Source organism: Cheilinus undulatus, linkage group 6 (genome assembly GCF_018320785.1).
Source record: "Cheilinus undulatus linkage group 6, ASM1832078v1, whole genome shotgun sequence".
NCBI classification, from domain to species: Eukaryota; Metazoa; Chordata; class Actinopteri; order Labriformes; family Labridae; genus Cheilinus; species Cheilinus undulatus.
In genome coordinates this window covers 38,891,211-39,179,568 of record NC_054870.1, presented here as the reverse complement: position 1 = coordinate 39,179,568, position 288,358 = coordinate 38,891,211, and the positions used below count along the sequence as shown (strand labels likewise).

Genomic DNA, 288,358 nt, shown 5'->3' with positions numbered 1-288,358 from the left:
GTCTAACATTGGTTTGCTGTACCTGCATCTTCTCTCTAATATTTGAGTATTTCCTCAAGATTCTTGCACTAGCTGGATTCTTTGTTTTACCGGAGGATTTCTGAGACTCACCGACCTGTGCACCGGATTCAGCAGAGGACTGTGACTTCATCAAAGTTGGAGCTGTACTGACAAGTTCTTTTTTCTCTTTCCCTTTGACAGCACCTGCCTCCTGCTCCAATGCTTTAGCAATCAGCTTCTGACTCTTGGGGTTGCTCTTAACAGGAGAGGCAACTGCAAACTTTTTAAGATGTTTCTTTAAGCGCTCTGCCTGCAGGCTTGGAAATACCCCCTGAGGGGTTCCCGAAACACCAGAAGCGCTGTGGAAGCACAACTGAGTTTCTGAAGGAAGACGTGTATTCACCTTCTTGACGATAACAAGGGACTTTGTTTCTGTTGATTCGAGGAACCAGCGACAAATACTGGTGAGATTAAAACCTTTCATAAAGAGCATTTGAACTGGTGAGTACTTCTGGTGCTCCAAAGACTTTGTTTTTTTAATCCTGCGTTTACTCCTCCATATTGCTGCCTGTCTGTCTGCTTTGTTTTTGTGTTTTGTCACTGGTTGACCCTCTTTGTCCATTTGCACCCATCCTCTTTGCATCTTATCATACTTAAGGTTCAGATTTGTAATAAGGTGTTGGTTTTCTTCCCCATTCAGGGTCTCCATAAATTTGTTTGTTTGTTTTCTGGGCTCAAGTCTTGTTGTAGTGACAGGGGTGGCTGAGCTTTGCGATAATCGTGGCTGAACAGATTCTGGGGGTGATTTCACCAGAGCTTTAGTTATTTTTTCTGGTATTATTCTGACAGGAGAAGCTATGTCACTTTGTTTTCCAGCTACAGTAACTGTACAGGTAGGAGGTGAAGTCAATCTTTGTGATCTCAGAGCTGATTTCTTGTTGTCCACTGGTGTCTGAGTAACAGACGAGGGGGACTTTCCAATCTTATTTCTTTCACTTCTTAGTGGCATTCTTGAGGGTTTGTCTGAAGAACTACTGTCATCACCACTTGCAAAACTGTCTTCTAAAGTTGGTATAATTGGATCCAATTTCAAAGCCTCTACTTCTGTTCGATAAACACGCTTAGTCCTTACTGGAACAGACTTTGATGGCATTTCAGTCTTTGTGGAACTCTGACCTTCTAATGGACTAGATTCCTCACTGCTTGATTGTTGTTTCTCATCCTTGTTGTCTACTTGAGCTTTTACTGACCTTGGTTTCTGTTGGGGCGTTTCAGCTTTTGAAGGACTTTGATTTTCCAATGGACTTGACTCCTCAATGCTTGGTTTCTTTACCCCATTGTTACTGTTATCTACTGCAGCCTCCCCTGATCTTTGTTTCTGAGATGAAGTTTCGCTCTTTGCAGGACTTTGACTTTCTGGTAGGCCAGGCTCCTCATCCTTGTTGTCTATTACAATCTTTGCTGACCTTAATTTCTTAGATGGAGGTTCAGTGTTTGAAGGACTTGGACTTTCTAATGGACTGGATTCTTCAGTGACTGTTTGCTGTCTCTCATCCTTGTCGTCTACAACAGCCTTTCCTGACCTTAGTTTCTTAGATGGTGATTCACTCTGTGCAGTACTTTCTAATGGACTGTCTTCCTCACCACTTGGTTGGTGTTTCTCAGCCTTGTTTTCTACAACAGCCTTCGCTGACCTTAGTTTCTGAGAGGGCTTTTCACTCTTTGCAGGACTTGGACTTTCTAACGGACTGGATTCTTCAATGCCTGGTTGCCGATTCTCATCCTTGTTGTCCACTACAGCCTTTGCTGACCTTAGTTTCTTTGATGGCGTTTCACTTTTTGCAGGACTTTCTAATGGACTGGATTCCTCACAACTGGATTGCTGTTTCTCATCCTTGTTGTCTACTACAGCCTTTGTTGACCTTAGTTTCGGAGATGGCCTTTCATTTTTGGCAGAACTTGGACTCTCTAACTGACAGGATTTGTCACTGATTGGTTGCTGCTCCTTGTTGTCCACTACAGCCTTTGTTGACCTTAGTCTCTGAGATGGCTGATCAATCTTTGCAGGACTTTCTAACGGCCTGGATTCTTCGATGACTGTTTGCTGTTTCTCATGCTTGCTGTCTATTACAACCTTCAATGATCTTAGTCTTAGAGATGGCTTCTCAATCTTTGCAGGAAGATCAAATGGAGTGGATTCTTCAATGGCTGGTTGCTGTTCTGCATTCGTGTTGTCTACAACAGCCTTTGTTGACCTAAGTCTCTTCAATTGTGTTTCACTCCTTGCAGGATTTTCTAATGTACTGGACTCTTCAAGGACTGATTGCTGTGTCTCATCCGTGTTGTCTACAACAGCCTTTCCTGACCTCAGTTTCTTTGATGGCGTTTCACTCTTTGCAGGACTTTCTAATGGACTGGATTCCTCAACACCTGATTGTTGTTTCTCATCCTTGTCGTCTACCGCAGCCTTTGCTGACCTTAGTTTCTGAGATGGCACTTCACTTTTTTCAGGACTGTCTAATGGACTGGATTCTTCAATGACTGTTTGCTGTCTTTCATCCTTGGTGTCTACACAAGCCTTTGTTGACCTTAATTTCTTAGATGGTGTTTTACTCTTTGCAGGACTTTCTAGTGGGCTGGATACTTCAATGACTGTCTGCTGTTTCTCATCCTTGTTGTCTACTACAACCTTTGCCGACCTTAGTTTCTTAGATGGAGATTCAATGTTTGCAGGGCCTTGACTTTCTAATAGACCGGATTCTTCAATTACTGGTTGCCTTTTCTCACCCTTGTCTACAACAGCCTTTGCTGACCTTAGATTTTTAGATGGTGTTTCACTCTGTGCAGGACTTTCTAACGGACTGGAACCATCACTGCTTGGTTGCCGTTTCTCATCCTTGTTGTCTACAACAGCCTTTGCTGACCTTAGATTCTTAGATGGTGTTTCACTCTGTGCAGGACTTTCTAACGGACTGGAATCATCATCTTGTAGTTGCCGTTTCTCATCCTTGCTGTCTACAACAGCCTTTCCTGACCTTAGTTTCTTAGATGGTGTTTCACTCTTTGCAGGACTTTCTAACTGCCTGGATTCCTCAACACTTGGCTGCTGTTTCTCATTTTTACTGTCATTTACTACAGCCTTTCCTGACCTAAGTTTCTGAGATGGCATTTCAGTTTTTGCAGGACTTTCTAATGAAGTGGATTCCTCACTGCTTTGTTGCTGTTTCTCATTTTTACTGTTATTTCCTACAGTCTTTCCTGATTTTTGTTTCTCTGATAGCACTTCAGTCACCGTAGGACTTTGACTTTCTAATGGACTGGATTCCACACTGCTTGGTTGCTGTTTCTCATCTTTACTGTTGTTTACAATAGCCTTTGCTGACCTTGGTTTCTTTTTAGATTGCAAACTGTCTTCTTCATTATTTTGTATATCCTCTGGAACAGTCTGTACTTGGTCACTTTCAGGGTTCGATTCTACAGCTGTCTCTTGGACTGTGTTTTCTTGGGACTGTTCAGTGGCTGCTGAGAGGGATGAGCTGACTTGTGGAGTAACAGGAAGTGGAGAAGGAAGTGGAGATAGGGGCATGTTCTCTGTAGACGAAGGAGCATGGGTAGCAGCAGGTTTTGGTGATAAAATTGAAGGGTCAGCATTTGATGTGGGTGGTGATGCTTGAGATTCAGTTGGCATCTGGATTGCTGATCTAAGCTGCCACTTGGACTTGGTGCTCTGAGACTGAACATCAAGCTGGTCAGAAAGAACAGGCAAAGTATCCTTGTCACTCTGAATTTTCTTTTGACTTTTGGTTTGTTTTGTCTTTGAGAAAAATTCAGCTGTTGTAGATGTTGGTTCTTTCACTTGCTCAGTCACAGGAGAAGTCTCCATACATTGAACAGGTGTTTCAGGTAGATTTTTCACCAAACATTTGTCTTCAGCAGTTGGGTTAACAGAATTCTTGTTGCTGTTTGAATTTTTAGGTTTCACTGGTGTTCGATTGGGTGATATGCTGTTACCTGATCTACGCCTCAAACTTCTGTCACTGGATGATACAGGTCTTCCATTGACATAACCCACTACAACTGTTTCATTTTGCTGCAGTCGTTTTGGCAGAGAAACAACAGATCCTTTTTTCTTGCGCCAAGGGGGTAATTCCTTCAAGAGTGCATCAAGTGTCTTAGTGGACACATCAAAGCTGCTATCATCATTGTCATTACCATCTTCTGTCTCTAAAGGAACAATGCCGTCAACTGCTTCAGAAGCTTTTATTTCAGGCTCTTTTGTTATCTGCTCCTCTGCTAAATCTGTGGTTATGGGCATTTCTGTAACTTCAGTATTGTCATTGTGTGTCTGGGTTTCTGGCTGCATTTCCTGAGGTTGCTCATCTTGTACCATCTCAATTTTACTTTCCTCTGTCTCTCTGTCTTCCACTATTTGATCCACTGGTTTTGGGGTGCTAGTCAGCTCAAGAATAGGCTCATTAGTAAGCGGTTCATCTGATGAAAGCTGGGTCTCAGCTTCTTTAGCAGTAGTACTCTCTACGGACTCTACAACTGTCTCTGTTATCATTTGCTCTGTATTTTCATGAACCTCCTCTCTTGGCTCAGGCTCTTTGTCTTTTTCTGCTTCAGATGGAGTCTGACAAGCACTTTCTTCACATGCTGTCGTCATGCCTGAATCTGCAGACATACGCTGTTGTACATCTGTGTTCCAGTTGATTTCTATACTCTCAGTAGGTAAGCTTTTCGGTGATGAAGGAACAGACTGGCCCTTGTTCTGACTCTGGTCTGTCTGACTTGTTTCAACTACAATATCTACTTCACTGGCTGCTACCTCTACAGTGTCTCCTGTTCCTGGTATTACACTTTCATCTGATTGTTCAGTGGACATTTGTTGAATCATAGTCTCCGTACATGTTCCAGCAAAAGGCATATTCACCGGTGGTACGCCTTCAGGCTTTGAAAGGACTTGTTTTGGGGTGACCAGTGTGATGAGTTCTGGCATAGGGTTGGGACAGTTACCTCTCCCAGCTAATGTACGGACTGTCTTTAACTCCCAGATTTCATCTGAATACATATGTCCTCTGGTGCTTTTTCTTGCATTGCGACGAGGGACCATGCCACTATGCCTCTTTTTAAAACACTCTGTAATAGGTTTGTCAATAAAAACAATGTCACAATGGCCAAGATCAGGGTCAACCATTCCCTTATAAGCGGATTCCCTGACCTGATGATCAGAGGATGGCTTGATGGTCTTCCTGGCAGTCCGAGGAGAGTCTGGAGGAATGGTCACATGCACTGAAAACAGTTTTGTAGGTGAATCTTTGGCATGCCTAAGAGTCTCTCTCTGCCTAGCCTGATGTGTGCTACTAGACTGATTGTGTCTTTTAATGGAAGAGCTGAGTCTAGCACTGTGAGTCTCCGTTCTGCTAGATGAATTCAAGTTACCCTCTCTGTCAGTGTCAGAGTGAGATGAAAGAGAGCTGTTCAGCACACATGACAACCTCTTACCAGCAGCAACGTTGCTTGTCATGATTTTCAGTCTAAGAGGTGCATGATCACCATGATGCTTGTTTTCCGAGCCAGCTGGATCAGCTTTGGCGGTGACCAAAGCCTGGTTAGTCTTCAACCCTGAGCTGCAAAAATCCAAAGCAGGACCAGCAGCCGATGTTTTCGGCGATCCCATTTTCTCAGGAGCATTTTTCGTTGCACAGGTGCTTTGGATAGAATAGGACATATCGTGGACTTCAGATTTAGGGGTGGATTCACTGGGAAACCTTAAATCTATGAGCGACTTCTCCGGAGTGACGGCACTGGATTTTGGAGTGGAACAAGTTGTTCCCTGGATCCCAGAGGTAGAGATAGAGTCATGCTGCGAATTGGTAGATGCAAGTGCTTTGACCTCCGTCTGTAAAAACCCAATGGCATCTACTATCTGTCTCTGATGGTGGCGACAGAGTTTGGCCATAAAGTGTTCCAGTGTGGAGGTGGACTGCAGGTCTTTTGCCTTTGAAACAAGCAACTCTGGAGACTCACTGAGGAGGAAAAAAATAAAAAAAGATGTAATTGCAATCAAGAAGATTTAACAATGCTTCATGCAATTCACAAGTATCTCATTTTTACATTGTTGCAGATAGATGCTGCTTCCCCTACAAGTCTCTTGGGAAAATTGCCAAAAGCTGCTGGGGTTGTATGAAATAATTCACAAAAACACCCCGACATTCAACATTGCATATTTATTAGAAGAATAGGTGATTTTAAAAGTGGTCATCCAGTGAACTTGACCAATTACATTGTTACAGCTAATAAATTCTGCTTTACACAGATGTGATTTTTGTTACAGTATACATCGAGAAACATGCACAACACAATTAGTAATGGTGGACCACTTTGATTAAAACATATCACATTTTTATCACTTGAAGAGCAAACACATTAAGGGGAAATATTGAAAACATCATTTTTGTTAAGTTTTAATGCATTTTGTAACAAGAGCATAAGGTGACATTTAGATACAAGTGCTCAAAATTTAATGATAAATCCATCAAAATAAAAATCAAACATGAAAGAACATACACTGAATTAGTTATTCCAACTCCTTTGAGGTTTTGTTTGTGCTGATATAAATGTTACTCACTAAAAAGGGGGCTGGCATGTTTCTTTTTTCACTCAAGTTTGTAAGTGAGGTAGGTATATTACAAAATTCTCCAATACCTTTGAAGAACGTATACCATCACATTATGCAAGAAATATATTCTCTTATAACTCTGAAAGGCTTTTATTTTGTAAAATCAAAGTCCCATCCAGGCTACACTGAAGTTTAGACAAGAGCAAAGAACAGGGACATGATACCATATCTAGATTCCTGAGGTTATAGGTCACAAGGCTTTGTTGTGTAACAAAAAATATTAAAACCTCTTCATATAGTCTGTAAAGATATGCAGGCAACTGAAAGATTACCAGAAGTCAAATATCAGATCCTCTGTTTATTATTATCTGAAAGTATGTCTGTGTTCTCTCATTTTCAACCCCTTTAAAACACAATAATCCTCTGAATGTACACACTATACCAGTGGTTCTCAACTTGTCTAGCCTCAGGCCCACCAACATCTTGGATGACAAACCGTGACCCAAATTTCCAAAGATTTTCAACAATGCACATTTAGTTAATAAAAATGTTGCACTTAAGATCTTGGATGGCACATAATTTATGACAGGAAAAAGAGACAGGGAAAACAGACATGTTTTACACCCCTCTTTTCCCATGATAGTGTGGAAATTTTGGCCAATTTTCCAGAGATTTTGAGATATTATTTCATTGACATGGTAATAACAGTTCTTGTATGGCAAGAAAAGGAGATAAATGAGTTGCAGTATTGGTAAAATATTTAAATGTACCAATTATTACAACAAAACAGTTGAATAAATGGTATGGTTGCATTTTCTTCATAGACTTTTGCCACCATTTTTTCAAGACACACACTAACCCACTGAAAACCACTCCACAACCCATTTTTGGGTCCCTACCCACCAGTTGAGAACCACTGCACTAGACGATTCATCCAAACTGTGAGACCACACACCTGCCATTTGTAGTAACGGCTTCACTGAGGAGATTACACAGACACAAGATCGTACAGAAACTTCTGTGATAAAATGTGTCCACAGCTGGCTGTACTGACGTGCTTCTGTTTAGTTAACGTACTGGCTGAGAAGATTAGATTGGTGTTTTTGTTGGTGATCCGATTGGTGACACTACCTGGTCTGCTCACTGTCACCAACTACTGAAGGTGTTCTGTCAGAGGCAGCCAACCTGGAATCATTAATATCAAACATGTTTGATAGGGATGCACGATATTGGATTTTTGACAATATCTGATATGCCGATATTTACAGATTAATTCCAGGAATTACTGGTACCGATAACTAAATGTTTCTCAAACCTTGAACTTCAGTCCTTTAAACACACTTCAAGGTTTGAGGATGAACAAAGAAACAAGCTTTAGTACCTAAGACACACTTTTAACTTTAAAGAATAAGAATAGATAAAGAAAAAAAGACCTCAACTGACATAGTACTGGTCCAGCCTTATCTTTCACTAATTTATTAGTATCATGGCCAAAATTTGCAGTTGATTCATGCTGATATTCACAGTCAAAATATCGGATGTAAATATTGGCAGATATTTATCTGACAATATGATATCATAACAATAATATTGTGCATTGCTGTAGCACCACATTATGTAATAATGCTGCATTATGTCATAACCCTAACCAAAGGACTTAGTGTGGGCTCCAAGGTATGCCCTACCCAACTACCTTGTCCTAACTCTAACCGCTTAGTGACTTATGCCTAAACCTAACCCCCCCTTCAGGGCTCTAGACTATACACCTAACCTTAACCCTCGGACTAAAGGTGGGCTCCAGGGTATACTCTACTACCTTGCCCTAACCCTAACCGCTTAGTGGCTTACAAAATGCAGCGTTATTACATAATGTGGCACTACAATCCCTAATGTTTGATATTCACGATTCCAGATGAGGGAGGCTCCAACTTGATCAGGGGCAGTAAAACAGCGGCATAACAACATCGACCAAAAGATTACATGGATGGACTACTACTCAGTTGCTATAAAATACCAACTAGGCCTGAGGCAAATCAGGCCTAAAATCATCTAGAATGTAGCCAGTTCAAGACAATCAAAAACAATATTAAATCTTGCTGCAGTTGTACCCTTGCAAAAAACAATGCTTAGAATAATTTTAATTAGACATAGCAAAGCTAAAATCTAACTTTTCCCCTTTCTCTTTGGGTAATGAAAAGTGCAGGGAAGTCTAGTGTTTCCAATAATACAGCAATCTGGGGAGGTAAAATATTATGGACCAAACCAATTACAGAGTTGCAGATGATTTACCCGCTTGAAGTCATCAATGGGCATATTGGCCTGTTTCAGTGAACCAACAAAAGAAATTAGAGAAAGAATGGCATAGCATGTGGAAAAGTTGCTGATTTCAGTTTGAAATGCCACATTACCACCAATTTTAGCACAGTCTGTGATAAAGTTGGTACTTTTAATGAGAAATGCTGCATTGTATGTAAAATAAAGCAGCTTTTTGGTCACCTGAGGAACTGAACCAGAACGAAATTAAACTAAAGCCACATTGGTCAACATCTCCTGCAGTGAGGTTGTATTGACATTCATTCTGTATTAAAAGTATAAAAATAACACTGAATAGTTAGGGGTTTTCAGTTTCCGAACAGCATACCAGAATATCTTTAATGTAATTTTTAGAGGTTAAAAAATAAATTTTAGAAGCTAAAAAAATAACATTTCCTACAACTGGAGCCTGACCATTTTATCTGCTAAGTTAATTGACTATACATCCCTGGATGCAACGTCTAAGGAGTAAGCTTGGTACCTGAATAGCAAGTGGTAAATGTTTTATCCCTGAGGGTTAGGCTCTTTCTCTTTTGATGTAGCATTGCAATAAGGAACTGACACAAAGTACATGCCTTTTTCTTCCAAATCAATACAATAACCAATCTAACAAGCAGAAGCAAACCATATTACAACTCATTTCCACAATAGTTAACAAGCACACTTACATGGATGTGTTAACCTATCCACAACGCTCATAAATGGTGTATCACGTCTATAAATAATCTGGCAATCACAAACTATTGCATGGGGATTTATCATACATCTTAAAATGAATCTTAAATACGATTCTGAACTGGTTTAGTGATAATCCAGTTTCAGTTAATCTACCTGATACATTATAGACTTGACAGTAAAAACACCGACACTTCACTATTTTCAATACAACATCCTTAAAGATAACCTTCACCTTATACATCTAACTTTCCACTACCAAATATGATCAAGACAAATCATGCAATATTTCCCCAGTATCATTCCTGTATCACCAAATACGGTTAATCAAATACAAAATCTGTACATAGTTCTTTATGGACAAGGAAACTCTTTAGTCATTGGAAAATCTAGTCTTTTGGCCTTATATATTAATAGTATTTATCAAGCAAAAGGCGCAAAACTTTTAGCAGAATAAAGTTTGATCATCCATGATGTTATCCCTTCCTATATATCATGTAAGCATTTGAATATACATTTTAATCATTATATATATTTGTTTATAAACAGCTGTGATTAACTTCTCGTTTTATTAAAGCCATTTACATTCATGGTTACTTAAGTGGTCATAAAATCATGTTCATAAATATTAATAAATACTGCATTAATAAAATAACTCCAAAATACACCGATTTGAGGTTTTGTAAGAGGGGAAGTTGACCCTTCCAACTTTAGAAACAAAAAAGTTCCTCCAAAGTTGGAGATTTTACAAATTGCTTTAGTTACAACTGTTCCTGCCACCATTTGAACCCGTAAAAGAAAAGAAAACAAGAGAAAGAAGTCATTAAAGAAATCACAGTGCAATGACCTACACTGGACACGATGAAATATTTACATATGGTTGAACAGTTGATAGAATTTCAGCTCTTCTAACCTTAATTTTGACTTCTCTTTCTGCAAGCTTTTTGCCCTAAATCAATGGACTTTACCATAAACTGCATGCTGTGTGCATTAGGAATTGCTACATAAAACCTCTTAGATAACAGTGAACTGTGATATGGGTTTTCCAGATGAGGTAGTTGACTATAAGATTTGCTACAACAGACGATGAGGATGGCAAAATCATGATTTTCCCATCAATAATCCTGATCAAGCATTATTCAAATACATCGAAAAGCATGAAACCCTTTGAATAAAAAGCTAAAATATGACTTTTGTGAAATGCTAGATGATTGTCAATGCTTATGCTTGTATTTAAAAAAAATCATGTGTTTATGAGAGTATGGTTAAAAATGTCTGCATTCAGAGCAAGAAGTTGAGTCATACAAACTTAAAATGTTGCTCATTTTACAGTGCTGTGAAAAAGTCCCTGAACTACAGTATGCTTGTTTTCCTGTATAAACTATCACGTAAAGATGTTCACAATCTTGACAAATTGTACAGAATTTCTAAGTTAAATGCTTTAAGTCATGGAATCCTTTTTCTAATCACCACATCCAAGTTTGTGTAAATATAAAAGGCTGAAAGATTTGCAACGAATAAAAACCAACATTTGCTAGAGATGTGGATCGACCTGATAAAAGAATAATGGGCTGTGATCCCATATTCTCAAACATCCTGAGGTTTAAGTGCACAATGAGGCATACTGATACAGAAAAATTATGAATGAGTTCCCCCCCTGCTGAGGCAACCAAACAAAAAATTCAATGAAAATATCAAGTAAATGCAACAGTGAATAGGCCACTATTATAGCTTATAATTTACCCTTTTTCAGACAGAAAAAGAATTATAATCTTACCCTCTACAGGCGTCCTTTTGAAAAGAAAGTATCTACCTGAGCTTTGTTATAACTGGAAAAATCACAAAGGTAGTGTAGGAAAGAGGAAGGGCAAGAAAAAACTGCATAACTACCAACCTAGAAAGCAGTTTTGGATGCAGCAGTGAACTGCAAAACATGATCAATTGACTTAACAATAGAAATCACAGCAAGTCAGGTCATATTCATTACAAAAGGTTTGCCTGAGATAGTTGTTTTTCATATTCATGCCATTTTTCCTCATCATATAAACAACAATGAAGAAGTATAGTTCATGGTTTTCATTGAATTTTTGTTTGTTACTGGAGAAAAGGGTGGTTGTGGAATAAGACATGATATCAGCAGAAGCTACAGGGTAAACTAGCTTTGCTAGCTAGCAATTGTTAGAAAGCTAGCAGAATCAGCTAGTTTGTGAAGACCATCTGTTAGTATTGCTTGATAAATTCTGTTATAAAATAACCTAAAGAGCAAAGAATTTCTAAAAACTATAGTACATATAGTTTTTATCTAAAATCTTAATTTTATCTAAAATAAGAAATACCTGAATGTAGATTTGAGTTTGGATTAATCTGACAGCAAGAGCTTGTGCTTGTGCACAATCTGTGACAGTGAAGAATTAGGCCACTAAATCCTCCTCATATAACCAGGCAAGTGTGGTTGATTTACCTGAAGACACAATTCTGAGTAATGCGCAATGAGCAAACAAAATGCTTATGAAAGTATTATAAGTTTTGTGTATTTACAGAAAAATAATGCTTTTTCATTACTTTGATATCAAAAGAAAACAATCTTTCTCATGTTTCAGAGAAAGACATCCCAGAGATTACACCTGAAATCTGAAAGATGAGCCCTAAATCACAAACTGAAATGCTCTGAAGGCTTGCACTGGCACGAGATGCTACTGGAAACCAGTTAAGGTAGGTTGTGAATACATCTGAGAGTAGGTGACACAAACTTGTCAGTAAGACATCCTGAAATGTAACCTCAGCAGGGTTTTGGGGTGTAACCCTTCCCCAAGAGAGGTGAAATATTAAGATAATTTAGTTATGAAGCAAATCTGCATCTGAGGTATATTTACAATAAACATATACATTAATGCTGTATCTGATAGACATTTTTTGTTGGCTGACAAGTACTGCATCCTAACCTGTTTTTATCCTGAGTGTAGTGAAGGCATGAAAAAAAATACCATTCATATTGCAGAGTAAATCATACAGACAAAATCTAGATGGCAAAAAACTGTCATGCTTGTGAAGATAAGCTTCGTTTGAGATGAAAAGGAAAATGAAATCCTGCTCATCATCATGCTATTCAACCAAACAACAATAACAAATAAATACTCTGAGTATTTGTGTTTGGAACAATAAATACATAAAATATAACATAGTTTGGACTTTTCTCTCTAGTGGCTATTTAGCCATAGAAGTGCATTTGCAAAACAGTGACAGTCTTAGACACAGAAATAATGTACTTTACCTATAGCTGTAGGCCTACATACATCAGAGAAATATAACAGTACTCGGTACAGTACTGAGAGAAAACACTGAGGGGCGCCACTTCCTCAGACACATTTCAGTTTGGCTCTGTGCGAGAAGAAAACATTTATAGAGCCAGGAATGCTTACTTTTAAATACATCATTTTAAATAAACTGAAGTACTGTAGTACATAGAAATTCTTTACATATAGTAGGTAAGCCTTTCAGGCACCATATGTAGGGCCAGCAGACACTTGGAGTGTTTACAAAAGGAGGCCATACACAAAATATTAGTATTATATATGATTAAAAGTTAAGGGGTAAGAATTAAATAAGTTACAAGTTAATATTATCATTTCCAATTCCAGTGTTTTACACTACTCTATTAAGGTTTAATAGAAAAAAATAATCAGTTACCGCCACTGTCTGGCAAATGCAACATCTGTGTGGTTAGAGAACATAACTTCTTGTAATTTAATGTAACTCATTTGAAGAGAGGCTTCCATCATGGGAATCATTCCCATTCTCTTCAGGTGTGCTTTCTCTCTTCACAGAAACAATGAGCGGGGAATTGTGGAGTTCATTCCCCTCAAGGGATCGCTGAACATCCTGTTCCTCTATGCGGCTGATCAGCTTCAGCTTCTTTTTGGGGGGATTTTTCAAGGTGCCCAGTCGCTCCTTGACTTTGTATTCCAGTGTGCTGTGTGGAATACCGTAGACCGACTGGGCTTTAGACACACTCATTTTCCCACCCATCACAACCACGATAGCCTCTTCAAGCAACTCAGTGTTATACTGACGGTACCTCCCGCGTTTCTTCCTTGGCTGCTTGAGACCCAGATCTGATTCTGAATCCAGAGGATAGTTTTTCCCCAAGGCTTGGCGGTCAGTATCGTAAGGCCAGTATTCCTTCTCTGAACCTGAGCTACTTAGTCCGCCACTGTTCTTTTTCTGGATCTGCTGGGGAAGAAAGGAGCGAATAGTCTTCCCCAGACCGTTCTCACAAGCTGAACCTGAGTATCCATTGGACAGGAAATCCCAAGATGGATCTGTTCCTGTGGACAAAACCCGCACTTGAGGAATCTTGAGGTCATAAGGTGACGGCTGAGAAGGAGAGAGGCTGAGCTCCCTGCTGGCCTCCTGGAAGTTTCCTTTCTCATAGGCAAGTGACTTTGTCAGAAGTCCGGCGGCTTCCAACAACCTGGGTATATCTTTAAGGTGCTCTCTAGCCTCACTGTTGGTTTTGAGTTTGAGGAGGGCCCCAAAACTAGTTTTGGAATCCCATGAAGCAGATCCATTTGTGAAAAGGTCAGTGGGTCTGGAGCTGAGAGGGGACTCAGGGTCGCTCTCCAGATCGGCCTCCTGTTTGATGTGCAGCGAGTATGCAAGAGATGAGGAAGGTTTATAACGGTTGGAGTGGCCGATATTCTCCCTCCTCCTCCCATCCTGTAGGCTCTTCATAAACAGCCCGACCTGTCCGTCCGCTCTCAAGGATCGCCTGATTGGATGGAAGGAAATTGGGTGTAAGCAGAGCTTGCACAGTGCCTTTTTTTTACTAAAGGAGGATGGGTTGGGGAGGGGAGGATGTTGGCCACTCCTTTATTATATGACCTTGCCTTGGTAACATCACTATCTTATCAAATTATTAAATGTGCTGGGGTGTGGGTGGCTTTTAACAACAAAAAAGGCTTGAGTTCGAAAAACTTTTTATTTCTTTGGTGTTATAACTTTACAAGTTTTGCATGAACATAAGAAATAGCAAACAAAAAGAAGAGAAAGGGCAAAGAAACAATGAAGATAAAGGGAAAGGAAAGGGTATTAAGTGGAGTACATAAAGGTCTTCCTGTGATTTAAAAAGCTTAGCCAGGAGAGGGGATTATATGTCATTGCAGGAAGGCAGCTTTGCATGAAGCTGTTAAGCAGGGCACAGTAACTATGCCATACAAAATGACTAATGTAAATAAAGCTCTTGACATTTTGTGTGTGACGTTACCACTGAACAAGCACAGCAATAAAAGAGTAAGCCAGCAGAGGGTGGTTGTATGTATCACACTGAAAACCTAATCAATTATTTAAAGTGAAATCACACAAAAGGATTGATATTGCACAATTCATCTAGAACATCTTTTTCAAACAAACTGGGAATCTCTATGTAATTACTTGAAAAGGTGAATTATTCAACAAAAATGACCCATCTACTCAATTTAGGAACTAAATGGCTTATTTCCAGTCAGTACTCTAAATGTATTTCATAGCTTTTTATTCAAATGCTTGACTTTTTATCAATGTAAATTAGGGCTCGCCCTCAATGATTTTCAAGTGTAAATAAAGATTGTTTCTTATGATAATCTGAGTAGTGCCACTCTCACAGCAGAAGAAAATGCCAAGTCACTGCTACTTTAAAAACCCTAATGCAAATTTAATAAAAGCCACATTTGAGACCAGATTAGTGTTTTTTTTTTGAATAGCATTGAGACTCTACAAGAATAAAGGTTGCAAAGTAAAATCCAGAACCAAAACAAAACACAAAAATAACCCTGATGTCAGTAAGGATTAAGTTAAATCTTATTAGGAATGAAATATGGTAAACTTGTATACAGAAATAAAATAAAAACTTTAACAAAGAAATTGTTGTTAAAGAAAAACTTAAATCTATTTGTGAAAGAAAACTATGCATTTAGCTCTTCCTCTGTTGCAGATGTTGCACTGTTCCTGCCTATTAAAATTCTTTTACCATGTGTCTTTAAGCTGAAAATATTTCTGTTTACACATCCCCATTTATTAGTGTTTGTTTGAATCAACTTTTAAGTGTAAATTTCAGGCCTTAGTCAAAGCATGAGCATTGATGTTATTAGATGGAAGTTTTACTTTTTGTTATCATCTCAATGGTTTTGGTCATCTTAACCTTCATTTTCACACAGAAACATTACTGCAGCTGATGGACTGAGGTCCAAAAATGCAAAGAAAGAAACTCATCTTACCCTTTGATCACGGATGTGGCTGGAGAGAGGCAGGGACTTCTGACAGGCAGGGCGCCACTATAGCGGTTCTTCTTGATTGAAAGGTCAAGGACTCCATCTGTTCAAAGGAAAAAATGACAGGAAAACACAGAAAAAATGTTGAGACAAGGCTGGACTTTCACTGGTGCATTAGTTCAGTCCTGAATAAGCCGGTCTGCTTCAAAGTGTTAAGGTTCACCCTACCTTGGTCGCTAGGCACAGCCTGGGGCTTCTTGATAGTAAGGTCAAGAGGAGCATCCTGGTCAGCCATGAGGAGCTTGCTGAGGACGGGGTTCTGGTTGTGTGCAGGTCCAGCCAAGGTGGGAGCAGGGCTGGTAGACGGAGGAGCCCCTGAGATCAGGGGTGGGGTTGGCAGGCTTTGGTCAGAGAGAGGCTGAGAATCTGAACAACTGTCCTGAGAGGGGCTGGTTTTTGAGGTATATTCGGCAGCAAACTGTTTGATCATTCTCTGAAGGATCTCTCGTGCCACTACTGGAATATGTGGGTCTGAGAAATTTGGCACATCTGGAGGAAACAAGACAGAGGTATGACCATTATCTGTAAATTCACCTTATCATAAACACTCACAAACCATCAAACAAATAAGACAAGAACAAAGCCTTTATTGCCAAGTTCTTCTCTTAGATAAAGTCCATGAAACTCAAACTGTAAGATTTTTTTGTTAATTCCCAGGAGCTTGATATTTTGGATAAAGATTTTAGAAAAAAACAGTGCAAATGCATGTTCTAAGGTTTATATGTCTGAGTAATTTTAATGCTAAAATAATAATACCAGGCAAACACAATCTACATAACTTTAAGACTTACCTTTTCTGCTGAGGACTGCATGGAGAAACTCTTCAGCTTGTTTCTCTAGTCTGCTGATCGTGGTCTGATCTCGAACCTGAAGAGGTTTGGGTGTATCTTCAGGACCTTCGTGGCCTAGGCCAATTAAGTGTTCCTGGTGAAAGAAAAATATATTTTAGTTTAATAATTCTGACACATTTGTCATCCCAAAAACAGCAGCTATGCCATCTTCAACTGAAGGAAAGTGTTTGTACACACCATAAGTTCAAAAAAATGTAAGAGAGTAAGAAGTCTTACCTTTACTTTATCTCTTCGTAAACAGCAGAATAGACAATTTTCATCAAATGACCAGTCAGACACTGTTGTAGGCTCTAAGTCTGTGGACACAAAACAGCAATAGAAAATGATACATTCTTCATGCTTTGTTTAAAAAGGTTTTGTTTTGTGTGTTTTTTTAATCAAAGGATGCCTATAAGATAAAGATAAAGAAACACAAATAAAATAGGCAGATGATGCAGCGCTGATGGTTGTGATTTGTGGATTTTCCAATAATATTTGATAATCAAGTTTATTACAAAGCTTACTTTTGAAAATAAATACAGTAGCCAAATTAAATGGGCCATTGGCTTTATCAGCAGTGACCCATTTTGTCAAAAATAGACTTTACTTAAATTAACTTAACTCAATTTGTCTGATATTTTTATTAGTGTTGATTTGGCAGTTCAGTTTATGACTAAAGTATATTTGTTCTTTATTTTCATTATCAAAGATAAAAAGGCTGTTTGCAAATTTCAAAGTCCCATGTTCATGTTTGTGAAGAATCTTTTAGAACACAATGGCAAAAATGCAGGGTTAGGAAAGCAACTAATTACATTTATTCAAATTACCATAACTGAGTAGCTCTTTGTGTTCATGTACTCTTTTGAATAATTTTTAAATCAGTATTTTTTTTTTACTTAAGTATGTTTTTGAGGAAGTATGTATGTCAATGACATGAAGCTGACTTCAGATGACAGTCAGAAGCACTCAGCAAGAATGATTCAACATTTCATCCCAAAACAGACGTTATATTTCCCTTTAGGTTAAGTCACACTTTATGATTAGTGTTGGAGATTTATATTATCTGATTATTGCACATAAGGAAAGATCATATATCACTTTACAAGCCCCTTGGGTAGCTAAAAGTAGTTAGGGTTAGTAAATTTTAACTAAAGTTACTATGCTTTTACCTGAGTATGACAGTCTTGTACTTTTCCCCCTCTGAAGAAATGTCAATTGTAATTGAATCCGTGAACACTTATCATATTTGTTTCAGTAGGATGGATTCAGTTTATCTTCATTTTCAGCAGCTTTCTTCTCCAATTGTTGTCAAAGAAAGTCTCTTTAGACTTTGATAGTCCTCTCACTGTAAATGTGATGAAAACCCAAATAATGCCTGCTATTGTGTCACTGACATCATGCATTATAAAAATGTCTGTAGGACACTGTAGACTTCATACTGGCCCCACGCCATCCTAAACAGCAACTTTGTAGGAAACACAAGGCATCTTCTCTTCTGCAGCCAGAAGGGCTGTCTTGTGCAGTGAATGTAGTTGGGTACCAGAGGGTACAATGCAGCAGCATTGTCATATTAAGCAGAATACACATTATGTTTAGAAAATTCCCAAGATGCACGTGATCATGGCCACTAGTATGGTACTAAAAAATGGATGAGGATCTTACCTTTAAATAATTTGAGGTCTTGTACCACGTCAGAACCAAACAGCCCTTCAAGAATGCTCTCAAAACCTGAGGAAAGACATAAAATTCATTAAATATTGAGTTGTCAGGGTGCTACCACAGTAGGGCACTGGACACAGACACCGTCAACCTAATATTATTGCTTATATACCCCAAAATAAGGCTGGATAAGGAAATAAACATCAGCAAATACAAACACTAAATGAATCAATGTTTAAGACAACGGTATCTGCCCATGGGTCAAAGTTAATTTGATGTGCTCAAGAAAATACAGTTACAGCGAGCTTTACTGTACATCCCTGACATTTCATGTGATGATGTCTATTTCATCCATCCAGGCATGTATTTGCTTATCTATTTCATCTTTGACAGCCCCTGCAAGCAACCGTACGTTCTGATACAAAAAAAAAAAAACATTATCAGCTTTCATCCTAGGTTTTTACTTCAACACTTGGTACTTGCACTCACTCCTCCTGTTGCCAAGCAACTAAAGCACCTACAGAGTTGGGAGTGACTGCATGTTGTTACATTAAAAAGAAACAAGACTGCAAGGTGATGGTGCAAAGGTATCCAATAAAATGCAAAAAATGAGAAATTTAGGCAAAAGCCAAATTATCACAGTTCACATGACATTATAATACACTTAAACTAGTGACAAAGTACCGTCTGTAGCAAAACATCTTAAATAACATAGAGGCTGGGGAAAGATCTATGCATTACTGATGAGATGGCAGTCTCAAACCATCCCAGCTGTTTTAAACATATAGTGCACAGGACTTTGCTAAACAGTGCATTAACACAAAACGCAGTATGTGCTTTAAGCTGCAGGGTTTTTACATCGAATCCAAAACCATAACATGCATTAAATGAAGAAATCAAGCGCTAAAGAGGCCAAAGGTAACATCTGTCTACTCAACTGGATCTTAATGTGAAGAGTGCATAACTCCAAATGAACTAGGCTATAAAAGCATGGAAAGAATCCACACAGTTGAAGGCATTTTAACATATAAAAACCGTATCAAATAATTGTTAAAAATCTATGTAAAAGACAGAAAATTACAAATATTTTACCAAGCCAAAACAAAATATATAACAAATTAAATTAGCCAATAGGTGATAAAAGTCACATCATAGCAAAGGCCTACTTACAGAAATCTTCATAAGTGAGAGAAATATCAGCCCTTACCATCCACTCTCTTCCTAAACTCACAGGGAATTCAATAAAAGCTGTCATCTGTTAAAATGCCCTCGCTCTGCTTCCCTACAAATTCCCACCCACTTTTCAACAGCCAAACATGAAGAAGGAAGAGGGGGGTGGGTGTGTGGGGGGGCATGTGGTGAAACACAGGCTTGCCTATAGCTGCAGCGTGAGTCTGTTTCTGGGTTAGTGCACAGGACTTCAGCTGGAGCTATCCAATCCTATTTCTGAAATATTTCAGAGGCAGGGAGGGGAAAAGTAGGTCATCCACTTTCGTTTGACAGAGCAGCGGCATGACATCAAACTACTCTTCAGGAATTACCGTTAGGGCATTTTAAAATGTGTCATACTGTAAACCATGACTTTGAGGCAAATTTAACACATTCCTACTGACAGAGCAAAGTGTATGGTGCAGAGAGCCTCTTTGAAACATCACCATTTTAGGAGCAGCAACCTAAACTTAAAAGCACAGTCTTCCTATATGTGCAGTGAATAAAATATTGATAGCGTGTATAGCTGTCATGCAAGCTCTACAAAATAAATGAGACTATAAAAACAGTGAAGAATGGCTGCAATTAAAATGGTTGAATACAGAACATTAAAAAGCTACATGTCACTTGAATTGAGTCTTTTACACTTAACTACAGCTAACAAATTCATGTAGTTGAAGCATCATTTAAAGATTTTGAAAGGGTGCGTTTTCTGTTTAAGGGAACATCCACCAATTAATTAAGCTGTAAGAGAGAATTAGGCCACATTTGTGCTGCTGCTACTACTACACACATTTCTGGTTTGATGTATAGTGATCAGCCTCCAGATACAATAAGAAGCAGGGATGACAGAGGTACAAAGTGATAATTAGAGGAGAAAGTGCCAGGTATTATGTGCCATCAGGCAACACCTAATCATATTAAAACTTAGCAGGGACTAATGAAAAGACAGGACAAAGAGATCAGGTTAATGAGGCTGACAATCATCTAGTACAAAATAGGGGGAAAATGCCTGGAGGCCTTGGTAGATGGAAGATCTGTCATTGAATTGTTAGTGCAGACCATTTTTGAGTACATGTGTTTTATTTTAGAATGCAGAAGGTAATCACTAAAGCCAATCATCTAGCTCTATAGGAAGAGGTTGATGATTCAGGATCATTTTGCTATTTCCAACCCTTATTTGGCTTGCTTTTTACTCCGAATACATACTGTTGCTTGCCTTCAGGCAATGTATAGCTGAGTAAAAGCATGCATTATTCCTCACAGAGGCATGCTGGGACAAAAAAAACAAAGTAGCATGGCAAGAATCTAAACAATAAATGAAATCAACTTGATTATAAAGACAGGAGAAGCAACTCCTCCACTACCAATAATTCATCATGACATTGTTTCTCTTTTTAAGCTTGGTCAAGTGATTTTAGGGTTGCCTGAATATGGCAACAATCAGAATCATATTATGATTTTATCAACATCTGGTCAAAAATGACCCAACAAATGTATGTTCTTCAAGATGCTGATGTGCTTCTATTATGTAATTTTCTCATCTCATGGTGTTTTATGTGGGTGGGAGCTTTGATTAAAATGCCAACACCTTGGCAATTAGCCAAGATAAAAAGCCATTAGGTGCTAATTGCTGCACATGTGTACTACTTTTTAGAATAGGTTTTTGTTGAAGAATTCAGTTCAGCTGCCTTATTTTCAGAGTTACATGAAGGCAGGTCATTTTTATCCTTCAGGATTAGAGGATAATACAGAATATTAAGACAACACAGTGGTTTAACATGATTTACACAGTGATTTAACAACATGTGCATGCATTTATGGAACTTAAACATCCATCACACCTCAATGTCGTGAAGCAAGCAATAAATGAAAATGGGTGATAATATAAAAATGTATTTAAAAAATGATGTGTAAAAAGTTATTTTAAAAAGGGGATGGAGATGCAAGTGGCTCAGCCGTTATATCCACTCCCTACTGAGGCTGTAGTTCTTGGGCATGAGTTAAAATCCAGCATGCAGCTCCCTCCCTACATGTCATTCCCCGAGCGCCTCTCCCTATTTTCTGACTTTGTGTCCTGTCTCTCCAGTGAAGGCATAACAGCCCAGAAATAAAAATAAAGATAAATAAATAAAACTTAGCTTCTTGTGTTTTTGAGACAGTGGTGATATACTCTACTGGCTAAAACATAGCAACAACACTCTGAAACATGATGCTGCAAAAAATACCACCCATGACAAAGCCTATGGACAAAACAAGAACAACACAGCATTTAGTACAGGAACTACTCTCTATTATCTTGTTTTCATGATCATGAGAAGTAGTAGTTTTGAAAATAATGTTTTCAATGATGCATCATGATGCGAACGTGGCGATTCTGCATCGGCGGTTTAAGCACCATCGACACATTAAATGGGATAATTCCAAACACGGCTACAAAACAAAACATACATCTGTAGATTGGAAATACCAAATGGTGACTATGAAAAAAAATAAACTATGAGCCCAATATAATCAATTTACCACAATCTTACGAAATCAAACGCAGCCCAACGACCTGCCAACAATGTTCCCCTAAAGTTAGGTTAGTTTGAGCTGTTAAAAAAATCCTTTTAATGCCACAGGAGGCTACGGTTACATTTTCAGCTCAGATATAAAATCCTAACAGGATGATCATATATGCCAATAAAAAAGAAATGTGCGAGTGTGGGGGAAAGACAGAGAGAGAGAGAAAGGCGATAGAGCAGTTTCATTTTCATATAGAACATTGTTTAATAAAACGTTTCAGAAAACAATTTAAATAATGGAAAATGGAAAATCTAACTAAACTTTAAATCACATTTTCAATTATTAAGCCGATTTCAATGTCTTTTCAAACACTGCTATTTTTCATGCAATCCTTTAACATGAAATAAGAGAAGAGTATCAAATCCAAGTTCATTTATCAGAATGACTGCCTTCATTGAGTAGCCATGTACAGTAATATAGCAAATGGAGGATGCACTGGATGAATCGTGATGCATCCTGATATTGAACTAGGGCTGGACAATTATGGCAAAAATAATAATCACGATTATTTTGATTGATATTGATATCACGATTAATAAACACGATTATTCAATGATTTCAAAATTTGAGTATTTATTGAACCACAACTTAAAAGAACAATCAAAAATAAATTATTAACAAGTAAAATAATAACAATATATTAAATGATAGCAATAAAAACAATAAATACAAATAAATATCCAATCTACATGCACTCCTGTAAAACTTGCAAAATTTGCAACATGCAAAAAACACTGATAACACAGCCAAAAACACAACAAATCAAAATTGAAATCACAAACAAAATTCAATTAATTGTCCAGCCCTATATTGAATAGAATCAAATCTTTGGCCTGATAATCATAACTGAATTTAGAGACCAATCAAGATGGACAGCTCTAATTGGAAGCCAAAGTTGTAAACCAAATTGAAACTCAGTTAATCCCAGAGGACTAAAGTTGCTTACTAAAAACTCCAAACTTGAATGATGCCATAGCCCGGGAATTCTTTCCACCAGCTGATTTAATCCCTGACCAGTTTTAATGACTATATGGGACATTTGACAGGGAAAGATGCTGATTTTTCTCAAATCTTTCGGGTGCTCTATTATCTTTAAGATAGAGTTTTGCCATCACTTTGTCGATCATCATTGTCTTGACATGCCTTTGCATAGGTCTTCCTTTCATCACGACATATGAAATGATTCTGTGCTGCAGTTGTTGGGGCAGACACTTTTAGTTTGTCATTTCCGCATCCCTTGTCCAAAGGAGTATTGTTACATACACAGGATGTGTGCAACAATATTGTGTAAAACAAGTAAAGCCAAAAACCTCTGCAAGCCTTCCTTCAATGTAAAGGATATTTGAAAATCTTGAATTCAGTCGAAGTGTCACATCTATTCTAAGGCACGTTCCAGAGACATTTCAGGAGGGACTACCAACAACAGTTTGAATACATCAGATCCCAAAGCTTATTCAGAAAACAGGCACAAAAAATAACAAAGGCAAGCTGACAAATAAACACTGTCAAAAACAACTGTCCAGTTGCTCTTCAGCCTTTATGGGTTATGAAATAACATGGGCTGCACACATACCATTGTGGGATTTGTGAAAAAAGACAAAATTTATGTCATTCTTCTTCTTAGAAACAATTAACTTGCCTTTAGCTTTCATGCGACCTACATCTTCGCCCAATCAGAGACAGGAATAGAGGGGACATTTTGAGTTTGTGACACCCTTGACCTTTCCTCCAGCACTTAGAAAGAGAAATCCTACAGATCTAGGATGAGCTTAACCTCCCTAAATCCCAACCTTAACCTATGCAGTGTGTCACTCTGAATTGAACATAATGTGTGATAAAACCCTCTTTACTACTTATTGCTTGGGGGTGGTGTAGTGTAGGCAAAAGGTCAGTCTTATTTTAGCAGACTATGCACACATGTTTGATGTGCAATCACATGGTACAGCGCATGCCCACGATTAAGGGGCTAAAACGGAATTGAGAAGCATTTTACTCAAAAATATATGAAGAAAATCTCATTTTCACCCACATAAACCTGTAACAGATTTGTCCAATGTATATGTTGGAGGTTGTGTTATTTAACTTGTAACAGCACCTTTAACTAGTAAGTAGGAGGATTCTGCACACATAGAGTAGGCTGTTCACACGTCTATGTGGTTCCACAAGTATGCTTGATGCTTAGGCAATCTGTGATTGTAAAATACTCTTGCATTTCCCGAAGACGTTTTATTTTGTGCTCTAGCATAAAAGAAAGAGTAGTGAGCATGACCATTATGGGTGAGGAGTTTATGCAAAGTGATACAAAAATATTCAAATTCATGAAAGCTACAGCATGTTCCATCAGTGAGTTTGAAGCTCAACCTTGAATTACTTTTATTTGGTTAATCCAGGCTGCAGAAATCTAACTGACATAGTCCACAAGTAAGATATCAAAAAGCAGAAATTTTGATTGAAATACCTGACTTTAATGCCATTCTAGAGACTGCAGTACAATCTCTTTTGGATGACCCACCCTTCCCACTGCCGCTGTAGTTGCTGAGGATGTACAGTGCTGCATTAACCCCCACTCAGCCCATCCCCCACTGTAGCTACTGTACACATGCTATCTCAGAAGGAGTGACCACAAGCTCGCAGAACAGGAGCTTCCCTAAGCTCATTTTAGTGTTCAGCCAAAATGAACTTCCCTTAATCCGTCACCTTTCGCTACAGCCTTTGGAAATACAGGACTGATTGATCCAGAATATACAGTACTCTCTTTTAAAGCTGCATCAAACTATACTGAATGTGATGTTCATGAGAGTGTAATTTTGTATGAAAAGGGTCACTGATATCCCTGAGCAATATTCTGTGAGCATGTAAGATGGAGCCAAGGGCTGAGTATGAGCGCAGAGATGACAAAGTTGCACAAATTAGTCGAGCTACAGTACATGACTATTTTCAGCCCATCACACAGAGACCAAGCCTAAAGCCCAACCATCTAAAAAGCATTCACTATTGCTTGCTATGCTATCTACAAAAAAAGGACCACACAGAATGTCAGAAATAAAAACAAGAGAGAATAGCTGAAATGTCATGACACATTTTGTTAATTACAGGCAAAATACAGTAGTTATATCACGCTATACAGTGAGCAATGAGGTGCCAGCTATGAGCAACATCTATAGCGGGGAAAAACACACTCCATGAATACTTAACGTGATCTGATGCAAACTGACAGTCAAATGATGTAACACAGCACGCAGCATAACTTTGAATAACAAATATGAGACCACCATGATTTAAGCAAATATGAAAAAAGAGGGAGCACGCACATGCATGAATGCTAAAGCACACATGGACATACACAGTCTTAGACAGTGCATTTAGTATGAGACCATTGAGGCTGTTAGGCATGTTTTGCAAATGTTAACTAACCACAACCAGTTTTCTTTGGAAATTAGAAAAAATGTAGGACAAGTGTCCATAAGAGGGTGCATACTGGAGCAGAAAATGGGCCAGCTAAAGTTTAAATTATAAACAAGACAATCTGCCCGATATCAATACTTGCTTGTTATTTGTTTGAGGAACTCTCTAATCCTACTCACCCACATGTCAGAAGAAGTATGAATTACTAACATTCCTGGCATTTTCAAATGTCCTCTGTTATTGCTGTCCAAATTTTCCCTAAAACACACAAAACCACACATTTTCTGCCACACAGTTTGCATGTGTAGGCTGTTGGTCCATGAACACATGTATGGGCAAACATACAGACAATTGTTGCTGCTGTTCTTGGGGACAATTGCTCTTGTCTTTGCCCTGCAGTTTTACTGCTCACATTAGATACACAAAGACAAAATGTCCATTTCAGCGTCAGCAGGGTGGTGGTGGTGGCGTGCAGCCCTTCTCCACCAAAAAGCCAAACAAAAGTACGTCCTTGTTATCATGGACAGAATATGCCATTCTGCAGCAGGCAGGCTGATGTTGTTGTCATGTCACTTTGCAGATTTACAATTAGAACCCAAACACAAGGGACATTTGTCAATCATAAAGGGAGGGCTGAGTAACTGAGCTGTCCTGGGCTTGTGGCGACAAGTCAGAAAGCTTTTATTCTTCTCCTCATTTTGTTTTCAATAACAAGCACACAGCCCACCTAGTATTGTAGCCTCTAAACAGAGTAAGTTTGATGATGATATGTAATTGTGAACTGCACTGACAAGACATTTGTGTTGGGTGTGGACTCCAGGAAGAGTAGCAATGGCCCTAGCCAAAGCTAATAGAGATCCAAATAAATGAAATGAAATGATCCTTCAACAGCAGTCCACACAAAGTAATCGAGGTAAAATAGCTGATGACAAGTGCCAACCACTAACAATGTGCACCTAAAGGCTCTGCATTTTCAACAAAGAACAAGATGTTCACTCTAAAATGCCTTGAGCTTCATAATTCAGGAACTTTACCCCTATTAAACTGGCTAATGGCTTACAGATACAAGAAGTAATCTGACACTTGTTGCAGGTGTTTGCTAAGCATTTTGCTTATCTAAAATTAATCAATCCCAACTGTGCAGTCTAAAGACTCTCCAATGTCTTGCAAACAAGGTGGTTCTTATCTGGAATTTTTTCTCAGCACCTTTTAAAAACAGCTCAAACTAAGAAACAACGGTTGGAAATCTTACAAAAACCTGCTGATTAAAACACAAGAGTGCTACAGGTAACAAAAAAAAAGTTCAGACAACAGGCATTTAATGCATCTTTCGATTCTTTATAACAACGTTGATGCCTTATACGCTTAGCAAATGAATGGGACTACTATTACTGTTCCCCAGCTCTCAGGGTGATTTCTGCTGAGACAGAGTCAATTCTCTGATGTCATTCTGAAAAAAGCCATTTAGGAAAATGTCTTTGTTGTGAAATAAATCCAAGTATTTATCTGTATTTACATCACTGAACGTAGGCATCAAGGAATGGTTCGTGATCTATTCTCATTTTATTCCCCAATTTGAGGGAATATCTTCTGACCCTTGCCTTTCCTGCCAAAGTACAGCAATTCAAATAATGAGATGAATGCAAATACCTGCTAGAAAGTATTAGAGCTAACATTACCTTGCAACCATGACAGCTTTGTTCTTGACATTTATAATTTTAAAGGCATGCACTCACCAGGCAATCAGTGCCATGCTAAAGGACATTTGACCCCTACAGTCTAGTTTTTTCAACAAGTCAAATGTTACATACCATGCCAAGATCAAACATGGTAACCTTCCTTAGTCTTGGCACAGATGACAGTGGTGGGCTTCAGCGTGGTACATGACCACATATGAGAGTATGCAATGTGGGCCTGACATACGAAAGTATGTGCAGCCTTGCATTATCAGATCCTGGAGTGTTAGAGGGGCAAATCTGACCAGAACAACTCAAAATAAGCTACAAAGTCAGTTAAGCTGCAATCATGTACTCTATGTTGTTCTCCACTGTTCTGTTAACTATAAACTAGGGGTGTAAATGTTCACAGAGGTCACAGTTCAGTACAGATTCTGTCTAGCAGTAAAAAAAAGAAAGTAAAGTCCCAACTTTAATTGTAGTTTTCACTCATTTAAGAGTTTTAAGCTGGCAGTAGTGTATCTTACAGTTTGATCCTTCTCGTGTTATTAAGAAATTCCTGTGATAGTTGGCAAAGCATGTGGTGAAAAAAGATGTAAAATAAAAAGCAACACAGAAATGAAGAGTCTAATATCTCCTGAGAATGATCAAATTGATTTATGACGTATGTACTGTGCCGTGATGCAGTCACATAGTTGTTAGTACACAGAATATTAGAGGCAATATGCGGAACTGTAGAGGTGGAGAACACTGGTTCAAGTGTGAATTACTTGTGCAAAATCTTGACTCACGTTTGTCACAGAATAGCTCACGTAAACACAGGATGGAACATTGTGACGGAGCCTAAGCAGAGGACCTAAACACACACCTTTTTTTATACTTCTGTACATCCACGTATGGCCTTTAAAAAAGTATTTGTGTAGCTAATGTCCTCAACCCTCTCTGCTTTCACATCCAAAGGCTTTTTAAAACTAGCGCAGAAAAATTGGTCAGAAAAAGAAGCTGCCGCTTCTCTGCTATTGAACCTGTTTTCAGCTTTATACGCTTTGTTATCCTCTTCTTCGTTGGTTGTTTAAAAGCGATTAGCAAACAGTTACTGCCACCCAGACTGGCGGGCAACACTATCATCTGTGATAGCCATTTTTCTCCGTTCAGAATGTAGAGTGAAAGAATTAAAACATACTTGTCCTGTGACTGTGCGTCAAACAGTGACAGTTGAGGAAAAATACAAATACGGTTGCACCCCCCACTACAAACGATCAAAAATAAAGCAAAGCAAGTGCAGAACAGCAGGGGCTGCAGAGGGGACAACGGTGCTTCTGCATCGTACGAAGTAATAGGGCTTACTGTTACTTCACCCATGATCAAAAGAGGCATTTAGATAGGAGTTAAACAAATTGCCTATCAATAAAAACATATGATAATGTTATATTCTAATATCTCCTTTCAGTTCTTAAAATATCTTAATTCAGGGTGCTTAAGAATCAATAGTATAGCTTTCTTAAATGTTCATTTCAGAGTCCTCCTACTGCCACCACAAGCTACTTTTCAGGCTAAACATTTACCACCACAATATTTCTTCAGGGAGAGGTAAGCCTAATAACATTACTACTAGGTTCAGTGTTACTGCTTCCTCCAACTTCACATAACTACTCCACTTATTGATTGAACAATGTGTGTGTCTACAGTTCATTGGTTCTTCATACATTACACATCTCAATGAGACCTATACATAGCAGGCACTTTATGTGAGGCTAATTCCAGATGACATTTTGAGATCAGCAGTGTCAGAATTAGTGTTCCTGTTCCAGATAATCTCTCTGCCATGCTGTTTAAATGCTTTATCAAATTACATTTCATATCAGTATCAAATATCACAAAAAACAGTGTGCATGTATGCTTAAAATGCTTAAAAGTGTTAAATCAATACATTTGCACCCTGACCAAAAACACAGAATTTATCTATCATGGTTCCAGCAGGAAATTATGTTTGATCCTTCAAAAAGCAGCTCTTTATAACATATATTAATCACTTCATTAAGAATTTAGTATTTCCTTATGTATCAAGAAAGAAATTAATTTGTTTTCTATCTATGACTTTTCATCCATTATGATTAAATGTGACATTTTAGTTCACTTGAAAAAAACAAGGTAATCTAATTGTAAACACAGCAGCAACTGAGCAACTCTCTACCACTTGTTTACATTACTAATCTGTTTGTGATAGTACAGAGCGTACACAATATCTGTCGTAACATTAACTCTTTAACAGGAGATTGGCAAGGGTTTAAAATGGCATCTCCATCTCATCCAAGCTCCTTAGACAGTGTGAAATTACTCATATTAAGGAGCCATTTATCAATATGTGTGGGACAAAATGATGAAAAGGTAAGAATTGAAACGTATCAAAGATATAAGTTATATTTGTCTATCCCCGATGGAGGAACATGGGTCTAGAATCAAGATGCTCAGAGAGGAGCTATATCAATAGACCTAAAGCAGCCACATTTAACTGATTCAATGACAAAAATGAGTATGAAACAAAAATTCTGATTTGTACACAGCTGACACTTTAAATACTTATGCAGACAAAGCTTAGCAAACATGGGACTTAAAGGTAATGGAATGATTTGTTTGGATATCTTTGGAGATTTACTTGCATAGCAATAGTCACAAACCACACTCTTCTGTCCAAGATGTGCACTAATGTTTTTTAGTACCTCAAAGTCTGATTAAATGTGCAACTGGGCAATACAATTTTCGTTTTTTCTACATTTCAGTAAAAAAAACTAGAAAAGCACTTGGAGAGCGCAGACCTCCGCCATTAGCCCTATCTCCCAATAGTGAAGAATCCTTTAAAAAATTCCTGGATCCATCCCCATGTGCCCCCCACCACGGCATTCACCGATTATTCCCTCCCCGGTGGGGTGGAAACACGGTGAGGCAAAGCATTGGCTTTGCTATGGGTGGACTGTCATGGTGGAAGCATTGCCTGCTGGTGCCAACAGAGGCACTGACAGTCTCACCCATGGTCTCACTGGAAGTCATGGCAGAGGGTGAATATTCCTCTATTCCTCCCAGCATTGTGAGTATTCTCGCTACAATTCGCTGTCTTTCTCTCTGTTACGCTCCGCCTCGTCTCCTCGACCAGGCATGCATATTTCAAACTCTATAAACTCCAAAACTTTGAACAGAAACACACCCAAAATACTGCTGGGATTGAAGTTACTCATGTCCGCCATCTCCTGGTGTAAAGTGGTAACAGCGCAGACCTCCATTAGCCCTATCTCCCAATAGCACAGAATCCTTAAAAAAATGCCTGAATCCAGACGGTGATCAGTCCCAAAATCTAATCAGCTCTTCCCTCTGCCATTTGTGACATTTCCTGAAAATTTCATCAAAATCCATCCACAACTTTTTGAGTTATGTTGCTAACAAATGAACAAATGAACAAACTAACAAACTAACAAACGAACAAACCCACCTGATCACATAACCTCCTTGGCAGAGGTAAAAAAGGACTCAAAAAAAGTCTGTTAAATACTCCAATTCTGGGTAAGGCAGTTTATAGACACAACGTTGCGGCTGTATACTGCCTTACCCAGAATTAAAGTATTTAAAGGACTTTTTCGAGTACTGACCCATCAGTTATCTTGTAGTAGTTTTTTGGTGGTGCACCATAAGAAGCGGAATCGCTCGACTGTGCTCCTTTGTTGCCTCATTTTGAAAAGAAAAAGTAACCTAACAGTCACAGAGGAGGAGAAGTATTGGGATCACATCAGAGATCACGTCATCTAGGAATAATCAATACCTGTCCTGTGCCAGACTTCATGGCAACCTTTCCAGTAAGGATTACTTGATAATTAAAAAGCTGGTCAAACAGGAAAAGGTGAAAGGATAATTGGGTATTTGAATACATCAAAAAGACACCTTAATAGCACCTCCTTTGACATGGTAACCGTAGAAACCTCATTGACTGTTTCATGATAAGTCAACATGTCCGCCATATTGCCCGAGGCGAGATCGCCTCTCAAGCAAAACTTGCATTTGCATAAAACAGATTGTGAGATATCGTTTTTGTACTCAACTGCTACATTCATGTAAGTAGTAATAATGATAATCAGTGGGACCAAAAAATTAACAAGGCCTGTAAAATAAAAACATTGCAACTGGCAGAAAGCAGTGAATGTATCTTGACAGATCAAAAATGTCTGTTGTTGTAATATATGTCTCCTAAATTAAGCTAAGTTAAGGTGTAAAACATCGATAAAAAAGATCTATCTGGCCAGTGTATCCCATAATATAGCTATAATTTTAAATCATAGAGAATGTCACTTTATGGCTAGAATATGGGAAAGTAAATCCTGCTTCTGTGTTTAACTTGTAAAATCTTGTTATTTTTTGTCTAAATGGTATTCACCTTCTGTACTTAACATGAATGTGGATCACAGAGTATAAAACCATTAATTAAAATCAACTGAATGTGATTATATGGGCATTTATTTTGAAAAACTCACATATTCCTCATCTACATGTATATATTTCTATGAGTATTTAATCCAAAGTTCCTACATATTTTATCCACAAACAAAAATGTCAACTTTGCAAGGGCTTTAAAATATAAATCAGGGGATATTTGAGATAGTGGGATCTTGTTTTTGGAAGCAACAAATGTTTGTGAAAATCCATACGGAAGATTTTGTAATAGTTCATGGAAGAAATCAGGTCTAACTATATAGGATAGTTCACGCACAGAGCTGGCATGAATGTGCATCACAATTATTCTGTCTTTTTACAGTGCAAATTCATAACGAATGTTTTCTCATTGTAGGTACCATACCTTTAGTTAAACTTTAGGGGAAAAAAACATCATATATAAAATAAGATGCGCAATAACATCAGCAATTATCTGTAGAAGTGTGTATAGGTCAAGATTTTATAGTAAAAACATTAAGTCTTACTAATAGCGGTGCTCATACCAGTCAACCATATAGCCACAAAAACCGTAATAGCCTAAAACATTACTGTTTTAAGCTTTATTTGCATGATTTCCCTTGTATGCTAGCTGCCATCAGTAATATTGCTTTCATTGTCACGTCGCTAAATTTTAAGTTAGCTTATCGAAACCCTCCAGCCCACCACAATAACGAGCTTAACACCTTTATTTAGCATAATTATTTCGTATGTAGTTAAGGGGTATTTAGAAACTAACTTGCTACGTCAAAGAGAAGTTTATTCGTTTATCGTCGTCGAAAACCGACACTCCCCCAGCAGCAGAAGGGGCTCAACCACTTCCTCAATGCAGTAATGCGCGCCCCCAGTACTTATGAAAGGCAAGTAAGCTAAATGTTAACTGAAAACATACAACACAGGCATTAGTCGCCCTCCCCCAACCAAAATACAGTATCATCACACGGGAACGCGCATTTTAGCAAACACAACGTTTTAGCCGACGCAACGCAAAGGGAGACACTCCCTTTAAAACAAGCACGGTGCCCTTTAAACAACTAACGATAACGTCGCGCTACTACATTAGGAAAGTCCTCACTTTGGATTTACGTGCAATAAAATCGCATAAAAACGAAATAAGTCATGCAGAACGGTCATAAACTGCAACATTTAACAAACTCAGGCAGGCTGCCGTGAGCAGGAAAGAGTTGAGGACAAAAAAGTCGCTCGAAGATGCCCCGAGTGAGTCCGGTGATAGCTGGTTATTTACACCGATAACGGTCGCGCAGAGGCGAAATTCAACCTGTTAAACTCAAGAGTAAGAAGCTCGCTTTGTCCTTACCCACACAGTGAATGAGTTTATGCCTCCACGAGTCAAGTTCCTGCCGAAAGCCGCGCCTGTCGATTGTGCATTGCTGCCTTTTACACTGACTCGCCATTTTCTATCGTTCTTGTCTGGCGGGCACCAGCACAGCTCAGCACGGGAAGAGGAAGCGCTCTGCTATGTGAGCGCGCGCGCCCCCGTGTCGAGGAGGAAGTCACTGGTGAAGGAAAAAGCTCTCGAAATTCACCATCCGTGGTCACGAAGAGAATCAGAACCAAATAGTAGGATTTAATCAGCATAATAGATATGAAACGAGTTAATGTAATATGCAATCTATCGCATTTAGCCCTGCAATGTAAACAAAAAGCCGGATACTTTAAGGTATTTAATTCCCTACAAAATGAGTATCAGTTATGAAAAAAGAAGTAAAGCAGGCTAATGCTGAATATCTCTACATCCGTGGTTCTCAACTGGTGGGTCGGAATCTGAAAGTGGGTCATGGATTTTATTTAAGTAGGTCACAAATGTGCATCTGGGGGAAAAATGGCGAAAGTAAGTGACGTATGGAAGCCCTAAAAGAGCATACATCCATGTATTTTTAATTGTTTTATTTTCAATAATGATTGGATTATGTCTCTATTTGTTAGGATCTAAAGTTATAATCTCATTATCCATTCCTAGATGTTGTGTTAATTTGTCAAAATCTCTACATCCAAAATTTACATGTCAACACAGGAAACACTATAAAATGAAATACACTGTGCAGCAGATCCTGCAATGTGGTTCCACATATGGACTTGTTGGCCAGCCAGTTTGATTTAGTCTGTTATTAACACGCCCATACCATTACAATTTTGTAGAGTCATTATCAAGGCATTGATTCTGCACATTTTGGTAATTGTTTTATTAGGGGTGCACAGATGTATCAGTTCAACATTGGTATCAGTATCAGCCCTTTTGACAGATGCCATTGGCAAATAATGCAGATATGAACTAATGGTCAGTAGTAGATGCTTACAATGCAGGCATTTAGGACACCAAACAGATGATTCAGAGAAAAGATTTATCACTGGGTAAAAGATGTTACCTGTTGGACTAACTCTGATCTATTTTCATGGTCAAGCATGAGAGAAACGTTTGTACTGTGAGTAGTACTGCCGATATTTAACAAAATATGATACAAGTTTTAAGATTTTGAGACAATTCAGAATGCTGACCTTGATGTCCCCTTCACTTTTTCTCTTGAACAAGCTTAGTGTTCACATTTGATTCTGTACTTTAACATTAAAATCTACTGTATAGACTACCTTGAAATAGGTACTTAAAATCTTGTTAATTGAAGTTGCAGCAGCTGTCTGTGACTTACTAGAAATAGGCTTAACTCTTGATCTGTTTGTGATTTTAATTGGATTTTCAGGAGCAATCAGTTATAGCTTCTCACGATTATATTTTTAACTGCAGTTATCTCTTCATGCCCTAAATAAATGCAATATGACAAGAATGTCCATAAGATATTTTGACTTATCAAAAGCCATATATATTAAGTGTTTGTTCGTTTTAAGATAACTAAGTACAAAAAGTAAGGAAATTTGTGTTTTGTAGTTTATTTTGTTGTGACAGTGCTCTTGGCAATAAATCTTATAATGTTGGAAAGCTTGTTAATTTCCCTTTAAAGTCTGCAGCATTTGAAAGGAATATGCATTATGTGGGATATGCTGCAGAGTTGAGTGTGTGGGTTGTGCCCATGATAGACTGTTAAATGAATAAATTGTGGGATTGCCAATATGTCTTGTTTTTTTCAGACTTCAATCATCAAATCCACCAAAAAACACCAAACAAAAGTCAATAACAGAATAAGCTGTTTGGCATTGGCAGAGACGATTTGGCCAATTTTTCACGGACGCAACCCACGTACTCAGCTCTGCTTCTCATCCGACAAATGCATGTTCCTTACAAATATGGCTCTATTTAAAAGGATAATAAACAAACTTTCCAAAGGTATAAGATTTGATGCCAAGAAACATTGTTACAACAAAGAAATAATCTGCCAAACACAAATTTCCTTTCTTTATGGGCTAATTTTATATTATGGGCTCTTTATGCCTTTATTTAGAGAAGAGGGTAGGGAATAGAGACAGAAACAGGGATGAGAGAGTGGGGGTGAGACATGCAGGAAAGGAGCTGCAGGTGGACTTGAACCAGGGCGTCCTGCCTGCATGGGGTGTGACCTAACCACTAGGCCATCTGCGACCCATATTATAGGAGTTTTGTTATTTTGTGTTTTTAATGTCATTTATGGAGGGCAAAATGTTGTACTATCAGCCAGTAGTAGTAAACCAAAGTCCTATCTATATTTGTAATATGAGAAGTGATCTACAATTTATAATCTCTAATAATGTATACTATAGTACAGTAAATAGCCCATAAATAGGACAGAGAGTGGCCATAAAGCTAAGTAAGCATCAGAATCGTGTTTAAAACGCTTCAGAGAGCTACATTAAAATGTCTTTCATAAATATGTCGGCCTCAGCCTACAAGCTAAAACACACCAGACCAATCAGATAAAGTTTTCAATGAGAGCCAACAACAGTCAGGCAATGAAACAGCGCGGCGGTCAGGCTGCATTGATGCTATTGTAATGCACCCTTCAGGTGCTGTCGGAAACAAGGCAGTTCTGAGCTTAGGCTCCGAAGAAAGTGAACAGAAACAACATAAAAGATGGCCAATATGAGCCAAATAATAACTCAAAAAAGAGGGAACTGACGGCTATTTCTGCCGCTGAATTGCAATTTAAGGGGTCATAATAAATCAAGTCAAACATTGAGGCTTTTGTGTTTGACCTACATTGGGAAGTATTCACGAAGCTGTTGTGGCGAACTCATTATACTCATCCCAAAGTAAAACAGCGTTTTCTTAAACGCTGTTGTCACCGTTATCTTCTCATTTGCGACCAATCTAGCCAACATAAAACTTGCATTAATGCCTTATGAGACACTGAAATTCGCATTTTGGAGCTTACGGAGAGAACCTGAAAGCGACATACGTTTCTCAGCCGGTGTTTTTATATTTTTACGCCCCTCCGGTCTTGTATTGTGGTTTCCATGCTTCGAAGACGCCTAACGTAGCGTACAGGTAAATATAAGAAAAGATAGCTCCTAAAGGTAATGTCGCTTGCTATGAATAGCCTCACCGTGTTTCATGATGTTGCTGATTTTAATAGGCTTGTTATTAAAACGACAGGCTTCTCTGCAACCTGTCTGTAAGGCTGCGGTGGGCAAACATATTGACAGCCCTAAGTTAGATAATTTACATTGACGGTTGTCTGTGTAAGATAATGAATTATTCACTCGGTGGCCGTCAGAAGGGTTAAATGACACCCATCGAGCATTTGGCTTTAAAGCAAGAGAGCTACTGTACAGTATTTAAATAGTCACAATGCCCTAAGCTTTTGTTTGTATTTGCAGTAATGCTACAGTCACGTTTTTAGTCTTTTCCTTAGCAAGAGGTTTTAACTCGTTGATATGTGCGTTTAACTGGGTTTAAACCAACACCACACACGTATCCTACTGTACACCTTGAATTTAACAGATTTAATGAGTGCTCAGTCCTTAGTTCATATACAAGGACATGTGCTTAAACCACTGCCTTTCCTCACAAAGGTTAAGACAATCATTTTCATCCAATTTAAGAACAAAAAACAGAAAATAATTCTATTTACAAAGGTAATACTGAAAATAACAGTCTTGCCAGTTTGTCAGGGTGTTGGATATTGTGACAAAAGTAAAACCCTATAGGGATGTAAGTAAACACTTCAATCTCATTATAATGTGTATCATTTTACTGGGTTTGTACCAAGATTTAATCATTTATTTTAAATATTCATACAGTTATTATATTAAATTTATTATCTGTAAAAAATAAATATCTTGTCAGTTATCCTTCAACCTTGCCTCTACATTCAAACCTAAAAATAAGACCCAATTCTAAACTATAAAATCCATAAGTATATACCCTTCTCTAAATAATGATAATATGTTTATTTTAAGGGTCGACTTACCGATACAACAAAAATTAGTCTGACATGTGAGACACTGTTTCAAATATCCATGGCTATGGATAATTTCCTAACTATCTTGGTGACACCCCTTAGCCAGACAGCTGTTTGTCCTGTCATTCAGGTTGTTTCCACTGAGTGGTTCGGTTCAGTTTGATATGGCACGGTATCACTTAAATTGAATTTCCGTTATCAAAAGTTGAAAAGGGGTCCCAAATATCTGACCAGTATTGTCCCACCCTTTTGGAACCCCTTTCCATAGGGGTGCCAAGCTTACCTACTTACCCGTCCCAAAAGGGTGGAACTGCACACACAATAGAGGGACACTTAAGGTCTTGATTTTCCTTTAAGGTAGGGGAAGGAGCATAAAGTTGAGTTCAGATTATATTTACCACTTACTGAATGCTTGTGGTGACTACGGAAACAGCTCAGCTTAGTTTTGTGGCTTTATCAATGTATATGATATTACAACTCAAACATTTCTATGGACATATTCTATCTTGCGCTGCCTGTGACGTGACATACTATACAGTTCACCCACCAAGTGAGGGTTCAGGTGTCTGTGGAAATGCAATCTATTTTTAACGTACAGAACCATACCAACCCACACTCAATCAATTGGACAACCTGATAGACTATACATGATTCTCCACCATTGTTGAAGTCAGTTACTTGCATTTCTACTACCAACCTTACCCTTACTTGGTAGGCAGGGGTTCTTAGTGGCACCGTCCAGTTCAATCTGACCCTCCTTTTCAACACTGATACCTATGAAGGTCTGTACCACAAGGATCATTAATGGAGCAGAAAGGTGCCAAAAAAGTATGACAGTACCGATCTTTTTTTTTTTTTTTTTTTTTTTTTTTGTTATCTTTACTAACTTTTGACAGTGGAGACACAAATGATTGCTACATTACTGAACCAGACTATTTGGTGGAAACAGCTAAAGGCAGTCTTTGCCTCCTGGCATTGAACAAATAAAGCCATAAGGAGACAGCATTATTATAGTCCTTGTTTCTGTGAAATGGGTTCAAATTGCCACATTAGTATTGCATTTAAGTACATCCCTATTTAATACTGATAACATAAAGTTGGTAGATTTGTGCTGAGCTTAATGTGTGTTTTTTCTTTTTTAATTTATCTGGTAAAAGATGATACTAAATTCAAATTTTAAATCTTTTTTAATCCCACAATAAGACTGGGATTTCTGTTGTCCTTACCATTGTTGCATTAAGCTATCCTTTAGTAGGTGAGATTTAGAAGTCTTTGCTTAAAAACAGAATGTCCCTGAGAGATACTAGGCACCTTTTTGTTCCAAACACTTTACATAAAACTAGGAAAAATTTCCTTTTCAATTGCTTTCTTTACAGTAAGGTACAAGGCTATGGCTTGAAAATGACTGGCATCTCCAAGCCAAGAAAACCTCACAGATGCTAATTTCACACTGTTCAAATCACATGCCAGCCATGTTTTTGTCAAAGTTATTGACTTTTTTCTGATGTAGTTGCCAATGAGAGTGTTTGCGTTTTGAAACAGGGGTGACATGACTCTGACCAGAGGATCTTTCACCTACGCCAGTGGGGAAGAATACCACGGCGAGTGGAAAGAAGGTAAGACCGTCCTGTTTCTCCATCTTTGTGCAAGCTTTAACATCACTACAGCGAATGGGCACACTTTGAATGACACAGTGTGTCAAGGGTGTGCAATTAGATAAAGGAAGTGAAATATGAAACACTGACAGAGCGAGAAAATGCTTTTAGTATTTATTATGTAAAGATTGCATTTGATATATAAACTTTTCCACTAAAGACCGACAAAAGAAAAGGAACAAAATAGCTATGTTCCATCCAAATATCAAAAATACTGATATTTCCTGGTTAGTGTAATTTTGTAGGGACGTGACACCATGCAATACAAAAAAAATCCATACATCCATGCATCCGTCCGTTATCCATGCCACTTATCCCATTTTGAGGTTGTGAATGTCGGGCACCAATCTGTCATTGAGCAAGGCTGGGTACACCCTGGACTAGTCCCTTGTCAGTCACATGGCTGATATATAGAGACACAAACATCAGTTTTTTTCACAGTGCATTTCCGAGACGGTGGCTATAATAAATCGATAGTAAATCTATTTGCATTAGTTGATAACACTCTGCTCTAGTATGTGCTTTTTTTTAATCTTATCTTGGGTCCTGGATATCAAAATGTTTTACAGTGGTCATCACCAGGAAATCCCAAGCCAGACATAAAAACATTATTGTTTAAATAAGAACACATGCGGTTTGCACATCTGCATGCATCAGCCTTTTAGTTTCATGTAAATTCCTCTGTGGATGTTGAAATGTCTTGTCAAAACTTTTACCTGTTGCAAAGATTATGAGGATGCTTGCACTGCTTGAACTCTCCCCCACACACATACAACATGCAGGCTCAAGCTATTTAATCAAATCCCAATTAGCTAGCATTGGCAACCCATGACAGACAGAGCCAGATTTACAGGCTCAGGATTTGTCAAATCTTCAGGATTAGACTTTGGACCTATTTGGGAAATCGTAGAGAGTGCTCAGTCAGCTGCTCATGAGAGACCAAATTAGTCATAAAATGTGGAAATAGACCATCCAGAGGAATTTATTTTGTCATTTATGATTATTTTTAGCTCCTTTTAGGTTGGTGGGAAAATGGTTTCTGCCACACATTTTCAGCTGTTTAATCCGTTGCCCTTCAGAGGTAACTTTGCCTACATTTCCTGTGCAGCAATTGCAGGTGTGAACCCTCTGAAATGATTATAAGCATCAGCAGTGAATCATAGGCTGCTAGGAAGGGAATCAGAGATTGTTACTTGACTGTCTGGATCCCAAAGTAGAAATCCCCGCTAAAAATCTGTTGGATTAGAGTGCTGTAATTCCCACCGTGCAGGAGGCAGATGGGACTCCTAATTCAGAGGTAAACCTTTAGCTGACAGCGAGGGGGGGAGGATACTGAGCATGTACTGACTCGTGACATATATTTAAGCTCCAAAGTGCCATGTGAATATAAAACACAGAGCCGCATTGCAAGGTCAAATGCCATACTCTTACAGTATGTTCCACATTATTGTAAAAGAAAAATCCATAAGGAGCAGAGCAGTCAGATGAGGCATGATGATTCTCATGTACATTAATGTGTTTCAGCAGATGGTTTCAAAATCTCGTGTCAAGGTCGTTTGACTTTATAGGATTTCTTGTGCTTCCATCATCTGTTTGAACTTGAGCCTTCACTCACTCTGATGATGTGCGACTTTCCAGGTCGGAGGCATGGAGTCGGTCAGCTCAAGTTTCAGGATGGAACCTGCTACACCGGCCAGTTTGAGAACGGGCTCTTCCATGGCTCTGGTGTGCTGCTGTTTACAGATGGATCCAGGTGTGAGCACATTCAGAATCTCTATCCTGATAGTTTTGCACCAGATTTAAAGCTCAGAAAATAAGTTGTGAATCAGACAGACAATAATACTGATGTCATTCAGATCATCATTTAGAAGATCCACCATTTTTATTATGTAACTTTTTAACCCAGTTAAACACTGACACAGGGTAGATGACAAATGAGACCATTTACTGCAAGGGTGGGCATCTGGCCACCAAGGAGGCAACATGCAGCCCCCATCCTCATTCAGTGCAGCACTAAAGTCAATTTCCAAACTTTGATGAAACATAACCATAAAGAAAAGTGACACTAAAAAAGTGCAACAGGAAAATTTAGCTTGACAACTGACGATTCTCAACTGGTGGGTCAGAACTCAAAAATAGGTTGCAGATCTGTTTTCAGGGAGTCTCAAATGTGTGCCTAGAAAAAAATATGGCAACAAGTCTTCTATGATAAAGAGTCTGTTTTAGTTGGCTTCTCAAGATCTTAGCTTATTTATCTTATTGTCTTGGGACAGTGGTGCGTAACTGGTGGCTGGGGGGCCACATGCAGCCCTCTCATTCACTCACTGTGGCCCTAAAGTTAATTTAATAAGTTGATCAAATATTAAGAAATTGTAGAACTGAGGAAAACATGATAAATCCTGCCATCAAAACAAAAAAACAGGAACATTTCTAGAATTATCTTTGATTACCAGTGAATGTCAAAATGTAAAAAATCTTTTGTGTGCAGTGTCAAGTGTATAAAAATTTAGACATGCAAGTAAAACATGCAAAGATACCCATTAACATGTTTGTTCACTGCACTAAAAAACACTATATATTGGCATAAATTGCATTTGTAACAATTTGACCCTCTGGCAGTGAAAATAACACAAAGTGGCCCTCTCAGTAACCAAATTTGCCCCCTGCTTTAGGATAAGACCGCTGTTTTTTCTATAACTTATTAATTTCTCAACATTTACACATAATCCATGAGTATAATAAGAAGACTTCTGTTATGATGTGTTTTTAAACATGCTTGTTCTTACCTGTCTCTGTTAAGTCAATTGTTTTATTCTTATTTATTCAAACTGCAAATTCTTTATAAAAACATTTGAGTGGTTGAAATTTTTTCAGGAATTTGAGTTGCTATTTCTCATTAAGGAGATGCTTGTGGGTCCTGAGGCAAGGAAACATAAAGCTCTGACAACACTTGTAGTTTAGAGAACAGCTTTATTAGACTGGTGCATTGCATTTTGTCTTGCAGGGTCAAGACAAAATGCATTAGTCTAATAAAACTGTTCTCTAAACCAGCTTCTGGCATCATCAGGGGTGCGTTTGGAATAACTCAAATTCAACCAAGAATTACAATGAATATGCAGGTTATTTGGCCTCACCAAGCCAACACATCATTTGAGAGCCTTCCCACCCAGCTCATCATCTGTTTGATCCCTGCCCTGAGGCTAGAGATTCAGGTCTATTAGGGCTCATTCCTCCAGAATGAGAGATAGTTTTTTTCCCATGCAGCTCTGATCCTGAATAGCACTTCCCAGGCCACCATCTCCACCCATCACACATAAACCTGGACAGTTTATGGGCATAACTGGTCACGCTATTTTGCCTACTTTGCACTTTTTTTGGACCATTTTATACATTTAGTTATGTCTCTTGTATGCTTTTTATGTTAAAATGAGCTGAAAAAAAAACACTACCTACTCATGTACAGGATATGGAGTGTCGCCTGTGAACTAGTTCTGACAGACAACTCAATAATACTAATTTCACACTTGAGATGCTTTTTAATGAAATCATGACACACATTCTACTAATTCAGCAGTCTATTTTAGCTGCAAGATTTACAGACTGTTCCTCTGCTCTGCAATTGCTACGCTCTTGCCTTCAACCCACCTCCACCCCAGCATCCACCTGTAGACTCTGACAGGAGGGGTCAAGATGTTATCTAGTTACTCCTCAAATTCTGCATGTAATATAAATCTGTGAGGAGTGAGTAAGTCGGAGCATTACACTAAAGAGCTGCTGCCATTGAAAAATTACAGTATTTTGCATTGCTTTGTGGGTACTCTTAAGGTTGGTTTAGGCTTCTGCATCAATTCTATGCCACAGCAATGCTGTAGTGGCCCACACTGTAGTGAGCACTACCTACTTATGATTATTGTGTCTGCCTGGCTCTGCAGTACTTCACCTAAAGGGTAGTCGGCAGTGCAATTTCTTAGTTAGCTACATCATAATTTTCCAGTACAGTCACAAAACTCTTTCTTTGTTTGTGTACAGGAATACAGGAAACAGGCCCATTTTGTTGGAATCAGAACTGATAAATATTGAGCAGCAGTTGATGATACTGCAATTATTGCAGAGGAGACATCAGAGGAGATGGAGAATACAGATGCTGAATCAGCTGAGGTGGAACAAAAGATTTTCTTGTTTGTACAGCCACTGAGAGAGATGTGGATATGAAATGCACCTCTGATATTTTTGGGTGACAGGAAGTGGATCATTCATCCATTCATCTCACTCTTGGTACACACAATATGCCAGTAGACATTACTCTAAGAGTAGCAGTCACGTGATTCTACACGGCGGACCCATCACAGGGCTCATGGTCTGCGTAGTAGCATTTTCTTCAGTAGTGCACATCCTTCTGCATAGGTTTCAGATCTATGCAAATCTATAGAGAAGCTTTGACACAACTTTAAATCCAGTACTATTTTCTCCCGTTGTGTGATTGTGCAGCACTTAGGTTAAAGAGAATTGTTCCTAATAGAAATACATGACATAAGAGATACGAACACACGTGGCCTGAAGGAATTCTGATAAATTCAGTGAAATCTGGGACACTTTTCTACAATTTCCTGAAAGTAATCTATTATAAAAGAGAAAAATGGCAAATTAAGCAACATCTGTGAATAAAAGTGGCATTTTTATGATATATTTTTCACAAATAGTTTTTTAATATTATTTTTGGTTTGTATGGCTTTTTTTTGGATTGAACAGGGGACAGAGTAGGAAACTGGGGAGGTCATAAAAGAGAAATGACATCTGGGAAAGTAGCCAAGGGTTGGAACAAAACCCAAGCACCTGCTGTAAAAATGGGTATAATGTTAAAATCAAATGTTATTTTCTCTCCTCACACATCAGATATGAAGGAGAATTTGCACATGGAAAATTTCAAGGTCTGGGAGTCTTTGGACGGTACGATGGCATGAGGTTTGAAGGAGAATTCAAAGATGGGCGTGTTGAGGGATATGGTTAGTTTTGTTTTTTCCTTTTTTTCCACTATTGGCTCAGTTTTTCCATCAGGATGTCGATGTCTCTATGTCATTGGTGATAGTGTTCTGTGTCTGTGCCTGCAGGGTTATTGACTTTTCCAGATGGAGCTCATGGTGTCCCACGAAATGAGGGCTTGTTTCAAAACCACAAGCTGCAGAAGAGAGAGAAGTGTCCTGGCGTGGTGCAGCGTGCACAGGCTTCAGCCTCCAGTGCTCGCAGTCTGGCACTTTGACTGTCATGGACCCTGGAGGAGACACGATCACGATTCCAGCACCTTCCAGGAGCACCTCAGGGATGTACACTCCCATCCAGCTATTTTCTCTGTGTCTTTCTCTATTTTTTCAAACCTCTATTTCAAGTTTTTCTGCATCTTCCTAGCTTAGCCTTCACAGTGGCTTGGAACGCACATGCGACATTGACCAAACAAAGGCTCTCTTAAAGACTGACTTGAAATGCACAACACCATGAAGCACACCTTTAACTTAAACCAGTCACTTAGATACCAGATGCTGCTGTTATTTTCTCCTCTACTCATAAACACTGTCTTAATGTTTTTCCCTTAAATAGCTAGCTTTCAGACATCAAACAGCTGAAAATGGGAGACCTATCCTTATCAAAACAGAGAACTTGAAGAGGTCTCTCCTGCAAAGGGAAGAAATGTCACTTAAGTGTGATTATCAAAGATTAAGCCACTAATGAGACAAATTCTATGGGAGCCCTAAGTGGACATGCGTACATACATTTTATTTGGTCCATTTTTCCATTGTAAAGAGACATTTCTTGTCGATTCTTATCTTTGGGTTATTAGAAAAATAATATTCCTTTACTGACACCCTGAGAAAACATCTGGGAAACACTCATTACAGAAGAAAAATGGAGTCATAAAATGCATGGATACATGTTGTCTTTAGGCTTCTGTAAACACTTCCCCTAAATTGTGCTGCAATCCATACCAACAATGTATCTTAAAGGTACCCTGCTGAGCTTTTGACTGCTGTTAGTGCTAATAAGCAATGTTATAACAAGCGGGCCCCTTGATGTTTTATCACGCACAGGCATAAGGCTGCATGCAAAGAAGACTGTTGGAGACATAATATTTTCTTGTACATGGTTTTGTACAACTTTGCCAAAAGATAATTGATGCAATTTTTAAAGAAACGTAGCAACGTGCCCCAAAAGCCAGTATCAAAAGTTGCGTTTCCACCTAATAGGCTCGTTTGATTTTGTTCTACTTTGCACAGTTTTAAGAGTTCAGTAATAAGAGTTGGTTCTTTGTTTATTACTGTTTTGGGTTTATGACGCCTTTAACAGCAACCAAAATGTAAAGAAAACAGCTCTCAAATGGGAGCTGGCTGCTGATGTTCACATAAAGAACCCAGGTCTTAGAACAAGCTTGTTTGCAAACATCACTATAGCTCTTGACTTGGCATCTTGAATGACAAAATATGATGCATTTTATGTTTATAATTACCACTGTCGCATTGTTTAAGCAGCCAACCAACTGTAGTGAGTCTAGCTCTTCTCTTTAGGGTCAGAAAGGCTGTTGGGACCCCAACAGAAGGATGCCAACAGAGGATGCTTACTTTGGTACCTTGTTTTGTTGTTTCTTCTGTTCCCATCCGCGTCCTGCTTTTCTCCCACCCTCCTTTCCAACTCCAGTGAGCTTCAGTCTGGTTTTGAGTCCGATTCCTGCCCCTTAAAGAGAAGGTTCTTTAACTACTGTTGCAGGCCTAAATACTGCTAGTGCTGAGCTCATGGTGATCAGTCCCAGTCTTTATAATAATAGGCAACATCAGAGGCTACGGTTTAGACCTGCCCTCTTTCTAAAGTGTCTTGAGATAACTTTAGCTATGAATTGTTGCTATACAAACAAAGGTTGATTGATTAATAACTATTTTGTATTTTCACTGGGTTATAGGTTTTGACATTCTTGGTTTGCATTTGTTTTTGAAAGTTGCTCATGTAATGATTTGTGGTCATGTGACTGTTGATGTGATTACCTTCACCTGTACATAATGAGGCTCACGGTTGTCTCTTTAGTTTGATTAGGAATAGCAGTGCTTGAAACATGACTGTTTTGATGCATTAAATAATTTGGATTTCTGGAGTGTACTAGACATCTTTCCTGATGTGCTTTAGTACCTTTCCAATTTTGACAATGAAAACACAAATACTTGGACACTGACCAGAACTGAACTGAACGAGACCATTGGGTGGAAACAAACCTTAGGAAGACTGCATTCATCAAAAACTCAAATCTAAGCAAGTATACTGTCAAATTTCTAATAAAAGTTCTAATTACATCTATTTAAAGCAACATTCACTTGGTTAGCTCAGATAAAACTTTATTTCAAGATACAAGGCACAAAAAATAAGATTTGCAATGTTTGTTAAAGGTACAAGTAACAGAGGGAAGCAAATGTTGCCTGTTGACTGTCTTGGCCCTACTATGAATTGAATAATCTGGGCTTGTTGGATAAATATGGCTTGAAAAGACAAATAACTTTCATAGATTTGAGTTTTTGTAGTTAAAATAAAAGAAATCCCTAAAAAAAGAAAATGCAAATTACCTAAAAATGCAGATTTTAGGATGAATTTGTAATAATTCATCTGTGAATTTAACACAAAGTACTGTTGAAAAAAACAATGAGTACATATAAGCTTATGTTTCTTTAAAAAAGCACTCATCAGGGCACCTTTAAAATCCAGTCTCATTTAACATTATCACTGCATATTAGTTCTTTCTAGAGATGCATTTTGTCACTTGTCCTTCTCTGTGTAATGGATCAGTATTCACATTTGCCTTAAAGATGTTTTGGTACTAGAGTGTAGTTCAAGGGTGTCATTCTGAAAACAAGATCACGTGCTTGCCCTCTCTTTCCCCTCTCTTCTGCATCGTTTCCCCCTACGGTGTCTGTCATCCTTATGAATTTGAGGTCTGTTTGAAGAGTGCCTTCACTCTAAGACACACGTTGCTAAGCTGGTGATGACTTCCAGCTCTCGTCACTCACATTCAGTCCAGCAGCTCCAATAGACTCCAATAAAGCTCACTCTCCTTGAGGAAATCATCAGAGAGGAGGTTTAATTCAGCAGGATAATTCTCATGTTTAACCTGAAAGTAGATGATGTATAATCCTAATTAAACACATTAAATTAGGGATGTAGATCTTAAATGAGGCAGCTGATTGAAAGATTTTATAAAGCAGATATAGGATTTTTATGTGTGTTTTCTGTGAGGTGAAACATATTTATTGTGTTTGTTCTGGCCTTTCAAACAAACCCGTAGTTAAATAAACAGTATGTAGAATTTTTGCACCAAAAATCCACATCAATCAGAAAATGATGACGCATATGTTATATATTATTCTAGATGAGCACTTACAGTTACATTAAGTCTGAACAGTTTTCAAAATCAGAGGAATCCTTCATGTTTATTAATGGTCCTTTTCTTTTTGTAGATGTCATGGCAGACACAATATGTTAACTATTTCTGTGGAAATACTGGGTGTTACTTGAAGACTGCTGCATAAAGCCCAGTTAAGACCGAGGATTCACGATGCAATGAGACCGCGTAAGAACGACTGTGGGGATAGTTACAGCTGTCTGAACTGAGCTGTTGCCACTCACATCAGGTTATCTGACAGTGTTGCTTGTGATTCAGTTTGCCAGATTGCAAGCAGCTGGTTTTTGGACATTGCAAACAGATAAATGGGAAATGGAAATCTTGTTTTGATAGACTATATATGCCAACGAGTTTTTCATTAAAACAATGATGGGTATTTTGGACAGAATTTCATCAATCTTTTCAAAATCCACAGAAATGTTTTACCTGTTAAACACTCCTATTCTCTCCATCAGCTGGACATGTAAGCAGGATGCACAATGCTATTCTAAGTAATACATAAGAAATTCAAGGCTGTTGTAGCTATAGTTGTCTATGTATAAATGTTGTTTTCAGCAGATAGCTTTGTTATAACAAGGCTGAGCTAGCAAAGCATTTTTGTGCTTGTATGTGCTGTAAAAGGTTACTGATACATGCTTGCAGCATGCTATGATTGTGATGACAATAGAGAATTATCACCTTCATGCAGAAATCACGCAACCTAATGTCACATGTTATCATGATGGTAAAGATAAAAAGGAAGGGGAAAAGCTGTTGAATACATAGGGCTGTCTTTGTAGAGACAAATGTATTGTGCAGTAACTTAAGAAAAACAATAGATCGTCTCTTCCAGTCACTGAGGTGTGAACTCACAGGCTTTCAGAATATTGCGTTAAAGTTGCGAGTTTCAACTCGTCTCATTGTGAATCTTCGATCCGAGCTGGGCTTAAGGATGCAAACTGCTACTGCTGCAGTTCTGTCGCTTTATCTCATTCGTGTTTTGTACTGTTTACTTGTTATGGACCAAGATTATTGTCTGCCATTGGCTGTTACATGTTCTGTCCCCCAAGCGCCCCTCTAGACACTTCCTGGTTGAGTACAGAGATGTGTTGCTCAGGTCCGACCACATCTGTTGCTTGCTTCTTGTTTCAAACTGAGGATTTTGCTCAATAAAAACTTCACTCCATGTGGTGTACAGATCACCTAGTGTTAAATGGGAAGGCCATCATTATGGCAAAGCCCTCCATGAAACAAGACTGTATCTTATCCATGTTTTTTTGCTGCTTACTTGTGATGGACCATGATTGTTCTCTGTCATAGGTTGGCAGTCTTTTCCCTTTACTTGCAAAGCATTCTGTTTACCTGGAAGGCATCTTTGAACTGCTTTTCTCCATCGTGATACAAAATTAATCCGTGAAGCAATGACAGGGGTTTACTTTTTAGTAAATATACATTTATGGAGTCAGGTCGGGTATCGGAGCATATGCCGGTCGGCACAACTGCTCTGGCCCCCTGATGGCCATCCTCCAGGCCTGCTCCAGACCCATACCCAATCTCTCCAGGTATCCTCTCAGCTGCCTCCTCAACACAAGGCAAAGGATGCTGACCCCCTTTCAGCTGCGTTAGCAACTGCCGTTATTTATGAAGTGGAGTTTTCATTGAATAAAGTCCTCGATTTAAACCAAAAGACAAACGATGGAGGTGGATGAACCCAGGAAGTGCATCCTTATTTGTCATCTTCTGCTATTATTTTAAATTAGAGCCCCTTAGCGGTGGAATTTTACATACTGTTTGTTTAAGTGTTTGATTGGTCAGAAAATTGTGTTACTGACTTATTTAAGACATTGTGGTTGAGTGTTTTCTGAGAATTATATATGCTACAGCTATAGCTGGTCACAGTTATTTGTGATCACAGATTATTTCATTGTACTTGAATAGTTTATAGGCCTTAAAGAGCATTTGTGGATGTGGCTTGTCTAGGGTTGCCTATATGAAACTTCAACCAAAGACAATCAGATGATATTAAAGTTAAAGGAGTATGGAAAGATAGCAGGAGTTACATGTGTTATTTCTTACAGCTGAACATTAAAGGCAAATCAAAAAGGACAAATCAACATGGGAATTTAGGGCACAATAATAACACAAGGACAGAAGATTGAACCAGGGATTGATATGAGATTCTTCTGTAAATATTCCCTTATTCTCCAGCCTAGATTGTTGCAGTAGCTGATGTTATTTTTTCTGGAGGGGTAAAAAAATCAATACTTAATATTGTGTCTGTACTGTTGCTTGCGCTGGAAACCCCTTTTGGTAAGGCAGTTTGCTGCAATGTGCATTCAGAAGAGTGACATTAGACCACTGCATGCATCAGTACCACTATCAACTAACACTTAATGATACTTTAATGTTTGCTGTATGTGCAAAGTGTGTAATATCCTGTGTTTTGCATCATGTTATGGTATTTTTTCTCTCTTTGCAATGTTGGAAACAACATCTGATAGCGCCTTCTTTGCCTACACACACCATGCCTGAGTGGAATTAAATTCACCAGAATCCCACATGCATTTCCAACTGGAAACAAATGGTGCTTGAAAAGCGTGCCTGTCCAGACTCTCACCTGCCTGGAGAATACCATTGCCATGGTTACCTTTTTTCTGTAACAAGAAAAATGCTTTGAGTGCTCTTATAGAAAACTACCGCACAGTATCCTCTTATTCTCCTGGAGAAGGTACAAGTATGTATCACAAAGATGGTAAATGGTCGATGTGTTTAATAAAGATGTGTTAAAAAATGAAGCATCGATAAGAAATCCATGATTGTGCTGTTATTTCTGATGCTCTAACACGCAGGATGAAACGTGCTGCTATAGGAGGAAGTTTTCAAGGATAAAAAAAATGTGCCTCTGGATTTTTGGCTGCTGCACAGCGGGAAGCAGAAGCCTCCAGTTTTTTACCATCCCCCATCTCACTCTACACCACTCCAGCCCTCTGCAACAGCACAGCATACTGCATGTAGTTCACATGGAATTAGAAATGACAGAAGTAAAGCAGTGAAACATGTATGAGTCATAGAGATTTCAGATTCTTTTTTTCTTTCTGATGCATGAGCCATTTTAGCAAGAATATCTCTGAGAGAAGGAGAAATAAATAACACTTTCACACAGTGTATTTAACCTTATATAGTACATGCTGTGTGCTTTCTCTAGCGTCCCTGACAGTTACATCGCAGAACAGGAAATACTGTGTGCCACTGATAATGTATCTGATGAACTGTCTAGACAGAACTCAAGGGTTTGTAACTGCTTTTCAGAAATGCATTTTACATTCACATTTAAAAAATTATGCATTAACGCAATATGTGTTAACAAATGACTGGTGATGTTTTCACAGGCACAAAACTCTTTAAAATTTCAAAATACATTGACAAAGCGAAAAAAAGAAACACAATGGAAAAGATGATTAAAAACAGCAAATAAGATCCAAAAAGACAAATAAAGACAGAAAGACAGTTGGTTGCATACTGGCCTATAAAGAACATCAGTGTAAGGTGCATTAAGAATTGTAAATAGTGCAGACAGATATATGCAGTATCATAAGCATTTCCTAATGTGGGGATTAGAAAGCTAAAATGGTATATACAGTTGAAACCAGAAGTTTACATACACTATATAAAAAGGCACATAAACTTTTTTTTCTCACCGTCTAACATTAAATCAGATTAAACTTTTACTGTTTTTGGTCAATTAGGATTACCAAAATTATTTCTATTTGCTAAATGCCAGAATAATGAGAGAGATAATTTTTTAGACATTTTTTTATTATTTTCTTGAGAGTCAGAAGTTTACATACACTAAGATTACTATGCCTTTAAACAATTTGGGAAAGCCCAGATGATGATGTCATGTCTTTGGAAGCCTCTGATAGGTTCATTGACAACATTTGAGTTAATCGGAGGCACACCTGTGGATGTATTTTAAGGCACACCTGAAACACACTGCTTCTTTGTGTAGCATCATGGGAAAATCAAAAGAAATTAGCCAAGATATCAGGAAGAGAATTGTGGACTTGCACAAGTCTGGTTCATCCTTGGGTGCAATTTCCAGATGCCTGAAGGTGCCACGTTCATCTGTTCAAACCTTTATACCCAAGTATAAACACCATGGGAATGTCCAGCCATCATATTGCTCAGGAAGGAGACGGGTTCTGTGTCCCAGAGATGAACATGCTTTGGTCCTTCAAGTGCATCTCAACCCAAGAACAAAAGCAAAAGACCTTGTGAAGATGCTGGCTGAAGCTGGTAAGAGTGTGTCATTATCAACAGTCAAACGAGTCCTGTACCGACATGGGCTGAAAGGCCACTCTCCCAGGAAGAAGCCATTACTCCAAAAGAAACATAAAAAAGCCAGATTACAGTTTGCAAATGCACACAGGGACAAAGACCTTCATTTTTGGAGACATGTTCTGTGGTCTGACGAAACTAAAATCGAACTTTTTGGCCATAATGACCATCGTTACATTTGGAGAAAAAAGGGGGAAGCTTGCAAGCCTGAGAATACCATCCCAACTGTGAAACATGGGGGTGGCAGCATCATGTTGTGGGGTTGTTTTGCTGCAGAAGGGACTGGTGCACTTCACAAAATAGATGGCATCATGAGGAAAGAACATTATGTGGAAATACTGAAGCAACATCTCAAGACATCAGCCAGGAAGTTAAAGCTTGGGTGCAAATGGGTTTTCCAAATGGACAATGACCTTAAGCATACTGCCAAACTGGTTACAAAGTGGCTTAAGGATAACAAAGTCAATGTTTTGGAGTGACCATCACAAAGCCCTGATCTCAATCCCATTGAAAATTTATGGGCAGAGCTGAAAAGACATGTGTGAGCAAGGCGGCCTACAAACTTGGCTCAGTTACACCAGTTCTGCCAGGAGGAATGGGCCAAAATTCCTGCAAACTATTGTGAGAAGCTTGTGGAAGCATATCCAAAACGTTTGACCCAAGTCATACAGTTTAAAGGCAACGCTACCAAATACTAATGAAATGTATGTAAACTTCTGACTCTCAAGAAAATAATAAAAAAAATGTCTAAAAAATAATCTCTCTCATTATTCTGGCATTTAGCAAATAGAAATAATTTTGGTAATCCTAATTGACCAAAAACAGGAAAAGTTTAATCTGATTTAATGTTAGACGGTGAGAAAAAAAAGCTTATGTGTCTTTTTATATAGTGTATGTAAACTTCTGGTTTCAACTGTATGTAGATATAATGTCTCATGCTTTGGGAATAGGCCAATAAATGCATACTTTAATGTGAAAGCATTAATACAATTAAATTTTACCATAGTAAAAATATTGCTCATTATTATAGGGAAATTTTAGTTAAAAAAAAAAAAATTAAATGCATTGATATTCATAGAACAATGCAACATTTTTGCTTGGCTGGCTGGTGAAAGGAGGTCCAGTGTAATTTTTGTTCTTGAGGCCCAAAATCCCTAGCTGTGCCCCTGGTTTCACCAGCATTTTTGACCCCTTCCAATCAAACTTCATCAAAAATTGTGTCCCAGTCATCCTCCCACTCATTACCACAATCATTAACTCTCCCTTAGCTCTGATTCAGTTCCCCAGTCCCTCAAACTTGAAGCTGTTACCCACATTCTCAAAAAAACCCTGTGTCTTGTCTCTTAAGATCCCCTACCGTTCCTGCTGTCCAAGGAGGAAACTTCATGCTATGAGGGACATGTCAATAAGAAACTCAGGGAGATTTCAGGGGCAGCCTGTCCTAAAATTTGGAGGTAATTTTCAAAGGTCCATGCGTGAGAACATCTCACATAAAATGACTAAGAGCACAAAAACAACTGCAGTGTAAATAAGCCAGCGAGCTGTTGGTCTCCCTGGAGTGAATGTCCACCATCCCTCGAGAACATTTGAGCCACTGATGATAGAAGGAAAATATGTCCACTGAGCTCCCCGTGAATCCCTGACTTTAGCAGGGGGCATACCAGCCATCTCTGCTCTCATCAGCTGACGTCTCAAACACACTGCTACTGTGTGCTCTGGCCTTTTCTGTCGCCTCGATGTGTATTCAACACAGCTTCTGTACAGCTCTAGCTATTAATGTTATTCAACTTCCAAAGGCATCACAAATCAGATAAGAAACATCTGTGAGAGTGCTTCAAGAAACATGAAGCTCTGTGAGAGCAAAACCAAAAGTCAAGTGCAGAGACAGGGCTTAAAATTTCAGTTTTGTTACATATCTACTTGTTTTTCCCTGCATTTTAAGATAAGCAGATCATTTTGATTCTGTTAAATCCAAGATGTAACTTTCTAGTGTCAGAGTTCAAACTAATCAGAGGGGTTAGCAGCCATGCCCTGGAACGACAGATTGCTTTTGAGCACATACAGTCCTCTGTATAGACCCATATGTGATGTACACAAACCTTCACTGGAATTACAGAATGGATTTTGAACCTGAGACAGTCATAGAAATTGACCTATTAAAGAATAGAAATAGATGTACACGTTTGTACCATTCACTCTGCTCTCGATGGGTTTTCAGGAAGTTCCACCTCCCTCTGCTTGTCCAGTCTCTGCAGCGTCTCCATGATGTCAAACTGCCACTGCTTCACCTGCTGCACGGCTGTCAATCCTTCCTGTAACACAATTCAAACTGTGAGTATGTGAGCTTATGCATAGTCATGAGATATTGGCCTTTAAGATTATAATGTTTCTTTTAGAGATAAAGTACATATTTCAGGCAAATACATTTGTTTTCTTGTTAAAATGTATATGAGGTAGTATTAATAATATTTCTTTTTCTGAAGGGTTCAGTTATATACATTGACAATCCTATTCTCCTGTAGTATGTTGACTTTAGAATTATGCTACCAGTATACAACTCATTTGCTAGTTATTAGAAAGACTGGAAACTGGGGAACAGATGACCAGACATTACGGTACAGTACAGTACAGTACGATTCAACTTGACACAATATACTACAGTTTGATTTGATACTACACAATATGATGCAATACTTTAGATATGATAATCTATGATATGATAAAGATACAATACGTAGAAGCTATAAGATATGATAAGACATGACATGACATGATACAGTACAATAAGGTATAATACTATATAATACGGTATGATACCATATGATGCAGTTTAACAAAATGTGATACGAGGCAATATAACACAATGCCATTAGGTACAATAGCATTGAATACAACATGATACGATATGAAACAATACAAGCATTGCATACACCATGATACAATACTACACAATACAATATGATATTATAGGACACAATCTGGTAAACAATAAGATATGATACAGGTAGGATATGATAAGATAAGATACGACTGGATCTAATGGGGTACTACACGATACAATAAGATCCAAAATGAATGAGTGCTATGAGATATCATACAACATGACATGACATTATACAATACATTAAGGTTTATTATTATACAGTAAAGTAGGATGCAAAGTGATGTGATATAATTCAATATGATGCAATTTTAAATTATACAACATAATGTGATACAGTGCCAAAAGATACAAAAGCACTGAATACAACATGATACGATACAAGCATTGGATACGTCATGATACAATGACACAATACAATAGGATTTGATATCAATATGACAACAAAAAGATATGATACAATAAAATACAATGCAATACTATTTTGTGCTATACAATATGATGGGATTGGTGCTGTGATGATACTCGATACAATAAGATCCAAAATGAAACAATGCAATGAGATATCCAACAACATGACATGACATGATGCAATACAATAAGGTATATTATTATACAATACGGAAAGATGCGATGTGATATAACATGAAACAATATGATGTAATTCAAAATAATAATATAAAACAATCCAAAACTATGCTTATGTTATGATACAACACAATATGATGCAATGCCATAAAGTAAAACAATAGCACTGGATAGAACACAACACAGTATGGTATAGTACGTTACAATGCGATGTGTCACGATACAATATGGTATTTTACAATACTATAAGTTACAATACTTTGAGATATAATGCGTCGTTACAATAAGCTAGAATTCAGTACTGTCATTACGATACAATACGATTGGATTGAATGGGGTACTACACAGTTCAGTAAGATCTAAAATAAAACAATGAGATACTGCACATCACATGACATGATACAGTACAATAAGGTATGATACTTTACAATATGGCATGATGCAATGTGATATGATATGAAAGAACATGATGCATTTCAAAATGATATGACTTGATATGATACAATGCAATACGATACCACGCCATAAGATAAGATAGCATTGGCTATGATATGAAATGACAGTACAATACGATACATTAGTATATAATAAGACAATTCAATACCTTATGATGCATTACTTTATACTATTGGATACAATTTAACTTTAAGATACAATGAAATAGGATTTGATATGATTCAATAGGACATGATATGAAACAACACTTCAGATACAATATGATACGATATGATAAGACTCTTTTCAATTGAAGTTGATACGATACATTCCACATGATTCAATATGATTCAGCCCAATAAGATACAATAGGCATGTCAACAAATGACACAATATGATATGATCTGATTCAAGACAATATTAAAGTAGGCCTGATGGGCACACAAAATTTAATGAATTTTTGGGCATGTTAAAGCTGCCAAATTTCACATTCCATCAAAAAATAAATAAATTAACAGTTCCTTGCATTCCAATAGGGTCCTTGCATAGTTTTGGTGCTCAGGCTCTTATTAGGAAAAAATTAGCAATATACCATGGAAACAAAATTATAAGCCTGGGCACCCAAACCTGTAAACTTTAATGTTGTGAGCAATACCTGTGAACAATATTCGTATAGAAAAGGACATGATAATACACTACAAATTACCCTTACAATTACCTGAAAATATCACTTATTAACATGCGATATCCTCTATGTTTCATCCCTTTTTAAAAAGTTTAAAGAATTTTCCACTCTACTGAAGGTTATGTTCTGCCTTAACCAGAAAACTGCTATGCACAGTGAGTAAGAATCACTGTGGTATGTAAACCCTTTTATTCTTAGATTTATCAATAGAATAAAACAAGGTGTAATACATTCAGTGGAAGGACTTACATGATTTTTTATGTTAGTATCAGCTCCTGCAACTATGAGCAGCTTCACTATCTTATATCTGTTGAGACGCACGGCATCGTGCAGGGCTGTGTCTCCTTCCTGAGAGCAGAGAGAGTAGAGTATTTATGACAGAAAGAAATCAGAGAGGGGATGAAATAAAGGTATTGTATACATTTCTGACATGCTGCCTACTCTGTCCCTGGAGTTGATTTTTGCTCCACAGGACAGCAGATACTCAACAATGGCGGTGTGGCCTGTTCTTGTAGCCACATGCAGAGGAGTGCTGTACAGCTGTAATGAGGATATGAAAATACACTGTGACTATGGAAGCAAATACAGCTGACTGTATGAAATTTAGGCGCAAATATAATGCAGCACCTTATCTCTAACGTTCAGGTCAGCCCCGTGGCTTTTTAGGGCTTTGACGACTCCTAGGCTGCCCCCCCTGCAGGCCCAGTGTAAGGCCCTGGAGCCCAGCTGAAACACAGCAGCCAGCCCCGTCCTATTAATAGTGCTGACCTCAGGCCACTAGAGGCTTGGGCTTTAATGTGTAAAGATAATCTCACCAAATCTCATCAACATCTTTACAAACAAGTAATGTGCCCACAAGTCATACCTGATCTTTAAAGTTGATATCAGCTCCTTTCTCTAAAAGCCTTTCCACGACTGCGGTGTGTCCCTGAACGGAGGCGCGGTGCAGTGCCGTCCTCTTCAGCTGGAAAATGTAAAGATAATATCATTTTTGTTGTTTATCGATGTGTTTACTGTAAAATGAGGCAGAAAATACCTCATCATGGGCGTCAGGATTCCCTCCATCAGTCAGATACTTCTCTATTAAACTCAGCTTGCCTTGACTTGCTGCATCCATGAGCTCTGTAGTATCCTCAGGCCCTACCTGCCCACAACAAAAGACAAAAACACACAAAAACAAAAGCACAAACACAGAGAGAGAAAAACAGGAGAGAGAGAATAAGATGTGAGTAGATTTTCATATCTCTATACTGTCAGATGAAGATACATTTTTCAAACAATTAGAGCTCACTGCAGGGATTTTCGCCGTCATCCCCGGTGAGAGTGTTTCCTTGATCATCTTCTTCCTTTTGCTCAGCCCTGTGTGATTCACTCCTCCATTCAGATCCAAAATCTCACAGCATAGATCTGAGGAGATCATCTCCTCAGCCTATGAAATAAAAGAAGCTGTCATGATTTAGTGAACAGTTCGGGTGAGGGAGGGAACATTGGTTTGTGAAGCAGATCTGCCAAGTAGGCTAGGGACTGTTGAGAGCTGGGAACGGTAGTGTTAATGATGAAATAAATTCACAGCATAGTGCAAGCTGGGCTTGGCAATAACAAAAGTAACCTTCCAAATATGCTCTCATATGCTGTCTGTACTTTTTCTGTTAATATCAGAGATATAGGGCTGGGGATATGATTTATTATGAGTACATTGAACTGTTTCCTTGTTTTATTGATAAAAGATCTATAATCTATATTGTGTTTTAAAGTCCTGGTAAAGTGATAAAAAAAATCTTTATTTTAGGTTTGTTGTATGACAGGCCACTGTGTTATGAACCACCCAGCCAAATTTCAGTCATGAAAAACATCTCTAAGTTTAGTAGATTAAGCTTCAAAATCATTAAAAATGAGGAGGTAAAATCTGCTCCAGGGTGGTGTGGGTGTGTCTGTTAAATGACCGGAAGCCACGCCCACTCACGAGAAATACGATCCTCTCCGATTTTAAAAATTGCTTCAGATCAGAGCGCAACTGCCTAGCTCTGTGTCAGAGCAGAGAGACAGAGCTAGGGGATTAAATTTACTGTTTTCTGGCACAAATCTCTCTGTTATGATACTTTTAATGGCCCACAGGCCACTGTTTGTTATTGATTTGGCAACTTTACCTCACAATGAACAAAAACACAGCATGCAGCTGGCTGTTAACATTAAATGAAAGCAGTGACATCAGCTATATCAATGTAGCGTTAGGGGGTGGGGCTATTCCCCATCAACACCAGTGATGTCATGGGCTCCTGTATTTGTCCTGCTCAAATAAAACCAAGCCAGGAAAGAGGTGAAAGCCAAAATTCTGTCACACATAGATCTCAGTGTTTTCATGTGTTTACAGCCAACTCATCTAACATTTTTAGTGTGTTAAGCCAAAAGTTTGGATTTCACTTTACAGGTTCTTTAAGTTTAACAGCAAGCTTGGTCAGCTTTGGTTGTTTTTAGAGGAGATATAAAAAAAAAACATTTTTTGGAAGAGTAAGCCATCTCTCAGTTCATTACTATTTAAGGTTTTACATCTTGTCTTGAACATAGGCGGTTTAACCTTTAGGCAAAGGTAAAACCTCGGTCTTCAAATGGGCCTCAAGATAAACGTTGATGATTACCTTTAATTTATTCAACCTTTGTTTAAATCTCAAGGAATCATTGAGCGCATGTTCTCTTTTTCAATGATGATGAAAGAACATTAAAAGATAGGGTAGGGTAATACAAAGTTCAAGATAAAAGGTTTTTTCAACACAGTTAAAAACAGTCACACACAAAAGCAGAACAATATAGAATCATGGTTTTAAATTGACCCATGTGAACAAGTGTTTGCACTTTAAATGTTTGTTGTAAAGTGTTCCGTGAAAACGATAAGCTGACCCTCCACGGAAAACCTCCGATGGAAAATATTCAAGAGTACCTTGCTACTGACAAGATAGCCGACATACATCCAATCCATAACAGAAGTCTCAACCGGAAGTCCGTATGTCTAAGGTTAGGCTTAGGCATTAAAACCTGAGTGGTTAGGTTCAGGGTAAGGCAGTGGGGAAGGTGATATATTTGAGATCCAGCACCAAGGTTTAGGCGCAAAAAAGACTGACAAACACTGGCAGCTGAGTCCAACATGAAGAAGAAACTTCCGCTTGGGACTTCCGGCATGGATTGGATGTATAGTGACACCCATGTCGGCCATCTTGACTGCAGTTGGGTCCCTCTCACAATGTTTGGGAAAGGGCAGAGCCTTTGAAAAAAAAATTGGAGGGTGACTGGATGAACGTTCTGTCTGCCACATCTTTACGGGCCAATCAGAGCAACAAAACACATGATGTCGTAGCCGATACCGAGGAATAAACTCCAAACAGAACTGTATAATGCAAGCCATAGCAACTATAGACATATCAGTACACAACTTTTGTCGTTTTTTTAAAAGAAAACTACTCAATGCTGTTCTTTGTTACCTTCGCCAAGGAGGTTAGGTAATCAGGTGGGTTTGTTTGTTTGTTTGTTAGTTTGTTAGCAACATAATTCAAAAGTCATAGATGGATTTTCAGGAAATGTCAGAAATGGCATAAGGAAGAACTGATTAGATTTTAGGATCCAGACTGTGATCTGGATCCAGGAATGTTTTTAAAGGATTCTTCACTATTGGGAGATAGAGCTTATGGCGGAGGTCTGCGCTCTCTGAGTGCTTTTCTAGTTCTTCCTTTAACGCAGAAATTTTGTCAAGTTCTGATCAAACTGGCGCTTTAGCAGCACCCGCACTAATCTCTTCCGCCACTCTTAGCACTGGCCTCTTGTCGCTGCTTGCTTACATCACAACTCCGATGCACCCAAAAGTACCGTCCCTCGACGGTGATTGGTCCTATCACTTTCAAACCAGGCCCAAACTGTTCAAATGGGAGCTCTGCAAGATGGATTTGCCAATGAGAAACACAGACACTGGCGCATCCATCTGCTTTGCAAGGTTATGTAAATGCAGCAGAAAATCTTAACGCAGCATTTTTCAGCATTCTTTTGTTTGTCTGTGGAACTTTAAGCAACAGCCAGTCACTAGATCATGTTGAGTATTGATTAGAATCAGAATCAGCTTTGTTGATCAAGTATGTTTACGCAACAAGGGCTTTCACTCCAGTTAGCTTTGCTCTCAGTGTACAGGAATTAAACATTAGATACAGAAAAATAAATAAAACTGGAAAAAGTTTAAAAAAGGAAAAAAAAGCTCTTTTCAGGTATTTTTTCCAGTATATACAAGTCTGTGTGCATTGATAGAATGGTTGCAGGGTGTGCGAGGGTTGCAAGAATGCTGACTAGAGATGATCAGAGTAAAAGACATGCAAGGCTGTTGGCAGATTTACATGAGGTAGATAAGACAGGTCTATGGTCACCCAAGCAAAACACAGGTTTTATTTTTTTAGACTAAGTAAAGTATTTAGAAAAAGGAAACAGGATGTACTGAAACACTTGTAAGTTCAATGTAAATGAGTGCAGGCCAACACATGGGGAATACAAAACTCTATCTGCAGGCAACTTCAAAACTCCCGACAGAAAGACTCTTGATTTGCATGTTTCTGACAGTGAATTTGCAAGTGCATGTTAAAGTAGTCCGACAGATGTCTGCTCTTCATGTTTGAAGCATAACTTCAAAACTTAGATGTGAAAATTGATTTAAACACATATTTAGTTTAAACTCTTATTTACATCAATTTAGAGCTTTTTCAAAGTTAATTTAATAACAATTGCATTTAATATCTTATTATTATTAATGGTGGTGGGAGTTCAATAGTGACCATTCAGGGAAAACTTAAGTCTTAGATAATCTGATATTAACGAAAAGTTATTGCAAATATTAGTAATTTAATAATAGTACTCCAAATTTACAATTTGCTTTACAAGGGCAGCAAAATAAAACAGGCAGGTCATCAAACCATGAGTAAAGGCAAAGATTAGGAGATAATAGCAAGTTAAAAGACAGTAAATTAATATTAAAGAAGTGTAACATGGTTAAAACTTTATTCTAAAGTCACTTTAGAAACATTTCTCTCCCCTACCTGAGCTGTGTTTTTAGCTCCCATTGTTTCTTTCATCATATTGGCCGCCCACTGTTCAGCCTTCTCCATCTCTGTCTGCATTAAGAAGACCAAAAACATCACTCAGTGGAGTAAATTTAATCAGCTAATGCCTTAAAATGTTCAAATCAGAGTGAAATTAAAAAGAAGTGGTGTTACTTTAAGCAGCAGAGCTGCCGGCCCTTTCGCTTCCTGGCTCGAATGCCGGGTTCATGGTGGGACATTGTGTTGCTCCAACAAACAGGTGTGTGTGCACTTTAGTGTGATGATGCATCCATGTTTGTGTGTATTTAGCAGTAATACACCCTGCCTCTCTCTCTCTCTGCTGTCACACACACACAGAAACACACACTCACATTCATATACACGTACATTGAAGCCTTTATGCCTTTTCCATGTCGTGCTCCGCTCGTAAGCTGAGGGTGAATTCATTCCATCAGCTCCTGGTTTTATTCGCTCCTGTTGCTGCCTCTGTGTAAACTTATGCTTTACTAGAAGACAACACTGATTTAGAGGATTATAGTGTTTATGATGCATCTGTTTGGAAGCACACTAACAATCACTGGGCATTCAGCCCTGGCTTTGATTATTTTAGACATTTTATAGACATATCAGACTACATGCATACGTATATATTTGGAAGGCAACACTGAAGCAATGTTTAGAGAGCTACCAGACTCCTCTCAGTGGAAAAAGTGAAACTATATCAAAGCCACAGGCTGGTAACGGCAACTCTGTAACACCTCTGTTACAACCGTAACTTAAATATAACAGTTTGAGAAGACACGATGAATGATGTTTTAGAAAAATAGTCTTCTGGGAACATCTTTAATAGCAACAAGTGAAAATTAATGACAAACTAATATGTAATATTAAAAACAAGCATTAAAAATGTGCTTATTTGATTTTACGCAGCAAAGATTCCAAATGGGTGATACATTTGACTCTTAAACAAAACCAGGATAAGATTATTCCTAAGAAAACTTCACTTTTATGTGTACAGAGAAGAAAAAAAAAGGTCCAGAGGGGGCACCAAAATCAACACCAGGAGCTTTAAGAAAAAATATGTTCCATCTTGCAGCCTAGTTTTCTTTAAAATCCCCTTAAGTACCAGACACCTCCCTCGCCCCACCACCCCGAAAATGTGCGCTGAAACAGCTGTTCTCAGATTTTCCCCTCATGATGTCATGTGGGGAGTTAGCCCCGCCTTCCCCACTTGGAAGAAAGTTCCTCCCTCCTCTCCTGATCCTCCTCTCAGCCACATCCATTTCCTGAGAGGGGCGTGGTTAGGGGCGGAGTCAGACAGCTTGGTAATATTTAAAGCCACAGTCACAGAAACAGCTCGTTCTGAGAGGGGCTAAAACAAACGGGCTTTTAGACAAGCAAAATTCACAGGCATGTTTTTGGGACCTCTGAGACCAATATAAAATTGTCTTGAAAGGGTAAAATATGTCCCCTTTAATAAACTTCAACTGTTTTTAACAAATAAGGCAAAGATCATCCAAGTAGACGACTACTCCTGCTATTATTTAATCACTAGTAAAATACATAGGATAGCTACATTACAAGCTAAAATGTAGTTGAACTAGTACATTTTAATAGTTCCCAACACAAAAATATGCCTTATAAAATATTTAAGTGTTTCTTTTGCACTTACCTCCCTCTGTTATTCTGCACAGGAGCCCTTCCTTGCTGGCATTTGCATGCAGTGTTTTATAGGACGGCCTCTCGGTCACACATACACATTTATTTACAGACACACCTGCCAGAGTGTGACCAAGGGATGTGTTAATGGTTAACTAGAGCTGTTAGAGGAAGAAGCAGAGTTCAGCCATTTTAAGCACACAGCACACAAATGACTTCATGTTTTTCAGCTAAAGCATGAAGCTCAGGCTAACAAAGAGCTAACTCCCAACTTCTGCTTCTGTCAGGCTGAAAGTGAGTATCATTGCTCATATAGGGCAAATTTTATTCTGCTTGTGATGGTTTTTGAATATTTTTGCTGACAGTGTGACAGGTGGTGTGTTTAGCTTTGTTGCTGCTTTCATTCTGTTATGTAAAAGTTTAAAGAGATCTTTTAGTTCTAGAAGCGGCAGATTGTCGTCTGTGTGCTGAGTCATAAATATGTGTTTCAGGTAGAAGTGCTGGCACCATGGTGACCATGAATCACTTGAGTGTTGAGGACTCAGGCGATGGCTCTCCTCTGCTGTCTGAGGCTGTGGAGGCGTCAACACCTACACCTGTCTATCACAGACTGCGAGGGGTTACAAAGGCCAAGTCCAAGGAGTTCTTCCTCAGCAGGTACATCTCCACAGACACTGTATTTAGATATTTAGGTCTGTTATTCAATTCTGTAAAGCTTTTTTTCTGTTTTCTTTACCGTTCAGGCGTGACAACCTTATTATCAGTCTGGTGCTGCTGATCGGAGGCTACTCTGCCATTCTGATTCCTGCGTACCTTCCATTAAATAAAGCTGCAAATATTAGTGATAACTACCAACAACCCAAAGATCTGGTATGTTAACACAAAAGCAATCATTATTTAACTCGTACCCAGCATCTTCATTGTTTGCTCCTCTCTTCAGGTCTTACTGAACCGCTCAGCACTTTTGCTCTCAGACCCCTGTCAGCCTCTCTGGTGTCTGAAACACCTGAAGCCCCTCTCCTGCTCTGAGGACCTCCTGCACATCCCTGTGTTCGTGCAGCAGGAAAAAATGGTATCCAGGGATCTGTCGCCTCCTCTGGGGCTGAAGGGCTGTGAAAAACATCTGGCCCTGGCTCTCACCTCTCTGTCCCAGCTCGGCCTGCCTCCTTCCCTGAGGAGAGAGAGCAGCTGCATGCGATGTGTGGTGGTTGGAAGTGGAGGGGTTCTTCATGGGAGCCATCTTGGAGCCCATATAGATCAGTACGACATTATTATCAGGTATGCGCACCAATAACAGATAATGAAAGGTATCTGGCAAGTGTTTTTGATTATATTTAAAAGCCTGAGCCATGCTTTATATATGCACTAGTGTGCAGAACTTTCAGGGATGCTTTAACCAGAAATTGAGGCTAAAGTAAGGCGCTGATGTGGCGAGTAAGCCCACCTGAGGGCACCATTTGACGGGCAGGAGGATTATCACAACCCTTGCCATGCTTTGGATGTCCTTACCGGGGGCATGGGAAAATAATCTGTTGAAAAAAAAAAAACAAAAAAAAACAAAGGTAACACCTTTAGGGCGGAGTAAGGGGTGGAGGTGACGAGTAAGCATATCCTGGGGTAGTAGCCAAGTGTACCCATCGCTAGCACTCTCCAGGCTTATTACCAGGGATGAAAAGTCCTCGACAAGAGACGCCACCAAGCTTTACCTTGGCTGCTGAGTGACATATATGTGTCGACATGTGTCGAGCTTGACGGCCCTCCTATTAACCCTCTCCAGCCTGGGGTGGTGGCGCACAGGCCCATGGTGGATCCTGAGTGTCCTAAATGCCCGAAACTTATGCACATGACTTCATATTCAGCTGTAACTGAGAAGTAGATTCTAAAAAGTTTGCTCCTTCAAGGTACCAGAGTCTGGAGGAAGAGTGGAGAGGCACACAATCCATGTTGCTTGTAGTCCAGTGTGTAGTTTCCACAGTCAGTGATGATTTGGGCTGCCATGGCATCTGCTGGTGTTGGTCCACTGTGTTTTCTGAAGTCCACAGTCAACGCAGCCATCTACCAGGACATTTTAGAGCACTTCATGCTTCCTTCTGCTGACTAGCTTTATGGAGATGCTGATTTCATTTTCCAGCAGGACTTGGCACCTGCCCACACTGCCAAAGGTACCAAAAGCTGGTTCAATGACCATGGTGTTACTGTGCTTGATTGGCCAGCAAACTGGCCTGATCTGATCCCCATAGAGAATCTATGGGGTATTGTCAAGAGGAAGATGAGAGACACCAGACCCAACAATGCAGATGACCTGAAGGCCGCTATCAAAGCAACCTAGGCTTCCATTACACCTGAGCAGTGCCACAGGCTGATCGCCTCTATGCCACACCGCAATGATGCAGCAATTCATGCAAAAGAAGGCCCAACCGAGTACTGAGTGCATAAAAATGAACATACTTTTCAGAAGCCTGACATTTCTGTTTAAAACATCCATTTTTTAAAATTGATCTTATGTAATATTCAAATTTTTTGAGACACTGACTTTTGGGTTTTCTTATCTGTAAGTCATAATCATCAACATTTGAAGAAATAAAGGCTTGAAGTATTTCACTCTATGTGTAAAAAGTCTATATACAGTAATATATGGGTTTCACTTTCAGAAAAGAGTATCAAAATATATCGAACTTTTTCATGATATTCTAATTTCTTGAGATGCACCTGTAGTAGGTGTTGGCAGACAATACCAGATTCAGTGACCCTACTGCAGCTTATTCTCCACTTATTCAACCTTCCTCTATCTCTCCTTAACTGCTCTTTTTAATTTTTAGGACCTGATCTACACAATTTTACTTAAAAAAAAGAGACACATCATCTATACTTTCCAAACCCTCGCTGTTAGGTGTTGGTGTGTGGCTTCCCTTATGAGCAGAGGTTATTCTCTGTTTAAATATTGTGGATGACTCATGTTTTGTTGTCAAGACACTTTCAATAACAATTTGAAATGAAATCATACATAGAGGTTCATCTCTGTCTCAAGGCTGAATAATGCTCCAGTGTCCGGCTATGAAAGAGATGCTGGTTCTCGCACCACTATCCGCCTGCTGTACCCAGAGGCAGCCCCTCACTCTGCAGACGAGTACAAAAACACCACCATAGTAGCCCTGATGGTCTTTAAGAGCCTAGACCTGGACTGGCTCACCTCTGTCATCACCAAACAGCCTTTGGTAAGCCTGCATGCATTCCAGCAGCCATTACACACAGAAATGGCTGGTTACATAAATGGTGACATCACTGCAAGTCATGCAGCAAACGCTGCAAATCACATCATCACACTCACTGCTTCACATGCTCTCTACATCCTTCTCAAACAGAGCTTCTGGTCCAAACTCTGGTTCTGGAGGGAGGTGGTGGAGGATATTCCTCTGAAAGCAGAGCACTTCAGGATCGTCAACCCGGAGATTATGCACAAGACGGCACAAGTCCTGGGTAAATATGCTCAGAAAAAAGGAAAGGTGAGTTTCAGTATAACATAAATCTAAAGAGCACACTTGCACACTTTTTTAAACTCAGATTCATGCCAAAAAAGTAAACAGGAAACACTAGAAAACTGGTCAGACTGAGCAGCCTAATCCAACCTGAATGATAATTAAACATTAGTAGTTCTTTTCTATAAGCTAAGAGAGGAAGTTGAGCAAATACAATCATTAGTTCAAAAGGTGAACACACAATAGATTTATCCATGAAACACAAAAACACAACAAGAAAAATAAAAGCATGTTTGACCTGCTCCTGATACTCCATCAGATTTTCTGGCATATCTGTCTTGAAAAGCTCCAATCTGAACTGTTTGGGCCCGGTTAGAAAGTCACATGACCGGTCAGCATCAAGAGGATTTACTTTTGGGCGCGGCTGAGTCGTGACGTATGCAAGCAGCAACAAGAGGCCGGCGCAATTATGGCGGAAGACATCAGAGTGGATGCTGCTAAAGCGCCAGTTTTATCAGAACTTCACGACATTTCTTCATTAAAAGAAGAGTTATGCATCTCTCTATGGAGTTTACTCATCGGTAGCGGTGAACCTCGGTTTGGGACTGTGACGTCACATGTTTTGTTGCTCTGATTGGCCCGTAAAGATGTGACAGAAAGAATGTTCATCCAATCACCCTCCAAGTTTGCCTTTTCCCAAACATTTTCCATGGAAGGTTTACCAGAAGGATGTGTGAAACAAATCCATCCAGAAAATGTCTGGAGTGTTATGAAGCCTAAAATACCCAAACCAGACCCCAAACTGTTGAACAATAATCATAAATCAAACAGTAAAATGATTCAACTTTAAAATGACGTGAACTATTCTCCTCAGGTCTCAAATGCTTACAGAATGTTGTTAAAGGAAGAGGTGATGCCACAGAGCAGTAAATGAGACCCTGTCCCAACTTTTTTGGGGACATGTTGCTGGCACAATTGGGTATATAGTTATTGTGTCTTTGTGCTACTTTCATTTAAATCTGGAGCTCTATTGATTTGCAGATAATCAAATTCTGTTTTTCTTTTTTCCATCAGAGTTTTTCTTTTTTGAATAACGCCATTTCTCGCCTCTAGATGGTGCCCACATTAGGTGCCAGCGCAGTAGTGATGGCTCTGCAGCTGTGCGACCAGGTGAGCCTGGCAGGGTTCGGCTATGACATGAAGCACCCTGGGGCCCCCCTTCACTACTACGAGGCTATACGCATGGACTTCATGAAGGCTCAAGTGAGCTTAGATTGATTACAAAATAGCCATGTTTGACAGTGGGGGACTTATTCATGACTAGTTTAATCATCACCCTCCAGGTGGTGCATGACGTCAGCGCTGAGAAACTCTTCTTGAGGGACCTGGTGGCTGCAGGAGCGGTGACGGACCTGACGGGTGCTCTGTGAGTCAGCAGCACAAAGACTGATAATAAACTACCCTTCATATACACTCCTCCCTCTCACTGAGAGCCTGACACAATCCTCCATTACTGGAGATAACCGAGCCCTGCTGGAGGAATACTACACAGCATGAAGTGACCTTTAAAATGCTCACAGTCTCCAGGGGTGTCTCTAAAGGTTACACAGGCTTATGATTGTAGAAACTGCAGCATATTGCAATTAAATCTAATAAACATATTTCATCGCCAGCTGTGAGAAGTATGGTAAATGTCTTATGAATGAATAACTGCAAGAACAAACACGTTCTAGGATTGGCTGTTTGTAAAATGTTGTGATGTTGAGGTGCTGGTGGCCTAGTGGTTAGGTCATACTCCATATACTGAGGCTATAGTTCTCAAAGAGGGCGGCCAAGGTTCAAGTCTGACCTGTGGCTGCTGTCCTTTATGTCTTTCCATACTCATTCTGCCAAATTTCCCACTTTCACCACTGTCCTGTCTAATAAAGGCTAAAAAAAATGTTTTTTTGTTGAGTTTGGGTCAATATTGCTGCAATTTTGGGATGTGAAGGGCAAGAAATGTTCCATTGTCAAAGTGTAGGTGAATGTTGGATGACTTTATCAGGATCACTGTCAGCTATCAGTCAGTGTTCTGTTGTTGCATTTCCATTATAAAAAGTTAAAAAGGGTCCCAAGTAACCAACCCACACCGTCCTACCAGAGCTTACCAACCTCCAACCCTAAAGAGTGGAGCAACACACTACAGACCCACACAGTTTATCGATTAGTCGAAAGATTTGTCACTTTGATGAGGCGCGGACCTTCCTGGAGATCACTGGTGAAAAAGATAGTGGTTGGGTATCTCAGTGGTTTAAATTGCCGACGTTGGTGAGGGAGCTCAGGGGTTTGAACCACAACCAGGGCATGATCAGTATCCAGTGTGGGCCCTTTGGCAAGATGCCTGACGCCTTGAACACCTATTTCTCACACGATCAGCGCAAAAGCATCTGCTAAATGATATAAATGAGTAACATTGTAAAGAGGAGCAGAAGGAAGTGGATGGTGAAGAAGGGAATGAGAAAGTATTCCTGCTTGTGTCAAAGAAATAAGTGACTGAATTGGGAAATACTTTGTCTGCTATCAAAACGTGTGCACCACAAACAGTTCAACAAGTAATTCAGGCCTTAATTTTTTAACTGGATTACTGTAGTTTGGTCTAACATTTTGTTAAGAATTATAAAGAAATTGCAGCTTATCCAGAATAAGGCTGCACGTGTGGCTCACTCTGACATTGAGATCAAATGTCAGCAAAATGCCTGAAAATCTCTTGTGGTTTGAAGTTAAAAATAGATATAAATCATTATTTTACAAGGCATTCTATCAGAGGTTGTTTTATTTACCACACCAGCTCAGTGCTTGGTAATATACAGAGCCAAATGATATTAAACAACATAATATGTACTCTTTGTAGTTTTAGAAAATCACAACTCTCACTAGTATGTTGGCTTCATTTTCTTTCCTTTTTTTTGCTAACATATATTCTTTAAAGAGTCATTCTGTTTTTTACTTTGAGTCAGTTGTAATTATGTCTGTTGTGTTCTGTCTGTATTATGTGATGTACTGTCTCATGTTTATGTATTGTGAGCCATGATTGTATTTATTGTGTTGTCACAATGTAAACTGTGGACCCCAGGAAGAATAGCTTAAAGCTAACTGGGGATCCAAATAAACAAACAAACCAACACAGAAGATGGTAGCAGAGTGGTTTGTGTGGACATCCAGGTAGAGCTGGATCTCGTTAGAAGCTCTGGAGTGAACATTGAAAAATCAAGAACGACAAGAGTTGAAGTTCTTCCTTGTAGAAACCATTTACAGAAACAGACTGGCCAGTATGGGGAGATACACCAACAGGTAGCAATCTGCTTCTTTTGGTATCATTAGTTTTAGCTTTTTGCTCTGCTAAGGTCACTGACTCACGCCCATGATCTATACACAACATTAGAAGAATGCTATTGGGTCAGTGTGCCTCACAGCCAACTGATTTTTCATTTTAAATCAGAAATCCAAAATCAAGAAACAAGCTGTTTCCCAATTACCAGTTGAAAAAAGGCCGCTCGTATCTAATTGGGAATCAAAAAACATAAACAAACCACTTCTTGTTTAAAGTTTCCTGTTTCTCTTTTTTTGGTTTTCCAAAAAGAATTTTAAAAATTAATCTTATTGATTTTTGTTTTGACCAAAAAAGGAAGATCAAAGAGCGAAACACTGATGAGCTAACATTCCTTTTTTATCAGAAAACCTGCTGCGGGTCACAAATACAGGAAAAACAAGAGTGCTACATCTCCAGAGTTCTTTTTCTTTGATCTTCCTTTTTTGATCAGATAATAACAACAACAAAAAATAGTAACAATGCTTCAGTTATTTATTTATTTATTTTTTTGGAAAGTGAAGAAAGAGAAACAAAAAACAGGAAATGGAAAACTTTTTTTTGTTTTTTATTTTCTGTTTTTTAATTTATTTAATATGAACTGCCTGAAAGAGCCAAAGGCATTTTATTTTCATGTTGTGTTTTCCTGTTTTTGAAACAGTAATCAGGAAACCGCATGTTTCTTGATTTTTGTCATTTCAAATTAAAAATCTGTTGGCTGTAAAATGCACTGACCTTCATGTTTGCAAGCAAGTTAGCTCGCACGTCATAAACCTCCAGAGACTGTAAGAGTGTGTTACAGCATTAATCTGCTTTTTGCTCCTCTCTGACTTTCCTTTTTTGTTCTGTAAAAGAGCTGCTCAGGCTTGTCTCTTCATTGCTTATTGCATTCAAGTGAACAACTTTCTTTTGTAAAAAAAATCATGTAGCTTAGAGCCAAGACAGTCAGCTTCTCAATAGTGCGCAGCAGTTGGCGGACGTTATTGCCCACCAGGGGATGATTCCATGGGTTTGTGATGTTCCATGAAAGTTATGAACTGGTTATACCTGCACGTCCCGTGCACAGAAGCTGTAGTCCTCTAAGCAGGCAGTCCAGATTCAGGTCCAGTCTGCAGCTCCTTTCCTGCACATCATTCCCACTTCCTATCTGCCCCATTTACAACTCTACCCCCTGTCCTATCTCTGAACTAGAAGCCCTAAAATAAATCTTTAATGCAAAAATATTCAAATGTTGAATTGTTGGAGTTATGATTAAAATAACTCAATAAACAAATGAACTTAAGACTCTCAATGTTTATTGTCTCCAAAATAATCTAGAGACATTCAGGAATCATCATTTCATGTTGCATTTGTACAGTTTATGGCATTATCAGTAGTAAAGGCACAAATGATGAAAATCTGCAATTATAAAAATCTTGAGCTACAAATTTAAAAATTGAAAACTAACAAAAACAAACATAGAAAAAGCTAATAAATAGAAAATTGGTCACAAATGTGTATTGAAACATATATTAAATTCTACAAAAATTTAGGCACAAATTTGTTAATATTCTTCAGAGCAAAGACATTTTAAGTGCAAACTGGTGTTCAATAGTCAAAAGTTTAAGTACTTTTAATATATACTTTAAAGTGAACTTATTTTTTAGAGGATACAAAAGCTTCAAAACAAGTAAATTTAGAAAAAACAGACAGTGGACACCACATAAATCATTAAAAAATGAGACTAGGTTTTTTTTTTGTTCCTTCATCTTGGCATCATCACAAAATGTGCACATTAGCCTCTGTTCACCTGTATGTGTATGTCTACAGCAGTGGGTTGCGTGAGGGCTCCCACAGTTTGCTGGCCAGCTGCCTGCAGTGCTGCAGGATGATCTCAGTGGGGATGACCCCCAGGTGAACCGTCAGCAGCTCGTAGCACTTCACCACCTCCCCCTGGTGGTGCTTACTGTAGTATCGCAGCAGCTTCCTGCAAGACAAACGTCTTTCTATAATAAGCAGCACTCTCTCAGAGATTTATCACATCGGCTTTAACATGCTTGATGGTTTACCTGTAGTAGTCCCAGGCAAGCATCCCAATGGGTGCAGAGTCATCAGGTAGGTGTGGTATGTCTCCTGCCTCTAGCTTGTAGCCCTTGTAGATCAGATGTGCATATGATGCTGTTTATTACCTTTGACAGTTCTACAGGATACAAATATCTTTATAGGGTATTACTAAACAACGATTTAGTTACTCACAGTGTCGTTTTCAAACCAGAGGAAGTAGCAGAAGTAGAAGTCTCCGTCTCTCAGCGTGACGGTGGAGTAACCTTTCTGGAGATAGCGCCGTGTTGTGCTGACCAGACTCCACACCTGCAAGTAGATCAGTAAAAATTAAATCAACTGAAGACAAAGATGCAGACTTTATTCAATTAACACAAGATACTTGTGCTCTAATGAAAAGGACTGGCACTCAGTGAGGATTCATCCTCCACATACACATCCTGATAAGTTGCATACTCCACCACATGGGCCTTTAGTGGCCCCTTCAGCCAAAACAGCATTCCCATCTTCAGCAGACTCAGACTCTGCATAAACAAGCTCCAGCAGTATCTGCCCTACCACACGGCCTCTACAGACATCCCCAACCAACCACTATATGGATGGTGTTAGACCTCATAGCAACAGGGTTATCAAGAGAGTACCTCTGTTTTTTCAGATAAGGCCCATGAAACTTTTGGAGGGCTGGACAGTTAACCCCCCGATACCCAGCATGTCTTTGTGAAAGATAAAACAAACACACAAATACTCCTTGTGCCCAAATTAAACAGGAAAAAATCCCAAAAAGAACCGAGAGCAATGCTTGTAGAAAGGTTACTACAAAAAAACACAGCAGGACGACAGAACCAAGAAAACTGATTAGGCTAGAGCTCGCCCCCACCGCCAATTTCAAAGTTTTTGATGGCTTATTATCCACTCCAAAAACACAAAGCAACAGACTGTTAACTCAAGGAGAAAACGTATGTATATTTGTCTAATAAAAATTATGTTAAATCAGATCAACTGTTTTTAGAGCGTTAAAACCAAAATCTAATGCCATAAAGACTCCTGTTGTATCTTACTTGCTGCATAACAGTAACTTTATTTGTAAAGCACTTTAAAAAAACAAGGGTTTACAAAGTGCTTTGATGTGTAGAAGCAAAAAGAAGATTAAGGCAACAAAAACCAACAAAAGGCAAAGACGAACAATTCAAGGACCTGAACAAAAAGTGACCAAGACAAAAACCCAAAACTTTCATAAGACTTCAACACCCAGACATCATGAGACTGCATCCAAACTAAGACATCACAGGACATTATTGGAGCAGACTACATAAGATACTGTGCAGCTAAGACTTCACAGACATCATCAGAATGACACATTGACATCATAGGTAACATAAAAACAATAGTAACCTAGGCAACACAGGAACCCAGCTACACAAGTTGAGAGCAAGAGGACTCAAGAAGATGTAAGAAATTAAAAGAGAAACAAACAAAAATAAAACAAAAAAGAGAGAAAATTATAAAGCCAATAAAATGTCAATAAAACAGTAAATATAAAAGGGAAAAAATCAGGATAAAATAAGATCTGTTAATATTAAAACAGTTAAAAATAATAAACATAATAGCAAAGGTGGAGATAAGAAAAGCAGTAATGAGATACAAGCATTAGGAGAGGATGACAATAAAAATTCAAAATAGCCAAAACAAGGAACAAAAGCGAGTAAAATAGTTAGAGAAATTGAAAATGCATAATAATTCAGGAAGACAGAAGATAAATACCAAATAAGAAGACGACATTAACCCTCGGATCTTACTATGTCCGTTTTGAGGACATTCATCATTTTTATCATCATTTTCTTGAGTTGATAGTCACATTTTTATAGATTGAGACATCAAATTTGGCCAAAGTTATTATTTTTCTTCATATAAAAAACCCCCCAAACAACAACAAAAAATACCATGTTGCCCATAGAACCCGATTGACGCGAAAAAGCTCCATCCATCCTTGTTTGTCTGAAATCGGACAAATAGACTTCTATTAAAAACACGTTTTTGACTGTGTGTCTGTGGCACCAAACAACAGTCACTCGATCACCAGGGATCTAAATTTCACCATTCCACAGTGATCAGTGATTCATGCCACTAGATATGGATGTCTGAGAGTGGGCTACATGTGTAAGGAAAGGTTTGTGTGCTCCTACGTGTGTGCTTGGGTGTGAATCTGCGTCTATATCCAAAGTGCTACTTCTGAGTTCTGCAGTCTGGGACTAAGATGAGGGGACATTTGGATAATTTCAACTTTGTCCTCACTTTATAGCAAGTGGATGAACATGCATGAGGATGCACGGGTCCTTTCGATCAATAGGTAAGAATATATCATATCTCAAAGATGCAGTAAATTTATATCCGTGCGTAATTGGCAAATTTGTGGTCACATTTTGGTTAGAGGTGGAAATGCGCGTGTTCGTGATTCATATCCTGCATACATCTTCTGATTTTTTATGCCTGTACATAAAATAAACCTAACATGAACAAATGCATTCATTTGCATATGATTTGGTAAAGGATGAGGCTCGAGAAAAGGAGGGTAAAACGGGTGTGTTTATCGCTCTGATAGACTCATCAGTTTAGCATGGACGCTATCTCACTGAATCCAAGTCATAGGCATAGTGTACAATAACTGGCATAAAAAGGGTGTAGCATTCTTTTTTTTTTTTGAGGTCAGGGTTGAAGTTGTTGAAGAGATCTGAAGCAGTGAAAGTAAAAAAAACATTGAAAAGTTAGCATTTTATTAACACCTTTCTGCATGTCCGTTTTCTGGACAAACAAGGACAGATGAAGCTAAAATATGGAATGTGGCACTACAAAAAAATTTCAATGCATCAAAATCAATTTTACTACTCATCATTGACATGGCCCAGACCAAAAATACCAGTGACATGGTGTACAAAAAACTGGCATAAAAAGAGTGTAACATTGAATTTTATTTATGTATTTAGTGGTCAGGGTTGAAGTTGTTGAAGAGATTTGAAGCAGTGAAAGTAAAAAAAAATAAATAAATGTTGAAAAATGGTTATTTTATTAACACCTTTCTGCATGTCCGTTTTCTGGACAAACAAGGACAGATGGAGCTAAAAATTACAAGGCAGCAAGGGTTAAATAAAGGCAAGTCTACAAAAACGAGTTATAAGATGTGACTGACTCTGCACGCGTTATCTCCTCAGGTAGGTTGTTCCAAAGTTGAAGCGCCCGGAATGCTCAATCACCTTTGGTTTTAGTACTAATATCTGATCACCAGTTATGTAGTAATCTCTAGGTCATTTTTACATTTTGATGCCGTTGATTAGTGTCTGTTTTGTATTGTTTGAAGCAGAAACAGTAATTCTGAGCTTCGTTTAACACTGGGTTTTATTCATATTATTGTTGACAGAATGCATACACCTAGGAGATTATCTTTATAACTGTCCATAAGTTTATTTTGGTCTAGTTCTAATAGCATAAAACTAATTTAATGTTTTAAAATCACTTTAATCATGTGCTATTTTGTCCTTTTAGGGGCACTGTAGTAAAGCTGTCTTATTTAGTGTTTACTCTAAGTTTAATTTCTGGGGTTGTCAAAATTAGATTTACACAAACTGACTTAAAATAATAATAAATCACTTATCAAACAGTTTATAACAGAGAGTTTTGGTAAGAAAAATATGTGTGGGCCTCTTCTGTTTGTTTGTTTGTTTTATTAACAAAACAGTTCAAATCAGTGTTGATAATGTGTCACTTTTTCCTGTGGGTCTTGGGGGGTTTCGGCTCTTCATAGATACAAGGAAGCATGGATCATTTGATGTTAGTGAGTCATTTTGTACATGCACTCCTACATACTTCTTACTGTATAATAGTGTTAAACACCATCTTTCCCCAATAAGCACTCTGAAACTGAGTCTTACCTCTAAGACATAGTTTCAGACCACAGTAAAGCACTTGAAAAAAAATAAAAGTCACGATCAGAACATGTTCATTTACATTCTTTGATTACCAAACAATACAATGGTAAAAAAATAGCATCACATTGTCTGAATGGACTTAAAAAGTGTTTTGACATTAAATATGTGATCAAAAATGCAATAAATAACAAAGACTTTGATTAATTGACAGCTCTTTTTTTTGTTATTTCAAACATTATATCAGATATTTTCAGGAATTTTAAAGATGAATGTAACAATAAGCCGGAGTTGCACCAATCATATCCTTCTTAATTTTATTTCAGAGTTAAATTTCACTGATTATTTGGCCTGAGACATCAGAAAACAAAAATGAGATCTTCAACTTAATCAATCAATTAGGTGTTAACTTGCTCACTTGTCAGTTCTAAGTCATGCACGGCGCCTCACCTTGCTTTTGATGAACTGAGCCACCGGCCCCTTCCCAAGCTCAGATGTGCTGCGTTCTGTGACGTTCAGTGATGGTGCAATCATCTGACCGGTGGATCGGTCCACGCAAATGAAATGAATGAGACCCGGGAAATCCTCCAGGTATGTGAGATTAACTGAGTCAAGATCAATACACTCAGGATAACACTGTGTTAAATATAGCTGCATATTCATGTTGGTAAGTTACCTACAACAACCATGCACTTCCCAGAAATATCTAGTCTGTGCAGAGCAGTGCTCAAAGATCAGGCACAGCATGAATCCACAAGGAGTAGGATTATTTCTCTGACAGGATATGACACCATGGTGATATTCCTCCTGCTTTTCACCAACAAGAAATCCTTCCAGTCCATCAGTTTCTCCCTGGGCAGGAGAGAGAGGGGTGACAGGGAGAGAAAGACAACGCAGAAATGAACAATAAAGAACGATGATGTGGACAGTCCAAGGATATATGCGTATTATAAGCAAAATTACTCACTGCACCATAGTCTGGGCTCGTTCCTGCAGGCCTGGGGAGAGACGCCGAGGAATGTCAGAGGGTCCGGGGTCGATAAGAAAACACTGTCGGTAAATCCCACACAGCTGTGTCTTCATATCCTTACACCACGGGATGAGCCTGAAACAAAAACATCAGCTCAATCACTTCAAGGAGTTTTCAAAATGCTTTGGTTTTACAAACTTTGTCCAGCAGAGGGCAACAGCAGACTTACGCTCTGGTGAACCCTGGTCCAACTCTGGCAAAGGCTCGGTTTTTGAACTCTGTCCACATGTTTTGCAACTGTGCAGACTGGGTGGAAAACCAAATAACAAAAGTAGATTATATTTTTCCAGAAGCAAAATCTGATCATATTTACACCTGAATAACCACAATTGTTCTTATAAGTTCAAATAAACAGGCAATCATGGCCAACCACTACTATCAAATACTCCTCTTTTTTGGACCTTTAGTAGATTTATTTATATTTAATGTTGGTCACAAAATAATCTTGCATCAGTACATAATCACATACATAAAAACCTGTATTCAAAGTTTGTGTAGCAATTCACTTTCAAGGTACCAAAAAAGAAGATGCCAATAAATATTGTTTTCAATAAACATCAGATCCCATACCTGTATCTCACTGGGCCCCAGTGCTTTAATGAATTTGTCCAGTTTGCTGCGGATGTCGAATATAGTCGGCTGTCCTCTGGTGGCAGAAGATCCTTCGTGGCCTTCACTCAAACGCTTCTCCAGCTTGGCAAAGGCCTCCAAAAATTTATACACTGACATTGCCACTGCACTGGTGGGAATCTAAAAGAGAAAATAAAGAGGCTTCAGAGGCACAAGAAGGAAGTAAAAATGCTATAGTGTTTTTGATCAGAGGTAGGCAGTAAACTGATTTCAGTGGTGCCACTGGTAAAATTTCTGCCACCGTCATCACTAGGGATATGTATCGAAATCAGGTACAAACATAGAACCAGTACAAACACATCCAATACCAACTGTACTGAGTTTATAAGACAGATTTTGGTGCTTCATTTTGGTACCTTGCCAACCCGGCGCAATCCCTATCACTCCAAATAAAAGGCATGAAATGTTATGTGAAGAGGTTACACCTGTTTCCTTTACTTGCATGTCCTGTTTGCATCTTATTTCTGAATCGTTTACAGCGGCTGATTTTTAAAATACTTTTCTTCTCTTGAAAGTATTGATTCATGCACTGTTTAGACACCAGCACCTTTTGAAAAGTCCTGATTCTGCACTGGTATTGGGAAACATCCAAACATACCCAACACTAGTCATCACCAGTATAAATGCATGTGTTGTGTTATAGTGCTAAAACTGATGCCACCATTGGCATAGCAAAGTGTTGTTTGTTAGGCAGTAGCTCAGTCTGAATCGAGTCATTAGCATGTTTTGGTCTAGTATTATGAGTAACTAGGTAACTGATCAAACGTCCCCCATTTGTGCAGCTGTAATTAAGCGCAGTAAACCTCCAAGTTTGATGGCTGTTATAACAGCAACATACAGTGAGCATGTTTGTTTTGCAGCATCTTTGTTGCCCATCTGGTGCTTTAACACAAGCTGTGTGCTGCACAGCTTAAACAACTGTTTCAAGGTGTGTTTAAACTCATGACTGTCTTCTTTTAAGTCCATGATGAGTCAAAGATTCAGATTGCGGCATTACACGAGGTCAGAGAAGCAACTGCAGCTGTGTAAACTTGCTGGTGCGGAAGCCAAAGCTAAGCTAAATCAATGAAAAAAAAACAAAACAAAAAACGCTACTTCAGTCAAGATCTTCACAATAAAAGCCTGTTGTTGTTATTTTTCCTAAATGCTTTTATCTTGAACGTCCACATCAGATGCAGTTTAGTCAGTAGCAGCTTGGCACACCTCATCAGGGTAAAGACAACACTTAAAACTGATTGCAGTGAGAAAGAAATGAACCCAGAGAGGCTCATTAAATCATTTTTATGTGATCTTAGGCTTAGATGTGTTGAGTCAGATGGAGTAAAATAGTGTAGCATCATCTGCAAACATAATACTCCTTAGCAGTTTGGAAAAATTGACAATATAATTAACATTCAAAATGCACACCATTCTGTTGGAAAAAATGTGTCACCAATGTGCCCTCTACTGGCAACTAACCTCATATCTCTGAGTGAGAGAGGAGGCATGAAGGGAGCCGTGTGAATATGAAAGCAAAATGAGGAGCAAGCGTGCATTAAAGCGTTGGTATCTACACACCTTTGTTAGCAGCACCAGAGTGATCCCCGGCCACAGAGGCAAGCAGTACATGGAGTGAGGCATCATGGGATACAGGCCCTCCTTGAGAGAGACCTCTAAGAAGACTCTACGAGGGGTTGAAGGGTCAGGGGGAGGGACCTCCAGAGTCTGCAGACTGTCCTCTGCCATCTGAGGAAGTTATATGTTTAGACATCATTACAACCAAGTCAATATATTCACTCTGAATTAATCTATACAAATCTGGTTTAAATGTGGGAAAAGATAAAACATATATGTTCACCTGGACGTCTGGGTCCACAAACTCAAATACAGGAGTGCTTCCCCTCACTGGCTTCTCTGATAACAGAGAAATACAAAGCAAAGTTACCAAAGAGTGAATGATTTTAATAGTAAAATGCAGAATATGTGATGTGGGGTAATAATGTTAAACATTCCAGGTTTAATATGATGTGAAACAACTTAAAATGAAGAGTGTATATAAGCTATAACTCAGTTTATATATGCATTTGGAGATCTTAATGTTTTATATAGGAGATGTCCTGCCACTTACTCAGTGAGTAAGATGTACATAGGCTGAGTGGGAAAGTTTTGTTTGTATAAATATTGTATTATTTACTGCAATGTGTTTACTGCAGAGGCTCATGTCACTGCTAAAGTGCTGTCAACTGCACAGTCCCACCATTCAATCTCCACTTTAGCATTGACAAACATAAACTGTGGTATATAACTAACCTGAACTGCTGCTGGAGTCTGTTGGGGAGGGCTCTGGGGTGTAAAAACTCTCAGGACCAGAACCGGACGTGCTCTCAACATCCTGAAAATACAATAAAGAATCAGTAAGAAATGAGAGACATGGCTTGGTTTTGCTACATGAGGGTCTTTTCAGTGATCTCCTACCTCTGGGCCGGGGTCGTCCAGATCTGTGTTGCTGGGGTACATGTTTTGTGCCATGATGATGAGAGCCAGGAGGTCTGAGGTGGTGAGCGTGCTTGCATTGCGACTATAAGGCGAGGAAAGTTTATCTATATTGTATATTTTAGCAGCAACATGTCACAAAGTGCTTTGCAAATACACCACATGGTGATAAAGAAGAGAACAAATGGATTTAAAAACTAATGAAACAAGCCATTAGAAGCTAAGAGAACAGCAAAGATGGAGGCTAAAGCAGTTCAGTGTTAAAAAATGACAAGAAGTTATTAAAACAAGATCAGGAGAATAACTGATAAAAGGCAGCAGCAAACAAGAAAGCCTTGGGGCAATGATGACATAGTGGTTAGGTTGTACCCCATGTATGTATTCCCTGATCTGATGTGGAGCAAATGAAAAGTAGCGAAGAAACCACATGCTTCAATACAAAAGCCTCTAATATAACAAATTACGCATGAGCAAATGTATAAGTAGAGGGATAAATTTGAAGGTAAATTTGTACCTGGAGTAGAAGGCGAGCAGCTTAGTGTGAACGAGGATGAAGGAGTGCAGCACCTCCTCTCCTGCTCGCTCCACGCTGCTGTTGAGCTGCTGAACTATCCGACGCTCCAGGAACTCGATGCACTGCTCACACAGCGTGGGGTGGATCAGCCTCTCTACTGCCTGAGAGATGGAGGGGAAAAGATGAGAGTGTGTGAGCAATCATGAACTAACCATGCCTTCTAGGATTTTTCCTCAATATGTATATATAGGCTTAAATGAATGTTGGTGTTTTGATAATTAAAGGCAGTTTTTACTGGTATAATTTAATAGTATAACCTCCAACTGGACTTATTCATAAGGAAATAGCCTTAAAGTTAACTGTTCAATGTATAGGTGCAGCTGAACATATACATTTTAACACAAACATCTAAAAAACATGAATTTGAAATGAATGTAAAAACAGAACAGATTTCAACTATAAGAAATGCTCTGTTTTCAGGCTTTTTCTGCCATCTAGTGGCTCAAATTTTTACACCTCAAATCTAACGTAGCAACCATCAACATACGCCAGTGCTTCATCAACAAACAAAATTTTAACTGGCTGCATATAAATATCAGAAATGTGTATTAATAGATATATACTACTGAACAACACAACAGTTACAATACAGTAACTATGACAGTATTAGTTGGTTATCATTTCATAGAAATGGCACATAAAGAAAAACGTTCTGTGTACTTTTTCCTCACTAACAGCTCCATAAGACTTTGCTTCCTGTATTCTGGGCTCTGTTAAGGATGAATAACTTGGATCTCAAAAAATGACAAAAAAGTCTGCAGTCCACTGTACCCATTACAAGTGTAATTCATCTCCTTTGTCTTGGTTTTAGCAATGACACATATCTGTCATGCTTTTGTCATGTTTTTTTTAATTATTATTTTAAATCGATTAAAGTACTGATTAATAAGAGCATTAATATAAGTATTTTTAATCTATATTTTTTTTCAATTTTGTTGATGATGTTAGTTCAGAGAGAATAAAGGTTGTGACTAAAAGTAAAGACTAAAATATAAGGACTTTTTATTGACTAAAACGACTAAAATGATTTTAAGTTGTCATTGACTAAGATTAGACAAACTATCAAGGTTAAAAAATGACTAAAATGACTGAAACTAAAAAACATCTAAATCATTGGTTCCCAACCTGCCGGGACCCCCAAGGGGGGCACCAAAGATCTTCGGGGGGGGCGTGAAGCTTTGTCTGTTCTGAGGCTGCCAAAATTAGATTGGTTAAAAACCATGATAAAGCAATTATTAAGTTGTTTATGTAAAGATCTTTTGATTAAAACAAGCATCCATAGGACTCTATTTAGGGTTTTATCAGTGAAACAATTAAAATCTGTGTTGATTATTTTGATGGCATGGGTCACTTTTTCTCCTCCCTTGGGTCCTGGGGAGACTCCACCTTTCTTACATACATGTTGGGGGGGGTGCCAAAGAGAAATGGTTGGGAAACAGATTTAAATCATAAGACTAAGACTAAATTTAGATAGCTATAAAAATGAAAACTGCTTTGCTTCCACCTACATTTTTAAACTGAGGACTCTATTCAGTAAAAACAACCCTCCATAAGGTTAACTTGCCAAACAGTAAACCACCAGTTTTGTTCCTTGGATGAATTCTGCATAATGAGGGAGAAAAGCCGTTAAAAGTGGCCTTCTTGGTTCACACTGTGAGCTACCGGCAGAGTGTTCTGGGATTACTCACAGAGTATGTCATCTTTTTTGACTATTCAGATTGAGAACTCCCCTTGAGCTGGGATTTACATATTTAACAATTAAACTTAATTCCTGCACTAGTAATGTGAAGTCTATTTAGCTTTGGTGTGGTTTTCATCTAATTCATCTTTAAGCTTGTACCACACTCACACAGATGATTTTGTGTTTTTTTTGCATTCCTGAGAGCGAAACAAAAATAACCAAAAAGCCTCTCCCCGGCCTGCTTTATAAAGTAGCATTTTGTTGCACCTCCACTAAGAAGCTCTGGTCGTTCTCTCTGAGCTGACTGTACGTGTCCAGCAGACTCTGCAGGTACTTCCACAGCCTCGCTCTCTGCTCCGTGTCCTGAGGACGCAGCCTGGTGGGACAGATATCACAACTTGTATATCAACCAGATAATCTTGTTTAATGCAGACAGGAAGAATAAAATGTCATACTCTTTTTTGAGGAGGTTACTGCTGAGGGTGACCATGCCAAACAGGACCTCAATCATCTTCTTCATCACATAAATCTTCCTCCGGAGATCATCCTCTCCCTCCTCGCCGTCTCCGTTCACAGCAATGTAGAGACACTCGTCAAACTGGGAGGGAAACAAGGTGACCTAATTAGCTCATAATCTCCAAATCATATGACTACAATGGAAAATAAAGTCAAATGGTGTATAAAGCTGTCTCTTGGGATAAATATTTAGGTGACTCAGATTCAAGAGGCTGTTGACATTGAATGGATCTGGAAAATGTCAAGTATTTGGAAAATCGAGGATTGTGTCATGTGCTGCAGGGGGACAAAGCACAGTTTGATTCCTTAACGAGACTCACATGACGAACATGATGGTGCACTGTAAGAGAGGCTGCAAGTAGGTCACAGCACTCATGGCGAGGCAAAGTTCAAGTTAACTGGAATCTGCTATTAACTTCAAAAGAGACCTTTAGAGTCTGGAAATGCATTTTTACACCACTGAGAGAGCTTATCAGGGGATTTTTACAGGGGCTTAGACTGCTTTGATTTTGAAAGATGAGGGCTGACCTGATGTAGGACATAGATGTGGTTGTTTTCTGTGGTGAAGGAGGTGTAGCTGTCACCCAGCCGGTCCACCATGGTGCTGCAGGAGATGATGATGGGAGCAAACAGGGTGCTGATGCTGTCCTCGAAGGCTGGAAGCTGAAAATCAACAGAAATGTTAGAAATTAAAGTTTTTTCAAAAGGCAGGAAGAGATGTTTTTAAATATAAAAAAGTGTAATATATTCTTCTGTACCCCTTGGCCTTCTTCCTGGGATGCTCCATACTGCTCCTGGATATTCTGCTGAAATTCAGAGTCGGTCCAGTGGAAAAGAACCTCTGCATGCTCACTGGCTATCAACAAGCACTTCATTTGGACTGCACGCACAGAAATGCTCCTGACCTACTTCACTGTAGTTACAACGACCACTCCACGTGCATCATGCTGCCGACAAAAAGACCCTCAGGTTAAAAGTATGAAAGGAAAGACATACAACAGAACCTAACAAGAAAATCTAATACTCTTTAATTTCTTATGTAGATCTTTGATATTTGATTAAAATGACAGCGCTGTCATAAAATATGGATTTTAGGCTAAAATTTCAAAGTAAAACTCAATTACAGACGAAAGAAGGGCATTCACTAATTATACATGGAACAAAAGGGGTGATACACAGCTTAACTAAATACAACACAGAAAAATTCACAATATATGGCACAAGATAACCATTATATCATAACATAGCCATTCTGTTAAAACTGATATGTTGCAAGACAATGACATAATGAGACAGTATGTATTAACTGAGTAATAAGGAAGGAATCTGCACTTGTCCCCTGAAAAGGCCAAGTGTATCTAAAATACTCCAATAGGGTTCAGTTGCACTTCTTATCACACCTAAACCTATTTGACAATATTTCACCTTTCTATTGTCAAAACATATTTAATATATTGACAATAAATGTCAAACGTTATGCCCCAACCTTCTGTAACGATCTGATTTAAATAAAATAAGAGGTGATTTGAACGTTATTTAATAATAGTGAAGGCATGCTGTTTTGAAGAGGATTTTTCATATGAATAGTTCTCTTAAAAAATTTAAAAAAAAAAAACTAATGACTGTTGAAATAATCCCTAACGCATTTCAATGCAAAGGTTGTCTAAATGTTTGATACTTTTTTGATACCATATGTTTTCAACTGATGAATTCTCCATTACCCTAATTTCTCAAAAGGGGTGACTTCACGATCAGGGGTGCCCTCAAAATGCTTTATATAAGGGCTGTCAAAAGATTACAATTTTCAGAATGTGATTAAAGTCAGGATTTCTTTAGTTAATCAAGATTAATCACACCCTTTTACAGCATTTTAAAAATTCGACTATTCCACTATTAGTGTAATTGATTCTCTGTTTGGACACAAGCCTGCTTTAATAGGTAGATCAAAAATGGTGACATAAACTTAATCATTTGAAAAGGAACTTGTTACGGATCTTTAAGGAACAGGGAACAGTAAAAAGTAAATGTTTAATAATTGAAGGTGCAGCTGACTTTTGACTTGTCCACAGAGCTGTCTGTGAGTTTATTAAAGTAAAATGAGAAATTAAAGAGCAGTGGTGGACTTATTTTACATCATCCTGGCTGCAGAGAGAGGCTGATGTTGACCAAAGTGTGCTGAAAAGGAAAATAAATCAAGCAATTATTTGCACTTTTAAAAATTTGTGCAATTATTGTGGATCATAGTTACTCGAAATAAATGTGATTAATCTCTCTTTATATATAACCAGGATTTTTTTAATATATATTTTTTAAAGTGTTATTCAATCTTTGTTAAACCAGGTGGAGACCTGCTAAGATTGAGATCTCTTTCACAATGATGACTTGGCCGAAAGGTCAGCAGCACACATTATCATGAATATGCAGTTCATTAGTTATACCTGCAGAAATAACTAAAACTGCCTAATATGCTCCTGAAATCAGGTCATTGTAGGGGTCATGCAGTTTACTTTTAAACTTCAGCAGATTTTCATGGAGATTTATCTTGTCTATTACTACATCTTGGCATCCATGGCGGTCAGTGGGATATAAAATGTTTTTAATTACTATTTTAAAGGGATCTTTCAAAGTTTTTAAGTGTGCCCTGACATAAAAAAAGGTTGAAAAACACTGTTCTGATGACTAGGAATGCACAGGTGCATTGGTTTGACATTGGTACCTGCCCTTTTAACAAACATCAGCCACCAGACCACCATCTATCATCTGATGTCTGTAGCATGTTTATCTGTTGTTAAAAATTTAATTCAGACATTTAGCACATCAACAGCTGATTCAAAGACGAGATTTATTATTGGGTGGAAGATGTGACCTGCTGGACAAACTCTGATCTGACTCTGATGAGAAAAAATGTTGACAAAGTGGGAGTATAACACCAAAATAATAATGGCAGAAAAAAGGCACTGGCACCAGCCATCGGCTAAATTGTTATTTTAAATATAGGTTTTGGCATCAGCCCTGATTTTTACATTTGTTGTACCCCTACTAATGATCAACAGTATTGAAAAGCACTACTTTAAAAAACCTTTAGATATTTACCCCAAATCTTCTTTATAGGAAAAAATAAATTAAAAGCTCTATCTTAATTATGAAACTGGTCTGGAATGTTTTTGTGCAGTTTATCATTAAAACAGTGTGCAAGAGTTAACCTGTGATTTTTTTGTTGATCAAAAACAAAACTATCTCACAATTGTAGGGATGCATACCAATATTATGGGTATAGTATTGATATCAGCTGATATTAAAATTTCTGCTGATATTTGCAACTGATATGTCGGCTATAAAAATCTGCCAACATCAGTCGTAATTTGTGGCCATACACACAAGTAAGTTAGTTAGTTAGAGTTTTTCTTTATTCACCATAATTTCTTAAACTTGGTCACTATGGTATTTCAAACATTTATCACAGGGATTTTTCCTTGAAGAATTATAAAATCTGGTATCATGACAACTCTAGATCAGGCCTGGGTATGAATGCTTTACTCCCCAAGAGACTCAAAGCAAGAGAAACCTTTTTCCCACACTCCATATCACCTTTTTGACCCAGAACAGCCCTCTAAGGGCTGATATTTTATCAGTGACAACCTTTGGGTGAGAGCACAGACAAAAATAAAGAAAGGCTGCAGGGACTATGGGATTTCAGGACACAATCAGTCAAAGCAGATATAAGAGAGCCCACGCGCATAGGCTAAAGAAAAGATTTAAAACTTAGGAGTGACTGTTTGATACTGGTGTGTGGAGATTTAGGGGTATCAGCCCTAACTTGCTGATAAATGTATGACCACTTTAGGAGCTTACAGCGCTTGAAAAAGGGCTTACTCTGCAAAAAGAAAGAAAGTCCTAAAAGGCAGGGAGCCTTTTTTAATCACCAATCCTTTGCTTAGTCCTGACATGTTTGAGGCTTTAGATTAAGATCTTCATTGAATGACTATCACTGACATTATAGAAAAATCCAGAGATGTTAGGGAAAGCAAAATATGATCTTGTCAACCTTGTCTTGGATTGAAGTAAACAGGAGATACTTGTGCCCTACTTAAAGGATTGACCTTAACCCAGTTATGCCCTTAATACTGGCCCCTGAGAGCTAACCATGCAGACTGTTGGACATCACTTTGCCAATGGCAAGATAAAAAACATCATTTAGCATCAAATGTCCATAAATTAATAATAATAATAATAATAATAATAAATCAATCCAACAATATTTATATAACATATAGGCTAAATGAGCACATAGTAAGTTAGAGGTCATTTAAGTTACATGACATTTGATTGGCTATATTGATTACTTTAAACAGATGAAAATAGGGTGGAGATTCTGTAGTATTTTCAAAATAAAACATCCGTTTTTTTTTTATACGAGTTCGTTGCTCATTCTTGTAAAGGATGTCTCAATTGATCATGCCCAACAAATTTATAAAGTAAAATCAAAGTTGACAGATGAGTCCTAATATTTACGTATTTACTGTGGGTAGCATAACGATGTGTTTTGATGGTGTTTAAACAGGGTAAACTCTTCCCATGTAATATAATAGTCCTTCAAAATGTAATTGCAAAGTCTGGCTGCCATGAATACAGCACAGGCATCATACTATCCCCACTTTAATTCATTTTATCATGTTTATGTGCCGTAAAGCTCAGCAGATCAATATTTTTCACCTAACGTTATTCCGGTCCGTGAATGCACGCCGCGTTTTCTCTGAAGCCTCAACTTTGTTCACACACAACTTTCAACTTCCTTAATGCACAAAAAAAAACCAAAATGACAATTTATGTTGTAAAACTCACCCTATGTGTTCTTCTTAGGGTGAAAACGAAGTTGCATCTCTGTCCAGCTTTTCTGTAGTATAAATCGTCACCTTCTTCTCTGTTTTGTGTAGGTTTACAGTCTGCTACTTTCTGTTTCCTTCCGCACTGTCTGCAGCCGCATCACAACCCCGCGGAGTGACACTGTGACCTCAGCCGGAAGCTCGCGCTGATCAAGTAGATAGATCCACAGAGCTGCTGTCGAGGATGTCTACAAACTGCTCCAGGGTAAATGCTAGTAGTAAAGTCTGGTTCTTGTAAATGTGGGCTTTTTGACGCCCCTGCATGAGTCCGGTGGTGATCAGTGGAGCAGGAGGAAGTCATGTGCTCGTGCCTGAAGTAGGGCGCGTGACCGCGACGTTGCGGTGCAGACAAAGTTTGGCATTTAAGGAATGCAGATTAGTTTGCCCTGTACTGCAAATCACTGTAAAAAAAAGGTAATACAGGGATTAAATCTGGGGAAAAGGAGTTCAGAAAAATCGTCAAATACAAAAAATAACAGAAAACCTTTACATTTAATTTCTTAATTAATGCATAAAATACAGAATAGAAAATAATTATATTAACAATAATAATATACTTTGTCTTAATATATTTATTATAGTGCACATTAGAGAAAATGGATAGTAAATGTGCCAGATTCAGACCAATTTCCATTCATAGTCCCATAGTTGATGGTTTACATATAGAATTGTACATCAAGCATGTACATAATGAGAATAAACAATATACATAAAATCCGACAACATGGAGGGACCAAACAACCTAATCAGTACAATATTATATTAAGACCCCATAAAACAGTACATATTATTATGTATAATAACAATAATTAAACTTTTTATTTTATATAATAAATTATCTTATGTATATTTCAAAGTGCTTTATGAGAGCAAGGACAAGTAATTGACAAAATAAGGAATGATAATATTCCTTTCTGAAAACCACAAAATTAAGGGTGCAGAGTGGTTCCATGTAACCTTGCAAACAGATGGATTCGCCCGTTTCCGTCTGGCGTGCCAGGTTAGGTGCCATGGCTAGCGCTGCAAGAAGGTTACTGGTTTAAATATCAGTCAGAGAGGACCTTAATGTGAGGGTTCTCTCCAGGTTCTCCGACTGCCACCCACAGTCTGAGGACATGCTCACTAGACTGACTTGTGACTATAAATTGCCCAGAGGTGTAGATGTTTTCATGTCTGCTTGTCTGCAGCTCTGTGATTGATAAGTCTGGGATGTTCCTCGGCCCTTGCCCCATGACAGCTGGGATCGGCTCCAGCCGCCCACCCCCACAACCTAGAGACAGGCACTATAGACCACTGATGGATGGATTAAAACAACAAAATTATAGAAGGATACAGTTTTAAAGTGTTTTTAAGGATAAGAACAATATTGTAGAGAATTTCTCCTGAGGATAAATAAAATATCTCTGATTTTGAATACAAATAATAATAGTGGTTGTCGTTGTGGGTGTCCCAAGGGCCTGAAAACCACTGGCAGCCTGTTGGTGTATTACCAGATGTGAATATGCCCAGACAAAAGCAATGTCGTCGAGTTTGACCTAGGCTGCCGAGCGACACGTGTGTTGCCATGTGTTGAGCTTGACTCTGTCACTTGACTACCTTATTTTAATCCATACAGCTTTTTTCTGTGATTCATGTCGTAATTTTCAGTCTACCTGAGGTTCCTTATTTGCTTTCAAAATAAAAGCAGGCCGGTATCCAAACAAGAAGTCAATTACTTTTAGTTTAGGACTGACAAAAAACAACCCCTAAATGAAACCAAAACGGTTTAAAATACAAAATAGTTAGTTGTTCAAAACTCCTATGAGGAACTTTTGGTTTATGTTCATTTTAGACCTCCTGTAGCAAAAGCAGCCCCTTTTATCTCATTGTGAATCTTGTGCCGTCTATATGTGAGTATAATTTCTGACAGAAAAAGCCTCTGTCATGGCACTGCTGTGTTTCTGTTATACACAGCTGTAGTTTTAAATAAGCTGTAGGTATCATTGCCGATTCACATACTCTATGAACTGTTGGATTTGGCTCTCAAATCTCACTGCACATCTCTCATCATGACTCCCATGGGAGTTATGCATTATATGTGTGTTTTTGCTCAGTTTATTATGATGTATAGCCTGTGTGGACTTCTGCTGCAAACCAAATTGCCGCTCAGGGACAATAAAGATTTTGCAGTTGAATCCAACCTGAAAAAATCTCATCCTGATTTTTTATTTAGTAAAAACATCCCTTGCTGTTTATTTTTGCCTCAGAAAATAGAAAAAAAAATTTGGCAGGTTTGTCTTAGTTTACTATGATGCTCATGGACTTTCCTTTTTCTTTCTTCCTTAAACGTCAGCGTCAGTAATCATTTCAGTCTCTTTCATAGCTGCTCATAGATCTGTAAGCAGTATTTTCATTTCATCATTACAAGGGGCTTCAAACGTGCAAACATACTTTCTTGTTTTTTTACCACAAATGTCCAAAATATTGTTAAATAATCAGGGATTAAATAAAAAGACAACAAAAAATCTGACTTTTGCAGAAGTAAAGCTTTCCTACAGTATCCTTATTCTTTAAGATTCCCCTATTATTGAAGATTAGGCTATAAAAAAACAAATGGAGTAATATATTTAAAGAAAATTATTTAACTGTCCACTTATGTGGACAGCATGTACCAAAGGAGTAAAATAGGATATAAAGTCAGTCCCTGCTTAATACAAGGACTATTATGTTTTGTAAAGTTACGTCATGCTATCTCTTCAACTCAAATAGTAAAACAAAACAAAATAAGACTCAATTTTTAGGGACAAAACAGCTTTTTGTGCCTATGTTTCTATCATGTCACGCAGCTGCTTGCTGCTGATGCTGTCCTGCACTCGTAGTTTAAGTGGGGTAAACGCTGAAAATGGAAAAAGTACACGACTGTTGTGCTCAAGTATAAGTACAGTTACTCTGGTTTAAATTTACTTTAGTAAAAGTAAAATTACTGTTCTATAAATTAACTCAAGTAAAAAATATTTTATTTAAAGTTTGCTTCAAGTACTGAGTAGCTACTGAGGAGTTACTTCTTGGCAAATAGATGGAGAATATATCTCCAATTAGGTTGTTCAGGTAAACTCAAATAGAGTTAAATTCAACACTTTAAAAGTGTCTATTTTAGTCCTCACTACATATAGTTAAACTACAAACGAAAGTATTAATATTTAATGACATGACAACAGCTGCAGTAATTCTTGAAAATCTGGTAAAGTGGGTCTCCTCTGACAAGAACAATGCAGCGAGTCAACGTCATGGCAAGGCAATTCATGCTGATGACGAATACACACATGCATCCTTTAGGAACATCTAAAGTCACAGGCAGGAATTCTAACTCAGTGTGTAACTGCACTCATGGTGCAAATGTGACTCACTTTAAAAACAACAATCCACCAGAAATGTGACAAAAGGAATCCCAGCATGCATCACTGTACAACCAGCAGCATCCAAAGACATATAAAACACATCTAAACACTCAGCCTAAGGATATGATGGGAAACTCCACCCACAAATCCCCCCCAGATTTGAAATCCCAGCTTAGTTCAATGGACTTTTTACAGAGTTGAACTAACACATGTCATAATAACTCCAACACTTAAGACCATTTCACTCAGAATGAAGTTAAAATCACTGTGGGAGTATTTATTCTACATCACTGTGGCTGTAGGGAGATGCTGCAGTAGCTTAACCAAAATGTGCTGAAAGAGAAAACAAAGCATGTGATTACTGCAATATTACACTCTTACAGTGAACCTTTGTTTATCATGTTAAATCACTGTCGGCTATCTTGGCTAGATGATGTTACTAGACAGTGGATATTAAGAATATAAAGGATAGTACCTGCTGCTACAATACTGCCATCACTCTTCTGACGCTGCCCTCAAGTGGTTTACAAAAAACCAACCATGATAAGCCAACCCACAATAGGGTCACATTGACATGTGGTCACCATGCATGAAAGAATATGCCTGGGTACGATGGTTAAGTGTTTTTCACAGAACTCACTGGGGGAAAAAAACAAACATTATCTGATGGACAGAATCCCATTATATAATCAATGTAAGAACGCCATAAGACATTAACTCTAAATGTACTTTTCTGTTCCAACAAAAGCGATTTTGTCATCCATCGCACACATCGTAGGAAAAACACACGACATCCATGCTGCACAATAAAGACCAAACATTGGGCTGTGTCTCAGAGAATGTTTTGATGGCTACAACAAATCTGTCTTGTATCATAATGTTCAGCACACATTGTATGCTTGGCTTCTGAGCGCATAGAAAGAACCCCATGGTAGCATAAATATTTATGTTTTATTAACCTTGCTTTGGTCAAAATGGTCCAAAAAGCCAAAGAGTCCTGCGATGTGGGCCAGAGTCTAATCTAGTCCATCAGTTTTCTGGGGATCCAGCATTCATGGAAGTCTTATTTAAGCTGACTCCTGTATATACAGAGTAAACATGGAGAAATCCTCAGTGTATGCTAACAGGGCGAGGGGGCCTTGTATGTCTCAAAATGGATCACTCAGTATAAACAGAGTAAGGCAGGCCGGGGTAACAGTTACCTCCACTAAGGAGGCACTGTCACGCAGAAGTGGCCTGACACGCTGCAGTCCTTCTCAATCACAACACAATTAGATTTTGTCAGAGGAAGTGACGTGCAACGAGTTGTTATCACAGGGGACAGGTTTATATGAACCAGAGTCTGGTCAAACAAAACCACTTCTATGGACAGCTCGATAAGATCCTCATCTGACTGTGTGGGCGTTCACTAAGGCCTCGCTGTTTCATTTAAATTCAGTCAGAAAATCCATCACTGACATATGCACAGAGGCAGCCCACAACATTTTATTAAAATAAGTTACAGGTTCAAGTAGACCGATGCAGATACAACCTATACTATCAAAAAGTACTGATAGGAACTGTCCTGGTCTTCCATATAACCCTTGTGTACTGACACCAATGAATCACAATTAGAATTGTCAACATCTTGTAGATCCCTGTGGGGGAAGCTGTGTGTTTAGGTTGCTTTTAAAAAGAATTTAACATAAAGGCAGAAAGAATGATTAAAAAATAAAGTAACATACATAGATTATTATGAGGTAAGTCTAGATTTTGAAAAATTAGTATCTGAAGAGGGAAATTATATCAAAACAAAAAAAGAAATGATCTAGTTTGTGTTTATCTGATGCATCAATCTGATCTAAAACAAGATTCAGTCTACAAAGTGCAGCCTAAGTTGAATTCTAACAGTTTTCCAGGTTACATTTCAAAAGCATCTCATTTAAATTAACATTTAGAGTCTCAATAGCAGACCAACTGTAATAAAAAAACTTATTTTGCTCAAGAGACCTCCTATCTAATGGACCAGGTGTTAACAAGTCTGCTTTGATTCTCACATGTCAACAGCATTGTTCTGTTTAAAAAGAACCACATGGAAAATGAGACTTTTGAAGTTTATTCCTGTGACCAAACATTTCAACTGCTGACATAAAAACAATAGTGCATTTTCCAGGAATGGGACTGAAAATAAGAAAATAATTAAAGCTATGTGCAGACAATGTTCGCTCTCACAGGGCTGTCTGCATTAACAATTGACTTTTTAATACAGTGCAGAAATAAGTGCACACTTCTTTATTTCTTTAGTTCTTAACAACCCATATTCGACCTTTCCCCACGTACATATCGTTTTAAAAAAAGAAAAACAAATAGTTTCAACCCAAGCAAAAACACTGTATAGTTGGTTAAAGCAGTTTAAGTGTGTTAGGATGAGAACATTTTTACAGCTTGCACTTACTTATGAAAGCCCAAAACAGACAAGCATCCATTCATATACTCCACTTTCACATGATAGAGTTCATTTCTGTTGTTTGGTCTGATCTTAACTCATCTTGCTAGTAATCTCATGATAGCTTTGGCATAATTTAACTTATCTTGAGATAACAACACTTGTTTTCTTGTAATAACAGGATAATTTTCTGGTGATTTAGAACTTTGTTTTCTTTAAAGAGGGGCCCTGATCCCCCTGTGGTTTGCCAGGGGGTCGTGGGGGGTACTCAGAAACTGTAACAAAGAAAATTGAACAAAAATGAAAACAATGTTTTTGATATTTAAATGACTATTTGGATGTAATTAACCACTGCAATGACATATATTCTTATGCAAATCATCATGAAAACACCACTCTAGCCAGTCAGAATTAAACAGTTTCTATGGGTGACACTGATATAACAGGAAGTTGATGTACCTAATTAAAAATAACTGTATCTCCTCTTAAAATGGAAATATGTTAATTATGCTAATATATGTTTGGCTTTTAATGATAGATTTAGGTTATAATAAAGTAATAATCATTATTTTCAATATTAATATAAATAAAGTTATTAATCAAGATTAATAAATAACAGGGTACCAACCTGGAGATGAGACAACAACCAAAAGGGAGCAAAAATCAGTTTTATTATTGTTATTATAATATTAAACACATATTAGTTTTTAAATTAAGTGAACATGTGAGATCATATGCTGACCTTCTCAACTCAGCAAAATATCACATGTGTGCACAAAAATCACAGACTAAACTTTAAATCAATAATAGAATTTATTTAACAAAGCCACATCAATGAAAATTAAAAAAGCTATTGAAACTAAACTACAGTAAACAAACTATTACAAGCAAAGTAAAGCGTGGTGAGCTTATGAGAGAGAGATAGAGAAGAGACAAAGGACAAGATGGCTGATATTCTAAAAACGGCTGACAAGAACAAAGGAGATAACATGGCCAGAACACGTAGATTCCCGTGTGACTTTAAAAATGGGACTGAAAACCAAGAGGAGCTCTGGCTAAGGAGTCTACAAACTCAATATGATAACTTTACCCAACAGAAACCTAGTGGACAAACTTTTATTATACAATCACACCAACGTTTGTGTAGGTGACGGCACTGTACTGGACATAAATGGGCACAGCAAAGTAAATCAACAACATCTAAGCAGAGACAAGAAAATATACATGCACAAGAAAAGGTTACTACAGTAGTTTTGCACAGACAAAAACCTCTTACTTGTGATCACAGTGTGATTAGAGCCTGATGCCCATTTAGATCCAGGAGTGAGCAGCGGTCAGTCCATTAATGCTCCTTCCATGATTCCAGCAAGTTAAAAGTCTTGTGGTGTCAAGATTCAGATTTAGGAGGTGAGCAGGGCTCCTATTATGAGGTGGGAGCAGAGCTGTGCATCCTTCTTTGCATACAGGTGGGCATTCTGTAGCACTCTGGATGGTGTTGCAGGAAAAAACTCAGCTGGTTGCTTAGTGCACTAACTTAAAGGCACAAGACACACTATGGAAGGCAGCTGGTCTGCTGCTGCAGAGTGTAGGCGATGGTATGACCACTGAGTAAAGGTCATGGGACTTTTTTTTATCACACTGGATCCACTGCAGAGCCTCTTTAGGTCATCTCCTATCAGAGAGGAGAGTGTTTTCTCTGTAGGTACTGCAAAGGATCCTGGGATGATGAGTCTCTCAGTTTATGGCCCACTGTCTGAAAGTTTCCCTCCAAAGTATCAACAGACCTCTGCAATGTTTGCTAAGCATGAGTCTTTGTTGTCCACATGGCTGATAACCAACAAATATAAAGAAGCTGTGAGTTTAATTTTAGAATTTTGCAATCAAATGCACAAATAATTTAAGAAATAGCATAATAGCGCATAGCAAAACCCTGATCTAGACAGCATACCAACAGACTGGTCAGTGATAAGCCAGACTACAACCAGCTAAGCTACTTATACCCACACTAATGGGGTTAATTAAACCTATTTCTGTGTTAGTTTTTGTGATTTTGCAAGTAAGAGGAAACTTTATATTGGGAAAACAGAAATATGCATGGCCGTTTAAACCTTCCATACATAATAATAATAATACATAATAATACGATTTAAAAAAATACCGTCTGGGTGGATAGTAGGGATCCCATGTGGCTGTCTGATTCTAAGCTAGCAACAAGTCAGCATGACTGTTGGTCTGTAAATAAGATTTAACCACAATAAATCTATATTCATTAATACAAAAAATTTCAAAATTAATCCATTGTTATTTGACAATGTTTAAAATGTATAGTTTAAGTTATTTTTATTCTTAGTTTGCTTGTTGGCTGGCTGAAGAGCTACTCTGTCAATATAGTATGGGGGCTGGGAATCAGTTTAGTTCAGCTGGATGAGCATTTCGGTCTTCAAATTTCTTGGTAATCTAGTGCATGCATGGCAATTTCTTGCACACACCAAATTGCATAAATTTTTTTAATGCATACTACTGATTTCAAAACACCTAGCAGAGGCACATGTGAACAGTCACAGTATTGTTCTCATCTGTCCTTATCGGCACTCAAGAAATTTTTCTTATTTTGGTTCAAATTAATCATTGTAAAATCGTCTACAACACATCATGGAAGAAAACAGAAATAAACTGATGGCACCTCATTATATCTAAGTAGTACTTTATCTCCCCTCTCCATTATCCCATCAAGTAGACCCCAGGTCTTACCAGGGTTTAGTTTGTCTGGACCAAAAAAAGGACTGAGGTCTGGAGTTAAGTCCATCCTGCTTTCATGTTTCCCATCAGTTGCAGCCTCATGCAGGGACAAGACAGCACTTTTCCTACTACAAAGACTCTCTGCAGCTGCCTCCACATCTGGGAGCACAGAGGTGAACAATATGTGCTCTAGAGTGAGTGAAAAAATACAGGGACTACTTTTAGGTAAGGATGCTGTTTGAACATGGCAGCTTTTATCGATAGTCTCCTTCTGTACAAGGGTGTCTCTGCTGGTTTATGTGCACGTATAAACCACTCCTTTTGGGTCTGTTTTTCTTCTTGCTATTACTAGCTTCTGGAGATCCCTGTCTTTGCCTGAAAACTGCTGTGCAGCCTGGTTACTTTGGCACAGATTTATTTCACATGCAGGGACTTTAGCTGCTTAGAAAAAAGCAAAACTTGCTCTCAAATCCTCTGTAGGAAAAAAATTGAATTTACTAAACAGAATTTAATAAAGTCAGAGCTGCTGACAGACTCAAATCTGAAGAGGAATGCAGTATTTGCTTTGGCGGCTTGAGGGTTGGACATTTTGTTTGAGGAAAGAACACAAGTACAACTTTATAGGTTGTAAGTGTTTATTATTATTGTAAACTTTTTCTTAACAAAAATAATATATATATATACGCACACTTTACATATTAAAATAATGCTCTCCAATAAAAATATGAACATCTCTACATTAACTATAAACATATTCTGGGGACAAATATACTTTATATTCAATACAATCGGCACTGAACCTGTTCCTGCTTATTTTCAAATGTGTAAAAGTTGCTGGAGAATTGAGAACTTAATGAGCAGCATGACCAAATATTTCCAGACAACAATTAACTTGTGGTTTAGAAAATAAAACCTGATCTTAAAATGGGATGGCTAAAATATAATGCAATAAAACTGAAATGAAGCAGATGTGAAACATGACTCACTGATCTTTTTAGTTAGAAAACGACCACCTGTGAATGGACATTGGTATCTTAACAATGTACTTCAGTCATTCAGTAATTTGATGAAGATGTCTGTAAAACTACCATTTGCAGTCCTAACAAGATCATAAAAAGAAATAACAAACCCAAATCCCCAAAAAGTTGGGTTGCTGTGTTAAATGTGGATAAAAACGATTATAGTAATAAGCATATCCTTTTTGATCTATTTTTTTACGAATGTGGCTCAAAGACAAGATATTTCATGGTCAAACTGCTCAACTTTGTTTTATAATATAAACAAACTCTGAATTTGATGCTTGCTACATGTTCCACTAAAGTTGGCAGCCTAGCCCAGATTATTTTATTAAAAGCCCTTTATCTTCTGGGTTGGTTAAAAGTATAATACATTTCTGAGGAAGCGGCCCCCCTGGACTGTCCTTTGTCCTTAGCCCTTGATATTTAACACATCTGGCTCCACCACTGCTTTGTACAGAATTCCATAGCATAGAGGTTAAAAGGATTGACAAATCAGTTTATATCAACATTTTACAAAGTGTCCCAACTTATTTGGAATTTGTACAATAAAAAGCAAAACATTTTTCATATAAATAAGGTTTACACTGTATGTAGGTAAACATATTGAGCTTAAATCACTTCTTAAAGTCCCTCTCCTTATGTACATTATAATCAAATATATAGCTGTGAATCTGTACAAAATAATGTCAAATATATCATGAATATTTAATACAAAACTCTAGCAGCATAAGAGGATTATAACAGGGAGATCACACTGAAAATAGAAAGTTGAACATAAACCTGAAAAACAGCTTTCTCTTGAGAGTTTCTGAATGCAAAGCAGTCCCACATTTGTGTGAATGAAAGCCATGTGAGTTCAAATGCTAATGATGAGTTCGTTCACATTGTTCTTCACCCTTGCTTTGCTGCTAAACAACACCAGCAACATGCCCAGACCATCAGATTGTGTGATTTAACTGATAAAATTCTGCAGCAGAGGATAAATGAGAGACAAAACACACACAAAAAAACAGTCTAAAAAAGATAGATTTGAGCTTTCAGCCAGGGAAATATAGCCTTTCAGAGGCTTAACAGGCTGGAAACACATCAGTAGCTTAATCAGGAATACAGACACTCACACACACAAGCACACACAACTCTTGACAAGTCCAGGAATGACCTTGAACACACTGCAGCGCTTTCTCTTTGTGGAAAGGATCAAGTCAAACTGAAGTTGACTTGTGTTTGCTTCAGAGTCGCTGCCTGTTCAGAGGTTTTCTCTCTGACTTTTCTTAGTTGCCCAGGGAAAGACTTAGGGGGGAACAAAGAGTGCAAAAAAGAAAAATTCACACCAAAAGAAAACTTTGAACAGAGGCAGAAATCTTTTGCTCTTGAACTGTATGAGGAATTGCTGGTGAAAAAGTGTTCAGTGCAGCCCTTTTAATGTCACTTGGGCAAGTATGTCTAATGAAGAAGGAAAATAAAGAAAGAATCTAGAGGGCAGCTGTGATATTTTGAAGTGGTTTAAATATTAGTATTAAAATAATTTTGGAGGATTTACCTTTGTGCCAACTCAATAAAAGATGACAAGAGCAAAGCACAACACTATTACCTACAGTATGTGATGGTTGGCATTGTCCTGGAAAGACAAAAAAGTAGAACTTAACAGCTTTCAAGCTTTTGGGTCATGCTTGCAGATGATTGGCAGTTTATGTTGCTTGCGCCCGACATGAAGGGTCAGTGCTATCTCCGGCAGGCGTATGCGTTAATGTTTTTGACCACATAGAACCCGATGGTCATAGGTGGCATGGCTATTGTCCGTCCAGCTCTCAATGTTTTCGGCTTCAACTCAGGAAATGTCTCATTATCCATCATGACCAGCTTCTCCCCGTTCAGCTGGACGAATCTGCACAAAGGATAACAGTAAAGAACAAAACAAAAAAAGACTGCATTCGCTCAATAATACCCATTACTTATCCAGCTGCAGCTGTTTTTGTTGGGGATGGAAGATAATATTGGCATATCAGTATCAGCAGATATTAGTTTTAAAAGTTAATTATTAGTATTGGATGATGGCTGATATATCTTTCTATATTGGCTGTAAATATTGCATCCATGGTTTCTGTTATGGTTGTCTACATCTACCAGCCCACACATAACCCTAGCATTTGTGAAATAGAATGTGAAATAAAGAAGAAGCACAGCTGTATATTATAGGGAACCTTTCATATAAGACATAAGACATAAGACATATTGGCATTATTAAATAAGCATTAGTGGGTTTTACATGTATAGTACAAAGAAACAGTTATGATTATTACATTTTGAGAGCATTTAAAAATAGATTGTTCAGGCTGTAGTTCAATGCACTCTGGGCAGTGAAGTCAAATAGTGCTTCTTCTCACATCATACCAACTGTACTCACCTCCATCTTCACCGCTGCAGCGTAAAGCCAGCTCTGTTCTCCATGACTGCTCTCATCCTTTCAATTCAAAGTTTCAAATTCTTCGCTCTGGCTGTCGCTTTGTTGCTTCTACAGGGAGAACTAAATGCTACAGGAAAACTTTTGTACCTGCAGCTAAGGCACTTCCCAACAAAACTAGCACAAGATGATGCACTTTAACTTTAAGGGAAAATGCATTCTTTTACAGAGTCTTCAAAAACACTTTAACCCTTTAAGTACTATTTTAGAATGGATGTCTTCAGAAGCATGACTTTATCATGACTTGGTTTTGATTGCACTGTTCATTTTTAACATTTTAATGATAGTTTTTAACGTATTTTGTCTGATTGTTCCCTGAATTATAAATCAGTGTTGTTGTCATTTGTTCTTCTTGTCTTTGAAATGCCATAATGCCTGTCTGTACAAAAAAAAAACCTTTTAGGTGCTAATAAAGAACCTTGAACTCCTCCTTATTGTCATTAGAACTGCACTCAAGTTAAAGTGAAAAGGCTTAATGATGACACTCCATAGGAAGAAGAATAATGAACCTATTTGACATCACTTTCCAGAGTGCATAGTGCAAAAAATGCAGCCTAAATGTGAATCTATTTTTTTTTTTACAATTTCTCAATATGTAGAGATCAAGGGTCTTTCTTTATACAACAAACATGTAAAACACACAAATTTTAACCTCATAAAGCAAACATCCTCATACTTGTAAGACACCCTCAGTCTTCAAGCATTATAATTCAATCAGTTGTCCACTGGGGGGTGCTGCTGTTACAAAATTACATTTCACAGATGCACATCTGTGCAATAAGTTGAGAGTTAAACCTTTTTTTCTACCTTAGATTTTGACTGCACGAGTATGGTGCATTTTGAAACTGGAAGAAAACATTACAATAACAACACTCAGGGTAAGTTTAAGAGCTTAAATTTGTAAAAACAGAAGATTTTTAGAATAAGGATTGATTGTAAACAAAAACAACAACAACAAAAGTTGAAAATAAAACTTCTATGGAGTTTAATTCTTCAAATCATTAAAAAATATTTTGCCTGAGGTGCAAGCTTCTAATATGTTGGATATTCATCAACACAGTTTAATAGTATAAAAGTGCAAAATGTATGGCTTTAAACGAGCTAAAATAATATTTTGTTCTCAGAGTGTTTGCATTCTTGACTTGATTTACTAAATCAAACTAAAGCTCCACATGGTCTTTGGCCAAACTCCCTGTTAGATCTTCCAGCCCCCTGTTAGGCACCTAGACCAGAACCCATCAGTCCTCATCAGTGTGAAAAACTACCTGAAATTTACTGCAGCATTCCAGTAAAATTTAAACACTTCCTTATTACTTCAACTCGGTTCTTCTAATTGAACGTAAATTATACCCTTTATGCATTTTAGAATTTAAATCTTGTTCACAAGCGACCCATTTGTTTCCTATCTTAACAAAATATAATTATTTAAAGATAGTTTATTAATTATTTTACAAAGTTTTGAAAATTTATTTTTATGATTTATTTAATACTTTAAATATTTTATTAATGTCTTATTTTTTCTCAGTGCCATGTCTTTTATTGCTCTTAATGTTATATATACTTTAATTCGTGGAGCTCTTTAAATAAAATTCAGTATTTCCTCTGCCTCTCCAAATAAAAGACACAAAATACTTAACTATCTAACATATGCATTTACTCATTTTATTTCAACAGAGTATGACTGTCTTTTATGTGTTTCACTGTCCTGCTCTGCATGTCTGTTTCAACTGCGGTAGCTTTACTGTATTTGATAAAAATCACTCTGACTGACACTTTGGCCACTTCCCCTAACAGACAAACGTAGGGGAAACTGTGATTGACCTGGTTATGTGAGTACTGCAAATCATGCAGCCTTGTTTGTCCCAAAGGACAAAATCTTTACACTATTTTTTATCCAGAGGCAAAAATGAATTTACTGTCACCCAAATTCCCTTCATTTTTGCCCTTCTTTTAATCTTTGCATGGCATTGAAAATATTGAGCTATGGTTATCCATAGCAAAATTTAAAAGCATATTAACATAATATAATATAATATAATATAATATAATATAATATAATATAAAATAATATAATATAATATAATATAAATGGTCTTATTTAAATAGCATAATTTTAACATTATGGCACTGCTAGCAGAATATTCAGCTTGCATACATTTTGAATTTGACGATACATTTTCTTTTAATCAAACTACAATGATCCTTTAGTATAAAACTGTTGTTGTGAATAATGTTACAAAATAAATTTTGCTGTTTTTGTGTAGAGTTGCACCTTGAACATGTGTTTCAGCTTGAGACTTCTGCTGGTATCAGTAAAATTCCTATTATACAGCTCAGCTGTAAAGTTCACGGTATAATAGGAATTTTACGTGAACCTCAAATTCAATAAAATATTAAAAAAAGGTCATGCTTGGGATGCAGGTGGCAGAATGGATAAGGCGCGCATCCCATGTATGCGGGAGGCCCGGGCTCGAATCCAGCCCAAGGCCCCCCACCGCATGTCTCTCCCCGCTCTCTTCCCTGTTTCCAACTCTATCCACTATCCTCTCCTCTATCAAATAAAGGCACAAAATGCCCAAAAATAAACCTTTAAAAAAAAAAAAAAAAGGTCATGCTTCATGAGCAAAAGTTATGAAATTGAGTTGTTCAAAGCTTTCTCTAAACTCACAGGGACCTGAGTACTTGGCGTGCTCTAAAAAGCCACTCTACAAAGACAAATTTATGGACATCTGGTGTTGCTAAATTCTTCATAAAAGTCCCCCCCCATGCTGCCTGTGGTAAAGAAAAGCCTAAAAAAAAGCCCCTCGTTAGACTGCGTTCCTATTAATTGCCTTGCAATCCTGTTCTAACACCTAAAACATCCTCCATCATTATGCTGTAATTGAAGGATCATGCCTGAGCCTCAATTAAGGCTGTATGTGAGTATCGTATAACACGAAGACACACATTCACTCACACAGTCCCAGGTCATTAGGCTGTTATTCCAGGATTTGGGGCTTAAGTCAGAGTCAGAATAACAGGACAGGGGCTTACAGCAGAGAGGGAGAGATGGAGAGCATAAAGAATCAATTTGAAGGTTGTTTTTGGGGCTTTATGAATTAAATTTCCTCATCACATTAGTAAGTGTTATTCTTCAAACAAAGTTCAACAGAATTGAAATGGCATAAAAACAAAAAAAAAACTTTAAAATCCACTGACAAAAACATCTTTTGTGGGCTATAAAGCAGACTCGATCAAACAGCTGTAAAAACATTTGTGGTATGAGACAGGATTTAGTCAACATGTCCTTTTGAAACTAAGTGGAAAATTTGAGTCTCAGTAATACAACAACAAAAGAATACACAATCAACAATAACCCTTCTTTATAGAGGCATAGCACATTCACAAATATTTTTTTCTGTTTTTCTGAGTCAGTGACATCTTTTTCTCCAGGAAGTGTTGTCACTAATTCAGAAAAACAGAGCAAAATGTTATTTTCTCGTGTGAAAATACACTCCGATTCCACTTTAATTACATAGTGCTTGATTCTCGTGAGCTTGAAATCATTATTTAATCTTTTAAAGTTTTGTTGTTTTAAGCTGTCTTCGATTAAAATTAAAACTAAAGGTATATAAGAATATATTCTTTGTTTTTCAGGCTTTTTTGTGCTTTTAAATATTTTTGTTTTGTGTTTTTACATGTGTTACTTTCAGCCTGAATTATACAAGTCAGCCTGCCTTTATCTATTTCCCTCTAGCGTTCATATTTAATACTCTATCATTGAAGGAACAACACTAACTTAATGCCCAATAAGTTGTTAATGTATTTGTCAGTATGCTTATTTCCCATCATAATGTCTTTCAGACCGTTGCAATAATAATGAGTTTTTGTAAACTGCTTCAGCCATCATTAGAGGAAAAATATGAAGCGTTTCATTTTTGTTTTTAATGCGGTAACAAAAGGCACGCATGTTAGCCTATATATAATAAATTATTATTGTTGTTTGGATTAAAAACAATTTATGAAGCAGCTGTGCATGTTTATGTGTATATGCGTGCATGTCTTTAAAAGACAGACTTGTACTAACTTGGCTCTGAGTCCATCCGTGCCGAGGGGTTGCAGCAGGTACTGATGGACAGTATTGTTCCGTAACGTCCCTGCCAACTTGATTTTCTTCCTCGACCGATGCAAATTGATGATGTAGATTGTTATGGACCCTCGAACATAGTTATGACTGTCATGGTTGGAAAGAAAAGATCATTTGACAAATTTTCACCTTGAAAAAGGACAACTGAGACAAGAAAAAAATGCTTCCTTTGGACATCTGTTAAACGGGATTTATTATGCAATGCTGCGCCATCCTTAATAAAATTCTCCATAATTAAAGATGACTACAAAGGGAAGGAAGTCTTTGATACAAAATGTCATCACTTTTAGTTGCAGGATCAAACCCTGACTTCTTGATCTAATCTGGATCAAAAGGTTTCCACAAAAATAATAAAGTGAGATAAAGGAATGGAATGCCATTTCACAGCAAGTTATCCTTTATCACAGCCTAAGACTGATCATCTATATATAGTAAGAACCATAATAAACCACATTTCATTTTCAAAGCCTTTTTCAGCCCTATCTGCTGCCAAATCTGCTTCCCTTGTAAAGTTTCCCAAATTTAAACCTGTCGCTGAATAGTTCAGCGTCTGAAGAAGGGTGTGAATGTGACGAGTCAGACTTCTTGAGTTACTCAGACAACAATGTTTGAGTCTCTCCCCTGAGAGCAAAGCACCTGGGACACAACCTGATAGGGATATCGTCTAGAGGTAAATAACTAGAGGAGAGAGATAAGACAAACATGATAAAATGTAATAAAAGGCTGAGATATGAAGACAAAGACAACACAGCTGTAGTGAATACCACATGTGGGCCTTGGTGTTCAGGGTCAGGCCTGTTTTTAAGCTACATTTCTGGCAGACAGCTCCTCCTGTGACCACCAAATCTTATATCTGAAAAACACTGATGGTTTTTGGTTTCGATGGCTATCTCTGTTCTGAAGGACACTTTGGCTAAAATTAATTTCATTAGCCCTGCATTAATGTCAATATCTCTGTTTATCGACCAGAAAATATGGTGGTTCTGTAGATGGGAATGCTATGTGTCTGGCTTTGCGTTAAAGTTATGGAGCCATAGTCCAGGTTTCTCAGAAAAGAGCCTCTAAGTTGTACATCAGATGGTGAGATGGAGGCAGAGATAATGACCCCTCAGGCCTTTCAAACGATGAGGTTCTTAAAGAGCCAAACCAGGACCATAAACATGTGTTGATGCTGTTTGATGTCCTTGCATTGCTGCAAAGTGAAAAAATGCTGTGTAAACCACTAAAAGGGGTAAAAGGGCAGCAAAAGTCAAGTATCTAAACTGCTAAGACTTCTTAAACCGCCGACTGCCTCAGTACATTTATATTCTGTGCCGTCTTACAGAAAACAGTCTAACCACTAAGACTACAGTGGTCCGTCCACTTAAGCACTGAACTGTTCACAACCACAAATTGGCAGAAATAATGGAGAGATGGATTAGATTCAAGAATGTCTGCTTTAGTGCTTCTCCGTCTGATCAGGGTCCAGGGCTGATTGGTATGCTGACTTAAGACGTGCAGCACCTCATTCTCTTCACTATTTTCATGTGGTAGCCATGATGGGGGGAAGATGGGCATCATATTTCAAGTAAGAAACACTTAACAGTTTGACAACAACAAGGAAATTTTAGACATGCCTGCCTCTGACAAGTTTCTGAGTTGAGAGCTAGAGTTGTAGCTCGTTTATGCAGTTTAACTGGACTACTGTCTTTGCACAGTGGAAGAACTGATTTATTGACAAAAGCATGGCCAACTTTGCTAGATTGCAGAATGTCCCCTTTTAGCTGAATAGTATGGATCCTCTTCCTTTTGCCATTGGTAACAAGTGAGCAAGAAGCAATTTTTTTGTCAATGGTGAAGTCATGGTCAAACAGCACAGATCTGTACATTTTGTGCATACGCAGCTTGGCTTTGACACAAATGCACTGAATGCTGCATGGCAAGTCTGGTGCAGAACCTATGGATCATTTGCAGAATTCTCAATCTAGTTTGGGTCTGATTTAAGTGTAAAACGTGCAAGAGTAAATCATTCTTCAACAGCATTACACAGCTGTGCTGTCTAAGCCTAAGAAATTGGATTTGGTACGATTACAGTCACACTGACATCTTTACAATGCTTTTTAAAAACTCCGTTTTAGTTACACTCACACAATAATTTGACTTCTAGCTGCATGTGAACACAGTGAGTACAAAAATGGAGTTGTTAGCATTAAAAAATGTCCTTTTTAGTAAATATATTTGTTGGCAAGGCAGTGGCTGTAACAGATGTGTTTCAACTTGTGGTCTTCTTCAGCTTTATCAATAAAGTTTATCTATCTTTGTGAACTAAGAGCACAAGAACCCTTAAATACAGGAAGCATGCTAAGCAGTGTTTAGCCTGTTAAGGCTTCCTGGAAAAGACAAAATGGCTCAGTAATATACCTTGTACAAAGATTTAAGCATACATAAATGTACACATACAACATAATACATATGCATGCATATACACCACATATATTAATACATTGACCCTAGGCATAAATCTCCAAAATATGCACCAATAAAATGCTTAGAAGCTATTATGGTAATACTTTTCTTTTGACAAAGGTGAAAAATGCTATGCAAATGCTTGGTATCATTTTTTTAACACAACCTCAATTTTATGACCTTTTTTTTTTTTAACTTTAACTTACCAAATCAGACAGGACCTCCAAAATGACCTATTTATATCAAACAAAAACTGAAAGAGAGCTTAAAACACACTTTCCACAAAAAGTGATTACAGTGCTTGTTTGCATGCTATCATGTGAAAAAATAAAACAGTGCATGATGATGTCACGTCAGTGTGACTGTGGACCCCTAAGGTTTAAGTGCACTAAAGCAGTGAATCTCAACCTGGGGGTTGGGAGCCCATGGGGGTTGGGAGACACTGAGAGGTGGTTGCCATATGCCTTCCAAAAAATAATGAATATTTTCAAATGATTTCAAATTGTATATTTTACCAGTTTTTATAAAAAATATTTGCACTTATAGAATATATATCCTTAAATATAAGTCTGCACATGACTATTCTTACAGGTGCATGGCTGTATGCTGCAACCTCCTTCAAGCACAGTGGGGGTCCCTGTTCTCTTGCACCTTTATTTTGGGGGTCACAGGCTGAAAAGTTTGAGAACGCCTGCACTAAAGTGTGAAATAAATATCAAAAATTAAGACAATTGTTGGTAACTCAAGTGCCAAGTCCAAGATAAATATATACTTAGAAAAAAACAAGCAGCTCCAAATGAGAGCTCAAAATCTCAAAATTTAAGAGAAAATGCAGAAGTTAAAATGTATTTTTTAATACAAACAGGTCCATCTAGTTTCCAAAAATTTTTCTGTACACACAGGAAAAAAACAAATAGTGGAAGCAATAATACAAAAGGGGTATGGTTTCTCAAATACAAAAAGTCAAGTCTGGCCTTCTCATTAAAAAGAGGGTTGTGTATGTGATAGTCTGTTCCTAAAAACCCATGAGTACATAATACACACAATAAATGTCTTCCAAGGAATAAATCCATCCATTAAATCCATTGAAGACCATCTTTTAAGTCTAAGTCTAAGTTTAAGCAAAACTTACAATACTTAGGAGTAAAAGAAGAATAAGGTATACTTAGGAGTACTTTTAACAGACTAAGGATTACCTGACAAACACACACAAAATACATAAAAATAATGATAATAATAATAATAATAATAATAATAATAATAATAATAATAATAAGTACAAATTTTACACAGACTTGGTACTTGAATGTGGCCAACACTTGTCTTAATTTTTGACATGTATTTTTGGGTGCATTTTCTGGAGAGTTGTACCTAGGGTAGTATGACCTGTATGTATGTAAGTGGTGCAGATGAATGCATATGTATTTTAATGCATGTGTTCGTTATATGCATTTTAACATGTACGTCTAGATATTTGTACAAAGTATATCATTAAGTGGTTTTGTCTTGTCTGGGAAGATTGTACATGCACTGCTCCTGTATTTAAGGTGTTCTTCCACTCTCTGTTCACAACACTAAAGAAGACTGCAAGTGAAAATGCACCTGTGGTCACTGCCTTGCTTTAGTTTTCATTGCTGCTGCTTTACTGAGTAGTCTGATGTCCCTCAAGGTGTTTAACCCTCATAAACCTTTCACTTGCTGATCCGTCAAGAAGTACTTACATTAAACATTTTGTGATTTTATCTGTGTTGTAAATAGTTCATAGTCCTATGCTAAAACAGTATACTCTTCAACAGAAATGCATTGGCCAACTTGTAAATATGGGGAGTCTGCATCTCTTTATATTCCAGAATTAACATGCATGCCAGCGAGGTTGTGTGTATTCCTTTGTTAAAAGCTATTTCAAGTATTTGTATACATGTCATCAGGCTTTATGCTGCTGTGTGAGTCAGTTATGCAATTCAGAGTCATTTATCTACCATCTATTTGTGCAGAACTCCCCTATTTTTCTGAGCGATGCTCCGGCTGTAAAAGAGTCCTGTCTAGAGTAAAGCAGTAAGTCTAGTCTAGTGCTGACAGCCACCGGCCTGGGTTAAATGATAACCTTGAACAGACCACGGTGGCACAGACTGCCTTATTGTCCCTCCACCTCCCCCCTTAAACAACCCCCTCCAGCCAATCTGAGATGGGATGAAGGCCTTGCATATCTTTCAGCGGCTCTTTGACGACAGCAAGACAGAATCCACAAACCTGATAAGTGATACCTGTTCAGTTTTATAGGCTCTGAGCTGTGAATGAGCGGGTGTCTGCCGTCTGCTTATTTATGGGAAGCTGAATGGGTCGGCAAGGGATTTTGTTCTTCCCCACCAGAGATTAAGCCTCAGGTGTTTTCAGGAGGAAACAGAGAGCAGGAATAGTGAAAACCACGGGGGTCTGTTTTCCATCTAAATCTTCAGTGACATTTACAAAGCACTGCATATTGTTAAGAGTAAAGAAATCTGTGTGCTTAATGATCAGTCCACCTCAGATTACAACTAAACCACGGCATGTATTGATATGTTTGTGTGTTCAAAAGCAGGCTATAAACACAAATGGTGATTTGGCCGCTCTACGTACTTGTGGTGGCTGGTACAGTGGGCGTAGATCCGTAGCTTGTCTCGTATGACACGTCCTGGTTGTGGTTTTCTCTGCAGTCCAGCCACCCGCACAGCTAACACCCGTGGACCCACCAGGCGCTTGAAGAGCAAAGAGAACCAGTAATCCTGTAAAGGCAACACCAATGAATGAGGACACACACAGACGTTCACTTAACCTTTATGACCGTAATTTTATCATCATGATGCTCAAGGCAGGTGTCACCTGGTTGTTGTTAAAGATACAGTTCAAATGCCGGCAGGTGTGGAGAGGACGTTTTAAAGATCTGATCTCACTGACAGCAGGGAGAAAGTTAAAAAAACACCACTAACTTTGCTGCAGGTACACACACTGAGACACGGAAATTGAGGATTTTATTGTAGAGACTTTTTTTTTTTTTAAGAATTTATTTTGGGGCATTTTTTGTGCCTTTATGAAATAAAGGAGGACAGTGGATAGGAAACGGGGTCAAGAGTGGGGGAGAGACATGTGGTAAAGGGCCTCAGGCCGGATTTGAACCTGGGCCGCCCGCATACATGGGGAGCGCCTTGAACCACTAGGCCACCTGCTCCCCTGTAGAGACTTTTTTTATTACAGTTGGACAGTGTTTGATTGTGGGTCCCCTTTAATAGAGCCAAAATGTCCTTTTCTATTTATTCATCCAAGAGAATGTCCTGGTGAATGTACAAAAAGATATAGTTTCAAACACAGAGGATTTAAAATCAAACAAGGGAAGTACAAAGTCTATTACAGGGTGAAAAATACAAATATTCCCATAAATTTCAGTTCCAAATATGTCAGCACTTTGACACCAAACTCTGAGTTGGAGCTAATGGTCCTATATAACATGTCACAGGCTATCTGACAGCTACACTGACCTGTTTGGAATTGACAGGTCTTAAATATGACATTTTTACAAAACATTTTACTCCATCATGAATTGCTGTTTTGTGTTATCATTGTTGAGTGGTCCACCATACTGAGCCTCACTTTATAGACTACATAGACTCAACACCTCTCTGAGAGACCCAGAACAACATGTGTTCCTCAGGAAGTTCCCATGCAATCCTGCATATGGCAACATTTAAGGGCTTCTTTTTTCCATGCAGGCTGTAACTTAATTTGCTGCCAAGGCATTGAAGAAGGAGAGCACAGTATGGAACTGTATAGTGTTGGCCACAGGCAGAGGGATGGGTGGATGCACAGATCTGTGATCTCTGATAATTACAAACTGAATAAAAAAAGAACAGCTTGAGAGTGAGGCGTGAAAGATGGCAGGAGGGATGCTATACCCTTGATTTGTATTTAAATTTCAAAGCTCAAGTAAAGCAAACACCAACATGGATTGATATGCTTAACTATAGCTGAGTTTAAATCCCCTACCAGAACAGGAATTGGTGGGGCACTGAGGTCCTAAATCCTTAAAGGTCCGTCTGCCTGCCTCCCCAGCGAACATGGGCAAGAACTCGCGACAACAAGATTTTCATCAGAAAAGCTAGCAAATTTAATTATGATGCAATTTCAAAAACATGCACAAAAATATGGCAGTGTCTCCTTGCAGCTCAGGTCCAAAACAAATAACCTGATAAAAATGAATGGAAGTGATTGGTAGGAAAGAACAGCTGTCTCTGAAGACAATTTATGATAAAACTGTGGTCCAACAGGTTCAAAAAGATCCTGAATGACCTCTCACACATTTTATTTCAAGAACTTGAACCGCTCCCCTCAGGTCGGCGCTACAGAGCCTGTAATAAAATGTTTTGTTCTTCATGAAATGAATATCTTTACTAATCATATTGATAAAGTGAAGATGGTACAACTCTCACATTTAAGTTTGTATTACCAAGAAAATGTGCCCTGTTAAAAATGACATATATTATAAAAACTAATGTGTTCATTTAAACAGTGAAAAGCACAGTTTTTTTTTCCCCCAAATAAACATAGTCTGAGTCTGTCGGGTTTAAGATCCTTCCACAGGATATTTTGAGCATTGGTTGCTGTCTTTCTTACACTGTAATATATTTTTATGCTTTAATATGTCATAATGTTGCATTTTTTGTAAAGATGAATTTATTTCATTCAATAATTAATATCTGGCATTTTTGGCATGAATGTAAAAGTGCATAAAATAAAGTACAGTCATCCACACAATGGTGAAATGATGACTATAAAAAGTGTCATGATCCTGAATGCACAAAAGGCATTCACTTTGTAATCCTGTCTTTAAAAAACATGTTTTTGTGAGTTGTTCACCATAAAAATATTACTTTTTAACACCATCACCAAACCTGGAAAACAGATTTTGAAGGCAAAAGCTGTGCACATGACCACTGAATCCTGACTGTATGGTCATGAACACGGACCTCTTGGTCTCTCTCTGCTTCAGTCACTGTTTGTGGCTATAACAAGTTTCTATGCTGTTTATTATCAACATTTTTTCTTCTATACTACTTCAGGATGTTGAAGCCTTTTTAAAAATAGGCTGTGACCTAAACCTGAGGGCGCTGAATATTAAAGAACTAAATAATTTTACATCTGACTGTGCATGCACATGAGAGAGGGAGAAGCGTTAGAGAGATATGCAGACAGACAGAAAGCACGTAAACTAAAACAGGACTTTAATCATGAAGCCTTTTGTTGCTCTGTGTTACTCTGGGGTCATTCTGGGAAGTTTATGAAATCCTCTGCAGTCTGCAAACTCAACCTGACAGCTCTCTCCTATGAGTGAGTCCTGCAGACTGAGTGTGCACACAGTGATCTGTGTAGTGACAGCCTGTGCCAGCAGCCTGCGGAAAACTTATTTTTTTACTTGTTAACACTTTGCTGTCACCACATTGGTGTAATGCTATAAACACATTTTTAGAAGAGCTAGGAGCTATACGAAGTCTATCAGATGCAATGCAGAGTTTGTTGTTCACAGTGGATCGTTCTGTAAAGGTAGGATGAAGAGACAGCAAGTTTAATGTGTCCTTTTAAATTTAAATGTATGAAACATGCAGTACCTTTCACCTTCACTGATAACCCAAGCATTACACAGTGCAACTGATAAACTAAGGTTTTTGACTACAGCAGATGGCTGAGTGTCCAAGGAGCACTGTTTCTAGGTTTTATGAGCATGTGATGCATTCTAAAACTTTCTATTCTATTTTCTGTTCACCTTAAGTGTTCAAAAAAGAAATGAAAAGAGGCCATATATTTAAAAGAGACTTTTCAGTTCAAATCAGGCACTTTGTTACAGGTAATTTCTGTTCAAAGCCTTAAAGGGCATGCATTTTTATTTGAGTGCAACAGATTTTTTGTGGAAAAAAGGGAGCTAAGCTACTAGTTTATCTAGAAAAAAATAAGGTTTATTACACTGTTGCTACACGCTTCGGAAATGTAGCGAGCTAAGCTACAACAACAGCACAAAAGTAGCTACGCTACTTTGAAGCTTTTTTTCATTGTTGTTATTATTATAACTATTATTTTCTGTCAACCCAATTCTGTATGTTTGGTTTTGCTGCTCTGTAGAAGAAGAAGGAGGGTTTTTTTTTCTGTGAATGAGGCATTAAATACTTCAACAGCTACTTTTGTTTTAAATATTACCTTTTTTAACTTTTCGCTATTTTTAGTCTTTCATGCTTACCTGCCTTCCTCAAATCAGCACCTTTACCTGCCTGATGACACCATTATAACGTTCTCCACTGACTGGTCTGAAATGGTCAAGTAAAAAAGGAAACAAAGCTTTATAAAAGGCCTGGGGCAAGTAAATTATTACATTCAAAAGCTCTACTGTAAATTTTGATTCACAAATTCTTCACTTTAATATTGTACTTTTTTTTCTACTGGTTTACATTATGCTCCACTACAGTTGATTAGCTAAGTTAACTTTTTATATTCACTTTAGAAAAACATAAGTATCTCATAACTTTTAAAGCTGTGTTGGGTTATTTACCTACTATCCAGCAATTCTAAAGAATTTAAGTTAACTCTGACTTTACCTACTAACACACTTAAGAGCTCACTATGTGTAGCCATTGCATCAGTTATTTTAAAAAGTATTTTACCCTACTATGAGCCTTTTAATAGGAAAGCTTACAAAAAGCACAATGTATTTTCTTATATTACGTTACTACCAATAAACTTCTAAATGCAGGACTACTTTAAACATTGAATCTCTACATTGTAGTAGTATTCTTACATCAATTATCTGGACCCTTTTCCTACGACTTGTTTCACATTATATCAAACTATTTTACCAATAATAATCTGCCTTCAGCATTATCAGCCTCACAGCTTGAGTTTAGAGCCATTTCAAGGCAACATTTCCCTCTGCATCATTATCTTAATCAGATGTAATTTAGCCTGTGCTGTTGCTGCATTTTTCCTGTGTTATAGTGTTGATAGCTACCTGCTCTTTCTCTAAATGGTCTGAAGAATCATGCAGCTCTGATCTCACTTTATCAATATTGTATATGATGCTACAGTATAAAGAGTCATAACTATAGCCAGTGAGGTAGCGGATGAAACCACCTAATTATTTATGGATAAATATTACACTTTGCATGTGCAAAACTACCCATTAGTCATTACATTTCATTGATATGTGTTCTCAAGCCACCTTAGCCACACATCTACATCTACAGTACCTGTCATTCACGTCTGCGTCAGAGGGCTCCAGGTAGTAGACCAATCCTATGTAGTGACTTTTGGGCTCTGGCCCTGCATGGATGAATGGACATGACGTGTCTGGTACTCAGTAACATGTGAAAAGGGGTTTTAAGTTTGGTCGTTAAAATAAAAGTGATGAATGTACTTGTGATTTTTAACTTTAGGGGAAGTTTGTCATGTGTTATATCCTTGCATGTTGATGGCTAGACAGTGATGTCTAACCCTCAACTAGGGGTGTAGATCACCAGTTTCATCACAATACGATATGATATCGATTCTCAGAACGATTTGATATTTGCTGATATCACAAAGTCTGCCATGATACGATTTCGATTTGATTCGATTTAGGGGCCTGTGATCAATATCAGACGATATTATGAACCCATTTACCACAGTCTGTTATGTTCTTAGCTCTGTTTGAGTTGTTGTTTAGCTTTTGAGGGAAAACGTTAGTCAGAGTTGAGCTTGCCGTGGTATCTTCGGGCATGCTACTGTTAGCATGGGGATCAATACTGTGTTTCTTCCTCAGGTGAGCAGCCAAATTTATCGTGTTTCCTGCATACTTTATCTTGCCACGGCATTGTTTGCATATCGCATGTGCTCTGTCTTCTGATCCATCTTTTCTCCGGAATCCGAAATACTTCCATACCGCTGATTCATTCCTGAGAAGGGAGTGAATGTTTTCGTTATCTCTCTCTCGGCTGCTAGCCATTACCCGCTATCCGTGCTAGCGGTATTGTGACTTGTGGCTGGGAGGAAACTGTCATAACCAAGCGCGCGGGGGACTACCGCAGTACTTGATAAAAGAAATCGGCTGAGCTACTGACAAGCTATTTGATTCAGAAAGTAAAAACGCCACCAAAAAGCTCCAGAAAATGTAGTTAAGCTACTAAGAATGACGCTACTGCCCAACACTGCCGAAACCTGTGGCAGACATTTATTGTGATCAGTGGTGCCTTTAGTGTTTGCACATTGTCACTTAACTTCAATGAAATTAACAGCAAAAGAAGAGCTGAGCCCAAAGACTACATGCCGAGACAACTATATGATTATGCCTTCTGAGTTAACAGATCCTCACTCCCCAGTAGTGTTAGAGCTAATACATAAGAAAGTAATGAACTAGTATAGTCTGGTAACTTTTTTGTTCTTGCTGGTACCCTAACAGAGGTGGATTTAAAAGAGGGTAAACTCTGTCAAGACAGAAAAGCAAGTATGCTTTAGATACCTGTACACATGCTGCACTACACTACTGGTTGTGATAACTGGGTATGCAGTATTTCTGTTGTATTTGTTTAAAAGGTTTGGCTTTTTGATTTACTTCTGTTATGCAAGGTCAATAACACTGCACTGTTGCATCATTTTGTTCTGTTTTTGCAGCACGTCTGCTGCACAAGTATTTGTTTTAGGCTTTCCGCTGCATGGTTTTCATAGTCAGCAGATTTCAATAGTCTTGCTTTTGGATAACTGCAAGTGGTTATAAATTCTTATGATTTCTGACTTTGCAGTCTCTTTCTCCTAATGAAAATCCTTTGGGGCATTGTAGTACCTTTATTTTTTTGGCCACCATATCAATCTTTTCACATCTGGATGGGCTGACAGACAGACATCAATTTCAGCCTTCACTTAAAAATCCATGCAACATACACTAAGAGGCACAGAGACAGACAGGAAGGCACAAGAGAAGCAGTACAAAGCCAAGAGCTCCAGAAAAGTAAACCATACTCAAGAGACCCCTCAAACCTCAGCTGCACAGTTCAGGGAATAATAGGAGGATAACAAGGGGAACAATGATTAACCCCTGGTGATTAACTAAACAGAGCAAATAAGAGTCAGACTGCCTTGTTGAGACCCAGTTAATACAAAACAATCCTTAAATCAAAGTTTGAGCTTTAACTATTACAAGGCATTGATTTTGGTGTTAAAATCCAAATACACCAATGAAAAGTTAACATACAATTCTCTAATTGGGCTTCTCATTAATCAATCAAACATACCAATTGTTAAAATTTAGAAGAAAACAATTCTTGGAGCAGGGAAAGATGAAAGTAATTCCACATTGCGAGGCAACATATGTGAGTCAGAAGTTTGGATATATAAAGAAGCTTTGCAGCTGAGTAATTACTTTTTAGTGATAAACTGTGGGCTGGAAAACTGTGTTTTATCACCTGAAATATTCCCTTTTCTCATACTATTACAAGCTACGGCTTTCCCCTATTGCCAAAAAGTAAAAGTTCTTATTAAGAACTAAATCCCAGAGCACAAGGAGTTAACAACAGACCTCCAGAACAGGCACTTGTGGACTACAAAAAAAAAAAAAAAAAAAAAAACAGGAGACGAGAGGAAAACTAGGAGCTTAAGACAAGTAAAAAGTCTTTTCATCATTTAGTGGTCCATAGGCTTTGGATTTTACCAATGACCGAGACATCCTATAGAGGAGGGATCCAAGTAATAAATTTCCCATGCAGATGACATGTTGGCTTTGTAGTGAATTCTCTCAGCAGGTAGGCTGGTGCAGCCTCAGACATCCGGCCATGCTTAAAGCTTTGAGATCCCAGCGGGGTACCATCATTCCCAGGAAAATGGAGAACAAGAGGGAAGAAAAATGAAGTCACTGCGATTGTTTCATATTGTATGGTTGGAGTTTAGCAGGGAGGAAGGGGCACACCCAGTGCAGAGAACTAAAGAGGGATTTAGTCAAAAAATTCAGTCAGATTTGCCCAAAAACATTCACATATAAAAGTGTTCTCCTTGACTGCCAGATAATTTTCCACTCATTTTTTTCAACCTAGAGCTCTCTGTCCAAGCATGAATGAAATGATCTTAAATTAAAGACAAATGTTTTATTACTGCTTAGCTTCTTTTATCTTTATCTGTTAATGTAAAAACAATGACTTACAGTGTACGGCATCAATTTAGAACTCTTACCAACGCTCTGCCTCAGCTGAATGAAAACCACTTTTTTATTATGTTAATAAATCGTTTTTATGAACTTGGCCAGTGGTTGCAGTTATCCCTCCTTCACATTTTAGATATATTGTTTTCAGCTGAATTACATCAGTTAAACATGAAACTTTAAGACATTTTTCTGAAAGAAATGTGCTATCAAATAACATCAATACTTAAAAGAGGACACAAAAACACCAATTTCTGCCTCCTGCACATCTGCTTTGTGAAAATTCTTATCCCTTCATCAAGCCTTCTTGCAGTACTGAATAAAACACAGTGTTTTTTTTTAAACAGTTGACTTAGTATTTCTAATATGCTTGTTTTATTTCTGTTGTATGTTTCAGACCAAACCACAGAAAACCTGGGTCAGTTCCATTTCAAACATTGTCACAGGCTATTTTACAAACATGCCAGTGTATCATCATCTCAAGTTGCAGATCTCTCAGCGGCCAACCGTCCGCACAGAGGAGCACACATTTGTGATGGGGGATGAAGGGAGAAATGACACTGTCCTGAGTTACTGACAAAAGGCTAAGGTTTCATGGCAGTTCGCCCCTGCTTCAAACCAATCATCACTGCTAAATGCCTTTCATCTCTCCTAATAGCTCCCACGGGAAAGAGCGAAAGGTGCCATCATAGTACTGGGTCTATGGTCAAGACAGTAATAGGACAAGGTCTGATAAATGCCAGAACTTCAATACAATACTAGAAACAACATTGATTTGGGTTGCACAATAAATGAAAAATATGGCTACCACAGTGGGAGCTTTTGCATGTACACTTAGCAAAAGTCTTACTCTATGGTAGTTAATTAGAAAAAAGTATTTTATACAAGAATGCACTAGTTTCTCGCTCAGCATGTGTACATTTAATAGGGGTGTGAATCTTTCCTTCTCAAAACATTTGATCTGATTTGATTCAGCTCAATTCAATCTGGCACAACCTGATTATGGATTCCAAATAACTTTTTGCTTGAACAAAAAAAGAGAAAAAAAGGGGAAAACAACATAATTCTATTATAGTCTAAGTGTCTTTGAGTGTATTCATGAGAGAGACTAAATCCCAGGCCTCCCGTGCAAACATTAAGACATTATGTTTAGGAAATCAAGTTTGGCTTTATTAATCCTGATAACAGTAAAAACTAAATATTACATTTTACCAAGAGGCACAAATGACAGCTAATTGAACTATTAGAGAAGATAAAGTCAGTGTCAGAGCTCTGTGTCTGCTAGTACAGGAGAACAATGGGTTAAAATAATATAAATAATATTGAAAACAGTCAAACTAAAACAGCTCTCTATACATCATATTTTCTTCTTTCATAATTCCTCTTAATGTGACTATTTATTCTCTCAGACAATGTTAACCCCTCTCTCTTTGTCTGACTGCTCTTGTTTGTTTTCATTTATGAAGTAACCTCCAGTTTGGTGACATGCTCGCTCTTTAATTTATCAGTGGGCTTAGACGCATTGATTTTGTTTCCAAATCTATCCCTCTCAACAAACATGTTGCGGTTTTAAACCCAGTGGGCTGTGGATATCGTGATAACCCAAAACTTCCCTGAGTTTTAACTAAGAAAAGTGTTTTTGTTTGGGTCTTTTTCTACATTTAGCGTTAGCATCTTGGGTAACCTTAGCTGTGCCATCTCAACAGATGAGATTTCCATGTTGCTGTTTTACTGAATCATTTTTCTCCAAAGAGAACAGATGGGCAGACATTGCGAAAGTTATCCTTTCTTTGTGTTAAGGTCACAGGACTTGATTTATAAGGGAACCAATCTCTAAGATTAGAACTAGTGCACTGACCAATCTATACTACCATTCTACTGAACCAGAGCTCCATGGACTGAAGCACTCAGACCTTTTACATTAGGATAAGTTAACCAATCCAAATCAGTTTACCTTTATACCACCTACATTTTACACTCTCTTATACTATTTTCATGCAGTCAGATGAAACTCAAGCTAGCTATCAGCTAACCACTGGGTGACTGTTGTAAATTTAGGTGTAAAAAATGCTCAGCTCATTTTGGATTCATGAGAAACACGTTTCATATAGCTCCAGCTAGAGCTAACATGGATTATTTTAAACTAATTTACTCATAAAATTTGATAACATCACGATTTTGAAAAATAATGCATAATACATTTTTCTTCATAATGTGTAGTTCTAAGAAGAAAATAGACTTTAAATCGAAATGTTTTTTGACTATAAGATTCAAATGTTAATTGCAAAAACTCAAGCCCACCAAAACTCCATTAATTGATTGGAATTGTGATTTATTATGCAAGTTTTTGTAGGTTCCTCATCTTATGTCTTTTCAACAAACGCAAGCAATAAATTATTTAAACTGTTGTTTGTTTTCAATTTTAGCAACCTTAAACAGGAAATCTTGGGTCAGATTTTTGTTGTTAAGATGAAATTGGGTGAATTATTGCTCAGACAATGTGAAACAAAACAACAGCCATTCTTGCTGTGGAAACTTACAGGTAAAGGGTTAAAGTGTTGGTCCACAAGATGTGTGTATCCATAGTCAAAGAATGAATGGCGTAAGACAACATCAATCCCCTGCAGAGCAGCCATACCCAGCGTGTTTACCCACCTGAGATATAAGAGAACATGCACAGAAAAAAACAGAAATGCAGAAATGACTACTATCACAAGGACAGCTGATAACATATTTGTTTTTTATAATTAATTCATGTTTTTTTCTTAACAAATATGAAAGACATCTTGCCCATCTTATTCAGTTAAGGTACCATTGCCTACAGGAGACTTCCCTAGAAAGAGAACAGGACTTACAGAAAGCCAGCAGCATATGTGTCTGAGAGATTACTGATGCCTCCTGCCCACGCTGGCCCCAGTCCACCCAGCCACACCTTCTTACCAGGTGTATGTGTGTTCACAACCTGCAGTCAGCAACAGAAATGAATGCTTACCAAAAAAATCCAAACCAAATTCAACCTTGCAAAAGCTCCTTGCATTTCCTTAATCAGAACAGTTCCTTAAGAAAACTATGAAAACCTGCTTTTCAAAGAATAAATGAAAGAAAACAGTCACTTTGAGTCAAGTATTGTTTTGTTTAACTTAAAGCTTCTCTGATAAAGGCTGAGAGATACTGGTAAGCTGTTAAGCTGGCAACAAAAATATGGGTAAATAGACATAGCAACAGAGTCAAACAATAGCAAAACATGCAATTCAAAACCCAGAGACTGTAGAAAATATTGGACAAAGCCTGAGTGACATCAGCCATTTGGTTGCTGAAGGGGGCTCTTGAGGTCCTTCTGCAGCAGCTGCCACATTAAAAATGCTGTCTCAGACTACCTTTAGATGAACCTAGTAAGAGAAAATGAGGTGGAGCTGAGATGGGTCTTGAGCCTCCTGGCAAACAGCTACAACATGCCGGCATGCAGTCATATCAGCCAAGCTCCTATTATACGTAACTCTTCATATTTCAACCACAGAGGTTGCTGCCTGACAGAAACACAAAAACCTACTCTCACAGACTTTAAGGTGAGTAGTTATTCAAGAGAAAATCCCACTGCCATTATAAAACTTCTAAGATTTTTTCCTGGGTATGATGCTTCTTTTTATTAAGGCACATTGGCACTGTTTATCTCTTTAATGATAACTGCCATAGCCCTTTATGGGTACAAAGAATGCCATGTTTTGAAGCTTAAGGTGCCATGTATTTTGGAAGTTTGGGGGATTTATCTATGGTAGATACAGTGATTTGTAATTATGTTTTTTTGGACATGCCACTAAAACTAGCTCTTTTTTCTAAAGCTTAGAAAACTCATGAAGGAGGATTTTTTTCTTTATTTTCGATTTTGGGCATTTTCGCTTTTATTTGATAGGACAGGGTGGAAGACAGGAAATATGGGAGCAGAGGGTGGCAAGTTCCAACCAGCATCTGGATCAAGAGTCGGACCCCCAACCAGTGCAACCTGGACTACAGGGTCTGAACATCAGCACCAGCTCTGCCATCTGAGCTAAACAGGTGGCAACTGTGGCTCGGTTGGTTTAGTCAGTTCTTGCAATAGCAAGGATGTGGGTTCAATACCCAGCTCCTGCAGTCACTTGTTGATGAGTCCTTAGGCAAGAAACTTAACCCTAGTTTGCTCCCACATCTTCATCAGTGGCGTGTAAATGAAGTGACGTTTCTTATATTCTTACCAGAGCTGTCTGAGTCAAGTTGATGGAAAATAATTATACTGAAGAGGAAAGACCAGATGTATGGCCCTTGAAACATATGCCACATACCAGCTACGTTGTGTATCTGAGGTACTTATCAAGAACTATAACTAGTCTAAGAACCCAGTATGTATGTGTGTAAACTTTAAGGGAAATTTGGGTACCTTGGTGACTTTAGTGATCTGTTCTGTTAGTGTATCCAACAGGCGAGTTTTTAGGAAGTCCTCCACCTTGTTCACTCTGCCGTCCATAAAGTAACTATAATGAAAGGAAAAAGCTGTGAGAGAAACACACTGTACCCTCTTAACAACATAAACATCATGCATGATTTCTAATACAACATAACTGGTAAAAAAATAAACTGGGATGCTACATTTGAATTTCACTCATCCATCCATCAACCCATTATGTATGAGTAAGGACTTTTGAATATTCAATCATTCACTTATTTATAAAAAAAAAAAAAAAAAAAAAAAAAAAAACTCACACAACCTCCACTATTTCATCTGCTTCTGGTTGTAGTGCTGGACTATTACAAGATGAAGGCTATGGCACATCTGAATGCTGTGTTAACTGCCAATATCTAACAAAAGGAGCAAAAAGCTGTAATGTTTGGTGACCCAACTGAGGTTTTATGAAATTAACTTTGCTTCTCTTAATGTTATCTATTCTACTTTTTTACTGTACATTGTGGTGTATATTAGGGATACACAATATTGGATTTTTTTCTGATATTAAAAACATAGCTCAGACCCAAAACTTCAGTCCTTAAAACACACTTTAAAATTCAAGGAATGAGAATGAACAAAGAAAAAGTCTTCAGCTGTAGTAGATCTGTTGGTCCAGCCTAAAACTCCAAACACATTCATAGTGTACAGCCAATATGATAGTGATAATCAACTTTTTAAGCTATACTGATATCATGCTGATATTGTACATTTTTAATCTACAGGGCATTCAGAAAGTATTCAAACCCTATCACCTTTTCAATTTTGTTATGTTGCAGCCTGATGTGACAGTCAAAAAAAAACTCCAAAACATTTTTATTCTCATTAAGCTATACTCATTACCCCATCATGACCAAGTAAAAAACAGAATATTAGAATTTTTAGCAAATTTATCATAAATAAGGAATCTAAAATATCACATTAACATAAGTATTCAGACTCTGTGTCTCCCTTTTCTCTGGATCTCTGCTGAGATGTTTCTATGCCTTGACTGGAGTCCACCTGTGGTAAATTAAACTGACTGGACATGATTTGGAAAGCACACATCTCTCTATAGAAGGCCTCACAGCTGACAAAGCATGTAAGAGCAAAAACCAAGGCATGAAGTTAAAGGAACTGCCTGCAGAGCCCAGAGACAGGATTGATGCAAGGTACAGATCTGGGGAAAGCTACAAAAAAATTCTGCTGTACTAAAGATTCCTAAGAGCACAGTGGTCTCCATAAATGGAAGACGTACTGCACAACCAGGACTCTTCCAAGAGCTGTTTTGCATTGGGTAGATGCTTCCATCTAACCACTTTGCCACAAGCCCAGATCAATGGAGGGCTGCAGCAATTTTTTTCCTTTTGGAACTTTGTCCTATCTCCACACAGGATCTCTGGAGCTCTGTCAGAGTGACAAGGAGATTACTATCTCTCCTGCTAAAGGCCTTCTCCCCAGATGACTCATTTTGGCCAGACCACCAGCTATTTGAAGAGTCCTGGTTGTGCCAAATTTCTTCTATTTGAGAATTATAGTTTCCAGTGTGTTCTTATAAACTTTCAGCGTAGCTAGATTGTTTTTGTAGCCTTCCACATGCCTTCTATAGAGAGGTGTGTGCCTGTCCAATTATTTTAATTTACTCCAATCAAGGTGTGAAAACATCTCAGTATAGAGATAAGGATAAATCTGTTTTTGCAAAGGGTTGAAAACATAAATGTGACTTTTCAGTTTTTACTTTCCTTACTAAAATTGCAAAAAAAAAAAAATCTGTTTTCACATTGTCATGATCGGGCACTGAGTGTAGATTAATGGGCTTAAAAATGTTTTTTGTCTGTAGCATCAGGCTGAAACACAACAAAATTGAAGAAGTGAAGGGGGTTTGAATACTTTCAGAATGCCTTCTAAATGATTAATAAAACAGTCTATTTAACTTTATATTGTCAAGGAAAACAGATCTTTTCTTGTGTGAAAATTAGTTTTATTTGAACAATTATAAGTGACTTCTAGAGAGTAATTTTTGTAGAAACCCACATTCTATCCACCCAACCATCTATCCATCCATCCATCCACTTTAAATACCATTAATCCAAAAATCTAAAATAAAATCAAATTCAAACCTTAAATCTCTCAAAACTGTAGATGATAAATATTGTTTTTATGTGTCTGACATTTGTAAAGCCCTTAGCAAGTGAAATCTAGGTCAAGTCATACCAAAACGGCTTTTGAATCCAATGACAAACCAAAATGACCAGCTATTAATTTGCCCAATTATTAAGCCACTGTAATAACAGACTACACAGCAGTGTTGAAGCTAATATGCCTGGTTTCTCCATCAACATTTCTCTGGCTCGTTATGGGCAGCAGGGTAAAAAATCCAAACACCCAAGAATCTAATGGTTGGTCTCAAAAGTGTAGTATGCAATAAAGTGTTTTACATAACAGCTATGATAAACAGGGACAGACATTTAGTAACACTTTAAATAGCTAAAAATCCAATTCTATGTTAAATGTGGTTGCATAAGAGAAGAATTGGAAGAACTGGAACATTAGTGAGGCTGAGAAAAGTAAACAGCCATCTGCATGTGTGTCTGCAGAGATGATTAAGAGACATGATGTTAAAAGGGGATGATGAAACTAGAAGATTTTTGGAAGTAAGAGTAAGATCATCCCTTGGGGTAGACAGAAAGCCTCTCCAAGAACCCAAGCAAGAGTCCAAGAGAAGAAAACAAGTGAGCAACAACCACACATGCTAGTTCATGTTTTGAGTCCCATAAAACAGTTACATCTTATTTTCACTGCAGAGGACTAACACAAAACATGAGTCTGAAAATCTGACTGCTGTGACCTCAAATCAAATTAACTTCCCATCCCTCAGTACATTATGCAGATCACTTTCTAAGAGAAAGTTAAGAGGTTGTTTAAGCGTAGCAGTAATATAGCAGGCTCATGGTGCAACATTATTGCTCTCCACACTGTTACAGTTAGAGCCCAACCAAAAGCCTGCTGGTTGATATTATCAGGCTTGTATAGGCCCATCACACATATCTGTGTTGTCTACAGCATATTAAGATGGACGGAAAACAGCTGTCTGGGAGCAAAGCCAAGATATTGAAAGCTCCACCTGCTGACTGGCTGCGGTACAAGTCATAAACTCTAGCTTCTCCATGTTACCAGAAAGGACCTAGGTCAAACTATAAAGCAAAAAAATCATTTTAAATAAAACTTGTCAAATGCTGTGATGGTAGTTAAGAGAGACATAAAGCAAATGGTGGCACTAACAAAAAAAGCTAATAGACAAAAGCTAGACTACATGATGCAGCAAATACTTTAAGTCAAAACGAACAAACATTGATGAAAAGTCTATCAACTGCCAGCAAGACTCAAAGCAAAGCTACTGAATTACTTCAGGTTTCTTCAAACACTGAAAGGCGGGAGTTAGACATGAGTCACGCACGCAAGCTGTGAAAAAACAAGGTAAAATACTGCAGCAACACAACCAACCTCCATCTTCACATGTAAAGAAACCAGCAGTTATCATTAACAGCTAGGCTCGCTACACCAGGTCAGTGTGTCACCTCCACAAGAACTGATAATGCTTTAAAGTCCCTCGACTTCCAAACACGATCAAAAGATCACCAGCAGTAGTTTTATGCTTCATTTGTAAAGACCTGAGCTGTATGGCCTATAGCTTTAGGAAACTGCTTATTAAGTGTGAGGCCTGGGGTTTGATCCCCACTCATCAGTTTATCAAAGAAACATAAGTGCCTAACTGGAATGCAGATTTAAAGCAAAAAGAAATTCTTGCAGATACAAGTGTCTTTGAGAAAAGTGAAACCAGAATGTTGCTGTATCAAGAACAAAAGCAAAAAAGAAAACTGCGATGGGCATTTCAAGTACCAAAAATAAGATTAAAAAAACTATTTTGTATGCATTTATTAATAGCTCAGGTTTTTATGAACAGATTATTTTAATTTACTTTTTGTATCTCTGGGGACCTAAATTACACCAAGCCCTGGAGTGGTCCTTGCAGTATTTTCAGTATGGTGTTATAAAGATATATATTAACTATCAATGCAAAGCTTACAACATTATACAGAAAGACAAATGTTCATCCTGGATGAAACATTCCCTTTATGGCTGTGATATCAATCTATGAAATTTTCTCCTCCACAGTAATAACCTCTATTGGTCCCTGAAATGCCATATGTCATGAGCTCTAGTTAATATTAGTTTCAAAAGATTGAAGTTTTATAAGACAGCCAATCTTCAGGGTCGTTTGTATCTAAACCTATCAAGCAAGAAGAAACCTGTCGCTCAAAGAACTACTTAAAAACTTTAGTAAAATACAGGGATGTCCCGATCCCGATCACATGTATCGGATTGGAGCTGATACTAAGCAGTTTTAATTGATCGACGATCAGCAATTTGATCCGATCAGCCCAGCCGATCATTTACGTCAGCTGCCGTAAATGGAGGACAACTTACGACAGGCCATAAACGCGCCGATAACACCACAATGCTGCAGTAGCAACATTAACTTTCGTGTGTTAAAATGTCAGCGGTGTGGAAATACTTCAAACGTGAGAGCATAAACAGTCAAACAGCCACTTGCAGCATCTGTAAAACAGCTGTTTCACAAGGTGGTTGCAGAGCTTCGTTTAACTCTACAAATTTGATCCGTCGTCTCCGAAGTAAACATGTAGCAGAATACGGAGACTTCACTACAGCAACAGGCAGCTTTACCGAAGCAACAACCTCTGGACTTTAAGAGGAAAGACAAATACCCTTGAGAGAGCGATAAGGCAAAAAGATAACAGAAAGAAACTTCACTGCTGTTAGCTTCACTACAGACATTTGGAGCTCAGATGTTTGCCCCATGTCACTGCTGAGTCTCACTGCATACTGGATTGAGTCCTCTACATTTAAAGTTAAAGCGCACAGTGTTAGATGCACACCAGTTTCATTTTAAAGTAACAGAGGGTAAAGAAATTAAAGCGGGGTGGGAAGTGATGTAGCAGCTCTAGTTGCACTTCAGAAATTGCACTGAAATAACAAGAGTGATTGTATTTGATATTTGGGTTTAATTCCAGTGTTAATGTTTTGGTTCATGTCTCAGATTAAGCTGCAACATTTTAATATGGATTTTTTTTTAATCTGTACAATTCATATGTTTTTGATCCTATTCAAGTTAAACTGTTTACACCACTTTAATGTGGAGTTGGGATGTTTTGAATGAATTTTTTTTTTTAAAGATTAATTTTTTGGCATTTTTGTGCCTTTATTAGATAGAGGAGGACAGTGTATAGAGTTGGAAACAGGGTCAAGAGTGGGGGAGAGACATGCGGTAAAGGGCCTCAGGCAGGATTTGAACCCAGGCCGCCCACGTACATGGGGAGCGCCTTTAACCACTAGGCCACCTGCTCCCCTGAATTCATTTTTTAATTCAGTTTTTGATGTGACTAATAGAGTCAATTTAACTTCTAAGTGGAATTATAGTATTTAAAATTCGTTTACTGAATTCATATGTTATTGTGACTATTGACCCTGTTACACCACCTCTAAATGAATCTGAGGTTATTTGAGTTCACTTTTTTGACTGCTCAGGTCATTCAGCTGACCACTTTAGGTGGATTTTGATTGTCTGATTGAATACTAAACACTGCTCTAAGTGAATATGTAAATGTATTTTTTGACAGATAATTAAAGCTATTACACCATTCTGAGCAGAAATGTGAATTTATGTTTTTTACAAAAATACTGGCTTTACTGCGTTAAATGCAAGTTTGAGATATGTAGTAGTAACAATCAAAACTCTAATCTAGGCAATTATGAGTATCGGATCGGGACTCAGTATCGGTAGATATTCAATATCAAAAAATCGGATCGGGACTGGAGGCCAAAAATGTTGATCGGGACAACCCTAGTAAAATAAACATAAAAGAACAGATGTCCACCTATCAGTATGAAGCCTTCCATGTTGATATTGAAAAATTCACCTGGATTGGCCAAGTATGATCATTATCTCAACATGGAAACATTTGGTTGTAAAAAGAAAGACTAGGGTTGTCCCGATCAGCATTTTGGCCTCCGATCCCGATCCCATTTTTTAATATTGAATATCTGCCGGTACCGAGTCCCGATCCGATACTCAAAATTACCAAGATTAGAGTTTCAATTGTTACTATTAGATTTCTCAGACTTATTCCATTTAACTCAGTAAAGCCAATATTGTTGTAAAAAACATAAAATCACATTTCTGCTTAGAATGGTGTAATAGCTCTGTTTCGCTTTTATTATCTGTCAAAAAGTACATTACATTTACATTAGAGTGGGTAAAAATATCGATTAATCGATGCATCGCAATATTTCCTCCCCCAATTCAATATCGATTCAGCAAATCCTCTGAATTAATTCACCTCCTGGCCAGTGGGGGTCGCTGTGCGTGTGATTCGCGTTGTATGGACGGAAGCCTCACTCGACCAAACAACAGCCAGCCATAACATGTTATTTGAGGTTTATCACAATTTCAAAGAGGAAATAATATTATTTAAGTTTACATGCACTTTACTTTTTCAGTGTTTATACAGAACTGTCATGTTTTTTACCTTTGTACTCCTTATGCACAAATAACTTATTATTGTGCAAATTTTTATTTTCAGATGTTTTATTGCTCAAAAATGTGAGGTGACTTACCAAATGGGCATGAAAATAATTATTAAAAAATTGTCAACAGGTTATTTGTGTATTTATACTTCTTACTGAATTGACATTGAAGCATTTAAATCAGTATCGAATCAAATTGATATCGAATCGAATTGTAACCTAAAGAATCGAAATCGAATTTAATCGTGAGGTTCTTAACAATACCCAGCCCTAATTTACATATTCACTTAGTGCAGTGTTTAGTATTCAGACAATCAAAATCCACCTGAAGTGGTCAGCTGAATGACCTGAGCAGTCAAAAAAATGAACTCAAATAACCTCAGATTCACTTAGAGGTGGTGAAGTAGAGTCAATAGTCACAATAACATCGGAATTCAATACATGAATTTTTAAATACTATAATTCCACTTAGAAGTTAACTTGACTCTATTAGTCACAACAAAAACTGAAATTAAAAAAATGAATTCAGAACATCCCAGCACTACTTTAAAGTGGTGTAAACAGTTTAACTTGAATAGGATCAAAAACATATGTATCATACAGATGCAAAACAACAATCCTTATTAAAATGTAGCAGCTTGATCTGAGACACGAACCAAAACATAAACACTGGAATAAAACCAAAATATCAAATATAATCACTCTTGTTATTTCAGTGCAATTTCTAAGTGCAACTAGAGCTGTTACATCAATTCCCCCCACCTCACTTTTATTTCTCAGAGATCCAGCAGTGACATGGGGCAAACATCTGAGCTTCAAATGTCTGTAGTGAAGCTAACGGCAGTGAAGTTGCTTTTCTCTAGTATGCTATCACATACTTTGTTGTACAGCTCCGGTAAAGCAGTGTCAGTAATGTAATGTCGAGACGGCAGGGCATAGCGTGGGTATTCTGCTGCATGTTTTGATCGAAGGTGACGGATCAAATTTGTACAGTTAAAAGAAGCTCTGCAACCACCTCGTGAAACGGTCGTGTTACAGATGCTGCATCTGGCCGTTTGACTGTTTATGCTCTCACGTTTGAAGTATTTCCACACCACTGAAATTTTTTACACATGGAAGCTAATGTTGCTACTGCTGCTCTGTTGTTATTGGCGCGTTTACGGCCTGTCGTCAATTGTGCTCCTTTACGGCAACTGACGTAAATGATTGGCTGGGCTGATCGGATCAAATTGCCGATCGCCGATCAATTAAAAATGCTTAGTATCCAATACATGTGATCGGGATCGGGACATCCCTGATCAAGACTAGGTGAAATATGAATGTAATGACAAGAAATCTGAATAAAACAACACAAATTCACTTCTACAGCTACATCTCTTCAAATAATTCACAGAAGAATGATGTAAAATCATTATCCAGTACAAAATCCTTGAAAATGTGTTAAAGTTTTACAAGGAAGGGTAGATATCATAGCAAAACATATAAATTCATGTCTTATAAGAAGTTTTTAGAGATCTGCACTGCACTGAAAATCTGAGTTTTGATTTGTGCATTAGGAAAGTAAATGTTTTCAGTAAGATACCAGATCTGCCCAGTTCAATCTTGCTTCCACATGCAAAAGTTTATAGCCAGTTTTGCATTTCCTTGCAATAGCAGAAGACCCTATAAACCCCTAAAGTCAAAGTATAAATCTGACTATTGAGCTGATTTGAAGATGATGGTTAGCTGAACAATTGTGAATCATAGGTGTGACCAATCAGATTGTGCTTAATACAATAAAAATACAGAGACACATTTTTATGGGAAATCCTGCATCAAAAATGCCATATGCTTGACAGCAAACTCCTCAGAACAAAAAAAGAAATTTACTGTTAAAGTCAGTGTTGCAATCTGAGGTTAACGTGGACAAAATTTTCCTCACAGTGTTTGAGAAGTCCCTGGTTTCTGGCCTCAAACACTAAACAACAGCTTTACACTGATTATTTGGTTATCCTGTCATCGTTCCTGAGAGCTCACAGTAAGTCTTTAGTACAGATCCAAGGGGGAGGAATTCCAGTTCATATATGGAAACATTTCCAAAGACAGACAATGTTATTCAAGAGCAGGATACTCTGCACTACAAACCAGTGCTGCATAGATTAAAGCTTGTCCTGAGGCAAGATTTTACTTCTTCTCCAAACAACCATTCAAAACAATTCAAGCAGAAATACTGTGAACACATTAAATAAAATAAAAACTGTATTGAGACATTCTTTTGACCAGGTTTGATTAGATCTGTGTTTTCCAATTAAAATGTTGCTCAAGAACCACAGACTTTTCTATGGTTCATGTGCGATTTAGCATGAAATTAAGAATGCCAAAATGACAAGAGTTCAAAAACAAAACAGCCCTGTATCTGGGTCTTTTTAAGCAAAGATCTCCTAACCAAGCTTATTTTACATTACTCATACTGAATACCACATCCTCTTCAAAAAGGCCCACTAAGAAAAACGAAAAAGTACTAGACAAAAATAGATTAATGCAGAATTGGAACAGACACAAAACAATGGGAGAAAACAGAAATGTATAGCCCTTTGTCTTCAGTATAGCTCTGAGGCTGGAGGTATACTTGCATTTAACGATGCGTACACAAATGCATAAAGGCTGCCACAAGTCCCATGTACTAGTTTAGCACGTTGGCTGTGCATATCCTGATATCCTTGACATGGACACAAGACGTAATATGCACATGTGGTAGAGGTAATGCAGAGGTATAGGGGAAGTGAGAGTGGCACAGCAGCAGGATCAAAAATGAGAGAATGTTTTGAAGACAAACTAATTAACCAAGTCCACAATTACTCGCACATTTACAATGTGCTATTGTCACTGTACAGAGACAAACATACTCATAAAACCAGCTGGCAACAGATAAATTCTACTTTAGAAGTCAATGTTATGTTTAAATACTTTTTTCATAACATTAGAAAGAAAACTAAACTTAGGGTCATTCACAAGTACTTTGATTACACTAACAGATGCAGCAATGAAATCTATTAATGCATTTGGCTGAAAGTCTCCAACTAACATGGTGACTAATTAAAACAGAACACTAGGAGCATTGCAGACAAACAAGGTTTCATTATAATAAAAATTCTCTGCACGCTAATCCCAGATCAAAAGAATGTCTCTTGTATTTATCATCGATTGTATTTTTGTTGTATTTCTAAGTTGAAGAGCTCCTGTAATGCAACACAAACTTATGACCGTCTGAAAAGAATTTCCAATCAGTTTATCACTGTATCACAGTATCACACCATTGGGAATGATGATATATTGGCGTATTGACATTTTGTCCCACCCCTCCTCATGTATATTTGAAGGCAAGTATCGGTAAACATAGTCCTGTATGTAAAAAAGCAGAGGGTGTCCTGTAAAGTAAATACATCTTGTGCATTACTGATTTGATTAAAAAGATTTCTCAGTGAAAAGCAACAAAAAGCACATGGAGGAGGGCAGTGCTACTGGCACACTGAGTCAAATGCACAACAATCCCTGCAGACTGAGAGCTTAACTTTGGTATTACAGCTAGTGCATGTATTAACACCTCTCTTTGTAGCCACACAGCTGCACAGAAACAGCCCATTGTGGACATGGTAGGCCCCAAAAACAGACTGTAGTTTATATTTTGGGATAGCTTATATCCTGGAATCTGTGATAAATTATCATATCTGTTTGGCCATGTCCAATAAAAATGATTCTGAGTAATTGGTATTTTTTTTTTTTTTTGTTATTGTCATAATACCTACTTTCTCACCACAAAGTAAAGCAAAACTGGATCCACAACTGATTTCATGAGCAAATCAGAGCTTCTTCTCTCTTGATCCCATGACCCAAAAAACAAAATATATGACTTTACAACTATGGGGGTTAAATTTTGATCTCTAAGTCAGTGTTAACTTTGTCACCTAAAACTATGAATTAAAATGTTCCACTAGACAGACTTTAACACTTTTAAAGAACTGTTCAGCCCTTGTTTAGGTATAAAAGAAAGTAAAAGAATAATTGCACATCAAATCGCATTTGCAATATTGGGGCAGAAAAATCGCAATTAGATTATTTTCCAAAATTGTTCAGCCCTAATAAAATGTGAGGACTTTTGTATGGACTAAAACTAGACTAAATTGTTTGAGTGTTTTTCAACTAAAACTAAACTAAAACTATAAAGAGTAGAAATGACTAAAGTGTGACTAAAACTTAAATGCATTCAATCTAAAGACTAAGACTAAGACTAATATTAATAACAGCTGTCAAAATTAACACTGTTTTAAATGAAGGAAAGGGCATATATTACAAGCCCAAAAATGTACAGTCCTTTTAGTTCTATTTAATTTTCCTGTTGTAATTGTACATCAAGAGTCAAGAAATGACCACAAGTTATAGAAAAGAAAAAAAAAACTGGACCGAACAGAGGGATGGCATTATAAGAAGGGGATGTGTGCATTGATGCAAAGCAGGCTATCATCCAACCATCACGACAGAATCTTTTAAGTATATATATCTCCCCTCCTTAACATCCTCACTAAATTTTCAATCCCTCTGAGGTTTTAAAAGATAGAAAGGAGAGGACCACAAATCTTTACCTCCTCTTTCTGCCTTACCTCAGCTATAAATATCATGCACACCATGCTCTATGGAAGGCAGCACCACTGTTACCTGACAAAGAATTAGAATAATGTGGGTACAGGGTTTCACTAAGACCTGTTTAACAAGACCATGCAGCTTAAAACAGGTCAACTAATGAAGAAAATGGTTTCAGAAAAACAAAAACAAATTATTATGCTTTCGATTCTCCCTGGGGCCTCACTGCAGAGTACAACAATTTCTCATTTTATTAAGAAAAGACTCGTTAAAATGAACTGTCATCACTTCACAACTAAAAAAATCATTCAGGAGTTTTTCTTGTTAAACACTTAGATGTTCACACCACTATTACCCAACTGCTGGAACAACTAGTACCTTGCTCAGGAGCATTTCAATAGGAAAACCGTACACTTGTCAGTTTTACTTTTCTTTCTAATATTTCCACAGCTAAACCTGGCAACTGAATGGTCACACACTTTAGCACAGCCAAACTTGTCATCATAGAAAAAACAGATTGATGCCATTCCTGCTTGTTAGAGAAATAACATTTGACAGAATTTCACGGTGGCTTTTTAAACTCAAACCATTTTCTCTCTTTCTTTTGTTGAGAAATGTTCTGATTTTTTTTAATGGAGAATAACCAGGGATAAAACTCTATTCAGCACCTGTTTTAAATGCACTCTTTAACTAAAACTCTGCCAAAGAAAATCCAAACAAAGCCTGGTAAAAAGATCTTAGTGCAGTTGGTTACAAAGACTTGGAAACCTACCTTCAAAACATTCAGTCTTTCCGTAAGACTTAGACAGACTTTATTGTCGTTCAGTACGCAGCAGGTGTATACGGAAAGAGATTTCATTTGCATAGACTTCAGTTTACAGTTCAAGTATAGATCTACAGCTCAAGTGTGGAAATATGTGCAAAAAAATGTATAAAAGGTACAAAGAGATATAATAAGGTCCAGGTGATTGAAAATGTGCAAGAATGGCAAGGGGGATATATATATATATATAAAATAAATATTTAAATATGTACAGCAGGAGTTCAGGTATATGGCAATTGAAAAGTAGCAATAAATAATAACTATGCAACAGAAGTGCAGGTGTAAGTCTGGAAGCAGTGAATATGTACAAACAGCAGTAAAATTTAAGTATTTAAAAGTCTGATGGCTTGGAGGACAAAGCTGTTGTAGAACCTGGTGGTCCTGCACCAAAAATTATGGAACCTCTTTCCAGAGGCCAGCAGGGTAAACAGTCCATGATGAGGGTGTGAGGAGTCACTGCAGATCTTCCTGGCCCGAAACACGCAGCGGTTCTGTGCAATGTCCTGGATGGGTGGGGAGTCCTGATGATCCTCTCCGCTGTCCTCACCACTCTCCTCACAGTCAGAGGCACTACAGCCTGCATACCACACAGAGATACAGCTGGTCAGGATGCTCTCTGTGGTGCTCCTGTAGAATATAGTAAGGATGGGTGGGGGCAGGTGGGCTCTTCCTCTTATCCTCTGCAGGAAGTACATCCGCTGCTGTGCCCTCTTCACCAGTGATGCAGTGTTCACAGACCAGGTGAGGTCATCTGTGATGTGCACCCCCAGGAACTTTGTGTTGCAGACCACCAAGGATCAGGCTGTTGTCTCTGCACCAGGTAACCAGCTGCTCCACTTCCTCTCTGTAGGCCAGGTCATTGTCGTCCCCAATGAGGCCCACCACTGTTGTGTCATCCGCAAATTTCACAATGCGGTTGATGGCATGCCTGGGGATGCAGTCATGTGTCATCAGGGTGAACAGCAGAGGGCTCAGGATGCAGCCCTGAGGGGAGCCTGTGCTGAGGGTGATGACACTGGAGGTGTTCTGACCGACCCACACTGACTGTGGTCTGTCAGTGAGGAAATCAAGCAGCCAGTTCCGCAGGGGGATGCTGAAGCCCAGGGGTCCCTGTTTGTCTATCAGGTGTTGTGGAATGATAGTACTAAACGCTGAACTGAAGTCCAGGAACAGCAGCCGCACATGAGTGTTCTTCTCCTCCAGGTGTGTGAGGCTCAAGTGTGGAGCAGAGGAGATGGTGTCCTCAGTGCAGAGGCTTGGCCAGTAGGCAAACTGGAAGGGGTCGAGCGTAGGAGGGAGTCTGGAGATGATGTGCTCCTTTACCAGCCTCTCAAAGCACTTCATCAGGATGAGAGTGAGACATATAAATATATAAACTCCAGACACCAACTAATTCAATTTAAGGTACTGCACAAGCTTCACTGTTACTGCACCAAATTACACTATTTTTACCATTCCGTCAAATCTAAAGAATGTAAACCGTGGTGGATGCACTGTTTTTGCACCATACCTGGACCTCCCCAGTGGTATAAAGAGCATGCTTGGATTCATTCAGAAGAGACTGTTTAACCTTGGACAAGAAGGGCTCATCCTGAAGCTGTGAAAAGATTTTATCAAATATTTTATATATAACACCACACACTTTTTGCAGACTTTTGGGCAGATCCACTAAGGAATAGCATGGCTATCTGAGTATGTTTTTTTTCGCTCCAACAATGGTAAAATGATTGTTTCAGATCCACAAAGCACAGGCAAAGGGGAAATCCACTCTAACTGCTAAGCAAACAACACTCTGTTCCATTTACATATATGTAAATGATGAGTAGGAGGAGTATTTAAAATTCAGCACAATATTGCTCCAATCAAATCCAAATCAGCCTGATTACAAATAGCACCCCATTAAATTTGGTACAACTGCTCTTTCTCCCTCTCTTTTCTCCTCTTTCCACCTTAGTCAAACACATGAGTGCACGATAAAATGGTGCACGTTAATATCAGACACTTTTAAATAAATCAGCTCATAAAGAAAGTTAAAGACTGACTCACCTCTTTGCACCGCACTTAGAGGAAGTTTATCTGTATGAAGTATGATTAGTTCTCCGTCACCACCCTTGTTTGGCTGTAAATTGTTTATGCTTCTGTACAATGAAGACTGTGCCACAGCACGTGCACAGTGCATGTTTGGCACTGAAATGTTTTGATTTCTAGTACAAAATTAGTCCTAGATATTTATTAATTCTGTCAACCAGAGCAGGGCCTGGCAGATGTTTCCCAGGTATCTGAATTGTTTTCTTGGATTATTCTTTTGAAAGGGAGAGAGCGAGAACATAAGGATGACAGGGGGTTATCATTACTCATGGGATTTGGCAAATTTTATTTATTTATTTATTTATAACGGGACAATGCACATTAATGAACATGAACATGTAAATGTGCCAGATTGTAGCCATGGGTTACATGGGTTCATCTATAGTCCCTGGCAGGTTGATGGTATATACAACAAAAATTACATTAAAAATCTACATAAAAATCAGACAATACTAAAACCAGACAGTTTGGACAGTACGATAAAATACAAAAACCCAAATATAACAATACTTAGCTTAGGACAGACCAGAAATAAAGTGACCATTGCACACGTCAGTCCTAAACTGATTTTATTTACCAATAAAAGGGTGTAAAGAACACTGTAGTACCTAATAACAGACTGGTATTAACAGCTGTGATGAGGCCTAATGGTCAGTAATATCCAATATCACTGTCCTTCATCTCATCCTTTCAAATAAATGTCCCTCACTGCACTTTTCATTCCAATTATAGACTACGCCTGTGGAAACGTGTGAAGTTTGATATGTGCAATCAGAGTCTGGAAGAAAAGGAAAGCAAAAGCTCACATGCATCTGCACCTCTGCTGCAGTTATTAGATCACATAAAACCCATTATTTTTAGATAAAATAATTGGTTTGAAAAAAAGTCATTGGTCAGTTATAGTTGAGCAACTGTTTTTTCATAGAACTTCCTGCTGGGTAAATTAATATTTTATCAATTAATTAATTTGAACGTTCAGGATTTTTCTTTACCGTGAGAATTAACAGCAGTCCGAATGGAAGATGACTTCTAAAAAGAATATAGTTGGCCACAAGGTGCGTGTTTTGCTGCATATCCCTGAAGAACTGTGTTCTCTACAAATATTCAGTGACCACAACTTGACAGAACTAAGTTCCTTTACTTAATTTTCCCAATGTAAACAGATTCCTAAATAGTTTTAAGTTAAGGGAACTTAACTTGTTGGAATTTACAGAGTATGCTGATCAGGGTTAAATGCAACCAGAGAGAGCACCAGGAAGTAGGCTACATCATGTTATGGTCCTATAAATTGAAACATTCAGTATAAACAAATGGGTGGGACAGTCGTAACACCAGTTTACAATAATACTATTATTTCATCAAAATGGAAAAGCAATGCACAGCCACCGTGCATATTACAGGAAGTAACCAGAATGTGAAACAGCCATTCTCAAGCACACCGTGTATTACTGGGGTGTTTTTAGAAAATGCCAGAAACTGCATGAAAAAAGAGAATAGTTGTCAGCGTGATAGCCCACCTGTTTATGATCGTTGGCGCGGAACACCTTTTTGACCAGTTCCTCCAAAGAAGCTACCCTGGTGACCACAATGGTGGTATGTTTCAAAAATTAACCTGTTATTTCTGCAGTTTTGACACCTTCATCCAACATAGCATTCCATTTTAGTTTTCTCTGCCCCTCTCTTTGGTCATTGAGTGACCTGAATCATTTTCTTTTGCTGAGTGATGCTGTGTCAACATTATATTTCGGTCTTTCCTTTGGACTTTTTGATTTTTCTACTCTTGCTACCATGAGGGGATGATGGGGGATTTTTTTGTGTAACACATTGGGTCTCAAATGTTTTGCCTTTATCAGTAATATTTCCTAATTAAAAACATCATCAACATTTTAGTACCAAGATTGCAGGAAACCCCTACACACTATCTTAATTGTACCAAAAACATTGGCAATATTTCTGTCTATTCTCTACTGAGAAGTTCTCACCTCTTAAAACCTTATTTTTCAAAACGCTAAAGTCTCAATTATATCAAATATCAGTAGCATCAAGAGTACAGAGATTTAATCAGCGTTCTTCAGTCATATCTTTAACCAAAAAAAGGAGAGAACACCATCTAAACTAATAAATACACACATACACGGGCAAGATTTTGGGGTTAATCTTGCACCTTGTCGGATCCATCCACTCTTCCAAATCCTGCCAATGTCTTTGTGCATTTAGATAGTGTGTTTACCTGCAATTTTAACAACAAACAATGTTTTTACTTAATATTGGATGTTGAAGACTTATGTATCTGTGGTATCAGAAAGCTATAAATATTGTTTGTTTTTTGCTGATAATATAAACTAACAGTCCCCAGCCTTTTCCAAATAAAGATTCCCTTTGATGTTAACTGAGCAAGCTAAATGTACATAAGAAAAATAGAAAGAGAAAAATGTACCATTATTTACTTTTAAACATATATTATTTCATCTTACCTACAAGGTACGGCTACTAAAAAATGAGACTAATGCTGAAAAACAATTTTATTGAAAATATACATTTTTCAATGTCTTTCTCTTTCAATATACTCCCCTTCTGCATCAACACACCAGTGCAATCAGGTCTCTGTTATTCTTCTCTTAACTTCTGAAACAGACTCTAAATGTGTTCCTTTGAGCACAGATTTGATCTTAGGAAAAAGGAAAAGTCGCATGTTGGTAAACCAGGTGAATAGTGAGGGTGATCAAGCACTGTGATTTTTTTGGGGGGGGGGGCAGAAACTGCTTTACTGAGAGCGCAGTGTGACCTGGCGCATTGTCTTGATCCACAACTGTGGTCCCTTTCTTCAGACTTTTCTCACAGTTTTTCTAGATCCTGTTTGTAATCATGTTGATTCACTGTTGACCCTTCTGGAACACACACCTCCAAAATTATACCCTTAATGTCAAGGAAAACAATCAACATGGCCTTGAATTTGGACTTGCTTTGTCCCCTTTCTTCAGACTTGCATGTACTTACACCTGCTAAAAAATTGGGGTTTCCTTTAATTCGCTCCAAAATGTCTCCACAAATTTGCTTGCGTTTTTCCTTTTGATCAGGAGTCAAAAATTTGGGCAACTTTAGGGCACACTTTTGTCATGTTCAAATTTCCATGAAAAATTTGCAGAACTGTCTCTTTATCAATGGAGATCATTTCTGCTATCGGTCTTATTCTGAGTTGACAATCATTTTGAACGGTTTGTTTAATTTATTGAATGTTTGTTTTTTTTAAAATGAAGATTATGAAATGAAAATAAGAAAACAGCGAAAGGTAAATGCTGGATAACACAAGGTTCAGATGACTTTTGACTTGTCCACTAAGCTGTCTGTGAGGTATTTTTTGGTTTGTTTTTAGGTAAAATGAGACATTAAGGTGCAGAGCTGTACTTATTACTTATTTTACATCACTGTGACTGCAAGGAGATGACGCAGTGGCTTTAACAAAGTGTGCTGAAAGGGACAATAAAGCATGGTATTCAAAAACATTAAGGCACTAATTATGGACCTTAATTAATTGTAATTATTGAATTAATGTTGACAGCCCGCATTACCATCTGATGGTGATACAAATATTTGCATTTCACAACTTACACAGCCTAATACAAAATGAAAGTAATGAAAACTTTGATAATTTTTCTAATAAAACAGCAATATGAGATAAATATATCCTAACATTCTGGTAATTATGCTCATGCTGAAAACTAAAGGGAGGAAGGAAAATCTGTTAAGAGATCTTATCCAAATCAAGTGTTACAGTTTTATTTGAAATGTCTCAGAGACCTACCAATAAATCAAGATCTACAGGCTGGTGACCCCTGATAAAAATGCTCCTTAAATCAAATGAAATACAATGAAAGTTCCTCCTGTTGACTTGATATTTCTGATATAATAGCTTGAGGTCGGTAAGAACCTTATTGATAGTGGTTCATACAAACAACCTTATTGCATCAGGCCTCGCATCTATTTTTTGTTGTTTTGTTTTTGTGAATCATTATCAATGAAAACTATGTCTTCTCCAATATCTTGCTTGAAATTGTATCTGAAGAACTTCATATATTGCCCAGCTGTAGTTTAAAGTATCTTAAAGGAAAACAAAAGGAATGTGTACATCCAGGCATAGAGGGAAGCAATTCTTTAAAAAAAAAAAAAAAAAGTTTATCTACTTTTTCTAGTGGAATAAAATCAGAATCAGACTCAGCTTGATTGGCAAAGTATGTACACAGAAGGAGTTCAACTTGGCCAACTTCAGTTTGAAGGGAGATGTAAAGACAAGAAAAGGGACAGACTGATCATGTTTTATATTTGTGTATCCAAAAAATGGATGAGCAGTAACTAACACAAGATGTAGCAAATGAGAAGCTACAGTGTTGTGAAGCAAACATCATAACATGAGGAAAACCACATAGCAGTGCTGTGGACACGGATGTACACAGATATTTCACTATGTAAACATCGTGTTTCATCAGCGCAAACTCCAACTCTGACCTTAATCTGCAGACAGACTCACTGATTCACTGAGTGGCTTCATTATGAAGGCTCCTTTGCAGACATGTTCGACTTAAAACAACTGGAGCCAGCTGCAGAGGAGTAAAACCCGTGTCGTAGACGTGTTAATGAGCACTTTACACTTTATAGGTTTGGCGCATTTTTTAGGGGTCAGAGTTTCTGTCACGCAGCTTGGTTAGACAGGGATCTGCACCTCTTGTATAAAACAGGCTAACTGACAGAGGGAATGAGCCAGAGCATATGGTTTGGTTTTAACAGTTTGGGTGGTGTTTTTCTAAGCCTTTCTGACAGCACTGCCTCCTTCCGCTTCTTCTAATTTCTTCTAATTAGATCTGACCTTCACCTAAATGACTGCTCAGTCAGGCACACAGGGTTCGTTTGAGCATACAGTGGGTGTGCTCTTCTCTCCATACACATTTTCACATGTGTACAGAGAGGTGCTGATAAAACACGGGAAAAAGATCAAACATTGATATGTCTGTATGCATTCCTACAGGATGTGCAATAGACAAATGTTATTAATTTAACACACACATGCTTTCATAAAGAACATACTTTAACATAAATCCTTCTCTCTAAGTAAAAAAATGTTAGCCGTCTTTAGCTTCTGCATCTACATATTGTGTAGATCAGTGGTCCCACCCTTTTTCTTTGGAGGGAGCAAAGGCCTTTAGAGAACTTAAAAACTTTCCTCTTTCACAGTGTCTAAATCAGTGGTTATCAAATGGTGTGGCGAGGCACACTGGTGTGCTTGAGGAAAGTTTAGGTGTGCCTTGGGTCTCTGTATAACAATGTAGCAGTACTATAATTGTGAGAGAAGATACTTCAACAAGAATTCAAGAGACTATTTCGCATGGAAATAGATATGGTGTGTTTGAAGACAAAAAAAAAAAAGAAAACACTGCTGGGTCTCATATACAGGTGCTCTTTGAAAACTTTGGGCTTGATTTGCTCAGTTCATCTGGTGAAGGGGTGGTTGCATGAGTGAAAAAAATATATAGTATTATAGTAAAAAAATAGTAAAATACATAGAAAAACTGCTACTGTCCTTTAAAAACAATCAGAGGAAAACTGGAGGTTTTATTAGTAATCAAAATGCCTTTAATTTACATGGCAAAACATATTTTAAAAAAAGCCAATGTAGATATGGTGTGCCTTAAGATTTTGGCTCGATCTCAGCTATGTCTTGGGCGAAAAAAAGTTTGAAAACCACTGGTCTAAGGGCACATCAAGAGTTAAACCTCTGAAGCTTGCTTAAATTAAATTTTATATCAATGAAAAATAAAATATATATATCAAGAAGTGGAATTTAAAAAAAAATAAAAAATGCTGCACCCTAAGAAATCTTTCTGAAATACATTACACAAAATATGAATTTATACAAACTCAATTTTTCTTTCAAATGGCTCTGACAGGCACAGCCACTTCTGGGTCTATTAAGCTAATACCTATTACCAAACGCTTACAATGCATGTCAATCCATTAGTTGTGTACGCTGCAGCAGACACCTTTGAAAAGTCACATGCAACAACAGCTTTCCCGAGTTCATGGGATGCATGTTATTGAAGTTTTGCCGACAATCTAGATGTTGAGATTTATAAACTCAGTTTAGGTGTTACGAGTATCAATACTGAAACACAAATGTAGTTCAGACCTAAAACTTCAGTCCTTGAACCACACTTTAGTTTAAGGATGAACAAAGGAAAGACTTCAGCTGATGTAGATCTTGTTTTGTCGAAATCACCTCAAACTTATTTGCACATACAGTCAGTTTTTACAGCAGATACAGGCTGATACTTACAGATGACATATATATTGTATATAATAACCCTTTTAAGACAACATCTGCTATTACCAAAATCATGCTGATAATATTGTGCATCCCTGCTTGTTCATAAACAGCTAATATTACAATACTTTATAACTGAAATGTGGATGAGAAGGAACTTTACAATCTGGCTCATCTACTATTACCATCTATTTAAATCATGTGTTCTCAACAACTGATGTTATTATAGACCTGCTGCAATAAAAACTCCAGTGATATTTGTATGAACTGCTTTGGCCTGCTTAGAATTAACAGAAAAGGCTGTTTACTGCCAAAAGGAGCTGTGTTTCCTCTATGAAGTCTTTTATCTAATTTGAGGTGACATTCAAGTTTGTGTTAAGCTGTTTCAAATCCATTAATAAGTTGGACATGTTGTCAGCAACATACCCAGTTCTTTGTGAATAAGGTCCACTTTGACTTCATCTCATCCATTGTTTAGTTAGACAATTTTGTGGCATTCAATGGAAAACCAAGAAAGCAGAGGACCTTCAAGCGTTTGATTCTCATTTGTTGTTTGGGCCATGACTGTCTATGCATGCAGTGTGCGATGAACTCCAAATTTCCAGCCCGTGTGGGAAATCAGATTTGAAGTGTATTTGTTCCCCGGCTATTTGGATAAGGGCATGTCTGCATTGTACCAAACGTTTTTGCCAAGAATACAAGCACCTTTACACTCCTTGTAATAAGTTTACTGTTTTAGAAGGTTAAAGATCAAATCTATAGTTTCCCTACAAACAAGACAATAAAAAAGAACAAAAAGGGTAAAATACCTACTGTTGCCACGTTACTGCATCAACAACAGAGCCGGCATTCTTCATGAACCTGTAAGTCAGAAAGAAAACAAATTTAATTTTACCTGGGAGGCAGAAAAACCTGAGCCCTATTTTCATGGTCATGGCTGCTAATATATTTGAGAACATTTTATCCCCTAAGATAAGAGAAAGTGGAAATACTGTGGGAAAAGTAGGGCAGACAAGTGGACACAGTGTAATACAACATATCCTTGTTTCACACTAGATTATTTAGAGAGTGAAGCAAAGGTGAATTCAGCAAAAATGCAAGTCCTTGACACCCATTACACTGTTTGGCTGCCTCACTGTGGTGAGAAAATAGTGTTTATTTGCATGTTTTTTTATATTTATTGCAATACATTCAGACCTTTACTATATGTTTATTGTGAAAGCTCATCTTGTGATGACAATAAATTGCCTTCTTTCTGTTAGTCCTCAAATCATTCACTGACTTGACTCTTGATCCTGATGCTATTTAGTGTATACCATGCCAAGTAGCAACCTTTGTGGTAAAATGAAGCCAATATGGATCCTTGTATGCCCACTGCAGAAGCACCAGAAGTCAAATACACACCCTATGTTTAAGTGCTAGTTTTTACAGCAGAGATAAACATGGTTACAGCATGCTTCAAAAGACAACTTTGGTCTGAGGTGTTAAAGCCTTTTTGGACGCACAGAGGGTAAATTCTTTTATGACTCATCTGTTTTGGTTTTGAGAATGAAATAAGTTATTAATGGTGGGCTGTCACCTGCCATCAATACAATCCCTGGTAAATTTTTTTTATTTTAAAACCACGACAGTGATTTTTGCAAAATCACTGTCATAGTTTTAAAAGCATGCATCATGTGAGATATACAGTATGTGACAGGCAACATAGCTCTGTCAGTATTAATTACAGGAAAACAAAGCATTGAGGTAAAACATGTGTTTTCTCCTCTCCAAGTTTACTCTGCAGAATGATTACAGCAAAATAAAGTGTACTTGCTTTGCAGCGTGTCTCTGTTGGCTGGTGTGGGGCTTTAACACAGGATGTGTGTTGTAATGGATCGACTCGGTTTGTCTTGAGCCAAGCTCTGCAGCTATTTATATTCTACTGCATGGAAAACTGTTTGAAGGTGTGTTTTAACTTATGACTCACTTGTTTTAAGCCTATGATGATTCAAAGAAGTGGGCTGTGGCATTAAACAAGGTCAGAGAAGTCAGAGGAGCAGCTGTAAACACAGTAGCTCCATACACTCGCTTGTACCTCAGCTAAAGCTAAACTAAGTCACTGATCAACATGCTACTTTTTGACAAGTTCTTGAAAATAAAAGTCCAAAGTTGTTATTTTGCTCAAGTGCTTTTAATGTGCCTGTGACATAAATTTTTGGCCATATCGCCCAGCCCTATAAGTAAAAGTAATCTTAGTTTAGCTGTTTGTCAGAAAGCTTAAGATCCCCATCAACTCCACCTCTTTCTGTTCCTAGGTTGATCTAAAATTAGATTGAGACTTCTTTTTTGTTTTTTCTTTTTACTGCTGTGGATTGGCTCCAAAAGCCCTCAGTTACCAAACAGCTGGCGTCACTCAGGCTTCATCCAATATTTTCTGTAGTCCATGTTCATCCCCCATTCTCTGTCCCCACATTTCCTGTATCTCTACAGCTTTCCTATCAAATAAGGCAATAAATCCCAAGGCCTGTTCTAATAAAATTGCCTGCAGGAGGCCAGTTTTCAAAGGGTTTATGTTATAGCTAATATTGTACACTGCAGACTAAAAAGAGAACTAAAAATAAATAAGTCTCATGAGGTTTATAACAGACAACTGCACTACAAGTATTACCAGCATTTTTCTGCAGCAAGAACTCTGCATAGTTCTTCCAATGGTCTGATTTCTTTTCCCTGATATGTTGCATCCATTAGAGTGTATGTGTGTGTTTTTCCCAGTCTACCTGACCCAAATCGCTCCATATTTGGGGGTAACAGCTTGTCAGACAAGCTCAGATGTGTGTCTCTAAACTTTCCCTGCCTCAGCTTGTTTAGTCTGTCCCACTCAGATATTTGGACTGTTGAGTAGCTTAGTGTCTAATTCATCTTACTTCCTGAGAGCGTAGGGGTAGTTAGACTGTCAAACACAAGAGCCACCCCCCTCGTAACTGTGTCAAACACACAAGTATCACTCTGCCATAAAATGTGTTACCCATGACCTGTGGATACCCCAGCTCTCTACCCTTCATGCTTTCACTCCTCCTCTTCTTCTCACAACTCATCCTCTGCATCCTCCCTTTCCTCTAAGTCTGCTGCTCATCAGTTTGCCTGAACTAAACTACACAACCCACCTCTTGCTCATGAGGTTCAACTGCCTGGACTGAGTGGTTTGACAGCAGCTTCTAATGGTTTCACTGATGTAAGCAGAAAAGTATATAGTTGAAGGGGGCTTGTATCAAATGGCTCTCTACCTCCAAAGTACCTGTCAAAATATGGGACACATCTGAGCTGGAAGCCAAACTAGAGTGCATGCAAATTCTGGGACCGCATGTGAGATGCTTTTCTATTGAACAGAGTCTTCAATTCAAGACAAGACATAATATTGAGAGGGAGGCCGCAGAAGTAGGTGAAAATGCGTGGGAACCATGTTACAGAGGTGAATTTTAAGATCAATTAAGAATTCCTCTGTTTTTAAAAACTTGAGGAAATATTTCATGATGTAAGACATTTCAGAACACAATTAAGATATTTCTATGCAAAAAAAACCCTACAAATAAAATATAAATATTAGCTACCATTAAATGAAATACCATTCCAATTCCCAAAAAATGGGGCACTGTGTAAAATGTACATAAAATCAAAATGCAATGTTTTTCAAATGTCATTAACCCATATTTGTTTCAAAATAGAACATAAACAATGTACCAAATGTTGAAACTGAGACATTTCACCTTTTCAAGAAAAATACTGGTTCATTTTGAATTTGAAGGTAGCAACACCTCAAAAAAGTATTGAATGGGAAACAAAAGGCTGGATAAGTAAGTGGTACAGATGCAAAAACAGCTGGAAGAGCATATTGCATCCAATTAAGTCTATTGGCAACAGACATGACATGACAAAGTATAAAAGGAGCATTTTACAGAAGCAGAGTCTCTCAGAAGTAAAGATGGGCAGAGGTTCACCAATCTACAAAAAAAAAAAAAATGTTAACAAACTGTGGGGCAATTTCGGAAAAATGTTTCTCAATGTAAAGTTGCAAAGACTTTGAATGTCCCACCACATACAGTACATAATACCATTAAAAGAATTCAGGGAATCTGGAGAAATCTCTGTGTGCAAGAGTCAGGGCCAAAGGTCGATATTGGATGCTCATGATCTTTGGGCTCTCAGGTGGCACTGAGTTAAAAACAAGAATGATTCTGTACTGTAAATCACTGCATGGGCTCAGGAAGAAATGGGGAATTTCTGGCCCCTTGATGGCACCATTAGTTTCCTTTCCCTCTCACTTTATTCCCTAACTGAAATGTGTCATGTTCTTATCACCTATTTCTTGCCTCTTTTGTCTTTTCCATTCCTTTTTCTTCGCATTGTTTAAAATAGGAAATGAATAAAGCCACCTTGCCTGAATTTTGCATGCTTTGAAAACAAAAATATGAAACACCCTTCTTTGTCACTGCATCACTAAGTGATTTTGTTGAAGCAAAGTTTATAGCTATTGAGATTATCATGATCAGTAATGCTCCTCAAGTTGGTTTCATAATGACCTGAGTATAAACACCAGCAGTCATGGGGGAATAAAGTTATTCTGAATACTTGAGTTTAATTTCAAAACAGTAAACAGAAGAGTCTAAAAACAATACAACTTCCCATGCTATCTTATTGCTGTAGGCAAACTTTAGCTACAGAGTATGAAGTATTAAGTAATAGAAACTCATGAAAGTTTGGGCTGCAGTTAAGAGAGCCCTGTTAGATAAGCTGTCAGAGTTAACCCGAGGCTAGTGGGGCTTTAGTTGAAACCAGCAGGTGGGACATAGTGCCGTCACATTATCAATCAGATGACACTTTATTTAACTGGAGCTGAGACCCTCAACCTGCAGAGTGGAAATCCATAAACACTGAACACCACTGTGTGTAAGTGCATGTGTGTGCAGTTGTGAGAGTGAGTATCTAACACAGTAAAGCTCAGAAAAGTTTTTAACGGCTGGGAAATTCTTTCCACTATCTTTCTCTCTTTTTCCCTGGCTGGATAGCCTAACAAGGAGAGGAGATGAATCCAGCCCTATTAGTGATATCTTGCTAACTCACCCGTCTAACAGCATGATGGCATTCTTCCTTGGTCGGCCTGCATTGGGGCCGTAGAGGTGAGCTCTATGGTAGTAGCGCACAGACTGCAGCAGGGTCCTCAGCTTGGTGTAGTCCTGAGCTAACTGGGTGCTGTTGACTGCTCGACCCACCATGCTGCGATAGGCGTTCGGCTCTGGGAAGAGGAGATGCAAAAAAGCTGGTTAACACATCCAACAGTAGGGAGGAGGCAGAGGATATTGCTGTTGTTGTCGTAGTCTGATCTTGCTCGCCAAGAGTCTGCAGCAGCCAGTAAAAAAAAAAAAGAAATAATTGGGCAATTCACAGTAACACTGACAGGTGGACTTGGTGTCAGGGGAAAAGTCCAAACACACAGGGTGGCCTTGCAGAATCAGTAAAATAAAGGCAGTGAAGGAGCCACTTTCCCAAAAAGGATGGAAACTAGAATTTTACAGGCCTACTGCTCTTTTACAACCTGTCTTAAGAGGATTCTGATTACATCTGTACCAGCTTGTGTTTAAGCTGTAAAATAAAACTTTCCTTTTATCAGTTTTTGAGTACACTGCATTCCTCAAAACTATTCAGTAAATACTCTTGAGTGCATTTCAAAGGATCGCCAATTTATTCAACCTCTACAGGTTTGCACTGTTCAGGTGATTTGCTTAAAATGACTCCATCTGCTGCAGTTTAAGTCCTCACTAACATTTCTGCATGGTCCAGTCAATGGATTTTTCATGCCACTTTCAAGCTAAAGCTACAACAAAAGTTTCTCCTTTGAGCTTTATTACAGATTAAATAAAATGAAAATACAGTAGGAAGTGATGTGCAGCCAGGAAACACAGGGCTCTGTGTGGATTGCAGGAACACAGATGGTTAGGATGACACGAAGACTAGAAGTTTCTTTCATCCCTGTCTGATCCCCAAAGGCTTACCCCTTCAGCTTCACCTCTTGCAGCACACTATCTTAATAATGCCTATGTGCAAGTTTTTGTAACCAGTGACAGACAAATGAGAAACTTACATAGATGCTCTCCCAAATAAAATTGCAATGGAGAAAGTAATTACCATTGCCTTGAGAGTAAAAAAAAAAAAAAAAAAAACTTTTAAGATGAAAGCAGCCTTCCAAATCAGATGGATTGGCCAGACTCCATGTCAGTCAATGGACTGATTCATCAAGCAAAGCATCAAGCCAATGTACTTGTCTGGGCCAGAGAGTGACTGTAGTGGCAGTTTTATCAGAAATGCCATGGATATGTGAAATTGTCTAACTGGCAAGTCAGGTTAAAAAAAAGGGTACTTTAGCAAAAGAATCTTTAAATAGTACAGAAAAAGTGTGATGCAGGTATAAGTCGATAAACTTTGGATTTGGTAAAAGAAGTGTGCATAAATAATTGGTGTAGTTTGTGTATTTTGGGTGTTTTTGTGTCAGAAGTTTTCAATACTATAAACTGTGCTACTCATCTGTCTGCCTGTATAAAGCCCTACGTAACTAAATTTTAAACTAAGGAAGCTGCATGAACACACAACCAATGATTATCCTTCTCCAGAAGGAATCAACTGGTTCTAACACAAGTTTAGAGGAAGGTTTAGTAATAAATGAAATGGTTTTTGGATTAATATTAGGTTTGCTAGAAGATAATTCATAGTTGACAGTGCTGTTTTTATTGTAAGGGTCCTTCTGAATCCCTTGTGGGTTGCCAGGGGGTGCTAGAGGGAATGTGGAAACTTAAACGGAGGAGGGGGGTAAAATGGAGCTAAATTAAAAACCAACTATTCACATAATTTGACAAAGCTAATCCCACTTCGTCATTTCCATGTCAAACTCTCAATAAAAAGAAGATGATAAAACAAGATATCATGAATGTAAAGAATAAATAAGAGAATATTTCTTCAAAAAGAACATGGTTATTGTTACCATACTGATTGTTTCCTTAATACAGAAATTATAAAATAATACCAAAAAATGTTCTTTTATCTTTCACTCCAAGTACCCTCTTAAATCTGTGTACTGATGTTTTTTTTAATTAAATGTTAAATAGTAAAGGCATTCACACATAGCAAACACAACAGCTTTTTATAGCCTAAACTGGTTTGGATTATTTGTCCCGAAGAGATGTTACAACAGGAGATAAAGCTAAACTGCAAAAATAACCATTAAAATCCTAAATGAATATCAGCAACTCTATTAGTAGCTTAGAGCATTCCCAAAACGTTAGGGCTGGGTATTGTTAAGAACCTCACGATTCAATTCGATTTCGATTCTTTAGGTTGCAATTCGATATCGATATCAATTCGATTCGATATTGATTTAAATGCTTCAATGTCGATTCAGTAAGAAGTAGAAATACACAATTAACCTGATGACAATTTTTTAATAATTATTTTCATGCCCAAGTGAACATAGTTGGTAGGTCACCTCACATTTTTGAGCAATAAAACATCTGAAAACAAAAATATGCACAATAATAACTTATTTGTGCAGATGGAGTACAAAAGTAAAAAACATGACAGTTCTGTATAAACACTGAAAAAGTAAAGTGCACGTAAACTTAAATACTATTTCTGTCCTCTTGGCAATTGTGATAAACCTCACATAACATAGTTATGGCTGGTTGTTGTTTGGTCGAGTGCGGCCTCCGTCCATACAACGCGAATCACACGCACAGCGACCCCCACTGGCCAGGAGGTGAATTGATTCAGAGGATTTGCTGAATCGATATTGAATTGGGGGAGGAAATATTGCGATGCATCGATTAATCGATATTTTTACCCACCCCTACAAAACGTACACAAATAACAAACTGTAGCCCGTTATTTAGGACAGAATTCTGTGTTATGTGGGTGTACTGACCATTGCCAAGTTCCCAAGAGATGTTATACTTCTTCCCGGCGCCGTACTTGAGGAGGCTCAGGGTGGACGAGGTGTTCCAGGAGTTGTCCGGGTTTCTGTGCAGCGCGTTGAGCCCCAGGATCAGGTGCAGACCAGCACAGTCGGCAAAGTTGTACAGTTTGTCTAAAGACCTGGCTGGGAGAAACCCACAAAGCAGTTGTAACTTTGATTCTTTTTATGCACCTGGAATCACATGAGCATATTCTACAAACTAAACTGACACCATGTGGAAGTCATCGATCTGATCCTCATTTCAATGTACCAAAGAAAGCCTTCTAATCTTTTTCTACAGCCACATCTGGAACTTTTGGCAGCTTACAGTGCTATAACCACTTTTTTGTAGCTTGTTGTGTGCTTGCAAAAATATAAATGGACAAACGGCTGTTTTTACTTTCAGTGCAAACTAAAACACCAATTTTATTGTACTGAAGGGTCACTGTGTTTTTTTAAGATAAGTACAAAAAATACTATCACAGGAACAATTTAGTCTTTAAGATCAGAACATACAATTACAACAAAGAAGATCTATTCCATTTGTGACGTGTAGGCAAAAATAGTTCCTTCATGTCCTAAATGTAGTGCTTTAACACTTTACATAAAGTAATGAAAATAAAAAAGGGTTCAAAAGTTTCATATCTGCTGTTACCAATACCATGCTGATAATTTTGTGCATCCCAAGAACTATGAGGCATATTGTACTATAAGACAGTCAAAATATTCTCAATGCAGGGTAAAAAACATGGAGTCGTCAAATGAGTATAAGGTTTCCCTGGGAAAAAAAAACTTTTGAGTTTTTCTAAACAGACAAACTTCAATATTATTGCTCCTTCCAAATTATTTACCGCAGTGGATTTTAACATACAAGTGAGTGAGAATAAATCTCCACTTAAATGTGCATAGGCATTTTGTGTGCACTGTCCTCTGGGATAACTGGGATCAGTGTTAGGGTTTATTGCCAAGAGAGTTTATGAGGATTTGATCTTGGCATTTTGTTGCATCACAGCAAGCTCTGAAATAAAATAATAACGTAAACCAAGCAATCAGAGGTTATCCCACTCTCAGGAAAGAATGAGTAAAAGAAATCGAAGCTCAGAAAACATATTTGACAAAATACATAGCATACATCTTTTCTGAAAGTATTTGTGCAGGAAAAAACCTCTGATCTTCAACTTGGATTAGTTCCAGAAATGAGTCTCTGTGAGCCAGGTATTTAACTCTGTGTTGAGAATGCGTGCCATTTTGATGTATGACGGCCGAGCCTGGTCTTCAATGAGAATCCAGACATACTGAGTTTCCCATCATGGATCCTGTGGCGATGCTCTCCTCAGAGGAGTGAGCAAAGCTCACCACTCACTCATAGTCATGTCTGCTGTCTCCATCAAAGCTCACAACTCTCACTGAGTGCTGAGCAAGAATGAGGGGCTTACAGCAGATGTTTGGATAAAGCCAGAGAGCCAAAAGTGTTTGTTTATATTCAAACGTGCGACTGCAGGCTGCTCCTGGATACCTCAGGCTCATGTTTTGAAACTGAATCTGTTTGGATTCATTCTGTTAATGTAAATATTACCCTGAACTGTGACCCTTGATACTCCAGGTTCAACAGGAAACAGACAAAGGCTGTGTGCCAGTTCTGGCTAGAATTTGCTCTCAGCTTTGCTTTAGAGTAAGTTGGGTTTAAGTGATAGTTCTGCCTGACGGTGGGCAGCGCGCATGTTAGGTTTGTCTGGTTATTTGCTGCACTGTTACAGTGTTCAATTCACCGATATTCAATAAAACATCAATGTTAAAGATGCAGGGCCCTACTACAAAGCAGATGGATTGGCCAGATTTCATGTCAGTCATCAGGCAAATCCATCTTGCTAAGCTCCAATCTACAACATTTGTACCAGGTTTAAAAACACATCTGACATATCAGTGTCATTTGAGGAGAAAAGGGAGCAATGTGGAGCACTGGTTTCATTGAAAGGACACTATAATTACAGATAAAAAGTGACCAGTGGAAGTGGGTGGGGCAAATCATGGGCTGTGGATCTGTACTCCACAGCTATCACTGTATGCTGAAAGCTCAATTACCTCACTGGAAGCTAGCAAGATTGCAAACTCCACTTGGCAAAAACAGAGCTCACTAAAAGAGCTACACAGTGGCACAGATACAGTACAATGTAGACTTAAACAAAAGAAGTCATTTTTTACTCAGGGAACCCCACCCTAAAACAGATTGTGTCTTGTATGCCATTATAACATATATTTTCATAGTAACTGTAAGAGAGGAAGTCACTTATTGAACATTGTCTGGCATGACACAAGAGGACAAGTTTGCTGTGGTCACTTTGTACCGGGTGCACAGGACCCGCTGGGCTGGTCCAGACAGCGGCGGTGGATACCAGGAAGATATCTTGAGAGATGGGGTATGGGCCTGGAGCAGGCCCAGAGGCAGCTTCAGGAAGCCAGAACAGTACAGGATCAAGGTTAATGGGGTGAAGTGTTGAACCGGCATATGTGCCCATACTTGGCCTGACCTCTGGATGGATACTAATACTCTAGGACTTAATTTTGCCCTCATTACTTGAGTAAAGTCAAGTTACATGTACACTGTGCACATGCAGTTTAAAGCTAACTGACCTAGTGATGTGTAACTGAACTCTGGATTTTTTAACTGTATATACTTGGTAAGAAACATAAAGAAGTAAGAAAATCAAAAAAGGCATACAGGGGTATAACCACTTCAGCCACATCTGTGACTAGTTTACAGGATCAAGAGCTGCTTTACCCCTGCTATGGTAACTACCAAGGGACATATGACACAAAATGCATAAAAAATTAGCTCTGTTAGCATTCCTCATTTGTGATGATACCAAAGTAGAGAGGACTAGTGTGCTAATAATATAACTGGGGACAAAAGATATAGTCACAAGCTTTATGGAGGGAAAAGGCTTCAATGAGCTGATGGCATTTATCGAGCTGGACTTAAAGCTACCTTCACAGCTAACAGCAGTTACGAGAGTGGAACAGAAGTAGGAATAAGGCAGGATATCAATAAGTTGACAGGTATGACAGACTTGTTGTCAGATTCCTCCATGAGGTCATTTTTTTACTGTTAGCTAATTAGTCTATAATATCTCTTGATTTCATTCAGAACTAGGATCCCATCCCTGGTTCATAATCAAATGTGAAACACAGTAATGAATAATGGGTTTGTAGGACAGGTTCAGTATATCGAATGAGAATTGATGCTCAATGAGAATTATGAGGATGCAATGAAAAACAAATCATTGGTATGCTCCTGCTACATTTATTTCTACACCATCCATCCATCCATCTTCTGCTTATCCGAGATCGGGTCGCGGGGGCAGCAGCCTAAGATGGGAAGCCCAGACTTCCCTCTCTCCAGCCACTTCGTCCAGCTCTTCCCAGGGGATCCCAAGGCGTTCCCAGGCCAGCCGAGCGACATAGTCTCTCCAGCGTGTCCTGGGTCTTCCCTGGGGCCTCCTCCCAGTTGGACTTGCCTGGAACACCTCACCAGGGAGGCGTCCAGGAGGCATCCGGACCAGATGCCCAAGCCACCTCATCTGGCCCCCTTTCAACGCAGAGGAGCAGCGAGTCTCTCCCGGATGGCCAAGCTTCTCACCCTATCTCTAAGGGAGAGCCCAGACACCCTGCAGAGGAAACTTATTTCAGCTGCCTGTATCCACGATCTCGTTCTTTCGGTCACTACCCACTGCTCATGACCATAGGTGAGGGTGGGAACGTAGATCAACCGGCAAATCGAGAGCTTTGCCTTTCGACTCAGCTCTTTCTTCACCATGACAGACCGATGCAGAGACAGCATCACCACTGACGCCACACCGATCCACCTGTCGATCTCCCGCTCCATTCTTCCCTCACTCGTGAACAAGACCCCGAGATACTTGAACTCCTTCACTTGGGCAGGATCTCATTCCCAACCTGGAGAGGGCACTCCACCCTTGTCCGACTGAGGACCATGGTCTCAGATTTGGAGGTGCTGATTCTAATCCCAGCCGCTTCACACTCGGTTGCAAACCGTTCCAGTGAGAGCTGGAGGTCCCAGTCTGATGAAGCCAACAGGACTACATCATCCACGAAAAGCAGAGACCTAATCCTGAGGCCACCAAACCGGGCGCCCTCAACGCCCTGGCTGCGCCTAGAAATTCTGTCCATAAAAGTTATGAAGTTGGTGTTTTTCCTGCTTTTTTCAACAGGTGCATCTCTTCAGAAGTACCATAGGGCAAATAGAACTGAATAGTTGCTTGTAGCACCTGACATCAATTTATGTACCTTCCAGCAAAAGGAAGACAAAGCCTTAAAAAAATTAAAGAAAAATCAGCAGTGTAAATTACTTTCTTACACACAGCAACCTTCAAGAGTTTATTTCTCTCTTAATCAATGTCTGTTTTTGGTTTCATTAATAACCAACAGCTACATTATTATCTGAACTACTATTATCATAACACCTTCTCTCTGTGGTTAAATCAGACTGGTATCTGTTTCCAGGAGCAGGACTGAAGGCAACAGGACAAAGAAAGTAGCGCCAGATGTGGCTGTCAGAATGAGTGATTCCAGGCCCTTCCTCACCTGAGATCTGAGCAGCAGACTACAGTCCCGCTTTGAGACACGGCTAGCAACCTTGCACACACCTCATAAAGGCATCATGGGGTGCATCAAAGTGATAAAAATATAGTTTCTCAGGTAGAAGGTCAGAGAGCAGCATGTATGATCAAACAAACATCTGTGTGCGTATGTGTAAGTTTAGTTTTTCGATTGATTCTACACAACCAGCAGCAGAGAAACTTGCATGACTTCTTGTGTCTTTGCATTACAAAGACAATACTGAATCACAAGGTTGAAAAAATGTTTAAAATTAGATTTTATACAAGGTAAAGAGTTGAATATTTTTTCATTATAACCTTTTGTAAAAAGAGGAGCAGATTTGTTGACTGACAGGAGACAAATCAGCAACATATTTAGGCTTTGTGGGTTTTTTTAAGAAAAAATAAATAAATTCTGAGGTTTCTTTTTCTCAAACTCAAGAGTAATATGTTATTTTAGCATTTTGACTTTTGGTTGAGAAAACTAGACATCTGAAGATGTGACTTTGGGCTCTAAAGAGTTGAGAATGGCATCATTTGAGTTGTTTTTTTGTTACAGATTATAATTATATATGAGGTTTTCTTTCTCCTGCAAATGATTAGTCGTTTGATGGGTGGTTTATCCTCGGTTAGACTGCTGGTGAGCAGTCACTATTTCAGTCTGTTTGCACACACAGCAGTGACTAGCCGGAGGAGGAAGTATAGCATTACTCTCCATAGCCAGGCTCACATTTAACGCCTGACAAGAGCAGGTCATCTAATGCTTTCTTCTAAAGTGAAAAGGATTCTGGGCAGATCCAGCCTCCTGGTGTCTGGAAATCTGCAGATCACTGCAGGCTAAACATGAAAGAGCTCCTATACAGATACGAGCAACCCCCATAACTACATATCTATATGTGATCTAAGACAGACAAAAGTAATGGCATTATTGAAAATACTGTCAACTCTGTCTGTGTGTTCACATGCACACAAACCAAATAGGTCTGTTCATGCTTTGATGTTTTACATCAAATGTATGTGCTGCTGATAAGCAGAAATGTAGCCACACAAAAAAACATGGAGAAAAATGGAAACACAGTATGATACTGTACTTTGGTGGTAGGGACTGCCTCATTCATTATATTCATTATTAATCATATATTCATTATATTTTTGCCCAAATATGTCACAACCGTTGGAAAAATAGCTCAATATTTTTTCCGCAACATACATGGTTGGCACAGTCATAAAATGAACAAACTTTGTAGAAACTCTGTAGAAATCACTTCTTCCCATCATCTTGAGTTCCCCACTGCTGCCTGACATCATCTGTGAAGAACCTATACTTGGGTGGGTGTAAATATGGCTCTGTGGACCACCCATCTATGTATGGGAAACACTGAACTGTCCAATTTATCAGGGCACCATGACGTTGTCTTTACTTCTATCAGAGTTATCAAACAATTAACCAACACTGCTCATCTCAGTGGAGTTTGATCATCTCTTTGGGTCGACGCCATTATTCAGTGGTATTTTCACTAGAATAGTCACTTTTTAGGTTCATTCAAATGGACCAATAATTCTCAGTTACACAAATACAATAAAGGCCTGTCTAAAGTCAGGCTCACTGAGCTGCAAACTTCTCTTTTGTCCCACAACAGAAAACAAGCAGAAGAAACCCAGAAAGTTGTTTGCCCAGCACATGTGTGTGGGTTCACCGTGTGTGTGTGCATGCATGCCTTAGTGTGCTTGTGTGCAAACGGAAAGAGTGGGGTCTGGACATTGTCAAGCTGTCTATCTGATAGAAAAGCCAGTTCTGTGAAGCAGAGAGGCCGGCAGCATCAGTCGATGCCATGCCTCATTTCTGCAGCTCTGCATATTCCCTCAAACACTGAGGTACACATGAGCTTATGTACACTGGGCCTGTCGGCTCTCACACAAACAGTGTTTGCTGGTTTATAAACCACCCACATGAGCCAGACACCCAACTGGTTTCCACTAAAGGAACATTTTTCTCTGGTGCAGCACATTTAGTGAGTTAGGATCAGCTGACAGGTACAATTTTACTGTCAGTCTCTGATGGGGCAGACAAAAGTAAAAAAAAAGTAAAAAAAAAAAATCAACATCTAACGGTAGACTGGTAGTTGGCTAGATAAGATAACCTCATATATTTGTATAGACATATAAATAGTTTGGATATTTACTTAATTTTCATTTTTGCAATGCTGTGTTATAAAATGGTTTTGGTAGCACACTGGTCTCAATACAAATACAAATATTGTATGTGTATGCTTACATACAGGATCTGAAATTAAGAAAGAGCAGATTTAAGATTTTGACCATGCTTTGGTGTAGCTGTAGCTCCTTTATCCTGCTACTTCTCTGGTTGGATAGCGAATCTTTGCAGGGTCAGGCTGACATACAAACATATACACAGGAACACAGGCTATGCTCCACTGTGAAATCAGCCACTCTGCTGTAACCAGTCTGCTGCTAGCTATGTCAACTATAATGTATTAGAAAGAAATCATCCTATGCTACATTTAAGGGTATTTTCTTTAATGAAGAATAATTAATTAAAAAAGTCATTTTACATCAAATGTTGCCCTGGCATCCTCTGTTACTTTGTATTTAACTTTATACCTTGTTTCACTCAGGGACACTTCCATTTAATTTTTTTTTTTTAAGATTTATTTTTGGGCATTTTTGTGCCTTTATTAGATAGAGGAGGACAGTGGATAGTCGGAAACAGGGTCAAGAATGAGGGAGAGACATGCGGTAAAGGGCCTCAGGCTGGATTTGAACCAAGGCCGCCCACGTACATAGGGAGCGCCTTTAACCACTAGGCCGCCTGCGCCCCACTTCCGCCAAAACTTAAGGCTTTAAAGGAGAAGGATGGGTTAGCGGAGGTGAAGCTTTGTCAGTAGCAGTGTAGGTTTGCTGAGAAGGAAGTCATACTCAAGGACTGCCTTGCTGAGAGAAATAGCTTTGATTGGTTGAGAGAAGAGGTGTTGAAAATAATCTTTTCTACAATGTATCATGATGAGGATGTAGCAGCTCATAATTAATACCCTGGCTGTGTATTTTTTCCCCCCTCCAGATGGACCTACCATGATTGCTCCAATAATGACCAATTTTCTTTCCAAACAGGGCTTCTTTCAATAGATGTCAAAAGAAGTCTATTTCAAACGTCCCAATTTTTCCTGTTTTTGTGGTTGCAAACCATTCAACTCCTGTGTATGAGTGTTCTGGCACATCAACCTGGAAATACTCTCAGTGCAGTCTGCTTAGTAAAGTAAACAGCAAAAAAAAAAAAAAAAAGTCTAAATTGTGGATTAACAGACGATAATAAGCCATTTAAAATTATTATTTATCTATTTGTTATACGGCACAGTGCACATTACATGGACATGTAAATCTGCTAGATTGTAGCCATATGCTAATTTTATCTGTAGTCCCCAGCAGGTTGATGATATACATATAAACGTGTATATAAAGCATATACATAATAAAAATATACATAAAACCAGGCATCACCCAGAGACCAAACAACATAAACAGTAAAATGTTGTACAAAGACCCACATGTATCAATAGACAATATGGCTTTGACTTTGCTAAAGACTGACCAGGAATAAAGTGACCATTGTAGTTAAAGTGCATAAAGCAGATGGTAAAGTGCTCTAGTGCTCTAGTGCCAATGTGCTGATGTACTGCACATGATCATAAATGTGCTTGGCCAATTTATCAAAAGTGCTGATATAGTTGCACATAGCTCTGTTGCAGAGAGAATTTGCATTTACAGATGAGTCTATGCTTGTATTGTTGCACAGGGCTAGCATACATAAGTGTATCAATGTATGTAATATTGCAGAAGATGCATACATAGTTCTGAGTATGTATGCATAGAGATAATGAAATGGTTAAACATGGTCATAATTCTGGTTTGTCCTGAGCCATGCTTTCAGTTGACTCTTGAAACTTGCTTTTTTTTTTTTTTTTTTTTAAATGTGGCCCTTAAAGGATAGGGAAGAGTCCAGAGTAACCCCTAGGTATTTAAACTTATGTACAAGCTGTAACGCTTTCCCTCCATGGAATACATTTAAACAAGACATCACTTTCGCAAGCTTAGAGAACATCAGCAAACAGTTTTCTTGGTATTTAAAAGAAGGCATAATTTATTGATCTGGTATATTTTTACTTCTGATGACACAGGAGGCTATCTGTCATATTTTCAGCTCAGATATTTTTGCTCAAATATAACAGAGTTCATTTCTCGCATTAGATGAGATGTGTGAGAGTTTGGGAAGGAAAAAGAGAAGGAGGTAATAAGGCTGTAAGAGAGAAGAGAGAGAATTTTTTTGTTCAGAATATTATTTCACATGATTCAGTTAAATGACACAAGTGAAAATTGATTTGTTTGGAAATCAATATTAAAAGTTAATGTTTATCAGAACACTTACCTCTTTTTATCAAAAGAAGCCAGGAGCAGTAATACAGAAAATGGATGATGTATTTGATGAATTGTGATGCATGCATTGTGAAATTGAATTAAATTGAACTGAATCATTGGCATGATAATGGTAATCAAATCAAATCAAATCAAATCATGAAACCAGTCAAGATGCACAGCTCTAGTTGAGAGTAGTGGAGATGATATATCAATCAGCTGGCTGTCAGCTCATTGTAGCTATGTGAAGGGCATCTGAGGAGTTTTCTTCATGTTCTCAATAAAATTACCTGAAAAATCTGACTCTGGTGCTGAATTTTTTCATCTACCCATGACATTGGCTGGGGATTTATTCTGGATTCTAACAGATTATTTTAGATAGTGTGCTGGAAGTATCAGGGATAAATACCAGGAAAGTTTGTTTGACTGTTGAAACAAAGGGTTTGCCAAATAAAAAACTGGAATTGGAAAATAAAAATGTTCTAAACACTTTCAACACTTGACAACATAAACGTAATGATTTTTAGGTAAACAGATTATTTCGTTTACTCATGTATTCTCTAAACAATGAAAATGTAAATCCTTCAGTATTTGATTTTCAGTTATTAAGAGAAGATAGCGCAAGGAAGAGAGGGAAAAGACAGATTTCCTTAAATCTACTTTTGACCAGGTTTATCTGAAATCATTTGTTACAGGAATCTAATGCTGTCAGTATGCCTAAAATCGGCCTGACACACATGCGTGAACAAACACATACACTCACAAACACAAAGAGGCTTGAGCTGACTTCTGGTTTGCTTTAAAACCTAAAACAGGGCCAAACGGGAGGACACTTTTTAGAGAAGTTAATTCTGAGCTGTTCCTTCCTGTTTATGAATGCAATATGTTTTTTCCATATCTAAAGATGTATATTATGTACTGTTGCTTACAAAGTTCTAAATCATGCAAAGACAATATCCACACAGCAGCTGTGGCAAAAATAGACTACAAAATATGCCTCAGGTAGAGTTCTTAATTGCTAATTCTGTTGCCTGTCAATAAAATATACTGTCACTTTGTGTCTTTTGCAAAACTAAAGTCAAAATGTCATCTTCTCTTGGGCTCTTTCATTATCTTCAAATCAGGAACTTTGTTAGGCTCTATCCCTCTGTCTGTGATTCACTGCCCAAACAACATACTTAGTATGACATTATGATGAAACATTTAATATTACATCTGGTCCGTCTTTTCCTTTGACTCATGAAAGGAGTCAAAGAAAGGATTCAGTGGGATTAAATCTTATCCTATAAATGCTTTACTTCAACTCCAGTTCAAAGTCATTCACTGGCTGCATTACTCAAAGACTGAAGTAAACAGGTGCTTTCTTTTCGTTTGTACTAACTCTAAGTGTAGGTTAGGACCTCAGCATTTTTTTCTGGTTAAGTCCTAAACTTAAAGTCCTCTGGAATAGTATTTTTTTTCAGCTGTAAACTGTTACATATAATAATAGAGACTTAACCTCTCACAGCCTTACTGCGATACTAGACTGCTCTCAGCCATTCTCTGATGCTTCCCAACAATCCCTGAGGTTTGGTTTAGTAGAAAAGATGGTATTCTGAAAGAGTGGAAATCAACTTCCCCTCCTTGTTTTAAAATGTGGTTAAATGATATGACTTCTTGCCTATATCTTGAAGAAAAACAGTATTCTTTGTCTAAAACTCATCCAAAGTTTTATAAGACTTGGCGTGATTTCATTGATTATATAAGGAAGGAGAAATGTCAAACTTGTAACTGACTGTTGGAAATTCTTGCATTGCACCTTATCTTACCCCATCACTATGAGCTGCATTGCTTGATCCTTGCTCATCTTTGCACTTAAATCTTTTCCTGTACCCCACTCATTTGAGTACAGCCTGGGATTGACTGACTCTCCCCATGACCTTCATGCTCATCATGAACTATTTGTTGGACTCACTGACATAGACACATTCCCTGTTTTCCTTTTGTAGGTGACTGTTTTTTTCCCTATCTTTTGTTGTTTCCAATTCATATTGTTTTTCTTGTGACTTTTCTGTCTTTGTGTCAGTGTATTTATAACAAAAATGGAAATAATCACATCTATTTCCAAAAAGTTATTTAAAAAAGAAACATACAATGAATTATTTCTTATATTTTTGCCCACAATCTGTAACATCACTCATTACACTGGCATTAAACATGCAGAGAAACACAGACTGTCATGCACTGAATTGTCACTGAGAAGTCAGGGGGGAAAACGTGGTGGAAACAGCTCCTCTCAGTGTGTATCCATCAAACTGGTCCGTGCGAGTGACAATTGTTGATGACAGTATTCAAGGTTTTACCACACTGACTGAAAAGTAAGTGTACTTAACACACACCTCAAGCACACAAGCAGTCACGTACAAACAGCTTGCTTGACTAAGTATGAAAGATTGGCAAGTAAACTGCTTAAATGTCCAGGAAAACCCAAGGGTGGGCACATTTATCATCAGCCCCTTGATAAAGTAAATCTCTTCTCTCCCCCAACTCCATTTACTCGTCTAGCGACTCACTGCCTTCTGTTTCTCATTGGGCTAATTTCTTCTATAACCAGAACCTCTGTGACTGCACAAAAAGGCACTGAAGCAAGGACATCTCCAGACGGGGGTTTTCCAATTTTTAAAGAGACAGTCAAAAGTTTGCCATTTATCATTCATCTGTATCGATCAAAACAAGACCAGTATACTGTTACAATCACTTAATTGAAGGCTATCAAAGGCAGTGGTTTGCTACGTTCGCATGGTGCATCTGCGTCTTATCCTGATGTTCACTTGACACTGCATGTTAAGGTTACACAGAGGGAGAAATGTGTTTCTAATAAAGTGCAAGAAAGTGCTGCTGCACCAGCATGTTGTACAAAACCAAACGCCTCCATGTTTACACACACACATCTCTATATGGACTCCTCTTTCATGCAGCGAGGCTCCGTTCCAGCAAAACCAGTCAGGTCAAACCACTTTTGTATTTTAGAAGAATGTAAGATATGTGGTGGGCACCTGTTTTCAATTCGGTTACTAGAGGGGGACCCGAGTGTGTGTGCATGAGGAAACGCGAGTGTGAAGGATAGAGTAGCTCAATCTGTGAATCTGCTGTGACTAGATTTGTGTGTGGCCATTTTCATGTACAGAGTGTGTAAGTAGCTGGTGAGTAAGATGAGTGGTATGCTAACATGCACTTTCCTACATGTAAAGTACACCCACTCTCTGAAGCTCACTCTGTGTCCCTTTAACCTAGGCAACAGGCTTAAGTGCAAGACAAGTCATACGTGAAGAAGTGGACAAAGTAGTGCCGACTGCCTTTCATTGACTTAGTGCCATATGATTCAAACAGGGTGTTAGGGAAACGCATAAGGGATGTGAGCGTTTCCACATCTGTTTAGCAATCAGGCTGGCGTCTGTCACTCTCTAATGGGAAAAGTACACTATTTAGATACCAATGACTTCACTGGGTTTGGATTGTAAAGCAACGAGGTGCATGAAAGTTTTCCAGGTGGAAAACATCACTGTGTCTCATTTGTATCAAGCAACCTACAAAATGAGAAAAAATAAACAAAAAGGATTTTAGCTTCAAATATCACAAGCCAAAAAATGTTGATGGATCATCCTGGTACTATAAACCGACAGTCTGCTTAGTTTGGTGTGTGAGATGTAAACTACAAACTTGGGGACAGTAAATATGTTGATAATTCTGAACTCAAAACTAACATAATTAACATCAATAATCAACAGTTTCTCCAACATTTTCCTCTGTGCACAGATGTAGCTCTCCCAGTGTATTGGTTTAATTAGTGACCAAGTTAACTGGTGACCCTCAGCTGACTGCATTTGTAGATGTCATAACACAAGCTGATGAAAAGAGGAGTCTTAGTGAATGTGCCTTTAAGATGTTTTTTTATAATGTCAATATATACTCATCAGATATGAATTTAATGAAAAACTTCAATACAAACTAAACGTATGAGATTTTACACTATTTCTTAATTTTGTTAACAGAATATATGAATGGAAATTTATGATATGTTCATGTGAAAGATGTAAAATGTGAAGATTTCAGGTGAAAATTTTAAAAATAACTTAATATCACTGCTTACATATAGTTTATGTCTTGTCTGGCTGAAACTCAAACATGCATTTAAACAGCACTTGAAATGCATATTAACAGCATGTCACATTATCACAGTGTCTCACTGTTATAATTCCAATAATAATAATAGTAACAACACAGAAGCAGATAAACCTGAACTCTCTTCATATTTTGAAAACTATTCAAAGTACACCAGACTAAAATTTTTGTCAACAAGGTATCAAACAGGTCATGGAGGATCAGGACCGTTTCTTGACTAGCTGCCAATCAAACAATTTGGTGTCAGGGGCAATTGCATGGGCAATCTATTGTTCAACTGCACAACTGAATGGGAATTGCTGCAGTACATCCACACATCCTGTTGATCTTGTAATACACTTTTCACCGTAGTGAGAACTCTCACACTGTTTCAATCTCCCAGGATCTCGTTGCACAAAGTCTCGTCACACCCTAGTCTCTACCAGTCATTTGCATACTGCATCCACAGTGTGTAAATTTTGGATCGCACAACAATTCATATCAACACTGAATCAAATTCATAAAATACAATTTAACATATGTAAATCACTCATAAAAACAACACCCTCTTAAAGGGATACTTCAACATTTTGGCAAATTTGGCCATTGCCATAATTCCTATAGTCTTAGTAATAGGTTCATTTCCTTTAGCTGTCGGTGCAAGCTGTTTTTAGATCTAAAAGCAGCTTGCACCGGTAACTAAAGGAAATGAACCTATTACTAAGACTATAGGAATTATGGAAATGGCCAAATTTGCCAAAATGTTGAAGTATCCCTTTAACAGGGTGATTAAAAATGATGAATCCATTTATCAATTCAGTGATCTATTATATATTGTCATTGATGCAATGAGGATAATATTGAGTTGCCAACAAATGCTTATATTCTTACATTCCCACTGCAACAGTTGAGGGTTAGTCCCAGCTGGGTTATATTCACATTTTATGTTGTTCGAACTCACAGGTCCATTGATTTAATCAAATTTTACCCTAAAGTGGGTTTTTGTTTAAGTTGTGGCTATTTCTGTGTCATGTCAGCAGTTGCTGTCTGCCATTGTTTGACCATCAACATATAGCTGAATGATTATAATCTGATGAGTTCTGTGCAAAGAATCCCATCATTCCTTCATAGGCTGAAAAGCGCTCCTTCTCAGGAACATTTTTTTCATTTTCATAATGAAAGCCCAGGACAGCCCCTTATCCTGCAAAGGGTTGCAGGGGGCCTGGAGCCAGTCCCAGCTCTCTCTTGGCAAGAGGCAGGGTAAACCCTAAGATGATTTCCAGAGAAGTTCAAGTTTAAGTGTATTTGTCATTCCAACCATTTATGTAACATACAGAAAGAAATGGCATAATTCAGGAACAGGGTGCTCAGAAGACAACATTTAAGTAAATTCATAGCATGTCCACATAAAACGGGAATAAAAACATTATCAAACAAGACAGTAGGAACAAAAAAGACAGTACCAGCTGAAAGAGAACAGTGCCATGTCAAAGAAAGGAAATCAGTGCAAGAATTCAAATGAGTCATAAAAAATAGAAGATGTACAATAACATAAAGGTAACATGTTTAGCGGATTTCATTAGCAGGGTGCTAGCTGTTAAACAGACTTACGGCCTGTGAAAAGAGGCCATAACACATTCTGGCCATCCATGCTTTAAATGGAGCAATATCAGATAGCAGGAGATCAAACAGTCCATGAGCGAGGTGAAGAGTATCTCATACAGTGTTAAGTGTCTCCTTCTCTAACTGTCCTCGAAAAGCTCCTGAATGGAGGGGAGAGAGACCCCGTCGACCTTTACAGACATCTGCACAGCATGCTGTAAGGTCTTCCTCTCAGAGGCAATGCAGCTGTTATACAAGGACTGCAGCTCATCAGAACACTCAATTGTGCCTTGATAAAAGGTGGTAAAGTTTGGGAGGGGGCACACCGTCTTCAGCTTTCAAAGAAGTGCATCCTCTGCCACACTTACTGTGCCATTTCAGAGTGTTCAGAGTCCAGGAAAAATCCACAGCAATGTGAAATTTTGTGCTGGCCCTCTCTACGGTATAGCTGCTCATGTACAGTGGGGAGTGGATACCAGTTGATCTAAAATCTGTAATATATCCAGAATTATCTCTTGTGTCGACACAGAGGACATTTATGGTCCCTGCACCACCTACCAGCTGCTCCACCTCCATCCTATTCACTGTCTCATAATTCCAAGTAGTGTACTATCATCTACATACTTGCTGAACTGTTTAGTGCTGGATTTGGCTGTACAGTCTTACGTGAGCAGAGTGAAGAGCAGTGAACTGAGCTGCAACCCTGAGGGGCCCCTGTGCTCAAATGCAAAGGTGGGTGTTCAGGCCAAGTAGAGAGAGCTTTTCAGTCCGTTGTTGAGGGATGATTGTGTAAAAGGAAAATTGAGATGATTAAAACAGTATCCTTGCATTGCTGTTTCATTTACAGGTGGGACAGACTTGCTCTTAGTGCAGGGGAGACAGCCTCAAATGTGGACCAATCACAAGGCGGAAATACAGAGACAGATGTTAACTCTCACATTTGCACCTATGGGTAATATCGAATCACCAATTTATCTACAGTGCATGTCTTTGAACTGGGAATGGGCAGTATCCACTTTTAACAACATTAAACTTTCACCAAAAGGTTCTCACCATATATAGTGCCACCTTCCCGTGAATAAAACACAAATTATACAGGAAGTAGCTCAGAGCAGGCCTCTACACGAGATATGTTCAGTCCTTAAAATACCACTTAACAGTGTCCAAAAAACAATGGGACATGAAGATTTTATTACAAGAATGTTGGAAGTGGTGTTTATTTGTTCACAAACTTTACTGCAGCTGCAGAATTTGTCACTGCTTTGTCTGCAAGGGTGATAAAATGTCTGCATCTTTTGAAAAGACAGCTGGATATGTATGTGCACAACGTTGGTAATCTCTTTTCTGCTGTGAGCTAAACTTTCATTTAATTTCTTATCACTGATTTATCCTCAGAAAGAAGAATTAAAGCATTATTTACTGGGGATTGCCCATTTTTTGCATTGGTGCCGCTGAAGTCATTTATCATAAAAAGGTGCATATTACACAACATTTCTTTTTCATAACAGTAATTTAAAGGAAACTGTGGCTTTTTATAATACCCCAGGATATGGTATTACCGCCCAATCTTACTTTGAACTGTAAGAGTTTGCACTTAACCTAGAGTGGACCCACTCCATTTAAGAGAAGAACATGAAAACTCCTAACAGATACCCTCTGTTTGACGGTGTTGTGTTTTAGCATGCTAAAGAAAAGCATTAATTTAGCGCTCATATTTTTGGTGAACAATAAACCAATCAGTTCATTTTTAACAAAATGAACAAAATTTGAGCATACTTCACTCTGAAAGTAACTAACAGCTGATCATGATCCAAGAAGTACAGAAGGTTTTCTTACACTGTGTTCTGAAGTCAGATCTCCCAACGCCAGTGCGTGTATCCTGTCAGTCAATTCATCCCAGGCTGACATGCAAGTTACAGCACACTTCTGGTGTGTTTTTGAAGAAAAAGCCAGATCTGTTTGTTTCTGTAGTAAGACTACATGCATTTTTGTGCAATGCTTTAATAGTGAATTTGCTTCCAGGACAATTCTGTCTTTGCTTCAATGACTTGAAAAGTTGCCTCCGTTTTTCTTGGCGTCCCTGTTAAACTTTCTGTACAACTAAAACAGTCTTCAATCACGTAGGCAGTTTACACTTTGTTAATAATCTAAAAACAGTTAACAAGCATTGTTGAATTATGTGCAATTTCCATGTCATTATCTACCTCATTCTCTGACTTTTGTCTCCACATTCAGTTGTTAAAGTACTCGTATGTCAGTTAGGCACCAGTTTTTAATGTAAACAAAGATTGTTTTGTAAAAGCTGTATTCCTGAAACCTGTGTAACAATCCAATTAAATCTGCTGCACCTATATAACATATTTCTAAGACATTGGCATTTACCAAAGTGTTACACAATGACTAAAACTTCTTTAAACTGGATGACATGACCTTTAAGCTGGCTCATTTTAAGTGTAAATAACACTGGAGGGAAATGAATGACGTATAGTTTTTCATACAGAACTTTTTTTTTTTTTATCAGTTTGAAATAAAAGGCCAAAACCCAAAATACGCTGTGAAAAGGCAGCTTCCAAACTCTTGTAAAGCCAATATATTGTAGGCTGTAGACTATAACTACATGTGGCAAGCAGATGGGTTTGAAAATCATATTTTTGCAACCAGCGTGTCTTTAAACCTAATTACTGCAAAAGACAATCATGTTTTTTTTAATCGCAAAGCTTTTGAAGACATCAGCACAGCAGCAAGAGAACAATGCCTACAATGTTTTAACAGCCAGATATTAGTGACACTAATATCCTGCTAAAAGAGTGGTTGTAGTTTCCAAATCTTATCCAGTTTGCCATCTGATGCTGTAATTGAGGCGTGATTGCTCTGTAATTTTAGAGAAACAAGAGTGGTGCAGGCAGACACAGAGAAAACAAAAAAAGACACCAGCCCAGGGCTTCACTGCCCATGAACAATCAAAGAGTGTGGACTTAGAGCAATTTTGTGCAGATCTTTCTACAAAGCACCTGCTTATGATGCAAACTCTAGGTAGATGACTCATCCATCCAATTACAGCCAGATTTCTAGCAAATGCCTCTTTTAACACTTTGATAGCCATCGTGTTCAAAAATCGCACAACTGGAGAACCAAGGGCAAACAAAACATTTGTTTTAGAGGTATTTAGCACATCTGCTACATTCCCCACTCTGGACGGGTATCTTTGATCCTTGGCCTTGTGATGGATGAGGGTTATGAAGACCAGATCCCAAGCAGTCCAGTAAAGCAAACACACCATATCCCAGACTCCCTTACACTGCTAGAATAATCACCATAATCACAGCAATCATCTTCCACTCTCAAACCATATTCACACACATTAGTTATGCTTTTGTTAAACTGGGGGTTCTGTCTTCAGCTGAACCAGCAGAGCCAGATTAAACACTCACAGAAACACTGGCCTACATTTCAATGGATTTATAACTTACCATTTTTTTTTTTTAATAAAATTACTAAGAACCGGCATCAATTTGTATTAATGCCCCAACGATTTTATCATTAAAACATATTTGATTATAGTTATATTTCAGAATAAATATGTTCATATAATTATATAATTACTTGAAATCAACCAAATTAAACATATGTGGATAAATAATTGAGTTTTATTTTCTTAATGATGGGAGGATTTCAAAATTATTTTTGGAAAGTACTTTTACAAATATGTGCAACAACTGTGCACAAGTTAAAGCAAAGCAAACAATGTGATTTTTCCAAATGGCTACCTTACATAAAAACAGCCACATTTACAATCTCTAAACTCAATTTTATCTATTTTTGTTTTGCAGCTAAATAATATTATGTTTGTAAAACTATTATCTACCAATAAAGAGTAGCTATTTCTGCACAGTTTAAGACTAATGAAATGTATTCAATGTTCGCATTAGCGATAGAAAAAATGGTTATTCTACATTACCCCTGAAGTAAGTAAAATCAAATGTTGATTCAGCACAGCAATTCATGACGAAAGGAAGAAAAGTACATCATGGTTACTTTCCAAAGTGCTGTCCACATGTAGGACCATCACAACAGGGGGGCATCTGCCTCAACTGGCGCACAGGCTTCCTTCTCATAACTCTTCACCTTTAAGTCCCATTAGAGTTTTTGCAGAAACTCGTTATGACAAAGTTGGGACTTGAACTTGTCCCAGCACTCTGATGGATTTTCCAGCCAGATTTTTGTGGAGCAAGAGAATGGGACATTTTCCAGCATTCACCTTTACAGCTGTCTTCTCATCACTCTTGCACTCCTGCTGAGTTGCTCAAATCCCAGCCTGTGGAGCACCTGACGCTGCACCACAAAAATCTGGAATTATTTACACATTTGAAACACTTTCCCCCCACCATTTTGCTTTCCATCTTGTGTCAGACATGTTTCGTGGCAGCTTGCACGCAAGTCAGAATAAGGTTTGTTTTTATTGTTGTGTTTTGTTTAATTAGTCCATTCACATGTTTGATGTTTTGAAAAAATGCAACTCTGCTTTACTTCTTTCACACTTGCAGTGGTGCTTTGAACTGGTGCGAAAAACATATTGTGCACTAAAAGCTTTGAAATAAACACACAGATTTTCTTCCAGTTTTATAAATAAATACTGATTCATTAACACCCTCTGTGGGAAAGCTATAAAAACACAATGATCTGTCAAATAGTGACTATAAGCCCATACATCTGTAATTGCAAAAAATCAACAAATTGTGAAATTACAGTGTACTGGACCTTTGTTGGAAGGGTTTTTCAATTTAAACATCTCACAAAAGAGTCATGATGTGATGCAAAACACCAGTCATATTTATTATTGAAGCATACTTTTATATGCATTACAATATTTACATTATATAGATGGTGAAAGTAAATAATCATAATCCACTGATGAGACTAAAAGTGTAGTTAGCAATTTCACCACTATGCAAAATAACTGAACTGAATCATTGTAAGGAATACCAGAAAATTGTGTATGTCAGCTAGTTTATACTGTACGGCCAATGGTGTATTTTTAAGAGTTTTTAGTAAGTGCAGAGAAAGTGGTTCACATCTGGCATGTGAAAACTTTTTGGTTACATCTGGAATATTTCAAAAATGTTTCATTTTTGGAAGATGAGAACCTCAGGAGACTTTTCACAAGATGAAAAGAAAGCGTGTGCTGTCATTTATCAAAGTCTTGTTTAACTCTAAAACTCAGGGGACATATGTATTTCCTTTAAAAGAAAAGTAAATTAACACATTTCAATGAACTGATTATCATATGTTGTTGAACTGCTTTACTGCTATACTTTTTTCTTTGTGTTTACTTCTATTTCTATTTGAAGTAAACATGATTAAGAGCTTGAATATCTTTGATATATCCATTGAAAGTATCAGTCATCGTTGGTCCTAGGACTTACTTTTTAAGATTCCTACTGCTCCCCCCTGTCTTTTTAGGGTCCAAAAACCTGACAAGTTTAGGCTGGTGGTTGTCTGATGGCAATGTGGTGATACTGTTACAAATACAGCTTTCACTCCAGCTGATTTTATGTTTTGCAGATGGGCTTTCTGACGGCCAAAGTGTGTTTTGCTGCTGCCCTGTGTGCCGGTGTCCATATTTGCTGAGCCTCAGTGTTGTTAATCTGTCCAGCTCTCTCAAACAGTTGTTGTGCTCACTGCAACATACTGCAAAAAACATAAAAAAGTCTGTGCCTATTTGCCTGGTACAAAACATCTTCTAATTGAATGATACCTAAAAGTTAAACAACTGTAACACACCAAAGACTAAACACTCAACAAAAAGAAAAAATATGGTGCCACTGTTAAGAAACAGTAATTTCACATAATTGACATCAATTTTGCTATGATACCTGAAACTTATTTTTTGATACAAGTCAAAATCACCTGATATGTATTTCTGTTTTATTAAAGTGCCAACAAAAGCAGAAGCACCCACCTTAAAGCACATAGGACTTCTGTTTTTTTATCAAAAGTAACTGTAAGCAGTTCACTACAATACATCAAACTCATATATCTCTCAGTCACAGGCATTCCTTTAATCCATCACTCCATGCTCTGTGTGTTAAATGCAAAACAGATATTGGCACTCTTACTCTGTTTATGGTCATGTCGTAATTTGCAGAAGTATTGGTTGGAAACCCTTTATGAAATGGGGAAAATATTTCGTAAAGATGGATGCCATGTCTCTGACCGTGGGTCTTCCAAGTCAGAATATAAGCTCTGACGCAAATAAATGGTTGTATAACATTCTCACATTTGCTGCAAGAAAATATATATTGTAACAATGGATAGGTGATAAAAGCCCTTCCATTAAAGGATGGAGTAAAGTTGTGTTTGAACTGGTTCCCTTAGAATATCCAAGCATTTTGCATGCAAGGAAAAATCAGTTTTACAGCCTGACAGCCCTATTTGAATTATTGGACCAGAAATCCCTGCCATTATTGTAAAGGGAGTTTCTTGAGCCTGGATTGTGACCTTTTACAAGCATAAAATGGATAATTGCCTGTATCTTTGTGTATAATTGGATCCACCTGAGCCGTTGGTTTTTTTGTTCTGATTTGATTTGATTTGTTGGTTATTGTGTGTACTTGTTGATTTATGGTGTCATTGCCAACATATGTGCTATTTTGTTTACTGTAAATATTAGGAAAATGCAATAAAAATATTGAAAACTGCAGTATGCTATCTCAACTGTAAATACATTGCTCCCTTATTTGGTTTAAATAGAAACAAATGCATTTGCATCTTTATGAGAGAGAAAAGGACTCTAGGACCCTGTTGCTGCTCTCTTGCTTTAGCTCGCTGCAATGTTCAACTAAAAATATTATTTAAGTCTTTGTTCTTTATTTTTCAACATGTGTACTTTTATTATATCAGTGATGTTTTTCATTAGGTATGTTTCTGCTCAGCCCTTGGGTGAGATCTGAGTGGGTCTTTTGGAAATTAAACGGATATAGTTCTTCATGCCCCCCCCCCCCCCCCCTCTGTAGGGGTAGGGGTTTACGGTTTTAAACATCACTACTAAAGATGATTAAAAAAAAACTAACATAATGACCTTTTCATGTGGTATTATTAACTAACTATAATAGAGCTGTCAAGGTTAATCAAGCTAATTGCAAATATTCAAGGTCCACAATTAGTGCACTTTTTTTTTTTTTTTTTTTTAATCGTGATGAATTGCATGCTTTACTGTCCCTTTCAAAATACTTTTGTCAAGGCATGTCAGCTCTTCTCCCTGTAGCCACAGTGATGTAAATAAACATGTACCAACAGCTCAGTGGACAAGTCAGGATTCATCTGAACCTCTTTAATGTTCTCTTATTTTATTTTCAATCCATAACAAATTCCTTTTTTTCTGTGGTAAAGTTCATGTTAAAATCTTTGATCTACCAATGAAGTAGGTCTTAATCTAAACAGGAAGTCAATTACCCCTAGTTTAAGATGGTAAATTTTTTTTTAAAAATGACACAGTAACAGTTTAGTAGAGGAATTTGAAAATGCAATATAAATGGTGTAATTAATTCTGATTAACTTATTCTGAGATCAATAGTGATTAAAAATTTGAACCTCTTGACAGCTCTAATCTAATATAAACCTTGTTAAACATACAGTAATGACAAAATGACCAGTAGCGTCACTTTATACTTGAAATGTGTGATATGAATATCTCGGAGTTAAATGAGGCGTTTAGAAGGCAGTGAACATCCCTGATTGAAGGACATTAAGCCAGGCAATTAGCGTTGCAAACCAGCCAGGGGAAGGACTGGGCCAAGCCAAGCCAGCCACACATCTGCTCCTGGTTAGAGGTGTTGGCTCCTGCCATTCAAAGCAGAGGTTAAAAACCTCAGGAAAAAGGTTTCACTTGGCCCCTTCTTGCCTGGGCCACTGCAAACAGTACCCCGAAGACTCCCTAAGGGAATGCAGGTCTGAAGAAAATACCACCGAAAATTCAATTCCACTTTTCCTTTCCGTGCTGCACTCCTGTGACCGAGGCAAATTTCATTACACACTTATGGACTCATAAAATTCTTCTGAAAACATACTGCTGTATCTTTCAGGCCTGTAGAATCAAACTGTTTCAAGAATAAGGAGGGGTTGGAGGGCAACTACAGGAGGTGAGATTTCTCATAGATGGCACCAAGTCAAGTCCACTTCTCTCTCTTTGCCATATTTTTCCATCATATTTTCTTCTTTATTTCTCTGCAACACATCAACAGCTGTATTTAACAGACTAAATATGCTTTTAATGTGTTGCTGCTTAAGTGATGAAAGCCCATAAAAGAGGTTACATATTTTCCCTGTCATCTTGGAGCAATACATCCCCTAGCATCTAATAAAAATCTCCAAATAAAAAAACCATGGCACCAATTACTGGATGCTTAAGCCAATTAACAAAAACAGAAACAAAGGGAGACTTTGGAATTTGAGAAGGAAAACAATTTGGTCACACATCTAACATCAAGCTTCCATTAGGTCTTCCAATAATGAGCCAATAAACTTTTCAGAGGTGACTGATCTTAAAATATAGCCAAACCACTATCTGTTGTTGGTCTCAGTAAAAATAGGTTACCATCCTAACAGCCAAGCACAAACTAGTTTCCATATGTGTCCATCCAATTTTGCTGGATACTTTAAGACTCACAACAAACAAATATCTAGACTCCAACTGAGATGTTAGTTCTGATGTAAAGAATCACAGCCAGTTTTAATTTTCTCACTTCGGTTTATAGCCACTTTGAGTGTAAACAAAAAACCCACAAAGTGGACCTTTTAAAGCGTAAGCTGTTCAGTACTATTCACAAAAACCTGAGAAAAAAAAGCCTGAGAAGGGGATTTATATTTCAGCTTTTCCAGGGAAACCTGGGCAGTGTCATTTGAATACAAATCATTGTTATTCATATGATTTTTCTCTAACAGCACCTGCACTTAATAATTATTGTATCTTTCAAGTGTCTAAAACCTGTAAAATTTAAGTTTCTAAAACAAGACAAGACAGATCTACTTAGGTGTTATTCTGGAGTTGAATGCTAAAGCGTTGAGTAATTCTCCATTCTCACCATTAGTATGACTATTCACGTTGCCTGAAAGGATTTAGAAACTATGAATTGACTGAGATATCTGCCCATATATTGATATTTCCAAACACATTTTAGATTATTCCAAAATATACATACTTTTTTCATTGCAAAAAACACTGAATCCTTTTCTGTACTAGATTTAACCAGTTAGTTCTTATTGTGACAGTCTGTTTATCTATTCAGGCACAAAACAGACCAAAAAAAATTATTTAGCTGTAGATGATGAATTCTTTTACAAATACAGACATGGAGTAATGTGAAACAAAGAATGTGCCCCCTTTTTCTGGAGGTTATTCATTTAAATCAAATACATTTTCCTAATAAAACAACCGATTTGTGGTTGGTTCAATGAGACAACCCTGAAAAGTAGTTGTGAAAGATAACACAAAAACCTTGTTCTGTTTGAGTGGAAAAAAGTTCAAAGAATAAGGTTGAAAAAAGAAAGAAAGAAATTATGCCACAGTAGATCTGCTGGTTGTGCTTTTAACTGTTCAAACTTACTTTTTACACTCTGCCAATAGGAATGGCTTTAAATATTATAGGAAATGTTCATATCTGTCACTACCCACTACAGATGATTAAGTTTTCAAGCTGTTGTCTGCCAATGCCAAAATCATGAAGATAACATCATGCCACCCCCCCAAACAAAATACACAAAATTAAAAATATTTCAAGGCTGACATTTTAAAATATTCAGAGAAGACATATTTATTATCAAAACTAACGCTGATGAAGAGTTTTTGCACCTCTACACTAGCTTCAGTTTTCAACACCAGAGGCCATTGTTTAAGAAAAAAACAGGGAAAAAAAACACAGTAATAAGGAAAACATGTCCTTGATGAGATTAAAGATTAAAGAAGAAGTCTAGAGCTAAACTTGCTCCAGAGGTATCGCTGCTGGCTGTCGGTAATCTCTGACCCTCACATGAAACAAGAATATATACACCTCAGGGGGATGTTGTAAAGAAGCTACTTTCTAATTATGCTGTGTTCAGGATGTTGTCTGAAGAGGTCTGAAAACATCTGTTACTTAGTGATGGGAATCGAAAAATGGTTTCAGCTGACAACCGGTTCCATTTGGTTTGATCCATCGACATCATTTAAATTTAATCTTACTCATTCCCTTTTTGATGCCTTACTTCTCCTTGAGGAGCCATTTTCCACAATGTTTACACCAGCATTCGAGCCTGCTTTGCTCTTCAACTCGGTTTCTGTAAGCTCCCCCCTCCTGAAGGATTTAAAGGCACATATTAGGTTAATTTCTCCATCAGTACTGAATTTCAGCACGAATTTGCAGGAACTGAGCACAAAATATTCAGTTCCTACAAATTTTGCTCTCACAATGCAGAAAAATCCTGCATAATTTATAAACCTGGAATGATTTTTAGTGCCCCATTATGTCAAAGAAGCAAATGTGATGAATGATGAAGGAAAAAATGTCAGGTCACAGCAGAATGAGTGAACAAAGTCTTGATCATCAGTGCAGCAGCTCTCTCTCTCTCTCTCCCTCATTTGCATAAACACACAGATGGGTTTGGGCAGTTGTGAGTGAACACAGTAGGGGAGTAGTATTTCTCCCACAGGTTGCTATGTAGCCCATCCGGGTGTTGTTACTGACATATCCGCCTTCCATGATCAATTAACCCATTCATTATCTCCCTTTCCTTCGTGCACTTCACGTGCGTGTTGTACTGTTAAGTGAGGCTCATCCTCAAGCAGATCACAAAGAGCATGCAAGAAACACTTAACGAGTGTCTAATAAAGAAAGTGATCAAACATAGTGCTGCTGTAATAGAGTTAAGATCACAGAGACAGGTAGAGAAAGAGGAGGAGAGATACAAGCTGGGGTAGATGTGCGTGAGGATTATAGATCTGAGATGAGCAGATTAAAGTTGTAATCAAACCCCTAATTGGGCATAAATGCTCATTAATAATGTAGTAATAATCAAATGCTGCAAAAAATAATCAAATCCATAATAAATTGGGTGATAAAGCCTACATCTTAGATGTGTGTTCCACACTTCCTTATCAGTTGAATGGTCATGTTGTTTGTATGGAGTGAAGGCTGATATAAATAACAAGCGTAAACTTTCAACAGGATATTAATGTGTACAATATGACAAAATATAATTCCTAATGATACTTTTGATAATAATGCCAGTCAATGTAAACTAGACATTAGACACTGATACTCAGGGGTGGGAGAAAAAATCAATTCAGCATAGGATCACGATATTTTGTCGGGTGATATATCGTATCGTCTCATCCACCGAGTATTGATTTTTTTCAGATTAATAGCTCATATGACCTGAAGTCTATGATAATGGAAAAATAAAATCAACTGTTTGTCCAGTGAGGTCAGCAGAGGTGACGGTCATAGAGCAGAAGATAGTTAGATTCAGATTCAGATTCAGACAACTTTATTAATACCCAAAGGGCATTTCAGTTTACAGTTTACCCTGCCTTATTGAAACAATCTAAACAGTCAAAAACAAACAAATCCAAAACATTCACAGCAGCATATAAAGTACAACAAACATGCCAGCATCAGGGGAAGGACATTAGGAATGCAGGCAGAGCAAAATGAGATGGGCATGACACATGAGGTTATCAAGAAGTGTTATATAAAAATAAATTACTGCAGAAAAACAACATGAGGGCAAGACTAATGCTAAATCAGCTTAACAGTTGAAAAAATGGTATAGATTGCAATATATGGTGTTACAATACTCACTGTATTGCAAAATGTTGAAAATCACAGTGATACAGAATCATGACCCAAGTATCATGATAATATCATCATGGCGCCACTAGTGATTCCCACCCCTACTGATACTTAGCAGTGAAAACACAATATCAGAAAAGGTATCAGACTGATAAGGGATGACTGTTACAGTCTGTTCTATAATGCTAGAGTACATACAAGTTACTGTCAGAAACTTTAACTGGGTCAGTTTTAGTGACTCCTGTAAACAGAATGCTATATAATTTGACTAACTCATTGAAACTGAGATGTGAGCACTCAAAAAATGTCCTTAAAACAGTTTTATTAAAGCAAGGCACAACTTGACTCGTTTCGAATCGTGGTCTTCCACGAGTCAAGTTTCGGTAAGGTTCAGTAAGTCTTTTTTAGTCGTAAGAAGTTTACAGTTAGAGGGTGCTCCTTTTGTCGCTTCCTTGTGACTTGACTAACTCATTCCAGATGAGTTTGATTAGATTAGATAAACATTAGGGGTGGGACAAAAATCGATACACTGAAATATCGCAATATTTCCTGGCGCGAGACTGTACTGATATTTAAAAACGCAGTATCAATATTTTATTAATTAATAATAAACTTTGTTGGTGCCGTAGTTTGTGGTGTAATTTCACCCCCTGACTGCATCGCCTGCTGGCAGTTGACTCTTGTCTCTTCTCTCTTTAGAAAACGAGACCACACCAGACTTCCGTTCCAAGTGAGCTGTTTGCTCGCAACAAGCGGCAACCTCCGGTCCTGAAAAATGAAGCAATGCGGAGGTTCAAAAAATTGCTATACCCTGAGTGTCCACTTGAGGCTGGCTGCAGGAACACCAGAAGTCCCGTCTGGACACATGTTAAACAGCCAGTTTTTACACTACAAATAAACTGGTTTACAGCCTGGTTCAAAACACCAAACGTGTCTCATTAGCTAGTGTCTTATTGCGCTCCCACTGTACGGAGGGGTGAATTTTTTTGTACCACAATCGTTTGGATTATATTTAGGATTAAAGCTGACTGGCACATCTCATTTGATTGACAGATAGCTCGGCAGGCAGAGGCTCCGTTTCTGTCAACCTGAATGCTAGCTAGCAGGCTGCCAGGAAGTTGCGCTTAGTGGGCAGGCCATTAGGTTGATCCAAAGTTTGGTTGAGACCGTGATTTCAATATGGAAGCCTCCACAGATTGGCTTCAAGAGCCGTTTGAGTCCGCCTATTGTAAGCAGACGACTGACATCACATGGGGTTTGCCCAATTCTTTCTACAGTCTATGGCTTGTACCTACCCAGCAGAGCGACTTCTGCTGCATTCATAGCGGATATGTGGACTTATTTTGGCTTCCAAAACACTGAAGACAGCACAAACTTAGACAGGAGTTAGACCGTCGTTTGCAAGATATGCCATGTCAGAGTAAAATACTCAGACAACATGACGAATCTACAAGTTAGGCATCATCATGTTAGTGTTACAGCTAATGGCTAACGTCAACAAACAAGCCCGTTGAAGTTACCGCTGGTCTCTACTCGTGCAACCATAATCCCAGTCAATACTTCATTTTATTTGTAAGGACCTGTCCCGTGTAGTGTCGTTCAGAATGATGGCTTCGGTGATACAACAAAGAAACTCTGGCCTGTCACGTAATGCCCTCCGCAAAACAGTCATCAGTCCTTAAAGCTGGACGTGACGATCAGCTCGTCTCCCATAGTCTCCCTCCACAAAGACCTGGTCCTTACATGATGACATAAAAAACTGATATAACATGAAATATAAAAGATTGGAGTACAGTCACTCTATATTCATTTATTTCCCTTTTCTTAAAAAAAAAAAGTCACAACAGCATTTTAATTCAGTGCAACAAATGAGGAAAATCCTCATCTTCAGACTGAACAAAGACAGGTAAAATGCTAGATGATGCAGGACTATATATTTTTAAAAAGCTTAATTCTATATTGTTAAATTCCATATTAACTTAAAATTACATAGTAAAAAAAAAAAATATATATATATATATATATATGTATATGTATATATATATATATATATATATATATAGTGCCCACCCAAAGTAAAGTTTATGTCACAGCTGCCCTAAATTAACAGCATTAATAATTACCAAAATCATGTTTTATGTTTCTGCAATGGTTAATACACCAATATGTAGAAGCTCTTTAACCCAAATGGTATTTTTAATGCTAAAATATAATTATTATTGTTATCCATGAATTTTCAAATTTTCTGATTTACAAAAAAAATGAAAAAAATAGTAAAGCACATTATTATTTCTTGATTAATATGTCAAATTATAGTTAGTTACTTGCAGTCCTGAACAGAAAAAAATAGTTTTAGTGGTTGAATGTTATGCTTGATTAATTTCTGATTTCTCAGAGAAGCCCAGCGAGCCGGCTCAAATTTGGGTATAAAAAGCTAATAAACATATTTATGAAAATTCTGAAAAAAATCAAATAATTCATTGAAATGTTAAGTCTTGGTAGATTCTTCAATAGAAGCAAACTTTTTGTGCTTGTGTGTAATGTTGGCCCTTTCCACTGGCTACCACCAAAAGTAAAATTCAGACCTATGGGAAACACCGTATCGTCTAATTCTTCCAAAAAGAAAATTCACAGCAAAGAATGCATAAGGGAACCGATAAAAAATTGAATTGATAAACAGAATTCATAATGGCATTGATATGTCTTATTAATTCCAAACCCTACTGTTACTTGCTGAACATAAACAAAAGCAAAAATGGAAATTTGATATGCATGAACATAAAACATCCACAAAAACAAACCTTTTGTCTTTTATAGTCAGTCTAGACTCTTTTTCTTTTTTTAGGACTGACTGAAAGTTAAGTGGCAATAGTGTTCCCAATATCTCGACCACAGTCATTGAAAATGTGCAAATTTAAAAAACACTTCATATTCATATAATAGTTCACTAATCACCTTCCAGAGCTGCAAACAGTCCATTTTCCCCAATACTCTGAAAATGTTCCTCCCTTTAATAAAGTGAATTAGTCAGTTAAAATACCCATCCAGCCAGACTTTGCTGGAGGTATGGGTTGCAACCACCTTCTCGTTACTGCTTTTTACTATCTGCTAATAACATTTTATTAGGTGTTTATCCTGTGCTGAAAAGTGAGCAGCCCCAAATAAATTGTTACAAATAGACAGTCAATCGCAGCTCCAAAGATCCTTCTGATTGCTTGTGTTATTCCATGCCAATAAGACAAATTACCCGGCAGTTCCAGAATATATGATGGTGGTCTGCAAACTTTTCCCCACATTTTCTCCAACATAAATCTCTTCCAACATCATCTGTCTGTTTAAATGTTATTTTAGGTGTTATGAAATATCTCATCAGATTACACCAGCAAGAAATCCCTCCAAAGACCAGAGCTGGTGGAGGAGGACTGAACAGAACACATATTTAACCAGTCATCCCCAAAGATGACAAGTCCAGACTCTTTTTACTCATCTCATTCTAATCTTGTTTCTTGAATGTGTCTTACTGGATTGGGTTTGTGAATACAGAATTGAAACAATTTTCCTGATGTCAGCAAGGTCTAATTCTTTTCAGCTGATTATATTTCCTTACGAAAATAAGCCCTAATTTGTAGGTATCTAAAAAAAATAAATGTTTGCCAAACAATATTTTTCTGAGATTTTCTTAACGCTAAACAGTTCTCCATTTGAGGAGACTGAGTGGTAAGAACTAATGCCAGAACGATACCAGTGCTTAAACCTTTCATCAGATCCTGCTGGCATAAAGTTAGGATCAAATGCTATCCATCTTAGCTGTCTGTACTGTCTCTCAGGTGATGATGATTTACATTCTCTGAAACAGATCCTGAGAGGAACCTTTGTCAAATTATTTAAGCTGTTAATGTGTTTCTCATAGAAGGTTTCACTGCCAAGTAAGGATTGTAAAGATATATCTTACTGTGAGGTTTCTAGGTCCTTCTACTTTGCTGTATACCCTGGACAGATACCTACTGATATCAGGTTGAAAATACCATGCATCCCTATCATATATGATTTATTTCATGACAGTTTAAGAAGCTCAAGTTACATAGAATCAGATCCATGAAGTTATCAGAGAAGTTTGATACAGATCACATTCTAACAAGTAATGAAATCAAACAAAAGAAACAAATCACAGATAAGTTCAAAATACGAATTCAGCATTAAGGCTTTCAGCGTTCACATAGTCTAGCCTAGTAGAGCAACACTAATTTAAATACTCAATCCAGAGGACACTATCATAAAGGACACCTCTGTGTTCAATTGCCTTTTGATCATGACACTGGAAAAAAAGAAAAGAAACAACACTGTCAATGTGGACTTAAAAATTAGTTTTGCAGTAAAAAAAAAAATGGAATTTCAAACATGCAAATGAAAATGTGATCATGCAATCAATTGTCAAAATTAGGGCCTGACCCATTGATATGCCTGCCTATTTAATCGGCCAATTATAGCCCATCAAATAAAAGGGGGAGGGGTGTGTGTTTCTGGTTGGAGTTTGATTCACAATGACTTCAAGGTTCAGGAAGATCAAGGACAGAAAATGTGAATGCATATTTAGAGGACATCAGAGAAGAGCGCTTGAAATTGTGTTTTACCAGTGATATTTAAGACAGTGCTTATCCAAGTTCCTATTAAAATAGGCACAGATAATAATAAATTCATCATTTGTACATACACTCACTGACCACTTCATTAGACACATCTGTACAATGTAATGCACACAATAATAAAATCTCTACCATGAAATGTACTTCAATAAATGGATGTCTTTGCAAATGTGGTTGGCACTGTCAGAGAGCTGATTCATTCTTCTTTACTGAGATTAGAGTGAGTGTAGCTGTTGTTGTAAGAGGTGTTCCTAATATTTTGATCCTCTGGTGCATTTGAGTGGGCTTGGCAAAATATCACAGACTCTTCAATGTGATAGTCCTCACATGAACACCCAGCACCACCTCAATAAGAAGCACACAGAAGAATAATCGGCTTTCTGACAGTCTAGTTATTTGTATCATGTATTAATTGATAAAATAAAAGGTATGTAAAAACTTTGATCGGCCAATATATCAGTTATCAGAAATTTTTATTCCTTAATACAAGTATTGGCATCAGCCCCCAGAAATCCATATTGTTTGGGCCCTAGTCAAAATTCAACAATTAATCAAAATGTGATTGTTTTACAGCCCTCCTTTGTTAATAATGTAGAACATTTAAAAAAGTGTCAGATGAGCCTAGAAATAAATGCTAATTTCAGAGCAACAACCTCCAGAAAAAATCACTGGAAACCCACCTTCTATTAACAATGTTTTCTTTAGAAAACTTGTAGATGTTATGTGTGCTCTGAGGCTGTTTGGAAGTCTTACAAGATTGAGCTCCTGAATTCTGAGCACTTACAGGTTTGTTCAACCTTGAAGGAACAGATTTTACAACACAGGTTGTCGAGCAATAACTGCTGGAGCTGGCTCGGAGGGTAAAATACAAGTTTAATACACTCTTTCATGGCCTTGTATGTGGGAAATGTTATGCTCGTCTTTGTATTTGGTTCTTTATTTATTCTACTATGTCCTTCATTTATTTTACAATCTGTCTGCTGCCATTATTTAATACTTCACTTCTTACATTCCCCTTTCCCTTCCCTCTCTCTTATTCTGACGTTGTTCCCTCTTGTTTTCTCATTTCCAGGCCTGAGCGCTGCACTGTGGATCTCTAGCTCAGCAGGACACCTCTGAGTGATAGATGGCCTCTGACAAGTTCTAACACAATACAACCAGTCATACACTCAAGAGTGAGAAAAAAAAAAAAGGAAACAGAATTAAAGGGGGATTCACAAGTGGCCAGAAGAGAGGCATGCCAAACTATTTTGCAAGCAACATTTTCAAGGATTTACAGTAATACATGGGGTTGCTTTGGCACCATAAATTAGATTGATGCTTTCAGTGCTTGAGGACGAATACAGCTCGGCATTCCCTCAGTTAGGTAGGCAAACTAGTTGAAGATGATTTGAAACAGATGAAGGAAACAATCTATTTAACAAACACTAATAATTGAAATTATGATTGAAAACATGTGGGAAGTTGACTCAATGAGGCGCAGATGAAAGAGAAGAAAAGAGCAAGTATTTAAGGACTAGTTTTGGGGGTGAAGCATCACAAAGTTATCCATTAAGCTGGGTGTACACTGTCTAATGTCAAGTCCACTTGGTAGCATTCAGAGTGAAATGTCAGCTCACACTGTGCAACTGAATCGTTTACAACACACAACCATCTTGCATGATTTATATGCCTACTGTACAGTCTGACAGTTGTGCACATCCTGAGTGCTTGCACTGTGCAAGTGAAGTTGGAAAAGACGCAAACAAATGTCAATGGAGTATCCTTTGAAAAGTCACACATACACCGCTCTAACCATCGCTCTTCACACACACAAATAGTATCACAAGCAAACACAACTAGCAACTAAATAATAAAAAAAGTATTCTATGCCAGCTAGAACTCCACAGGTAGGTCTATTTTCTGCTCATTTATTTTCTTTTCTACATGAAAAATATCAAACATGCCAGAAATCCATGTGATCACTCAGAAGCAGTAGGTCAGGCTGTGGTCGTCACTGCATACTGTACAACAAATGATGCATGATCAGGCAGAAAGTTGGCCCTGAAGTGAGATGTCAATTTAAATTTAGTGTCTGCATTAGTGATGCGCGATAAGTATTTTTTTGAACCGATACAGATAACCAATAATTTCCTACTCCTGATGGCCGATAACCGATAAGAACCAATCATTTTTTTTCAATTGTTGATTACACAAAAGAAGTTTAATTTAAGTATTTTTGCACATCTGGGAGGGAACTAATTTATAACTAACTCTAATATCACTTGTGTTTTTCAAAAAACAAAGAACTATTCTGACTTTATAACTGTTATTACAGTTAACTCTTTTTTAGTTAAACATTTGTGTACCAAGTACAACATACACAAACCACTGACATAGATTTCCCCCTTTTCCCTTTAAATGAATGTAAGTATCTTGAAAAGTGGTCAGATCTGACATTTCAATCAACTAAACAAGAATTCAGCTGACTCATGTCAAATCACACAAAACCAAATGATAACAGGCTGTCATGCTTAATAAATGAAGATGATTGGGGGTCTTTTTTTTTTTTTTTGCTGCTTAAGTCAGAATTAAAGAGAGCTGATGTTTTCAATAAAGATTAAAAATATGCACTGAAAAAAGTCCCATCAAAAATAGGTTAAAAATGTTAAGGGCAGCGTGGTCTGTAGCTAAACTTCTGTTCCTACCATCGATCAGACTGAATAAAACCACATCAAATAGAGCAGGCAGAGATACCTCTATGAAAGTAGCGGTGGATCAGGAGAATGTCAGACTGATTTTGTTATTGTAACGTTGCACCTTTTGGCTCTGGCAAACTTTCTGCAGTTTCCAATGCCTGCTGAATCAGCACTTTGCCTGGTATTAGCCTCTGGCTCGGTCCTAATGCCTGCAGCTGAGGCTAGAGGCTACTGCTGTTTCGTTTTAACCTCATTAAGATGAAGACTTTTAAGTGACTTAAAAGATCCATCAAGGACTTCTTTCCACTCTTTGGTATCTTTGCGGGGCAAATTCTTCACACACTGAGGCGTTCCCCCCCCCATAAATACTGAATAACTCCACCGTGCTGTTTGCCTCTTAGCACTGAGGCCGCTTCCTCTTCTTGTCTAGTACTTAAAAGCGGGTCTCGTACTGCGGCGTCACCTACTGTTTCAAAATGTGTAGTCTCACGAGAAAGAAAACAAACATCTTTATTATTAATATTTCATTTTCTGGATAATAAAAATATGTAAAATATATGCAATATCGGCCGATAATTTATCAATACCAATAATTATCATGCTTCCCTAGTTTGCAACAGTGTCGATCAGTTTACACCTAGCTTAAGCGTAGTCAGATTGCCTTCTTGTTTTCATCATCATAGCTCTTCTTCTGATTTATCAATGACTTATTTTTTGATAAAAACAATTACAGTGTGCTAAATTTGAGTACCTTAGTGACCTTGTTGTTATGTTTCTTGAGCCCATAGTTAATATTTCTTGATGTTTTTGTGGTGACCTTCCTTACTCATAAACACAGCCCCTTTATGCTGTATTTATTATGAGCTATTTATAGTACTATAGGAATGCAAATTCCATGCTTCATGACATTTGTCATTTATTTGTGTTTTTATTCTGTGGTGACCTCAGTCACGTGATTGTGTCACACGATGCCTTATTTGTACTTAACCATGTGTTTTTTATCTGCTCATCATGTCCTGATGAAGACTCGTTAGAGTCTAAATGTGTTAATATCCCTGCTTCAATAAAGGATTTTTACTACATCAGAGTGCCTCGGATTCTCAGTTCTGACTGCCATCGACACTATGGGCTTTTACTGACAAGTCAACAGGCAAGTCATTGCTCCCTTTTTTCTGCATATGACACATTTTTGTCCATTTCCTGAAGAGCATCTGATCCTGACTACACAGTGTTAGATACTGTGACCCCATGTAGCACTCACCCACCCCCCTTTTTTTCTACGTTTAACAAGCAATTCAAGTAGTCTGTTACATCTTCATGAAAGTAATCTTTTACTTAAAATGTGGCACTGTTTCCCTCCTTTTACTTTTTGTCATCACATTAAAAAAAAGAGAAAAAGCCAGAAGTATCTGCACAGTGACTGGTCTTCTAGGCACACAGCTGCATGCTAGCTGAAGTGATGTGATTAAGCCAATCAATCAATCAATCAATCAATCAATCAATCTATCTGTGTCTGTATAGCGCCAATTTATGACTGAAGTTATCTTGAGACACTTTACAAAGACACTTTACTGTACCCTCTGTTATGGCCTATTATAATACACCAGTGTTAATCATTAATGTCATAATGAAGACTATACCCGAGTATAATAAAGAGCAGCATTAATAAGCAGTATTTAGCCCTGTTACAGTTGCAGCTAAAATGTACAGATTAAAGGGCAGGAATGTCAGGCCAGACTCAGCAAATGAGATGGTAGAGAGCACAGCATCACACCATGGAACTATCCCCAGCTAAATAATGTATAAGTTCAAAAGCCCACATTGTATTACATAGCCTATGTGTAATATTGTATGCCTTTGCCCTGTTCATTGTGGGATACTGAGCGGATTAAAAATTTTTTTTTTGTCTTTTAGTGAATTTATTGGGCTACAGAATTACAGACTATGGGCTGTAAACTTGGCTGTAGAATGACCGAAGTGTCTACATAATCAAAGGCAGATGTACTGCAGCCTATATGCCAACCTTAACAACTAAAATGTTGGTCATTTAAGTTTTTTTTTTTTAAATACCAAAAAACTTCTCTAATGCATTACTTTCTCAGTATGTGACACAGTAATGATACAATTTACCCTTAAAATTAATATTGCCCTAAACTGCTGAGGTTATATTTGATAATGTACTAGTAAAGCTCAGACATTCCTGCAAATTTACAGAGAAATTCAGCAAATCCTCATTAATGCACAAATATTACATTCTATATGTAGGAGCTTGACATTGCAAACAAGTATCAAAAAAAAGCTACAAGAAGAGTCCAGCAAGAAACAATCAGTTAGTGTAACTTATATTTAGACCAAAAAACAGAGGAGAGACGTGACAGTATTTTGTTCTTGTTTTAAACTGAAGGGTATACGACAAGGGAGACTTTCATTAACACACACACACACCCCACACATGCAAGCACTTGTGTGACGCTAATGAGTGTGTTAAATTCCAGCATAAGTAGTTGAAAGAGGAAACATTATTTTAACATTCTTAGACACTTTGTCAAATGAACTCCTTTAACAGTATTTACAGATTCAAAGCCCCTTCCCTAGCCTTTACTTACACTACAAAATTTACATGCGATGAAAATATTAAGATAGCCTCACACACAGACACATAAAACACACACATGCACAGGGCAATCTTATAAATAACGTACGACAGCTTGAGAGTCAAATTAAGAAATAAGATGTGTCTAGCTAGTAATGAATGAGGCATGTTTCCCCTCAGGATAACAACATCATCTGGACAAATAGAGAGCTCACACTGACACACACCCACACACACACATTCATGAGATACCAGCATTCCTATAGCAGGTCTATCCCACATGAACTGGCTCAGAGCAGTTAAGAACACAGTGCCATGAATTGAAATTTGACACAAAACGTATGTTTTCTGGAGTTCTGAGGAAAAATGTGGAGGTTGGATGTCATGCCAAACAATCATAGGAGAGGAAGGACTGCTTTCAAACATTTCCCATGCATCAGGCTATTAAAATGACATTCATTTGCAGGTTGCTGGCACTTGTCTCGGGGCATATTGCAAACACATGGAATTACATGTTAAGTCCATCCCTGATTTTAACACGCCGGTATTCCTGGGATTAAGGAAAAGCAGACACTTCTGGATCTGTGCAGACCATATGGAAAGAATAGAGAGAAAAAGCAGACAGTATGGCAGTCAAGGCTAAGTCATACTGTGTTCATATCATGCTGATGATTGTAAACTGGCAGGTAAGACTAAAGACTGAGGTATCATAAGGTCATGTCATGTTATATGTGTCATAATCAGGTTCCAGCAGAGCTCTTTTGATCTGAAAATAAATCTCTTTGTTACACTGTATAGAGTCTGCATGCATAAAACTGTAGACGAATGGTGTACCACCAGGCTTAATACCGGGCCTGACTTTTTTGTTCTCCAACATTTACCATCGTATCATTTCAGTTTTTTGTTTAATTTCATTTCATTTAGGGAGTTTTGACAGAATATTAAGCTGAAAAAATCAATACTGGCACCTCAACAAATAAAACAGATCATAAGGTCCAAGATAACTTGGCCATGCACTAGACAACAATCGTGCTGACTGTTAGGCTGAATACCCGCTTCCAATCAAAGACAGCAAAGACCAGACTATTGGATGGTTCTGAAGTTTTTCTTGCCAGATTATCCTGTGGTGTGTTAAGAAGGACCTTTTTCTCTCTCTAATCTACTCAGATGATAAATAAAGGTGCTCCGACCCATGACTGAAAATATCTAACACGTTAAATATCTATGACCAGAAATCTTGTTATGTAAGGTGAGCATAAGGCGTGACCAATTAACTACAAATTAGATCAAATCACAATATGGCCTGCTGCAATTTTTTAATCACAGACAGTGCAATATTTCCTTAACCTGAAATGTATCAAAATATTAATGAAATACATTTTTTGCAGCAGAGTTTTTTGCTCTATACAGATACATCTTAAAAATCTGAATATCATGAAAAAGTTCAATATTTTTTGTCACTCGTTTCAGAAAGTGAAACACATATATTATATACACTCAGTACACAAAGAGTGAAATATTTCAAGCCTTTATTTCCTCAAATGTTGATGATTATGGCTTACAGATAATGAAAACCCAAAATTCAGTGTCTCAGAAAATTAGATTACATAAGATCAATAAAAAAAGGATATTTTACACAGAAATGTAAGGTTTCTGAAAAGTATGATCATTTCTATGCACTCAGTACTTGGTTGGGCCTCCTTTTGCATGAATTACTGCATCAATGCGGTGTGGCATGGAGGCGATCAGCCTGTGGCACTGCTCAGGTGTAATGGAAGCCCAGGTTGCTTTGATAGCAGCTTTCAGGTCATCTACATTATTGGGTCTGGTGTCTCTCATCTTCCTCTTGACAATATCCCACAGATTCTCTACGGGGTTCAGGTCAGGCCAGTTTGCTGGCCAATCAAGCACAGTATCACCATGGTCATTGAACCAGCTTTTGGTACCTTTGGCAGTGTGGGCAGGTGCCAAGTCCTGCTGAAACATAAAATCAGCATCTCCATAAAGCTTGTCAGCAGAAGGAAGCATGAAGTGCTCCAAAATTTCCTGGTAAATGGCTGAATTGACTGTGGATTTCAGAAAACACAGTGGACCAACAACAGCAGATGCCATGGCAGCCCAAATCATCACTGACTATGGAAACTTCACACTGGACTTCAAGCAACATGGATTCTGTGCCTCTCCACTCCTCCTCCAGACTCTGGAACCTTGATTTCCAAATGACATGCAAAATCTACTTTCATCTGAAAAGAGGACTTTGGACCACTGAGCAACAGTCCAGTTCTTTTCCTCCACAGCCCAGTCAAGACACTTCTGACATTGTCTCTGGTTCGGGAATGGCTTGACAGGAGGAATGCCACATTTGTAACGATGCATCAATTAATCGATATTTTTACCCACCCCTAGTTAAAATATAAAATGAATTATTTAGTGATGCACAATAACTATTTTTCTGAACCGATACTGATAACCGATGATTTCCTACTCCTGATGGCCGATAACCGATAATAACCAATATATTTTTTTCAATTGTTGACTTAACAAAAGAAGTTTATTTGATGTGTTTATGCACATCTGGGGGTAAGAAGGGGTTACTATGTAGTGAGCAAAGATATTTATAACTAATTTTAACTAATATCACTCGTGTTTTTCAAAAAACAAAGAACTATTCTGACTTTATAACTGTTATTATAGTTCACTTTTCTTAGTTAAACATTTGTGTATCAAGTACAACATACACAAACAACTGACATAGGTTTTCCCCCATAAAACCAAATCATAACAGGCTGTTATGCTTAACAAATGGAGATATTTGGGGGTCTGTTTGTTTTTTTGCTTAAGCCAGAATTAATGCAAGCTGATGTGTTACATAAAGATTAAAAATATGAACTGACATAAGTCATATCAGAAATAGGTTAAGAATGTAAAGTTCACCATGGTCTGTGGCTAACTTCTGTTCATAACGTCGATCAGACTGAATGAAACCACGTCAAACAGAGCAGGCAGGTATACGTCCATGAAAGTTGCGATTGATCAGGAGACTGTCAGACTGACTTTTGCAACTGCGCCTTTTGGCTCTGGCAAACTTTCTGCAGTTTTCAATGCCTGCTAATGTCCACGGCTGAGGCTAGTGGCTGCTGCCACTTCATTTTAACGTCGTTAGGATGATGACTGAATACTGAATAACGCCACCGTGTTGTTAGCATTTTAGCACAGGAGCTGCTGCTTTTTCTTCTTCTTTGGTACTTTAATAGCAGGTCGTGTACTGCGGCGCCACCTGCTGTTTCAGAATGTGTAGTCTCGTGAGACAGAAAACAAACGCCAGCACTGCCGTGCTGACAAAAATATATATGTTATCACGGCTCGTCGTAATGATATCAGACCGATAAGAATGATGTAATAATTTCCTGTTATTGGCTGATAACTATCAGCCCGATAGTTATTGTGCACCCCTAGAATTATTGCTTTTGTCTGCTAAACAATTCACAAGATGAGAAACTTAAAAAATGATTGCTTATTAAATCATAATATTGGGAAAAAAATCATAATTAGATTATTTTCACAAATTGTGCAGCCCTGAGGACAGTGAGGACAGTGAGCAGAATTGTTACATAGAACTGATAGTAATAGTGGATAGTAAATGTGGAGCATAAAGTTAACCGTAGGCCTGTAGTCAACCTTAGAAAAACCCAACTGAAAATACACCCACACACCAGCAATCTACTGGTTATTTATGTTAAAGAAAAGAGAGAGAGAGAGAGAGAGAGAGAGAGAGAGAGAGAGAGAGACCTTTACTTTGTCTCAAAATCAGTTTCCATGACAGGTTCCTCATTGTACTCCTGGTAGTTTAAATTATCTTAAAAAATAAACATAACACGCTTTATAAGGCTTTATTGTTCATTATTTTTAACCTCATTATGTTGTACTAAATTAATTGCTGACTCAGAGACAATCAGCAAGCACCTGCCTTTAATCATATCATTTTAGTGATCATGGCACGATGACTATTTAGCATCATATAGCCTACAAAATGTCCTCAGATCATTTTTTGTATTAATTTATAATGATAAATATTAACAGGAGCACTTGTTCCAGTCTGTGCTGTGTAAATTATGGGCAAACAGTAGTTAAGTGTTTGCTAACTGCTATTAAACCACCAACAAAAACAAGGAAGTAGCCAACTATCAAAACACACGAAGAAGAAGTTGGCTCCTGTCTCCTGCTGTAAGAGAGGCAGACCACTGGGCCACTGCCCTTTTCTCCCTCTCCTCATTCCTGTGCTGTTTTTAAAAAATCTCTGGATGTGAAACAGGGTGTGTATGGGTCCTAAAAAAGTTTTAAAGGAGGCTCCTGCTGCTTTGTTCTCACATGCACACACATACAAACAACCAACTGCTGAGCAGGATCTTGGCTGGATGAGGGTGCATCGACCAACCAACCAACCACCAACCAGCAGGATCTTGGTTGGATGAGAGTGTATCAACCAACCAACCAACCGACTGACCAGCAGGATCTTGGTTGGATGACAGCGTATCGACCAACCAACCAACCGACCAGCAGGATCTTGGTTGGATGAGAGTGTATCGTCCAACCAACTAGAAGGTGTAAGCCCTTGACCTCAAAAATGGAAGGAGCAACTTTTTGACTTATGGTTACAAAACAAGTTTTTAACAACATGTGCTGTAACACTTATAACAAGTGGAAGGGAGGAAACTGGACCAGACAGGCAACCACAATTACTTGTTGCCATGTCAGAGTTGTGCAGTTTTAGTGTGGCAGGTTTAAGTATTTATTTTTTGATTGCCATTAGGTTCAAATTTGACAATTCAATCCTAAAAATGCAAATTAAAATCAGGCTTTGTTAACTTGGTCTCTGCACATTCACTGTGAGCAGTGTATTGGCCTCTAAAAGGAAGCAGGAGAAGGGCTCTCTGTTGGGAACACCACATACCCATGTGGAGAACAGTATTAGCAAAGAGTTAATACAGGATGCTTAGTCCACAGGGACTGCCAATGAATGCACAAAATTTAAGTTTCCTGAAGCCGCTTTAGTGTACAACTCCTCGCATTCTTTTAAGACACAAATGAAATACAGAAAAGCACATAAAAGCCAAGGGAAACCGTAAAGTTCAAGAGCGACGCTAAAAGCAAATACAGGAAAGTTTAGGTTGCAGAGATAATGTAAAATTTAAGTAGAAGAAGATGAAGTTATAGGGATCCCATTTTGTTCTGTCTAAATGTGGTTTTCTAGCTGCCAGGCAGGTTTCACTCAAAAGATCAAACTTAAACAGCCGTTTTCAGTGATCCACACAATCCTCACATGCCAAGATCTCAATTTGCTGCGCCTTACAGCCCTTTCTGGTCTGGATTTAATACAGTCGGTATCAATGTGACAATTGTTGGCATCATTTAATGTAATGCCACAAACAATTTACTAAGAGACAAACTAAGCTATGTCCAAAACGCAATTAGATACAGGAAGCCTGACTCATTTAAAGATTACTAAGTTTCAAACATTGCATTTGCAAACCTGGCATTTTAGTTCAGTTTATGCAACATCTTTTTCTCTTAAGCAATGACTAATAAAGAAATATTTCATGAATAATCCAAAAACTGAGATGAGATGAAGACACAGGAGACTGAGGTGACTTAGGTTGAGCTGTTTTGTAGTCTTGGCCAAGGAGAAACAGTCACATCAACACAGTGAAAGGTTGAAGCTAGATTTCTAACAAAGCCCAAAGTAGTTTACATTTTTTTTGCTTTTTGGTCAACCTTAACCTTGACCATAACTCAAAATACGATCCTGCAGACTCCACTGATGGGCGTAATGCGCATGTGCAGGAGCCAGACTGTCTCTAAGGTTCCCAGACACACAAGCTGTGAGGAAACAACCTTGACTATAGGAACAAACAGCATTTTATCTAACACAAGAACAGGTTACTGTGTTACATTCTGAGAAAAGTAATTTGTTATGTTACTGCATTACCTAATTCTATAACTAGCACGTTAGAGTAGTTCTGTGTTACTAAATATAAAAACTCTTTAGTGACTCGTTCCACATGTCAGTTGCAAAAACGACATACAATGCAGTGAAAAAGTAATTTGCCCCCTCTCGGATTCCTGACTTTTTTGCATATTTATCACACTTGAATTTTTCGGATCATCAAACCACTTTTTATATTTCACAAAGACAACCAAAGTAAATACAAAATGCAGAGTCTGAATAATTATTACATTTTTTTTTTTAAGATTTATTTTTGGCTTTTTTGCCTTTATTTGATAGGACAGTGGATAGAGTTGGAGACAGGGAAGAGAGCGGGGAGAGACATGCAGGAAATAGTGCCACGGGCTGGATTCGAACCCGGGCCACCCGTGTACATGGCGTGCACCTTAACCACTTGACTACCAGCACGCCTAATTATTACATTTTTTAAGGGGCGAAAAAAATCAAAACCTATCTGACCCTGTGTGAAAAAGTAATTGCCCCCTGAACCTAATAACTGGTTGTGCCACCTTTGGCAGCAATAACTGAAATCAAGCATTTGCGAAAAGTGGTGATGAGTCTTTCACATCGCTGTGGAGGAATTTTGGCCCACTATTCTTCACAGGAATGTTTTAACTCAGCCATATTGGAGGGTTTTTGAGCATGAACTGCCAGTTTAAGGTCACACCACAGCATCTCAATTGGATGTAAGTCCAAACTGTGGTTAATCAGAGTTAACTCATGATTTAGGGGGGCAATTACTTTTTCACATAGTGCAAATAGGTTTGGATTTTCCCCCCTTAAAAAATCAAATAATCATTCAGAGACTGCATTTTGTATTTACTTTGGTTGTCTTTGTGAAATATAAAAATTGGTTTGATGATCTGAAACATTTAAGTGTGATAAATAATATGTAAAAACATCAGGAATCAGAGAGGGGGCAAATACTTTTTCATGGCACTGTATAATGACTGCACGTCTGCATTTGAATTTACAGACTCTACTGTCAATGTACAGTGTAATTTACAGCCCATAATCTGTATCTCTGCAGACTGAGAACACTATTAACAGATTTGACAACCATTAAAATGCTCACTATTCATATTTACAAGCAAGAGATGCGCATGAGCCCAAGAAAATTCCTCAGAGCATTCTAAAGATATTGTGTTAACAAGAATGGCTGTGGCAAAGGAAGAACAAAAAGCTCAATGACCATGACCTTCGGCCTTTGACCTCCAAAATTTAGACTAGATATTTTTGCAAAGTCTGAAGAAAATCTCCCAAGGCATTCTAAAGATATCATGTTCACACGATTGGATGGAAAGCAAGAGATGGACATGAGACCCTTGACCTCCAAAATCAAATGTATTCATCCCTGAGACCCAGGGTGGCATTTTCCCAAAGTCTTAAGAAAATCTGTCAAAGCACTGTAGCGATATCATGTTCACAAGAATGGCCTGTATGGATGTACAGGCAAAGGATCGTTCAAATGCATGGATAGACATAAAGCCTCTAGCTTCGGCTATCATTAACACGGAGGCATTATAAAAACTTCAATACAGAAACATGCGATGCAATGAAATGCATGAAATACAATATGTAATGTTATGACACAATATGACACAATATGTTGCGATGCAATACATTTTAACGAGAAAAAAAGAAAAAGACAGGATGAAAAAAAAATTTAAGCATGTATTTTATTGTTATTGATCCCTTCCTAATAGAACAAGAATAGTTCCATTCCCCTGTGTGCAAGCCGGACATAGAAGAACATCGTTGAGTCAATCATGGTGTTTAAACACTTATCAATGTGTCTGATAATATTTTAAGCTTCGTTTCTGACGAAAAACATGAATACTCTCAACAAATGTACAATCCTGGACTTTCCATATTAGTTAGCAGTACCGCACAGCAGGCTTCAGGGGTAAGTTTCCTAAGGCTGGCCACACACTACAGGATTTTAAACCCGATTTAGGGCAAGATTTGCCTCCCCCGACGATCGTGGGGGCATATACCGACTGGGGCCTTGTCACAAATGATTTGTCTGAGTAGTCTGCACGTGTTTGGTGTAAACACGATTAATTTACTGCTCCAAATCGCGTCGTGGCCTCCCAAACCTGGAATCGTAAATATCAAACCTGTTTGATATTCTAGGTTGTAGTGACGCTGACGGAGTACCCACAACAACCAATGAGAGCAAGCACACCGGGTAGTGTCACCAGGTGAATCACACGTACTTTTACCACTCACAACCATAAACACAACCGTACCTTAATTCCAGCGAGGTTTTTGTCCCGAGTCTTTCTCTTGTTTTATGATTTTTGCTGCACCTGTAATGCATGCCAGGGCAGCCTGTCGTGGAGAGACGGCCAGACGGTATCGACAGACATCTGTGTTTTTTTGTTTTCTTTTCTGAAGTCACGTGATCACGCAAGCTCGTAGACAGGTGTGTGGTCTCCAGTGATCTGACAATCTGGCTGAGTTGTCTAGTGTGTGTGTTCAGAGGATTAAAGATGAAAAATCTTTGGAAATTGTCCTGAAGTCTGGTTTAATTGTTTCAGATTAAAAAATCATCTAGTGTGTGGCTGGCCTAAGATTGTTCAGTACATCAAAAAGTCAGTCCATCCATAATGTATAAAAACAAACACAGCCATATATATATCCTACCATTGCTTCTTCCAACATCAACAATAACTGCTCATATAATGTTTGAACAAATCAAAGCAGATTATTCATTCTCCTGCTGGCATGGCTGACCTGTAGTCTTACAGTGTGAATATTGGCAGAAAGACTCTCAGAAATTTGCATGCAGCATTGAGCTAAAGACTGATTTTGTACTGAAGCTGCTGCAACACCAAAGGCTCAATTCATTACACTTCTGTCATCTACGGTAATGTCTGTGCATTTTAACTGATATAATTTAAACAAAGGGACAAGGAAGATGTAAGACAAACAGTTCTGCAACGTCCTCGCGGAAGAGTTTTAAATGTCAGAAAAAAGAGGGTGAATATAAAGCTGGGAGGAGTCATATAGCAGAACTAATGGGAGGGATGGAGCATGTTTCCCATTTTCTGCAAGAAAATATGTTTTGATTTTAAAATGAGTAAAAACAGAAAGTTATAACTAGAGGCCCTCTGACTGTGGACAGCTGTGCCAGTTTGTTTAGATGAAAACATTTTCAGGCCAGTCACAGATGTTTAGTAAATTCCTCACTGGATGCCTGCTTCTTATGTTTGAGTTTCAAGATATTTGATCTTCTGCCATCCCCTCCCTCCTGTTTAGTGACTCATCAGCTTTTTGTCATGGGCAGGATTTTAACACAAGCCCTCTCTGATATTGTATTACAGATCAAGTTTTGGACTGATGGGGTAACTGTGCCAAAACAACTGTAAAGTGTTAAAATATGTACTCCTTTGTTACATCAGTTTTACATTAAATATATTCCTACACATACGGTATATTTCTGATGGCAAAGTGCAGAAAAACGGAAAATAGGGCTGAATGATACTGGAAAAACTGACTTTGCACATTTCTTGTGTTAAATACCTAGTGATATTAGTGTGATTAATTAGCATACATTTTTAGGTCTTAAACTCATTTTGGCTTCTTTTAACTCAGTTTTAGCTTCAAATTTAATTCCCCTCCTATTTTCATCACACATGGTCCTGCCCTCTGACAGAAGCTTTGAAACGCACACTGAGTAGCACAAAGTTGAGATAGTGTGAGTGTCACTCAAGCAAATACACAAGTTGCTTGTTGTGGTGTTATTTAACCATTATCAACCATTTCTAACACTGTTCAAAGTTACATTTAGATTACATTATCAACTACATTATCACTATCAGAGACAGACCCATGCCAGTGTGACTGTGGCTGCAGCACCGTTACCTGTTGCTATTTAAGAAACTCACCAAAATTTTTGGTGCTTAAATGTAATCAAACTGCTACTATTTTGCATCATTAATCAAGTGTTCATGATCTATGATGTTCAAAAGCTGTAAAGAGAAATACAAGCAAGCTTTACTTGAAGAACTAAATTGATGTATCTTATGAATCAAGACAACGTGAATGAGGTATGCTGATTAAGGTTGAATAATCTTAGTTATGATATTAGATATATATATGGGGGGAAAGTTTACACTTAACTGCACGCTGCTCATTTCTAACAGATTATGATGATAACTGCTGGTGACTCAAATGTTTTGTTGGGATTTCATTTGAAGACACTATGTCAAACTTCTGTCACTGTGCCGAGCCTGTAACCGTTATTATCAAACAGACCCCACCATGTGCATCACAATGCTTTGATGAAGCTATTACGTTGATTTCATGTTGTTAGAGTCAGATATGTTGCCAGGGCAGCAATGTTGTCCTGAAATTTCTGCAAAAATTTTACAGTAGTAAATGGGGAACTAGGTGATTCTCCGGTGACAGTTGGCAAAAGGTTAGGTTCTTTTTCTTTGGTTAAACACAGCAGCATAAGACTGCTTATGCATTGATGCCTTTATAATGTATGTTTAGTGTAATATGCAGTTTAAGTAGCAGCTGGTTTGGCCCATGGCCAGGTTATTCACTGGTGGCTCCATACTCTGAGGATTCCTAACCCCACTATTGATTCTTAAAATTCAGTGCCATTTAAATGAATAAGATCTACAAAGTTGAATGACCTTTGAAAGGTCACTGTGAAAAAAATATAAAAGGTTTAAAAAGTTTAATAAAAATAAAATAGCCTGATGTGTTTGGAATATTTTAAGGTTTGAACTAAGTTTTTTAACTAATTGTGTAAAGGCGTTCTAAGGGTTTGAAGGAGGGTAAAAAAGGACATGAATGTGAAATTTTAAATGAGCCAAAATTTGCAGACATCAAATACAGTTTGAATGTTAAGAGCATGAAAAGTCATGCCGTGAAAGAGATGAATGGTCTGATCTTTAATGGCTAGAATCTGGTAAATTTTGTGGAAGATGAAGCAAGTCAAATAAGTGGGTGGAAGAAAAGGTAGAGGAACATACACTGTAAATTGTGAATCAGCATTCACAGCAACAATACAATACGGCATGAACTGAAACTGGACATTACGCATTTACTATCGTTTGCTTGACTTCTGAGCCCTGCATGTGTTAAAGGGTTATGGTGTGATAAATTTTGGAGAGGAAATGTGTTAGAAAGTCAACACTTTTGGTGTCACAGCTCAATTCAGTTTAACTCTGATTTCAATCCATAGCATAGAGTTGGCACAGTGCCAACACTAGGGATGGGCAATGACTTTTGAAAAGAGAAAAAAGAGTTATTAAATTAGAAGAGAGTAAAGGATTTCATGTTACTATTATCTACCTCTTTACTTTACCAGTCCCTGGCTGTAATGCTGCACTTCTGCCAGAGGGTGGCTGTATAAAACAAAAGAAGTAGAAAGCAGTCATGTCCAGTAACATAACAATGATGTTCCAGACTGAAGAGATGCAAAGACACTGAACTTGTTTGTCTTGATAAACTGTCTAACTCACTAAAACTTTTTAAATTATTGATCAATTAAATTAGCTATTTACTTTGGTATTATAAAGTGAAGTAGATTATTTCTTCAGTTGAAATTAGTGCAAAGTAATGCTAAACCAGTTAGTCCATTTCATGTCAGCATTAGGCTAGCAAACTTAAAAAGTAAATCCTGGTGCATCTGCTTGAAATTTCCAATTTTCTGCAAACAATTTTCAGTGATTTTCCAAGAGTAAATTTCCTTGAAATGCACATCCCTAGCCCACACTGATCTGCACTCTGGCGTAGCCCATACAGCAGCTGAAAATTATAGCCATGCTCTAAATGCACATATGTTAGTGAAGCAGGTTTGTATTAGTACTGTTTCACACTTTTGAATTTTGTAGTTCTTCTCATGTTTCCTTTAAGTGAAGCCTGGCAGCTCTCAATGAGAAGCTCCTGACTGTGACTGCTGCACGTCTGTGGCAGTTCAAAGAGAAGCGCTCGAGTATTAGTGTCTGATACACTCTAGCATGTTGACTTAAACCAAGAAACTAATTAGACACTATAAACATATGTGCTACTTGATACTATGCACATGAGATCAGACTAGAAAAGACGGAAAGGGAGAGTCTGAATCATGACGTCAGGCCTCATGCCATCTGCATGATGGTGAAGCCGACTTCTGGCTCATGGAGCATTTAAGTAATGCACTTTAAAAACGCTGTAAGGAATTTCTGGTTGATGATGGAAAAAACTCAACTTAATACAGATACCTATCCATGATCTACAAAACAAATCTGAAGCAAGAAGTTTAACTTTATAGTTACTTTAATGCTTGCCATTGATGCCAGGGTGCCAGATTTTGTTGACATGAATAAGTTTACATTCTCCCTGAAAAGTACCATAAAATTTAGCAAATAAGATGCAATTTTAATACCAATTTTTAAGGATGTGGACCTTCCGTTCTCAAGACGATTCGATTCAAATCTCAATTCACAGGCACACTGACGATTCACTAGAGATTTCTTGAAATACAGAACAACTCAGTCCAATCCAAGTGGTTTAATTCGATGCAGTACAAATTGATTATAGATAGTTAATTAGAAACAAGACAGTTTCGTATTAGTTTAAGTGTCTTTGTGTGTATTATTAAGAGACACTAAATCCCAGGCCTCCTGTGCAAACATTATGACATTATGTTTCAGAAATGAAGCAAGGATGCACGCTATTATCGGTTTGATATTTGTATTGGCAAATATTAGCTTTAAAAGTGAAAAATTGGTCACAATCACACATGCAGTCTATCCTTAATGAAATTTTCTTTTCATCTCGTATTTCAAGTGGCCATACAGTTTTACCTTATTACCACCCATTTCTAATGAACTGTCACAAACACAGACTAAAGTGGTCAAAAGTGTGGCTTCATTTCTCCAAAAATGACGCATTCAGGGCAATGTCTGTCAAACAGTGATGTCTTATGCATGACATGCATCTTTTTGCCCACGAACTGTTAATTTTGCATGCATTCAATCTATTTTGATACCTCCGTATATCTAGGATCCAGAGATTAGTTTTATATTTATTTTAAGGTTTTGTCTTTTAAAGAAAATGAGCAGTAGTACTGTATTCTAATTCAAGTTCACAGAATAAAGCTCCTGAGAACAGTTTGTTTTAACTGAGACATATCCAACAAAAAATAGACTTTTTTGTATATTTTAGCGTGTTCTCCTCCCAAACACTTGATGTTTAACATTTTTAGCAAGCCAAAAAGAAAATTCACTGAAAGGAGCTGATAAGGGAATCGATAAAGAATTGAATCGATAAGAAGAACGGCATTGATATCGATAAAATCTTATCAATTCCCACCCCTAGTGTGGGCAGGTGCCAAATTCTGCTGGAAAATGAAATGAGTGTCTCAATAAAGATGGTCAGCAGAGGGAAGCGTGACATGCTCTAAAACTCTCTGGTAGACGGCTGTGCTGACCTTAGACCTGATCAAACACAGTGGACCAACACCAGCACACGACATGGCTCACCAAACTATTACTGACTGTGGAAACTTCACACTGGATGTCAAGCAACATGGATTTGTGCCTCTCTTCCTCCAGACTCTGGGACCTTGATTTCCAAATGAAATGCAGAAGTTACTTTCATCTGAAAAAAGGACTGAGCAACAGTCCAGTTTTTTTTTCTCTTTAGCCCAAGTGAGACACCTCTGATGTTGTCTCTGGTTCAAGAATTGCTTGACACAAGGACACTGGGACAGTTGTAGCCTATGTCCTTGGTACATCTGTGCGTGGTGACCCTTAAAGCACTGACTCCAGCTGCAGTCCACTCCCCAAATTTTTAAATGAGTTTCGTTTCACAATCCTCTCAAGGCTGCAGTCATCCTGGTTGCTTGTCCACCTTTTCTTTTTTTTTTTTTCAAACCACATTTCTTCCTTCTACTTAACTTTCCAATTATGTGCTTGGATGCAGCACTCTGTGAACAGCCAGCTTCTTTAGCAATGACCTTTTGTGTCTTACCCTCTTTATGCAGGGTGGCAATGATCATCTTCTGGACATCTGTCAAGTCAGCAGTCTTCCCCATGACTGTGTAGGCTACTGATCCAGGCTAAGACCATTTGAGGCTCAGGAAACCTTTTCAGGCAGTTGGAGTTAGTTAGCTGATTAGAGTGTGACACCATGGGTCTCCTATGTTGAACTTTTTTACAGTATTTTTTGGGTTTTCATTTGCTGTAAGCTGTAATAATCAAATTAAATGAAATAAACAGTTGAAATATATCAGTCCTTGTGTAATGAATCTGTACAATATATGAGTTTCCCTTTTTGAATTGAATTACTAATAAATTAACTTCATGAAGGCATTCGAATTTATTGAGATGCAGCTGTAAATTAACACTAAATGTAAAAACAAAAGCAGAAAAACTAGTCAACAACCTCTTCTGACAAATATAAAAACAGCTTAAAGATGTAAGACCCTATGGTCCCTCATTTCAGACATTTTAATACTTTAGAAAAGCCTTAATTTAAAAAAAAAACTGATTAATCAACTTTTGATACTTTTTAAGACCCTGCATATACCCTGTAAAGACACAGTGGGCCGTGGACATTGACATTAACAAATCAGGTTTCTTGACATTAACAGGTATGTTTACCTGATTTCAAAGCCTGAGAAGTGCACCAAACAAAACCTTAATGCACACACTGCCTGGTTTGATCAGTGATTGATGCGTAAGTGGGTAGACTTCATAGTCAGTGAGTAAGGATCCAGCTGTTTCTCCATATTTCAGTGATCACTTTGTGTCTTAAACTTAAACTTTCTGTAGTCTCTTGAGGGGTTGTGCTGAGTCTGTTAGAGGTCTGTAAAGTCAATTTCACACAGAGTAGTGCAGTTCCAGGATGGCTCAATGTTCCCAGGCTTTCATTAAGTATTAGCTAGCTTGATTTCAACACCTATTAAACTGTTTATTTCTAAAATGACAACTACACATGGTGCAACTTTCATCTTAAATATGTGTAATTGGATCCTCTAAAGAAACTTGATTTTTCCTGTTTAGGAAGATGCTTATACTTGTACATCACATTATTGATTTATTTGTTTTCACTTTAAATGTGTAGAGGAATCCCAAAGTGTTGGGTGAGAAATTTTGGCTTTTCTCTACCATTTATATCATGTGGTCAGTTTGTAGCAGAGTTTTTATAAAGTAGTCATTCACAGCTGGACTGAAAAGCAGACTCAAACTTTTTTTTAACTGTAATTGATTAAATCATTAATCCAGCAGTGCACAATGTTTCCTATCGCTTACAAATCAGAGAAAATGTTTAAAGAGAAAACTATGATTCTATTCTTCCAACAGAAAAAGCAAATCAAGTTTCCTATCCCTAGTCTCAAGAGCAGCTACAGACCTGATAACTAAAAACATCCTATGTTTGAATCATGCTTCTCCAGTTTCTCTGTTTTGGAAAGATTTTCTCCTTGCCTGCATTAGCAAATATTGATTAGCCGGACTAAGACGACAAGAATAACACAGTATAGGAATTCCTAAATAGAGTTGTGTTTATCCATTCAGTCTTAAACACATGGATGAGGCCTTTGAGGTCACAAGTTGAACGGACTGACTGCCTCATTTTCAGAGGTGTCAAATAAACACAAGACTTTCACATGAAGTCACAATATACACAGCTAGACTAACAGTAAACATAAGTGAGAGGACCAGGGAGAGGTGTTAAGTTGTGGACATAAGGACCTGAAAGAGGCAGAGGAAGAAAACTAAAGACGTGACCGCTGAAGGAGGGATGTACTCCAGCAGAAAGATCTGAGATCATGCTGCTCATGACCTTGTCTGAGCTCAGTATTTTCTCAACTTATTCCTGTGCTCAGAGAGAATGTGTTAGCCCTCAGTGGCCCCATTATTGATAGCTCTAACAAGCTTAGGTCAAAGGTCTAGCATTGGTTAGTGAAAAAGGCTGAGGCATGACTTTTAAAGTATCTTTTAAACACCACCTGCCTCTATAAACACAAAACTTGGCTGATTATTACTAGATAACATAAACCTTGTGCCCCTGTGCGACTTAACCAAGGATGAGAAGTTTTAAAACCGATTGTTTTCACACTAAATTCTTGGAGCTCAATGGATAATATTGAGATAATAAGCAAATAATTTAAACTTTCAGGACTTTTTAGTGTCTTGTTTTTTTGATTAATCAGTTAAACAATTAAACACCCAGCACTCAATAGCCAGCACCAGCTCTACTAGCTGGTTAAGCTAATTTTTTTTCCCCCATCAGTTCAGGTTCACAACACTGGTCAAAAGCCCTGTCTATACTTTAACACAACTGCTGCCACTAGTAGCCACTGCAGTTCCAGTTAATGGCTGCTGCCATGATGCTCTTTGACTGAATGGTGCTCCGCCAGCATCTCAGCACAGGCACAGTGTGGCTTAGCACTATTTTCACTGTTCAGTAGGAATGCATGATATTATCAGCATGATATTTGTATTGGCAGACGTGAACTCAAAAAGTTTAATATCAACATCATCAAATATGGAAATTTCTGTTGCTATTTACTACTGATATATCAAAGTACACATCAGCAGCACATATCATACATAAACCTAAAATACTGGTAAATAGACTGGTGAACCGACAGAATTAGGTAGTTACCTAAGGTGCCAAACACTCATCGTTGAGCATCTATTTTTGTTACACAGCTGGACTAGTGTTCCCAATCAGTACAGGGTTTATTACACATAATGAGGTAAATATATTCAGAATGGAGCATCAAACACTTAATTACCTGCAATTTGGTGAATATCTAGGCAAAAATTTGTGGTGGGAAAATAACTGAGTGAAAGGAAACATCAAATTAACAATATTCCCTATTTGAGGTGATAAGTTCAGCATCTACTCCAGCCTGCCGATCACTAAGGAGTTGTAAATTGTTATTTGACATTAAAACAATAATAAAAGTGCGTTCAAGGTAATGCATGTTTATGCCTATTGTGGCGTTTTTTTGGCCTATTAATAATGTAAATACAAGAAGTACAACCTAAAAGAAAAAGACAACACTTGTTGTGCTTAAATTACAAAGTTATTTAATATGAATAAAATGTGTGGGCACAAGTAAGAAAAGTATAAGAAACATGTCAGTAAAAAAAAAGATAATAAATCAGAAGCCTTCACTGCTGACACTGGCTGTGAGAGAGCAGGTGTTATGTTATAATTTGTAGCATAATGAAATGATCTTCTCCATTGTGAACCTAACCTCTTCCCAGAACATTTTAATTTTCCTACATTATCAGATACAGTGAAATAATGTTCCTCTACTTTCCATGCATTTAATGTGAATTCTGGAATATTTTTGTTGTATTTATGTTGATCGTCTGATGTCACATTAGTCCGTATTAACCATTTCTATTTTAACAATTTCAAACATGTATTGATAGAGCTAGTGTGAGCATCAGCACAAACTACTTTCCAGTCTTCATCAAAGATTTCAAATTGTAAATCCTCTCTCCAGTTATTCAATTTACAGTCTTCTTCTCAACTGAGTTTGATGTCAGTAAGTTGTGTAATTCAGATATGATACCTTTTTTCAAACAGTCCTTCATTATAGTTTTTCTATTGTTGAGAGTGCGGGTTTGGTAAGAGAGCTGTTTTGGTTGACAAAACTTCTAAGTTGCAGGTATTTAGAGACATGTTTTCTACTAATGTTGTATTTAGACATCAGTTCCTCCAAGGACATCATTGAACTTGAGTCTGTTAAATAAAGGTCTAACCATTTTCAGTCCCTTAGACTCCCATAATTTAAATGTAGCATCTGTTCTTCCTGGGTGTAACAGCTTTTTGAGCTGTTGTGATGGATATGTAATGGGTACAAGTCGACAGAACTGAACTATTCCAGCACATAGGCTGTGTCAAAGTACCAAGTAGACCAACAGAGACACTTTGCAAAGCAAGGACACTCCCTTACTACTAATGCTGTTATTATAGACACCAAACTTAGTGAGAAGAGAACACACAGGATGTGGTGCTGTTTGGTCAGCAAGCTTGTAAGTCTACTTGGCTCCGCTCTTTAATGTCAACATGAAACCGGCTGACAACATGATCCAACATGAGCTATTGTCTGTCCCAATTCACTCGGTTACGCCACTTTATCTACCCACCACCATGGCTGAAAGGTTGATAACATCAGCAGCAGTTTTGCTTCTAATGCAGAATACTACACACTGCATGTGTTTAAACCGGAAAAGATGGTAGTGCAAAAATCCATTTCATGGCAGAAATTATACACGTTTATTGCCCACCAGTAATCTCAACACAAATTATATTAGCCATTTTTTTCACAATAAGGAGACTAGTTTTTTATTTGCCTCAAAGAAACATTTTAAATCTTACATAAATTTATTTCAAGTTGACAGTTTAAATCAAAAATGTTTTAATACACTTTCAGGCCAGTATAAACCTTGGACAATCTGACTGTAAACTCAACCTCTCTCAGTCTCAGTGACTGGTCTTCTTGTATTAGCATTTCCTTGTTTTAAATCTTTGATTATCAATATGTAACGGTCTACAATGCACCCTGGGATGCGTCTCATGAATCTGATTTTATCTCTCACATTGAAACACTGCATTTGTTGAAGTGAGAGCATCATTTAATGTAACCAAACACGTCAGACATCTTCCTCTGAAGGTAATGATCTAAGCTTCTTTTGAAATGTACAGGAAAAGTCAGTTGCAACTTGTTGGTCAAACTACTTTATTAAATTAATGGCTGGGCATGTGTTAAAAGCTCTGTGATGTATTTCTGCCCATACCTGGACCTGATTATGGTTTAATAACTAGGTCCCTGCCTTACTAGCTAGTAAGAAAACATTCAAATCAATGTTTAAAAAAAAATCCTGGTTACTGCCCTTATCCTTGGTTTGACTGATAAAAAACACAGAGCACATTGCATTGCTTTGTTTTCTTATTATACACAATAAACTATTACTTTAGAAATATCCCTGACACCAACCAGCATTTTGTGTTTTGACTCAGAAAAAAAAAACAGTTTTGATTGATTGTATACAGGCTATAGCCCTTTTAAAAGTGACAGCTCAAGGTGCTGCTTTTACATCCCTTATAAGTTTCGTTGTTATTGAAAATATCACAGTGGCACAATGGTGTAACAAGGCATTATGCTTTCTAACCAGTATCAGAGCTCATAGCAGAGCCATAACAAAAGAGAAACAGCTTCACTGTAAAATGTACGTGCTAGCAGAGCAGAACTATGTGTACGGCTGGCCACACACTACAGGATTTTAAGCCCGATTTGAGACAAGATTTTTCTTCCTTGATGATCATGGGGGCGTATCTTGAATGGAGCCTTGTCGCAAATGATTATTTGTCTGAATAATCTGCATGTGTGTGGTGTCAACATGATTGATTTACCATTCCAAATCACATCGTAGCCTCCCAGGCCCTGAATCGTAAATATCAAACAACTTTGATACTTACTATTCTAGGTCGTAGTGCCTCTGATGGAGTACTCACAACAACCAGTGAGAGCAAGCAGATGGGGGAGCATCACCAGCCACGTCATACATACTTTCACCGCTCACAACCATAAACACAACTGTACCATCATTCAAATCAAGATTTCATCCTGAGTCTTTCCCTAGTTTGATGTAAAGCATGGCAGGGCAGTCTGTTGTGGAGGGACAACAAGAGGGTATCGACAGATATCCGTGTTTGTTTTTTCTGAAGTCACATGATCACCCGAGGTCTTTGGCAGCTGTGTGGTCTCCAGTGACCCGACGGTCTGGCTGAGTTGTCTAGTGTGTGTGTTCAGAGGATTAAAGATCAAAAACTGTTTGAAATTGCCCTTACGTCTGTAGTCTCCCAAGTTTTCTAAAATCATTTCAGATTTATAAATCGTCATAGTGTGTAGCCAGCCTAAGCAGGGTTTCTCCCTGTGCATTATAGGCCTGGCGGGCCGCCAGGCTTTGCTTGCCCCCCTGCCAGGCTAAGCACCACTGAAAATGTTCCCCGCCTTGCTGTCATGAAAGCCAGAGCGCAGCAGTCTTGGGTGCACTTCAGTTTATCTAACAGCGTGCCCTGCTCTGCAAGACGAGTATTGACGAGTTATGTGCAACCTCACCTTGGACTGACTGAATGCACCCAGGGGGAGTGTTGTGAGGTGTATTTTTCATTAAGTGAACCCCGAAAAAAACATTGCCTGTCTCTAACTGATGACAAATAGTCCTAGTAACGTGACATGTCAGGAAAAAGTGTCAAAAAACATTAGACTCCTTTATCCGAAATTTTTCTGAAAAATTTTTCCTTTTTCCAGACCTTAGAAACAGGCTGCAGGAGAAAAGCCTCACTGTCTGCCTGCACATCAAAATAAATGGTCCCCCTGTGGCTGAGATGGACTACCAAAAGGCTCTGGAAGAGTTCTTTAAAAAGCCAAGATGGATTTCATGCACCAATACAAAATGCAGCCTGTGCAACAAAAAGTAGCCTCTGTTCAAAGAGCTCCCTGTTATTTTTACCCCGGGACTTGGCCATGTTTGCATTTATATTTATTTTATTTTACTTTTAAGACAATATTTATTTTAATTGTGTTTGTTAAAACAGTATTTCAGTGTGCCTTTTTGTAAGACTATAGTTGGTGTGTAAGTCTTGTTAATAAATGTCTTACAATAACGCATAATAGTCATAATTTTGTATTTCTGTCAACTTTTAACAGTTTATTTTACAAAAACATGGTGGGCCACCGACGGGCTGCCAGTGGCCCGCCAGCAGACTTCCCTAGCAGCCCTACCACCAGGCTTAGCAAGATTTGTGGGGGAAACCCTGCTAAGCATTTATGAATGTGTGCATGTGAAGCTCCAGCTTGTTACACCATGCCTCTCATGCTTCTCAAACCCCATACCAACATATGAAATGACACTGCAGATTTAATGAGAAAATACAAAGGTGTAGTGACAGGAGTGCTTTGTTATGGCATTGTTGCAGAGTTGCTGTGTAAAAAGGGCTTATGTGTCACTAAATAATGTAACAGTCTTAACTGAATTAACATGTTCTAAAGTACATAACATTGTCATCTAAAAACATAGTTTTTGTTTAAAATAACTGTAAACGAATAAATGCCTGTTAAAAACAATCATCCTTTGTCTCACACGTGGCATATGCTGTGTCTCCCTGGGCTACCTTTAATCTTTCACTGCATGTCAATCCCTTGCTGTCCTGGGATTCCTGTGCCTCTGTCTCTCCAAACCTTAAGCTAACTTTTAAGGGCGAAAAATGGCCAAGAATGATCTGTGTTTCTGTGAGAACACTGCACAGTAAATCAGCTATAAATAAAACCCTTCTCCTTGGCTCCATTCCCTGCCAGCCTTCCAGATAATAACAACACCTGTTTAAAAAAAGCTAGAGCTCAGATCAGGCCCAAAAATTCCGATCTACTGCTCCTAAGCCTGTGCACATTCACTCAAAGCCTGGCCCGTTAAATGTATTTATGGGCCAGAGCATGACTTGAATCCAACCTTTTCAATAATTCAGCTGCAATACTAAAGTTTAAACTATAATTCTACTACATGTGATCTTCCAATGAGCACAACACAGAAGCAGACGTGGCCTATTTATTGTTTACGACAAAAAGAGCAGTGATGGTGAGGAATAGACCGCAAACATCATTGTGCATTGAAAGTGCAGGGCTTTTTTGAAGGGTATTAGTCTGTAAACAGAAAGCCACAGTCTGCTTTTCACTCACTTCATAGCTAAACTTTATTGCAATAGAACAGATGATCAATTTAAGCATTTGTTTCTTTTTGTTCCATCTGTGCATAATTGTGCGCCATGTTCGCTCTCCCACAGTGGTCCTCTGCACTACTTTAGTCTGTGCTTTCAGAGTGGAGCTGGCAGGCAGTTTAATAAATAAACCCAGTGTAGTTTTATTGAAAAGATTTCCTTTTCTAAAAATGCAACCAGGTCTGGGTAGCACATCTATAATTGTCATTTTTTACATGCAAAGTTGTTCTGAAGTAGAAGAAAAAAATAGACAAAAATAAAATAAAATGATGTTGCTATGTCTGACAGGGCATATTGAACTCCTGACCGGGGCCTGAAGGGAGGGGAGGGCATCCTGGCTCAACCTGGCTCCGGGCCATGTGCAGCCTGTCTTCGACTGTAAATATAACCTTTAAAAGCAGCATGACACTGCTCTCTTTCTCTCAGTCTTACCTTCCATGCCTTAATGGGGACCTCTACATCAGGCACAGTTCACATCTAAAAAGACTAAATCCTCTGTAGCTGTCCAATCAATCAGTAAAATTATGCAAAAATACCTAATATGTGGACAAATAAGAATCAATCATGTTTCATTATCAACGTTTGTTTATACGTTATGTTTAGTACGTAGATTTCATTATCTGCCTGCCTATGTAATCAGTACAAATATTTATCAAAAATGAGACAAGTAATTATAGTCTGTGCAGCAGTAGAAGAAAGTTAAAGGATTTTTACATATTTGGTCATCAGTAAATCAGTACCACGCTTGTTCACATGACTTTTACCAAGATTTGCCTGCTTTGGTCAGCCCTCATGCCGAGCAAATGAGCAACTACAAGAACAACATGTCTTAAGTGACACGAAGGAGGCAGGGTTTTAGGCGAAATATGGACGTAATTTTGAGAAGCAGGCACTGGACCACTACAAGCTACAGGCTGGTTTCTCAGTCAAGTTATTTAATGGTTAATTTTCTATTTACACATATACACAATTCAGATTATAATTATAACGTGGAGCTGTGCTATAAATCGAGGCTTTGTTTTATCAGCAAAATACTGAACACTCACTGTAAAAAATGCTTTTTGCCAGCCAGGGAGACAACAACAACACAAGCACACATATACATGCAAGCCAATTTCATAGACGCATGAAAACAAAAACAAGCCCCTTTTGATTTTCTTAACATCTATGTATTTTTTTCCTAACGTACTTGAACTGTATTAATTTGCTAATGAAGTCAAATTACGTTATAGGATAATTTTCCCTTTTGCACAGTGAGCCAAAATCAAACCTGCAGCTGATGCACAAGAACTCTGCCTTCTCATATGAGGTGCATACTCTCTGAATATTTTACTATTGTGTACTGTGATGTCTTCACAAAAAAAAAAATCTCAGAAACTTTCCTGCTACCAAATTTTTGTGGTTGAATTAAAAAGAAGCTCTACATTCCATATTTCTTTCTGCCTCCACATCATACCCACATTACACATATTTCTATTTGTGATTACAAAAAACATCACGCACAATATTAAAATAACGAAAAAAAAAAATTAAGTAATGAATCACAATTTGATCCAATATAAGGAAAATGCTGCAACAATGTATTTCTTACTTGGACGAATAAAAGACTTTGTGTCTACAGGTAAATTACAGGTAAATTACCTTCGCTGATCAAACAGAGTGCTTTGCTACATGACTCCTGAACTGAAATTGTGAACTAACCCTCCTCACACAAACAGGTCCAAATTTTTCCTCTCTGTCTGGCTTCTCTGATAAATGTTATACGGCTGTATTTTGACTGTTTCACTTGAGACTACTTGAAAATATGCAGCTGATGCAAACTGTTCTTATCCCTCTTGATCAATCACTTGCTAACACACAGAGGGTCACTCTGTCCAGGGGATCTTATGGAAACGTGGAAAACACATTGCAAACACACTCGAGCCTGGTCACAGTATATACAGTCATGAAGAATATTTGAGACACCTTCAGTTGAGTTCTCTTGTTTTTCCTAACTTGTCAATGCCCTCTCAAATGCACGACAAAATATTTCATACTTTAATGCATCCACAGGGAACATTAAAGTGGGGGTATTATGCCTTTTTTCAAGGCTTTACACAGCTCTCTGATACCCATGTAGTAGCTTCACATGGTTTACAGCTCAAAAAATTCCTCATGTTTCTCACACTGGCGTCCTGAAAAACCCTTATTTTAACCTCTGTCTGAAACGCCTTGTTTTCACTGCTGTCTCTTTAACACTCCCCCACCCCCCCATCAGACCTGCTTTCCTTAGATTGGCCGATTTTCCAGAGGCTGGCCAGCGGTAGGACTCAATGTTTTGTGCCTGCCCCCTCCAATGTGACTAATTTGCTATGCTAATATTTGTAAACTTTGAATGAACCGGTCCAACTGAGTAGAATTTTGATATACGTCTGTACGTGTTAGACCCGGAGTCTGACACTGATAGTTTGGAGAGAGAGGGAGAAGAAAACCAGCAGCAGCGAAGGATAGAGCAGGACGTATCTGTTTGGTAAGTGTTACTGTGTTACTAAATGGCTAAATGGCTAAAAGACCTTGTGGGGGCAGTCTGTTCTGCTTTGCCAGCAGCACGGACGAACCAGTCAGGAGATCTTATTGCAATGACCCCATCAGTTCGATCCCTGTTCGCTCCATCAAAATCTCGTCTCGGGAAGATCTCAGAGAGGTTCCCAATGAACAGTTTTCATCAGTTTACACTCTAATTCCAAGATTTCTGCCACATACGTTTATCTTGCAGTTTGAAAATTGGCATACGTAAAGTATGGACACCCAGCATTGTGACTTTATATTATGTTTTAAAAATTGGAAAAGTATAATACCCCCTCTTTAAAGTATGTTAACTTCTCGCCATTCAGAAATGGCATAATCTCAATGATTAGCAGTAAATTCTCAAGTCTAAATAGATTTTTCTATTAGCTATTTGGCTTTCAAACTCCATTTCTGGGTGGCTCTTTGTTTTGCAACAATAATCCAGCCAACCTACCACTCCTAAATAACTCCACCTCACCTGTACTTTCAATGTGCTAAAGAGAAAAGAGTATGTGTGTTTCCTTATGAATACAAAACAGAAAAGTGAAAACTACAGCATAGATGTATCATTCTTTGGAGAGATGAGTTTATTTTATGTGCTTTTTTTTCACTATTTACTTCATTTTCTTAAATCTTTGGGTAAGACTTGTAGAGCTTTTCTTGTTTTTCCCTCTAAACCGGAACATTACATTTCATTACTCTTCTACACTATCTAACACATTGAAAACCAGTTTATGGGTGATTCCAAACACCACAGTAACTTTGACAGACAAATTCCTCATCTACCTTCTTCTCCTGCAGCTCCTTACTTTCATCAGAGTCAATCCCAATAACTCTTAAGAAAACCGGGCCACCCAAAATCAAGACTCCAGACTTCTTCTGCGGTATGGCTGAGTTAACTGTAACCAGCGAACGCGTCAGTTCTGTTTACTAGCCTCTGCTGCTGCACTCCTTTATCCATTCCCACATTCCTTCTTTACAAATTACATTTGTCATTTTGAAAGCTGATGGTTTCCATTGGCATGCTTTGAACCTTGTGTGAGTATGTATGTGCACAAATGTTTGTGACCTACAAAAAGCCCAGACCGAGGCCAGCCGTGTAAAGAGAGAAAAAAGGCATTTTTGTGTGTGTGATCTCCTACCTGTTATTGTGATGTTGCTGTAGATGTTGGACAGTTGCTCTTTGAGCAAGACGAGCTGCGTTGTAGCAGCTTTCTCCCTCTGCAGCTCCAGCATTATGTCAGGATGGTTGGCAACTTTGCAGCCATTCTGTTTATCCAATGCAATATCACTGCGTACAATATCTGCAAGTCAGCATTGATAGAAAAAGAAAATCCTTAAGAACAAATTAAACCACAATTTAGGGTTCAACAAGTGGCTGTGCTTAATCCTCAATATCTATTTTCAATTAAAAGAATCCACTCTGCTTTGAATAGTATGTCTTAATGAAGCATAATGATGCTGCTGAGACCCTTAACAACAAAAAATAAGAAATGGTTGAAAAGTCTACCAAGCTCTATTTCCAAGCCAACATATTAGACGGAGGATATCAACGCTATTTACATTTTTGTCATTTAGTAAAGTGTGAAAAAAAATATTTGACAAAAACAGGTTCCTACATAACTTATTTAACATTTTATTAAGGCTGCTGAAACCCATTCAGTCGAGTACAGGGGCTGAACGTATTTTTATCGAATGTACCTGGATAGAATTTGTGCTACGCTGGATTGCATTTTGACGTTTCTACTGTTTTGTAATATTTTTACTTATATTTTTAATTTATTTCAGTGAGGGTGGGCTTTTGAAAGGATAAGCTCATTCCCGTAACAGTTTTTGTGTAACATTGAATATTTTCATGTTCATACGGGTGGGACGAACCCGGGGCGGAGAGCAGTTTAAGCTAGTTAACCGTTAGAAGCCGGCTATTTCCTGGATTTAACAGGAAATTGACAACGTTTAAATAAAAATGTAGCATAGAAATATTTCTCCCCATTTATGTGAAAATGGGGAGAAATATTGCTAAACAACTGAAGGGATTTTAAACTATGTCTAAAACACATTAATCGAGTATAAAAACACAGAAATGTCGTGTTTTACCGTCTTCGTAGTTCTTCAGGTAATAGTCAGGTCCCGGTCCTCTGAACTTAGCCAGGTTCTTCTGGTTGTTGAACTGCAAGAAGTCGGTCCTTTTTCCTCCAAAGCGCAGAAAGGCTGGCGACAGGCCTCGCGCCAGGGTCACGAGCCGCTTGGAGCTGGGCACACGCACAAGATAGTGACACTTACGTCAGACAAAAACGTTAGATATACGTTACTAAAATGTCCTCTGTGTTTGTAGCTTCGGTGTGGAAAAAAATATAACCCCACTCGTCCCTTTTGGTAAGTAGCAGTATATTTCAGTTTGTGTTTCGGCTCCGCTTACTTTACAAGACCTTAAATCTAAATATAGACTACCAGTATCAAATATATTGTCCAAAATGATATGGCCTACGAAATTTAGTCTTACTTATTTAGCTTTTAGCTTGACAAGCCTACAACAAAACTCCTGTCCTGTTCCCTGTCGTTGACATCAGAGGCCTGAAGCAACAGGCTGCAGCTTTAGTTTCATCTGTCAGCCTGTGAGAGCAGTAAAAAAGGACAAAATGAGTACGTTACTGAACCAATGGCAAAAATGACGCCAAATCAGAATAAGTAAAATAACGTATTCTGCTCAATATTTTTAATATGCTGTTAGCAGTAATTAAATAAAATTAAAACATGTCAGCTACCTGTTGCTTCTCTTTAGTTGCAGAAGACTCGCTTATTTTATGAAACCTTTTGCCTTGAAAGAATAACATGTGGACTAGGTTATAATTATTAATTCATGTAAATAGATATTATATCAGCTTCAGAACTGAAACACGCGTTTACAGCATTAGAAAGCGTTTTTTTACACTGGGTGTCATAAAAAGTTACCTTGTAAAAGTCAAACGACGGTTTGAATTTTTTGAAAAGCGAGCCATGGTGCATATAGGGTTTTTATTTTGAAATAATTCACTATTTGTTTTCACGGTTTACGCAGTACTTTGCTTCAGCTGCCACATTAAAATGACGAACATGCACACAGTGACGGCCGACAGGCCTGGATGAACGATGCAGTGTTTAGTCATGTTCAGGTTATTTCAGCCAAACCAACTCTAACTCATACTGTATGAATGTAAAGGTAAATTTAGCCTGAATTGAATATAATTTACTCGAATAAAGTTAGGGAAATTATATTAAGGAAGTGGTGACTATCATGTATATGATATGTCATTATTAAACTAGAAACTTATTGGGTAATAATACAACGGTCTCCCTTTGTCTCTAAGGTCGATGTGGAGAATGGAGTTAACGTTTTGTCACTTATTTGTGCTGCGTCATACCCTACATAGCCTTTTCTCCTTTTTCTCCATTTGTTGTGCTTTCATAATGTCTGCTGTGCGTCCTAATAGTCCTAAAAGTGACCTTTTGACTGTTGAGTGAATTTACCTACACTTAGGTCAGTAGTTAATATCTAAAAGTGATTGTATCACCATGCGTTTTACATTTATTTAATGGCCAGTTCATATAATGTGGGCCATATTAAACATGTGTGAAATTTTAATGTTTAAACACTTTGAAAAAATAGACTGATGAACTTCTGGAATGGATATTTTGTATTTCAGCTTGGACGGGTAAAGACAACTGTGTCTTCTGCTATGCGCCAACAACACACAGCGATGTCTGATCAGTGGAGGTTATAAAAGACTCGAGCTCGGAGCCATTGAACTAAACGACCTATGTCGACGTCACTTTATTAGATTATGTGTCCAGAGTTTGCCTCCATCGAGAAAAAATAAGTCACTAATTTTGATTTTTGGACTACCCTGTATACTCTACTGAGGAAGATGGTTCACCCCAAGACATTACAGACAACGTGGCTGCATGTGTAATGAATACAAGAAGCCCCAAACATTTTGGAAGAGGACTTAAATAGGCTACACTCATGTTGTTGGAGAGCTCTAATGTACCTTAGAAAGTCCAACCAGCCGTCTTTGATGATCGAGGGGTCCAGCTGCAGGGAGAGGAAGTTGTCGTTGAGGACTCTGATCGGACTGCGGGTGTTGACATCCAGGAGAATCAGCGTCCTCTCCATGAAGCCCTGTCGCTTCCCACTTGCCCCTGATGTTCTTTGATAAGTAGAAGAGGAAGAGTACGAGGAAGAGAACACCGATTGCACCACCATAGAGGCCAAAGATGCCAGCCAAAGACAGGACCAGGGGGAAACGCAAGGTGAAGACTTGTGCATCTTCTTGGTTTGGCGAGCAGGAGGATGAGTGCGCGTAATGAGCCTTCAAAGTTAAAAGAATTCACGACAGCTTAACGTCTTCTGCTGCGGAGCTCGGTGGTGGTTCTTCACCTCTTTCTCATCGATCTGGATCTGTCTTCCTGTCTGGTCGTCTCACCCCCTCTGCCCCCCGCCCCTCTGAGGATTTTTGGGAGCTGCTCAACAGAGCGCACGCCCCGAGCCAGCCTTCCCGGCTGTGAGAGCCAGGAGCTGGGAGGAGGAGAGGGGGCAGCACCGCCCCTCTAAGGTTCTCTGAGGTATGAGCGCAAACTGCTGTAAAAAGTTTTCTCAGCTCATTTGGAACACAGCTGCTGACTCTTAAGAGGATAGGATTGTCCTCTAAATAACACAATAAAGTGGTGCAACTTTGCAAGCTCAATACCCCCCCTTCCCCCAAGTATTGTTTGAAAGAAAGCCGAAATCCAATTTGATTTCGTAGCGGAAAATTTTCAGCTCAACTAAAAACAAATCCTCGAGATCAACAGGTAGCAGCACACTTGGATGTCACATGTGTGAGGACGCAAAAACATATTCTTTCCTAGTTTTTTTTTTTTTTTTTAAACCATTGCATCATCTTGACAGAGACAGGGAAATGTGCGTTGCACAAGTCAAAGAGGATAAAACATGTTTGGAAGAGGTTCTACATGCAATACAAACATACACACTTCTGCAATCAAGTTTTTACTGCAACACATTGTGCACAAGGCTCTGTCCGATTATGGAGTCATCTCAAATCTATAAAAACTAGGGCTCGTCCATTCATTTTGATGTCAATAACTCAAATACATGACAGGCTTTAATGCATCTTTTTAACTGCCTGCGAGTGAAATTTTCCAACAGTACATGAATGTCGTGAGGCCTTCATGAATTTCCAGCCCACACAGCTCATGAGAACAAAAAGCTTCAAACAAGAAAAGTTCCTATCTTGTCAGCAGAATAGTTCATGTGTCTGAGCCACGGCGACCCTTCGGTTTGTTCTGAGTCACAACTGATGGATTGCACATTTCTAAACACAAATGACAGTTGTATGATGGCAACATGAACACCTTGGTCTAATTTTAAAAGCATTCAAAAGCCATTTGGGATTTAAAATTCCGACACATGGAGCTCACCTATGAACTTTTTTATACGACTGTTAGCTCCAGATGTTGGAGCCCCGATGCGCAGGAAATAGGCCTGACTAAGTGAAGGTTGTTGTACTTCTCTTCAGATGGTCAGTGCAGGAAGATGTGGTCGTTTAAGGTCACCTCTGTCCCACAGATGAGCAGAAGACTTAATGAGAAGAAAGTGTACTCGTCTAATTTTCCTCCGGCCTTGAACAATTGGTCACAAACATTTCTAACCGCAGCATTAAACAAGGTGCTAATGCTTCAGGTTTTACGCACAAAAGTTTCCATTAAGCGCATTAAAGGAATCCAGAAGGCTGTGACGCATCAGTAATAAAACAGTTTAACTGTTCAATTTAACACTAGACTGCGGCTTTGGTTCACTGTTGAGAGCCAGAAACATTTTAAAGTATGGCTGTGAGTGAGAAGCTGTATTTATTTAACCATGTAAAATATTTCCCAATTCATCCGTCATTTGGAGCAGATGCATCCAAGAGTCTTTTGCTTATGTTGTCAGTTAAAACTCAGATCTGAAACGTGGTTTTATTGAAAGCACAGCTTTTGTTTCCAGTATTTAAATTCACACATTTTCACAAAACGCCTCGTTCTCAAACGAGTTCGAACATTTAAAACTTCTTTGATCAGAAAAGCTCTGGGGAAACTTCAACCTAAAGAAACGACAGTGTTATTTTGTTAGATTCAAAGGGGATTTGCTGTGTCTGCTCTTCTTTTTTGTGTGTGTGTGTGTGTGTGTTTCTATCGGCTACTGACCAAAATCTCTCAGCATGTTTTGCTCTGAATGTTGGGCCGTAGTTTTTAATCTCTTTTATGGATCGAGAGCGATGTGAGAAGAGTCAAAACAGAAGTTTTTAAATTATTTTTAAAGGCTCGGATAATAACTAAACGAAAACAGCGACATACTCAGCTGCCCTGCAGAATATTTGGATTTGTAACAGAGCGAATGAAATCTTTGGAGATAAGATCCTCGGTTTTGATTTGGAAGCACTGGACTGAGAGGTTTAGTCAAACAGCCTGTTCTGATTGAAAATCTTTGAAATGAAAAGGAAAACCGGGGAAGTTTTCAGTGGTTATTATTTGACGACATATATGTTGCAAGCTGAAAACTTTAGGGTGAACTCGTGTCACTTGTGAACAAAAGGTTAAAATGATCAGCCTTTTACGCATTCGGTTTTTAGCCCAAAATCCAGATGTGTGGCTGTTACGCAGGCCTGTAATCAGCGACTGTCATTTCTGTCAAATACATGACAGAATTCGGATGACTCAGTTGTTGGTGTGGGTTAAATCTTTTTGTGCGTTATTATCCGAGAGGACTATAATGGCTGAGATAATGTTATTTAATCACAGCAGGACATTCTACAGAAGTTATGGGAAAGCTTCCCGCCTAAGTTCAGCCAAACACCGACAAAAACAAAGTGATTTTCGTTGGTTTAATAATTAAACTCGTATCTGAAGTTTGTATTAACTTTCTGCGCTTTATTGCTAACACTGACCTCCGAGTCTCGATGTATCGACAACAAAGGCCCAGCGAATCCCCGAGGAGCTAAAGTGGACACAATATCCAGACAAAATAACAACGCTTTACGTTTTCAAAATTCTAATTGGTAACAGGTTGATTTTCGACTCGGTTATCTCGCAGCTGCAAATGATCCGACATGTTAGAGTAAAAGCGAACGGACAAGATGTAAAGGAGTTTCTTTTACGCGTTTATTTACAGTGGAGCGAAGCAGAATGAGCTGTTTATCCGCATGTCTCCTAAGAAATCGCATGTTTAAAAATGTCTCGCTTTGTTCTTCAGATGATTTTGTGCGTGGCTGCTGAGTGTTAAAGACCTGGAAGGACTCTCCTCACACCTTCAGCTTCCTGCCTCGTAAACCCAGCACGCGGGGCTCGTCAAAGCCTGCAAGGCTTTGATGAGGGCTTCACGTAATAATCATAAAATTTTTAAATGTTCGCTCATTTCCTATTATTCTGGTCTATTTCATTTTTGAATGACCATTAAATATATTTTCTTGTTATGAATTCCAATATTACATAACTGCACCTCCTTTGTGATGGTCTATTAATACGTCAATGTAAATGAATATTACATGATGACATGAAAGTTTCATGGGATAGTCATTTTAAAGCTGCAGGATCAAATTTTATTTCTTAACTTTTTTGAGGGATTAAAAGTATTTTTATTCAAGAGAGAGAATTCAATTAGGTGGAAATATATTTTCATATATTTTTAAGATGGAGAAATACATTTAGACTTTCCGGATCCCGCCAACATTACTTTATTTTGAAGCTTTTTAAACTCCGTGTTCTGAATGAGCGGTGAAGAAACAGCTGAGCCAAAGCAGGGGCTAATACTGCCATCTAGTGGACACATGTAGAGACAACACCTAAAACGGTATCAGCCTTGTTACACCTGTTACCGTGGCTGTATTGTCTCTATTCCTTCAGTATCAGTGATGAGTGACCTGAAATGTATTTGTAATGATTCCTGGTTGCTTCCTGTTCATATGTTGGAGGAATGTCCGTTTTATTTGTTGTATATCATTGTTTTTTTTTACAGGCTTTACGGTGTTGTTTGATCTCGTGCATATCGCATAAATCATTCATGATTGGGCATTTCCTGCCTTCTATTTTTAGAAAGTGACAGAAAGCAAATAAGACAGGCTGACGTCACGGGTTGTCATGTATATTTAAGGACTCTGGTGCCCCCCTCCCCTCCCTCTCTCTCTCTCTCTCTCTCTCTCTGCTCTGTCAGTAACATACCCATCCTCTTCTTCATGGATATGGCCACCCAGCTGCTCCATCCATCCCATCCGCACACCACGTGACCCACTTCTCCCATGTCCTTCACTAGTTCATTCAGCATGATGGCTGCGGATGCTGCGGATGCTCTCTGCTGCATCCTGCATCCGCGCCGGCTCTCTCTCCTCCTCCTCACCGTCACCCTCTCCTCTCTGCCGGATCCTGCAGCAGCGCTGCTCGGTGTCCGGCCGGAGGACACGCAGAGCGGGGAGCTGTCCGTGCAGGATGGGATACTTAGGGCGTCCGAGGGGACCCGCTTCATGCTGAGGGTTTACTACAGCGCATCTCCTGTCGTGGAGCATCCCAACAGCCTGAACATCAGCGGCAGACCTGACGCTGCCCCTGCCGCTCCGTGGATCGCGTTCATTGAGGAACAAGGAGATGACAGCGAAGATTCAGAGAGGCGACTTCGCTCTACAGGGAATCCATGTGAGGAGGAGAACGCCCGGAGCTCTGACATCGAGCTCCTGGGCTCCTTCAGATCCACCTCAAGTCAGAACTCAGTTTTGGTGGAGCTGCTCGCAAAGGACCTGCGCAGAGGAGAGGCGATTAAATACTACTCCATGTGCGCCTTTGATGGAGTGAAATGGGAGCATTTCAGCACCAAAGACTTCTGGTTAGCGGTGGTGGAGAGACCTCCAGAGGCGGATGTTTGGCTCCAGGCAGGGGTCTCCGTGCTCCTGTTGGCGCTGTCTGCTCTCTGCAGCGGGCTCAACATCAGCATGCTTGCTTTGGACCCAGTGGAGCTGCGGGTTCTGCAGAACAGCGGCACAGAGAAGGAGCAGAAATACGCACGGAAAATCGAATCCGTGCGTAAACATGGGAACTACATCCTCTGTACCGTGGTGCTGGGCAACGTGCTCACAAACACCTGCTTTGTGGTGTGGATGTGCCAGATTTTAGGGATGACTGCACTCTCAACTGCCATGTGCACTTTGGGGATATTCTTTATTGGAGAAATTTTACCTCACTCCGTGGCGTCCAGGCACAGTCTCGCCATCGCCTCTAAGACTCTCTGCGCCACCCGCCTCCTCATGCTGATCTTCTTCCCCATCGCCTACCCAGTCTCCAAGATCCTGGACATCATGCTGCACCAGGAGATCAGCAACTTCTACACCAGGGAGAAGTTGGTGGCCATGCTGCGCGTCACAGACCCCTACCACGACCTGGTCAAAGAGGAGCTCAACATCATCCAGGGAGCGCTCGAGCTGAGGACCAAGACCGTGGAGGACGTGCTCACCCCGCTGTCAGACTGCTACATGCTCTCCTCGGACGCAGTGCTGGACTTCTGCACCATGTCTGACGTGATGCAGAGCGGCTTCACGAGGATCCCGGTTTACGAGAACGACAGGTCCAACATCGTGGACATCCTTTTCGTGAAAGACTTAGCCTTCGTGGATCCTGACGACTGCACTCCTCTGAAAACAATCACTCAGTTTTACAAGCATCCCATGCATTGCGTCTTCAATGACACCAAGCTGGATGTGATGCTGGAGGAGTTTAAGAGAGGTAAATGATAACTTATGAGTGTGGCGTGTGTGCTGAGTGTGTGAGGCTCCATATGTGTTCTTTGGAGCTGTCTCAAAGCTCCCTCCTGCCACCTCAGAGATAAGTGTGCTTTGAAGCAAGTGCTCACTTAATAAACTAAGTTATCAGTGCAGAAACCCAATGTACACATCAGTCCATTGGCTCACAGCGGGCCTGTCAGTGAAAGCCTTTGATCCTCAGAGCAGTATGCTCCACATGTGTAATGTGATCCAGTGTCATACAGTCAGCATGGCTGAGACAGGGGTTGGAGGCTACTGAGGACCAGGATGCATGGGGTTATCTAAAGAATTTATGTTTGCTTCCATGACAGTAACACCCTGAACTTCATCTGCCCCCTTTTTGTTCATTTTTTCATTTTATGGCTCACCGTTTGGTTCTTTTTACTTGAATGTCATGTTGAGTTCTTCTATAAAGGGAGTCATGTGAGAGTAGAGGCATTTTTCTGCACTGGAATGATAGCAGAGGCAGAGAAGAGCATCTTTTTTCCCCATATGCATTTTTGCTGTAGTGCATTGATCTAACAGAGCACACATTGCTTTTAGTATCAATAATAATAATAAATCAGCCTATAGAAATAAGTTAAGTTTGATATCATTTAAAAGGAAAAACTAAACTTTGCAATATTAGCATTTCAAACACACCAGTATCTTAGAAGTACAGATCACATAATAACTCTACTAATAGTGACAATAATGAATTCTTTATATACTCTTGGGTTAAAATGCCATTTATAATCTAAAGAATTAAATGGGACTAGAGTGATTTTACCCCGACAGTAACCCCTTGAACTTTACCCGCCCCCACCCTGCACGGCTCTTCCCGCCATGTTTGTCAGTTATTAATTTTGCAAATAAGATGTCATGCTTAGCTGAATAAAAAAGAGAATTTACCGAGATTAGCTGCAGCAGAATGGCAGCAGAGGAAGGAATATCAACCGAACCTTACTCACACATCTTTTGTATATTAAATTCAATAATCGAGCACGCACACTGCTATATTATCTAATAATAGCAATAAATTGGCTTACAGTGAAGCATCCTTCAAAAGACAAAACTAGGTGTTGCCTTGTTCAAACTGTATTGATATCAATATTACAAAATAAAATCAGATTTCTTTAATGGCAGTCTGGTTAATGAGCCAGCCTTTCTGGGCAAATTATTCCTGCAGTGTAAAAAGTTTTACAGGATGACCATTTAAAAACTCATTATTATATTAAGAACTTTATGTTGTAAAAATACTTTTACCATGACAATACACCTTTAACTTCATCTGCCTCTATCAGCCCTCCAAGCTTCCCCCCGTGATATTTATCAGCTGCTATCTTTATATATAAAATGTCATGTTGAGCCGTAATAAAAAGGCAATTTAGTACAATAGAGGTGTTTACCAGCAGAGGCAGAGAATATCGACTAAATCTCACATCTTTAGTCTGACAAAGCATTCTTGCTGGAAAGGGTACTCAGTGAAGGACCACGCAGAAAAACTGAAATTATCTCTTTTAAAAAATAGTAATAATTTAGCCTTATTTAGCCCATGTTCTTTAAAAGACAATTCTAGGTGTTCTCATGTTAAGGCAATCTAAATATAGTAATTACATAATCAGATTTCTTATACTGAGGTCCAAATGTGTTTCTTTGTTTTGTTTTTTTGTAATATGCTCTGTGAATATAAAACGTTAGCATGACAGCTGCTTTAAAGTAGCAGCAGCATCATTAAAGTCTAAAAATGTTGTTGCATTAAAGCAGCACAGGACTGTTGTACTCAAGTAGAAGTACAGTTACTTTGGTTAGAATTTATTTAAGTAGACGTAAAAGTATTAGTCTGTTAATATAGTCGAGAAACACTAAAAAGCTGCTTTTGATACCCAAGTGGCTTTTACAGTGAAACAGGATCTTTCCTTAATGTGCAATAACAACAAGAGATTATGAATCTCTAACCAAAAAAGCACGGCCTGTTTTGTAAATAAGCTATGCCATCTATGTTTAGTTTTTTGGGGCTTTTTGCTTTTATTTGGACAGGACATCTGGAGAGAGACAGAAAACACAGGAAAAGAGAGTGGGGAAGACATGCAAACAGTACCGAGACCAGGAACGAGCGGTTTATATGGGCGTCTGCTCCACCAACTGAGCTTAACCGGCGCCCTATTTCATTTTTCATGTAGATAACAAAAATGAATAGGGATGCACAACATTATCGATCTGACATTGGCAAATATTAGCTTAGAAAGTGGAATAACAGCAGTAGGGGATAAGAATGTTTCTGCAGATATATCAGCTGTACACATGGGCAGTTTAAATTATGTATTGGCCTTAAATATCAGCAGAATGTACACATGCACCATCAGGGATACTGTAGAAAGAGGCCCATCGTGAGCCCTGAGCATTTGAGTGAAGCTTCAAGCCAAAATAAAGCTACCAGACTACTCCCCGACTCTTCTCCCAACTCCGCTTGACTCAGCCTCTTTCTGCACTGGAGACACTTGGTGTTTTTAAAATAATAAAATGAGAATTTATTTTATTATTATTTTTAATTCAACCTTTATTTAAGTCTCGAAAATCATTGAGGTTTCCCTCATTTACAATGAAGTTGAGATACAAACAAACACAAAAAACAGAAACAGAAGAATGATTCTCAGTTAAAACAATCACGTACTGTAGTGAGATGATTTGAGAGCATTTCTTTTGATTACCCAAGAGAAACTAAAATGCCGATCTTAAGAGATTCCTGTAAATAGTTCCACATTTTAGGAGCATAAAAGCTAAAAGCAGATTTCCCAAATTCAGAGTAAACCCTCGGGACCTGCAGCATTAAGCAGTCAGTAGAGTGAGTATTATAATGTCCAGTTGTCCAGTTCAGCATAGATGTTATATAAGAAGGTGCACGTCCAATCAGGGATTTATAAATGCAAACATACAAGTGTTTATCATGCCTTTGTGCCAGAGAGGACCAACCAACTTTGTCCTACAGAATTCAATGGTGAGTGTTATAAGGATCCCCAGTTATGAATCTAAGAGCTGAGTGAATCTAGAGGTTTGAGTGTGGAAGCTGCAGCATGTCTATAGACAATATCACCATAATCAAGCACAGACAGCAAAATCGCCTCAACTAAACTTTTCCTACAGTTAGGAGGAAAATCAGCTTTATTTCTATACAAAAGTGTGGATTGTTGTAGGCTGTAAAAAATCAATATCTCTATGTTTAGAAAAGATCATAAATTTAGTTTTGCTTTCATTAAGTACAATTTTAAGAGCCATAAAAGCATGCTGAAGACTGGTAAAAGCACATTGAAGTTTTACGACAGCCAGCTGTGTAGAAACAGCAGAGCAATGTAAAATAATGTCATCTGCATAAAGATGAAAATCACAGTCAGATTGGATATTTCCAGCCTTTACACACTGTGATCTGTTAAAAAGATAATCATAAAAACTCTTATAAGCAATTGGATCAAACCCAATGTTTTAGGTGTCTGGATTAAAAGACCATGGTCAACTGTGTCAAATGGTTTCAATAAATCAATAGCAGCACAACACCTCCTCTTATCCATATTGGAAACGATACTCTCAATAACCACAGTGGCTGCAGAGATGGTGCTGTGCTTCACTCTAAAACCACATTGATGGGGGCTTAAAATAGAATTATAGGACAGAAATGTTTTGAGTTGTTTGTTAACCAGTGACACCAGGATTTTTGACAGACAGGGTAGTTTGGATATTGGACAATAATTATTAGGATCGCTTGTTTCATATTTATATATATTATATATATGATATATTTATCAGCAAAAATCCAATATTGTGTATACCTAGAAAATAGATTAAAAGCAACAAAAACACAAATTTTATATATTGTTGCATAAATGAAATATTGCCTGTTTTAAAATGTAAAATCCCTTTTTGTTGAAACAGAATGAGCCTCCTTTGTTGCTGTTGTTGTGACGTTAGCATTGTGGATGGGTCAATGGAAGTAAATCTATGGCTTGTAATGTCAGAGTTAGCAGGTAAGCCATGACCACACCAGGAAAGAAAAGGAAAAAAAAGCAACTGAGGCTTTTTTAGGGAACATTAAAATCCAACAATGACTTGTTGATTGGGATGTAGGATACTAGATTTTTGCAGATGTTCAATATGCCAATATTTACACATTAATTTTAGCCGATACTGATATGGATATGTTAATGTAGTTCATACCTAAAACTTAAGTCCTTAAAACACATTTCCCGACTTCCTGAAGTCTAAGGAATGAGTATGAAAAAGAAAAAAGGCTTCAGCTGGTATTGGTCTGTTGGTCCTGCCTAAAACTGCACAAACGTATTCATACATACTGTTAATATTTACAGCTGATATAACAGCAGGAATCTTCAAAGATCTAAGACTTTTTCTATGTACACAAAAGGCCTATTTCTCTCAAATATTGTTCTCAAATTTGTCTAAATCTATGTTAGTGAGCATTTCTCCTTTGCCAAGATATTCCATCCACCTCACAGGTGTGGCATATCAAGATGCTGATTAGACAGCATGATTATTGCACCGGTGGGCACAATAAAAGGCCACTCTAAAATATGCAGTTTTATCACACAGCACAATGCCACAGATGTCGCAAGTTTTGAGGGAGAGTGCAATTGGCATGCTGACTACAGGAATGTCCACCCGAGCTGTTGCCCAACCACAGACCACGTGTAACCACACCAGCCCAGGACCCTCACATTCAGCATCTTCACCTCCAAGATCGTCTGAGACCAGCCACTCAGACCACTGCTGCAACAATCGGTTTGCATAACCAAAGAATTTCTGCACAAACTGTCAGAAAGCCATCTCAGGGAAGCTCATCGTCGTAACCGACTTGAGTGGGCAAATTCTCACATTCAATGGTGTGTGGCACTTTGCAGAAGTGTTCTCTTCATGGATAAATCCCAGTTTTCACTGTACGGGCCAGACGGCAGACAGCGTGTATGGCGTCGTGTGCGTGAGCGGTTTACTGATGTCAACGTTGTGAATCGAGTGGCCCATGGTGGCAGTGGGGTTATGGACAGCAAACACAGGTGCATTTTATTGATGGCATTTGATTGCACAGAGATACTGTGATGAGATCCCGAGGCCCATTGTTGTGCCATTCATCCACGACCATCACCTAATGTTGCAGCATGATAATGCACGGCCCCATGTTGTACGGATGTGTACACCATTCCTGGAAGCTAAAAAGATCCTAGTTCTTGCAGCATGCTCACCAGACATGTCACCCATCGAGCATGTTTGGGATGCTCTGGATCGGTGTATTCAACAGCGTGTTCCACTTCCTGCCAATATCCAGCAACTTCGCACGGCTATTGAAGAGAAGTGGACCAACATTCCACAGGTCACAATCAACAACCTGATCAACTCTATGCAGAGGAGATGTGTTTCACTGCTTAAGGCGAATGGTGGTCACACCAGATACTGAGTGGTTTTCTGACCCCCCTGGACCCCCCCATTACAGTAAAACTACAGTGGCCTTTTATTGTGGCCAGCCTACGGTACACCCGTGCAATAATCATACTATCTAATCAGCACAGCATCTTGATATGCCACACCTGTGAGGTGGATGGATTATCTTGGCAAAGGAGAAGTGCTCACTAACACAGATTTAGACAAATTTGAGAACAATATTTGAGAGAAATAGGCCTTTTGTGTACATAGATAAAGTTTTAGATCTTTGAGTTCAGCTCATGAAAAATGGGAAAAATGTAAAGTGTTGCGTTTACATTTTTGTTCAGTGTATCTGCTGATAATTCACTTTTAAATATATATTTGCAGAGATTATGCAAATAATATTGTTCATCTCTATTTTTAACATGCTTTCTCCAAAGGATGCAAATGCTGGCCAGTAGGCTAGCACTAATTCTACTGATTCAGGACAGGTTGGGACCCCTGAGAGGGTTATGAGACATTGGGTCACGGAATGCTTTCTTTAAGCACCTCCAGAGACAGTGGGGGTCCCCGTTCTCCGTCACTGTTATTTTGGGGTCCTGGGCTGAAAAGTTTTGGAACCCCTGATCTAACGCTTTGATATTGATAAATTCCATCTGGTGTGGGCCCATCACTGGGGTTTTAAGGGAACTTAGGCATTTCTCTGGACTTTCTACTGTATGTTCACTTTTAAATTTTTATCTGAACAATGTACATGATAAACGTCATTTTCAAAGGACAAAAACACAGCCTGCACCAAAATAGTTTGCTTCTGTTGTGGTTATCTTCATAAGCTGTTTGATTTAAAAAATTAAGTGGCAGTGTATCAAGAAAAGGGACATCAGACAAAACTTCCATCAACAGAATGTCAGCAAGTAACAATTAATCTAACTCACACATCTTTAGTCTGATGAGTATCTTTGCTACGTGCTGTGGACAAAAATGCTAGACATTCATTTTCAGTTTCATTATAAATAAAAATATTGCAAAATCCAATTCCCTCAATTTCATCCAATTATTAATTTGGCTTTTATGCACATGCTGCTAAAGTTTAAAGGTGAAGAGACAAGCCATTTTAAGATCTTCATTATGTAAAAAGTCATTTTCCAGGACAATTACAAGCGTACCTTTATTTAAGCACACCAAAAATGTCCTGTTTCCTCCTTTTGACAAGTTAATTACTAGTTTCACATAACTGAGAAAGAGAATTTTGCAAAAGCAAAAGCATTGTGGTAGCAGAAGTTAGTATCCCCTCAGTCTGACACATCTTTTGTCTTGGACTTTTGCAGATGAGATTGCAGAAAACATGCTATGCTAAAATACTGGTACTATTGTGTCCATGTATAATATTTTCCTGAGGTTTAAAACTTTGAGGAGACCACAGTTTGAAGACTGCAGGTTCTGTACTTTGTTAAGAATTAAAAAAGTCAAAATTACATTTTTCCCAAACAATAATGACTTAAAGTTTATCTACATAAACCAAATGTGCTTGTTTTACCCTCAGTGTTAAACTAGATTTTAAATTACATGCTTTATGTATAAAATGTTAAACTAAAGTGTATCAAATTCAGGAAGATCAGCTAAAGTAGAGGTAGTTTCTTTTGCTAGAATGAGAGCAGTTATCACCTTAATATAACTCTTTAGTCTAATAGGAATCTTTTCTATCAGTTGCATACACAGTATTACAGCATCAGCATGCTTTTCTACATTCATGTTCAGTTTTATCATGAAAGCAACTTTTGCAAACCCAGGTTTTCCCAACATTAGTCAGATTAAAGCAACAGGATCTTAAATATTTAAAAGTTTATGCTGCTAATATAATTTAAGATGACAGAAACACTGTAAACTTCATCACAACTACCAAACCGTTTTGTATTAAACAAAGTTAATCAGCCAATAACTCAACATCTAAAAATGTAAGTTGAATTGAATCAAAAGGGGAATTTGTCAAAAGTAGAAGCAATTTCTTTCACCTCAATGGCAGCAAATACTGCCACAATCTGGCTCACACATCTTTCCTCTGATAAGCATCTTTGCTGACAGTTGCATTCACAATATTGCAGCACAAAAACACCGATAACATCCCTTCCCTGCTGAGCTAAAGTGTGTCACCTCCCACAGGGACCCTATTCAATCTCAGCAATCCCACTGAATATGATTCTGAGTCTATGCTCTGTAGAGAGAAGCTCAAACTGCTCCCCTGAACGTGTCCCAGACTCTAATGGAGACATATAAGAAACCACTGGAGCTACTCTTATGTAAGGACTTCATTGGCATTGGCTTATGTTGTGAGGATTTAGATGTAAATCTGTTTCATTGACAAACAGAGGCTCAATAGACAGAGAAAGCTGTTGTCCAATCAGAATGTGAGAGGGCATCCAGCAGTGACTTTGGCAGGATCATAAATCAGATCTCCACATACAGGTTAAAGGGTCAAAGCTTTATTTTGTTGCAGATTATGGAGGCTGGCTTTGCTCTGACCCTGTGTCAATTCTAGTGTATGCAATGTACAGATAAGGTTATAGGTGACAATGTGAACTCAGGCTTCACCTTTAGACTGTTTGTGGCCGCCCTAACTGTGAGCCTTGCCTTGACTTTGAAGCTGCTTCCACTCTCTGGGGGTCATCACCATCCAAGCCTGCAGAGCAGCCATGAAAAATTCAGCTCCAACCTTTCCCCTCCTCTCCTGCCTCCTTCCGTCTTGCTCTCATGGATTAAAGGCTCCTGCTGTTCAGGAAGCCTGACTGGGAGCTGGGAAGGATGTCTTACTGTGCTGGGTGGAGGACTGGGATGATATCTTTGTAATGGGAGTCGATGTAAATGTCACTGGTAAAGCATTAAATGGTAGAGGGTGCATGACATGCTGTTAAGATGGCAGTTTTTAACTACAAAGCTTTTAACCTTCTGTTTTTATGGCATGGGAGAATACAGCAAGTTTGTGTTGCAAGAAAATTGGGCCAGAAGTGGTATTTAAACCCCCAGGGGCTCTGGCATTGTGTAGTTGCTAGAGCACCTTCTTGGCACAGGATGGAAATAAATTGAGGTTGCTTCAGCTCATAGATCAAAGTTCTGTAGGTATAAAGCAGAAAATCCAACATAATATGGATGTGAGTGTCCTCTCCTTCCTTATTTTCAGACTTTGGGAGGATTTAAGTAACCAGGGTGCAACATGGGTCAGTGAGTTACACAAAACCCTCTTAAAATCCTACTTAGTGGGATGATTTACTCTATTAGCAGTGAAATTAATATATTTTATTATTATGAAAACAGTTTTATGCAAAAGAAGCAACATAAGACTTTAAAAATACTCCAACAAAATTAAAATCATGCATTGCCTTAAGCATACAGAGAAACTTTTACACTTGAAGTCAGGCAACACCTGAAATGAGTGAAAGCCAGTATGCTTCATGAAGGAGTTATGGCTGAAGAGTACCTGGACCCTCTTTACGTGGAGAGAGCAGCTGGTTTGATACACGTCTCTGTAGGTACTGGGATATTATCAGGAGATCTCTCTAAGAGCTGTATGGTGTTTCTTACGTGGGTTTATGTTCCTTTGCAATGATGAACTCACTTCTGATCTCATTCATAAAATTAGATTTAACACGTGAATCTTCATCTGAAATCCCATCAAGTTTGCAGAGGTGGAAAGTAACTAATAACATTTACTCAAATTACTGTAATTGAGAAGTTTCTTTGGACAGTTGTTCTTTTTAAAGTTCATTTTGAAATCAATAATTTTACTATTCCTTAAGTACACTTTAACTAGAATAACTGTATACTTGATTACAATACTCTTGTACTTTTTCCGTCTCTGTTGACTATACAGTAGCACATACTAAGAGAATGATTCCACATCACATCCCAAATCCGCTGTTGTATTTTATTTTATTATAAAGGTGGGGCCTTACCTAAAAAAAAGACATTTGGAGATCCACATTCTCATGTTATTGTTGCCAATAAGGAAAATTAATATTTTGCTGTGCAACTCAACAGCAGCTAGGCTGGGCGATTGATCGAGATTAAGATTAAATGACAAAATGTCAATGCAATTTTCAAATTGCAGAAGGTGCAATATTTCTTTGACCTTTATATTTACATGTGTGTGTGTGTGTGTGTGTGTGTGTGTGTATATATGTGTATATATATATATATATATATATATATATATACAGTGCTTAACAAATTTATTAGACCACCCTAACCCTAACCAAAATAAGGTTTATGCCACAGCTGCCGTAAATTAACAGCATTGGTAATTACCAAAATAATCTTTTACGTTTCTGCAATGGTCACCAATATGTAGAAGCTCTTTAACCCAAATTATATTTTTAATGCTAAAATATAATTATTATTGTTATCCATGAATTTTCAAATTTACTGATTGACAAAAAAACTGAAAAAATAGTAAAGCACATTAATATTTCTTGATTAATATGTCAAATTATAGTTATTTACTTGCATTCCTGAACAGAAAAATTAGTTTTAGTGGTTGAATGTTATGCTTGATTAATTTCTGACTTCTCAGAGAAGCCCAGTGAGCCGGCTCAAATTTGGGTGAATTCAGTTTGAAATCCCTCATTCGTGTGAACAATGGTAAAACGTGGAGAGCTCACTGAAAATGACAGAGTCTGCATTAAAGCACTTCATGATGCTGGATGGTCTTTAAGACAAATATGACAGGTGGTCTAATAAATTTGTTAAGCACTTTATGTATGTGTGTGTGGGTGTGTGTGTGTGGGTGGGGGTGGGTGTGTGTGTGTGTGTGTGTGTATGTATTTTTTTTGCAGCAGAGATGTTTCTCTCTACACATACAAACTTTGAAGCATCAGTATTTTTTTAAATCTTACTTTTCTTATTTTTGTAAATGTTTTTCTTATCTAAAGTGAGAATGGTATAGAAATCTTCATTCCATTCATTACAGCAGTTCACACTGTATCTGCTATATGAGTCAAAATAATCACAGTTAGATATTATTTTTAGCCCTTGTTTTTCATGATGATTGCCTCAAGGCTTCAAGTTAAATGAATAAATCTACCACTGTGATTAGCATATATAAATAAACATTTGTAATTCACACTGATTCATGCATCATGTTATGTCACTCTAACATATAGGCAGAGCTTACAGATGGAATAGTTTGTTTAATCTAGCTAAAATTGTGGTTATGATAATGAATGAGTTATTGTTTGTGTTTGTTAATATGTGGAATTTAAAAAATAATTAAGTGCATGTCAAATTACAAATGTGATATTGGAGAAAAAATATCGCAATGAGATTATTTCCCAACTCTTTCAGCCCTAGTAGTTACTCAGCACTCATTACCTTTACTTTAACTTAACATTAAATTAAATACTTTTTACTTGATTTATAGATTACTTCTACTTAAGTAAATTTTAAACAGAGTAACTGCACTTTTACTTGAATACAACATTCATGTAATTTTTTTCACCCCTGCTAATGTGTTTCTTCTTTGTTTGCTTGCCTGTTTGATAGATTTTTTTTTTTTTGGCATGTGCTTATTCCCTTCTGCTTTAGTCCTTAAAAAATGTGTGTCTCTAGAAAACAAACAAACAAAAAAAAAACTCCAGGGAAAATGTACAAAATAGCAGTAGTCTTAGGCTGTGTTCATTTTGTTGACTGAAACAACAAATAAAAATTCTGGTTGACTTTCCTTTTCCATAAGTCTAGACAAAGACTAGTTAAGAATAGATCTTTGTAGATAAAAAAAAATCTGATGAAAAGTAAGTTCAATTTTTTTCAGGGAGACTTCAAATCTCAGGATGTTTTTACAATGTGTATAGAAGGTATGCCAGTGTTTTTATCAGTGTTTTTTAAATCTTTTAAAGTTTGATTGAGCATTAATATGAGTGTTTCACATTTATTGTAATTATACAGTTTGGCACATTAATTTAGTTTGGGTTTAATTTAGGTTTTCTTCATTGACCAAAACTGGGAAAAAATATTTTTGAGTTTTTGTCTGCTAAAACTAGTCAAAAACTTTTAAGGTTATAAAATTATTAAACGTGACTAAAAACTGCAGAACATTTAAATCTTCAGATTAAGGCTTAATCTAAAACAGCTGCCAAAACTACCAGTGGTCTCAAGAAGAGAAAAGATGCTTCGTGCCAGATTTAGCTTACAAGCTAATTTCCATGTTTTCCCAACTTTAAACTTTAAAATCTGATCAAATCAGTCATCTACACCTGTGTGCGCGAAGAGAAGGACAGAAAAGTGAAAATACGGCTATGAAAATATTATGTGCATGCTTCTCAGAGTTGTAAAACAGATGTTGAAATGTAAGATGAATGCTGAGAAGACTGATTCCTCAACATCCCCTTTTTGACTTCTCAGGAGAAAATGTGGAGTCTGTGTAAAGTTTCAGATCTGTTCAGAGATTATTTAGTGCTTTAATAGTTTTGACAGAAAAAGCCGATTGTGCGAGGGCAGAGGCACGTTCAGGGATGCTATAGTCTTGGCTTGAGGCAGACCTTGAGGCTCTGCTGATGTGCTCAGAGCAAAAAGCTCTTCAATGGTGGAGGAGTAGCATTATGGATTATTTTACACACTAAACAGACAGCTGAATACAAACTGAAATCATCAAAGATAAGCATTTTATATTTTTTAAGTATATAAAAAATGATGATACTGTTGTGATTTCCTGTTCAGGATTTTCAGGGCTTGTTTGTGGAGAGTGTTATTAGGGTCTTATTTCCCTGAGGCCAGTATGATATAGTGGAATCTAGCGTAACATTATTGGTCAAGGTTGAGCTAATTTCAACTACTTCACCAATGTTAGGAAAGCAGAAGCTTATTCTGTGAGGGACTTGCATGAATATGTAGCATGTTGGAAAACAGAGTGTAAAAATTGAATTTCCCCCCTAGGATTAGTTCAGTATGTCTTTTTGTTTGCCTTCTAGGTGGCAAAACTTATATACATACTTAATATCAGAAAATGTGCAAAAATCCAGAAATATATTTTAGGAGGTGATCATATTTTTTATGTAAATTTTTAATCCAAACATTCAATGGTATTTTTTTAAATAAGCATTTTAGGAAGTTGGTAACCAAAACTTAGCAAACAGTACAGTCTAAAGCCAAGGTTAGAGTACACACATTTCTTTGTGTATTATAATAATCACTATGTCAGATTTGAGACAATCACAGACCCAACCGACTTGATGGATTATACAGACAAGTGCAGTCAAATCATCGGGACAGATATACTTCCATCTCACAGCACCAACTTCATTACTTCTCCTTCACTTTGTCTTTTGGTTTGTTTACATTTTTGACTGCTGTGTTTGCAGAGTGCCCTGTAGTCTTCCTGGTCATCATCACTGATGTAAAAAAAAAAACCCATAAAGGCAGGAAATAAAAATCATAATTGCTGGACTCTCTGTCGTGAGGTTGAGATGTTTCAGACGTGTTCTTGATTGTTGTACATTATATATGAGAGATAAAACAACAAATTTTTGGGACTGACAGGTTAAGATTACAACATAGAATTGAGTGCTTTACTATTTTTTGTCTTTTTTATCCATTGTCTTACACAGGTGCGCACTAAGGTTATAAGACTATATTCTATCAGGCCATATCTAAGACAGTTCTCACCTCTCTCCAGAGGATCATTAGAAGTAAAACACATTCTTTATCTCTTCCATTTTTCCTGTCTCTATTCAAAAAAATAAACCTGATATCTAGGGTAAGTGTATGCATAAAGCCCACCAAAATCTAAGTTCACGTATTTTTCATTGATACTAAGATGGTTTATAAACATGATCATTTGTTAAAATGAAGGATTAATCTCTCATTTGAAATTATATTTATTTACTTATGCATATTATAAAGAACAAATTAAAGAAATTTTATGAAAAAAGTCAAAAGTCTAAGTACCATTTAAGCCCACCTGTGTTCCAAATAAGCCCACAACCACATTTATCGACAGAAATAAAAGAAAATTATTATATTTTTTAGGTAGTGAACACATATTAATTCAGTAACATGTTATACATGTTAAACACAGTTTAGCCTAATTCTCATGGCATTTTTTTCTCCTTTCCATATATTTCATTTACGAGATCCTTCCAATTTTGACTGGATTACGTCATCATCTACAGTTAAGTTATTACATGTAGAAAACAAATAACAGTGGCGTGTAAGAGGAAAGGTTGCATTAGTCAGCTGTAAACTGACCATAATAAGTTTCCCCACAAACATTTTTTTCTAATCCTGCTGCCATGGCAAGAGTCCCTTAGTAGACAGATACTTTAGTCTGGGTATGACTACCGTGAATGAAAAAAAGGCATCCAAACACAGTAATAACACAGGGCAATGTAGTGTCTGCAGATGCATAAACAATACATTGTGTCTATAATACTGCTTGAATGCAACGTTATCATCTGAGTGCACAAAGCCATGCAAACACATGATGCATGGTCTGAAACAGCACACTGAGTTCAAACATAGACCGGAGGATTCGGAGGAAACAGGCGGAGCAGAAACATTTGCAAAGGGGACATCCATGGTAGACCCAGTTTTGCCCTGGGCGTGTGTGTGTGTGTGTGTCTGCCTGCGTGTGAGTCTGCGTGTGTGCCATCCTGCAAGAGTATTATGTAACATATGAGTGATGTAATGCAGTGCTGCCTGGGTACATTAGCAGCTGAGGGCATATCCACGTCTGACTCACCTGAGCTGCTTGGACAAGCTGACCTGAGCTCTGAGTGCAACGTCAGCCTCATGTTTAAAGATGGCCGCCTGTCAGTCAATCAGTCAGGGAGTTTTTTTTTTTTTTTCTCTTGTTGCTGTGGATTAAAGTATTTGATCCATTTTATCCCCTGGCAGTGATCCCCTAAATCGGCCCATCTCATAGGAGCCACAGATTTTGTTGGAAGCACGGTTGGAGACTATTTACATGTTTGTGGTTGGACGCTGTGTTCTAGTGACATCATGAACTCGGTTAGATAACTTATTTGGTCAAAAAATTGACTTAAGCTGTGACGTAAACGGGAGTATTGTTGTGGCTGCTGGGATGACAAAGCAAAAGATATTAAATATGGGAATACATTTTTTAAATATAGAAAATCTGCATACTGATTTTTGCTTATTTACACAGTAAATGGTTATTCTTCTATCAGTGGGATCTAGCATCAGAGGCAGTGTCATGTCACATCAGCATTATCAAATCACTGCAGAAATGCTGTTGGCGATCTGTGTCATTGTATCCGGCAGGCATGTCGGGTTCAGCCAAACAAGTACTGAGTGTGACCACTGGGTCTGCTCATGCGTGTGTAAAAAGTGTGTGTTTGTGTGTCCATATTTGTGAGTGTGTGTTCTCAGAGGTTGGCAGCAGCATGGGCAGTTTCGTCAGCAGATGTAGGCATCCCCAGACTGATTGTGTAATCTCTGTGTTTACGTAAGGGGCCAAGTCTTCCAAACTGTCAAAGTGTCTCCAGACTAATCCCAAAATGCCTACTTTCTACTACACACAGAAATAGTCCTGACATTGCAATTACTTCATACTCAGGCTCTTAGACAAATCTCTCCTGTGTTTACAGTCTCTCAGCTCCAGTTGGTGTTTTAATGCTGGTTTTCATCTTCGCAGCACAGATCCAGTTGGAGGCTGTTCACTCGTGTTATTTTTATCTGCTGACGTTAACTCTCCATCCATTGCATCAGCATCATTTTAACTCAAGAATATTTTATTACTTTTGTAGACAAATTCCCAGAATGTACACTGAATAATGTTCAAAAGATGGAAGCAATATCAATAGCATAATCCCTCATGCCCTTTCAATCCCTATCTACCAGCCTGGATTTCACTTTACTTTTTTTTTGCACTTTTTTTTTAATCTTTGAATACTCTGTGCTTTTTACTTACTGTGTTAGTTATTATTTATATCTCCTAACCCATTCCATATTTTAATCTAAATTTCACCATTTCTTACTGCTACATTGAGTATAAAAGCAACTGTTACAACTAAATTGCCTCCTTAATAAAAGAAGTAAGAGTAGGTAGAAGCATTTGAGATTTGACTGAGATTCTATATAAAACTGTTTTCTCAGAATCAGCATCAGCTGTAAGCATGCTTATGCAACAAAGAAATTTGACACTGGTTAGCTTTGCTCTCAATGTACAGGAATTAAACTTTAACTACGAAAAATCAATACAACTGAAAACATTTTGAAAAGTCAAGTTTAAATGTATACCAGCTCTTGTTGTATATTTTTTTGTAATATGTGTGCGTTGATAGTACGGTTGCAAGATGTGCAAAGCATGCAAGAATGACTAGACATGATAAAAAGTATAAAATATGCAAGGATATGAGCTGATTTACATGCGGTAGATTAGACCATTTAAGATAGCTTATGTCAATTATACCACAGTGAGCTTTCTTACAGAATTTAAGTTACAGTTAATAGATGTATTAATGCAAATATGCATTTAAGGCAAGATATTTTACCACAGTACAGTTAAGCCTTGAGAAACAGTGCAGGATATTTAACTTTAAGCAGGGCTACGGTGTGTTTGATTAATATTCTATTTTCTGACACTCTGGATCTGCCATCTGGGTTCATTTTGGATTCAGGAGGGACATGGCAAACTCAGCATTGTGAAAAAAAACCCAAAAGAACAGCAGATGGACTGGAAGACTGAAATACTCTGGGAATTTAACCAAATATTTTGACAATCTGGGAATTCCTCAGCAAGGAATGTATTTACTTAAAGGTGCAGTGTGTAAAATTGGGACTATCAACATCTAACAGTCAATTCTGGAGTGTGATGATCATTTCTCTGGTGATAACTGTGGGAACCAGTGAAGTTTAAAAATCAATACATGCTTAACTGTTATTTGGTTCCTTCTATGGTGCCATAGAAACAGGCAAAATGCAAAAATCCAAGATGGCAGCATCCTTGGAGGGGACCCTCCCTATGTATGAATAAAAGGCTTATTCTGAGTTAATTTAAAACATACATTTAAAAAAATGTGTTATCAGATGTCAACACTAATTTAGATCAGTCTACTTATAAATGTTATGTTTGATTTTAACCAAGCTTGTTTTGCTAAATGCTACTAGGCTAAATATTACACACTGCACCTTTAAGTATTTGTAACAGAGTCTAATAACACAAGTCAATTATTTAAATCTAACTCCTGTGGGAATATCTCTTACAAATGCTAAAAGTTAGAGTACCTAGATCCTTAATAGTGAAACAACTATTTTTCATGCATCAAAATCACTTATTAATAGAAAAATGACAGCCTTTCCTGCTCATTTCACAGCCTGTTTTGTGGAAAAAAAGAAACTGCAGGGTGTGTGTAAATTATAAAACAGCTTTATGTGTTTACTTATTTATGTATTTGCCACTGTGAATGCTTAGTGTACTGGTAGCTGTTTTCATTGGTCATTATTTGCAGTGAGTGAGTTTGGACTGGTAGGGGCCAGACGTGCTCAAGCCAAGTATTGAACACAGGCAGACACGGTCGATCTTCATTTGTACAGAAGCAATTCATAACTAGACACTTTACAAAGAGGGCAGGTCTAGACCATACTCTTTGTTATATTATTAATGAAGATCAAACATTAGCGCAGCACTAAAAACACTAAGTATAACTACAGGGCAAAGGAAACCTCAAGCAGAGTCAACACATGTTAAAAAGTAATGTACTAAAGCTGAGCTGAGGTTGTAAAAGGATAGAGGGAGATTTAGAAAGAGGAAAGACAGGGTGCAGGAAGAGAGAAGAGGAACATACAAAAAGAAAAGACGAGGCAGATGCAAGGGGGGAAAATAGATGAGGAAGATAACAATGATTAAGATAAATTTATGATTGTTCTAACTGTAAATCTATCTTAAACTTATTTTATTGGATATGGCTCTGTCAGTAATGAAGTAGAGCTAGGCAATTATGTTCCCTGCCGTTATATTCATTGTGAATGGAAAGTTATAAATTGTTTCTCTGTTATTTTTACTATTGTTGATTATAGAAATGGTTATTTTCCTCATAAAGGGTGAAGCAAACCTACACAAAAACTCAACAATCACAAGATGCAGCTGATCACCAGAACACTGCAGTCTAGTGCACCCATTCATGCTCACAGCTTTGATTACATTAGTCCCCTTATCCGTGGGACACTGGACATGAGATCATATTTCAGATCTTGTGCAAGGAACTCTCCTGTGAGATCATAGGGAAAAAAGTTCATTTGGAGGCACAAACTTTTTAACTCCCAGCTGTCAATGTAATGTTTTTAGCACCCAGGCAGATCATACTTTGGGTTGAGTAAGGGATCTTTAAATCCTGGCTTTTCTACAACACTTACTGGGGCCATGTCTTTGGCAATGTGTTGTGTTTCTGTCCCTGTAATCTCGGCATTATCTTGTGACATATTTTACAGTATTTTGTGTGACATCTTCCTTTTGAAATTGAACCACTGCCTTATGACAGATCCAGAGCCGTTCTTTTTCATAACCAAATTATCTGTCTCCATTGCAAACTACTGTCTCCTGCCAACTTGCTCTGGCAGTTTGTCTACTTTCTCTGCATTCTCCATGCTGTCCTCCGTCTCCCTCTGACACAATTACAAGCATGTGCAGAGGAAAGTTTTCTGGATAAGGGAAATGTGCTCTCTGCTGAGAGAGGCATTTAGGAGACAGTGGGAAAAGTGAAACTCCATGGAGTTTATGCTCAATAGTCACTTTATATTCATTTCATACATCTCACATGGCAAAAGCCGTGATACATCGTGTATACTCCATTTATCACCCACCCCTATAAGGAAGATAACAATAAGTGAAGAATTCAAAGTAATACTCAAGTTTAACAGAAGGCTGAACTTTATAGTATTAGCTGGAATCCTCGTTAGTGACTATAACGATAATGAAATGAGATGGACTCCACACACATCAAATAACAATATTCACCACTCAACAGGTTACTTAAAGACAGTTTCACAACTCATTTAGACATATTATTTACATTTCTTACAACTTGAATTATAAAAGAGATGCTCCATCATCCAGTTATCTCATTTTCTAGACAGCCAGTTGGATTTGAAAGCCATTTATTGTATTATTAGACACTTTTACTGACACACTGGTGAAAAAAATTCTTATTTAGAACTATCTCCAGATTTTTACAATATTTTGCATCCATGAGTTATTCCATGTAACTTTTACCCCTGCCCCTGATTTTGAGTTCCCCCTTGCCCCTTTGAAACAGGAGTCGTGTTGACTCAGTGCATCATTCAGTCCTAGACTCATTACTGGTGATAATGAATCCACTCATCACTGCATCCTGTTTGACAAAGCAGGCTGGCCTTCATTGACAGATGGGGCAAGCATTGATTGTTTTTTTATTTATAAAGCTCTGTCTGGACTCTGCCATCATACATCACCTCCTTTACTGACCTTATCCAACAGCCATTATCACATTCACTCCAGTGACTAAATGATGCTGCAACTTAACCTTAAAAACTAAAATGGGGAAAAAACACTGGATAGCAAAGGTTAAAACTCAGATCAGTTATTACAACTGGTCAGTGTCAAAACATAATAAGAAACTTCTGTATTCATGAATGAAACTGTTATTAAATGGACTCAGCTCTCTGTTTATTCTGTCAGTGGCTTTTTCCATTTTGTGTTGGTTTTATTTGTTTTGATGTACTAATTTTACTCTTGGCATCTTTGCAAATGAGAGCATAATCTCAGTGAGATCTTAAGATTAAATAAAGGTTTAATGACTGACTGACTGAATGAATGAATGAATGAATGAATAACCTTCCTCTGTGAAGTAGGACTACCCTCCAAGTTCCTAAAACACCATCAGTAATTAATGACAACAGTAATGTAAACAGACAGGACGTTATCACCAGAGATTTCTACTGGTGAGTTTCTGCTTGAATTTCTTTGCAGGATGTCAGAATAGCCTCCTGAAGCTGCAGTTTTAATGTGAACTGCCTCCCACCCTCAAAATGTCATTTGCTTATTAATGTGGAAAGCTGTTTAGAGAAATGTTACCAAATAGGCCATGTTTTGAGCTGTTTAGGATTATGCCGAGCATTCAAAGTGTGAAAACAAAAACATTATGTATTCTTAAACTACTTTCGTGTCCCCAAATTTGGGCAAAAAAAAACAAATATTTTTTTTAAAAACTCAGAGTGAAATGGCAGCAGGTAGTTAAAAAGCCTCCATCTAAAGCCGTGGCGAGTGGTTTCACAGAACACTCATGTTACTGTTGGGTTCAGTACAGTTTTGCTGCAGTTTAGCACATTTAAACTGTGATCTTATCTGTGTGTCCTCAGCTGATGTTCGTCCAGCCTGTTTTATTGTGACAGGAAATCAACCTCTTTTAAGAGATCCAGATCATTTGGCTCAGCTCAGTAGAGCCAAACGGCTCTTCATTTAGTAGTACTAGTTTGGCTTTTTGAATACAGATTAAATGATGACGAAGGATGGAGTAAAGGAAACTTGAACTCAAACAGGAACTAGCTACAGTTGCTCACATTAAAGAACTGTTTCATTAAGCAGGCTAATTCCTTAAACAGCACATCATTACTCAATCACTCATCCCAAAAGGTTTATGCGATTCATAGTATATGAACATAGTATACCGTTCATTTAGAAGCATATTTGTGAAAAAATGAGGATTTTTTTGTATGTTAAAGGGGCTCAACTAGCCTCTTTGCTCCTCAAGGTCAGGCCTTATATAAAGATAAAACACTGCATTTATCTTGGTTGGTTTTCTGCTTTCTTAGTTAGTGCAGCAAATATTAAAAAAGATTGCAATGCCAGTTTTCCCAATGCTGTGCAGCCCTAATGTAGATCTATCATATGATCAAAGCAAAGAGAGAGAGCGCTTGATGATAAATATTAATTGTTCTGCATTGCTTTGGCAACAAAATAATTATGTGTTCATGCCAATAAAGCACAACTGAAGAGAGAATGGGGGGGGGGGGGTTAGTGCTTCTGACATTGAGGAGATACTCATAGTGTTCCCATAAAGGTCCCCAAATCTTTTTGAATTTATGCAACAACCAGTAACAGAGTAACAAAACTTTTCAAGGTCCTAATAGGACATCATGTCCTTCAACCACTGAGAGATTTTGTTTTTGTTTTGTTTACATGATGAAAAATAAAGCATTTTCCAACTTACCCTTTCTTTTCTTGTTCCCTGCAGGTAAGTCCCACCTGGCTGTGGTGCAGAGGGTGAACAGTGAGGGGGAGGGAGACCCCTTCTACGAGGTGATGGGCATTGTCACCCTGGAGGATGTCATTGAGGAGATCATCAAGTCTGAGATTGTGGATGAGACGGACCTGTACAGTATGTATGATGCAGAAACACAGTGATTATGCAGCTCTGAGTTGTAGCATTAGCTGTGAATCAATTTCATTGTGTTTCCACCTCCCACACTGAATAGATTATCTGAATGTCACAGCAGCTGACAGGTTTTTCTCTGCAGCTTTTGTCTGCAGCATAACTAGAAAATGCACTATAGACAGCTGCAGAAAGAAGCATTTTAAACTCAAAAGTGCATTGGGATTTCCTGCCTTCCACCATCTCCTGTCCGTTTTTCTCATTAAACTATTGATCCCACCTTCCCTCGCCTGTTGTCCCCAGCTCCTTGCTAATGCATAATTAAATAATGTGAATAAATGGCCCAGTCTCACAGATAATCACTATAATCCGCTCATCTTTAATTGGCTGCAAAGTTTCTCCACAGAGAGGAACTCAAATGCCAAACTCACATCACGTCATATCTCATCTTTCTACTATTTCCACAACACAATGAGAGTAAATAACTTTTCATTATACACTCCTACAACAAAAACTCCTTCTCCTAGAAGACAGGAACATCTAATTTTGTTGTGTGCTGCAGTTTTAATTACATGCAGAATGTGTGGAGCAGCCTCTGTCAGGGGTGCTGTTGTGTGGGTGTTCATAAAGTCCTGCTTTTTTCTGTGTCTACGTGTGCATAATTACGTGTGTATATATAGCACAAAGGGAGCTAATCTCTCCTGACGGGCCTCTTCAAGCAGTTGTAGCACCAGCTGTTCTGATGCTGCAGCTACAACGTATTTAATGGAATATATCAAGTACTCCGCGCATCTGCATCAATCTTAGGTGTGTTTACAGTACATGGGATAATCTTAATCTCTCCAGCTGTAAGTGAACTGAAGAGGAAACCATGTAAGGGGATCCATCCTTATTGTTTATTTGCTTCAGGATGTTAAGCTGCACCAGCTAATGAGGTCAGAAGCACCTCAAAATAGTTGGTTGTAGTGCCATTGTGAATAATTTACTTATAGTATGTGGCACATCTAATAGGACAAACCTAATCTGTGAAGTTACACATCTCAATCTTCTGCAGCCTCATCAAAGCATTTCAGCGTGAAACCTGTCGCTTATTGCAGCATGTTGGTTTCTTCAGATGAGTGCGAAACAGCAGGATGAGGGTCAGCACTTTCAAGTTTAATGCCAATATCCCCTGTCGTTAAATGGTGGAACTCCCTTTGGTTGGAGAGTATGTCTTTGCCCCTAATGAAGGAGTTCAAGTATCTTAGAGTCTATAATAGATTGTGACAGGCAGATTGGTGCAGCACCAGCAGTAAGAGCATTTAAAACAGACCACTATGGTGATAAGGAGCTACAGTGCCTATAAAAAGTATTCAGCCCCTTTGATATTTTACCATTTTTATTTATTTTAAAAAACAATCGTAGGTAATATCTTTTGGCTTTTTTGACAAAACACATTTTTTCAAAAACTCTTTAAAAAATAGGGAATGTAAAATAATTTATTGCACAAATATTCACCCCCTTCAAGTCAGTATTTAGTAGATGCACCTCTGGCTGCAACCACAGTCCTGAGTCTGTGTGTATAGGTCTGAATCAGGTTTGTACATCTAGACACTGCAGTTTTACTCCATTCTTCTTTGCTAAACCGTTCCGGTTCTGTCAGGTTGCATGGAGCTGGGCATAGACAGCCCTTTCCAAGTCAAGCCAAAAAAAATCTCTCATGGTTTAAGGCCTGGTCTTTGGCTCAAATATTCACCTTGTCTTAAAACTATTTCTGTGTAGTTTGCTGTATGCTTCGGCTCATTGTCTTTCTGGAAAATAAATCTTCTCCATAGCTGTAGTTCTCATGCAGACTGAATAAGATTGTGCTCGAAGATTTTCCTACATTTTGCCACATTCATTTTACCCTTTACAAGCCTTCCAGGACCGGCTGCCAAGAAGCATCCCCACAGCATGATGCTGCCACCACGGTGCTCCAAAGTGGGGATGGTGTGTTTGTGGCAGTGTGCAATGTTTGGTTCGCTAAACATGGTATCTCGTCTGATGGCCCAAAAGCACCATTTTGGTCTCATCAGACCAAAGATCAAACTTTCTTCCACTAGACAATGGAGTGCTATGTGCTATAGTATTGTGCTATATTATTTCCATTTCTTGATGATGGATTTAACTGAACTCCACGGGATGTTCACTGCCTTTGATTTTTTATCCATCCCCTGACTTTTACTTTTGATAACCTTTTCTCTGAGTTGTTTGGAGTATTCTTTTTTCTTCATGGTGTAATGGTAGCCAGGAATACTGATTCACCAGTGACTGAACCTTTCTTTATCACTAAATAACTGTCTGCAAAAGCACACATGAGACACACTGACTATACGCAGATGATCACCATTTCAAAAATTGTGAGACTTCTAGCACCAGTTGGCTGGACCTCTGTTGAATTAGGTCAGCTACTCAAAATGAAGTTAATATTTATATACTCACTTATTTTACCTTGCATATCTTTTTAATCACCATAACTTTATAGAAATCTGTTTTCACATAGACATTAAAGAGGTTTTTTTTTGTTATTTCCTTTCATGTCAAAAACGCCAAATTATTTTGACCAGAAATTATTTATAAAATCAATAAAAGGGTAACACATCCAAGGGGGTTGTTACTTTTTATGGGCACTGTAAGTTGGAAGCTTGCCTGAACTTTCCTGACAATAATGCCCTTGAATTGAATGGAATTGCATTCTTTAAGCTTCATGGATTTGTAATTTTTCTGTTTTGTTAGCTGATAATCGAACCAAGAGAAGAGTTTCTCACCATGAGAGGAAGCAGCAGGATTTCTCCATCTTCAAACTGGCAGAAAATGAGCTGAAGGTTAAAATCTCACCTCAGTTGTTGCTGGCAACACACCGCTTCTTGGCTACAGGTAGCGTTTTCCACATTAGTATGCATTTACTGTACGAAGAGTAAACTCAGTGGATTTCAAAGTAAGCTAGGAAACTGTCTTGTTTTTTTGGAAATATTTTGGGGTACTTTTATTTGTGTGCCTATGAATCTATCCTGCAGAGGTGGAGCCTTTCAGACCGTGTCACCTGTCAGAGAAGATCCTGCTGCGTCTCATCAAACATCCCAGCGTTGTGCAAGAACTCAAGTTCAATCCCAAGAACAAACACGCTCCTCAACACTACCTCTTCCAGAGAAACAAACCTGTCGACTACTTTATCCTCATCCTGCAGGTAAATCTGAAACTCTGCTGCTGCTGCTGTCAGAGCTGAATACTAATTATAATTTCAGCATAAATGTTTGTGCCAATGAGTTATGAAACCTAACACTTTTGTACATTTTATTGTTATAATTTCAGGGTTAATGCATATTGCTCTATTAGATGAGTCATCCATTTGGTGTGTTTTCACACCCAGAGCTTTTTAAATGCATAATAATGGTTGTGCTGTTGTTGCAGGGACGGGTGGAGGTGGAGATAGGAAAGGAAGCTCTGCGTTTTGAGAATGGAGCGTTTTCATATTATGGCATGCCTGCTCTCATCCCACCCCTGCCTATTGGTAAGTAAATGCAGATGTGAATACATATTGATGGAGTTTTTAAATGAACTCCAAATGAGGGTGACAGGACATTGTTGACAACAGTAATAGTCATAAAATGAGTGCAGTGCTGGTCTGAACCCCACCCAGTGTCTGTATGTCGTCAGCCTGCAGCGGCCGTGGGAAGTAAGTAATTAAAAGAAGTGATTTCAGAGAATTTCCCAGTGGAAGGACATGACCTGCACAGGATTATATGAAATCCAGCTAAGACTGCAGTGCAAGCACAAAGCCTTGTGGCTCCCTCTCCCTTTCTCTCCCTGATTCTTCTGGAGGTTGTGTGCATGATTTGCATGTGTGATGTTAAGGATGAGCTTAAAATGAATTGAAAGACTTCCTTAAATGTTTAAAATCCGTTCTCAGGACATTACAGAATCCAGTATTACATCTCAAAAGCACTGCATTTACTTCCCTTTTTGTACTTGCTGTCTTTTTGACACATTGCTTTACATTTGGAGCTGACAGAAACAGCAATTCTCCCTTCTTGGCACTTCGGTACAGAATAAGAGGAGAAAAATTAGTATGGTGGTTAGCACTGACTTAAGCAGGGGTAACATGAAGATTGTGTGCACACAAACAACGGATCATCTTGTCTTATAATATCTAACTTGATAATATATAATTAAAAACAAAAAGATAGTCAAGTTTTAGTAGGACAAATGAGGATTAGGAGGGTAGAGTAGTAGATAGAAATGCAATTTATTGCAGTTAGGTAAGGTTTTAGTAATGCACGTTTGTGCTCATCCAAAGATGCCTTTACAATTATCAGAATATTCTGTAACAGCACTGACAATTCACCCCTTTTTTCCCTTAAAATTATCATTTCAGTCACCATTTAGTCATCCGTATTCTGTACTGTTTTTAAAAGCATCAATTTAGTAAGTAATCAACATAAAATAACTTACTTTCAGGAATAATGGTCTAGCTGAGTGAGTATTCTGTCTTTTGCCCTGGTTTTTTCTATTAATGTGATTGTGCCCCCCCCCCCCCCCTTTTTTTTGTTAAGCATTTTGCAACTCATCTTGAACCTTCTGTTTATGGGAGTAGAGGGTCTACATTACAAAATGCACACATTCAAAAGATCTGTAATTGTATTAGATATACAGTGCATTTAGAACATATTCAGACCCCAATCATGTTTTCAATTTTTCTTATGTTGCTGCCTGATGCTACAGTAAAAATACACATTTATTCTCATGAATCTGCAATCAGTGCCCTAACATGACAAAGGGAAAACAGAATTGTAGAATTTTTGCAAATTAATTAAAAATAAAAATTGAATCATAACATTGACATAAGTTTAGAGGGTCTGAATAATTTCTGAATGCACTGTACAACTCTTGTCCCTACTTACTAATTGCTTAACTTTGTAAATATTATAAACATGAATATGCACCCACTGGGGGAGTTATGACAGCAAGGCTAAATAAAAACAGTGCACACCATCTTTTACTGCTAACAAATCATGACAAATATTGTGAGAGGCTTCCAGGTAAACATTAAGCTAACAATGAATCTACACTAGATGTCACAACTACTAAAGCAAACACAAGTAGGTGTGATGAGTCATAACTCGCCTGTAGCTTCATCTGTATAACAGTGGATAATGAAGAGAGCCACACTTCCTTCTTTTGCCACATCCTACCACTGAAGAAGAGGTTTCTCTACCTCAGTAAAGACTAAACACAGATTAAAGCTAGACAATTAGAATGAACGTAGAGTGTCAGTGTCACAGCTGCACCCTTAACTTGAGGAGATCTGCAGCACAAATCAACCCACACTAAGTCACTGAATTAAACTGCAGGACTGAAAAGAACATTTTCATAATTTCTTGATTTATAGGGAATTATTTATCTTAAATGAGTCTGATATAAAAAGAAACATCTCTACAAAGACTGTTGTTATATCTTAGAAAAGGGGTGTCCAAACTATTTCTACAGAGGGCCACATACAGAACTATATAAGGTTGGTGGGGCCACTTTCATATTCCTCGCCATGAGGATTTTAAAGTTAGTAAGAATAATCCAATGTAAGTTGATACATGTTTAGTGACTGAGTACGCCTAAATGGCTAATTAATGGCTGACAGGGCAAATAGACAGTCAAGTTCAGGAATTTGGGGAGCCAGTCAGATTTCAGGGGGCCCTGTTTGGCCCTGGCTACCACTGGCTCTGCCCATGAAATGATACTGATGCTGATATTTGCTGCGATAATCTATCAGGACATTGTTTATCAAGATACCTTCATGTCAAAATGTTTGTTTACAGAACTGGCATGGTAGCACTGCCTTGTGCTGAAACTAAAAAGTACAATAAAGTTAAGCACAAGCCTCATGTTTTGATATGGGCCATATTTCATTTTATTTCTAGAATTTGCAGCGGGCCAATCAAAAATGGGCTGCGGGCCGCATTTGGCCCCTGGGCCATAGTTTGGACACCCCTGTCTTAGAAGTATCACGTTTATTGCTTCCTTTGTAAAAGCCTGTTATTTTCCCTGTTTTTACAAACTTAAGTTTCTATTCTGTGCTTTTGATAAGTATTTAGCAAAGAGCGTGCCTGACAGTGTGTTTAGTGTGGATGTATAGGTCTATGTGCTGATGTATATTATGGCAGGTTGACCATTTCATCTACCTAAGAGGGGCTCAACACAAATCACTTGGAGTCTCTAACATAACATCTGACATTATCCAGCTTTGAATGTATATCTCCCTTAACAGTCCAGCAGGTATAAACTGGATTGCACCAAGGTACATTAGAAAGAAATTAGCCAAAAAATGTCTCTAATGTAGCAAATATCGATTTACAAAACAGAAAACACTCTGCACTTAAATCCTGCAGGCGTGTAGGAGAGTTATGTGTTCACCAAAACTGCAAGAAACTCCCACATACAGTGGGACTTCCAGAAATATACTTACTGGCAACATTTTGGTATCCGACCTTCATCAGTTATCAGTTAAACTGGGCAGGAGGTACTGTAATAAGACATGGCTACAATCAGATCTCTGTTTCCCACAGAATGACACTGGACTTTGATGGTAAAGATGGCCATCCTGCTCAACCTCGGTCTTTATGTTTATTTGTTTATGTTCCTGCTGTTTGGACAATGTTCATGCCTATTGCTGATGAGGTAGCATTTAAAAAAGCATCATGGCTAGGAGGAGGTTGGGGGTTGTGAGAAGCTGCAGAAAAATGCTAAAACAACAGCATCGTGTTTAACATTGCACTTTAAACAGTGCATTTACAGAAGGGATCTATGTGCAGGTATCTCTGTAGAGCATGTAGATGGTAATTATAAACACACTAAAATGTGAGGCAAATATTCTTGGATGGATATAAATATACCTGGATGGTTTACTGAAGTATAGTCTATGCCAGAATTTCTCAGCTTTTCTCTAAGTACCCATCCAAAATTTGAAAAACTAAACAAAAACCCTTAAGTAACCCCAGTCGAAATGTATTAATAAAAACAAACATCCTACAGCACAATGGCTGCCATATTGCACACACAAAGTGTTGTTATGAAATAGATTAATGCCTTTACAACACCTCATGACTGTTGCTTATCATTAAGGTGAGCCTGGGATAATGCATACAGCCGACCTATTCTTGCAGGGATGGATCAGAGGTCGACACAGAGCTCCTGAACCTCATCTGCCAAACCAAAAAAAGAGAAATACTGCATGGTGGGGGCCTGTTTAGCTCACTGGTTAGAGCAGGCACCCATATACAGAGATGATAGTCCTCAACACACTGGTCATGGGACCTGTCCTCTGCGCTGTTTGGTGCATGTGTCCCTGCTCTCCCTCCCTATATTTTCTGTTTCTCTTCAGCTGTCCTATCTAAACAAAGCCATAGCACCCCAAAAATTATCTTAAAAAACACTGCCTGATTCTTGTGCAGTGTATGCTGACCAAGCCACTTCATTTGCTGACCCCAACATGGCATAATTTTAGTAAAAAGGCATATGAGACTTGGGGATAGCTAAAGCTCTGCATACTGTATGCATAATAATTCTAGATAAAACTGACTGCACTTTGAAGGCACCTCTGACAATGCCAGAAGGCACCCCAGGGTGCCACAGCACCCCAGTTGAGACAGGCCAGTCTATGCTATGTGAGGAAACACTGAATCTAAATCAATTTATAAACTAATCTCAGCTTTCAATCCTGACTGGGACTTTACTCACCCGAAAGCTACCTCAAGTTCAAAAGGTAACTGTGAAGGTTTTTTTTTTTTTTTTTTTTTTACAAATGTCTTAATGGGCTTTTGTGCTTTTATTGAGATATGACTGTGGATAGAGATGGAAACTGGAGAGAGAGAGAGAATGGGTAATAATGTGGGAAAGCAGCCACAGGCTGGATTTTGAACTCAGGCCGCTCTCCTCAAGGACAACAGCCTCTGTAATTGGAGCACATGGACATTGCCACTAGGCTACCAGAGTATGATTTTAAGTTAAATGGACACGAAAGGTCCCAAAAAGTTAAATTACAAACCAAAACAGAAACTTTACAGCAGATCAAAAGTCCAAAAATAATCAGTTAGACTAAGACTTTATTGTTCCCAAAGGGAAATTCCTTTTCACAGCACTGCATCCATCTGACAAACAAATGAAGACACAGAACACAAACCACACAGTAGAAAGCAAACAATACCGGACACTAATCACACTCTAGCCTGTCCAGCCATGTCTTTTTTTTTTTCAGGGCAGCAGGGATCAAGCTCTTCCCAGAGCAAACCCTCCTGCACATAAGTGATCTTTATCTTCAACCAGAGGACAGAGGGGTGAGGAGGAAATTTAGTGGATGTGTGGTGTTCTGTTCTGGCGCCGCAATGCGTGTAATGGTCATATTGTTCACATCTGTTAAATTGGGTGTGGGGAGACCAATTATTTCTGCAGCTGTAATGGTACAGTAAGATGCGTGAGTTTAGCTTTGTTTTTGACAGACAACATAGTATAGAAATGAGTAATACCATTTTGTCAACCCCAGTCAAGGACAAGTCCTCTCAATGATGATATGATGATAAGTCAAAAATGCACAGCTGTGGCAGGTCAGGAGTGGAAGAACATTACATGGAAATAGAAAAATCTGGGGGCACAGATGGCCCGGTGGTTAGGTTGCACCCCATGTACGCGAGCGGCCCAAGTTCAATTCTTGCCTGTGGCACCTTTCCCCCACTCTCTTATCCCTGTTTCAGATTCTATCCACTGTCCTCCTCTATCAATAAAGACACCAAAGGCCCAAAAATATACCTGGGAAAAAAAGAAATAGAAAAATATGTTTTTAATAAGTGTATTTTGAATCAGGATATGATCGCCACCATCTAGGCTGATCAAAAGCATGTTGAATCAATGAAGGACGATTTATGAAAAAAAAAATGCAACTACAAGTGTTTTCTTCTTTTCTGTTCAGGTCAGAGGTATAGTTCCAGAGCTAGTGGTCTCAACCAATCAGATTCCTTACTAAGTGGAGGCAGCGTAGGTCAGCTCTCTACAGGAGGAGGGGCCTACTTACCGGACTACTCGGTCCGCCAGCTCACAGACCTGCAGATTATCAAGGTTTGTAACAGAAATGTCTGCAAATACAACAGACATCATCATTATTATGAAGTCAACTTAATGTATAACTTCCTGCACACTGGCTATAAAAAATGAAGCACAAGCAAACCAGCAATTGCACTTAAACCCCTCCATTTAATCTCCAAAATTCCCCGAAAATGCAGACTCTTCCTCTGCTGCGGCGTATGCCTTTGATATGTCCTAATCCCTGATTCTGACGGAACACAGACATCCTGCTCGCTCTCCCTCCATGCACCCTCTCTCCTTTAATCACTGGGGATAATTGTGCTCCATTTTATCCATGAATATTGTAGCATTTAATAGTTGTTTTCCTCTTATATTTCACTTGTCCACCTCTACAGTTTCTCACCGACTAAAATAAGCACATTCTGAAATAACACTGATGATAGCCTTTGTTTTTTGTGTCCCCAAAGATCACCAGAAATCATTACCAGAACGCCCTCACAGCCACCAGGATGGACAGCTCCCCTCAGACTCCAGACCCCATGGATCCCAAAGGACGGCCTCCGATCCCAGAGGCTCGCTCGCACAGCATTGCCCTCCCCCTCACGCACACACACACTCGCCTGGGACTGGCACGCCTTGCACATCTCCATCCCCACGGTGGCCTTCGCAACACGTCCCAGCTTAATGAGAGAAACAGAATCGTTCGTAAGTAAATGAAATACTATTAAACACCATGTTGACTTCAGAAACTATAGAAGCTTTAAGAGGAGATGCATCCATACAATCTGGTTTTATTTGTTTTAATGTGATAAGCAAGCAGCAGTCTCTAGTATTTACTCAGTGGAGAAGTGCAAAAGTCACACACAAATCCCTTTAAAAAAAACATTTCCCCCTTAAATAAACATGTTTACAGCCTGGTTTAAATTTGTTCTGAATAGCTCATTTCTTGATTGCTGTAGAGGGAAAAAATTTCCAGCTAAAGTAATTTTTTTTTTTAATTTTATGAAGGATAGTTATGCATAATCAGGGTGTGACTTAAGGCCCGCCTCAGTTCCACCTCTTAGGTAAAAACTAGATGGACCAAAAGTTAGGTTAAGTTAGAGTTTCCAATATGACAACCACCATTGATGGGCCTCAGAACTGCTCCAGAAACCAAAACATGATGTCACTGAGACCATGTCCATGCTTATAAACAGTTTGTGGTAAAAGAGTGAATTTCTGGCTGTTTTCTCAAGATCTTGTCTAATTGATCTAATTATTTCAGTATAACAACACTGGATTAGCCAAGATGAAAACATGAGTACTGAGAAAATGACTCCTTACCAGACAACCAGCGTTATTGTTCTAAAATAATTGCCAAGGCTAGTTGATTTTTTTTTACCACATTTCAGCATCAAGGCAATTCAAAGTGCTTCACACAAGAGATCAAAAACAAAATGACAAAGGGAGAAAAACACAACAGAAATATTTTTTAAAAGTGATTAAAACAGCCGATAAAACCCACAAAAGATAAAGAAAAGATCACAACATGATATCCAAGGTGGATTTCTCGTCTCCTCCCTGCTTCTTGACCCTGTCTCAATTCAGTGGTTCAGGACTCACTGAGATGTAATTATTCTCTTAAAAAATCTTTCACAGAGATTTGTTTTTATTCCCAGGTAATAAAAGCCTTATGGTGCATTAACACTCAGCTCCACTATTGACAACAGATAACTGTCCCAAACTCAATTTATAAAAGAATTTCTGCATTAACAGCCTTGTCAAAGAGTGGTGGATAACTGCCTTTACACCAATGTTCAGGAATGAGAGAAACACACGGGCATCAAGTTTAGTGATTGCAAGTCAGAGTGACAATGCAGAGTTTTAGTTCAAATAGAAAATTCAAGAAGTGATAAAATGTTTTAGTCAAAGGCAGCAGGGAACTGGAACTTCAACCTTGACTTAAAAGAGCTCAGATGTTCAGCAGACCTGATGTTTTCTGGGAGTTTGTTCCAGATATAAGGAGCATAGAAACTGAACGATGCTGACTCAGTGCTTTAAAAGCTATCAGGAGTATTTTAAAGTCTGTTCTTTGAGACAGGATGCTAGTGTAAAGACTTTAGCACAGCACTGATATGATCCACTGTCTTTGTCTTTGTGAGGACTTGAGCAGCAGCTATCTGAATCAGCTGCAGCTGTCTGATTAACTTTTTAGGCAGACCATTAACGATACGGTTACAGTAGTCAACTCCACTAAAGATAAATGCGAGTTTTTCAAGATCCTGCTCAGAAATTATTATTAAATCGAAGTAGACTTAAATGTATGGATGTGTATCTTATTAAGGCTTCTGTGACGATCTATGGTTAAATAACACAGTTATATAATAACACAGTTATTTATCCATGGTTTGTTGGCATAAATACTAACAGCATTAGATATTTAATTAGACAGTCCTTAGAAAATTACTGAACTATAATTCAAAATCCATAATTTGTGACGGTGATTTTCATGTCAAATATGGCAAATAGATATGAACCATTTTCACCATCTGCAACTGGTGGGTCCGGACCCAAAAATGAGTCACAAAACCATTTCCAGTGGGTTGCAGATGTTTGCCTAGGAAAAAATATGTGGCAAAAAGTCTATAATGTGCTTTTATGTCTCCATCTCTTTGTTCCATCACATCTTTAGTTCCAAGTCTGTATTTTCACATAAATAATGATAGTGTGCTTAATTGATAGCTTATTCATAAGTAGCAGGTCTAATTCTATGAGGGTGGAAATTCATTTTAAATTTCTGTACACTCAGTAGCTCATAAACAGGCTCTCTCTTTCTGTCCTCTCTTATTAAAGTAAGCATAGATCACCCTGGTGAACAAAGTCTGCTTCATTATCTTAAATATTTAAGATAAACATCTTGAGTAAGTCCTTGAAATGCACAGAATACTGTATAAAAAGGGGACGTAGTTTAAGCCAAGCGAGATTTATATATAGTTCGAACCAATACTGTAATCCTGGCAACGTGCATAATTGAATGGATCAGTAAATACCTTTTTTCCCCAATCAGTCAATCAATCAGTGCTTGTATAGTGTCAATTCATAACCAAAGTTGTCTCAAGACACTTTACAAAGAGGGCAGGTCTAAACTGTACTCTTTGTTGTGGCCTATTATATTAAAGACCAGCGTTAATCACCATGAGCACAGCACTACCAGTATTTAGCCCCGTTATGGTGGCAACAAAAACTTTCTCTTAAGGGGCAGGAATCTCAAGCAGACTAGACTCATGCTGACAACCCTCTGCCAAAGCTGTGCTGGGGTTAAAAAAGGTTAGAAGGAGGGGTCGTGGTAGGAGAAAAGCAGGAAGAGGAGAGGGACAGGAGAAACAACAAAACAACAAATACAAGATAAATGTATGGCTGTTGTGGCCATAAACCCATTTACTAATAAACATTTTCATGTGACAGCAGTGGGTCAGGTCATGTTGAATACATCCATGATGATGACAGATGTGCATGGCATATCTTGCATGTTGCACAGATCTGCAAGGTTAACTTCAGTGAGTGCATCGCCTTTAATCTCAGATGCACCCTTAATCATTTTGTTGTCCAACCAGGTCTGATCAGTTTGTTGGTTGGGTTACTTAGTTATCTACAAAGGTGAAAACGAAATCAGTTACTCATCACTGCTTTAAAAAGATTTAAAAACAATGTAATATTTCCCCTGCTCACAGTTGCAACAATCAGTTTTGCTTTTGCACTCACTCCTTTTTGTTCAATAACAACACCATATCCCTGAAATGTAAATGATGATGGTGAGCCCTCTGCAAAGGGCTTAATTTGAATTTCACTGGTGAGGATTTCTATTGAAGCAGAAGAAAAAAAGGTTCAAACCATTAGACACAATGACCGGAGTGCTTTGTGGGGTTAGGGCCAAAACCTCTATGAAAGAAGCAATGAATGATTTATTTGAATTTATTTCACCTTTATTTAGTGATTGAAACCTGCTCTGGGATATCAGCAACAGAGGTTTAACAAAAACAAAGTCATACTGTTGGTGTAAGAAGAAATAAAAATCAGATAAGATCAGATGTTTCATGCTTTGTTGGCCAACAACAACCTTAAATAAAAGTAAAGATCAGATAACCAAGAGTCAAATATCTGTTAAACAATTTTACAGGTTGTAAGGGTCTCTCAATAATTGTACTATTTTTATTGATAAAGAATGAATCCTTTGAGTCTTAAACCCTATCATGACTCATCCATAAAACTGGTGCAAACACAACATCAACCAATCTGTACTGGTTTCAAGGCTTAAAGGATTTCTCACACGCCATCTGTCTCACACTGTATGTAACACGCAACAGAGTTTGTGTGTGTTTTCGTCATTAAGAAAAATCTACAGACAGATGGCTCTGTTGGTCATCAATAAAAGAGATTTAACCAATTAAGACTCCTTTTCTGGTTAAAGCTCATCTTTAGTTTTATTTAACTGTAATCTGTCACCACTGTCATATTTAGCTTCTTACTGGCTCTTCAGTGTCGATGACTGATTAATGAGTTCTCTATCTACCTCTGTAGGCAGAGCTACAGACCAGCTGATGTCCTGTGACTGATGCAGTGGTTACAAAACAGATTTGTGTCTGCCTCTCTCTCTACAGGCAGTAAATCTGATGGGCAGAGAAGTCCCAACGACACTGTGTTCCTCCGCATGGATGAGATTCCCTACATCCACGAGGACCGGACGGATAGTTATGGAGAGAATGGTGAGTACTGCCCTAAGCACCATCAGGTCGTCTCCACAAAGTTAGCACAGTACAAAGAACTGCTCCAAGACTAGAAATTTCTAAGATTTTCCTGTTAAAGTTGAGGATAGATGCTTGTGAAGACTAAAGTGGTTCACAAAGCCTCTCAGCCCTTAAGCGAGCTCCTACAGTCTGGTAGCAGTGAGGAGGTTTTCAGAAGCTTAAGCTGAGGAGAAAGATGCATAAATGTGCATGGGAAAAAAGTATTTCAGTGCACTTCTTCAGTGCAAAATGAGGGGTGTGTGGTGGGTCTCACTGCTGATAGAACTATCAGCACTAAGAGGCTACTGTGCAAGTGGGGATGTTTCTTCAAATATTTTGCAGACTGTTCACTGTCAAATGTGCCTTACAAACTAGTCAACACAGATTTTCATTCATAAAACAGTGATCATTATTACACAATATCTGACTAGACTGAATGATTGAGCTGATATAGTCTATGTCCACCACCGAGGATGTAAACTTTATTTTCTCTTGTTTGAAGCAACAATTACAGTTTCAGAAAAAGGACAGGGCAATCCCCGCCTCCCTCTCACAAATTTAAAAGTTTCTTCCCTTGCTCAGAGTTACTCTGAGAATGCTTCTAAGTCAGTCATACACCAGGACTGCTTGACAGAAATTTTAAAGCCGAGTCTATGATAAATTCAATTGCACATCTTTGTGTTTCAGGCCATGCAGGGAACCAATGCTCCTGATTTTGTTTTTTAACTAGTTTTGTATCAAAGTTGAAAATCCAGGTATTGTGACAAGACTTTTCTAGAAAAACTTAAAGGAAAATAAATCATAGAGAACTATGCTGAAAGGGACTGCTTTATGAAATGATTGGCAAAGAAATTCCTTTTACAGCCTGTATGACTTCACATCACTGTTAGTGTTAACTACATTTTGCTTCATCCCCTTCATCTTTTATCATCTGTCTTCACCTTCAGATGTGCCTATTGAGTCTCTGCCGTCCACATCGCCCTTCATCAGCTCGCGCTCTCTGTCCAGCTCTGAGGAGAACATTGGAAAGCGGCTGCTGCGTAAACTGAGTGAGTGAACCATTTAGCCCACACACACTGTCAGACGTGCCCAAACTTTTGTGTCAGACATTCAGAGGAGCACTGCAGTGTTTCTTAGCAACAGGTGATGTGTCACATTCCTCACTGCAGCCTCCTCCTTCCTGCAGAGCTGCAGCTGTCCACTGTGCCACTGATACAAAATGACTCATTTTCTTTTATTGACTCTTTTTATTTCATTTATTTAGGAGTGGATGAAACTGCACTGTCTGGAATCTCTGGTGTTGTTTGTGGTCAGGGCTATTGTCAGGTAGTTTTAAAATGGTTTTGTTGACAGCACTGGCATAAAGAGGTAAGAAAATAACCTCTGTGGTTTTTAAGTGCACCTTTCTAGCTTCGCTTGGTTCAGGCCTTGTTTCTTTGTGACCAATTTGTAGAAGAGTAGAATGTAGCAGAACCTCACAGGGACATCAGCCTCAATAATTAGTAGCTACAGCTAAGGAAAGGTTGCAAGAAGGACATAAAACAAAGAACAAAACTTAACTTCCATTAAGGCTGTTGTGTATTGTGTTGTTTGGATTGATTCATTGTGATAAGAAAAGAAAAAAAAAATGCCACATTAAGGCCTCAGGACTGCTGCCAGGGACTTTGGGACCTGTGAAAAAAATAAAAATATCTAAGACTGAAACAAAATTAACTCAACCCCTGGTCAGTCATGGACCCTTAGACTCATCCTAACTTTTCTCCCCAGTACAGCGCCCTGCTAAGGATAAAACTCTACCCCTGAATACAACTGAAATTTGATACAAATATGGACTATTTAAATCTATTTGACAGAAAAATATACTGAAAAACCTACAATCAAAGCTAGGGTTCAAGAATTTTTTCTTTTCTTTGCTATCTGACACTTTTTTAAAGACAAAATGTGCACCTTTTTATGTGTAACTACACAACTTCAATGATCACTTTATTAAGTATACTTGTTTCACTGCTCATTGACACAAATATCTAACCAGCCAATCACATGGCAGTAACCAGTTAAAAGCATACTAGTACAGACATGGTCAAAACGATCTGCTGAAGTTCAAACTGAGCATCAGAGTGGAGAAGAGAGGTGATTTAAGTAACTTTGACTGTGCCATGGTTGTTGGTGCCAGACGGGCTTGTCTGGTGCCATCTGGGATTTTCACACACAAGCATCTCTGAGAATGGAAAGAAAAAGAGAAAATGTCCAGTTAGTTGGGCCAAAATGTCTTGTTGTTGTCAGAAGTTGGAAGAGAATGACGAGACTGATTTGAGCTGAAATAAAATCAAGAATAATAAGAGTATCCCTGAATACACAGTCTTAAAGCAGATGGGCTACAGCAGCAGAAGACCACCCTGGGTGTCACTCCTGTCAGCTAAGAACAGGAGTCCTGGTTGTGCCAAACTACTTCCATCTGAGAATTATGGAGTCCACTGTGCTCTTGGGAAGAATTTCAGCACAACACAATTTTTTGTAGCCTCCCCCAGATCTGTGGCTTGCAACAGTCCTGTCTCTGAGCTCTGCGGGCAGCTCCTTTGACCTCATGGCTTGGTTTTTACTCAGCTATGCATTGCCAGCTGTGAGGCCTTCTATAGAGAGGTGTGTGCCTTTCAAAATCATGTCCAATCAATTTAATTTACCAAAGGTGGACTCCAACCAAGGTGTCGAACTATCTCAGTTAAGACATGGATAAATTTGCAAAAAAAAGAAAAACCAAAATTCAGTTTTTGCTTTGTCATGATGGGGTACTGAGTGTAGATTCATGAAGATGATATTGATTTTTTTAACTGTAGCACAAGGCTGCAGCATAACACAATTTTAAAAAGTGAAGGGGGTCCGAATACTTTCTGAATGCACTGTACATTAACTCACCCAACCCTTACATATACAAGGCTTTATCATTAATTCTATTTCCAGTAGGTATTTTGATTTGAAAATTAACATCATGTTTAATAAATGTTCTACAGTTAAATGTGTTTTGGAAGTGGCTGAGTCTCCCTCTGCTGGTCATAAAAAATAATGCAGGTTTGAGCACTTGCACATCCCCTTTCAATAAACCAGAGGTTATTTTGTATGTGCATAAAGGTTTTACAGTAAAGGAAATAAAGAGATGAAAAGGGTGAGATAAGAGGAATGCAGCTACAGTTTCATGCAGACATTTTAACCTTCATTTAACCCCTCTGTTTATAAACTTCTTTATTTTATATTATACTTAAATATTTTTTAAACTTGAGTTTTTCTATATTTGAATTTTATTTCATGTAAATAATTTGTGTGCTTCTTGATTATAGATGTACCAAAGACATTTCACTATGCACTGCCATGTATTCAGCAATCATTTATATCAGACAATTTCCGCACATTCTTCTGTTTCCAGGTAACAAGAGAAGGAAAAAGTCTCGAGATGAAGAGAAAAGTCTGGAAGAGCGTTCAGAGGAAAGTTCAGAGCATTTACCAGCCGCCAGCTAGCACAGTGAGCCTGAGGAGGAAGGATGAAACACCTTCTCCCTCTTTTATCTTCCACTGGTTTTCCTCTCTAAACAACAACCCCATCGTAAACTCTCTCCTCGCTCTGCCACCACTCCCACAGGAGACTGAGCCATCATATCTGCTGTACACTCTGTCCCTCCTCTGCCTAACTTCACTCCCTCAAAGTGACGCTACAACAGGGACAGATCTGAAAAGACAAACTTGATTGGACAAATCTAGACAACACAGTTTTGGATTTATCCAGCCTTACACTGGACTCTGTGGACCTCACATGTTTTATATTAGCATGTGTTAGCATTTTATGGTAGCTTTAGCCATGTTGCTAACATTTAAGCATGTCATTTTAGCCATAGCGTGTTAAAGCAGCATTGCTTGTGCTTCTTGTGACTCTTAACATGAAACCCAGCAAGATCCTTAGATAATGTCTGAGCCATTTGATTTTATTTAAATCCAGCAGCCGTATTTAATACTTATTTCTTAAGATGAAGCAGTTCCTACATTCTGAAAAGGATTTTTGCACAGGGAACCGTCTTAATGGTGCCATAATGGTGCCACCTACTGCCACACAATCTGACACACTCACCATCATTTAAGACTAGGGATGCACCAACGGAAAAAAATCACAGCTGACACTGATTCAAATGTTAAAAACAACTTGGCAATGTAGCAGGTTAATATTATCAAAAGGTTAGCAGAGTTTCAGGATGTAACAATACCATGCAGTACCATCGAAATCCAGTATGAAAGTATGCTGTGACTCTAGCCAGTGATGTCTTGTAGCATCATCTGAAGTGGGCTTTTGGGAACAAGTTGCTAACTAGCTAACAGGCTGTAACGAGTCATATATGAATCAACTTGATATAAAACACAGTCAGAAGAGTAGGTTGGATGTAAAGTAGAACATTTTTAAATGCATTCTTACATTGAAGTAAATAGTTAGAAGGTAAAATTAGATAAATCAGGTTAGGAACATCTGAATGGTTGAACAAGTTAGTTCAACTTAGCTAATTTGACCATTCTTTCGTATTTTTGGTGAAATATTTTTCAAAATATGCTACATTTCTTGCAGGCCAACTTCAAGTCCTGTTTTTTTCCAGTCAGTTTCAGGACACTTCTAATCCTGCTCTAGTCCCATGGAATACGTGTCCTGTCCCAGAACACATATTCCATGGTGAAAAGTTGACAAGATGATCCCCTCCCTCATGGCTGCAGGTAATTTCTATCAAGTTTCTATCTGTAAAGATGCCTCCTAGTTTTGAGCACCAGGAGACTTCATCCAACATTTACAGAAATATGGACATCAGTTGCATACGTAAGTGGAAACTAGGGGTAAAGCTCCTGTGAGGAACATTTAATTGGTGTTGATCTGGTGCCCCCTATCAGCAACATGGTACACCTTATCTCTTCCTGTACTTGCTTAAGTAATCTCCCTCCTCTCTTTCAACAAACAATTGTTTCACTCCTCAAGGATTTTTAATGTGCAGAGCAGCGTTGATCACCTCATCTGACACCTACGCTGCAGTACCAGTCTGAGGCATTAAGAATAAGGATATAGAAATAATCAGTCTTAACGCAGATGATCTTCTCTGCTTAAGAAGCTCACAAAGAGACATCAGTTTAAATTTCAGTCTGTTTTATAAACACAAAGAAAACTCCTAACAGGAGCTTTTAAATGATGCAAAGCAATGGACATATGCTAACAACTCTAATTATTTAATGCCAAAATTTTTACCAATAGGTTGATATTTCTTAACTGCTGATATACTGGTGCATCCCTAGCTAGGACTAAAATCCACCAGACAAGAGCACAATTTTTACACTGGATTTAGAAGAACACAATCATAGAAAAAGCCATAAATTAATCCTCAGCTTGAATCACGAGTTACTGTAAACACTGACCTCTGAAATTTCAGAGCTGTGCACAATTTTACAAACACCTGTGCTAGAATGACTGACAATTCTTACCTGTTTTTATATAAAAGTGTCAGATTGACCAAAAGTAATACAAAGAAGCAATATAAGTCATCCTACATGCTGTTAATGTCTTGAAGTTATCATCACATACATGCATACAGACTGAAACCTACCTGTCTTTCCATCAAACATCTCATCCTTGTACCTGTTTTGACACAGTTTTCACTTCTTAGGAAACAATCAGCAACCCATACCAACATCTTACAATCAGTGAGCATCAAAGCCTTTTCTATATAAAGAACATCTCTCACAGGGTCAGTCACTAAAGCTGCATACACCAATTACAAATAAGCTAGGGGTTTTCGGGGTGGGGGGGGGTCTAGGGATACAAATGGATATTATGAGGAAAAGTAGTTGCTACTTGCATGTTTGTTTATGCTGCTATTGCTGTAGAATCATCCCCTGTAAAAGCCCTGATTCTCCATATGCATGCTTACGTAAAAGGATGCATGAATAGAATGATACCAGTCTGCAGAGGTGCAACGTGTAGCAACTGTAGAGATCAAAAAGAACCTTTATAAAGGCAGAAGCGCAGAGTTTTAGCATCTAAAGCTAGGAAACAGATACAATAAACACAAGAGCAAAGCTGCCATTTGCATTAAAGGCAGTTTTATGTTTTAAATTTGAATAATAAGGCACAAGAGGAATAATAGCATCACTGAATCTATAAAGAAGGTAGAGGATGCCATAGATGCTGCTGACTGACAGAGGATTTAAAGCCATTCTGCTAAAGATATGTATACAAATGCAATAAAGAAGTAATGATATGTTTAATTTAAGATGGAAGCGCAGCTCAGGTTGGATTCAGTCGATCTGCTCTGGGAAAAGCTGACAGTTATTGAAGAGATTTGAAAGAGGAAAGCAATATGTCGCACACTGACGTCAAGCCACCACCTCCCTTCAAACACGCACACACAGGTGGTGTTTGGGGACACTGATATAATTCATTCTGCCTGCTAAGGCTACAGGAGTACAAAGGATAGTGCACTGCTAAGCTTTTCACATTGACCCCTCTGTGTACACAGAACATGCTGCGGGAAGTCTTTTGATGTGACAACTGACTGTGAGCACGAGGATGTGTGTGAATCAGAAACCCTCAGTTTTGAGGGAGTTGGTAAACACTGATTTATATTTATAGGAGTTATTATACAAAGTGTTTGGAATTAAAGGAAAAGTTGCATTTTGTAGTTTAATATTCAGATTATGACAAAAGCTATCCAAAGATATGAGACAGCTTATATGTTCCACACAAGGGATGATTGAATTATGAATAAATAGATTCAACAATATTCCTTGTCTGCTGTGTTCTATTCTATTATCATTGTTTATTTCAGACCAGTGAAAAGTGTGGCTGCTGCCTTTAAATTGACTGACCTAATTCAACAGGTCTGGTCGATTGGTGCTAGTAGTCTCGCAATTAGTGAAATGTGGATCAGCTGAGTGTAGTAAATGTGTCTTCAGTGTATAAAGACACCTGTGGCAGGAAGGTCCAGTCATTGTTTGACAAGTATTCCTGGCTACCATTACACCATGAGGACAAAAGAACACTCCAAGCAACTCAGAAAAAAGGTTATAGTATACGTCAGAGGATGGATACAACAAACATTTCCAAGGCACTGAACATCCCCCGGACTTCAGTGAAATCCATCAAGGAATGGAAGGAATATGGCACATGTGCAAATCTGCCTAGATCAGGCCGTCCTCTCAAACTGATTGACCGTGCAAGAAGGAGAGTAGTGAGAGAGGCTGCCAAGACACCTACGACTACTCTGAAGGAGTTTCAAGTTTCAGCAGCAGAGATGGAAGAGACTCTGCGTACAACAACTGTTGCCCAGGTTCTTCACCAGTCAAAGCTTTATGGGAGAGTGGCAAAGAGAGAGCCACTGTTGAAGAAAACTCAGATTAAATCTCAACTAGAGTTCACCAAAAGGCATGTGAGAGATTTCATGGTCAAGTGGAAGATAGTTTTTGGATGAAATGATTAGGTTTCAGAGGTCATAGATCAAATGTTGAGGTCATTGCACATAATGTTTATCCTTTGCTTGTCAACACAATATCAGGAAAGCTCTGAGTTTTTTTTTTTTCCAAACTCTGCACAAATATCCAATCTGACTCAAGAAATTTGAAACACTTTGGAGGTATAAGTCAAAAAACGTCCCTTACCCACCAATGTACTTTCACTGTCTGGTTCCTGTATCCAGAGGCATAAAAACTACAGGGAGTAGTTTTAATGCTTAATGATTAGTATACAGAATTATAAATACGACAACAATACAATCTTAGTGCTAAAAGTTCTTTATTGGAGAAGTTATTCGAAGGTCCAGTGAGGAAATGTTGGCTGAATAGTACACCTTTTTAATTGGTCTACAATAGCAAACTGGTTGATCATTAGTGTGTTTGTGCTATAGGCATGTAGGTCTTACATAACAGTGCTCTAGTTCTGCAGACAGACTTTAGCTGTGCAAACTCAACATTCATTTCATCAGTAGGAGCTGGACAGAAGCAGAAAAATCCCAACATTCAGACAGATTTCTCTGTGGTCACGACACCAGCCTGGACAGTTTAGAGTCATTATTGCTCCATTAAAACAAATTCAAAATGAGGTAATTAGTATAAAGCCTTTATGGCTGAAGACAGCATCATTATTAAATTACAGGGTTAAAAATATCTTCCTGAGATCACTTATTTCTTGTTCTAATTGCATCAAATGCTAAACATAATACTGACACATTACTCCTGATAGAGGCATAAATATGTTTATATTTAATAAAACTGCCTCCTCTTATTAATGACTAAATAAAAATGGAAAATTAAAATGTGTTATTAACACTTGGAATGGACAAGTCATAGCAGCATAACAGTAAACGATGTCCTCAGACGGTGGAGCCACAGATGTAACCCCCTCAAAGAGTGTGATAATGACACATTCACACCACACCGCATGTATAAATTCAGTGATGTCACACTACAAGTACAGACCAACATTAAAAAACTGTCGGACAAATTACAAACATAATCACTTAAAGGAATACTGCAGATATTTGATGTCTTTCCAGGAGCTGGAAGAAAAGATAAATACCATAGAAACAGGTCCAGGAGGTGTTAAGCCTCACTTAGAACAAACACTGAAATGAGGAAGGAAAAGCTGAACACCTTCCCTGGAATCAGGTGGCTCAGAGCAGAGGAGGATGAAGTGCATAGAACTGTGGGTAGTGTAGTTTTCTACTGGACTCTAGTGACAGCCTCATGGATGGACTCAGCTATGTAGTCGATGTTCCTTGAGGTCACACCGCACATGTTGATGCGACCGCTGGCCATTAAATAGATGTGTTTCTCCTTCACCATGTACTCCACTTGTTTGGCTGCAGGGAACACAGCAGAAAAATATGTTAAAATATTTTCAGTTTAATAGGAAGTTTTTCTGTTGAAGAGATAACATGCTGGAATTACTTAGTAAATGCATGTGTTGGGTTTTTAAGCGCTGTGATGGTCATAGTCTTAGTTAAATCTACAACTTACCCATCTATACCAAAGTCAAACCACTTAAGCAGGCACCAGAATAAGTCATATGGTGAAACCCAATATATGAGAAGCGTTTTTAATATATTTTCTAATCGAAAAGTGGCCTTTGTCCAAAATACAAGCGTGAATAATACAGCTGTATGAAATGGTGAGAGTGCTTTATTATGGCATTCACTGTCATACAGCAGTAATGTTATTTTAAGGGAAATATATCCCCACATTTACCCCAGCAGCAACATGGACCAGGCTGGCATAGTCTTACATTAGGAGCAAAGGGGTGGTCTGTAAGTAAGTTAATAGTGAAGGTGGGCAGCATGACTTGCTGTCTGCGGGTCCATATTGGACAACCATCACCACATACTGAGGGGCTCATCTACTGTGAGAACTCTACATGTTGAAAAAGATGGTAGAAAAGCTGCATAGGGACTGTTTATTGTGGACTTTGCTGAACATAATGAAATAGTCACACAGGAAGGCAGTATTAAACTTTTCCCTCTGGGAGACCTCCAAAAACAGACCTCATCTTATATGCCAGTGCAACTTATAATTTCGACTTTACAGAAATTGTTTCTGCAGGGATGTGTAAGAGTGACTGATATGCAGATTGTGTGTTGATATACAGCCTTTGTACTCACAGTTAAGGCCTGTGAAGCTGAACATGCCAATCTGATCTGTGATGTGTTCCCAGGTCCCAGGTGTCCCCAAAGCTTGGAGCTTTGCTTTCAGCTGAGCCCTCATCAACAAGACCCTGTCAGCCATGGTCTTCACATTGTCCTTCCTTGAGTCAGATCAAAGAGAGAATCTCTTTACATCCAAAAACAGAATCATTTGTAGCATTTTATTTGAGTAGGGACATTTGGTACTGACCATTCAGCGAAGAGCTCAGGTGAATTCAGAGTGATGGCAACGATGCGAGCTCCCTGGGTTGGCGGGTTTGACCAGGTGGTCCTGACAATCTTCTCCATCTGGGACAGAACACGCTTCAGGTTGTCAGCATCACGAGCCACGATGGTCAAGTTGCCCACACGCTCATCTGACCAGACAAAAATACACCAGTTAAAAAATAAAAAAATAACCTGATGGAGGCAACAAGAACATATCATTAACCTGTCTAAACCATAGACTGTATATTAAGATAGACAGGGCAGCAGCATGAGAAAGAAGCCAAAATATTTAGAGCCCCCATGCTGTCTTGCTGACTGCAATACAGGTCATAGATTCTGCCTCCTCTGTGTTAACAGATGGCACAACATATCCATATCTGTAAACAGGGTACTTTGGCTTCACTTTTGTACAACAGAAGTAGACACGGGCATGTTGTCCCTATAAATATACAGTCATTGGTGTAAAACTGCCTTACCACAAGCGCAAAAGTTCAGCATCAGCACAATTTTTGCCATGTTGAGGAGAATCTGTAAATGTCTATTGATGTCAGACTTACTCAGCCTGATAAGTTTTTTTTTTTTTTTTTTAAATTTATTTCATATCCAACCTTGCCTAAAAAGCAACAGTTTTCCTCGGGTTTTCTTCGCACAATAGTCAAATTTAAAGACATATCCTTTATATCTCTGTTCAACAGAGGTCAGTCCATGCCCTTTGTTGCTGTCGTTGTGATTAAGGACAACACAAAAACAATGTCACTCTTTATCGTGGTCATGTGACAACTGCAAACATGCCCTGGGGTTACTCACTGTAGAGGCCAAAGTTCTTGGAGAACGACTGTGCACAGAACATTTCAAAGCCCATGGAGACGAAGTAACGAACCGCCCAAGCATCTTTATCCAGACTGCCTGAGGCGAATCCCTGATAAGCCGAGTCAAAGAACACAAACAGCTTCCTCCTCTGGGAAAGAAACAGGAGAAAAGATCAAACAATCACCACAATTCTGTTTATGCTGGCATGTCTGTTATCAGTGAAACGATGTTTCTGAATCATGCACATGTGTGTCATACCATCATAACTTCAGCGATCATTTTCCATTGCTCCTGTGTGGGGTCTGTGCCAGTTGGGTTATGGGCACAGGCATGCAGGACAAAAATGGAGTGTTCTGGACAACTCTGCAGGAAAGAGAAAGAAGAAGAAGCAGAAGGACTGTTAACTGAGAATGACACAAGTGTAGGTGGTGGTATGTGTGTATGGTTTGAAAACCCACCAAGAAGAAGAAAAAAGAGGCAACTATGCTAGCCATTCATGTTGACATTTGTTTATGCTCCATGTGGACAATGGAATACATCCTGCAGGCAACAATGGATGCTTTCTTTTTATGCCAACAAGACTCCTATTTCCACATCTATTGTGCAGCTTGGAAGAAAATCGGTCAGCACTGCATGGATATATTTTTTAAGGAGACATTTAGATTGGCTTTGTAGCTCTACTTGCTGATGAGCATCCTATGCTCAGGCATAACTGCATTCACATCTTCCACATACTTTTGAATCATGCCCAAGACCACCTCTTTAAATGGACTTAGGGACAGTGATCAAGCATGGGAAACTTGTATTCACACAGATCCAATGAACCTGACATTGAGGTCAAGTGTGCTTGGACCCGGCCCACCTAAAAAAAAAAGTCGTACAAGAGTTCATATCAAATGCTGCTTACCTCCAAATCACCAAGGAAGCCAGCCAAATCGAGCCCTCTCTTCTCTGCATCCCAGTACTTGTATGGACGGACGTCCTCAAAGCCAGCATTGGCAAATACAGCATTGTGATTCTCTGAAACAAACAAAGAAACTCTGATAACACTCACCCTATCATATTGGTTGAACTGACTCCAGATAAAAGAGCATGTATTGTTTTATTGAAAGCTTCTCACATAAGAACTGATAACAAACCAAGACCAATGATAAGGCGTGAGAGTCATTAATAAAATGCACTGGCAGACTCAGTCTAAAGTCTACAGTGAGGCTATAGGAGTCTATGTTATAGACTCAAAGATCATAGTCCTTTTATGAGCTGGTAGGTAGGAAGCATACTGCCACACATAGCTGATTAATGCATATGTATATACATACCCCAGGTAGGTGCAGAAACATAGACAGGTGTTTTGGTGTTGTTATTGCCATTGTAAAAACGCCTCAGAAACTCTGCACCCATCTTCAAAGCACCAGTACCACCCAGACACTGAACCGCTCCCACCTGTAAGTGAAAGAAAGATGTTAATTTTGACACCAATACAGCAGAAAATAACAAAATATGATGTTTACCATGACTGACCCTGTTTTGCTGGATGGCTGGACTGTCTTCTCCCAGTGCGATCTTTGAGGCTGATGATCTGAACTCAGGCAGACCCAGGATAGGCAGGTACTCATGATTAAGCCTGTCATCATGCACAATGATCTTTTCCACCTTTTTCACAACCGGTAAAACCCATGGTTTGCCTTCATCTGTTCGGTAAGCTGAAAGGGACAAACCAAGGAATATTATGCAAAGAAAATAACAGATTTGTTATACTTGACATGATCACATATGAGCTTTTAGATGTTGTCTTTCTTTTTTAACATATGAAACGAGTTATCGGCGATATAACAGAAAAATAATCCTATATGAGGCATCAGTTTGCCTAGTAGTTAGTCTGCACACTCACATGTAGGGGCTGGTGTCCTTGAAGCAGGTAGCCCTGTTTCAACCAACCTTTGGCTCCTTTACACAAGTCATTACCACTGTTCTCTCCCCAGTTTCCACCTCTATCCACTTTCCCTTGCAAATAAAAGCTCAAACCTTTAACCTTCAAAAGGAGTTTTACATAACAGCACATATGGTTGCCATAATGATGATGCCTGTAAAAATCAAACTGTTTTAATACACTGTCAAAGAATAGGTTTCTTCGGGGCGCAGGTGGCCTAGCGTTTTAAGGCGCACCCCATGTACGCAGACGGCCCAGGTTCGAATCTGGCCTGAGGCCCTTTACCGCACGTCTCTCCCCTGCTTCTGTTTTGAATAGAGATGCAAGGAGTGTGAAAAGAAGGGCAGTTACCAGACAGATGTTTAAAATAGTAATCAGCCAATTGCCAGTACTAATACCAATGTTTTTTACATCACTTCTTTGGATTTAATACCAGCATTTTCTCTCGTGATTAAGCATGAAAACAGAGCAGAGTTTGCCCAACAGTTGACTTCTTGTTGCTAGTATTAGTGATTCAGTTGTTAAGTATGCCAGTTTCTAGTATCAAATTGATGGGACGCAGCAGATAAAAATGGCAAAGGGCTGATATTTGTCGAAAGAGCCAATATATCGATGTAAAATCAACGCATTAGTGCATCCCCACTTATAAACTAGCCTGGAGAACGCAAACAGACATGTACCAGTGACCATGGGACGATCGAGTCAGGGTTATCATTAAAGACTTTCTCTTTTATCTATTGAGTGTTTCAGCTTCACGAACTTTGTGTCATCACCTGATAAGAGCTAAAGTATACAAAAGCCTCTTTTAAGAGCAGAGAATATTCACCTATCTTTGTGACCTATTTAAAAGACTACAGCTTAAATGTAATCATTTTTAAGTCCAATAAAGGCAAGACACAGAAAATAGCTGTTTTAGGGCTGATAAAACCAAGGTTGTTGGTTGTCTTTGTCATATGTCATAAAGGCAGTGCAATTTTTGTCTTAGTCAGTTTTTATGATTTTACAACAGCCTTTTCAATGATACCTTCCTTTTTTTTACTAGGGACTGATTTTGATTTATTAAATCCAGACATTCTTTTATCTATTTTCTTTAAATTTGATCTGTTGTTTTCAACGGTGTACTTACTGAGCATATATTTGTTCCAGTATTTGGTACTTTGAGCTGCATGTTTGTAAGAAAAAAAAGGTGCTATCTTGATAAGGTGAGTTGAGGTGTATCATTGATTACACTTTCTTTTTCAGATACATTTTTGGGCATGATCAATGCCTTTACTGTAAACATAGCAGTAGATACTATTGGAAACTAGAGTGGGAGAGGAGATCCAGGCTGGATTTGATCCCAGCCATCTGCAACAAGGACAACAGCCTCTGTACATGGGACATCAGCTATAACCCCTGGGCTACTGGCACCCCAGGTACTGATTATTCTGTCTACTGGTTTAAAGATAAAGGTAAAAAGTAAAGCACTGAAATATGCAGATCAAAAGCCTTTAATAGCCCAGAGCGATATCTTTTCATATCCACAAGAATCCTGATATAATCATGTAAGACAAAGACACATTTTCTGCAGATTAAATATAAAATAACCACCAGTTTCACCACTATTTGGATATCTTAAGCATTCCTTGGCCTACATTTCCCAGCTCCCCCTTGTGACTGACCATCTGCAGCACTGTGTCTTGCAGAAAAGCAGGGGATTACAAGCCCTCAGTCTGCTGTACTAATCATGAGACTCCTGAAGCCTCGTCCTGTTACTACACAGAGCTAAGCTATGTTTCCAACACTTCCTTTGCAATGTCAGCAGCAAGGATTACTACTTTTAATGAGATTAACACTCCAAACAGTCGTACAGAGGACTGAAATGTGCCATTTTGCTCTCTTTGGGAGAGAAGCAGGAGTGAGCTGTGCATATTTAAAACCCTGCAAGGAGCTGGTTCTTGTTGCATGCAGGAGCAGTAATCCTATCTAGCGAGAGGTTATTGTGCACAGTTGCAACAAGAGAGGGAAAGCAGAGAGGACAGGGGCAGAGATGATTCAACTAAATGTGCAGGGCTATTATATAATATGATACGCTATCAACAAAGCTGCAATCAGTGGTCGGTGGGGCACGATTGAACTGCAAAGAACATGGGCAGCTGAATCAATCCGGCTTTATTTACCCTGAACTAGAAAAAGATCAAATCAATTACAATTAGTCATCCAGACCTTTTCTATGTCAGTAAGACAGTAACAGTAAATGATGCAGTAATAATAATCTAGAACACAAGAAATGTTAGCTAAATATGCTCATAATACCTAGATAACAAATGTTATAGGTGTAAAATGTGATCTTGCAAACTAGGCCAAAAGACTAGCATTAAAAGTAATGCTAAAATTTTATTGAAACTTTAAATTAAACTCACATATTTTGTTTCTTTGTAAATACTTTGAGGTCAATATATTAAGCAGCTGCTACACTACTTGAGCAAGTTGCACAGTGACAAATATGGACAAATTCCTACCAGGTTACAAGTTCTTTAGGGTCTACATTTTGATCTAACTCCAACTAAACCTAGTTGCTTCTATTTAGCCTCTAGCCTCTAGCAAGGCTAAGGTTAGCTGGGCTCATAGCTGCCTGGTTGCTCCAGGATACGTTTCTATGACTATTACAATGGCAGACTACAGCAGTGTAATGCAGAGTTAATGCTGACAGCTTACCTCCCACTCCAAGGTTTACTTTATCAGGAAACTGGTCGTTGTTGAAGTCCTGCGTTAGCTTGAAGACAGCAACAGGAGCTGCTTGTGGGACCTCACAAAACACCGACATAGTTGCTAACGTTACCGGAGAGACCGCACCGGGCAACAGGGACGGATAACGGGATGAAAGAGGAGTTTTTTCACCTTCAACTTGGATTTGGAGAGCGTAAAGTGGGAGTGAGCGGATTATCCAATAGAAATGAGGTTATATGTGCCAAACCAATCCCAGCACTGATCCCGGTGAGGCCAAAGTTCAAGATAACGCCGCACACTCAGTGCTGACCAATGAACGCCTCTGTACCATGAGAGACGAATGTCACAACAACTATGTGTGGGTGGTTCAGGATTTACATGCAAGTGCTCGGATGTGCCACTAGATGGTGCCAGAACACTGTTGATTAAACAGTACTGAGAGTTTGTACCTGAATAGTCATGGCAAGAACTGACTGAAATTACTGATGGTATGAGTTTGTTTCTACATTTAAAGATGAATAAAGACAGATTTAAATCTGTATCAGTTAATACATAGATATATTTCTATAAATATAGCTTATTTTATGTAGATTTATAGATTACTGGATGTAGACAAACTGGGCGTCATGCAGCACAAAACCACCATATAAACCAGTGGTTCTCATCTGGTCTAGCCTTTGGACTCGCCAGACTCATTAATGACAAATTGTGACCCAAATTTTCTAAAAATGTCAACAATTGTCTAGCTATCTAATTTATGGTGACCACTTTTCAACTCTAAAAGGGGGGCTTTCACAAAACCACATATATGAGCCCATGATATATATATATTTTTTTGGCAGCACATTTTTTGACACCACACAAAGTGCCACAGCAGATGAAATAGCATCTTCAAAAATCAAACAAAACTTTAAAGAGTGTGATTAATTAACACCAGTAAAACTTACTAAAGAGCTGTATTAGCAATAGAAGTCACAGTAGTAATTGTAGTAGTAGATGCAGTCGTAGCGGTTATCATTGTAGAAGTTGTCAAAGTAGTAGGTGTATTAGCAGCTGCAGTAGTCACAGTAGTAGTGGCAGCAGCAGCAGTAATAGCAGAAGCCAGAGTAGAAGCAGTAGTAGTAGTAGGCATAGTTGCCACAGTAGCAGTCACTGCCATTGTCATAGTGGAAGTAGTCGTGGCCGAGTAGATGCAGTAGTTCTACAAATAGTTGTAGTAGTAGCAATCGGTGTTTTACAAAAACAAAGTGGGCCTAAAATACAGTTACCAATACAACTGAAGCATAAAAACACAAAAATTAGTGGTCTTTGCTTTAAAAAACAGTTTTTAACAAGTACAATATTTCCTGACTGTAAATTACTTGAAGGTCTTCGCAAAGGTGTCCTCTTGAGCTGCCCATTTAGGTTCGATGTTGCTGGTGTTTGCTTCACTGAAGTGGGTTAAAACTGTACTATTTCCGCCTGCACCCGTTGTTTGTGTTGGCTAGTTATTAATATAATGTCATATGTGGTTGTATGTCTTTAAATGTGTACAAAATCTAGTGTATTCATTGCCTTAACAAAGAGTTTCCTCTCCTGGAGTTCTAAACCGTTTCCCATTGTGGCATGACAGCTAGTCTACCTGACATAATGCACCAGGTCCGGTTGGAAGACCTGCTGCAGGACTGACTGACACATGTACCAAAAAAGAAAGACATATATGCAGACAAATAAAAAAAAAAATGTGTTGCAGTTATGGTGCTTGTTGTAAAGTTTTGGTATTTCCCTATTTCTATTGGCTAAAATCGGGACAAAGGTGGTTCCAAAAACATCATGTGTGATCAAAACCAAACTACTAAAAAAAAAACACAAGTTCACAAAAAGCTACTCAATTCCAGTAATTTGACTAAATGTAATTAGTTACTTTCCACCCCTGCACATCAGCTGTGTATCCCTGCAGTGATCTTCTGCACAACTAACCTCAGTATGAAGGCAAATTTGTCATACAAAAATACTGTAGATTTGCAAACATACTTTAAAATATATTTCTGAAATATTTTTGTATTTTATATTTAGTTTGTTATACTTAATCTTGCATATTTCAAGTGAACATATTCATCTTTTCAATTTGTACTTTTAAGTTAAACACAACTAATGTAATGCTATCATAAAGCTGCAATGCGTTGAGTTGTCTTCCTTTTTAGTGTTGTACTTAATTTTTTGCACACTTATTTTTGCAATTTTAACATTTGCCTTATGCCAATAAAGCCCCTTTGAAATAGAGTGTTGACAGATTGATAGATCAGTGGATTCATAGAAAAGATGTAGATAGATTAGGGAAGCACAATATTATCAGCCTATCTGTAACGGCAGATGTTAGATATGAACATTTCTGCTGATATTTACAACCGGTGTTTTGGCTATAAAAATCTGCCTAAATAAGTTGAATGAACAAATAAGTTGGTGGAGTTGTTGATGTAGGTCTGTTAGGCTACACTAACAGACCTACATCAGCTAAAGTATTATTTTTAATTTGCCACCATTCACAACACTTTAAAATGTATTTTATAGACTGCAATTTGTGTATTTGTTTATCCTCAAGCTTTAAATTGTGTGTTTAACTACATTCAACTACATTCAAATAAAGGAATCGGCTAAAATAAATGTCTAAATTTCTGCAAAAATCCAGTATCCTTCATCCTTTAGACAGATGGATCTAGATAAATGACTCATGGGAGTAACCACCTCACATAGCTCAAAACTCAAGCATACAAACACTCAATACATCCCATCATAAATGTCAAACTTAAATTCTAACAGACAGTAACTACACTTTGGCTCTGTGCTGTTTGAATGAGTGCATGTGAAACACTGTGAATGAGTTTGTACAAGAATCTCCATCTGTTCTGTCCTGAAGGCCTCTGCTGAGCAGTGGTGTAAACATACCGGCTCCTCTGTGCTCTCCCCGCAGCTGTCTGCACGAGCTGAAGTGGTTGATAAATGAGGTCTTCTGCAGACTGCTCTCTCCTAGAAGGAGCACAAATTGGCGGAAAGGTTTTTTGGAAGCAAGACACAATGCATTTAAGTGACTGTAACAAAATTTCAAATAAGAGGGTTTAGAGTTTGGAGACACTGGAGCACATCAGCCAGTATCACCCTAGAAGAAGGATTTTTAGTGAAGCCAAATAACATTTAACTAATGTCTTTAAAAAGATCTGTATAGTCCTTATATAGTCCCCCATAACATGTTCTATGAAGGTGTGGAGGTTTTGTGACCTTTGGTCTGCTGAAAGTTTTCTGTTGTGAGCTTAACTTCAGCAAAAGAAGAAGGGTACAAATAAGGAGGATCATATGCAGTTAACCAACTTTCTATTGATGGAGTGAGCGAGCATGAAATTTTAACCATCATTTTTTCATGTCTTTTTTTCTCTCAGCAAAGGGTCAGCTGTTGTGAAAATTATCATGACTGAGCATACTACTTCACTGAATGCATGCTATCCATCTGTGGAGATTATTTATACCCATAAGGATGATATTAAAACAATACCATGGATGGTGTGGTATCATTGCCCTGATATTGTCATAAAACTCTAAACTATTTAGGTGTATAATAACATCATTTTTAAGGAAAACTTTTAGATTGTGAAAAATCCATATTCTGTTTTTATAAAATGTACCTTATAAAAACTAGTAAATTTATTTCTGATACTTGGTATCACAGAAGACTAAGTTACTGTTTTTGTCCCAGATGTTACTCACTTTCCCCACTCCCGGTCCCACCCCCGCTCATCTCCTTGCTTCACTTTTGACAGTAGATGTTTTCATTCTTTCCGACCAGGTGAGGGTGTCTCCGATGTTAGCTATCACTGTCAGCTCTGCAATTATGGGATTTGAGCTCCCTGAATGAGGCTCGGGGGCCCAGTGCAGGGTTTGGTGTGAGCATACAGGGGAGGCCCCCGGGACAACGGTGTATGCTGTGATGTGAAGTGTGAGTCAGAGTCTGGAGTGACAGGAGCCGCCTCTGGCAAGACAGTGCCCATAGGGAGTGTGTCACATTCAGATCAATGAGTTTGTCAGCCAAACATTCACAGGAACTTCTCTTTGCGTTTCCTTGACATTGATATGTGGAACATTTATTTTGGCATCCAGCAGTCGTGCAAAAACGCATCAAGGTTTCTTCTTTTGTTTTCATTTTGTAGCAAGTCAGCATTGTTGCTGCAGGATGCAGACACCAAAACATACAAGGGCACACATTCAGACACAAGACAGTCACATTCCAGCTGTGGTATCACTGAAACACAAACAGGAGCGTGTGCACATACACTGCTGCACATTCCAAGGGTGCGTTGCTCGCATGTTGCCGTGGCCCCTGTGTCTCTGGGTCAGAGCGCCGTGGTGAGTGACCACCTTTTTAGCTTCCCGCCTTGTTTGTTTTCCAAAGACAGTGTCATCAATTCTCTAACAAGCGACTAGACACAGCAACAACAGAGAGCGCGGGACCTCCCTGCTGCTCCCTATATAGTCCACTGACTGATGGAGCATGCATGCAACAACATACATCAGTGCTCTGTGTCCCACTGCATTCCTGCCCCACGTGTTTGTGTAAATGTCGGTGCAAGTTTGTGTGTGTACATGCCTTTGATATCAGGACATGAAATCTGTTTTTCTTGCACATGCAAACGTTTACCCTTTGCTCTCACATCCGACAGAAGACTGACTGTATCTACACTCAAACCTGTGTGAGCAAAGATATGCATCTGAGTTACACAGGGATTAGTGTTTTCAAGTAAATGCAGTTTAATTCTTCTTCACACAGATTACCTGGAGAGTGCCAGTCTTATTAACGTCATAAAGGCAGCTTTCATTTCAACTGTTTAAAAAGAAATGTGGGGAAATGTAAACATTTTGTCAGATAGTTTTCTGAGTGATATCTTGACATGTTCCAATTACAAAATAAAAATAGATCAATTTTGTGGGAAATACTTTAGCCTAAAAAAAGAAAGCAATGTTGCCAGCTAGCTTATCTAAGCATAAAGACATCTGGCTCAGATGTCATGAGTCAAATTGTACCTGCCAGCCACTCTGAAGCACCGTTTATATTCTGTTTATTCTGTGCTAAGACTTTAAAGTTAACACAACAACTTATGGTTTTACTGGAGATTAACAGGTTTATTTCAGAGCTTAAAGGGATAGTCTGGTATTTTTAAAGTAGGGTTGTAAGTATGGCTAAGCAAGTAATGTAAATTTAGATTAAACCTTATGTCCTATGGCAATTTTCAAATCGCAGAAGGTGCAATTGTTAAGAGCAACCCATCTGGGTACTGTGCCCAAATGATGCCAGCCCCACCCCTTTCTGGGGGAAAACATTCCAAAAAAATGAATGGCAGTAAATGAGAGGGATTGGGTTATGAGGGATTTAAAAGCTTGTGGTTAATAAGTTAGTTATTTTGTGAAAATGCTGTTAACAGGCAGGCAGATTATAGCTCCTGCTGTCACAGAGCAATCACTAAGAATACAGCACCTCTCCAACATACAGTATGCTCCCTTCAGTCCTCTCCAGTGTCAGCCAAAAGACACAAAACTCTTCTTTGACTCTCGTTCATCATTTGAGAATAACAAAACAATCAAAGGGCTTGTTTTTCTCCAAATCGGACTGTGATCACATTAGAAAGCAGCAAGTGACGCTGAACTGCTTTTATCCGTATTTTTTAACCTTAAATGTGTCAGTCTGATACTTTTTTGCAGCAGCAGAGAAGTTATGCTCTACACATCATGCAAACATACAAGTTTCAATATTTTAAAATGGTTGCAAAAAAGTTCTACTGTCCTTGTTTTTGTTGATGAGAACACCATAAATTTTTCATTCTTTATGAATGAACAAATCCTATTGAATTTGCAATTGAGTCAAAATAATCACATTTAAAAAAAAAAAAAAACGTTGGTTTTAGCATAGGATGATCTATTGCTTGTGTTTGTTGAAAAATATATATGATGAGGAACTCAAAAAAACAACTGCATATTAAATAACAATATTGGGGGGAAAAAATGCCATTAGATGATTTTCCCAAAACGTTCAGGCCTAATTGTATGAGGTTCTTGTCAATATTGATTGTATGACCCACAGGAGATGCCAGTAAGCGTGACCCCTATAAGGACCGACAGAGAGACTGCCAGAGTGCAACATCAAGAAGGAATATGAGAAGCTTGAATACCAAGGGCTGAAAGAACAGCTAGAAAGGATGTGGGGAGCGGGGGCAACTGTGATTGGAGTACTTGGACAGTGACCTCCAAACTGGGAGAGTGGTTTAAGCAGATTCTTGGAACAACATCTGAGATCTCTGACCAGAGGAGGGCCGTCTTAGTAATAGCCACGATACCTTGCAGAACTCTCAAGCTTCTAGGCCTCTGGTAGAGGACCTGATCTTGAAGGAGACACAAGACCACCAAAAAGAATAAGTGGGGAATTTATGTAAGGGCTGTCATATTATTAAAGATTTTAATCACAACTGATCTCAGGATTCCTTTAGTTAATCTCTCTGTCTTGATTCCACTATTTTGCATTTAAAGAAGATGTTTAAAAAGTTTCAAATCAACATAAACTATATGGATATCTTCCTATCCTATATCTTGTTTGAAAAAATGTATCACTATTGTTTAAATCATTGGTTTCCAATCTGGACCCACCTAGGGGGTGCCAAAGTTCTCAGGGGCTTTGTCTGCTCTGAGGTTGTCAAAATAATAGGTGTGTGATGAGATCTCATGCAACGAGACCTCGCGAGACTAAAATGCCACAAGATTTGTTATCAAGGGGAAAAATGTCTTACAAGATTTAGTTTCTTCATAGACAGCCTGAAACAGGCTGCCATGAAGTGGTCATATTTAAGTTGCTTCTGACACTGTAGAATAGTTTGTGTGGAAGGTAGTGAAGAAACATCAGCACAGCTGATCCTCTGTGACCTCTTTGAAACAAAAAAATTCCAGAATTTCCAGAAAATCCAAGCTACAAAGCCAAAAAAGAGGATGTTCTACTCATTATCAAGAAAATAATGAGTGCTTTCTTTTACCACTACAAGGTCTCTTAGTTTAGGACATAAGTGTACCACGTTTCCTCCTCTCAGTTTGTTAAGACAGGATTGCCGCCAAAATAGTGATTTCCATTTTCATTCATCTTATATGTTAACTTCTAAAGAGCTGTACAGTTATTCTTATCTCAGACGCATACATACATATTTATCATCTCATTAAAATCTTGGAAAGATAATCCTTTTCTTTCAAAAACTATGAGGGTAGTAAAACTATAAAATTGGACTAAATACTGTAGAAATGACTGTTTGTAATGCCCTCTCAGGCAAAAACTTGTGTTTGTCTTCATAAACTGATCTGCCTACATGCTGTATCTGATATGTATGATAACAGTCATTAGATCTGCTGATATTACTCTCTGCTCTCACTACTGTGGCCTTCAACTCATCAGCCATTTGAGGGTGGAGCCTCAAACACAAGGTCTACAGTGTGCTTTCCTTATTGATTGATGTTGTCTTTCAGCCAACCCATGTTCTCTAGACCTCAGCGTAACACAAATATTCATGCAAAGAAACAAAGACAGGAAGTGGAAGACAAATTTGTGGAGCTTTTACCCTGACTGCTCAGCTTTTTTGTCTGCATTGGGTTGTAAAGATACCACAATTTTAAACCTTAGAAAAAAATCAAATGATATTGACGCCTGTTGGATACCACAGCAACAAAATAGTAGTTTAAGATCACCAATTCTGAGTATTTTTTTGTTTAAACAACCAAATATCATAACAAACTTCTGCACACTACCTACATATTACCAGCGTATTAGAGCCATTTAAACGGTGATCCTCTCTCTTGCTTGCACACACTCTTGGTTAAAAATGTTACATTTTATTTAAACTTCATTACTTAAATACAGTACAATACAACTGATTGTTAACATAAGAGTGCATCATTTTAAAACATGTGGTAGGGATGGGAAATACAGACCAAAAATCTCATCTCATTATTGAACAGTAATATGCATATGAATCTTTTCTAAGAGGAAGTAACAAAAACAACGTTTTTTTTCTGAAAAACTTTTTTTTTTCTTAAAAAAAATGTAAAACATTGGAGACCACAGACACAGGGACAAGTCCAAGCAATTTTTTTGTCATTCTATGATTCTCTGAACTCACACACTAGACGACTCAGTCAGACCATGAGACCACAAACCAGCTGATCTGCCAACCATCACGCAGCATTTTGCAGAATCTTGTGTGATCAGACGTGACTTTAGAATGGACATAAACAAAAATATATCTGTTGATATCCTCATCTTGCTGTCCCTCCGCAACACGCTGTCCTATCCTACGGTGCAGTTGCAGCAAAAATCATAAAACAAGGAAAAAAATATGGATGAAATTCTGTCTGGAATGAGGGTAAAGTTGTGTGTCTGCTCAATCTCACTGGTTGTTGTGGGTATTCTGTTCGCGGCATTATTACCTAGAACTGTAAATATCAAACTGGTTTGATATTTACAGTTCAAGGGCTGAGAGGTTACAACACGATTTGGAGCTGTAAAGTAATGAAGTTGACACCACACTGTTTGGAAATATTCAGACAATCGTTTGAGACAAGTTTCCACTCAGGATACACCCCTATGATCATCGAGGCCAAATTCAGCCTTTACATCATCTAGTGTGTGGCCAGGCTTAGACAGCAAGCTTATGTCATCAAACTAGGACCCATGTATTTTTGGACAATGGCATCTGTGTGATGCTAACTTCCTGGTTGGCCAACACAGTTAAGACATCCCTGCAGCTCTCCTTGAAGCCTTTCTTTGTCTAAAACAGTGTTAATTTGGGCAACTAATTTTAGTTCTAGTCTTAGTTTCAGTCTGTAAATGAAATGCATTTTAGTTTTAGTCACATTTTAGTCATTTCTATCCTTTTTAGTTTTAGCCTAGTTTTTGTCGACGAAAATGCAAAAGAATTTTAGTCTAGTTTTAGTCCTTAAAAAGTCCTCATATTTTAGTCTTTACTTCCAGTCCAAGCATTTATTATCTGGTACCAAATCATGGTAGTGAGTTCTACACTCCTTGCCAAACCTGGGGTCCCTGCTTTCTTCAGCTGAGGCAGAAGAGCTCCAGCTGCACTGTTTGTTGACAGACTTACCCACAGTGGAGAAATATCACGGACTTGAATGTCCAACAAAAAACTACATTACATTTTTGTCTAGTTTTAGTCAGCTTGATGAAAACTAAACTTAGTTCTGTCAGTTTTAGTCATCACACGTCTATTTTTGTCGGTCTTAGTCTAGTTTTTGTCGTGGAAAAAAAGGCTATCGACGAACATTTTAAGTCATAGTTTTAGTTGACGAAATTAACACTGGTCTATAAGGACTTCTAACACTTTGAAACTGTACTAATCCACATGGAGAGATCTTCAGATTTTAATCCCACATTCACACAGATGTCAGGGGTCAAGGTGATCTCAAGAGAAGGGACTGGCTATACAGCAGGGAATGCCTGCTGGGAACTGATGCTTTGATTTCTTCCTTGGTATTTTTCTTACAGTAACTATTTACAAGCACTTATCATTACTCATAATTTTGTCAAAAGAAACTGTCTTACTGATCCAGATACCACCATGGCTGCTGGCAAGGGTAGCCTTTTCTCTCAAGGATGTTTACTTCTTTTAGTCATGCATGCATCTGTTTCATAGCAACAATGTTTTTCCCCAGAGAGCCATAAATGTCCAAGCAGGTTAGAGAGCGTCCAAGCATTATCAAGTTGAACTCGATTCAACCTTTAGATATTTTTAATATTTATCGGCAGCTCTAGCCAAGTAGGACAGAGCACACAAGCAGCTGAGGGAACATTCAAGGCCCGCACTTCCTATTCAGCTAAATCCCGCCTCCCCTTCAGCATCGTTATCTACACAGCCTGTGTGGCAGCAGAGGGGATAAGCATATTTAGGTTGCATGTTTCCTTCCAAACTGTGTTCCCAACACCGTAGATCACAGACATTACAGCTCTTACATCCCCCTGTTGGCGCTCATATATACAAACTCACACCTGCTGGGGCAAGGCCGTCTGGGAGAGAATTACAGCAGGCTAATTTATGACACCCCAGGGAGGGCAAAGGGCAGGGAACCCAGACTGGCCTGACCTCACTTCCTCCTCTCATGGTCTCCAAGTTCAAGGCTCTATACACAGAACATGGCTTTGGAGAACCCTCTCATGGCCTTTCAAACAAGCTACCCAATTAGGGGATCTTTTTCATAACCTGCTTAACACAATGAGCCCTGAGGGACTGCTGCGACACGCAAGTTAGCGTTCACCTCAGGGCTTGTTATTTTGAAATATTTGGCACTTTCAGAGTTGAAGGTAAGTGGGTGAGAACTGGAGTTTTTGCTATAAAGTCTGGCCCCATGATCACCTCTGGCCTCCTCATTTCCTCCAGTGAGAAGACGCTGTCATCCGTCACTCGAGCCCAGGCAGGGGCACAATAGCACAGGCCGGGTTCTGGCTACTGACACCATCACATGGGCTGCTGATAAGACTCACCTTCCGGGACCCAGAAGAGCTGAGCCATTGCTGATACACAACAGCTTGGTGCTATGCCATTCCTACAGTTGAATAAAGGAGAAAAAGGAATCCAAATTCTGAACTACATGAGGCAAGTGTACTATTAATATCAACGTGTTTCCTTTCATACTGTATTTTTAACATCTTTTAACCCTCCTAAGATTTTAGCTTAGTCCCATATGTAATGTTTACCCCTACCCTTCAATTTCAAGAGCTGTCTTGCATTTTGAAACAGTTACATGGGATAGTGGTGAAATCTTCCCCTACAAATGGAGTCGACTTAAGTGGTCGTGGACAGTATTTACATACATTTACACATGCAATGCCAATACCTAACATGTCTACTTCAAGCTATTTTTTTGAAACGCTTGTTCAAATAAAAAGAGCCAGGTTGTCTAGCAGATTTCCCCTAACACTCAGTTTAAAGTGTGTCTCTGGAAAATCTCAGTTTGAAGGTCTATGTAGCCCTAAAACTTCACCCCACCCCTACATCCCAGGAATCAGGACAAACCTATCCCCTTGACGTGAAAGTGCAAATGGACAGGTAGGGCTGAGTGGTAGGGAAAGGGGGTTTATTGGGATGTAGCAGTAGCTAATGTGTAGTCTTTAATGTTTCCTTTTGTTTTTGAAACACTGAACAAATATAATCAGACACAGAATTTTTTAAATATGCAGGCCTTATATGAACATACAAACCTACACACTTGTATCCTGTTTGACCTCTAGGCATAAAATGTGCAAATGTAGGTGTAGGGCTTAGTGGTAAGGGCAAGGGGTCTACTGGAATTTAAATGCAACTGTATTACAAGTAAGGACATTCTTGGACTGCCACAATTACTGTTTAAGAGCAGCAAAGAAGACCTCATTTCATGTTATGTATTATGTTACGATAAGAAAGTGCCATGCAGTGCTAGCAGAGGATGACATTCACAGCTACACCGAAGTCAGTTCCGGGTCTCCAACACTTTCAGTGAACACAGAACATCCAAGAGACGGCAAGCCAACATTGGCTTGCTTGTTTTTTTTTTATCATGCATTTGTCAATTGTTTATATTTGTGAGGTTTTTAATATGGGCCAAGTTAAATGCATTGGCCTCATCCTTTTGAGAACAAATCACCCTGACACCAACAGTGTAGCATCTCTCAAACACTGAAGGCACGACACAGTTAATCATGAACAAGCACAGGTTTAAAATCTACTAAAAACTGGTTAGCTAAGACTACAGCCTTTTGCACCAGCTATGTCCAAGTTATGTTTTAAGTTATGATGTTATGGTACTAACACTAGTTCAGTTGTAACTCAAGGTACATCATTGTGTGGTTGCACAAAAGAGACTTAAGGTTCATGCTAACTAATAGCGCATAATGTCCAAACTTAAATACTGTCACAGATATGAGGTTTTCACTTCATTTGACCAATCAGTGAAAGGTATTTTTATGCTATGATTGTATAATTGTCTTTAAACAGGCTAATGGTTGAAAATAGCCGCTGGTAACTGACATTAATCCTCAAACAGCAGTGAAAGTGTATGCAAAATATGACAAAGCGTTTTGATTAGGTAGTAATAAATAAAGCCAACAGCGGAAATCTAGAGCCAGTAGAAAATATCAAGAGTGAAAGCGAGTGTTGAAACCGTCAGTAACATGATCATAAAGCAGCACTATGTTGGCCAGCAGAAATTGTCTTGATTCTTGGAAAACAACACCGTAAACTGATCACGGAGATTACAGTGCCATCGCAAACAGCAGCTAAAATCCTCAGAAATTCTCCTCATCAGAGCTAGCCCACCTCTAAAACTGTCACCAAGACAAGCATATTTTCTGGAGGGTTTGTCACCTACAAGGATATAGGTGAAAGATTTAAGTTTCTAACTTTAGCCTACACTAAAACAATCTCAGCTGGTGCAATACATTAAATGTTTTTTGAGCAATACCTCCATCGGAACTATGCTACATGTAAACTTGTTGGTGTCTGGAAACAACTTGACCAGAGATGTCTTCTGTTACTACTCAGAAATTTTATTAACTTAAACACATTATATGTGAAGATGTATATCTGATTCTGCACTGAACAAATAAAAAAGACTGCACATCAAGGAGTTTAAATTAGCAACTTTGCATGTACAACATTGCCAAAAGTCTGGAAGTACTAATCTGTAGTAATAGAAGTCTTAACATTTCAGAACATGAGATAAAAATCTAATATTTCACTGAAATCTAAGTGACATCATTATGCTCAAACGCTTAGAGCAAATAAAAATATTTGTGTAGAATAATAAAGTGAGCATGCAATCTAGAGTCTGTTTGTAGCTGCCATGATTCTCTTACTCAGCTAGTGTGTATGTACATAGTCAGGGGCTGGTACGCTGATGCTCAGCTGTGACTGGCCACTTGCTCATGAACAGGAGTAACTGCGGCTTGGCCTTTTTTTTTTTTTACAATGGGTATGCAATGTGGGCATGACATATAATCAAAGCAAACAAGATGTGCCACCTTGTAGAGAAATTAAGGCATGTTATGAGAGCTGTATTTGACCAAAATGACTCACAAAATGAGTAAAGTTGCAGTCATGTTTTCTGTTGTGCTGACTCTGAGACCACACCTCTTATACACAGAACCACGCCTGTGTTGCATTATGACGTGATGATATATGAACAATAGGTAACCATGCTCAGGACTGAACAAAGTGGGGGCAAACCAGGGGGGACTGTGGAGGGGGGGTGCTTCAGCCCAACCAGACCTAATGTCAGTGTATCCTCATCTGGCCATGCAGATAATTCAGATATCACATCACTTCTATTCATGTTGATGATATAGAGCTGTTGTGTTTTAATCTGATAGAAAATGAGTACTCAGTTTCAGCCCATTTGCAAACATGTATTTCTATCAGTGTTAGAAAGGAAACTAGTTATCAGAATATCTAAGTCAACTACTGCAAGATGCAAGGGAAAGCTAACATAGCTTCTAACACTTCCAGCAGACAAGCGTGCATTCCTACTTGTGTAGCTGTTTTGATAATTCTAAACTCCACTGCTGTTCTGAACTTATCATGAAAGGCAAAAAGGAACGTCATACTAAGCTCCTCACCACAGTTTGCGACTGTTGTAGTAACCCTGTAAACAACCAGCTCCCTTGTCGACAGATGCAAGTCCTCTTCTGTCAAATCATAATTCAAAACACACGTCCTTTCTTTCAATGCACACACACACACAAAAACTACACAAAGCCTGTGCAGTGCACCCAGAGACAGTGGAGGTGTTGATGCTTTCTTTACACAAAGTTTCCTGCTGCAGCAAAACCATCAGATAAATCAACTCTCAGCTTTACAGAAGCAGAGATCACAGGAGGGAGATAATAACAGTCATTACAGAGTCATCAGACTGTAGTGATGTGTTCAGGGATCTGTGGCCTTTTCAGATCCGTATCAATGAGTGGATCAGTTTTCTGAGCCAGAGCTATGATGGCAAACCAGGAAAAATGCACTTAATGATGCAAAAATTTGCAATTGGGGAGATCTGTTGGGAAATAACCTGCCAATTACTTACTTTTATTATTTGTGAAAAGTTTTCTTTTGACTTCAAATAAAAAATTCTAGTTACAAACAGCGCCCCTACAGACTTGAAGCCGTTCTGTTGTGATATCTAGATCGATGTGTTTTTCTGATGCAACTGTTACTAGATTTGCATGATTTTGACTTTTCATCCTCACTGGTTTTGCCATGCATTTTTCTTACATTTGTTTTAGACTTCTGCATGTTTTACCTCTGCACAGTCATCACAAATATCTTTTACGTACTTTTATTTTGCATGCATTTCAACAATTTGCATAATTTCTGAATATGCTCTGAATTTGTTTTCCCTTACGGCACTCTTTTGGGCTGTTTCATCACATTTTTCTTGGTCCTCCACCGTGGAGATCAACTGGTGATATGAGTGTACACCTGCCACTCTGCGGGGAAGACACTGCTTCAACAGGTTAGCCTGCCAGTTACATGGAGAGAGAGGGGGACAAGAAGAAACATGCTCAGCACTGCCTGGCAAAACACCAACTTTAAAGAAGTCACCAGAAAGTGAATTGAGAGGAATGAATGAAATTTGACTACTGCAGGGGAGGGAAGCCAAGATACTAGGGGCATCTTATCACATTTTCTGCTTTCACTGCAGAGAGCATCACAATCACAATCTTTTCTCTTCAATTGTAGATAGAACAATAGCCTGTATGCATAATAATAGTAATAACAATATCACAAAAAAAAAACTGTCACGCTACATTTTTCAACAAAGTCGTATAATAAAAGCTCTCTACAACCACTCCGTTTCTGTCATTTTTATCTGCCTTTTCAAATTGAAACCTCTGAAGTGCTTTCTCTTTCACCAAAAAGCACAATCCTCTATTTGTACAATCTCCTTGCACTTCTGTGTCTGGTTGGCCTCAGCTTTTCTAGTGCCAACATTTGAGATCCCTAAAAAAACCTGAAATACAGCAGCTTCTTGCATCCTTCTTGTCCATGAATTCCTGATAATTCACACCTTCCCTTGCATTTTTGAGTGTATTGCATACTACTAATGCTGTGCATAGCAATAGGCCTGTGTCAACATACACATTTGTACACGAGACACGAAACTAAGATGCATATTTGAAGGTTGCAAAGTCAGCTTCAGCAGCTGGAAACTGTTGCTTCATCTCCACTAAAAAGATCATCCCGTCAGTCAATTTGCCCACAGAAACACTGTTTTTTACTATTTCTAGCTATCAATTTTTATTTTTTGACACTAGGGCATGCTAATTAGTGGCAATGTCACTGTTACTGTGATACATTCACCATAAACATAAAACTGAAATCTAGATTTGTTGCAAAAATGTAGAAATCTTATTTAAGGTAAATCTAAACACGCTCCTTGTAGAGTGTAAAGCCCAATTTTCAAGGCTATTTTGATCCAGTCAAATGGAGCTTAACCTAGCTATCAGATACTCTCAGATGAAATTGCACCAATTTAGAGGTCAAAATGGTTTTTGAACTAATTTTGGGGTCTGGAGTGAAATATTGCAAACACAGGCAATGTATAAAGAGTGAAGAACAGCAGATGGACATTAATGATCCGTTTTAGATAGATTTTGATTTGTATGGGTTTGTGCATGTTTACCTCTGCTGTTAAGCAAACTGGGTGACAAAGTCAGGTCATGTTTGACCTGCAAAGACAACAAACGCCATGATTTATATGAAATAACTACAGTTTATTACAAGTGTTGATCATGAAGGAGAATTTGAAAAATTTGTGATAGCCATTTGTTATGTTTGAACAACTATATAAAAAAATCATTTATTTTCTGAAAATATGTAAATTAAAAAAAAATGAAAACGTAAATGTAATCTGACAATGAAATGTAAAATGCATTCTTAAATGTTTCAATGTTTTCACAAAATTCAACAATGCAACTGCAAATAGTACATACCACAAAATTTCAGATAAAGGCCCACACTGCAGACATCCCATATAGCTTCAATATGTTTCTACTCTGTCCTGGTAACTTCCCCAGCTAACAGACTCTTACAATTTTCTTTGTCTATTAGTCTATTAGCTTAATTACCTTTATTTTGTCTCCTTCTCTTCCCTTCCTTTTTTTAAAGAAATGTTTTGATTGCATCATAATATGATTAGGTTTAATTATAACGACTCTTCTGGTTTCCTACCTCATCTACACAACTCCTGTATTTTTTAGTCTTTCCTTGTAAAACAAATTCACCAAAGCCTTAAAATAAAGAATGTATAATAGATGTGCAAATAAACAAATAAATCCCAGTTACAGAACTAGTCTTATTTACTGGCAATCCACAATAAGGAGAAAAAGCAGAAGGACAAAAATGTAGATCTTTTGTTTTCTCCTTGCAATAACTATTTCAAACAAGGTTTGTTACAAAATAATTAAAGGCTGTTGCCAATTATTTGCCCATCCTAAATAAATGCAGGGTGATGATATCAAATATTTAAGTAAATAAACCCTGGGTTTTAAATGGAAGTTAAAAGGGCATGTCTCATAATGTGCAGGCCTATTTCAATGTTTGGCTGAAATCTACTACTTCTCTCCTCTGTTCTGGGTAAGGATTACATAGCTATTTGAACGAACATACGCAAACTTGGCCTAACTTAAATTTTAAAAAACCGAGTCTCATTTTGATTTGCTTTTGTGGCTAAAAAAAAGCATTTTGAAAAATTAATGTTCTGCCTTCGAGGGGGAGAATGACATCAAAAAGGTAAGATACACTTGTGACCCGTAGATTTTCTTTCCCGCTCTCACCTAAAATAAAATAAAAATGTCCTACGCGTCAATTAAAGACGTTCAGGGTTAGCTGTCCAGCCCTCTCGTGCTGACCTCTGCCGTGAGCCCGGCCTCGCCCAGCTTATCGCGATGATTCTGAGATGAAGATGATGTATTGGAGATTCTTATTGAGTCGCTCTTTGACACTCTTGAGAGTCTGGGTTTTGTTACAGGCAGGAAACAGACTCTTCCGCTCCGTAAACACGCGTCTCTGCTTGACCACTTCTCGGGCTGCCGGTGGCACGCGAGGACTGCTGGGTGATGGTCAGTGACAGCAGCGCGCGTGCGTGAGAGAGTGTTGAGGGTTTAAAAGCTAATTAGCAGTACCCTGTGTCTCTGACCCGTGACTCTTTAAATTCACAGGAATACGGCGCCAGTGGCTAATAAGGTGTTAACTTTTTCTCCAGCATTGTTTGGCACATTTAAATCTAAACTCTTAAAATGTCAAATTAGCCGAGTCATGTCGTCTCCATTATCATGCAGCGCAGTCTAAATGGAGCTCCTTTTGTTTGGTCTGATGTTTCTGAATCATTGCTCGCCATAAACAAGACTGGATAAATATTTAGGAAACAAACTCAACAGATTTACTGCCTTTTTGAGTATTTTACGAGCCAATATATTCCACTTAAGCCCTCATAAATTCCACCTAACTCGTGCCAAATCACCTTCGAAAATGTGAGAATTTCCAGCTATGATCCTTTTAGCAAGTCTTAGGAAAAGACTACCCCAGCTGACATTTAAATATCTCCATTTATTTATGCGTAATATCAAAATACCTTTGCACACTAGTGTCTTCTCTCTCTGCAGACACAGTCCGTTTTCCCTGGGTTTCTCCTCCACTTTAAGAGTCCCATTTTTAAGACGCAGATCCCTGAGGAGGTGAAGACGCAGCTCTAATCTAAACAGCTTCTTGTTGATGGTGAGCGGATGAGATTATTTCGGCATGCTCTCCTTTTCTTTCCACACGCTTGAGGAGCAATGGGCCTTCAGACACTGGCGCCTGCACTTGGCCACAGATAGACGACTAAAGAGGGGTGTCCCATTTCAGTTTGTTTACCCTGTGGCACAGAAGCAACACTGAAGGGAAACTAGACATCTTTACTTATTATTTAGTTGGCTAAATTAGCAAAAACTTGCAGGGAATATCAGTTAGCATGTCCCCAGTTACTGGGCATGCGCCGAATAACGAAGATCGTCTGCTTAAATAAATACGGAATTATTTTTTTTAAATGACTGTATGATTATCATTTTTATAATTATTATCATTATTATTGCTGTTACAGTGATTGTTATTATCATTAGCTTTCTCATTATTGTTGATATAAGTAGTTTTAGTGGCAGTAATGGTACATTATTAAGGATTATTAAAAAGACAGTTCATTACAAATAAAATCAAAGGAACAAATAATCAAATTAAAGCTGTATTTTGAATCAAATGTCATCCTTTTTAATTCGTGCTTATATATTCAAATGAAATCGTTCCCTTAATGTAAAGACCTCTTAAAAATTGTTTCCCTAATTTTTCCACTTGCAATACTGACCTAATGTCAAGAAAAGTATTATCAAAGCCAAATATTGGTGGAAACAAAATCCTATCAAACATTAAGGAGGTATTACTAAACAACATATCACTCCATTTATATTCGTCGTGCGCCTAGAGTTGCCAAGTTTCCTCATTTCCCACAGTTGCAACACATTATCTTATCCGTGGATTGCCGAGACAGGAAAAGGAGATATGCGTAATCTTAAAAGCACCCAAGTGATGATGGGAAGAGCTGTGAAGCTTTAAGACTATTCAGGAGATAATAAATGCTCTGAAACTCACCGTGTGATTATTGAAATCAGAATGTATAA

The 288,358-nt window shown here is 38.3% G+C and overlaps 7 protein-coding genes across 10 annotated transcripts in view; 3 read left to right on the top strand and 4 right to left on the bottom strand.

Annotated features, from left to right (window-relative positions):
* The window catches only part of wu:fc17b08 (ligand-dependent corepressor), a 35,752-nt gene extending 2,575 nt beyond the window's left edge, over positions 1–33,177 (bottom strand). Inside the window, exons 1-7 of one of the 2 annotated variants that reach the window (XM_041790041.1) lie at positions 33,054–33,177; positions 18,408–18,473; positions 16,983–17,062; positions 16,707–16,839; positions 16,084–16,404; positions 15,862–15,958; positions 1–6,029 (exon numbers count right to left, since the gene is read on the bottom strand). The exon at positions 1–6,029 is cut by the window's left edge and continues 2,575 nt beyond it. In XM_041790041.1, coding sequence (XP_041645975.1) covers positions 1–6,029; positions 15,862–15,958; positions 16,084–16,404; positions 16,707–16,839; positions 16,983–17,062; positions 18,408–18,473; positions 33,054–33,150 — 6,823 coding nt within the window. In that variant the 5' untranslated portion in view covers positions 33,151–33,177. Of the gene's footprint in view, positions 6,030–8,404; positions 14,379–15,861; positions 15,959–16,083; positions 16,405–16,706; positions 16,840–16,982; positions 17,063–18,407; positions 18,474–33,053 lie in introns of those variants that run through there. The other variant, XM_041790042.1, reaches the window with a different exon arrangement.
* Positions 33,178–36,118: 2,941 nt separating this feature from the next.
* On the top strand, positions 36,119–50,774 carry morn4 (MORN repeat containing 4). The gene is made up of 5 exons (XM_041789454.1): positions 36,119–36,167; positions 38,626–38,699; positions 40,377–40,491; positions 43,632–43,741; positions 43,847–50,774. Exons 2-5 carry the CDS (start codon positions 38,633–38,635, stop codon positions 43,993–43,995), a joined length of 441 nt encoding a protein of 146 aa, XP_041645388.1. The 5' UTR covers positions 36,119–36,167; positions 38,626–38,632; the 3' UTR covers positions 43,996–50,774.
* A 1,583-nt stretch (positions 50,775–52,357) lies between these two features.
* On the top strand, positions 52,358–69,817 carry st3gal7 (ST3 beta-galactoside alpha-2,3-sialyltransferase 7). 3 transcript variants are annotated; one of them, XM_041789452.1, is made up of 10 exons: positions 52,358–52,937; positions 53,702–53,814; positions 63,085–63,091; positions 63,289–63,454; positions 63,541–63,667; positions 63,738–64,075; positions 65,826–66,012; positions 66,160–66,300; positions 67,387–67,536; positions 67,617–69,817. In XM_041789452.1, the coding sequence occupies exons 1-10, from the start codon at positions 52,874–52,876 to the stop codon at positions 67,701–67,703; spliced, it is 1,380 nt and encodes a 459-aa protein (XP_041645386.1). In that variant the 5' UTR covers positions 52,358–52,873; the 3' UTR covers positions 67,704–69,817. The 3 variants fall into 3 exon arrangements, with proteins under 3 accessions (XP_041645386.1, XP_041645385.1, XP_041645387.1); XM_041789451.1 differs by having other exon boundaries at positions 63,028–63,091; XM_041789453.1 differs by lacking the exon at positions 63,085–63,091.
* Positions 69,818–70,908: 1,091 nt separating this feature from the next.
* Positions 70,909–87,637, bottom strand: hps1 (HPS1 biogenesis of lysosomal organelles complex 3 subunit 1). The gene is made up of 18 exons (XM_041788808.1): positions 87,322–87,637; positions 83,238–83,426; positions 83,008–83,142; positions 82,419–82,561; positions 82,231–82,339; positions 80,223–80,383; positions 79,691–79,793; positions 79,526–79,607; positions 79,074–79,129; positions 78,794–78,961; positions 77,177–77,356; positions 76,776–76,852; positions 76,544–76,681; positions 76,363–76,428; positions 76,027–76,171; positions 71,855–71,968; positions 71,668–71,750; positions 70,909–71,585 (listed from the first exon to the last, which is right to left on the bottom strand). The coding sequence occupies exons 2-18, from the start codon at positions 83,352–83,354 to the stop codon at positions 71,423–71,425; spliced, it is 2,040 nt and encodes a 679-aa protein (XP_041644742.1). The 5' UTR covers positions 83,355–83,426; positions 87,322–87,637; the 3' UTR covers positions 70,909–71,422.
* An 8,955-nt stretch (positions 87,638–96,592) lies between these two features.
* Positions 96,593–214,266, bottom strand: hpse2 (heparanase 2). Its single transcript, XM_041789623.1, has 12 exons — positions 213,864–214,266; positions 211,933–212,087; positions 210,978–211,139; positions 148,980–149,153; positions 146,132–146,303; positions 141,845–141,892; positions 120,543–120,636; positions 118,987–119,093; positions 118,672–118,786; positions 108,571–108,716; positions 103,450–103,596; positions 96,593–98,807 (listed from the first exon to the last, which is right to left on the bottom strand). The coding sequence occupies exons 1-12, from the start codon at positions 214,139–214,141 to the stop codon at positions 98,645–98,647; spliced, it is 1,761 nt and encodes a 586-aa protein (XP_041645557.1). The 5' UTR covers positions 214,142–214,266; the 3' UTR covers positions 96,593–98,644.
* A 3,878-nt stretch (positions 214,267–218,144) lies between these two features.
* On the top strand, positions 218,145–259,981 carry LOC121511090 (metal transporter CNNM1). The gene is made up of 10 exons (XM_041789622.1): positions 218,145–219,615; positions 240,272–240,415; positions 243,164–243,304; positions 243,445–243,614; positions 243,839–243,938; positions 249,384–249,529; positions 249,964–250,201; positions 254,134–254,238; positions 255,207–255,308; positions 257,678–259,981. Exons 1-10 carry the CDS (start codon positions 218,145–218,147, stop codon positions 257,767–257,769), a joined length of 2,709 nt encoding a protein of 902 aa, XP_041645556.1. The 3' UTR covers positions 257,770–259,981.
* A 2,062-nt stretch (positions 259,982–262,043) lies between these two features.
* got1 (glutamic-oxaloacetic transaminase 1, soluble) lies at positions 262,044–269,802 on the bottom strand. Its single transcript, XM_041788725.1, has 9 exons — positions 269,608–269,802; positions 266,502–266,683; positions 266,300–266,423; positions 265,888–266,000; positions 265,239–265,343; positions 264,978–265,128; positions 264,154–264,319; positions 263,922–264,064; positions 262,044–263,126 (listed from the first exon to the last, which is right to left on the bottom strand). The coding sequence occupies exons 1-9, from the start codon at positions 269,714–269,716 to the stop codon at positions 262,987–262,989; spliced, it is 1,233 nt and encodes a 410-aa protein (XP_041644659.1). The 5' UTR covers positions 269,717–269,802; the 3' UTR covers positions 262,044–262,986.
* Between the last annotated feature and the right edge of the window lie 18,556 nt (positions 269,803–288,358).

Bases quoted from the DNA above. Each gene is read 5' to 3' on its own strand.
- morn4 (XM_041789454.1), top strand. From the start codon at position 38,633: ATGACTCTGACCAGAGGATCTTTCACCTACGCCAGTGGGGAAGAATAC. The intron at 40,492-43,631 runs GTGTGAGCACAT...CTCACACATCAG, and splicing joins CTGTTTACAGATGGATCCAG to ATATGAAGGAGAATTTGCAC. The intron at 43,742-43,846 runs GTTAGTTTTGTT...CTGTGCCTGCAG, and splicing joins TGGGCGTGTTGAGGGATATG to GGTTATTGACTTTTCCAGAT.
- st3gal7 (XM_041789451.1), top strand. From the start codon at position 52,874: ATGAGGGACATGTCAATAAGAAACTCAGGGAGATTTCAGGGGCAGCCT. The intron at 52,938-53,701 runs GTAATTTTCAAA...ATGGGTTTTCAG, and splicing joins GCCTGTCCTAAAATTTGGAG to GAAGTTCCACCTCCCTCTGC. The intron at 63,455-63,540 runs GTACATCTCCAC...TTTACCGTTCAG, and splicing joins AAGGAGTTCTTCCTCAGCAG to GCGTGACAACCTTATTATCA.
- hps1 (XM_041788808.1), bottom strand. From the start codon at position 83,354: ATGAAGTGCTTGTTGATAGCCAGTGAGCATGCAGAGGTTCTTTTCCAC. The intron at 76,429-76,543 runs GTGAGTAATTTT...TCTCCTGCCCAG, and splicing joins CGAGCCCAGACTATGGTGCA to GGAGAAACTGATGGACTGGA. The intron at 76,172-76,362 runs ATATCCTGTCAG...AGTTAATCTCAC, and splicing joins AGGAATATCACCATGGTGTC to ATACCTGGAGGATTTCCCGG.
- hpse2 (XM_041789623.1), bottom strand. From the start codon at position 214,141: ATGCACAAGTCTTCACCTTGCGTTTCCCCCTGGTCCTGTCTTTGGCTG. The intron at 211,140-211,932 runs GTAAAACACGAC...GCTGACTTGCAG, and splicing joins CCTGAAGAACTACGAAGACG to ATATTGTACGCAGTGATATT. The intron at 108,717-118,671 runs GTAAGTTTCCAC...TTGCCTTTACAG, and splicing joins AACACTTTAACCCTTTACCT to GATTACTGGTTCTCTTTGCT.
- LOC121511090 (XM_041789622.1), top strand. From the start codon at position 218,145: ATGTCCTTCACTAGTTCATTCAGCATGATGGCTGCGGATGCTGCGGAT. The intron at 243,305-243,444 runs GTAGCGTTTTCC...TCTATCCTGCAG, and splicing joins ACACCGCTTCTTGGCTACAG to AGGTGGAGCCTTTCAGACCG. The intron at 243,615-243,838 runs GTAAATCTGAAA...CTGTTGTTGCAG, and splicing joins ACTTTATCCTCATCCTGCAG to GGACGGGTGGAGGTGGAGAT.
- got1 (XM_041788725.1), bottom strand. From the start codon at position 269,716: ATGTCGGTGTTTTGTGAGGTCCCACAAGCAGCTCCTGTTGCTGTCTTC. The intron at 264,320-264,977 runs GTGAGTAACCCC...TTGTCTGGTCAG, and splicing joins CAAGAACTTTGGCCTCTACA to ATGAGCGTGTGGGCAACTTG. The intron at 263,127-263,921 runs GTGAGTACAAAG...TGTTCCCTGCAG, and splicing joins CAGCTTCACAGGCCTTAACT to CCAAACAAGTGGAGTACATG.